The sequence below is a fragment of the Nomascus leucogenys genome, chromosome 4 (assembly GCF_006542625.1).
Source record: "Nomascus leucogenys isolate Asia chromosome 4, Asia_NLE_v1, whole genome shotgun sequence".
Taxonomy (NCBI): Eukaryota; Metazoa; Chordata; class Mammalia; order Primates; family Hylobatidae; genus Nomascus; species Nomascus leucogenys.
In genome coordinates, this window is record NC_044384.1 from 102,531,010 (window position 1) to 102,776,452 (window position 245,443).

Genomic DNA, 245,443 nt, shown 5'->3' on the forward strand with positions numbered 1-245,443 from the left:
GCCTCCCGAGTAGCTGGGACTACAGGTGCCCACCACCACACCTGGCTAATTTTTTGTAGTTTTAGTAGAGACGGGGTTTCACCATGTTAGCCAGGATGGTCTCGATCTCCTGACCTCGTGATCCGCCCTCCTCGGCCTCCCAAAGTGCTGGGATTACAGGCGCGAGCCACCATGCCCGGCCTTTTTAAAAAAGTTTTATTTATTTATTTATTTATTTTTTGAAATGGAGTTTCACTCTGTTGTCCAGGCTGGAGTGCAGTGACGTGATCTCTGCTCACTGCAACCTCCACCTCCCGGGTTCAAGCGATTCTCCTGCCTGAGCCTCCTGAGTAGCTGGGACTACAGGCACATGCTACCATACCTGGCTAATTTTTTTTGTTTTTTTAGTAGAGGTGGGGTTTCACCATGTTAGCCAGGATGGTCTCAATCTCCTGACCTCGTGATCCGCCCAACTCGGCCTCCCAAAGTGCTGGGATTACAGGCGTGAGCCACCGCACCCGGCCACCCTGCTAATTTTTTTATTTTTAGTAGAGTTGGGGTTTCACCATATTGGCCAGGCTGGTCTCGAACTCCTGACCTTAGGTGATCTGACTGCCTTGGCCTCCCAAAGTGCTGGGATTACAGGTGTAAGCCACTGCGCCTGGCTCAGAGACATAAATTTTATTTTATTTATTTTAATTTTTTTGAGATGGAGTCTCGCTCTGTTGCCCAGGCTGGAGTGCAGTGGTGCAATCTCAGCTCACTGCAAGCTCCGCTTGCTGGGTTCACGCCATTCTCCTGCCTCAGCCTCCTGAGTAGTAGCTGGGACTACAGGCGCCCGCCACCATACCTGGCTAATTTTTTTGTATTTTTACTAGAGACGGTGTTTGACCGTGTTAGCCAAGATGGTCTCCATCTCCTGATCTCATGGTTCACCCACCTCGGCCTCCGAAAGTGCTGGGATTACAGGCATGAGCCACTGCAGCTGGCCAATTTTATTTTATTATTATTTTTTGAGACGGAGTCTCGCTCTGTTGCCCAGGCTGGAGTGCAGTGACGCTATCTCGGCTCACTGCAAGCTTCGCCTCCCGGGTTCACACCATTTTCTTTCCTCAGCCTCCCAAGTAACTGGGACTACAGGTGCCCACCACCATGCCCGGCTAATTTATTGTTTTCGTATTTTTAGTAGAGATGGGGTTTCACCATGTTAGCCAGGATGGTCTCGATCTCCTGACCTCGTGATCCACCCACCTCGTCTTCCCAAAGTGCTGGGATTACAGGCTTGAGCCACCATGCCCGGCCTATTTTATTTTATTTTATTTTATTTTTTGAGAGGGAGTTTTGCTCGTCACCCAGGTTGGAGTACAGTGGCGCAATGTTGACTCACTGCAACCTCTGCCTCCCAGGTTCAAGCGATTCTCTTGCCTCAGCCTCCTCAGTAGCTGGGATTACAGGTACCGGCCACCTCGCCCAGCTAGTTTTGTTTTGTTTTATTTTATTTTATTTTATTTTATATTTATTATATTTATTTTATTTTATTATTTTTTCATTATTTTATTTTATTTTTTTATTTTATTTTATTTTATTTTTGTATTTTTAGTAGAGACGGGGTTTCACCACAATGGCCAGGCTGGTCTTGAACTCCTGACCTCAGGTGATCTGCACACCTCAGCCTCCCAAAGTCCTGGGATTACAGGCATGAGCCACCTGCACCCAGCCTCTTTGCTTGTTTATTTATTTATTTATTTTGAGACAGAGTTTCGCTCTTGTTGCCCAGGCTGTAGTGCAATGGCATGATCTCGGCTCACTGCAACCTCTGCCTCCTGGGTTCAAGAGATTCTTCTGCTGCAGCCTTTGGAGTAGCTGGGATTACAGGCGCCTGCCACCAAGCCCAGCTAATTTTTTTTGTATTTTTAGTAGAGACGGGGTTTCACCATGTTGGCCAGACTGGTGTCGAATTCCTGACCTCAGGTGATCCATCTGCCTCGGCCTCCCAAAATGCTGGGATTACAGGCGTGAACCACTGTGCCCGGTCTCTGAGACATAAATTATAGCAAGACAGGATTGGTGCAGTGAGGCTGGGAGGCAGGGGATCATAGAGGCCTGGAGTTGCAGCAAGAGGATTAAGACCTACATAGATGGAGAGTGTAGGCAGAGGAACCCAGGCAGGGGAAACAGCTCATGCAAAAGACAGAAGATAAGAATAGGCAAGTGCCAGATCTCATAGGACCTTTTGGGCCAGGAGAGGGGCTTAACCTTTAGCCCAGGGGAAGTGGGGAACCATGGAAGAGATTTAAGCAGGGAAGAGATGTGGGGAGAATGTATTGTTTGGCGGAAGGCCCGGATGGAAGCTCCCAAAATGATTCTGAGTGAGAGATGGCATTCTCTCTACTAGATTGGGGCCACTGGAGATGGAGGAAAAATTGACTCAAAAGAGATTAGGGGTTCGAGGGGCCAGGCATGGTGGCTCATGCTGGTAATCCCAGCACTTTGGGAGGCTGAGGTGGGATCACCTGAGGTCAAAAGTTCAAGAGAAGCCTGGTGAACATGGTGAAACCCCATCTGTACCAAAAATACAAAAATTAGCTGGGCATGGTGGCGGATGTCTGTAATCCCAGCACTTTGGGAGGCCGAGTTGGGCGGATCACGAGGTCAGGAAATTGAGACCATCCTGGCTAACACGGTGAAACCCCACCTCTACTAAAAAAAAAAAAAAAAAAAAAAAAAAAATTAGCCAGGTGTGGTAGCATGCACCTGTAGTCCCAGCTACTTGGGAGGCTGAGGCAGGAGAATTGCTTGAACCTGGGAGGCAGAGGTTGCAGTGAGCCAAGATCACAGCATTGCACTCCAGCCTGGACAACTAGAGCAAAACTCTGTCTCAAAAAAAAAAAAAAAAAAGGAGAGAGAGAGATTAGGAAACAGAAGGGGGGCTGAGGGGTGGGCGTAGGGATGTCCCCCTTGGATGAGGACCAATCCAAGAAAGGTGGCAAGTGTTAATGAGTGGGGCTGATTGCCTCTTGCTGGCTTCCCTTGACCCTCTTGCTAGCTTGTGCACCTGCCATGGGTGAACGCGTTGCCTGGGCTGGGGTCTTTGTACTCTGGGGCCTCAGACATTTACAGGAGTTCCACCAGGCAGGCTCATGGAGGCAGCAAGGCCAGGCCTCTCCAGCACCATGCCTGAAGCCTGTGCCTGCCTGTTCTGCAGCATCTCAGCCCTGCTCCATGGGGATGGGCCTCAGTGAGTGTATGTGCCAGGCTTGAAGTGGCTTCAGGGTAGGGGTTGCAGGAGCACCATGAGGTTCATCTAATCTTTCCCTTCCTCTGCCAGCATGTGTGCCATCTGCAAGGTTCACTGAGCACTGAGTGGGCCCTGCTGTGTGGGCAGTATCCCTGCCATCTTCATATCATTGGTCATACTTGTGACCACTGTGTGCCTGGAAAGCAGGCTTTGGGCCTCTGGCTGCACTGATGAGCCTTCAGGGCCTGTAGGCATGAGGTTGGGGGCCAGCTGTCTCCTGTCCTCGCATGGCTTGATTGCTTTGTCACTCTCCACAGAGTGCCGCTGACATGCTGAAGTTACCACCAGTGCCATCTATAACCCTGTGAATGCGCAGTGCATGTGCCAGGCAGGACTTGCTGGTTGCTGCTGTGACTACTGTCTCCCTGGCTACTGAAGCTTTTGGCACTGCCAGCCCTGTGCCTGCAATGGGCATGCTGAGTTGTGCCACCCCCTTATATGTATCTGCCAGGCCTGCCAGGCTGGCACTGTAAAAGGTGAGCACTGTCATTGGATGGGTTGAACAGGCCCCATACCATGTGCTACTGCCCCCAGGTGCTTGGATGGCTACTATGGAGACCCCACTCTAGGCTTGGGCCAGAGGTGCTGGCTCTGCCTTTGTCCTGGGCACCCTGATTCCAGCCTCTATCATGGGAGTTCCTGCCATGTGGACAGCATGAGTGGGCATATCCTAGTCTTCTGTTTACTTGGCTATGCAGGTGAGGCATGGTTGGCAGTGACAAAGCCACAGCCCTGGTCAATTGTTCACAATCCCATCAGGTCCACATGACAAATCTTCCCAACGGTACCTATATGCTGAGCTGGGCACCATCTTCAAGGCATTCCTGTTCTGAGGAAGGAGGGCTGAATGGGGGGAATTACAGGTATAGACCTTGAAAGCCAGGAAGATGGGCTATAATATACCTATTATGTCCCTCCTGGCCAGACCTCAGACTTTCTGGCTGCGTATCTGAGACCCACAGGCCCCCAGGGTACAGGAAGACACATATGCCCCAGTCCTCTCCAGGCCTCAGCTATGACTACTGCTCCTGTGGCTATTTTGGGCACCTGGCCAGGAGGATACCCCAGAAGAGTCCATACTGGTACTGCCAGTGCAGCAATATCAATCTCCATGATCATGCTGCCTGTGAACCCCACAGTGGGCACTGCCAGCATTCTATGCACCACAGCCATGTCCCTGGCTATGCCCACTGCAGGCCTGGCTTCCACAGCAGTGACCTGTGTTGCGGGAAGTCAGGGACCCCTAATGGAGGGACCAGCTGAAGCCATGGCAGAAGAACGTGGATTGTGAAGATTTCATGGACATTTATTGGTTCCCCAAATTAATACTTTTATAATTTCTTATGCCTGTCTTTACTGCAATCTGTAAACATAAATTGTGAAGATTTCATGGACACTTATCACTTTCCCAGTCAATACCCTTGTGATTTCCTATGCCTGTCTTTACTTTAATCTCTTAATCCTGTCATCTCGTAAGCTGAGGAGGATGTATGTCGCCTCAGGACCCTGTGATAATTGCATTAACTGCACAAATTGTAGAGCATGTGTGTTTGAACAATATGATATCTGGGCACCTTGAAAAAAGAACAGGATAACAGCAATGTTCAGGGAACAAGAGAGATAACCTTAAACTCTGACCACCGGTGAGCCGAGCAGAACAGAGCCATATTTCTCTTCCTTCAAAAGCAAATGGGAGAAATATCACTGAATTCTTTTTCTCAGCAAGGAACATCCCTGAGAAAGAGAATGCACCCCTGAGAGTAGGCCTCTAAAATGGCCCCCTTGGGTGTGGCCATCTTCTATGGTCGAAACTGTAGGGATGAAATAAGCCCCAGTCTCCCATAGCACTCCCAGGCTTATTAGGACGAGGAAATTCCCGCCTAATAAATTTTGGTCAGACCGGTTGCTCTCAAATCCTGTCTCCTGATAAGATGTTATCAATGACAATGGTGCCCAAAACTTCATTAGCAATTTTAACTTTGCCCTGGTCCTGTGGTCCTATGATCTCGCCCTGCCTCCATTTGCCTTGCGATATTCTATTACCTTGTGAAGCATGTGATCTCTGTGACCCACACCCTGTTCGTACACTCCCTCCCCTTTTGAAAATCACTAATAAAAACTTGCTGGTTTCACGGCTCGGCGGGCATCATGGAACCTACCGACAGGTGATGTCTCCCCCAGATGCCCAGCTTTAAAATTTCTCTCTTTTGTACCCTGTCCCTTTATTTCTCAACCCGGCTGATGCTTAGGGAAAATAGAAAAGAACCTATGTGACTATCGGGGGCAGGTTCCCCTATAGACCTGGGCTCAGAGGGCTGCCAGCATGAGTTTGTGGGTGGGGACATCCCAGGGTGACCAGGTGGGATTTTCACTCCCCAGATTGGCCAGGGCTTCCTCTCCCCAGGCTGCAGTTGTGACCCTTGAGACAATGTCCTCATGTGGTGCCCATCTGAGGCTGAAGCCTGTGCTGCTCCCGCACTCTGGGGCAAGACTGCAGCCACTGTGCACCCCTCTTCTGGAACCTGGGAGACCCCTGGGGCTGTGAGCTCTGTGGCTGCCATGCTCAATACACTTTGCCATCAATGTGCCACCCAGTGAGTAAGCCCATATTGTACATAGCATGTGGTCATAGCCAGGTGTGAGTGAACTTGCACTTGCCTATGACACAATGTGACTTATGGTTGCTGTGAGTGAATGTGACCACCAGCACCAGTACTGGTACATGGGGCTGCAAACAGCTGTTTGAGTCTCTGCTCTCATGTGGTGTTAACTATGAGGTGGTGTCAGGGTGTGGGGGAGTATGGACACGAGGCTGCATGTGCCCAATCCCACATGCAGCCATGCACTAGTTTGTGAGTGAACCACTGTCATGGCAAGCAGAGTGAGCGTGATGAGGGGTGGAGACAGAGTGGGGCTGGAAGAAGGAGACTGAGGAGGTACAGGTGGAAGGTTAGGATTGAGATCTGGTGCAGGCAGAGAGAGATGGCCATGGGAAGCAAGTGTTTCTGGGAGGAAAGTGGTCAGAGACTGAATGAGATGAAGCTTGAAGCGTGTTCTTGTGTCCTTGGCAAGGAGAGGGGTGGGAGTCAGACTCAGGGAGTCAGTTTGGCATAGGAGGAGGGGCATGGAAACAGTGGGTATGCAACTCAGGACACTAAGGAAAACTAAGGGCAACAGGTCAGGAGATGAGAACGAGTGGGTCCATGGGAAGCAAAGGCTGACAATGTGGGAAGGTGCGGATTGGCCAAGGGAGCAGGCCACAGTATCAGGGGAACCAACCCCCAATATTTCAACATAGGTTCTTTCTATTTTCCCTAAGTGTCAGCCGGTCTAAGAAATAAAGAGAAATAGTACAAAGAAAAATTTTACAGCTGGGCCTTCAGGGGTATCATCACATATTGGTAGGACTATGATGGTGACCCCGAGCCGCAAAACCAGCAAGTTTTTATTAGGGATTTCAAAAGGGGAGGAGGTGTATGAACAGAGAGTAGGTCACAAGGATCACATGCTTCAAAGGACAATAAAGATCACAAGGCGAAGGCAAAATTAGAATTACTGATGAGGGTCTATGTCCCATTGTACACACATTGTCTTGATAAACATCTTAACAGGAAACAACGTTCGAGAGCAGACAACCAGTCTGACTAGAATTTACCAGGCTGGAATTTCCCAATCCTAGTAAGCCTGAGGGTACTGCAGGAGACCAGAGTGTATTTCAATCCTTATCTCAACCGCATAAGACACAAACTCCCAGAGTGGCCGTCTATAGACCTTCCCCCAGGAATGCATTCCTTCCCTAGGGTATCAATTATTAATATTCCTTGCTGGGAAAAGAATTCAGCGATATTTCTCCTACTCGCACTTCCGTTTATAGGCTCCCTGAAAGAAGAAAAATATGGCTCTATTCTGCCCGATCCCACAGGCAGTCAGATCTTGTGGTTATCTTCCCTTGTTCCCTGAAAAATTGCTGTTATTGTGTTTTTTTCAGGGTGCACTGATTTCATATTGTTCAAACACACATATTTTACAATCAGATTTCATATTGTTCAAACACACAAGTTCTACAATCGATTTGTACAATAGTGGTCCTGAGGTGATGTACATTCTTGGCTTACGAAGATAACAGGATTAAGAGATTAAAGTAAAGACAGGCATAAGAAATTATAAGAGTATTATTAGGGAAGTGATAAATGTCCGTGAAATCTTCACAATTTATGTTCAGAGATTGCAGTAAAGACAGGCGTAAGAAAATATAAAAGTATTAATTTGGGCAACTGATAAATGTCCATGAAATCTTCACAATTTATGTTCTTCTGCCTTGGCTCCAGCCGGTCCCTCCATTCGGGGTCCCTGACTTCTCACAACACCAGAGAAAGCAGGAAGGGAGAGGCTCTCAGCCAAATGCAAGTGTGGGTGCTGCCTTGGGCAGGAACACAGCTGGGAGGAAATACAAGTATGTGTGTGCCATGCATGTCTAAGCACTCGTGTCCTTTTCCCTCTCCCAAAGAAGGGTCTTTGGCCCTGCTGACCAGCCTATGCTTTCTTCCTTCAGGTCACAGGTCAATGCCCCTGCTGGGCAGGGTCTGGGAGCTGCAAATGCTCCCAGTTGCAGAATGGGTATTGGGGTGACCCTGAGCAGGAGTGCAGAGGTGAGAGGGGCACTTGCATATTCCACAGCCAGGGGTGAGGCTGCCCTGCAGGGGCTGCTCAATATGGAGTAGCAAGCGAGTGGTTGGGGTTTTCCTGAGGGAGAACACAGCACGTTTATTGCTGTTTCCCCAAAGAACTTAAAGAAATACTAGTGAAAACAGCTGAAGGGAAACAGCAAGGCTAGGCGAAGGATGCCTGTAGAGAGGACACATCAGGTGGCTCTTTCCTCACCCTGCCTATCAGCCCTTGACTCTGGTTGACCCCTGACAGGGCTGTAGAGCCCCTGGAACCCTGTGCTGTTTTCCTGCCCAAATACTGCCATGCAGTATGGCCTCTCTGTCCAGGGTAAATGCCAGTGCCCATGGCAGTTCTGAGCAGTGGCTTAGGCAAAGGTTGGTGTGCACCCTCACACCTACATGGGGCCATTCTCATCCTTCAGTATTTTTTTTTTTTTTTGAGACGGAGTCTCGCTATGTCGCCCAGGCTGGAGTGCAGTGGTGAGATCTTGGCTCACTGCAAGCTCCGCCTCCCAGATTCATGCCATTCTCCTGCCTCAGCCTCCTGAGTAGCTGGGACTACAGGTGCCTGCCACCACACCCAGCTAATTTTGTTTTTATATTTTTAGTAGAGACGGGGTTTCACCATGTTAGCCAGGATGGTCTCAATCTCCTCACCTCGTGATCTGCCCGCCTCAGCCTCCCAAAGTGCTGGGATTACAGGCGTGAGCCACCGCGCTCAGCCCCTTCAGACATTTTTTTTTGAGACGGGCTCTCACTCTATCACCCAAGCTGGAGTGCAGTGGCACAATCTTGGCTCATTGCCGTCTCAACCTCCCAGGCTCAAGGGATCCTCCCGCCTTACCTCCTGAGGAGCTGGGACTACAGGTGTGCACCACCATGTCCAGCTAATTTTTGTATTTTTTGTAGAGATGGGGTTTTTCCATGTTGCCCAGGCTGGTCTGGAACTCCTGAGCTCAAGTGATCCACCCACCTTAGCCTCCCACAGTCCTATTATTTTTTCAGAAATAGGGTCTCATGGGCCAGGCACGGTGGCTCACGCCTGTAATCCCAACACTTTGGGAGGCCGAGGCGGGTGGATCATGAGGTCAGGAGTTTAAGACCAGCCTAGCCAATATGGTGAAACCCTGTCTCTACTAAAAGTACAAAAAAAAAAAAAATTAGCCAGGCGTGGTGGTGGTTGCTTGTAGTCCCAGCTGCTCAGGAGGCTGAGGCAGGAGAATTGCTTGAACCTAGGAGGTGAAGGTTGCAGTGAGACGAGATCGCACCACTACACTTACAGAACGAGATTCCATCTCACAAAAAAAAAAGAAAAGAAAAAGAAATAGGGTCTCACTCTGTCACCTGGGCTGGAGTACAGTGGCATGATCTTAGCTCACTACAGCCTCAACCTCCCAGGCTCAAGTGATCCTCCCACCTCATCCAGCTGAGTAGCTGAGACTATAGCACGCGCTGCCACACCTGGCTAATTTTCAATTTTTTTTTTTTTTTTTTTGTAGAGACGGGATCTCCCTATGTTGCTCAGACTGGTCTCAAACTCCTGAGCTCAAGTGATCCTCCTGCCTCAGCCTCCCAAAGTGGTGGGGTTACAGGTGTGAGTCACTGCACCTGGCCCATCCTTCAGGAATCTCGAAGGTAAGGCTAGAGCTAGTGTCATCTGCTCGCTACCCTGACCCTATCTTTCTGCAGCCTGTGCCTGTGACTCACAGGGCTCCATCTTGCCCAGCTGTGACTCACACATGGGCACCTGCTTCTGCAGAGAGGGCATCTTAGGGCTGAGGTGCCAGGCATGTGCTCATGGCTCCAGAGGTGCCTTCCCACACTGCGCCTCCTGTCCCACCTGCTTCACCTTCTGAGACCAACTCCTGGCTCTGCTCCCCCTGCAGCTGGAAGCTGTGGCCCAAGAGGTGGCCACCCTATGCCAGGGGATGCCTGGTTGGGGTGTTAGGGCCCAGGGTGGACACCTGCAGGTCCTAGATTGGGTACTGTAGCAGGCACAGGCTGCTCCCTTCAACCTGGGACCCTGCCCACTGTTCAGTGGGCTCTTGTTGCCTTCCACAATTCCTCCCATAGCCTGGACATACAGTCACAGCCTAGGAGCAGCATCAGCAACAGGTACACAGCCAGGGGGACTGTGGGTGGGAGCCGTGGGGGAGTCACAGGAAACCATGGCTTGAACATGGGCTTGTAGGAGACATATTCCACATCTGACCCAAGCCCACCAGCTGCAGCAAATCCAGGCCATAGCAAGCTCCACAGGAATCCAGGCACAGGAGACATGGCACTGGGAAAGGGGACCTTGGGGCATGACTGCCATGATCCATATGCAAGCAGCCATGCAGATCATCCAGCGCTTCCTCATGGGTACATATCTGCTTGTTGCATGTCTGTTCACAGCCAAGGGCAGGGTTAATAGGGTATCCAGGACACTACCGTGATACTCCTTCCAGAATGAGGAATATTCATCAGGGCTGACCAGGGGTCAAGTGGGAACACTAGTGTGTGGGTAAATTTTTAACAACTGGCTGTGAGTCAGGGGAAACTGATTTGTAGCATTTATCAATATCCATGATGTAAGTAATGCTATCATGATTAATTTCAGTCTACCATACCATTTGACAACTTATTTGCAAAATTCCTGAAAATTTAACAATTGGCTCTTTTTATTTTATTATTATTATTTTTGAGAGGGAGAGTCTCGCTCTGTCACCCAGGCCGGAGTGCAGTGGCGTGATCTCAGCTCACCACAACCGCCACCTCCTGGGTTCAAGCGATTCTCCTGTCTCAGCCTTCTGAGTAGCTGGGATTACAGGCGCCCGCCACCACATCCAGCTAATTTTTGTATTTTTAGTAGAGATGAGGTTTCACTATATTGGCCAGGCTGGTCTCAAACTCCTGACCTTGTAATCTGCCTGCCTTGGCCTCCCAAAGTGCTGGGATTACCCTTTTTTTTTTTTTTTTTAATTTTTTTTTAGAGACAGAGTCTCGCTCTGTTGCCCAGGCTAGAGTGCAGTGGTGTGATCTTGGCTCACTGCAAGCTCCGCCTCCTGGGTTCAAGCAATTCTCCTGCCTCAGCCTCCTGAGTAGCTGGGACTACAGGCGCACACCACCATGCCTGGCTAATTTTTTGTATTTTAGTAGAGATGGGTCTTCACCATGTTGCTCAGGTCTTGAACTCCTGAGCTCAGGCAATCCGCCTGCCTTGGCCTCCCAAAGTGCTGGGATTACAGGCGTGAGCCACTGCGCCCAGCCAACAATTGCCTCTTGTAAGCCTCCAGCACACCACTGGATAGTTGTGTCTAAGGCAGGATCAGTGAGAGGCTAGGGTCAGGGTTCGTTGGCTCAGAGTTCGGGGTTCAGGTCTAAGATCCCTACCCTCTTCCCCACAGACAAAGGTGTGGACACAAGTGTGGAGCTGGCTGTCAGTGTCCCTTCCCCAAGATGGGGGCAGTAGGCATTGCTCTTCTGCTGGGTCAGATCCAGGGTGCTCTCACTGTACCGGATGCCATGGGCCAGAAGCTGCCCGAAGCTGAAGGCATCCTCCATCAGGCAGAGTGAACCAGGTGAAGGGCCAGGAGGCTGGAGGTGGAAGTCAGAGGGTGGGCAGAAAAGGGATGCCTAACTGAACACCTGTGTTCTTCAAGGAGGGTACAACCTGCGCCCAGCACCAAGCACTGGATGTTCAGGGGGTGCTGGCTGAGGGGGGAATGGAATTCATGCAGGGCCCGCAGAGCAAGGGCTACAGGGAAGTGAAGTTGGCACTTGAAGGCCTGGAGGGCACTGTACAGGAGGTGATACCCCACTTATACTCTCAACTCCTTTACATCCCTTGTTCAATGACTGCTGTGATTTCCATTCTTCCTGACATTCTTGACTCACTGTGATACCACAGTGCCACCAAGTACCCTGACCATGATAACACTCAGCCTAGTTGCTACTGTGCTGTGTCCTCTCTGTGACCCCCTAACCCTTGCCCGAGGTAGTAGGGCGCCTGGCCCAGATGGCACTGGCAGTTGAGGTGACCCCAGTCCCAGGGCATCTGTCCAGTGTAGCTAAGGTGCTCAGGGCATGTTTTGTCCTGAGTCAGCAGCAGGCCCAGGAGGCAGAAGAATGGGCAGCATGAGTCGTAGGCAGGGCTGAGGGCCTGGGCAAGATGAAATGGGGAAGAGTGGGCACTGAGGTCTCAGGGACCCCTCTGGAACAGTGGAAAGTGGGGTTTGGGCTGGGGCTGGGCTACACTGGACTGAGGCGGGATCTCAGTTCTAAATTCTCCTTTTCTCCAGGAACCTTAGGCAGTAATATATTTGAGGCAATATATTCTGGGTGGGGTGGGGTTTCAGGTCCAGCCCTGCCCTAGGAGTTGCAGGTGGCCCCTTTGGCTGTGGCCGAGCTGCAGGAGGACACATATGGCCTGGTAGCCACTGTGCAGGATGCAAAAGAATGCGTGCAGCAGGCTTGAGCTGAGGCCCAGGAGCTCCTGAAGAAGGCATAAAGCAGCTTCAGCTGCCTGCATGGTGTGTGGCTGGCCTGCAGTAGGGCAGGCACAGGGAAGGGTTTAGGGTCAGATGGAAAGGTCAAGGCCAGAACAGGGATGTTGTGGAAGGGTTAAGGCTGGGTCCAGATCAGATCTTGACTCATGTAGGGATCAGGGCTAGGGTCAAGGTTTAGACCAGGGATCAAGTGTCGATTAGCTCCAGGGTTTATTTAAGGTTAGGGCTGGGTCAGGGTCAAGGTTGTGATAGAGACTGGGGCCAGGATCAGAGGTTAGAGCCAGGGATCAGAGCCTGGCTCAGATGACCTGACCTCAGGGTTGGAGTGCTACCTGACACAGAATACACAGGCACTGGGCAAGAAGGCAGCCACCCTGCAGGCCCTGGAGCAGCAGGCAGCTGAGCTGCTTGGGCACCTGATGTGCTTTGCCACCAATAAGTATGCCACCTGATAATTACTGTCTATGGAAGCCATTAAGAAGGACTTTGGGATCACCTGGGTAACTCAAAGTGGCCCTAGAGTGATCCAGGAATCTCCTGGCCTTGGGAGACCAAAGATCCTACTGAGTGCCCACTGACCCTGAGTGACCCCCCCCATGTGGCCCCACGATGTCCCCCAGTGGCCCTCTGACCTTGAGAAAGCAGACAGATCATGTAACTCCCTGAGGCCATCTAGTGTCCCAGACTCTGATACACCTTTATCTCTGAGTGGTCTAAAACTGTGAGATGACAGTGCTGGCATTCTCCACTCAAAATAAATAAATGGGGCCTGGCACTATTTACTGGCTCATGCCTGTAATCCCAGCGCTTTCGGAGGCAGAGGCAGGAGGATCACCTGAGGTCAGGAGTTTGAGACCAGCCTAGCCAACATGGTGAAACTCCATGTCTACTAAAAATAGAAACATTAGCTAGGCCTGGTGGTGGGCGCCTGTAATCTTAGCTACTTGGGAAGCTGAGGTGGGAGAATCGCTTGAACCTGGGAGGCAGAGGTTGCAGTGAGCCGAGATCTCACCACTGCACTCCAGCCTGGGCGACAGAGCGACACTCCGTCTCAAAAAAAAAAATTAAATTCTCAGTAATTTCTAGTATCCCTGATCCCCCAGGTTGACTACATGATCCTCGGGGTGACTGGAGACCTCTACTCCGGATATCCAGAATAACTCCCAGCGATGCCTAAAGTCCAACGGATTGACTGACCCCCACCCCCGCCGCCCCCATGCTCCTTTGTGAAGTGGGGTGATTCCCCTGAGGAACTCTCATCAGCTTTCTTCCCTGGATGGCAGCTCAGGGCACTCCCTGCCGGGACTGCGGAGGCGGCAGGCCAGACCCAGCCCTAAAGACCGGCGGACCCCATGTTTCCCCCAGCTTCCCGTTCCCAGGGCCCCGGGTGGGGCGCGCCCCATGTCCCCCACCCACTTTCCTCCTTCTCTCCCCCTCCACGCCGCCGCGCACATTCCAACCCCAGGCTCCTGCGATCCCGGCAGGCCAAAAAGTCTGGAGCGGATAAATAGCCACAAGATCCGGAGTCGCTCGCCGTAGCTCTGGTCCAGTGTCCACCACCCAGAGCCTATTTCCATACAGGGAAACCAGCAGCACTTCTCGTGCCTACTTACCGTAGTGACTAGTGGGGGAGGCAATGACCCCCCTGGAGCTGTGCTTCCGGCTGGGTGTGCACTTTCCCCATCTCTCCCCCAGCCCCATCCTGTCCAGTCCCCAGGACTACCCGAGAGCCCCCCACAGCCCTGAATAGGGGAATTTGGTGCTCCTGCTTGTGCCCTCCAGCCTCTCTGTTGATGCTGGAGCCCTGGGATCAAACGGCTGAGTTGATGGTAATTTCCACGGCGCCCATGACGCTGAGGGGAAAAGGCTATAGGCTCCTTGGTCCAGAGTTGGAGATCCCGAAGATCAGATCTCTCTCATTTGCTCCTGCCATGCCCCCAACTTCGTAAGTCCTCTTCCAAGGATAGTTTAAAGCACCAAACCCTTTACCTTCCCCTGGCCCTCGTATAGGTGTGGGCTTGGGGGCACAATAAAGATTTGTGGGTGAAGTGGTCTGTCTCTGGTTCCTGGGGCTAAGGCAGTTTCCGGAGGGAAGGGGTAGGGTTGGGGTGGGGGCGCTCTCCGCCCGGTGTTGCGCTCCTGCCCAGAATCCTCTCCGGCCTTTCCTTCCTGCCGCGATTCCCAACTTCGCTCTAAGTCGCTAGACTCTAAGCTGTTGGAGGGACCGCTGGACAGACCTGGGAACTGACAGAGGGCCTGGAGGGAAACAGGCCAAAGACCCGCAGGCAGAGTTGACACGGAACCCCAAAGCAAGGAGGAGGGCTCGGGCCCGAGACCGTTCACCTCCCCTTATCCCTGTTCTCCTCTTCAGGATGGAGCTGACCTCAAGGGAAGGAGGGAGGGGACAGCCTCTGCCCTGGGAACTTCGACTGGGCCTACTCCTAAGCGGTGAGAGGGCCTGGTGGGGGCTGGGGGTTGTGGAATGTGATGGTAGGTCCTGGTAGTTGCCCTTGGGGCACATGAGGTGGGGCCACCGGATAGGAACTCAGCAGAACTGACTGAACTACTGTCCCCAGTGCTGGCTGCCACACTGGCACAGGCCCCTGCCCCGGATGTGCCTGGCTGTTCCAGGGGAAGCTGCTACCCCGCCACGGGCGACCTGCTGGTGGGCCGAGCTGACAGACTGACTGCCTCATCCACCTGTGGCCTGAATGGCCCCCAGCCCTACTGCATCGTCAGTCACCTGCAGGTGTGGCTGGGGACAGGGTGCGACGCCGAGTCAGGGTGGGGCTGGCACTGCCTGAGGCACTGATTCTAATCCCCATCCAACCCAGGACGAAAAGAAGTGCTTCCTTTGTGACTCCCGGCGCCCCTTCTCTGCTAGAGACAACCCACACAGCCATCGCATCCAGAATGTAGTCACCAGCTTTGCACCACAGCGGCGGGCAGCCTGGTGGCAGTCAGAGAATGGTGAGGCCATGGGTGGGGCAAAAGTGAGCAGGGCTGCCCACCAGTAGCTTTGAGTCCTTGACTTCTGACTCCTGTCCCAGGTATCCCTGCGGTCACCATCCAGCTGGACCTGGAGGCTGAGTTTCATTTCACACACCTCATTATGACCTTCAAGGTGCCTGCATATCTGGGAGCCTGCCCGAATCACCCTGCTTGGCTCTCCATTGCCCCTGGACAGAGCATCAGCTCCTTAACCCAGCCTCCTTGAGCATGGATGCAGGAGGCTTCTTCATCCCTTCACACCTTCCATTTGCCTCCAGGCCTTTGCACATGCTCTTCTGCCTTTCCAATCCCAGGCTGGGTCAGGCGCTGTCTCCCTGAGCCCCATGAACCCTGAGTCTCCCCATTAGAGGTGGCTACCCTTGCTGGTCATTATCTGGCTTCCACCAGTCACCCCCACTCTCTGTGAGCTATTTGAGAGCAGTCTTGGGCTGAGCAGGGCTCTTGATGGCTCTAGGTTGGGCTTGGGTCCTGGTGCCTGCTGATCAGCTATGCCCCCCTACCCAGACATTTCGCCCTGCTGCCATGCTGGTGGAACGCTCAGCAGACTTTGGCCGCACCTGGCATGTGTACCGATATTTCTCCTATGACTGTGGGGCTGACTTCCCAGGAGTCCCACTAGCCCCCCGACGGCACTGGGATGACGTAGTCTGTGAGTCCCGCTACTCAGAGATTGAGCCATCCACTGAAGGCGAGGTGAGGACTGGCATCTGGGCTGGGGGCTGGAAGCTGAAAGCTGGGGATGATGGGCCTGAGGCAAGGTCCAGTGTCACTATGAACTCCCTGCCTCTCCAGGTCATCTATCGTGTGCTGGACCCTGCCATCCCTATCCCAGACCCCTACAGCTCACAAATTCAGAGTGAGTGCTCCACCCTTTGAGTCTGGCACAGTCTGTGTCCGGCGAGGGACTATTTGGGGCCTCAGTAACTATTTTGGGTGCTTCCTAGGGCAGGTGCCAAGCCCAGTTTAGCTCGGGTGGCAGTGTACAGGAGGTCTTTCAAGGTGACCTTGGCAGCTGAGCCCCTGGGTGGGCATGGGGCAGCAAGGGCCTGCCTGGTCAGTTGGCGACCCCTTCTCCCACCTCAGACCTGTTGAAGATCACCAACCTACGGGTGAACCTGACTCGTCTACACACGTTGGGAGACAACCTGCTCGACCCACGGAGAGAGATCCGAGAGAAGTACTACTATGCCCTCTATGAGCTGGTTGTACGTGGCAACTGCTTCTGCTACGGACACGCCTCAGAGTGTGCACCCGCCCCAGGGGCACCAGCCCATGCTGAGGGCATGGTGAGGGGCTTCAGACAGTTGGGATAGGGCTAGGGGCAGGGGCGGACATGGCTGAGCAGTGCTGACAACCTGCCTGCCAACCTCTATAGGTGCACGGAGCTTGCATCTGCAAACACAACACACGTGGCCTCAACTGCGAGCAGTGTCAGGATTTCTATCATGACCTGCCCTGGCATCCAGCTGAGGACGGCCATAGTCATGCCTGTAGGAGTGAGTGAGATCTTGGCCTCCATAGCTCCAGCACTCTGCAGCCTGGCTGTGCCCTGGGTAGAACCTAGAGCTGGTTGGTCAAGCCCCTAAAACCCAGGCTGTATCCAAAGAGTATGCAGGCCTTGATGCCCCTTGGGACCCCCTCAATCCTCCTCTGCAGTCTGCTCTGGGTGGGGAACCAGTATGATGCTGAGGCCTTGAAGTCCCTGAGCCCCTACCCACAAATTTTGGCCTGTGATAGGGATCTAAGGTGGCCTACTTCTTACCCTTGCGACCTGGTTCCTCAAGTGGCCTTTGCCCTGCCCTTCCTCCCCTGCCAGAGTGTGAGTGCCATGGGCACACCCACAGCTGCCACTTCGACATGGCCGTATACCTGGCATCTGGCAACGTGAGTGGAGGTGTGTGTGATGGATGTCAGCATAACACAGCTGGGCGCCACTGTGAGCTCTGTCGGCCCTTCTTCTACCGTGACCCAACCAAGGACCTGCGGGATCCGGCTGTGTGCCGCTGTGAGGCTGGGATTGGGCAGGGGGAGAGAAAGCTGAGCCTGGGGCAGGAACTAGAGAGCTGGACTGCTGTCTAAATTGCAGGGAATTGGGGTTAGGGGCTTGGGATAGAGCTAGACCAGGGATCCAGGGTGGGATCCCTTAGGCTTAGGAGAAGACTGGCAGTGAGCTAGTTGAGATAGGGTGAGTGACCCTGTATCTCTTTTTGCCATCAGCCTGTGATTGTGACCCCATGGGTTCTCAAGACGGCGGTCGCTGTGATTCCCATGATGACCCTGCACTGGGACTGGTCTCCGGCCAGTGTCGCTGCAAAGAACATGTGGTGGGCACTCGCTGCCAGCAATGCCGTGATGGCTTCTTTGGGCTCAGCATCAGTGACCCTCTGGGCTGCCGGCGTATGTGTCTCCTGCCCTAAGTTCTATGCTGACCTTTAACCCCTGTCCTCTTACTCCTGACTCGGCTGAACATGAGCACTGCCACAGTTCCCCAAAGTGCTGATGGTTCTCCTTCCCTGCAGGATGTCAATGTAATGCACGGGGCACAGTGCCTGGGAGCACTCCTTGTGACCCCAACAGTGGATCCTGTTACTGCAAACGTCTAGTGACTGGACATGGATGTGACCGCTGCCTGGTGCGACTGGAGGGGGCTGGAGTTCTAGGGGCATGATTTGTCCTTAGAGCACAGGGCTGGGGTGTGATACCTATGCCAGTGGGTGGGTGCTGAGAGCTTAGGATCCAGTCCTGGCTGAGAAGCCTCAGGTCTGGGAGGCCAAGGGTGTGGGCCAGTGGTCTGGGGGGCATGTTTTCACTGAGGGGTGATTGAGGCTAAGACATGTGGTTGGGACTTCCTGCTGGGTGGTGAGGGGGTCTGGAGGTCTGTTTCTGGCCCCCAGCAACTCCTTTCACACAGCCTGGCCACTGGGGCCTGAGCCACGACCTGCTCGGCTGCCGCCCTTGTGACTGCGATGTGGGTGGTGCCTTGGATCCCCAGTAAGTGTTGTAAAGGGGGCCTGGGAAGGGATGGGGAAAGATCCTGAGCAGAAGAGGAGGTCCTTCTTGAGTAACCACAGAGTTCCCTCCAGGTGTGATGAGGCCACAGGTCAATGCCACTGCCGCCAGCACATGGTTGGGCGACGCTGTGAGCAGGTGCAACCTGGCTACTTCCGGCCCTTCCTGGACCACCTAATTTGGGAGGCTGAGGACACCCGAGGGCAGGTGTGGGGCCTCCCCCTAAGCAGAGGGCTGGATGTGGGTGGACACGTCTATGACTGGAGAGGTGGGGTTATGGGCAGTACCTTGTTGGGGGGATAGGGGTGATATCTAGCTTTGACAGGAGAAATGGGGTTTGGGGCTGGCTGTGGCAGAAGAGGCAAAGCCTCACCTGAGCCTCCATCTCTGGCTGCGTTATCTCCCAGGTGCTCGATGTGGTAGAGCGCCTGGTGACCCCGGGGGAAACTCCATCCTGGACTGGCTCAGGCTTTGTGCGGCTACAGGAAGGTCAGACCCTGGAGTTCCTGGTGGCCTCTGTGCCGAAAGCCATGGACTATGACCTGCTGCTGCGCTTAGAGCCCCAGGTTAGACCCTGTTATCTAATCTGGAGCTGAACCTCTGGATGTGGGAGCATCTCCTCCATCATCCTGTTTTCCCAGGTCCCTGAGCAATGGGCAGAGTTGGAACTGACTGTGCAGCGTCCAGGGCCTGTGCCTGCCCACAGCCTGTGTGGGCATTTGGTGCCCAAGGATGACCGCATCCAAGGGACTCTGCAACCACACGCCAGGTGAGGGCACTGGTGGTAGCACTCACAATGGCAGGGGGTTGTGGGGCCAGCCCTAAGCTCCCTGCAGGGCACCTGGAAGACCCCACAGCTCATTCATCTGTTCCTTCTTTCGAATACCTCCAGAATGCTGGTTGCCAGGCCCTGTTGGGCATGGCTGTGTTCACAGAAAGGAAGTAGACAGATCAAGGCCTGCTTTCTCAGGGGTCTAAGGCCCAGAGGCCAAGGCAGGAATTAATGGGAAATCACCTGGTGTCACTATCAGGAGGGTCCACAGTGGTGGTGGTAGAGGGTGGTAGTGGTGGGGCTGTGGCATCAGAGCACTCTGAGCAGGGATGTACCTGGTCTGATTAATGTTCTATTACATTTTGGGTAGTTTTTTTTTTTTTTTTTTTTTGAGACGGAGTCTCGCTCTGTCACCAGGCTGGAGTGCAGTGGTGCGATCTTGGCTCACTGAAATCTCCACCTCCCGGGTTCAAGCATTTCTCATGCGTCAGCATCCCAAGTAGCTGGGACTACAGGTGCACGCCACCACGCCCAGCTAGTTTTTTGTATTTTTAGTAGAGATGTGTTTCACCATGTTGGCCAGGATGGCCTCGATCTCCTGACCTTGTGATCTGCCCACCTCAGCCTCCCAAAGTGTTGGGATTACAGATGTGAGCCACTGCGCCCAGCCTTGTTTCATTGTTTTATGTTTTGTTTGTTTGTTTGTTTTTGAGACGGAGTCTTGCTCTGTCGCCCAGGCTGGAGTGCACTGGTGTGATCTCGGCTCACTGCAAGCTCCACCTCCCAGATTCATGCCATTCTCCTGCCTCAGCCTCCCAAGTAGCTGCGACCACAGGCACCCGCCACCACGCCCAGCTAATTTTTTGTATTTTTAGTAGAGAAGGGGTTTCACCGTGTTAGCCAGGATGGTCTTGATCTCCTGACCTCGTGATCCGCCCGCCTTGGCCTCCCAAAGTGCTGGGATTACAGGCATGAGCCACTGCACTTGGCCTATTGCTTTTAGTTTTTGACCATGTAAATATTCAAACAGAAGGAAAGAGAATAACATATTGAACCTGGCTGTGCCCATTATAGACATTTTGCCAACTGTGACTTGTGTTTAGAAAAAAATTCCTCTAGACCAGGCATGGTGGCTCATGCCTGTAATCCCAGCACTTTGGGACACTGAGGCAGGAGGATCACTAGAGCCCAGGAATTCAAGACCAGCCTAGGCAACATGGCGAGACCCTGTCTCTACAAAAAATAAAATAATTAGCTAAGCATGGTGGCGTGTGCTTGTAGTTCCAGCTGCTTGGGAGGCTGAGGTGGGAGGATCTCTTGAACCCAGGAGGTCAAGGCTGCAGTGAGCCAAGGTCGTGCCACTGCGCTCCATCCATCCTGAGCAACAGAGACCGCATCTCAAATAAATAAATAAATAAATCAGAAAAGAAAAAGAAAAAAAGATGAGGGATTGAAGAACAATTTTTGGGATGGGATAAAAGAACCCAAGTATGAGTTTGCAGCACAATGGGAAAGGAAAGCCTTGGAGACAAAGAGAGAGGGGGTGACGTAGTGTTGATGAAGAGGAGCAGCCGTTGTAGGTTGTAGGTCGGGCTCGGAGGAAGCGTGAGGTGGTTGTTGAGGAGAATTGGCAAATTCTTGGGGTTTCCAGGCTTTATGAGTATTTCCAGTGAGTCTGCACAGGTGGATGTATGATTCTAGAGGGCCACCTTTATGGGACTATTCTGTGCAGATTCTTTGTTGGGCTGCCCAGCTGTTTGTTGGCCTAGCGTAGCCCAACACAACCCAGCCATAGTCTCTGCTTTGGCCGATGGCCTGGTTGCTGGGGGTAGGATGGGAGAGGCCCAGATGATTTGTACAGGGCCCCTAGATGACCCACTGCACCTGTCCCCACCCGCCCCCAGGTACATGATGTTTCCTAATCCTGTCTGCCTTGAGCCTGGTATCTCCTACAAGCTGCATCTGAAGCTGGTACGGACAGGGGGAAGTGCCCAGCCTGAGACTCCCTACTCTGGACCTGGCCTGCTCATTGACTCGGTGAATAATCTCCTCTTGCCCACACCAGCCAAGATGGCAAGGCCTGAGGTGTGGGACTTGAGGGATAGCAGGGGTCTGTGGCAGAAGAGGCAGGCCCATGGTGGTGCCAGGGTGGGCAGGCTTGTGGCAGTGCTAAGGCAAGTGCTCTGGCAATGCCTACATGGTCCCAGGTCTGAACTGCGATCTTCCTTGCTCACTCCTTCAGCTGGTGCTGCTGCCCCGTGTCCTGGTGCTAGAGATGTTTAGTGGGGGTGATGCTGCTGCCCTGGAGCGCCGGGCCACCTTTGAACGCTACCAATGCCACGAGGAGGGTCTGGTGCCCGGCAAGACTTCTCCCTCTGAGGCCTGCGCGCCCCTCCTCATCAGCCTGTCCACCCTCATCTACAATGGTGCTCTGCGTGAGTGTCTGTGATGTGGGTTGATGGGGCAGAGGTGGGGACCCAGCCTGACTTGGCCCAACCCTCCTCCCCACAGCATGTCAGTGCAACCCTCAAGGTTCACTGAGTTCTGAGTGCAACCCTCATGGTGGTCAGTGCCTGTGCAAGCCTGGAGTGGTTGGGCGCCGCTGTGACCTCTGTGCCCCTGGCTACTATGGCTTTGGCCCCACGGGCTGTCAAGGTACTCTCCTGCCCGTTGTTCCCTCCTATGCTTCTCTCTCCTTCCCATTACTGTTCTCTCTCCTCCTTCTGGACCTGCTGCTGCTTTCCTCAAACTAAGTCTTGGACCCTCTACTCTCAACCTGGGTCAGTTGTAGTTCTCTTCCATTTCCTGACCTTCCCACCTAGACCCCCACTACCCACACTCCCCTGAGACCCTCCCCCACCCACACTCCCCTCAGACCCCCTCCCCTGGCTCTGGCTCAGCTCTGCCTTGCTCCTAGCCTGCCAGTGCAGCCACGAGGGGGCACTCAGCAGTCTCTGTGAAAAGACCAGTGGGCAATGTCTCTGTCGAACTGGTGCCTTTGGGCTTCGCTGTGACCGCTGCCAGCGTGGCCAGTGGGGATTCCCTAGCTGCCGGCCATGTGTCTGCAATGGGCACGCAGATGAGTGCAACACCCACACAGGCGCTTGCCTGGGCTGCCGTGATCACACAGGCGGTGAGCACTGTGAAAGGTGAGCCTGGAGCAGCTATGAGTGGGTTGGTTGGGCAGGCTTCCCAGGGATGACACATTTTTTCTTCCTCCTCCCTGCAGGTGCATTGCTGGTTTCCACGGGGACCCACGGCTGCCATATGGGGGCCAGTGCCGGCCCTGTCCCTGTCCTGAAGGCCCTGGGAGCCAACGGCACTTTGCTACTTCTTGCCACCGGGATGAATATTCCCAGCAGATTGTGTGCCACTGCCGGGCAGGCTACACGGGTGAGTGGATGGGGCAGGCGTGGGATCAGGGTGAGTTGGCTGGGCTGAGCACTCACAGCTTCCTCTTGACCGTGGGCAGGGCTGCGATGTGAAGCTTGTGCCCCTGGGCACTTTGGGGACCCATCAAGGCCAGGTGGCCGGTGCCAACTGTGTGAGTGCAGTGGGAACATTGACCCAATGGATCCTGATGCCTGTGACCCCCACACGGGGCAATGCCTGCGCTGTTTACACCACACAGAGGGTCCACACTGTGCCCACTGCAAGCCTGGCTTCCATGGGCAGGCTGCCCGACAGAGCTGTCACCGTGAGTATAAGTGTGGGAGGGCATGGCTGAATTGGGGTTCTTCTTCTTGGCCTCCTCTTGACTACTGTGCTCATCTTGGTTGGCACAGGCTGCACATGCAACCTGCTAGGCACAAATCCCCAGCAATGCCCATCTCCTGACCAGTGCCACTGTGATCCAAGCAGTGGGCAGTGCCCATGCCTCCCCAATGTCCAGGGCCCTAGCTGTGACCGCTGTGCCCCCAACTTCTGGAACCTCACCAGCGGCCATGGTTGCCAGCCTTGTGCCTGCCACCCAAGCCGGGCCAGAGGCCCCACCTGCAATGAGGTATGGGACCCTCCTGCAGATCCCTGGTTAGATGGGGCCAGGTATCTGTCTTATCTCCAGGGCTCAGCCTCTGATAGAGGCTCTGACTCTGCCTTGTTCCCACCCCAGTTCACAGGGCAGTGCCACTGCCGTGCCGGCTTTGGAGGGCGGACTTGTTCTGAGTGCCAAGAGCTCCACTGGGGAGACCCTGGGTTGCAGTGCCGTGGTGAGGGGGCCAGCGGGGCCAGGGTGGATGCAGGACTTCCAAGAATGCCCCACAGTGGCCTCTAACTCTGTGCTCTGCTCTTTCTTGCAGCCTGTGATTGTGACTCTCGTGGAATAGATACACCTCAGTGTCACCGCTCCACAGGTCACTGCAGCTGCCGCCCAGGCGTGTCTGGTGTGCGCTGTGACCAGTGTGCCCGTGGCTTCTCAGGAATTTTTCCTGCCTGCCATCCCTGCCATGCATGCTTCGGGGATTGGGACCGAGTGGTGCAGGACTTGGCTGCCCATACACGGCGCCTAGAGCAGCGGGCACAGGAGTTGCAGCAGACGGGTGTGCTGGGTGCCTTTGAGAGCAGCTTCTGGCACATGCAGGAGAAGCTGCGCATTGTGCAGGGCATCGTAGGTGCCCGCAACACCTCAGCCACCTCCACTGCACAGCTTGTGGAGGCCACAGAGGCGCTGCGGTGCGGAAGGGCCTAAGAATACATGGTGGGATGGGGCAGAGGCCCAGTGGACCAGGGCTGAAGCCTCTCTAAATAGCCCCCTCTCCATCATCACAGGCGTGAAATTGGGGAGGCCACTGAGCACCTGACTCAGCTCGAGGAAGAGCTGACAGATGTGCAAGATGAGAACTTCAATGCCAACCATGCATTAAGTGGTCTGGAGCGAGACAGGCTTGCACTTAATCTCACACTGCGGCAGCTCGACCAGCATCTTGACTTGCTCAAACATTCAAACTTCCTGGGTGAGTTGTTAGCCAACTAGGCAGGTGGACCACGGTCAGTCTTCAGCTGACTGTCTGCCTCTGCCCAATTTAGGTGCCTATGACAGCATCCGGCATTCCCATAGCCAGTCTGCAGAGGCAGAACGTCGTGCCAATACCTCAGCCTTGGCAGTACCTAGCCCTGTGAGCAACTCGGCAAGTGCTCGTCATCGGACAGAGGCACTGATGGATGCCCAGAAGGAGGACTTCAACAGCAAACACATGGCCAACCAGCAGGCACTCGGCAAGCTCTCTGCCCATACCCACACCCTGAGCCTGACAGACATAAATGAGCTGGTGAGGTGCAAGTGTTGGGTGGGACAGGTGGGTGTAGATGTTCCTCCCACAGGGCCCTGACTTGTTCTGTGCCTGGCAGGTGTGTGGAGCACCAGGGGATGCACCCTGTGCTACAAGCCCTTGTGGGGGTGCCGGCTGTCGAGATGAGGATGGGCAGCCCCGCTGTGGGGGCCTCAGCTGCAATGGGGCAGCGGCTACAGCAGACCTAGCACTGGGCCGGGCCCGGCACACACAGGCAGAGCTGCAGCGGGCACTGGCAGAAGGTGGTAGCATCCTCAGCAGAGTGGCTGAGACTCGTCGGCAGGCAAGCGAGGCACATCAGCGGGCCCAGGCAGCCCTGGACAAGGCTAATGCTTCCAGGGGACAGGTGGAACAGGCCAACCAGGAACTTCGAGAACTTATCCAGAGTGTGAAGGACTTCCTCAACCGTGAGCCTCCCACGTGTCCCAGGCCATGTGGTTGTCCCTTTGGCAACTCCCCGTGTCTGTATCTCCCTTGGTTCATACTTGAGCCTCAGGGACTACATTGGATTAGTGTTTATGATCCCTTGACTGGCTCCTGAGTTATTGCCCATATGTGGTCCCAGGTCCATGTTCTTGTGTCTGAGCCCCTTGTATAGTCCCTGTTCTTGTGATTATATCCTTATGCCTGGTAACAAACCCCTATCCCATGTACATGTCCTGAGTCTACACCCCAAAACTGTATCGTCATGTCCATGCTGGAGAATCTATGTTCTTAAGCTCTTGTTGTGTCCCTATAGAGGAGGGGGCTGATCCTGATAGCATTGAGATGGTGGCCACACGGGTGCTAGAGCTCTCCATCCCAGCTTCAGCTGAGCAGATCCAGTACCTGGCGGGTGCGATTGCAGAGCGAGTCCGGAGCCTGGCAGATGTGGACGCAATCCTGGCACGTACTGTAGGAGATGTGCGTCGTGCCGAGCAGCTACTGCAGGATGCACGGCGGGCAAGGTCTGACCCCATCCCTGGCCCCTATCCCTGACACCTGGTTTTGATACCTCCAGGTTCTGATTCCCCCCTTTCCCCAGGAGCCGGGCTGAGGATGAGAAACAGAAGGCAGAGATAGTACAGGCAGCACTGGAGGAGGCCCAGCGGGCACAGGGTGTTGCCGAGGGTGCCATCCGGGAGGCAGTGGCTGACACACGGGACACAGAGCAGACCCTGTACCAGGTGAGGTCCTCCTAGGACATCAGTGGGACAAGGTTATGGCATGCGCCGTAGATCTGTGTAACCTTTGGCTCACCCATGGCAGGTACAGGAGAGGATGGCAGGTGCAGAGCAGGCACTGAGCTCTGCAGGTGAAAGGGCTCGGCAGCTGGATGCTCTCCTGGAGGCTCTGAGATTGAAATGGGCGGGAAATAGTCTGGCAGCCTCTACAGCAGAAGAAACGGCAGGCAGTGCCCAGGGTCGTGCCCAGGAGGCTGAGCAGGTGGGTTGAGGCAGAGCCAGTGGAGAAGGTAGGGGTGGAAGATGGGCCTCCACTGAGCTACCACGCTAACCTAACCCTCTACATCTGCAGCTGCTGAGGGGCCCTCTGGGTGATCAGTACCAGACGGTGAAGGCCCTGGCTGAGCGCAAGGCCCAGGGTGTGCTGGCTGCACAGGCAAGGGCAGAACAACTGCGGGATGAGGCTCGGGACCTGTTGCAAGCCGCTCAGGACAAGCTGCAGCGGCTACAGGGTAAGAAATGGGGCAGGTGGGCACCAGAGACACAGGACTGTGGGAGACCCCCCTAAACTGACACCTGCCCTTCCTAGAATTGGAAGGCACCTATGAGGAAAATGAGCGGGCACTGGAGAGTAAGGCAGCCCAGCTGGACGGGTTGGAGGCCAGGATGCGCAGCGTGCTTCAAGCCATCAACTTGCAGGTGCAGATCTACAACACCTGCCAGTGACCCCTGCCCAAGGCCTACCCCAGTTCCTAGCACCGCCCCACATGCATGTCTGCCTATGCACCGAAGAGCTCTTGGCCCGGCAGGGCCCCCAATAAACCAGTGTGAACCCCCACTGTGTTGTCTGGACTCTGATTTGGGGCGGGCAGGGGAGTCTCCAGGGGAACCTCGAGATTGCCCCCAGCAGGACCCACGCACGGCTAAGCCACCCGAGCACCGCCTCCTTCCGCTCGGGCCCGCCCCGGAGCTGCCAGTCGCTCCGAGCCCATTCCCGCCGGAAGTGCGTCACCAGCTTGGCGCTCCGCCTCCCTCGGCCTTAAATAGAAGTCGAAACAAAACAAGCCGCTAAGGCGGTGGCGGCGGCGGCGCCGGGACGGGGGAGGGGCGCGCCGGAACCGGAACCGACCTGACGCCGGAACCGGAACGGAGAGCGGGTTGCCAGGGCCCGAGGGGGGCTGGCTGCGGCGGTCTCGCTCGGTGAGTGGAGCGGGCTGCTACTCGCCGCCTTGGCCGCAGCGGGGAGGCCGCAAGGCACGGCCGCGGCGGCCTGTTCAAGGTCACGGGCCGTGCCAGCCCCTACCCCTAGTGCCCCGCAGCGTGCCAGCCCACTGATGCCGGCAGGGCCGTTACGCTATGCCTGTGGTCAGCCTTCCACCTGGGAGAGGACTGGCGGCCAGCGAGGGCAGCTTCCTGGGAGAGGTGGTGGCGGGCTCGGGGTTCAGAGGCTGAAGCTGGGTCGCAGCTCGACCGGGGCGCTGGTCTGTGGTCAGTAACCCCGCGCTGCCATTTCAGGCCGGCTCGGGTCTCTAGACACCCCCTTTCCCGCCTCGACGTCCCTGGGGCATGGGGGAGGGACGCGACCTTCGGCTGGGGCCTGGGTGCGAGAAGGAGGCGTCGGTGGGAGGTGTCATTAAAGATCCAGCCCACCAGTACCACATCTGACCTGTAGAAGGGTATCCTGCCATCCCTCCTTCCTCCTTTACACACTTAGGGGAACACAGACTAGTCATTATCTGTCCTGCTACTGGTTCAGGCCAGGCTTGAGGCTGCCAGGAGTCCTGGATCTATGGTCCTCCCCAGCCTCATCTCAGTATCTAGTTTCAAGACCTTCATTTTGGAGGGGGAAACAGTCCAGAATCCACTGGTGGGTCTGTGGGAAACTGTAGTGGTCCTTGTGGCTCAGAGCTTGTGAGTGAAGGCATCTGGGAAGGAAGGTGATGATTTCTGTTCCAGTCTCAAACTGGATGCCCATCCTGCCTTAGTACTGGAGCAGGGTTGCTGCTGAAGAGGTAGCGTGACATCTAGATACACTTTTCAGTCCCTTTCTGCTTGGGACAGCAGCTGGGGAGAGGACTTTCTCTTGAAATGAAGAAGGACCAAGCAGTACATAGGAGCAGGTTCTTGCCAAGGGTGGGAGCTGGCAGGAGGCAGGTGGAGTGCCTTAGCCCCAGGACTTTTTCTGGGCAATGGTAGAACCTGGGTCGAGCCTGTTTTCAGCCACAGAGCCTGGTCCTCCTGCGGCTTGTCTCCTGTCCTGCCTTCTTCCTCCACCTTCTATTTCTCCGGTGGTGACTAAGCAGCCAGTGAGAGTGAAGGAAAAGTGAGCACCCTGCTCGGAGTGCCAGAACTGTGGGCTGGAGCCATGGCTCCTCTCCAGATTGGTGGAGTAGCCTGGTCCCAGGCCATGACTTCCTTGACCTGGTGCCCCCTCAGTGAGGCTTCCATCTGTGTGGGACTGTTACGGTGGGTATCTATGAGGCTTGGCCAGAAGTGGTTGCTGCTACTTGCATTATTTATTATCTCTTTAGAATAGCCTGAGAGTGTCCAGGGGTACTTCAGAGATGAGAAGATCCAGCTCTGTAGCATTAGTGTCCTGGGTTGCTGAGCCCTGGCTGTAGCTAAAGAGCAAGTTGTTGGGTCTTGGCAGTGATCACTGGCTTCTTTCCATTAGGCTCTCAGTTCCTTGCTGGAGAATTTGGCCACAAAGAGTTGCCAAGATAGCTGGGCCAGGAAGAAAGCGCCGCAGCCCTGACCCAGACGCTGTTGCCGACCCCGGGGCACTCTGGCTGTCGACCAAGCGCCTCAAGATGTCTGGTGGGGCCAGTGCCACAGGCCCAAGGAGAGGGCCCCCAGGACTGGAGGACGCCACTAGTAAGAAGAAGCAGAAGGATCGAGCAAACCAGGAGAGCAAGGATGGAGATCCTAGGAAAGGTGGGAGTGGCATTCCCAGAGTGCTTGTGGCCTTTTCTCCCTCCCATCTTATTGGTATACAGATTGGGGTTTGGGAGATGACTTTTTTGTTCTTCTCTCTGTCCTGGTCTGATGATGAGAGAAGAAGGACCCATGATAGCCTCAGTAGAGCCTCAGCTTTGAAGCCTGAGTACTTGGCTAAGATCCAGAAGATGGTGCTGTTGGGGAGCTTGCCTTCTTTCCTTTTTAAACTTTTTTTCTTTTTTTTGAATCTGTTCTTTCTTTTTTTCCTTTTTTTTTTTTTGAGATGGAGTCTCATTCTGTAGCCCAGGCTGGAGTACAGTGGTGCAATATCGGCTCACTGCAACCTCCACCTCCTGGTTCAGGTGATTCTCCTGCCTCAGCCTCCCAAGTAGCTGGGATTACAGGTGCATGCCACCATGCAAGGCTAATTTTTTTCGGTTTTTTTTTGAGACAGTGTCTCACTCTGTCATCCAGGCTAGAGTGTAGTGGCATCTTGGCTCACTGCGGGCTCTGCCTCCCAGGTTCAAGCGATTCTGCTGCCTCAGCCTCCCAAGTAGCTGGGATTACAGGTACGCACCATCATGCCCAGCTAATTTTTGTATTTTTAGTAGAGACGGGGTTTCACCATGTTGGCCAGACTGGTCACAAACTCCTGACCTCAGGTGATCCACCCGCCTCGGCCTCTCAGAGTGCTGGGATTGCAGGTGTGAACCACTGTGCCTGGCCCCTTTTTTTTTTTTTTAAAGGCAGGGTCTCACTCTTGCACAGACTGGAGTGCAGTGCAGGTGTGATCGTAGCTTACTGCATCCTCAAAGTCCTGGGCTCAAGCAGTCTTCCTACCTCAGCCTCCTCCCCATGCTTGACTAATTTTTCTTATATTTTTTTTAGAGACAGGGTCTCGATATGTTGCCCAGGCTGGTCTTGAACTTCTGGCCTCAGGTGATCCTTCTGCCTCAGCCTCCCGTGCAGCTGGGATCACAGGCTCACGCCACCATACCCGGCTATTCTTTCCTTCATCGTCAGGGTCAGCATCCACTCCTCGAGAGGAGCAGACCAAAGAGGGTCAGTAATGAATGGGCTTTTTGGATGCTAGGGAAGGGGAGGGGGCACTTGCACTTTGGCTCCCATCTGAAGCAGTTTCATTAGGCTGGGTCTCTGTTACCTGCTTATCACCATCAGGAGCTTGTGAAGACCCTCATGATCTCTTGGCTACTCCCCCTCCAGAGTTGTTGCTCGATTGGAGGCAGAGTGCAGAAGAGGTGATTGTCAAGCTTCGTGTGGGAGTAGGTCCCCTGCAGCTGGAGGATGTAGATGCTGCTTTCACAGATACGGACTGTGTGGTACGGTTTGCAGGTGTGTCCATCTGCCCTGAGCACAGTAGTATGTTTGAATCTTCTGATATCTCCTATCTTACCTCATGGACCCTGCTCTGTCCCCAGGTGGTCAGCAGTGGGGTGGTGTCTTCTATGCTGAGATAAAAAGCTCTTGTGCTAAAGTGCAAACCCGCAAGGGCAGTCTCCTGCACCTGACACTGCCCAAAAAGGTGCCTATGCTCACGTGGCCCTCCCTCCTGGTGAGTTCTAGTAGTACAGGGTTGGGTAGGGATACCCAGTGTAGTCGACAGGGCCTGACTGCTGTATCTTTGGCAGAAGAAACCTCTAGGGACCCAGGAGCTGGTGCCGGGGCTGCAGTGCCAGGAGAATGGGCAGGAACTGTCTCCCATTGCCCTGGAGCCAGGCCCTGAGCCCCACCGGGCTAAGCAGGAGGCCCGGAACCAGAAGCGGGCCCAGGGCCGTGGTGAGGTAGGCTCAGGGGCTGGCCCCGGGGCCCAGGCAGGGCCCAGCGCCAAGAGGGCTGTGCATCTCTGCAGAGGGCCAGAGGGGGAAGGGTCCAGGGATGACCCTGGACCCCAGGGTGATGCCCCACCCTTCGTGGCTGACCCAGCCACCCAGGTGAGAGCTGGGCACCTGTTTGGGTGTTAGGAGATGGGGGGAAAGGGTGTACACTGGAGTGGGAGCCACCTGGCAGATCCAGGGCTGATTCTGCCCACAATCTTGCCATTAATAGGTTGAGGCTGATGAACAGCTTTGCATACCACCGCTGAACCCCCAAGCCTGCCTTCTGGGCTCAGAGGAGAATTTAGCCCCTTTGGCAGGAGAGAAAGCAGTGCCTCCCGGGAATGACCCAGTCTCTCCAGCCATGGTCCGGTGCAGAAACCCTGGGAAAGATGACTGTGCCAAGGAGGAAATGGCAGTGGCAGCAGATGGTGCAACCTTGGTGGATGGTAAAGGTGGGGGTGGGCAGGCAGAGCCCTAGGTTGGGTTGCAAAGTTTGTAGGTGGGTAGAGAGTAGCAATAGGGTGGAACCTGTCCTGGTTGGGGCTGAGCCATGGTCTCAATATAGAGCCTGAGTCGATGGTGAACCTGGCATTTGTCAAGAATGACTCGTATGAGAAGGGCCCGGATTCAGTGGTGGTGCACGTGTACGTGAAGGAGATCTGCAGGGACACCTCAAGAGTACTTTTCCGTGAGCAGGACTTCACGCTCATCTTCCAGACCAGGTGGGTGGGCAGATGATGGGGCAAACAATGCCTCAGGTGGGACAATATGTCTCATGCTCTTCCTCTTGTCCTTCCTCCTATCCTGCTGTGCCTCTGCAGGGATGGAAACTTCCTGAGGCTGCACCCGGGCTGTGGGCCCCACACCATCTTCCGTTGGCAGGTGAAGCTCAGGTGGGTGGTGCCCGGCCCCACCACTGTGCCTGTCCTACCCCCACTGGGCTCCATCTCCCTGGCTCATCTATCCTGATGCTTATTCCTCCTAAGTCCCTGAGTTTAGCCTTTTCCCACAGGAATCTGATTGAGCCAGAGCAGTGCACCTTCTGTTTCACGGCTTCTCGCATCGACATCTGCCTTCGTAAGAGGCAGAGTCAGCGCTGGGGGGGCCTGGAGGCCCCGGCTGCACGAGGTCTGCACACGAGCTCCCTTCATTGCCCAATTCCACATGACCAGGACCCAAACCCCTGTCACATGCTGCTAACCACCAGCCCTCTCATTCCCCCTTTTTAAGGTGCAGTGGGTGGTGCAAAGGTTGCCGTGCCGACAGGTCCAACCCCTCTGGATTCAACCCCACCAGGAGGTGCTCCCCACCCCCTGACAGGCCAGGAGGAGGCCCGGGCTGTGGAGAAGGATAAATCCAAGGCACGATCTGAGGACACAGGGCTAGACAATGTGGCAACGCGCACACCCATGGAGCATGTAACCCCAAAGCCAGAGACACATCTGGCCTCGGTGAGAATTCTGGGGTGGGAAGGACGAAGAATGGAGGCTGGAGAGTCTTGGGGCTGTTCTCTCATGTTGTCTTTGCTCCCACAGCCCAAGCCTACATGCATGGTGCCTCCCATGCCCCACAGCCCAGTTAGTGGAGACAGCGTGGAGGAGGAGGAAGAGGAAGAGAAGAAGGTGTGTCTGCCAGGCTTCACTGGCCTTGTCAATTTAGGCAACACCTGCTTCATGAACAGCGTCATTCAGTCTCTGTCCAACACTCGGGAACTCCGGGACTTCTTCCATGGTGAGGGCAGGGCCTGGAGCCTGGGTTATGGGCAGAGAGAGTGCCTTTGTTCCTCACACCTTTGCTCGACTACTATTCCTAGACCGCTCCTTTGAGGCTGAGATCAACTACAACAACCCACTAGGGACTGGTGGGCGTCTGGCCATTGGCTTTGCAGTGCTGCTTCGGGCGCTGTGGAAGGGCACCCACCATGCCTTCCAGCCTTCCAAGTTGAAGGTGATCTGTGACCACTGTCACCCTTGGCTGGAGGGGGTGGGGAGGGCCAGCCAGCTGGGTGTGCAGTGGGTGCTAGGGCTTCATGTTCACACCTTGGCTCCTGTATCCAGGCCATTGTGGCGAGTAAGGCCAGCCAGTTCACAGGCTATGCACAGCATGATGCCCAGGAGTTCATGGCTTTCCTGCTGGATGGGCTGCACGAGGACCTGAATCGCATTCAGAACAAGCCCTACACAGAGACCGTGGATTCAGATGGGCGGCCCGATGAGGTCAGGGTTAGGGACAGAGGGTGGGCATGTCTCATGAGCATCCCAGCCCCCACGACTCTTTGGTTCTCACCACTCTGCCTCTCAGGTGGTAGCTGAGGAAGCATGGCAGCGGCACAAGATGAGGAATGACTCTTTCATCGTGGACCTATTTCAGGGGCAGTACAAGTCAAAGCTGGTGTGCCCTGTGTGTGCCAAGGTGTGATGGGCTCCCCTGGAAAGAGGCCCCCTAGTTCAGCTCTGCTATTCTGGTCACATTAGGTTCAGAGGCATGTGCATCTTAAGGTGCTACAGGGCAAGGTTTGGGCAAAGAAGCTGGCAGGGAGGCCTTAGGATTCTATTTGGGCTGAAGAGCCCACTCAGGGTAGGCTTCCTGACTGAGGGAAAAGTGATGTTAGAGCTCAAAGGTGTTGTGGCAGGGTTGTGGGCACATGGGGTGCAAGTGTGAGGCAAATTCATAAAGTGAATAAGCTGAGTAGGGCTTTGAGTGCCAGAAAGAAGGATTGTTATTTCCTGGTGGTCCTCCTGCCCTGTCTAGTGTCCTGAAGCCTGAGAGTTTGCTGGTTGGCTGTGGGGGCCCTGAGAGCCATCAGAAGCCCTGGAATGGGCTCTTTGAGCATGAGCATCTTGTCTCCCACTCTGTGTGCAGCTACCCAGTGCCACCTCTACATCCACAGGTCTCCATCACTTTTGACCCGTTTCTTTATCTGCCGGTGCCCTTGCCACAAAAGCAAAAGGTTCTCCCTGTCTTTTATTTTGCCCGAGAGCCCCACAGCAAGCCCATCAAGGTGAGGAGTAAGCCCCTACCCTCTGGGCTGTTCTAGAGAACGTGGCCCACCTCCCTCACTGACTGCCCTTTTTGCCACAGTTCCTGGTGAGCGTCAGCAAGGAGAACTCCACTGCAAGCGAAGTATTGGACTCCCTCTCTCAGAGCGTTCATGTGAAGCCTGAGAACCTGCGTTTGGCGGAGGTATCTTTGTCCTTCCTTGGGCTATTACGTGTGTGGATGTGTGTGTGTACTCACCATAGACGTGTGTACAGTCATTGGCATCTACAGACATACACATGGGCTGGGCACAGTGGCTCATGCCTGTAATCCCAGCACTTTGTGAGGCTGAGGTGGGCAGATCACTTGAGCCCAGGAGTTTGGGACCAGCCTGGGCAACTTGGTGAAACACTGTCTCTACAAGAAATAAAAAAATTAGCTGGGCATGGTGGTACGTGCTTATAGTCCCAGCTACTTGGGAGACTGAGGCAAGAGGCTCACTTGAGCCCGGGACGTGGAGGTTGCAGTGAGCAGAGATTGCACCACAGCACTCCAGCCTGGGTGACAGAGTGAGACTCTGTCTCAAAAATAAATAAATAGATAAAAAATAAAAATAGGGCCAGGTGCGGTGGCTCATGCCTGTAATCCCAGTACTTCGGGAGGCCAAGGCGGGTGGATCACAAGGTCAGGAGATCCAGACCATCCTGGCTTACATCGTGAAACCCCACCTCTACTAAAAATACAAAAAAAGTTAGCCGGGCATGGTGGCACATGTCTGTAGTCCCAGCTGCTCAGGAGGCTGAGGCGGGAGAATCGCTTGAACCCGGGAGGCAGAGGTTGCAGTGAGCCGAGATCGCGCCACTGCACTCCAGCCTGGGTGACAGAGCGAGACTGTCTCAAAAATAAAATAAAAATAGACATACACATGAGTATGCCTGTGACTGTACAAAAACAGGTGATGTGCTGTTATTTTTTCTGTGCAACAGAAGTGCCCTCAGTTCCTAGCCATTATCAGGGTTTTATTCCCCTTTGTGGTGGTGGATCCCAACTGCATTTTCCTTTTTAGACAAGGAGCTTGAGCTGCAGGACTACCCCTATGTTCGCTCTGCTTCTCCCTCTGTCCTGCTGCTCTCTCCTTTTATCCCAGTTGTGTGTGCTAGCTCTCCCCAGGGGTTCCTAGCCTTTAGCCTGACAGTGTCGGCTTTCTCAGGGGTAAGAGTGGGGAGGAGGCTCTTTGAATGTGGACCCTCCATGATAATATGTTACAGTCTTATAAGGCTATGCCAGTTATAGCAGGGCAGAGTCCCTCAGTGTGGAGAGCTGGTGTGGTTGATATCTGCCTCACACCTGGTCTTTCAGGCCCTCTGATGCACCAGGCTCCTTATGGCATTGGGCACTGAGACGGGTGCCAGCAGAGGCATAAGCCTATTTGGGCCTACAGCCCTCACCACTGCCCACATAGACCCAAGGCAGGGCCAAGCCTTCTTAAACTCTCGGGCAGGGCTAGGGAAAGGGCTTATCCTCACGTGGGATCTGTGTGTTCTCTGTCCCCAGGTAATTAAGAATCGTTTCCATCGTGTGTTCCTACCCTCCCACTCACTGGACACTGTGTCCCCATCTGATATGCTCCTCTGCTTTGAGCTGCTATCCTCAGAGTTGGCTAAGGAGCGGGTAGTGGTGCTAGAGGTGCAACAGGTGAGTAGGGGCCAACCTGATGGCATAGGGCCCTGGTGGGTGGGGCACTCCTGCCTGGTCTTGCTGAGCCAGACGACCCACCCTAGCGCCCCCAGGTGCCCAGCGTCCCCATCTCCAAGTGTGCAGCCTGCCAGCGGAAGCAACAATCGGAGGATGAAAAGCTGAAGCGCTGTACCCGGTGCTACCGTGTGGGCTACTGCAACCAGTGAGGACCCCCATGGTCTCCCCTACCCTTTCTTTCCACCTTCCATGTGCCACCCTGCTCCTTCCCTTCACACCAGGGCACATATGCTTAAGCTTTCTACTTGCCACCCTACTTTACCAGGCTCTGGGGGAGGCAGGGCTGGCATGCCCAGTTCCCAGGGACTATGACTAGCCCCCAGTATGGAGTCATAGGAGATGGGGCTAAGGGCCTATCCTTGTCTTCCACTTCCCATCAGGCTCTGCCAGAAAACCCACTGGCCTGACCACAAGGGCCTCTGCCGACCTGAGAACATTGGCTACCCCTTCCTGGTCAGTGTACCTGCCTCACGCCTCACTTATGCCCGCCTTGCTCAGTTGCTAGAGGGCTATGCCCGGTAAGTGCCCAGTGGTTGGACTAGAGTGGTGTAGGTGGGGGCAGAGGTGCTAGATGAGCTGGTCAGGAGTCTTACTTGCCTTGCTCTCTGTTGCCAGGTACTCTGTGAGTGTATTCCAGCCACCCTTTCAGCCTGGCCGCATGGCCTTGGAGTCTCAGAGCCCTGGCTGCACCACACTGCTCTCCACTGGCTCCCTGGAGGTTGGGGACAGCGAGAGGGACCCCATTCAGCCACCTGAGCTCCATCTCGTGACCCCTATGGCTGAGGGGGACACAGGGCTTCCCCGGGTGTGGGCAGCCCCTGACCGGGGTCCTGTGCCCAGCACCAGTGGAATTTCTTCTGAGATGCTGGCCAGTGGGCCCATTGAGGTTGGCTCCTTGTCTGCTGGTGAGAGGGTGTCCCGACCCGAAGGTAAGATCCAGTGAAAGGCCCTGAGAGCTGGGGAGGAGGATAGGGGAGGATGGAGGGGGCTGTTGTTTAGGGCCTGGTGGGCCTGGTGAGGCCCTGATGGGCAGGGAAGCTTTAGATTATCATGTTCTCACACAGCTGCTGTGCCTGGGTACCAGCATCCAAGTGAAGCTATGAATGCCCACACACCCCAGTTCTTCATCTATAAAATTGACTCATCCAGCCGAGAGCAGCGGCTAGAGGACAAAGGTGTCTGAGGCCGTGGGTGGGAGCCATGGGGTGGGTTGAGCTGGCTGTTCTCCACAGCTGCATGACCTCTCTCCCTGCGAATCTCCAGGAGACACCCCACTGGAGCTGGGTGACGACTGTAGCCTGGCTCTCGTCTGGCGGAACAACGAGCGCTTGCAGGAGTTTGTGTTGGTAGCCTCCAAGGAGCTGGAATGTGCTGAGGATCCAGGCTCTGCCGGTGAGGCTGCCCGGGCCGGCCACTTCACCCTGGACCAGTGCCTCAACCTCTTCACACGGCCTGAGGTGCTGGCACCCGAGGAGGCCTGGTAAGAACAGAGCAGCAAGCAGATAAGGGGGCAGGATGGAGAAGAGAGAGACTTGCTGGTCCTGACCCAATCTCTGTCCCCATCAGGTACTGCCCACAGTGCAAACAGCACCGTGAGGCCTCCAAGCAGCTGTTGCTATGGCGCCTGCCAAATGTTCTCATCGTGCAGCTCAAGCGCTTCTCCTTTCGTAGTTTTATCTGGCGTGATAAGATCAATGACTTGGTGGAGTTCCCTGTTAGGTAAGCAATGGACCTTGGTAACTGTGGGTGGGGTGTGAGGACCAGGATGGGCATCCTGAGCACCTGTTGCCTGTCTCACCCCTCCCTGACTGGACCTGACCTGCAGGAACCTGGACCTGAGCAAGTTCTGCATTGGTCAGAAAGAGGAGCAGCTGCCCAGCTACGATCTATATGCTGTCATCAACCACTATGGAGGCATGATTGGTGGCCACTACACTGCCTGTGCACGCCTGCCCAATGATCGTAGCAGTCAGCGCAGTGACGTGGGTGAGGGCACACACAACCAGCAGGATAGGTGGTAGGGGTGGTGGTGCAGACTTTGTTCACACTCTTCCCACCCTGCTGTAGGCTGGCGCTTGTTTGATGACAGCACAGTGACAACGGTAGACGAGAGCCAGGTTGTGACGCGTTATGCCTATGTACTCTTCTACCGCCGGCGGAACTCTCCTGTGGAGAGGCCCCCCAGGGCAGGTCACTCTGAGCACCACACAGACCTAGGCCCTGCAGCTGAGGCTGCTGCCAGCCAGGTGAGGCATGTGGGAGGCTTTACAGAATAGTGGGGGACAGTTCACAGACTGGGGCAGGGTTGGGGGATATAGCTTCCTCTCCTCCAGCCACAGGCCCCTTGAGCCTTGGGATTCATGAGAATTGCAGAGTTCTCTTAACATCAAAGCTTTAGCCGGAGGCATCCCCATGCCCTGGGGATACTAACAAACATATAGGTACACTAACATGTTGCCCCTGGCAAGCACATTGGCACCCACTTGGCACAGGTCAGGTAACTGCTCTGAACCTCACTGGGCACTATGCTGTGAATGAACTATACCTGACACTCTCCTAGATTTCCTCTGCACATTCCCCACATGCTGGCCCACACACCCTCACTTGTGATGTCCCTGAGTTCTAGTGTGCACTCAAGACAAGGCCTATTTGGGCTGGCCATGGCCTCTGGTGGCTGTTGTACTCTCTGAGGTAAGCATCTGTCTTTGCTGAGCCTTCAGGATCTTCTCTTTTAGTGACATGGTGTGCCATAGGCCCAGTTAGTGGGCATAGGCACATCTCTTTTCTGGACTGGCTGCCTCCTTTCTGGCTCCATCCTCTCTTGAGCCTTCTCTGTCAAGCTTAGAGAAATCCTTGCAGAAGACTGGTTAGGATCTGGGTATGGGTGGGAAGGAGCAAGGAGATTGCTCTGGGATTGGCAGCCCTGTTCTCTATGAATCAGTGTCCTCTGGGGAGGCCTGGACTGAAATACTAACCAGATAACTCCCCTCCCACCTCCATGCGGAGCTGCATGTGGATTGAGAGCTGTTTAGGGTAGGCCAAAATGCTCTCAAGATTCTCTTACCCTTGTGCTCTTAGTCTGGACAACCCCGAGGTTGGCTGCCTGCCTTCCTCCTTGCTGCTTGATCTAGAATGCAGGGTGTTAGCCCCAGTCACCTCAGGTGGGACTGTCATGGCTAAGGGTCTCAGGGACACTGGGTCCTCCCCACCCCCGGGGTGCTGATGGCCGTTTCCACATACCTTAGGCTTCCCGGATTTGGCAGGAGCTGGAGGCTGAGGAGGAGCCGGTGCCTGAGGGGCCTGGGCCCCTGGGTCCCTGGGGGCCCCAAGACTGGGTGGGCCCCCTGCCACGTGGCCCTACCACACCAGATGAGGGCTGCCTCCGGTACTTTGTCCTGGGCACCGTGGCGGCTTTGGTGGCCCTCGTGCTCAACGTGTTCTACCCTCTGGTATCCCAGAGTCGCTGGAGATGAGCTCGCCTGCAGGCAGCTGCTGTGAGCTGGCCTACCTGCCTGCCCCAGGCCATGCCTGCCTTTGTTGTGGGGAGCACCTCTGGGCTTTGGGCCTCAGCTTATGCATCTGGTGGGAGAGGGTGGGGAGGCTGTGGCCCCTGCAGGGGCAGAGTAGCCTAGGGTGTGTATCCATCTGGCTGTCTGTCCATTCATCCTGCTACTCTGACCCTTGGCCTCGGGCTTGGCCCTGCCCAAGCTACTTCCTGTACTTAAAGTGTTAATAAAGCCAGACTATTCAGGCCCAATCTCGTCTCTCTGTCTCAACGCCGCTGCTGTCTGCGCCTGCCTTGGGACCCTCCCTTGGGTGCCAGGGCTCCAAGCCAGCACCCCCGGGATGCCAGGCGGCATGCTGGGCAGCCCCCAACCCCTGTCCTCGTATTCTGTTGCAGGGACTAGGCCCTGGCCAGGCCCCCGAGGTGGCCCCCACGCGGACAGCCCCTGAACGCTTCGCCCCCCCTGTGGATCGGCCAGCCCCCACCTACAGCAACATGGAGGAGGTGGATTAGCAGGTCCCTGGCTGATGGGGGGGACTGGGTTTGGGACATCCACACAGAAGGCCAGCTCCTTGCCGCTTCTCCTTCTCTAACCCAGAGGACACTGGCTCTGTCAACGGGAAGCTGTGGGGTATGATTTGGGTGTGGAGACCTCTCAGGTTGGGACTTCTTGTCAGCTTGGACCCCTGGCCAGTGGGCTTTGGCTTCTCCAGCCGCCTCCAGTGCTGCGTGATTTGATTCTGTTGTACCTTCAATTCTTTCTGACCCGCATTATAAACATTATAATTTTATTCTAAAAATTGTTAATTTTTTTTGCATTTTGGAAGTGATTGCTGCTGTTTAAATATATTTTAAAAATAAATAATAAATAAGTAGACTTAGTGACTGTGATCCACCACGTGCTGGGGCCACCTCCCCTCCCCATCATTTGGGGTGTGTGTGTGTGTGTGTTTATATATGAGAGACGCTGAAAGTGCTCTAGTCTGAAGGGAGATGATTGGGTCCCAGCTCATGTCCTATGGGTCATGAAGCGCCCAGTGCTATCAGCTCTTTGGAGCCTACCTGCTGCTCTTTGATCCCACTGGTTCTGGATCCCACATAAGAGGCAGCTGTGGTAGGCATCGTCAGGATCTCAATATGGCCAAGGGACAGAGGAGTATATGAAGCACTGGAGCTGACAGCGTGGAGTAAAAGGTGCATTCACCAGAGCAGCCTGGGGCTGACAGTCAGACAAGTCAGGGAGGACTTGGGGGACAGAAGTACTGGGAGATCTTCTTCCTCCTCTCCTGTCCTCAGCTTTTTCTTTGCTGTAACTTGAACACTAACTGCATCCCTGCAGGTAACAGAGCAGGAGGAAAACTGCTGTGGGGCAGATCTTGCTGCCCTGAAAAGAGGACAAGCAGAGAAGACCAGAGTGAATCTTGTCTGCCTTCTATTGGAGGGAGGATGCCGGGGCCTGCCAGCCTTAAGAGTCTTCCCTTAAGAGTTCCTGAAGCCTTTCTTCTTTGGCCAGGTGTTGGTGGCTCACACTTGTAATCCCGGCACTTTGAGAGGCCGAGGCGGGTGGGTCATGAGGTCAGGAGTTCGAGACCAGCCTGGCCAAGATGGTGAAACCCCGTTTCTACTAAAAATATAAAAATTAGGTGCAGTGGCAGGCACCTGTAATCCCAGCTACTCGGGAGGCTGAGGCAGGAGAATCACTTGAACCTGGGAGGCAGAGGTTGCAGGGAGCCGAGATTGTGCCACTGCACTCTAGCCTGGGCGACAGAGCAAGACTCCGTCTTAAAAAAAAAAAAAAAAAAGTTTCTGAAACTGGCCCAGTGTGGTGGCTTATGCCTGTAATCCCAGCACTTTGGGGCGAGGTGGGAGAATAGCTTGAGCCTAGGAGTTCAGGACCAGCCTGGGCAACATAGTGAAACTCTGTCTTTACTAAAAATATAAAAATTAGCTGGGTGTTATGGTATGCACTTGTAGTCCCAAATATTTCAGAGCCTGAGATGGGAGGATTGTTTGAGCCTAGGAGGTTGCTGGACCTTACCTCTGTCCATTCCATGACTGGGCCTTGCTGGCTGCTGCCTGGCTTTTCCACTTGGTCATCTTTCTCGACTTTTCCTGGAAGCAGTGCCAGGGGCTCATGCAGGCAGGCTAACCTCCAGACTGGGCCCATACAATTTAACATTTCTGCTTTGTGCAAGTCATAGACATCTAGGGCACTAGCTGGATATCCACTGGTATACTACCACTTGTGGCATTCTTGGTGGCACTGGTGGGGCTACTGCCTCATCCTATGACTTGTAGCCATGGCGTCCACAGTGTACCATGAAGTAACCAGGGAAGGGAGTGCAGATCTTGATCTCATTGAGGCCTTGGTGATGGTGCTACAGTGAATCTTTTGGCAGCATCAGGTACTGAGGAAATAGTGGCAGTGGCAGGCACTCTGCATGGCTTTGCTCACCATGGGCACCTTTATGGTGGGCTGGACACTTGCAGCTTCAAATTTGGTGCAAGGCTGGTGTGGCTATGGCTGTGCTTCTTGGTACGTGTCCTTAGCACCACTGGTCTGCATCCCCTGCTTAACTCCTGCACCTGGCCTTTCTCATGCAGTGCACTGCAGGGCTAGGCATCTGGCTGGGGCCACAGGGCCATGGAGATGTGGGAAGCCCCAGGACGGCATTAGACCTGGATAGTGATACAGCATGTGGCCCTGGTCAGCACCTGGCATGTGATCATTAGGTGGTTTCCAGATGTAGGCCCAGACTTGGAGCTTGGTCATTAATAATGGGATATGGGCACAAAGGACACAGAATATAGATAAAGACTAGTCAGGATCCTGCCTATTCCTTGAAGGTCCAGAAGTATGAGCATCACCAATTCCTGCAAGAGCTCCAATCTCAAATTTGGGGATTTCCACCATCCCACCACCAGCTGCTCATTCTCTGCAACCCCCTACCTCAGTCCCTTTTCACACACACACACACACACACACACACACACACACACACACACACACACACACAGAGTCTGTTCTGTTTCAGCCAGCAGGTCCTGAAAGTCCAGTGAGACTGTGGAGAGATCCCCAAGCACAGCAGCTATAATCATGAAGATTCCATCACATTTGTCCCACCCTCTCACAACCTCAATAAAATATCCTCTCTCAAAGGCCTGCAGAGGGATTTCAAGGTCTAATTTGCTTGTGGCTTTCCTGATAATACTTTGGCAAGAGGGTAAGTGTGGGATGAGATTTTTTTTTTTTTTTTTCTTTTTTGAGACAGTTACTCTGTCGACCAGGCTGGAATGCAGTGGCACAATCTCGGCTCACTGCAACCTCCGTCTCCCAGGTTCAAGCGATTCTCCAGCCTCAGCCTCCTGAGTAGCTGGGATTACAGGCGTGTGCCATCACGCCCGGCTAATTTTTATATTTTTAGTAGAGACAGGGTTTCATCATGTTCGCGAGGCTGATCTCCAATTCCTGGCCTCAAGTGATCCGCCCGCCTTGGCCTCCCAAAGTGCTGGGATTAAAGGCCTGAGCCACTGGGCCCGGCCAAGATTTTAAACCAAATCATCACAGAACTTATGTGAGGTCCCTCCTGGCCCAGACCCGTCCCTTCCCTTTCCTAGCCAGCTGTGTCCAAGTGGGCACCTGAAAACCGGCGGACTTATGGGGCCCCTGGATCGGCCGGCCATTCCACACATTCTCTACGATGGAGTCTGGATCAGGGATTTCCCGGGCTTCATTTTGTTCAACTGTTTCCATGACAACTCCAAAGCTGTGGCGTCAAAAGCGCGACAGGGACTCGCATTTGCCCCCGAGGACAATTACTATATTGAGATGGAGTTCCCAGGGCTGAAGTACAAAAGTCAGAGCAAAACCACTCCTGTGTCTTCCTCCTGCGTCCGGGACGAACACCTTCCTTCCAGGTCCGTGGCAAATAACTCCAAAAGCCCTGCCGCCCGCCAACACCCCTTCAAGTGCCCAGTTCTACGGAGGCGGAAACGAAGCCCCCGGAAAGCACGGTTTGTCCGCCCTGTGTTCTTTAAAGGGAATAGACGACCTTGGAGCGCCCCGCCCCCTCCCGCCAAGGAAGGACTCCATTGGCTCTCCCCGGAGGCTTCGCTCTCATTGGTCAGCGAGTGAATGCCGACCTGCAGACTCGGTCCTAAGTTTCTTTTAGTTTCCGGTGTCTCTGCAATGGCGGCTCTGGACTCCCTGTCGCTCTTCACTAGCCTCGGCCTGAGCGAGCAGAAGGCCCGCGAGACGCTCAAGAACTCGGCTCTGAGCGCGCAGCTGCGCGAGGCCGCTACTCAGGTGCGAGCCCCTCTGCCCCCGGCCTGGTTTGCGGACCATGCTGCAACGCAGCGCGGGGCGGGGTCCAGATCCCGACCTGCCCCACTTGTCCTGCTCTTTCCTCTCACTGAGCGCGGGGCTTCTCTCTTGACCCCTCTGACCTCAGGCTCAGCAGACCCTGGGTTCCACCATTGACAAAGCTACCGGGACCCTGTTATATGGCTTGGCCTCCCGACTCAGGGATACCCGGCGTCTCTCCTTCCTTGTAAGCTACATAGCCAGTAAGAAGATCCACACTGAGCCCCAGCTAAGCGGTGAGACCCCTATCTGTCCTGCCAGTTCGCACCAATGCCTCCCTTCAGCCAAGACCCGTCTTCCCTTTTTGCCAAGTCCTCCAATTTCTTTCTAGACACCTAGTTCTGCACAGGCACTGAGGCATGGAAGGGGTGGCCTATGGTGAGACTGACAAGAGAACTGTCAGGGTCTGAGGGGGGATCCACTCTCCACACCTGCTTCTTTCTTCCCTGTGTCCTCTAGGGTGGTGGTGCCAGGGCTTAACTTTTCAGGAGGCCAGACTATCCTTGGAGTTTCGTGAGATTAGGACCCTGTCTGTCCACTTCTTGGAGCAGAGATGCCACAAACTCACGGGCTCTTTGTTCTCAGCTGCCCTTGAGTATGTGCGGAGTCACCCCTTGGACCCCATCGACACTGTGGACTTCGAGCGGGAATGTGGCGTGGGTGTCATTGTGACCCCAGAGCAGATTGAGGAGGCTGTGAGTCTTTCCCCAGGCATCGTCTGCCTCACCAGTCCTGGCCATGGAAAGGAGTGGCTCAGTTTCCCTCCCCAGCAAGACCCAGAGTGAGGGTGTGGGTTCCCAGAATATCTCTAAAGGTGGCTTTCCTGAACCACATGGTTTGGCTTTCTGCAGGTGGAGGCTGCTATTAACAGGCACCGGCCCCAGCTCCTGGTGGAACGTTACCATTTCAACATGGGGCTGCTGATGGGTGAGCAGGGCCTGGAACAGGGCTATATTGTTCTCTCTGGTCATGCCTTTTCTTCTGGGCAGGAGTGAGAAGGAGGTAGGGGAAGGAACAGGAGTGACTTAAAGTGGTCTGGCTGGGCTCAGGCTCTGGTTCTGGTGATCAGCCAGGACCTTTCCTTGGGAAGGAGGTGGGGGGAGTACTCTCTTTTGCCTTTCTGCAGCTCCTTGTGCCTGTGCTTCTAGGAGAGGCTCGGGCTGTGCTCAAGTGGGCAGATGGCAAAATGATCAAGAACGAAGTGGACATGCAGGTGGGCATGCTTCACTAAGCTGAAACTGGCAAAGACTCTGGCATGAACAGGGCCTGGAATCCACTAAGGGATAAAAGGCAGGAGGAGGGCTGGGCATGGTGGCTCACGCTTATGATCCCAGCACTTTGGGAGGCCGAGGCAGGAGGATTACTTGAGCCCAGGAGTTCAAGACCAGCCTGAGCAACATAGTGAGAACTACTCTCTACAGAAAATTTAAAAATTAGCCAGACATGGTGGTGTATACCTGTAGTCCCAGCAACTTGTGGGGCTGAGGTGGGAGGATTGCTTGAACCTAAGAGGTCAAGGCTGCAGTAAGCTCTGATTGCACCACTGTACTCCATCCTGGAGTATAGAGTGAGACCCTGTCTCGAAATCAACAACAATAAAAAAAGGTGGGAGGGGGCTGGGCATGGTGGCTCACGCCTGTAATCCCAACACTATTGGGAGGCTGAGGTGGGCAGATCACCTGAGGTCAGGAGTTTGAGACCAGCCTGGCCAACATGGTGAAACCCCATCTCTACAAAAAGTACAAAAATTAGCTGGGTGTGGTGGCAGACACGTGTAGTCCCAGGTACTCAGAAGGGCTGAGGTGGGAGAATCGCTTGAATCCAGGAGGCGGAGGTTGCAGTGAGCTGAGACTGTGCCATTGCACTCCAGCCTGGGCAACAAGAGCAAGACTCCAGTCTGGGCAACCAGAGCAAGAGCATTTTAAGCTAGCAGACCCACATGAGGAGAAGAGATGGGATGGGCTAGGTAGGTTTTTTCAGTCAGTGCTGGTAGGTAGGCCAGGAAGCCTTGGGTTGGTGGGTAGGATCAGTCAGGGGCTCTTTGAAAGAGGATACTCCTGTCTCTGCCTGATTCTGGTCTCTGCTCAGGTCCTCCACCTTCTGGGCCCCAAGATGGAGGCTGATCTGGAGAAGAAGCCCAAGGTAGGGCTGGGCATGGCCCTGAGTCCCTGAGGGTGAGGTGAGGTATGGTGAGACTTCAGGCTGGGGAAGGAAGTGTCTGACCACAGTGATCCGAAGACCCTATCCAAGAGAAAATTTGATGCCATTTTCTGAAGCACCTGGGGCTTCTTTCAGGTGGCAAAAGCTCGGCTAGAAGAAACAGACCGGAGGGCAGCAAAGGATGTGATGGAGAATGGTGAGAAGCTTGAGGCTCCTGTCACAGCATTTAGCTCCCTGACTTCTGAGCCTCCCCAGAAGAGTTCCTACAGGCACCTCAGGCCCTTGGCTTACTCAGTACCCTGACTTCTGTCTCAAGACTGGGATTCCTGGTGTTTCTTTTGTTCCCTTTGCCCAGAGACTGGCATGAGAGGCCTCAGATTTCTGGCTCTAGATCTCTTGTCTCTGGAATTGAGGGAATAGGAGTCTACTCAGTTCTATTCTGGCTGTAGGATATGGTAAATGTATCCAGAGGACAAGTTTTCCTTGTTTTGTTCCCCACAGGTGAGACTGCTGACCAGACCCTGTCTCTGATGGAGCAGCTCCGAGGGGAGGCCCTTAAGTTCCACAAGCCTGGTTAGTGGGCATGTCAAAACCCTGGGGAGGGCTGGATCTTGGCAGCAGCTCCTATAGTCAGGCCCCTGGGGTCAGAGGCTTTGGCTGCAGCCTGGTCCTTAGGCTTATTCTGGTCCTGGCAGGTGAGAACTACAAGACCCCAGGCTATGTGGTCACTCCACACACCATGAATCTACTAAAGCAGCACCTGGAGATTACTGGTGGGCAGGTGTGTGGGGATGTGGCCATGTGAGCTTGTGCCATCAAATACCTGCCTGAATGCCTGGGCTGCGTCCATACTGCCCCATCTCACCCATCACCATGGCCTTCCTGGGAGGGAACATCTGTTTCTTTAAGGTCATCTGAGCTCAGACTTTATTGCTCTTTTCCCATCCCCCTTATTTTAGGTACGTACCCGGTTCCCGCCAGAACCCAATGGAATCCTGCATATTGGACATGCCAAAGCCATCAATTTCAACTTTGGCTATGCCAAGGTAAGCATGTGTCTAGGGACCTGGCAAGCAAGATGACCACTTGCTGTTCCCATGAGTGGATACCATATCCCTGCCTTGCTGTCTGCTCCCAATAATGTACCCAGGTGGGCAGAGGCCATGGAAAGGAACCATATGTGTGACAGATACCTAGGAATCTATTGAGCTTATTGGAATAAATAGCTTCCTCCCTCTGAGGAGTCAGTGAGTTCAAATTTGGGAGAGTTGCCAGTACAGTCCCTAGGCTTAGAAAGATGCTAGGTTAGATACAGGAAGGTGAGAGAAGCTCTTGAAGGCATTTTTAATTCTGACATGAGGCCGGGTGGGGTGGCTCACGCCTGTAATCTCAACACTTTGGGAGGCTAAAGTGGGTGGATCACTTGAGGTCAGGAGTTCGAAACCAACCTGGCCAACATGGTGAAACCCTATCCCTACTAAAAATACAAAAGTTAGCTGGCCATGGTGGCGCACGCTTGTAGTTTCAGCTATTGGGAGGTTGAGGCAGGAGAAACCCCGGAAGTGGAGGCTGCAGTAAGCCAAGATGGTGCACTCCAGCCTTGGTGACAGAGCAAGACTCCATCTCAAAAAAAAGAAAATTCTGACATGAGAGTGCTCTGTGAATATCCTAGTTTGATAAACAGGATTGTGGGGCTGATGGATGATGTGGGAGTTCACAGATGGTGCAACTTTCCTAGGCCAACAATGGCATCTGTTTTCTGCGTTTTGATGACACCAACCCCGAGAAGGAGGAAGCAAAGTTCTTCACTGCCATCTGTGACATGGTGGCCTGGCTAGGTATGGACTAGGCAAAGCCTAGAAGGGCTGGTGGTTAGTGGGCCTCTCCTTGGGCCATGGTCTGCCACTGAGTGTTTGTGACTGGCTGCTAATACTTTGTTTCATTTTGCCCCAGGCTACACACCTTACAAAGTCACATATGCCTCTGACTATTTTGACCAGCTATATGCGTGGGCTGTGGAGCTCATCCGCAGGTAAGGCCAGGGCCATGACGTAGAGCCAGGCAGGCTGACTAGGTCACAGCCATGCTGGGCACTCACACCCCTTCCCCACAGGGGTCTGGCTTATGTGTGCCACCAGCGAGGAGAGGAGCTCAAAGGCCATAATACTCTGCCCTCACCCTGGAGAGACCGTCCCATGGAGGAGTCACTGCTGCTCTTTGAGGTGGGGTCCTAGAGGAGCATCTGGGTTTGGGTGGGCCAAGGTGCTGAGAATGAGATGCTCCTGTGCTTAGAGACAGCCTGAGTCCTTGTTCCCCTCAGGCAATGCGCAAGGGCAAGTTTTCAGAGGGCGAGGCCACACTACGGATGAAGCTGGTGATGGAGGATGGCAAGATGGACCCTGTAGCCTATCGAGTCAAGTATACACCACACCACCGCACAGGGGACAAATGGTGGGTGTAGAATGGGGTGGGGTGGTGGGGCTGCGGAGCAGGGCAATGGGCCATGGGGTAGGGCAGAGTAGGGCTGGATGGTAGGGCCCACTGCCTATGCCCCACAGGTGCATCTATCCCACCTACGACTACACACACTGCCTCTGTGACTCCATCGAGCACATCACTCACTCACTCTGCACCAAGGAATTCCAGGCCCGGTGAGGGAGCTGGGTCCATGGGGTGGTAGGGCCAATGGAATTCCAGCAGCCCTTCCTGTGGTCTCTCCCTGGTTCCAGAGCTGGCCAGTCCTAACCCTACTCTCCCACCCCAGACGCTCTTCCTACTTCTGGCTTTGCAATGCACTGGACGTCTATTGCCCCGTGCAGTGGGAGTATGGCCGCCTCAACCTGCACTATGCTGTTGTGTCTAAGAGGAAGATCCTCCAGCTTGTAGCAACTGGTGCTGTGCGGTAGGTGCGGCTGTTTGGCCTATGAAAGATTAATGGCATGTGCTCCCAAAGGCCTTCTCACCACCTTCTTATCCACAGGGACTGGGACGACCCACGGCTCTTTACACTCACGGCCCTGCGACGGCGGGGCTTCCCACCTGAGGCCATCAACAACTTCTGTGCCCGGGTATAGCCTAGCAGGTTGGGTAGACACATTGGGGGTTGAGTGTGGCAGTTTGTGATTGTAGCTGTGACTGATGCTGAACTTTCCTGCCAGGTGGGAGTGACTGTGGCACAGACCACAATGGAGCCACATCTTCTAGAAGCCTGTGTGCGTGATGTGCTGAATGACACAGCCCCACGAGCCATGGCTGTGCTGGAGTCACTACGGGTCATCATCACCAACTTTCCCGCTGCCAAGGTGGGCCTGCCTCAACCTGTGTGTCGCATGTGTGTGTGTAGCTAGGGGTACACTTGGCTCTGGGCATGGGGGCCTCATGCTGAGTATGACTCATATCTGTCTCCTGTCTCCTGCTATAGTCCTTGGACATCCAGGTGCCCAACTTCCCAGCTGATGAGACCAAAGGCTTCCATCAGGTTCCCTTTGCACCCATTGTCTTCATTGAGAGGACTGACTTCAAGGAGGTAAATTGGGGTGGAGGGTCCCGTTTGCTGCTGAGTCTGGTACTGGGAACCTTTCATCTCCTCATCTCTTTGTCAGTCCATCTACTTCCTGCTTCAGATGAACCAATCTTTGCCAGACATGGGGGTGGGGAAGCTTCCCCACTTGTTTGACCCTTGCAGCCTCATGTGCCTACCCCACTTCCTATCTCTAGGAGCCAGAGCCAGGATTTAAGCGCCTGGCTTGGGGCCAGCCTGTGGGCCTGAGGCATACAGGCTACGTCATTGAGCTGCAGCGTGTTGTCAAGGTGAGAGCCAGCTGCAGCCTTCCTACTGCAGTGCCTGCTGGGGCCAGGATGTGAGTGTAGCCTGGAATCCTGGTTGTGGTTCCTGGGTCTAATTGCTGCTCCCCTCCCTCCCACTTCCAAGGGCCCCAGTGGTTGTGTAGAGAGTCTGGAGGTGACCTGCAGACGGGCAGATGCTGGAGAGAAGCCAAAGGCCTTTATTCACTGGGTGTCACAGCCTTTGATGTGTGAGGTTCGCCTCTATGAGCGACTGTGAGTGAACAGAGCTGGGGTGGGGGCAGGTACAAGATGCACATTGCCTGCTGTGGCTGCCCAGCTGGGGGTATGACCTTCACTTTGGCTGCAGATTTCAGCACAAGAACCCTGAAGATCCTACTGAGGTGCCTGGTGGATTTTTAAGTGACCTGAACCTGGTAGGTTCGTGAGGTTTGGGGTGAGGGAGGTAGGCCTCCCTGGTTGGATGGTTGCCTGAGTTCCCTGCCTGCAGGCATCACTACATGTGGTGGAGGCAGCATTAGTGGACTGCTCTGTGGCCCTGGCAAAACCCTTCGACAAGTTCCAGTTTGAGCGTCTTGGATACTTCTCCGTGGATCCAGACAGCCATCAGGGAAAGGTGCTTGACTTTACCCAGCTGCCCTCATCTGCAGCAGTGACAGTGGCGGCCGTTCATTGTGCCAAGTGCTCTGCATACATTCCCTTAGTTGATCCTCACCACGTGAGAGAGTTGGTATTCGTATTCTACTAATGAGGAAACTGGCACTGAGGATAACTCCAGGCCCAAAATTTTGTATGAAGGCTGCCTTTTTTTTTTTTTTTTAGACAGAGTCTTGCACTGTTGCCCGGGGCTGGAGTGCAATGGCATCATCTCGGCTCACTGCAACCTCTGCCTCCCGAGTTCAAGTGACTCTCCTGCCTCAGCCTTCCAAGTAGCTGGGATTAGAGGCACATGCCACCGTGCCCGGCTAATTTTTTGTTTGTTTGTTTGTTTGTTTTGAGACAAGAGTCTCACTCTGTCGCCCAGGCTGGAGTGCAGTGGCACAATCTCGGCTCACTGCAAGCTCTGCCTCCTGGGTTCACGCCATTCTCCTGCCTCAGCCTCTGGAGTAGCTGAGACTACAGGCGCCCGCCACCACGCCCGGCTAATTTCTTCTATTTTTTAGTAGAGACGGGGTTTCACCGTGTTAGCCAGGATGGTCTCGATCTCCTGACCTCATGATCCGCCTGCCTCGGCCCCCCAAAGTGCTGGGATTACAGGCGTGAGCCACTGCGCCTGGCCTAATTTTTGTATTTTTAGTAGAGACAGGGTTTTGCCATGTTGGCCAGGCTGGTCTTGAACTCCTGACCTCAGATGATCTGCCTGTCTCAGCCTCCCAAAGTGCTGAGATTACAGGCGTGAGCCACTGCACCAGCCCACCCTGTCTTTCTTAGTCCTTAAAGTAGGGGGCAAACATGGTGGTGGTTATAATCCATATAAAACTATACCCTAGACCCCCACGGTGGTTGTTATAGCCCATATAATACTATAGCGTAGAGCCCCATTCAGTCCCTTACCTAAAGTCACAAAGTTATTGAGGACCTGGGTCTCCTGACCCTTAGTCCCTCGGCTTCTTTGGCTTAAGAAGGAAGTTAGGGGGAGGTGTCTGTGGTGAAACCCGCCCAGGTCTCCTTGGCCTTGTTCTGGATTGGTGGTCATCCTTTTCCCTCTGCCCTCCAGCTTGTCTTTAACCGAACTGTCACATTGAAGGAAGACCCGGGAAAGGTGTGAGCTGGAAGCACTGAAGCTACCTCATCCTCCTGGAGGGTGGGGCTACCCTCGCCACCCCAAATTCCATGTCAATAAAGAACACCTAAATTCTCCTAGAGTCTGTGTTATCTCTGCACTTGTAGCATCTGAGGGCCCTGGAGACATGCTGGTGGTGGTGGTATGATTGGGGGATGGAGATAAGCCTTTTGCACATTTTGTCTGAGAATGGGCTTTCCCAGAACAGAGTGGTACTGACAGCTTTGAAAGCACTGGTGCACTTTTTGGTGCTTAAAGGCAGGGGCCTGAGTAGGATTCATACCCTCTGCACCTGGTCTGAGAGAATGGAGGGCCCTGGGGTGTTTGTCCATGGTTAGGACCCCTGTGCCAGAGGGGTTTGTTTCTGCTGGTGTGAAGAAGAGAGGCCTAGCTCCCAGTCTGATCATTCAGCATATAATTTTTTTTTTTTTTTTTGATATGGAGTTCCACTCTGTAGCCCAGGCTGGAGTGCAGTGGCTCAATCTCGGCTCACTTCAACCTCTGCCTCCTGGGTTCAAGCGATTCTCGTGCCTCAGCCTCCCAAGTAGCTGGGATTACAGGCGGGCGCCACCACTCCTGAGTAATTTTTTTTTTTTTTGAGACGGAGCCCGGCTAATTTTTTTGTATTTTTAGTAGAGACGGGGTTTCACCGTGGTCTCGATCTCCTGACCTCGTGATCCACCCGCCTTGGCCTCCCAAAGTGCTGGGATTACAAGCGTGAGCCACCGCGCCCGGCCTCCTGAATGATTTTTGTAATTTTAGTAGAGACGGGGTTTTGCCAAATTGGCCAGACTGGTCTGGAACTCCTGACCCCAGGTGATCCGCCCGCCTTGGCCTCCCAAAGTGCTGGGATTGCAGGCGTGAGCCACTGCGCCCAATCAGCATATAATTCTTTTTTATTTTTGAGATGGAGTCTCACTCTGTTCCCCAGGCTGGAGTGCAATGGTGTGATCTCAGCTCACTGCAACCTCCGTCTCCCAGGTTCAAGCAGTTCTGCCTCGGCCTCTTAGGTAGCTGGGATCACAGGCATGCACCACCACACTCGGCTAATTTTCTATTTTTAGTAGAGATGGGGTTTCACCAGGTTGGCCAGGCTGGTCTCGAACTCCTGACCTCAGGTGATTCACCCACCTCGGCCTCCCAAAGTGTTGGGATTACAGACGTCAGCCCCCGTGCCCGGCCCATTGGGCATATAATTTTTGAGTGCCTGCTGCGTGCCAGGCACAGTGAGATGAGGCATACGTGCTGTAGTGGCCTTACAAGTTCACGGGAGGGGAAATGGGTGACCAAGCACTGTATGGGAGAGGTCTCCCTGGGGCCTGTGCAAGACTGGAACAGGTTCCTGACCCAGCCTGGGCCTCAGAAAAGATTACTCTAACGAAGTGACTTCTGAAGGGAATCACGAAAGACTACGGGGAGTTTGCCAGGATAAGAGGAACGAGGGCAAAAGCTCCGAGGCAAAAAGAGTCTACAGCAGGCTGGAAGAGGGCTTCCTCTGGGGGCAGTGTGGGCTGCTGCTGAGGCCCGAGTGTGCCTGCAGCTTTAACGCCTTCCACATTTTCCCTGTATACAAACACCAGGCTACCCGGGGGCCCGCTTTAAGGTGGACCCAACTGCGGAAGGCTGAACTCAGACGGCAGCAGATGGCGGGTACCAGATGGTGAGTCCTCCAGGAGGTGAGCAACCTAGAGGCTTTCCAGGCAGGGCACGGCTGGGGACGCCAGGCACAGGACAGAAGTTTGTGGGGTCCACCTTAAACGAGAGGCCGAGCCCGGCCAGGCCCCGCCCCGCGTGGGGTTGCTCGACGAAAGGAGGCTCTGGCGGGCGACGGAAGGTGGGTCCAAGGAGCTAGCTTGGAGCCCTAGCCTTCCGAGGCTCCACTACTAGGCCAAGCCACGGCCCTAGCTCCGCCCCACATGGAGAGGCGTCCATGGGCGGAGCGAGCCGCTCCATACCCTAGGATCCACTATCCGCTCTAGCGGCCAGCTTCCCCTGCTGAAGCGTTCACTTTAAGTGTGGCCGGTAGGCAGTCCCAGATCTCGCGGGATCCGACGCCTCGCTTCTCGCGAGAGGAGCAATCGGCTCCTATTGGCTGTGAGGGTTGAATGTAAGATGGCGCCCAGGGAGCTGTGAGGAGAAAACCCTGTCGGTCTTGAAGCGACGACGGCAGAACCAGGGTCCCTGGCGGTGCGGCGGGGCCGGTGGGTACAGCGGAGGCGGCGGCGGCGGTGACGTCGCCGGGTGAGGGCTGCAGTGCGGGCGGGGATGCGGCGAGGCTGTAGGCCTGAGACGGAGGGCCCACCCCACACAACGGCGGGCGGGGGCGGGCGGGCCGCTACCGCTGGGCCCTGGAGAGCTCGGGGCGGCTCCGGAGCCGAAAACGTTCCTGGGCTCGCGCACCCCGCCCTGTGGATGGGGGAGGGGTGGGCCGGGGATTTGGGTGGGCGCGGCGCGAGATCGCGCGCCGGTGCGGGCGCGCGGCTGAGCCTGTTTTTACGCTCGGGCGCGCGCGCGCTGTGCGGCTCTCGGTGCGCTTGTCCGCCGACGTGCGCGTTCCCGGCCCGGATATCTGTGCTCTAGGAGCTGTGGCCCGTGGGCAACCGCGGCTTACCGGGGCGCGCGCCCGTCACGACCCCCAGTTTTGGGGCGCGCGCTCTGATGTCGGGTGGCGGTGCCGCCTCGAGAGCGCGCAGGAGGCTTCTGCTGAGCAGAGGGCCGGCCGCGGCTCGTTGCGCGGGGAAGGTTGAGGATTGGGTCCTTTCTGGTCTGGTGACGTTCCCGGGCATTCGTGGCCTCGGCCTGGAGAGAAACCAACCAGCTTTGCTGTCTGGCTTGCGATTCCGCTCCTCTGTGAGGGGGACGAGATTGCCCGTTCTCCTCGAAGAATGCCGTTACTTGAGGCCCAAGTACCGTGTGGGTGCTTGGGTAGGGTGTTTCTCTGCTTCGGAAACCAAGCCCTGTTGGCTTGAAAGGGCAGTGAGCCCCTTCGGATTTCCTCACCTTGTACTGGGCTTTGTGCCGGGCAGGGAAGGTTAATATTAGAAGGCCTTGAGTGGTACCTGCTTATCTTTCATTAGAAACTAATACGTCCATAAGCGCAATTCATACACGTCACCTCTGTGCGCTCCGGAAGGGAATTCGCTTATGTGGACCATGTGAACTCCGAGCTCTAAAATGCCAGTTTAAATCCTTAAACGCAGGCTTTTCTTTTGCGTAAGTGGGAGGGGCTTACTTTAGTCTGTTATACTAAGGGCCCACCTTTGCGTCAGCCAAAAAGTTGGCCTTAAACAAAATTGAACAACCTGAGAATCAGTGCTTTACCTTTTTTGAAATTGCAGAAATCTCCAACAGAAATTACTAAAATCTGATAACGTATCACTGTAAAAGTCACTTTTGGTGTAGGATTTCAATCCTTTTCAGCTCTTTTTTTGACCCTGCCGCTGTGTTTTGGTGTCAAGGAAGTTCTAGGTTTGTCCTAGAGAAATATGCACCTCTTTTTTCTAATACAAAACATCTGCTAGTTTATGATTTACAGTCTTGCTCAATTAAGCTTAGGGAAAAGGAAGTAAAATTAGCCATCAAATTTGATAATGGTGGGGTAGTTCTTTCTAATGTACTGTATTGTTTTTAAGAACAAAGTTAAAATTATTAATAAAAAGAGGCTGAGGATGGAAGGAACTTTTTTGTTCTATCTTCTTCAGAACATTAGAAGTCTTAAGAACTCAGGACAAGCAGCAGAAATACATGCAACATGGTGACTGGTGAGTTAAAATTGTTCATATCCTGGAAGTATGTGTGCACAGTTTTTTTTCTGGTAATACTGCAGCATTACAAATCCTGTCAGTTCTGGATGCTGTCTTCCAGAAACTGTTAGGTGCTGTAAAATGAAGATGTGGGAGAACGGCATCTTTGAATTCAGCCACAGTTTGCTACTTGCTCAGTTTTCTCCTCTTAGGATGTAAGTCAGTGGAACCCGCAGATTTAAGCGTGGCAAGGCATCAGCTTTTAAAAGGACCTAAATGGTTCAAAGAAAAGCTGTAAGGTTTATCTAGGATACACTTAAATTTTTGACTTTTTTTTTTTTTTGAGACGGAGTCTCACTCTGTCACCCAGGCTGGAGTGCAGGGGTGTGATCTCGGCTCACTGCAACCTCCGCCTCCCGGGTTGAAGCGATTCTCCTGCCTCAGTCTCCCAAGTAACTGGGATTACAGGCATGCACCACCACATCTGGCTAATTTTTTGTATTTGTAGTATAGACGGGGTTTCACCATGTTGATCAGACTGGTCTCGAACTCCTGACCTCATGATCCACCCGCCCTCGGCCTCCCAAAGTGCTGGGATTACAGGCGTGAGCCACCGCGCCCGGCCACATTTTGATTAATTTTTTTAGGCTTGCTTGTTCTGGGTTATCTTTGTTTTTAACTATTAAGCTTGAGATCTTCCTTTTAAATTGGTGTTTATAAATACTGTTTCTCCAAGTTTGTCAACTAAGATTTACTTATTAGATGTCTTCCTTCGGGTCCTCTCTGATGAATTGTTTGTATACCTCTTCGAGAACCTCTGCAGTTCCACATCCTCTCTCCAGCTTATGTTAACATTTCAAACTAAAGATCAAATAGTGGTTTAATTTTCTTGTAAATTTGAATTGCTCTAGGAAAGTAACCAAAGTCAGGGGCCCTGGATGTGGCTGCCTTTCTTTAAGGCAGTTTCAGAATCAGGGATGTCTTTCCTTATTTTGGATATGCTTTGTTTTTTTTTGGCTATGCTTTCTTTTAGTTTAATTAGTTGTGGTTTATACTTGATGTGCCATACTTCTTTCTTGTCTGCTTTTTAAATGGCCACTCTTGATCTGTAAGGGTCTCTGATTTCTGAATTAGCCTTAGAATTAGGTGTTACATGAATACCTGTTCTTTTCTTTTTATTTTTATTATTATTATTTTTTTGAGACGGAGTCTCGCTCTGTCGCCTGGGCTGGAGTGCTGTGGTGCAATCTTGGCTCACTGCAACCTCTGCCTCCCGGGTTCACGCCATTCTGCTGCCTCAGCCTCCCGAGTAGCTGGGACTACAGGCTCCCGCCACCATGCCCGTCTCATTTTTTGTATTTTTTAGTAGAGACGGGGTTTCACTCTGTTAGCCAGGATGGTCTCGATCTCCTGACCTCAGGATCCTCTCACCTTGGCCTCCCAAAGTGCTGGGATTACAGGTGTGAGCCACTGTACCTGACCTATTACCTGTTCTTTTCTGTTATTCTGTTGCCCTGCATTTTGTTCCAGATGTTTTAAGTCCTCTCCAGACTTCACTTAAATGCTTCCTTTGTATTTTTTCCTAGTTATTACGTTAGATTATGATTTCTGTTATTAATTTAATGTGGCTGCATGAAGAAATGATAGATTAATTTCTTCCTTTGCTGAAAGAGGGAAGGAGTGCTCCTTTGGTCTCACTCTTCAGGCCAGGGCAAAACTGTAGGTAGAAATGGTGGCTGTGTCAGAAGGCTAATATTTTTCTCTTTTTTTTTTTTTGAGATGGAATTTCACTCTTGTCGCCCAGGCTGGAGTGCAATGGCGCGATTTCGGCTCACTGCAACCTCCACCTTTCGGGTTCAAGCAATTCTCCTGCCTCAGCCTCTCGAGTAGCTGGAATTACAGGTGCCCGCCACCACGCCGGGCTAATTTTTTTTTTTTTTTTTTTTTTGAGACGTAGTCTCATTCTGCCGCCCAGGCTGGAGTGCAGTGGCATGATCTCGGCTCACTGCAAACTCCACCTTCTGGGTTCACGCCATTCTCCTGCCTCAGCCTCCCGAGTAGCTGGAACTACAGGTGTCTGCCACCACGCCAGCTAATTTTTTGTAGTTTTAGTAGAGACGGGGTTTCACCGTGTTAGCCAGCATAGTCTCGATCTCCTGACCTCATGATCCGCCCGCCTCGGCCTCCCACAGTGCTGGGATTACAGGTGTGAGCCACCGCGCCTGGCCGACGCCTGGCTAATTTTTTGTATTTGTAGTAGAGATGGAGTTTCACTATGTTGGTCAGGCTGGTCTCAAACTCCTGACCTCATGGTCTGCCCACCTTGGCCTCCCAAAGTGCTGAGATTACAGGTGTGAGCCACCGCGCCTGCCCATGTTTTTCTCTGTTTTAAAATTTGTGAAATATTTATCCATCCATGTAAATTTAGGCGATCTCTGTACAATTTAATGACAAACTATAAAGTAAATGCTGGCAAAAGTACTACTTTTTCAAGAAATAAAACAATGCCAGTATCCCTGAACCCTTTGTGGGTCCCTTCCTGATCACAGCTTCTCAAGCCCTACAGACAGCTGTTATTCTGTGATAAAATTCTTTTTCTTTTTACATTTACCATCTCCGTAACCCTTAACATAGTTTAGATTTGTTTCTTTTTGAGTTGTATATAAATGGAGTCATGCTGTATTATGTTGTCTTAGCATAATGTTTCTGAAATTTGTTCACATTGTGTGCAGCTGTTCATTTCCATTTTTTATGTAGTATTCTGTTGTATGAATATACCATAAGGTATTTATCCATTCCACTATTGATAGATATCTGGGTTGCTTCCAGGTTTTGGCTATTAACCATGCTGCTGTGAACATTCTTGTATTAAGTACCCTTGTTAAAAAAAAAAAAGTTCCTTCATACACACTGATGGGTAAAATTGCTCAGGTTCATGGAATGGATATTTTCAGCTTCACTAGATAATGCAAGTGGTTGTGCCGGTTTACAACCTGTCAATATTTGGGAAAAATACGAATTTTAGTTTCCTGATTGAAAATAGGACCATGGCCAGGTGTAGTGGCTCATGCCTGTAATTCCATCACTTTAGGAGGCCAATGAGGGCGGATTACCTAAAGTCAGGAGTTCCAGACCAGCCTGGCCAACATGGTGAAATCCTGTCTCTACTAAAAATACAAAAATTAGCAGGGCATGGTGATGGGCGCCTGTAATCCCAACTACTCAGGAAGATGAGGCAGGAGAATCGCGTGAACCTGTAGGCGGAGGTTGCAGTGAACTGAGAGGGCACCATTGCACTCCAGGCTGGGGGACAGAGCGAGACTCCATTTCAAAAAAAAAAAGAAAATAGAACCGTGATGAAAATGCCCCTAAACCAGGGACTCCTCTGGCATGGGGCATATAAATGTCCTAATGGGATAACTTCTATCACAAACCCTGCAGTTGGCTAGTATCCTTAAAAATCGAAATATGGGTGGAACACAGTGGCTCATGCCTATAATCCCAGCAGTTTGGGAGGCCAAGGTGGGAGGATTGCTTGAGCCCAGGAGTTGGAGACCAGCCTGGGCAAGATGGCAAGACCCCGTTTCTACAGAAAAATAGAAATAGCTGGATGTGGTAGCATGGACCTGTAGTCCCAGCTATTCGGGAGGCTGAGGCAGGAGGATTGTTTGAGCCCAGGAGTGTGAGGCTGCAGGGACCTGTGAACGCACCACTGCATTTTATCCTGGGTAGTGGAGCAAGACCCTGTCTCATAAAAAAAAAAAACAAAAAAACAGACAAAAGCCCAGTGCAGTGGCTCAGGTGTGTAATCCCAGCACTTTGGGAGGCCGAGGGGGGCCGGATCACCTGAGGTCAGGAGTTCGAGAACAGCCTGGCCAATATGGTGAAACCCCGATTCTACTAAAAATACAGAAAAAATTAGCTGGGCTTGGTGGCGTGCTCCTGTAGTTCAAGCTACTCGGGAGGCTGAGGCAGGAGAACCGCTTGAACCTGGGAAACGGAGGTTGCATTGAGCCAAGATGATGCCATTGCACTCCATCCTGGGTGAGAAAGCGAGACTCCGTCTCAAAAAAATATAAATACAAAGAAACAAAACCCAGGCAAAAGAATAGAAATACGTCAATCCTGGCCGGGCGCAGTGGCTCACGCCTGTAATCCCAGCACTTTGGGAAGCCGAGGCGGGCAGATCATGAGGTCAGGAGATCGAGACCATCCTGGCTAACACAGTGAAACTCTCTCTCTACTAAAAAATACAAAAAAATTAGCTGGGCGTGGTGGCGGGCGCCTGTGGTCCCAGCTACTCGGGAGGCTGAGGCAGGAGACTGGCGTGAACCCGGGAGGCGGAGCTTGCAGTGAGCCGAGATTGCGCCACTGCATTCCAGCCTGGGTGACAGAGTGAGACTCTTGTCTCAAAAATAAATAAAATAAAATGAATACAATCACATGGAAAAAAAAATTGATTTCCATTTTAAGGAGTCATATCTGTCTTATAAACATATGGAGTTACTTCAAAGAAGCATAGAAGACATATTTCTATTCTTTTTTTTTTTTTTTTTTTTTTTTTTGAGATGAACCTCCGCCTCCTGAGTTCAGGCGATTCTTCTGCCTCAGCCTCCCGAGTAGCTGGGACTACAGGCACACGGTACCCCGCCTAGCTAATTTTTGTATTTTTAGTAGAGATGGGGTTTCACCATGTTGGCCAGGCTGGTCTTGAACTCCTGACCTCGTGATATGCCCTACTCGGCCTTCCAGAGTCCTGGGATTACAGGCAGCCACTGCACCTGGCCTATTTTTTATTTATTTATTTATTTATTATTATTATTATTATTTTTTGAGATGGAGTCTTGGTCTGTTGCCCAGGCTGGAGTGCAGTGGTGTGATCACTGCTCACTGCAACCTTCGCCTCCGAGGTTCAAGTAATTCTCCTGCCTCAGCTTCCCTAGTAGCTGGGACTACAGGCACCACACCTGGCTAATTTTTGTATTTTTAGTAGAGACAGGGTTTCACCATATTAGCCAGACTGGTCTCAAACTCCTTGTGATCTGCCTGCCTCAGCCTCTCAAACTGCTGGGATTATAGGCGTGAGCCACTGCGCCCAGCCTGTTTTATTTTATTTGAGACAGAGTTTTGCTCTTGTTGCCCAGGCTGGAGTGCAGTGGCGCGATCTCGGCTCACTGCAACCTCCGGCTGCTGGGTGCAAGTGATTCTCCTGCCTCAGCCTCCCGAGTAGCTGAGGTTACAGGTGCCTGCCACCACGCCTGGCTAATTTTTGTGTTTTTGGCAGCGATGGGATTTCACCATGTTGGCCAGACTGGTCTCTAACTCCCAACCTCAGGTGATCCACCCACATCAGCCTCCCAAAGTGCTGGGGATTACAGGCGTGAGCCACTGCACCGGGCCCCATGTGAATATATTCAAACTGGACTAAGCTATGAAGAGCCATTGTTGGAGTAGATGTGAACCTTGAGGGGCCTCAAAGCCCAAGGAAGAGGTAAGGTTCTGAGGCAGCTCAGACTTCCTTCTTTTAGTCCATCACGGATTGAAGACTCACTCTGCAGAGCCATACGGGGGCCCAAAATAGGTATCAGGGATAAGAAACCCAAGAAAGGGTGATTGCAGTAAGATCTTCCCTTGGTACCTAAACGGAAAAAAGAAAAAAATTAGCAAACAGACCTATAGAAATGTAATAGATTGTTGTTTTGGAGTAACCTTTGTCCGTGGTACCATCTTATGTTCTAGTAATAAAATAATAAAAATAATAACTCATGTAGTGAAGAATTGCTGTGCATCAGGCACTATGCTAAGCTCCAGTAAGAGGAAATACAGAGGAGCCAGGTGCAGTGGCTCACACCTGTAATCCCAGCACTTTGGGAGGCCGAGGATCACGAGGTCAGGAGATCGAGACCATCCTGGCTAACACGGGGAAACCCCGTCTCTACTAAAAATACAAAAAAAATTAGCCGGGCGTAGTGGTGGGCGCCTGTAGTCCCAGCTGCTTGGGAGGCTGAGGCAGGAGAATGGCGTGAACCTGGGAGGCAGAGCTTACAGTGGGCCGAGATCTCACCATTGCACTCCAGCCTGGGCAACAGAGCGAGACTCCGTCTCAAAAAAAAAAAAAAGAAAAGAAAAAAAAGAAAAAGGAGATTCAGAGGAGATATCAGTGATCAATTTGAATTTATACCAGCAAAAATGTCCAGGGTCTGTTTAAGGGAGGGCTGGTTTTCCTTTATTTATTTATTTTTTTACAGTGCAGCTATATTTAAAAGCATTTAGAAGTAAATGCCTGTTTACAGACCTCATACACCCCAAGAGCATTAGAGTATTTTCTTTTTTCATTATTAGTCTCATCAGAGTCCCAGAAATTGGGAACACTCAAATATCCTCATGGCTGCATGTTTTTCAGAAATACTTTAATTAATTTCTTTTTTTTTTTTTTTGAGACGGAGTCTCGCTCTGTCACCCAGGCTGGAGTGCAGTGGCGCGATCACGGCTCACTGCAAGCTCCGCCTCCCGGGTTCACGCCATTCTCCTGCCTCAGCCTCTCCGAGTAGCTGGGACTACAGGCGCCCGCCACCACGCCCGGCTAATTTTTTGTATTTTTAGTAGAGACGGGGTTTTACCGTGGTCTCGATCTCCTGACCTCGTGATCCGCCCGCCTCGGCCTCCCAAAGTGCTGGGATTACAAGCGTGAGCCACCGCTCCCGGCCTAATTAATTTCTTTATTGCTTATCACTAAGTCTTTTACTTGGAGCTAATTAAGAATCTTTTGTCGCTTTTAGAAGTTTCTCCATTTCTCTTTATTACGAAGGCTCAACTCTTGTGTCTTATGTGCAGCATCTTGAACATCTTGAAGTTAAGTCTTCGTTATTTTGTACAAGTTTTTGGTATTTTATGGTTTCTTTTTCTTTTCTTTTCTTTTCTTTTTTTTTTTGAGATGGAGTTTCACCCTTGTTGCCCAGGCTGGAGTGCAGTGGCATGGTCTTGGCTTACTGCAACCTCCGCCTCCCAGGTTCAAGCAATTCTCATGTCTCAGCCTTCTGAGTAGCTGGGATTACAGGCCTGTGCCACCACACCTGGCTACTTTTTTTTTGTATTTTTAGTAGAGACAGGATTTCATCATGTTGGTCAGGCTGGTCTCAAACTACTGACCTCGGGTGATCCACCCAACTTGGCCTCCCAAAGTGCTGGGATTACAGGTATGAGCCACCTCGTTCGGCCGGTTTAGTTTCTTTCAGATTTTGAAACAAAATCACACTATGGTCAACCAGAATTATGTGTCTGTTACCATTACTACACTATAGCCACTGTGTAGAAAAAGATATTTTTTTTTTTTTTTTTTTTTTTTTTTTTTTTTTTTGAGACAGAGTCTCACTCTGTCGCCCAGGCTGGAGTGCAGTGGCGCGATCTTGGCTCACTGCAAGCTCCACCTCCTGGATTCACACCATTCTCCTGCCTCAGCCTCCGGAGTAGCTGGGACTACAGGCGCCCAACACCACACCCGGCTAATTTTTTTGTTTTTGTTTTTGTTTTTGTTTTTGTTTTTTGAGAGAGTCTCACTCTGTCGCCCAGGCTGGAGTGCAGTGGCGTGATCTCAGCTCACTGCAAGCTCCACCTCCCAGGTTCATGCCATTCTCCTGCCTCAGCCTCCCGAGTAGCTGGGACTACAGGCACCTGCCACAACACCGGGCTAATTTTTTGTATTTTTAGTAGAGATGGGGTTTCACCATGTTAGCCAGTATGGTCTCGATCTCCTGACCTGGTGATCTGCCTGCCTCGGCCTCCCAAAGTGCTGGGATTACAGGCGTGAGCCTTAGATTAATACCACTTGTGGAAAATTCAGAAGAGTATTAAACAGGAAGAAACTTAAATACTCTGTGGTTCCATCCTCTAGGCATAACTACTGTTAGCATTCCTTTTTTTCGTTTTTTGAGGTGGAGCCTCACTCTTTCCCCAGGCTGAAGTGCAGTGGCGCAATCTCAGCTCACTGCAACCTCCGCCTCCCAGATTCAAGCAATTCTCCTGCCTCAGCCTCTAGAGTAGCTGAGATTACGGGTGGCTGCCACTATGCCCAGTTAGTTTTTGTATTTTTAGTGGAAATGGGGTTTCACCATGTTGGCCAGGCTGGTCTCACAATCTTGGCTGGATGTGATGGCTCACGCCTGTAATCCTGGCACTTTGGGAGACCGATGCTGTGGATCACTTGAGGTCAGGAGTTGGAGAACATCCTGACCAACATGACGAAATCCCATCTCTACTAAAATACAAAAATTAGCTGGGCGTGGTGGCGGGTGCCCATAATCCCAGCTACTTTGGAGGCTGAGGCAGGAGAATCGCTTGAACCCAGGAGGCAGAGGTTTCAGTGAGCCAGGATCGTGCCACTACACTCCAGCCTGGGCGACAGAGCAAGACTCTGTCTCAAAAAAAAAATAAAAATAAAAAAGAACTTAGGCTGGGCGTGGTTGCTCATGCCTGTAATCCCAGCACTTTGGAAGGTGGAAGCAAGTGGATTACCTGAGGTTAAGAGTTCGAGGCCAACCTGGCCAGCATGGCGAAACCTCATCTCTACTAAAAATATAAAAATTAGCCGGATGTGGGCCGGGCGCGGTGGCTCATACCTGTGATCCCAGCACTTTGGGAGGCTGAGGCGGGTGGATCATTAGGTTAGGAGTTCAAGACCAGCCTGGCCAAGATGGTGAAACCCTGTCTCTACTAAAAATACAAAAATTAGCCGGGCACGGTGGCAGGTGCCTGTAATCCTAGCTACTCGGGAGGCTGAGGCAGGAGAATCGCTTGAACCTGGGGGGCGTGGAGGTTGCAGTGAGCCAAGATTGTGCCTCCCAGGTTCAAGCAATTCTCCTGCCTCAGCCTCCCAAGTAGCTGGGACTACGGGTATGCAGCACCACACCTGGCTAACTTTTTTTTTTTTTTTTTTTTTTTGAGATAGAGTCTCTGTCACCCAAGCTGGAGTGCAGTGGCATGATCATAGCTCATTGCAGGCTCAAACTGCTGGGATCAAGCCATCCTATCCTCCTGCCTCGGTCTCCCAAGTAGCTGGGACTACAGGCGAGAGCCACCATGCCCAGCTTAGTATTGACATTTTCTAATGGTTTTATGGAATTTTTCCTACCTCAAGCTTGTTTGTCTTTTAAATTATTACTATTATTTCTAAGAGATGGGATCTCACTGTGGTGCCCAGGTTGGAGTGCAGTGGCTATCCACAGACAGGATCCTACTACTGCAGTATGGAAGTTTTGACCTGCCCCATTTCCAACCTGGGGTGGTTCACCCCTCCTTAGGCAACCTGGTGATTCCCTGCTCCGTTGAAGTCACCATATTGATGCTGAACTTAGTGTGGACACCTGATTGGCATAGCGCACTACAGCCCAGAACTCCTGGACTACTCAAGCAATCTTCCTGTTTCAGCCTCCTGAGTAGCCAGGACTGCAGGCATGCACCAACATCCCAGGCCCTTTTTTTTTTTTTTTTTTTTGAGACGGAGTCTCTGTCGCCAGGCTGGAGTGCAGTGGTGCGATCTTGGCTCACTGCAACCTCCGCCTCCCAGGTTCAAGCGATTCTCCTGCCTCAGCCTCCCAAGTAGCTGGGATTACAGGCATGCTCCACCATGCCCAACTAATTTTGTATTTTTAGTAGAGATGGGTGTTCTCCATGTTAGGCTGGTCTCGTACTCCCGACCTCAGGTTATCCACCTTCCTTGGCCCGCCAAAGTCCATAGCGCTAGGATTACAGGCATGAGCCACCACACCTGGCCTTTTTTTCTTTTTTTTTTTTTTTTTTTTTTTTTTTTTGAGACGGGGTCTTGCTCTGTCGCCCAGGCTGGAGTGTAGTGGCATGGTCTCGGCTCATTGCAAGCTCTGCCTCCCAGGTTCACGCCTGTCTCCTGCCTCAGCCTCTCGAGTAGCTGGGACTACAGGTGCCCGCCACCACGCCAGGGTAATTTTTTGTATTTTTAGTAGAGACAGGGTTTCACCGTGTTAGCCAGGGTGGTCTCGATCTCCTGACCTCATGATCCACCCACCTCGGCCTCCCAAAGTGCTGGGATTACAGGCGTGAGCCACCGTGCCCGGCTTTTTTTTTTTTTTTTTTTAATGGAAGGCTTAAAGAATGGATTTTGATGGTTTATAGCAGGTAACTTTTTGAAGCTTTTATTTTTTCTGACAACTGAATATCTAGCTTATTTGCCTTTTTGCGCAGGAAATAAATGTATATTTGGGCTAGAGTTTCTTATAGTAACTTTTTAAAGGTACTGTTCTAGAAATACTGGCTGGTAGGATTTATTTGGTGATGACATAGGCAGCAGAATGGCTTTTATCATATCTTTGGAACCTTGATTGACAAAAAATATGTTCTGGACTTTGGTATGAAATGTTGTATTCTAAAACTAAAATATTGATTAAATAGAAGTTATATTCACTTAGCTAAATGTTTATCAGAAATAGAGGACATCTTGCTGGGCGCAGTGGCTCACACCTGTAATCCTAGCACTTTGGGAGGCTGGGCAGATCGCTTGAGGCGAGGAGTTTGAGACCAGGCTGGCCAACATAGCAAAACTCCATCCCCACTGAAAATACAAAAATTAGCTGGGTGTGGGGGCAGGTGCCTTGTAATTCCAGCACTTTGGGAGGCCAAGGCGGGCAGATTACAAGGTCAGGAGTTCGAGACCAGCTTAGCCAACATGGTGATACCCTGTCTCTACTAAAAATACAAAAATTAGCTGGGCATGGTGGCGTATGCCTGTAATCCCAGCTACCTTGAAGACTGAGGCAGGAGAATGATTGGAACCCGGGAGACGGAGGTTGCAGCGAGTAGAGATCATGCCACTGCACTCCAACCTGGGCTACAGAGCAAGACTCTGTCTCAAAAAAATAAAATAGAAGGCTTCTGCCAGGCATGGTGGCTCACGCCTGTAATCCCAGCACTTTGGGAGGCCAAAGTGGGCAGATCTCTTGAGCCTAGGAGTTTGAGAACAGCGTGGGCAACATGGCAAAACCCTGTCTCTATAACAAATACAGTAATTAGCTGGGCGTGGTGGTACACGCTTGTAGTCCCAGCTGCTTGGGCGGCTGAGGTGAGAGGAGCAATTGATGGCAGGAGGTTGAGGTTGCAGTGAGCCAAGATCTTACCACTGCACTCCATCCTGGGTGATAGAATAAGACCTTGTCTAAAGAAACCAACAACAAAAAATCGGGGGTATGGGACTTTAATTTCCTGATCTTGCATAGTGAGAACTCCACAGATACTCCAAATTTTTTTTTTTTAAGATGGAGTCTCACTCTGTTGCTAGGCTGGAGGGCAGTGGTGCAATCTCAGCTCACTACAACCTCCATCTCCTAGGTTCAAGTGATTCTCCTGTCTCAGCCTCCTGAGTAGCTGGGATTACAGGCATGTGCCATCATGCCCGGCTAATTTTTATATTTTTAGTAAAGGCGGGGTTTCACCATGTTGGCCAGGCTGGTCTCGATCTCCTGCGCTCAGGCGATCCACCCAGCTTAGCCTCCCAAAGTGCCGGGATTAGAGAGGCCTGAGCCACTGCACCTGGCCAGTACTCTAAAATTAATGAGTCTACAAGTAGAGGCTTAAAGGTATGAAAGTAATCATAACAAAACTAAGAATAAAAATGTGATTGGCAGGGTTTGGTGAGAGGAGGGTGATTTTTAGTTTTTTATTTATAAATGTTTTTAGGCTTTTTTTTTTTTTTTTTTTTTTGAGATGGAGTTTCGTTCTTGTTGCCCAGGCTGGAGTGCAGTGGCATGATGAAGAACCAGAGGTCAAAGCATACTTAGCTGTTTTTACTTTTTATTTTATATCTTTTTATACTATTAGAATGGTTTTTCTTAGTTGAGTTTTGTATCCCTGTCCCTAACCCCCCAAGAAACCTCCAAAAACAAAACAAAAACTAGGTGGAATTCTATACTGAATACTGAAGAAAGCTTGTTTCTAAGAAGAAAAGTTGGTGAAATTATCCTTTACACTTAATATCAGACTTGAGGTGAGGCTTAAGCTGCCCCTTCTGAGTTTCTGAAACTTGAAAGACGAGAGTGAGGAGAAATAGGGTTACTAGGAGGATCATAGAGACTGGCTTTACTGGGCAATAGTCATGAAGGTTTTTCAGTTCTGTAAACTTTGTTTGCGTTGTTTCTTTTTTCTTGTTTTTTTTTTAATTATTTTTTGTTGTTGTTTTTGTTTTGTTTTGTTTGATATTGAATTCCCATCTACTCCTTCGGGAAGCAATGTTTCTTTGTATCGGTGTTTAGTCATTTGTCTTTTCCCAGACTTCAGACAAAAAAGGTTTTTGCTGCATGTAAAAACTCTTTACTTTTGTACCTTAAAAAAAAACAACAACTGCTTTTTGTAGTAGCTTTGAAAATTTAATCAGTCTCAGTATATTATGTGAATGCAACTGACAGTTGAAGAAAATACATTTTAGGAAATGTAAATTCCAACTGACCTCTGCTGCTCTTTTATAATGGAGGTGAAAAACTGAAATTATGTACCAGCATGGTAGAGGACCTGTTAATGTCTGCTCATATAATCTCTCCTTTGTCCCCTTTTGAGCAGAAGGGTATATGTGATTAGATATTAGAGTTTCATAACTTTGTAATGTTACCGGATCTCTATTATGAAAGATGCCCCCCCCAATTTTTTTTTTTTTTTTTTTTTTTTGAGATAGAGTCTCACTCTGGCGCCCAGGCTGCAGCGCAGTGGCACGATCTCAGCTCACTGCAACCTCCGCCTCCTGGGCTCAAGCAGTTCTCCTGCCTCGGCCTCCTGAGTAGCTGGTATTACAGGTGCCTGCCACCATGCCCGGCTAATTTTTGTATTTTTAGTAGAGACAGGGTTTCACCTTGTTGGCCAGGCTGGTCTCAAACTCCTGACCTCAGGTGATCTGCCTGCCTTGGCCTCCCAAAGTGCTGGGATTACAGGCGTGAGCCACAACACCCAGCCGAAAGATGCCTTCTTAAGGAAATCGCTACTGTGCCGTTAACAAAGGGGAGCTTTGATACATTCTGTGCAAGTGTGGCAAATGAGTGCTCTGGGATCACCTAAGCCAAGTAGCCTTCTCTGAATCTGTAGTTAGGCAAAGTGTGCTTGGCCTGATGCTCTCTTTATGTGTGACGTGGACATCGTTGACCACTTAATTAGTATTATTTTATTTTATTTTATTTTTTTACAGATGTAAGTCTCTATAGGTTTCCCAGCCCAAAGACCTGGGCTCAAGCAATCCTCCCACCTCAGCCTCCTGAGTAGCTGAGACTACTTGTGTGTACCACTGTGACCAGCTGATAACTTAATTTTTTTTTTTTTTTTTTTTTAGACAGAGTTACGCTCTGTCGCCTATGCTGGAGTGCATTGGAGTGATCTCGGCTCACCGCAGCCTCGATCTCTGGGCTCAAGCAGTCCTTCCACCTCAGTCTCCCTAGTAGCTGGGACTACAGGTGCATACCACCACACCCAGTTAATTTTTGTATTTTTTTTGTAGAGATGGGGTTTCTCCATGTTGCCCAGGCTGAGGTGGAAGGATTGCTTGAGTCCGTGGAGCTGTGGATATTACAGAAACGATTGGGTGGCTCACGCCTATAATCCCAGCACTTTGGGAGGCCAAGGCGGGCGGGTCACCTGAAGTCAGGAGTTTGAGACCAGCCGGGCCAACATGGCGAAACCCAGTCTCTACTAAAAATACATAAATTAGCTGGGCACGGTGGTGGGCGCCTGTAGTCCCAGCTACTCAGGAGGCTGAGGCAGGAAAATCACTTGAACCTGGGAGGCTACAGTGAGCCAAGATTGCGCCACTGCACTCCAGCCTGGGCGACAGAGGGAGACTCCAACTCAAAAAAAAAAAAAAAGGGCAGGCATGGTAGCTCATGCCTGTAATCCCAGCACTTTGGGAGGCTGAGGTGGGCAGATCATGAGGTCAGGAGATCGAGACCATCGTGGCTAAGATGGTGAAACCTCATCTCTACTAAAAATACGAAAAAATTAGCTGGGCGTGGTGGCGGGTGCCTGTAGTCCCAGCTACTTGGGAGGCTGAGGCAGGAGAATGGTGTGAACCCAGGAGGTGGAGCTTGCAGTGAGCCAAGATCAAGCCACTGCACTCCAGCCTGGGCAACAGAATGAGACTCTGTCTCAAAAAACAAAACAAAACAAAACAACCATAATTCTTCCTGTTCCACATTGAATTTCAAATGCAGCAGGTATATATGAAGCAACTACCATGGGTGAGCTATTCGGAGAGAACCAGGACATAGTCTTGTCTGCCAAGAATTTAGAGCCTAGGTAGAAGAAAGGAGATGCTTACTCACGTATTTTATATCTGTAACATAAGGTAGAGCATCTGGTCAGTCTAGTATATCTGTCCTGATTGCTCAAGGGAACAAATCACCTTTCCAGACATTCAGGATTGTCTGAGAATCCTTTTTGGCAAAAACGTTCGCTTGTTTTCTGTTACTCTTTCATCCTGCTGCTACTTTTGTTCTAGAGGTCGGGCTGATGAAGGGAGGATGGTACAAAGGTAGCAGCGACAGGGGTCAGCAGTCCACAGATTGCACACTTGTCCCTTAGGTAATGAGAGTTAACTGTACGTCTGCAGGTTAATTCTTAAGGTAAATAAATACCTGATGAAAACTTGTAGAATTTATTTCTGAATTTTAGTAGTGACCTGGATATTTAAAGCACTATTTACCTTTTTTTTCCAGAATTATTTTAATAGTATTAGTTACATTTATGTAGTGCTATCTATGTGTTGGATGATTTTCTAAATGCGTTATTTAATCCTTATGTCAACTGTGAGGTAAGTACTATTGTATCCCCATTTTACTCACAAGAAAACTAAGGTTAATTGACTTTTCTAGAGTTACATAATAAAGGAGACATAAAGTTGAGATTTGAATCCAGGCAGCCTGGCTCCAGAGTCCATGCTCTTAACCAATAAGCTGTGTTGCAAAAGAATGTGAGCAGCATATGGCAAAATAGGATTTTTGGTTTTTCTGATGGGAGATGAAGAACATATCCTCTGCCTCTTGTGTCTTGCCACAACTAGGTGGCATAGCTATCTCTGCTATAGGAAATACTTGGAAATAAAACATATCCATAGGAATCCCTGCCCCTATCTTCCTCCTTGCTTGGTGTCCTCTCTGTGATGGTCACAGAGCAGTTTTGCATGTGACATTTACTGTCCAGTGCTTGGCTCTGCAGAGAAGATGGGATTGACCTAGTGCTGGGTGGGAAGTGTGTTTTCAGCCTGTTTCATCCAGTATTGTGAAGCATGTGTTTGTTTTTTGTTTTCAGTGTGATAGTTTTATTTAAGAAATGTTAATAGAAATAATTTTCAAACATCCATTAACTAAAAAAATAAGGTGGTATAATAAAACTTTATTTTTTGTTTCTATATGTATACAGCTGCCCTGAATATATTCCACTCTTGTGCAAGCGTAATTGCTTCTGGGCATTTCCTGCTAAAAACAGTAACATAATTTTGACTTCTGTTTATTTCTAGGAACCCTGAGGACTCTGCAATATGAATAATTCCTTAGAGAACACCATCTCCTTTGAAGAGTACATCCGAGTAAAGGCACGGTCTGTCCCGCAACACAGGATGAAGGAATTTCTGGACTCACTGGCCTCTAAGGGGCCAGAAGCCCTTCAGGAGTTCCAGCAGACAGCCACCACTACCATGGTGTACCAACAGGGTGGGAACTGCATCTACACAGACAGCACTGAAGTGGCTGGGTCTTTGCTTGAACTTGCCTGTCCAGTCACCACCAGTGTTCAGCCACAAACCCAGCAAGAACAGCAGATCCAGGTTCAGCAGCCGCAGCAGGTTCAGGTATATGGGAAATGCTGAGGTGCAGCCTGTTTAACGTATTTGTTGTCAGTGTTTTAGTTAGTGGGATCATCACATCTATATGATGTTATAGGTTATTTAACACTAAGATTTTCAAAGTTAATGTGGACTAAAAATTTTTTCTTTCTTTTCCTTTTTAAGTTTTTGTTTGTTTGTTTGTTTGTTTTTTTAAACAAACCCCAGTGTCAAGGGCTGACTTTGAATACATTGCAGCCAGGGATCTGCTTAGCTACCTAGGAAACCCCAACCCAGAAACAGGTCATCTATGAGTGGTTTAGCATCAGGTTCAGCGTGCCTTGCGTGATGAGTGAGAGAGTGGCCACCTTTCTGGCAGCACCCCTTTTCCCAGGATGAGGGGCTCTCTACACCGGAACCCGGTCCCGGCACGTGACCCCGCCAGCGGCAATGTCAGTGATGGTGGAGGACTGGCTTTCCAAGGCCGACCAACACTCTGTGGTGCTGCCATGTCATTGTACCTGGGTTGTTTTCGTTGTTTCTTCTTTTTTTGAGATGGAGTCTTGCACTGTGGCCCAGGATGGATTCTCCTGCCCCAGCCTCCTGAGTAGCTGGGATTCCAGGTGCCCGCCAACACACCCGGCTAATTTTTTATACTTTTAATAGAGACGGGGTTTCACTATGTTGGCCAGGCTGGTCTTGAACTCCTGACCTCGTGATCCGCCTGCCTCCTCATCCCAAAGTGCTGGGATTACAGGCATGAGCCACACCTGGGTTGTTTTTTTCTTTTCTTTTTTGAGACAGAGTCTCGTTCTGTCACCCAGGCTGGAGTGCAGTGGCGCATTCTTGCCTCTGTCCCCTGGCTTCAAGCTATTCTCATGCCTCAGCCTCCCGAGTACCTGGGACTACAGGTGTGCACTACCACCCTCAGCAATTTTTGTTGTATTTTTAATAGAGACTGGGTTTCCCCATGTTGGGATTGAACTCCAGACCTCAAGGGATCTGCCTGCCTCGGCCTCCCAAAGTGCTGGGATTACTGGTGTGAGCCACCATGCCCAGCTTTTTTTTTTTTTTTTTTTTTTGAGATGGAGTTTTGCTCTTGTTGCCCAGGCTAGAGTGCAATGGAGCGATCTCGGCTCACTGCAACCTCCACCTCTCGGGTTCAAGCGATTCTTCTGCCTCAGCTTCCTGAGTAGCTGGGATTACAAGCATGCGCTAACACGCCCGGCTAATTTTTGTATTTTTAGTAGAGACTGGGTTTCACCATGTTGGCCAGGCTGGTCTCGAACTTATGACCTCAGGTAATCTGCCCTTCTCAGGCTCCCAAAGTGCTAGGATTACAGGCGTGAGCCATGGTGCCTTTTTTTTTTTTTGAGGTACAGGGTCTTGCTCTGTCACCTAGGCTGGAGTGCAGTGGCACGATCACTCCTTACTGCAGCTTTGACCTCCCAGGCTCAAGCGATCATCCAGCCTCAACCTCCAAGTAGCTGGACCACAGGCATGTACCACCACGTGCAGCTAATTAAAATTTTTTTTTTTTTTTTTTTTTTTTTTAGAGATGGAGTCTCCCTATGTTGCCCAGGCTGGTCTTGAACTCTTAGCCTCAAGATATTCTCCTGCCTTGGCCTCCCAAAGAGCTGAGATTTCAAATATGAGCTGCCATGCCTGGCCTTAAAAATATTCTCAAGTACTGTAAACTAAAAACACCACAAATATTTGATCTTTTTTTTTTTTTTTTTTTTTTTTGAGACAGAGTCTTGCTCTGTTGCCCAGGCTGGAGTGCAGTGGTGCAATCTCAGCTCACTGCAAGCTCCACCTCCCGGGTTCACGCCATTCTCCTGCCTCAGCCTCCCAAGTAGCTGGGACTACAGGCGCCCGCCACCACTCCCAGCTAATTTTTTTTTGTTTTTAGTAGAGATGGGGTTTCACCATGTTAGCCAGGATGGTCACGATCTCCTGCCCTCGTGATCCACCTGCCTCAGCCTCCCAAAGTGCTGGGATTACAGGCATGAGCCACTGCGCCCAGCCCAAATATTTGATCTTTGCTGTGGAGAGCTGAATAGTTTAGAAATTAGTGATCTTTTGGTACTGAGTTTAGATGTGATAGCTTCATATGACTGAGGCTTCCTTTCTTTTCTTTTCTTTTTTTTCCTGAGATGGAGTCTCTCTCTGTCCCCCAGGCTGGAGTGCAGTGGCACAATCTTGGCTCACTGTAAGCTCCGCCTGCCAGGTTCACGCCATTCTCCTGCCTCAGCCTCCCGAGTAGCTGGGACTACAGGCGCCAGCCACCACGCCTGGCTAATTTTTTGTATTTTTAGTAGAGACAGCGTTTCACCATGTTAGCCAGCATGGTCTCGATCTCCTGACCTCATGATCCGCCCACCTTGGCCTCCCAAAATACTGGGATTGCAGGTGTGAGCCACTGTGCCTGGCTGAGGCTTCCTTTCTATTTGTGTCATCCTGAATAGAGACAGAACACAGGAGGGCTGGTCTTGGCTGATTACTGATAGTGTAACATTTGAAATTAATTTAAAAATGGAAAGGCTGATGTATTTCAGTGATCTTCATTAACTTGTGTGATTCCATAACTCAGATTACCTAATGGATTTCTGGGTCTGTGTTCGTTGTTTGTAAGCCACAAAACGGCCAAGTGCATTTGTGGATGCCTGTAATCCCAGCACTTTGGGATGCTAAGGCGGGCAGATCATTGAGTCCAGAAATTTGAGACCAGCCTGGGCAACATGGCAAAACCCCGTCTCTACAAAAAATAAAAAAAAATTACCCAGTGGTGGTATGTACTTGTAGTCCCAGCTACTTGGGAAACTGAGGTGGGAGGATTGCTTGAGCCCAGGAGGTCGAAACCAGCCTGGGCAACATGGTGAAACCCTGTTTCTACCAAAAAACAAGAAAAAATTAGCTGGGTGTGGTGATGCATGCCTGTGGTCTTAGCTACTAGGGAGGCTGAGATGGGAGAATTGCTTGAGCCTGGGAGGTGGAGGTTGCAGTGAGCTGAGATCATGCCACTGCACTCCAGCCTGGGTGACAGAGTGAGATCCCATCTCAAAAAAAATAAAAATTGTAAGGCACAAAAAAGAATGCTAATTGCTGATAAGCTTTCTGAAAGACGAGAAACTAGTACGTTTGTCGTAAAATGTTTTCCTTTTTTTTTTGAGATGGAGTCCCACTGTGTCACCCAGGCTGGAGTGCAGTGGCGTGATCTCGGCTCACTGCAACCTCTGCCTGCTGGGTTCAAGCGATTCTCCTGCCTCAACCTCCTGAGTAGGTGGGATTCCAGGCACCTGCCACTGTGCCGGCTAATTTTTGTATTTTTAGTAGAGACAGGGTTTCACTATGTTGGTCAGGCTGGTCTTGAACTTCTGATCTCAGGTGATCCACCGGCCTTGGCCTCCCAAAGTGCTGGGATTACAGGCGTGATCCACCGTGCCTGGCCAAAGTTTTCCTCTTTAGAGGTCTTTATGTGAGACAACGGGCTCCTCCAGTTGCAAATGCAGTTTTCTTGCCATTGTCTATTATGGTTTAATTTCATTGTATTCTGGAAGTTTTTTTATACTAAGAGGATAGGAAAGGGACTGGAACATGCTGGAGAGGCAGGAGTATGGAGAGGTGTGCCTGGTGAGATAGAAGGTTTTCCTTTCCTTTATTTTTTCTTTTAGTTTTTTTAGAGACAGGATTTCACTTCCCCAGGCTGGAGTGCTGTGGCATGGTCATGGCTCACTGCAGCCTCTACCTCCTGGGCTCAGGTGATGCTCTCACCTCAGCCTCCCAAGTAGCTAGGAGTACAGGTGCATGCCACCATGCTCAGCTAATTTTTTCATTTTTGGTAGAGATAGACTCTCGCCATGTTGCTCAGGCTGGTGTTGAACTCCTGGCCTCCAGCAGTCCTCATGGCTCAGCCTCCAAAAGTGCTGGGATTATAGGCATGAGCCACTGTTCCCAGCTGAAGTAGGTTTCACTGTAGCCCCTCAAAAATGCAGGTGAGTATATTGGAAGGACATAGCCTCTGAAGCTTCAGTACTGGGTTTAAATTTGACTTGACCACTCAATTGTTGGCATAAGCTTAATCTTTACCTCCAGTTTGTTCATCAGCTAAATAGGGATAATACCATTTAATGAGACTGAATAAGATAATAAAGTATCTAACATACAGAGAGATTTTTTTTTTTTTTTTTTTATGGAGACAGGGTCTCATTCTGTCACCTAAGTTGGAGTGCAGTGGTGTGATCTTGGCTCACTGCAACCCCAGCCTCCCAGGCTCAAGCGATCCTCCCACCTCAGCCTCCCGAGTACATGGGACCACAGGCACACACCACCAACGCAGGCCTAATTTTTTGTATTTTTGATAGAGCCAGAATTTCACCATGTTGCCCAGGCTGAGATTTACTCATTTTTTGTTTTTATATTTATTTACTTAGTTTTTGAGACAGAACCTCACTCTGTTGCCCAGGCTAGAGTGCAGTGGCATGATCTTGGCTCACTGCAACCTCCATCTCTGGGGTTCAAGCTAGCACACCCGGCTAATTTTTGTATTTTTAGTAGAGACGGGGTTTCACCATGTTGGCCAGGGTGGTTTTGAACTCCTGACCTTAAGTGATCTGCCCACCTCGGCCCCCCAAAGTGTTGGGATTATAGGCATGAGCCACCACGCCCAGCCTTGTTTTGTCTGTGTAAGGAAGAAAAGGTACAGGAAAGGTAAGTAAAAGAAGGCTGGCCCAGGCATGGTGGCTCACACCTGTAATCCCAGCATTTTGGGAGGCTGAGGTGAGTGGATTCCTTGAGCCTAGGAGTTTGAGACCAGCCTGGGCAACATGGCGAAATCCCGTCTGTACAAAAGTACAAAAATTAATTGGGTGTGGTGGCTTGCTCATGTGATCCCAGGTACTCAGGAGGCTGAAGTGGGAGGATCACCTGAACCTGTGAGGTCATGGTTGCAGTGAGCTGTGATTGTGCCACTGCACTCCAGCCTTTTACACTGAGGACAGGAAAGGCGTCTCAAAGAAAAGGAGAAAAGAAGGCTGATTTTCTGGCTCAAATTATTCTGCTGTTTTTTACAGCTTTGACCTCCTCTTTCTTACCACACCCGGCCAATTTTTGTACTTTTTTCAGTACAGATGGGGTTTCATTCACCACGTTGGACAGACTGGTCTTGAACTCCTGACCTTAAGCGATTCACTTGCCTCAGCCTCCCAAAGTTCTTGGATTACAGGCATGAGCCACTGTACCTCGCCCCTAGGCTGGTCTTGGGACTCCTGAGTTCAAGCGAGCCACCCACTTTGTGGGTGTTTGGGATTACAAATACAAAGTGTTTGGATTACAGGCACAAGCCATTACACCTGGCCCCGCTTTCTCATAAGATTAAAGAGTTTGGGGCTGGGTGCGGTGGCTCACTCCTGTAATCCCAGCACTTTGGGAGGCCGAGGCGGGCGGATCACCAGGTCAAGAGATCAAGACCATCCTGGCTAACACGGTGAAACCCCGTCTCTACTAAAAATACAAAAAATTAGCCAGGCGTAGTGGCGGGTGCCTGTAGTCCCAGCTACTCGGGAGGCTGAGGCAGGAGAATGATGTGAACCCGGGAGGCGGAGCTTGCAGAGAGCCAAGGTCACACCACTGCACTCCAGCCTGGACGATAGAGCGAGAGTGTCTCTCAAAAAAAAAAAAAAAAAAAAAAAAGAGTTTGGGGATTTAAGTTCGGAGTGTTTCTTAAGACTTTATGTTCAAGATAAATTGATCAATGCTTGAACCTGGGAGGCAGAGGTTGCAGTAAATCGAGATCACACTACTGTACCACAGCCTGGGTGACAGAGCAGACTCTGTCTCAGAAGAAAGAAAAGCCACTGATCAAGATCACTATTAACATCTTCTTTCTCCCTAACCTCTATGTAAATGAAGGAAGAAACAAATATAATGACATCCATGAGATAGATTCAGTGTCATAGAATCATAAGAATGTATGTTTTCCCTACGTGACTAAAAAGATACTTTTAAAAAGTAAAGAATTCTGGCCAGGGCGGGCATGGTGGCTCAGACCTATAATCCCAGCTGTTTGGAAAGCTGAAGTATGTAGATGACTTGAGCCCAGGAGTTTGAGACCAGGCTGGGAAACATGGTAAAACCTCATCTCTACAGAAAAACACAAAAATTAGTTGGGCATGGTGGTGTGCACTTGTAGTCCCAGCTACTCAGAAGGCTGAGGAACTCCTCGGGCCCAGGAGTTTGAAGTTGCAGTGAGCTGTGATCATGCCACTGCACTCCATCCTGGGCAAAAGTGCAAGACCCTGTCTCTATAAAAAACAGAACAACAAAGCATTTTTAAGAGTGCTGGAAAAAGTGAATACCATTTAAAAACCACTAAATCTAAGAAATTGATGAAAGAGAGTAAGTAGACAGAATTAGGTGATAAAGGCCAGGCGTGGTGGCTCATGCTTGTAATCCCAGCACCTTGGGAGGCCGAGGCAGGCGGATCACCTGAGGTCAGGAGTTTGAGACCAGCCTGGCCAACATGGTGAAACCTCATCTCTGCTAAAAATACAAAAATTAGCCGGGCATGTTGGCAGGTGCCTGTAGTCCCAGCTATTCGGAGGCTAAGGCAGTAGAATTGCTTGAACCTGGGAAGCCGAGGTTGCAGTGAGCTGAGATGGCGCCATTGCACTCCAGACTGGGCAATGTGAGTGAAACTCAGTCTCCAAAAAAAAAAAAATTTTTGGTGACGAATACATGTAGGAAAGAACTTTTGGGGAAAGTGGGGCAGTTCTTAGAGTGCCCTAAGCTGAGAAGTAGAGGATACACAGAGTAGAAGTCCACTGGGGTAGCTTTAGAACTAAAGATTGGGAATTGACTATAGAGACTTCAAAACACACACATACACATATGTATACTTAAATCTCACATTACCTTGATGAGCAAGTTAGAGATACATTAGTTTGATGATAATTGTTACTGCTCTTTTGAGTAAAAATCACAGGCTGGGTGCAGTGGCTCATACCTGTAATCTCAGTACTTTGGGAGGCTGAGGCAGGAGGATCCTTTGAGTTCAGGAATTCAAAACCAGCCTGGGCAACATAGTGAGACCTTGTCTCTACTAAAAATAAAATTAGCCAGATGTAGTGGTACACACCTGTAATCCCAGCTACTGAAGAGGCTGAGGTGGAAGGATCGCTTGAGAATACTTTATCTCAAAAAAAAAAAAAAAAAAAAATTTCCCCCCCATGGATCTGTATTTTCACCAACCTTTTAGAGTGCTCTTTGTGGTCCCCTCGCCCACACAGATTATCAACTATTAATGCAAGTTACAAGTGTAATTGGAGGAAATGTCCTTTTTTTCTTTAAAAAGTAATTTTCGGCTGGGTGTGGTGGCTCATGCCTCTAATCCCAGTACATTGGGAGGCCAAGACAGGTGGATCACAAGGTCAGGAGTTCAAGATCAGCCTGGCCAAGATGGTGAAACCCCGTCTCTACTAAAAATACAAAAAAGTCGCCAGGCGTGGTGGTGGGCGCCTGTAATCCCAGCTGCTCGGGGAGGATAAGGCAGAGAATTGCTTGAACCCGGGAGGCAGAGGTTGCCGTGATCCGAGATTGCGCCACTGCACTCCAGCCTGGGCGACAGAACGAGACTGCATCTCAAAAAAAAAAAATAATAATAATAATAGTAATTTTCTACTTGAGGCTTTTTTGCCTTATTCAAGTAGTTCTAAAAGTCTTATCACAGATTTCTAACCTACAGGATGCTAGAGAGATGGTTTGTGCTATATGATGCCTGCAAGAGTAGTTTTATTCCTTTCTACTTAAAATTTAAATTTTAGACAAGTTTGGCCAGGTGTGGTTGCTCATGCCTGTAATCTCAGCATTTTGGGAGGCCAAGGCGAGTGGATTGCTTGAGCTCAGGAGTTCTAGACCAGCCTGGGCAACATGGCAAAACTCCCATCTCTACCAAAAATACAGAAAATTGGCCGGGCATGGTGGTGCATGACTGTGTTCCCAGCTACTCAGGAGGCTGAGGCTGGAGGATCACTTGAGCCCAGGAGGCAGAGGTTGCAGTGAGCCGTGTGCCACTGCACTCTAGCCTGGGCAACAGCACAGACCCCATCACAAAAAAAAAAAAAAAAAATTTAGCCAAGCTTGACTCTGTCATCCATGCTGGAGTGCGGTAGCATGATCACGGCTCACTGCAGTCTGGACTTCCTGGGCTCAAGTGATCCTCCTGTGTCAGCCTCCTGAGTAGCTTGGACTACAGCTCCTAAGCCCAACTAATTTTAGTTTTTATTTTTTTGAGACGGAGTCTTGCTCTGTCACCCAGGCTGGAATGCAGTGGTGTTATCAGAGGCTCACTGCAACCTCAACCTCCCATGCTTAAGGGATCCTCCCAACTCAGCCTCCTGAGTAGCTGGGACTACAGGCTGCAGAGTAGAGTGGCACAATCATAGCTCAGTGCAGCCTTGAACTCCTGGGCGCAGTTGATGCTGCCATTTCAGCCTCTGGAGTAGCTGGGACTACAGGCATACACCACCATGCCTGGCTAATATTTTTACTTTTTGTTGGGAGAGCGGTCTTCCTATGTTGCCTAGGCTAGTCTCAAACTCCTGGCCTCAAGTGATCCTCCTGCCATAGCCTCCTGATTTAGGATTACGGGCATGAGCCACAGCACTTAGCACCTCATTTCATTTTAATTTCAAGTAAAATTTAATACTTTTTTTAAAAAAAGATGTTGACAGTTGTTATATCTGAATGACAGAATTGTTGTGGGGTTTTTTTTTTTAGTTTTGTTTCCAAATTCTTTTTTTTTTTTTGAGACCGAGTCTCGCTCTATTGCCTGGGCTGGAGGGCAGTGGCATGATCTCGGCTCACTGCAACCACTGCCTCCCGGGTTCAAGTGGTTCTCCTGCCTCAGCCTTCTGAGCTAATTTTTTTTGTATTTTTAGGAGAGAAAGGGTTTCACCATGTTGGTTGGCCAGGATGGTCTCAATCTCTTGACCTCGTGATCCGCCCGCCTCGGCCTCCCAAAGTGCTGGGATTACAGGTGTCAGCTACCGCGCCCGGCCTTTTTCCAAATTCTTAATATGATTATTTAGTAATTTTCTACCCAATGAAAAAGTTTGGCTCTTATATAAATTTAAAAAATTGAAGGGAAGTAATATAAATAACATTTAATTTCTTTCTTTCTTTTTTTTTTTTTTTTTCGAGACAGAGTTTTGCTCTTTCACCCAGGCTGGAGTGCAGTGGTGTGATCTCGGCTCACTGCAACCTCCACCTCCCTGGTTGAAGCGATTCTACTGCCACAGCCTCCCGAGTAGCTGGGATTACGGGCACTCGCCAACACACCCAGCTGATTTTCGTATCTTTAGTAGAGGCGGGGTTTCGCCATGTTGCCCAGGCTAGTCTCGAACTCCTGACCTGAGGTGATCCACCCTCTTCAGCTTCCCAAAGTGCTAGGATTACAGGCATGAGCCACAATGCCCAGCCAACATATTTAATTTCTTACTGACTTACTTTATACTTAGTAATAAAGGATATAAGCATATAAAGTCTGATTTTTTAATTCATTATGTTGACATTAATAAAGAAATGTCAGAAAATACCTTAAATTTACTGCTTTTTTTTTTTTTTGAGTCGGAGTCTAGCTCTGTCACTCAGGCTGGAGTGCAGTGACACTATCTCAGCTCACTGCAAGCTCCGCCTCCTGGATTCACACCATTCTCCTGCCTTAACCTCCCAAGTAGCTGGGACTACAGGAGCCCACCACCACGCCCACCTAATTTTTTTGTATTTTTTAGTAGAGACGGGGTTTCCCCATGTTAGCCAGGATGGTCTTGATCTTCTGACCTTGTGATCTGCCCACCTCGGCCTCTCAAAGTGCTGGGATTACAGGCGTGAGCCACCGCACCCAGCCCTTAAATTTACTCTTAACTCTTATTCCCCTAATTTTAAATTCTTACTATTTTGGATATAAAGTGACATCAGATTATTTGTAATTTTGTTCATTTCTGGAGTGATGGACAGGTGCCACCACTTAGGAGGTGGATTGGGAAGTTGTAACTCCGTAGTATTTCTGCTAACAATAGCCATTAGCCACATTAGCCATTTAATTGTTTATTTTGGAAGCCTGAGCATTGATAAGTAATTTCTGTCTTTCTTTTTTTTTGAGACAGAGTCTCTGTCACTGAGGCTGGAGTGCAGTGCCGTGTTCTCGGTTCACTGCAACCTCCACCCCCCAGGTTCAAGCTATTGTCCCTACCTCAGCCTCCTGAGTCGCTGGGATTACAGGTGCACACCACCACGTCTGGGTAATTTTTGTATTTTTATTAGAGATAGGGTTTAACCATGTTGGCCAGGCTGGTCTCAAACTCCTTATCTCAGGTGATCCACCTGCCTTGGCCTCCCAAAATGCTAGGATTACAGGCATGACCCACCTCACTTGGCCTGATAAATGATTTCTAAGAAAAATCAATTGATCAGATAATAACCCATTTTAAAAGAAGAAAAATCAGCTGGGTGCAGTGGCTCATGCCTGTAATCTCAGCACTTTGGGATGCCTAGGTGTCCATATCACTTAAGGTCAGGGGTTTGAGACCAGCCTGGCCAACGTGGTGAAACCTCGTCTCAACTAAAAATATGAAAATTAGCCAGGCATGGTGGCAGGTGCCAGTAATCCCAGCTACTCAGCAGGCTGAGGCTGGAGAATTGCTTGAACCCGGGAGGAGGAGGTTGCAGTGAGCCAAAATTGCACCACTGCATTCCAGCCTAGGCGACAGAGTGAGACTCTTGTCTCAACAACAAGAAAAAGTCAATTAAGAAATACAGTAAAGCATAAGGCATATGAGCTATGATTCAGTGATAGTAACCACATTTTTGACGTTTTGTTTTAAGCAAGCCATATTATAATTTAAAAACATACTGTGTTTAACACAATAGTAGTGGTTCTTTTTTTTTTTTCCTTACCCTTATTTTTTCCTGAGATGAGGGTCTTACCGTCACTCATGCCAGAGTACAGTGACACGATCTTGCGTCACTGCAACCTCTGCCTCTTGAGTTCAAGTAGTTCTCCCACCTCAGCCTCCTGAGTCGCTGGGACCACAGTTGGCTCACAACCACATCTGGCTAATTTTTTTGTATTCTTGGTAGAGACGGGGTTTCACTACATTGCCCAGGCTGGTCTCGAACTCCTGAGCTCAAGCAATCTGCCAGCTTTAGCCTCCCAAAGTGCTGAGGTTATAGGCATGAGCTACCATTCCTGGCCAGCAGTGATTCACAAATGGTAGTTCAAGAGACTCGTAGGGGCCTGTAATCCCAGCACTTTGGAAGGCCAAGGCAGGCGGATCATGAGCTCAGGAGATCGAGACCATCCTGGCTAACAAGGTGAAACCCCATCTCTAATAAAAATACAAAACAAAAATCAGCGGGCATGGTGGCGGGTGCTTGTAGTCCCAGCTACTTAGGAGGCTGAGGCAGAAGAATGGCGTAAACCCAGAAAGTGGAGCTTGCAGTGAGCTGAGATCATGCCACTGCACTCCAGCCTGGGCGACAGAGGGAGACTCCGTCTCAAAAAAAGAAGAGACTCCTGGTAGCCTCCAAGCACCTTTTAGGGTTCCTCAGGGTCGCAGCTGTTTTTATTACAATGCCAGTGTATTATTTGCCTTTTTCACTTTCATTCTCTCCTGACCACATACTGGAGTTTTGCAGAGGCCATGTGTGATGTATGATAGCACAACAGATTGAGTGCGGAAGCAGATAGGATAATTCAGCTACCTTATATTAAGTCAGCCATTAAAGAGGTTTGCAAAAATAGGTCGGGCGCAGTGGCTCAGCCTGTAATCCTAACACTTTGGGATGCCAAGGTAGGCAGATCACTTTGAGGTCAGGCGTTCGAGACCAGCCTGGCCAACATGGCAAAAACCTTGTCTCTACTAAAAATACAAAAATTAGTCGGACATGGTGGCATGCCTCTGTAATCCCAGCTACTTGGGAGGCTGAAGCAGGAGAAAAGAGGTTTCCAAAACTATAAAACAATGCAATTCTTATTATAATTATTTTGGCAAATAGTTATTTTTCATAAGAATATGTTATTTGTTGGCCGGGCACGGTGGCTCACGCTTGTAATCCCAGCACTTTGGGAGGCCAAGGCGGGCGGATCGCGAGGTCAGGAGATCGAGACCACAGTGAAACCCCGTCTCTACTAAAAATACAAAAAATTAGCCGGGCGTAGTGGCGGGCGCCTGTAGTCCCAGCTACTCGGAGAGGCTGAGGCAGGAGAATGGCGTGAACCCGGGAGGCGGAGCTTGCAGTGAGCCGAGATCGCACCACTGCACTCCAGCCTGGGTGACAGAGCGAGACTCCATTTCAAAAAAAAAAAAAAAAGAATATGTTATTTGTTTATGTTAACATATAATGGCTTTATTTTTGTTTGTTTGTTTGTTTCTAGAACAAGTCTTGCTTTGTCCCCCAGGCTGGCATGAGTGACGTGATCTCGGCTCACTGCAACCTCTGCCTCCTGGGTTCAAGCTGTTCTCCTGTCTCAGCCTCCTGATTAGCTAGGATTACAGGCAGGCGTAACCATGCCCAGCTAATTTTTGTGTTTTTGGTAGAGACAGGGTTTCACCATGTTGGCCAGGCTGGTCTGGAACTCCTGACCTCGTGTCCACCGGCCTCAGCCTCCCAAAGTGCTGGGATTACAGGTGTGAGCCACTGCATCTGGTCAACTACACCAATTTAACATGCCCACCAGCAGTTTCAAGTTGTCCCTATCCTCATCTATACTTGTTGTTATCTGTCTTTTTTAGTTACAACCTATTAGATATAAAGTGGTTTCTCATTGTGGCTTTGATTGGAATTTCCTTCACAGCTAGTGATATGGAGCAACTTTTTATGTGGTTCTTGGCCATTTACATATATTCTTTTTTGGGAGATAGAGTTTCACTCTTGTCCATGCTGTGGTGCAGTGGTGTGATCTCGGCTCACTGCAACCCCCACCTCCTGGGTTTAAGTAGTTCACCCTGCCTCAACCTCCCAAGTAGCTGGGATTACAGGCATGCGCCACCATGCCCGGCTAATTTTGTATTTGTAGTAGAGACGGTGTTTCACCATGTTGGTCAGGCTGGTCTCAAACTCCTGACCTCAGGTGATCCACACACCTCGGCCTCCCACCAAGCTGGGATTACAGGCATGAGCAATTGTGCCTGGCCTCACTTTCTGCCTTCTCGTTTTCTACCTTTCTAATTCCTACCTGTGGTTAGGGTAATTTATCTATGTGTCTGATGGTAAAAGCTGTTTTTAAAAAATTGCATACTATGTATTTTTTTCTTTTCATGCTCTTTCACATGCTGACATAATAATAAGACAGTAACTGTATTCTTATCAGAAACATGTCATCCAGGTTATGGTAATATTGCTCAGATTAAATTATTGAGATTCCGTTTATTTAAATGCCTTTCCCATTAAACATATGTTAAGTAAGCACTCTAAAGCAGTGGTCCCCAATGTTGTTTTTTTTTTTTTTTTTTGAGACGGAATCTCGCTCTGTCACCCGGGTGGGAGTGCAGTGGCGCTACCTCGGCTCACTGCAAGCTCCGCCTCCTGGGTTCACGCCATTCTCCTGCCTCAGCTTCCTGAGTAGCTGGGACTACAGGCACCGGCCACCATGCCTGGCTAATTTTTTGTATTTTTAGTAGAGATGGAGTTTCACCGTGTTAACCAGGATAGTCTCGATCTCCTGACCTCGTGATCCACCTGCCTCGGCCTCCTAAAGTCCTGGGATTACAGGCGTGAGCCACCGCGCCCAGCCTGGTCCCCAACGTTTTTTTGCACCAGGGACTCATTTTGTGGAAGACAATTTTCCACAGACATTGATGGAGGGGGGTGGTTTGGGATGAAACTGTTTCACCTAACGTCATTAGGCATTAGTTTTTTTTGTTTGTTTTTTTTTTTTTAAAGACAGAGGCTCACTCACCCAGGCTGTGATGCAGTGGTGCTCTCTCTGCTCACTTCAACTTCCATCTCCTGGGTTCAAGCTGTTCTGCCTCAGCCTCCCAGGTAACTGGGATTACAGGCATGCACCACCATGCCTGGCTAATTTGTTGTATTTTTAGTAGAAGTAGAGGTGGGGTTTCACCTTGTTGGCCAGGCTGGTCTTGAACTCCTGGCCTCAAGTGATCTTCCCTCCTCAGCCTCCCAGAGTACTGGGATTACAGGGGTGAGCCAATGCACCTGGCCAGGCATTAGATTCTAATAAGGAGCATGCAGCCTAGATACCTCACATTTGCAGTTCACAATAGGGTTTGTGCTCCTACAAGAATCTAATGCCACCATTGATCTGACAGGAGGCAGAGCTCAGGCAGTAATGCTCACTTGCTGCTCACCTCTGTGCTGTGTCGTTCGCCTACGGACCAGTACTAGTCCTTGGCCCCAGGGTTGGGGACTTCTGCCCAAAAAATCAGGCTGGGGGCTGGGTATGGTGGCTCACGCCTATAATCCCAGCACTTTGGGAGGCCGAGGCTGGTGGATCACCTGAGGTCAGGAGCTTTGGACCAGCCTGGCCAACAAGGTGAAACCCCGTCTCTACTAAAAATACAAAAATTAGGGCCGGGCGCAGTGGCTCACGCCTGTAATCCCAGCACTTTGGGAGGCCAAGGCAGGCAGATGACGAGGTCAGGAGATTGAGACCATCCTGGCTAACACGGTGAAACTCCATCTCTACTAACAATACAAAAAATTAGCCGATCGTGGTGGCGGGCGCCTGTGGCCCCAGCTACTTGGGCGGCTGAAGCACGAGAATGGCATGAACCTGGGAGGCGGAGCTTTCAGTGAGCCGAGATCACACCACTGCACTCCAGTCTGGGCGACAGAGCGAGACTCGGTCTCAAAAAAATATATATATATAAAAATTAGGTCTGGGCGTGGTGGCTCACACCTGTAATCCCAGCACTTTGGGAGGCCGAGGTGGGCAGATCATGAGGTCAGGAGATCAAGACCATCCTGGCTAACACGGTGAAACCCCATCTCCACTAAAAATACAAAAAATCAGCCAGATGTGGTGGCACACGCCTGTAGTCCCAGCTACTCGGGAGGCTGAGGCAGGAGAATTGCCTGAACTGGGGAAGTGGAGGTTGCAGTGAGCCAAGATCGCACCACCGCACTCTAGCCTGGGTGACAGAGCGAGACTCTGTCTCAAAAAAAAAAAAAAAATCAGCTGGGTGTGGTGGCGGGCACATGTAATCCCAGCTACTTGGGAGGCTAAGGCAGGAGAATAGCTTGAACCCGGGATGCAGAGATTACGGTGAGCCGTGACTACCATATCACTCCAGCCTGGGAAACGAGCAAAACTCCATCTCAAAAAAAAAAAAAAAAAAAAAAAAAGTCCAGGCATGGTGGCTCAAGCCTGTAATCCTAGCACTTTGGGAGGCCAAGGTGGGCGGATCACAAGGTCAAGAGATTGAGACCATCCTGGCCAACCAACGTGGTGAAACCCCGTCTCTACTAAAAATACAGAAATTAGCTGGGGGTGGTGGCACGCGTCTGTAGTCCCAGATACTCAGGAGGCTGAGGCAGGAGAATAGCTTCAACACGAGAGGCGGAGGTTGCAATGAGCTGAGATCAGACTACTGCACTCCAGCCTGGTAACAGAGCGAGACTCCATCTAAAAAAAAAAAAATTAGCTGGATGTGGTGGTGGTGTACCTGTAGTTCTAGCTATTTAGCATGCTGAGGTGGGAGGGTCACTTGAGGAGTTTGAAGTTTAAAGTGCCCTATCATCTTATCACAGTACTGTAACCTGGGCAACAGAGCAAGACTCTATCTTTAGAGAAAAAAAGGGCCCCGTGTGGTGGCTCACGTCTGTAATCCCAGCACTTTGGGAGGCCGAGGCAGGTGGATCATCTGAGGTCAGGAGTTCAGGACCAGCCTGGCTAAATGGCAAAACCCCTTCTCTAGTAAAAATACAAAAATTAGCTGGACATGCTGATGAGCGCCTGTAATCCTATCTACTCAGGATGCTGAGGCAGGAGAATCGCTTGAATTTGTGAGGTGGAGGTTGCGGTGAGCTGAGATCATGTTATTGCACTCCAGCCTGGGCATCAAGAGTGAAACTCCATTTCAAGGCCGGGCGCGGTGGCTCACGCCTGTAATCCCAGCACTTTGGGAGGCCAAGGCGGGCGGATCACGAGGTCAGAAGATGGAGACCATCCTGGCTAACATGGTGAAACCCAGTCTCTACTAAAAATACAAAAAAAATTAGCCGGGTGTGGTGGCAGGCACCTGTAGTCCCAGCTACCCAGGAGGCTGAGGCAGGAGAATGGCGTGAACCTGGCAGGCAGAGCTTGCAGAGAGCTGAGATGGCATCACTGCACTCCAGCCTGGGCGACAAAGCGAGACTCCGTCTCAAAAAAAAAAAAAAAAAAAGAGTGAAACTCTATCTCAAAAAAATTTTTAAAATGCCAGCCGTGGTGGCTCATGCCTATAATCTCAACACTTTTGGAGGTCAAGGTGGGCAGATCACCTGAGGTCAGGAGTTCGAGACCAGCCTGACCAACATGGAGAAATCCTGTCTCTACTAAAAATGCAAAATTAGCTGGGCGTGGTGTTGCATGCCTGTAATCCTACCTACTCAGGAGGCTGAGGCAAGAGAATTGCTTGAACCCAGGAGGTTGAGGTTGCGGTGAGCCAAGATCATGCCATTGCACTCCAGCCTGGGCAACAAGAGCAAAACTGTCTCAAAGAAAATGAAAATAAAAATGCCGGCTGTTTTGGCTCACACCTGTAATCCCAGAAATTTGGGAGGCCGAGGTGGGTGGACCAGTTGAGGTCAGGAGTTCAAGATTAGCTTGGCCAACATAGTGAAACCTCGTCTCTACTAAAAATACAAAAATTAGCTGGATGTGGTGGCACATGTCTATAATCCCAGATACTCGGGAGGCTGGCTTCAAGAATTGCTTGAACCTGAGAGGTGGAGATTGCAGTGAGCTGAGATGGCACCACTGCATTCCAGCCTGGGCGACAGAGTGAGAGTTTGGGAAAAAAACCAAAGTTTTGATATTTCCTTGTTAGACTCCAGCATGTCTGTAATCCCAGCTACTCTAGTAAACTGAGGCAGGAGAATCACTTGATCCCAGCAGGCGGAGGTTGCAGTGAGCTGAGATTGCGCCACTGCATTCCAGCCTGGGCAACAGAGTGAGTCTGTCTTAAAAAAAAAAAAAAAAAAAAAAACTTTTTTGATATTTCCCTTTTAGACCCCAGTTAATTGTCTTGCTTGCTCTCTGGGGTGGATATATGTCCCTGTTATTGTAATGTGCTGCTGGACAATTCTGCATCTAGTCTTACGTATTGTGTCCTTCTCAGAAGCCTTGAGTATGCCAGTGTTTTCTCACATTGTGCGGGTCCCTGTCTGGGATCTCTTTTCTTTCTTTCCTTGGGTGCTGGATTTTCAGTGCTACCTGGTTCACTCACTGATGAATCTTCTTGCTTACAGGTCCAGGTGCAGGTACAGCAGTCTCCACAACAGGTCTCGGCTCAGCAGCTCTCCCCACAACTCACCGTTCACCAGCCTACTGAGCAACCCATCCAGGTCCAGGTGCAGATCCAAGGCCAGGCACCACAGTCAGCAGCCCCCTCCATTCAGACCCCGTCTCTGCAGAGTCCCAGTCCCTCGCAGCTGCAAGCAGCTCAGATCCAGGTGCAGCACGTGCAAGCGGCCCAGCAGATCCAGGCTGCAGAAATCCCGGAGGAGCACATCCCACATCAGCAAATCCAGGCTCAGCTGGTGGCTGGCCAGTCTCTTGCTGGTGGTCAGCAGATCCAAATCCAGACCGTGGGTGCCCTTTCCCCACCACCATCCCAGCAGGGCTCACCCCGGGAAGGGGAGCGGCGGGTTGGCACGGCCAGTGTCCTCCAGCCAGTGAAGAAGCGCAAAGTGGACATGCCCATCACTGTGTCCTACGCCATCTCAGGGCAGCCGGTGGCCACCGTGCTGGCCATTCCACAGGGCCAGCAGCAGAGTTATGTGTCTTTGAGGCCAGACTTACTGACAGTAGACAGTGCCCACCTGTACAGTGCCACTGGGACCATTACTAGCCCTACAGGAGAAACCTGGACCATCCCTGTTTATTCTGCCCAGCCCCGGGGGGACCCTCAGCAGCAGAGCATTACCCACATTGCCATTCCCCAGGAAGCCTACAACGCAGTTCACGTCAGTGGCTCACCCACGGCCCTGGCAGCTGTTAAGCTGGAGGATGACAAGGAGAAGATGGTGGGCACCACATCTGTAGTGAAAAACTCCCATGAAGAGGTAGTGCAGACCCTTGCAAACTCTCTCTTTCCAGCACAGTTCATGAATGGCAACATCCACATTCCAGTGGCTGTGCAGGCTGTGGCAGGCACGTACCAGAATACGGCTCAAACTGTCCATATATGGGACCCCCAACAGCAGCCACAGCAGCAAACTCCCCAGGAGCAGACGCCACCACCACAGCAGCAGCAGCAGCAACTCCAAGTTACTTGTTCAGTAAGTGAAGACTTAGTAGGGCAGGCAGCCTGGTCCCTCAGGGCCCAGTGCAGCACAGAGCTTGCCTCGCAACCTCTGGCTTATTTACTGCTGTTACTCTTACGGTGAAACAGTATTTAGTATTTGGGAGAAGAGGGGGAGAAACATCACCTGAGGCTATGCAACAGAAAAAAAAGTTTATCCTGGTACCTGGAGGTAAATGAGATGGCCAGGAATTGCTTTGGAGTTTTGGAGACATTTTGGGTTTAAGTACCATGGACACTTCATTGTAATCTCTTCTCAGGAAGAGTAAAGTTACAGGTGTAGATGAATGGGACACCGCAAGTATGTCCCAGGTGCTGCTTCCTTGTATCATAAGTAAATGGTTTTAGCAAAACACTTGTAGTTTATCACATAGATTACAAACTCCACTGGAGAGGCTGTGAGATTGTTCATTCTGTTTTTCATCTTTGGGCACACAGTGTGGGTGAATTAGAAAAGCTAAAATACCTCTTAAGGAGCCTGTTAAAAGTGATCACCATTGGGAGGCTTGAATATGCCATCTATGCGGTGGGACCTCCAAGAGTTTTTGTGTTACAGGGGCGGCCGGGCGAGGTGGCGCATGTCTGTAATCTCAGCACTTTGGCAGGCCGAGGCGGGTGGATCACAAGGTCAGGAGTTCGAGACCAGCCTGGCCAATATGATGAAACCCTGTCTCTACTAAAATACAAAAATTAGCTGGGCATGGTGGCGGGTACTTGTAATCCCAGCTACTCAGGAGGCTGAGGCAGGAGAATCACTTGAACCCGGGAGGCAGAGGTTGCAGTGAGCTGAGATTGCGCCATTGCATTCCAGCCTGGACAACAAGAGCAAAACTCTGTCAAAAGAAAAAAATAGGGGCCAGGCACGGTGGCTCACGCATGTTACCCCAGCACTTTGGGAGGCCAAGGCGGGTGAATCACCAGAGGTCAGGAGTTTGAGATCAGCTTGGCCAACATGGTGAAACCCCGTCTCTCCTAAAAATACAAAAATTAGCTGGGTGTGGTGGCACACACCTGTAATCCCAGGTAATCCTACTCGGGAGGCTGAAGCAGGAGAATTGCTTGAACCTGGGAAGCAGAGGTTGCAGTGAGCTGAGATCGTGCCACTGCGACTCCAACCTGGGGCAACAGAGCAAGACTTTGTCTGAAAACAAACAAAAAAACTATTAGTGCTGGGTGCAGTGGCAGTTGCCTATAATCCCAGCATTCTGCGAGGCTGAGGTGGGAGGAATGCTTGAGCCCAGCAGTTTGAGATCAGCCTGGAAGATAGGAAGACCCTATCTCTACAAAAAATTTAAAAATATTGTCTAGTGTGGTGGCACATACCTGTGGTCCCAGCGTAGATGCGAGGGTTGCATGAGCCTGGGAGGTTGAGGCTGCTATAATCATGCCATTGCATTTCAGCCTAGAGAACAGAGTGAGACCCTGTCTAAAAGAACTGATTGGTGAAATATCTGGTCCTGTTAGAGTGGGATATAGGGCCTCTGGTCTTATGGGACTGATGAAGGTGCTGTGCCTCAGTGGGCATAGGCTCCTGGGCATGCATATGTTTGCGGGAGCTGGTACAAACAAGTTAGATAAGGGACTGCACTTGGAAACATGGGCTGTAAGTGATTAATTAAGCAAAGGTTGACCAGGTGGTTTCATTGAGGCAACATCATATTATCCTAGGTGACATTATGAAGGTCCTGCTAAATATGTAGCTTTTGGGCCTAGAAATAGAACAAGACAAGATTTTTTGCTTCGTATAGCTTGGAGTCTAGTTGTGAAAAGTAAGAACTTAGGATTTCTTTTCCTTCAAATTATTTATAAGGCAGAATAATTATGACATATACACAAAGACAAACTGGGAATTTAGAAATTCTAGGTTAAAAAGTTAACAGAGGCGTCTTTGTGGACAAAATGACGTTTGAACTGTAGTTTATTTACTTTTGAGACAGGTTGTTGCTTTGTTTCCCAGGTAGGAGTATAGTAGTGATCATAATTCACTGTAGCCTCAAACTCCTGGGCTCATAAAATCCTCCTGCCTCAGCCTCCCAAGTAGCTGGGACTATAGGCACAGACTACCACACTCGGCATATATATATATTTGTAGAGACAGGGTCTTACTGTGTTGCCCAGGCTGCTCTTGAACTCCTGGCCTCAAGTGATCCTCCCACTTTGGCCTCCCAGAGTGCTGGGATTACAGGCATGAGCCACTGCACCCTGCCTTGAACTGTTGAGCTGTAGTTTATAGTATAGATAAACAAAAGAATGGAACAGCATAAATACAGAGCCAAGGATGGACAGAAGGGACATGGCCTAAGGCAACTTGAGAAGGGAACTATGGGAATGGAGTTAGTGTTGGGGGGCAGGGGTGGGGTTGTTGTCTTCCTAAAGTAGAGCTGAGTTTGATCTAATCTGTGGTAGGAAATCAGGAATTTCCTAGATTCGTGGTAACAGGAGGAATCAAGTAGATGTGTGTAGAATTGACTGCATATAGGAGAAACCAGCCAGTAGATTTGTAATAGGTCCCTATGCTCAGCTTTTGTTCACAGAGATGGAGCCCATTAGGCCTCCCCTAGCTCTCCTGGGCCTGATGGTCCAATTGCAAGTCAGTGCCTCATTTGGTACTTAGTGGTCTCTGTTTATAATTTCCATGTCTGGGTCTTCAGCAGAAGATCCTTTCTGGAGTTCATTTTAGTGGGCCAGTGTTCTTCAGAGGCTGTATCTGATTTGGGAAAGTCTTAGAGTGATTTACATGAAGTTATTATTACCAGAAATAGAAAAATTGTGAAGAATCCCAATTTTCCATCCCAAGGGAAAGATGCCAAGGGAAAGATGAGTTTGTCTACATATACCACAAACATCCCTCTGTCCTCTTATGCAGGCTCTGTGCTAGGAGCTGGGGAATAGAGATGAATAAGACAGTCTTTTCTACCCTTGGACCACTTTACAGCACGTGCAGAAGACAGTCAAGTTGAACCTTAAGGGGAGCTAGTGACAAAATGTGTTCCTTCATCTGCCACAAGTTGGAGAGGGCCATACCTTTTATAAAAGCTATCATATTTCCTGTCTTTAAAACCAGATTTATGGTGAAATCTCACTTTCCTCACACCAGCCGCCATCTGTGGCCCCATTTCTCTCTTCTACTTTATTGCCAGAACTCTAAAAAAGCATTATCTACACAAGCTGGACTCCAGATGCTGTGAAATTTTCCCTTCAACTCATGACTAAATCTGTTCTTGTCAAGTTCAGCAGTGACCCCCCTATAGCCAATTCAGACCAGCAAGTATGTTTTTATCCTACAGCAACACACAACACAGCAGCCCATTATTGAGACTCTTTTTCTTTTTTTCTTTTTTTCTTTTTTTTTTTTTTTTTTTGAGACGGGGTCTCATTCTGTCGCCCAGGCTGGAGTGCAGTGGTGCGATCTCGGCTCACTGCAACCTCCGCCTCCCGAGTTCACACCATTCTCCTGCCTCAGCCTTCCGAGTAGCTGGGACTACAGGCGCCCGCCACCACACCCGGCTAATTTTTTGTATTTTTGGTAGAGACGAGGTTTCACCGTCTTAGCCAGGATGGTCTCGATCTCCTGACCTTGTGATCCGCCTGCCTTGGCCTCCCAAAGTGCTGGGATTACAGGTGTGAGCCACCGCGCCCGGCCGAGATTTTCTTTAGACTTGCATGTTATTACACATTCCTGATTTTCCTCCTACCCATCTGAGTCTTCTTTATTCCCAGGAGGCTTACTGGTGCCTTCTCCTCCTCTCTCTGAATCATACATGTTGATGTTCCTCAGGGTTCAGTACTTGGCCGTCTTCTCCCTAAGGGATTTCTTTCCATTGCCATGGTTTTCAGCATCCTCCAGATGATTCTTGCGGCTGCTGAAGATGATAATCACTGATACTATCTGTCAGTACTACTGTTCTTGATGTTTAACATATTCTTCTAATTTTCACATTAACCTTATGAAGTATGTACTGATACTTCTATTTTACAGATGAGGAAACTCAGGCACAGAGAGATTAAGTGACAAGGCCAAAGCCATGCTTAAAAAGTGGCAGAATTGGCCAGGCGCGGTGGCTCACGCCTATAATCCCAGCACTTTTGGAGGCTGAGGTGGGTAGATCACAAGGTCAGGAGTTAAAGACCAGCCTGGCCAAGACGGTGAAACCCCGTCTCTACTAAAAATACCAAAAAAAAAAAAAAAAGCCGGGCGTGGTGGTGGGTGCCTATAATCCCAGCTACCTGGGAGGCTGAGGCACAGAATTGTCTGAACCTGGGAGGTGGAGGTTGCAGTGAGCCGAGATCGTGCCACTGCACTCCAGGCCTGGGCAACAGAGTGAAACTCCATCTCAAAAAAAAAAAAAAAAAGTGGCAGAATTGAGATTCAACCCTGCTTGGGCTGGCCCTGGAGCCTGTGTCTTAATCCCTGTGTTGCACTGACACATAGTCCAAGTCTCTCGGCCATGCCTTCCTCTGTTTGGAACCTTTTCCACATACTCAGCTGCCTACTTAGCATTTACTTGGACTTATTGACAATACCTCAGATCTTCATTGGCACAATTTCTAAAACTGTCAAAAACTTCTCTGTCTCAAAAAGTGGTGCTGCTCTCCGCCCAGTCGTTCAAACCAGAAACCCAGGAGTCATCTTTGTGTCTGCTTTCCTTTACTCCTCACAACCAGTTCATCAACAAGCCATGTTGCTTCTACCATCACACCTCTCAAAATCTCTTACATCATCTCCACTGCCACCGCTATAGTCTAGGCCACCAGTACTTGCTTCCATTCTCGTTCTTCAATTTATTCTTCATAGAACAATGAGAATAATCATAAAATGTAAGATTATGTCACTTCCTAGCTTAAAACTCTCCAAGGGCTTCCATTATATGTAGGAACAAATTTACACCACAATGTACAATACTCTGTATGAGTAGCTTTCAACCTGGGTTGCATTATTGCCTCCTCCACCCACTGATAGACATTTGGACACGTTTGGAAGAATTTTTGGAAGATGCTTGGGAATGTTAACTGACATTTAGTGTTTGGAAGCACACAGTGAAGGGGACCTGCTACAGAAGCACTGCCTCCAATGCTCTAGCCACTGCCTACTTATTCAGCCAGACTCCTGGATTTCCAGTTTGGGTAAATGATGTTGCCATTGAACGAAGGAGGGGGTAACTCAGGAGAATAGATCTGGGCACGGAAGCTAATGAATACTCTTTGTAGATGTTAGTTTGAGGTGGCTATGAGTTGTTCAGTTGGAGATGTATAGTACCCACTGGGTATATTAAGCGGGGGGGGGGGGGGGGGGGGGGGGTTATAGCTTGGAGGTACATAGTGGTCACTTTGACAAATACAGATATCCAAACTGGAAGTCGGTAAGACTCACCAGGGAGAACATGTAGTTGAAGTGAGAAGTGGGTCTATAGAGGAGCTCCATGGTTGACAAACACATAAGGGCCTGGCAGAGAAAAACCCAAAGCATACAGAGAAATAGCTGCTAGATAGCTGAGGGAGGTCTGGGAGAGTGATATATCAGGAAGCCAAGCAGAGTGCAAAGGACAATGTTGTGAGTGACATTGTTGGATGTGCCAGAAAGGTCCAGTAGGTTAAGGCCAAAGCATCCATTGCATTTGACCCTTTCGTTTAAGGTGTATGTGACTGGGGAGTACAAGGAGGGTGGTATTGCTGGTAGTGGTGGCAGCAGCTACTACAGGCCACCAAGAAGAGAGTGCTCATTTCTGGGGTAGACAGAATAGTGATGGAGCCCTGAATGCAGCATCCAGATCAAAGGTCTATGGAAATCAGAGAATGAGTCTTCAGGTTAAAAATAGAAGAAAGGGCAAGAATGTCTGGGCCCAGCTATAGACTTGGCTTTGAGCAAGACAGTAATTGGTGACAAACTTTTTAATAAAACAGTGGGGGAAAGATGGGTTGCTCCCTGAGCTAAGAAAGTACTTATTGACTAGGTGAAGGGAGGCTTGGGCCTGTGGGTGGTGGGGAGGAGGGGATATCTGCATGGGTCACTCATAGGCTTCTGTTGCTATTGGGTCCTCTGGCCCTGAGCTCAGCTGCCCTCCTGGTCTGTGCTAGATGTCTTAGAGGGGCATGATGGTTGGCAGTTCATGGAACTGTTTCAAAGAAATGGTTTGAGTAATGGGGTTTTGTTTTTTTTGTTTGTTTGTTTTGTTTTTTGTTTTTTTTTTTTTTGATCCTTGGATTAGCCAGTGCAGTTAAGGAGAAAAACTGATGCCAAAGATTTTCTTTACAACACTGCAGATTGAATCAGCTCTTTGCCCCAGACTGTAGTTTAACATATCACAGCATTCTGGGCCTGATGTAAAGCTTTGCACATGTTTTTTGAATTAGTGAGTGAGCGAAACTAGGGCTTTGGGTGATTTGAATTGATTTTTTGTCGTTTTATAGCACCTTTGAGAATCCAAGCACATTCTTTTTTTTAAATTTTTTTTTTTATTTATTTATTTATTTATTTATTTATTTATTTATTTATTGAGACAGAGTCTGGCTCTGTCGCCCAGGCTGGAGTGCGGTGGCACCATCTTGGCTCACTGCAACCTCTGCCTCCCAGGTTCAAGCGATTCTCCTGCCTCAGCCTCCCAAGTAGCTGGGATTACAGGTGCATGCTACCACACCTGGCTAATTTTTTATATTTTTGGTAGAGACAGGGTTTCAGCATGTTGGCCAGGCTGGTCTCCAACTCCTGACCTGAAGTGATCTGCCTGCCTCGGCCTCCAGAGTGCTGGGATTACAGGTGTGAGCCACTGCACCCAGCTGAAGCACATTCTTTGAACATGTGGTGACTCAGTTCTTGCCTTTCAAAATCAGAGTCTGAACTAAAAAAAATGGAAAATCTTGAAATTTTAATATTTTTAGGGTATAAAGATCTCTTTAGAATCTGGCTGGGTATGGTGGCTCACGCCTGTAATCCCAGCACTTTGGGAGGCCAAGGCGGACGGATCACCTGAGGTCGGGAGTTTGAGACCAGCCTGGCCAACATGGTGAAACCCTGTCTCTACTAAAAATACAAAAATTAGCCAGGCATGATGGCAGACACTGTAATCCCAGCTACTCGGGAGGCTGAGGCAGGAGAATGCCTTGAACCTGGGAAGCGGAGGTTGTGGTGAGCCAAGACCATGCCACTGCTCTCTAGCCTGGGTGGTAGAGCAAGACTTTGCTCAAAAAAAAAAAAAAAAAAAAAAAAAAAAAAATTTTAAAAAGTAGGAAATATCTTAACATTACTCAAACATTCACTTTTTTATTTTTATTTTTTGAGCCAGAGTCTCCCCGTGTCACCCAGGCTGGAGTGCAGTGGCACTGTCTCAGCTCACTGTAACCTCCGTCTCCTGGGTTCAAGTAATTCTTGTGCCGCAGCCTCCCAAGTAGCTGAGATTACAGGCATAAGCCACTATGCCTGGCTGATTTTTCTGTTCTTAGTAGAGGTGGGGTTTCGCCACTTTTTTTTTTTTCTTTAAATGATGGCTCAACTGTGGCTGGACATTAAAATCACCTGGGAAGGCCGGGCACAGTGGCTCATGTCTGTAATCCCAGCACTTTGGGAGGCCAAGGCGGGCAGATCACTCGAGGTCAGGAGTTCGATACCAGCTGGCAAGATGGTTCAATAACAGCTGTCTCTACTAAAAATACAAAAATTAGCTTGGCATGGTGGTGCATATCTGTAATCCTAGCTACTTAGGAGGCTGAGAAAGGAGAATCGCTTGAACCTGGGAGGCGAAGGTTGCAGTGAGCCGTGATCGTGCCACTGCACTCCAGCATAGGCAACAGAGCAAGACTCCATCTCAGAGGAAAAAAAAAAATACATGGGAAGCTTTTAAAAATACTGACAATGTGCCCCTACCTTACACCAATTAAGTCACAATGGCTGGAGATAAGGCCCAAGTGTGGGGTTTTTTGTTTGTTGGTTTTTTGGTTTTTTTTTTTGAGACGGAGTCTCGCTCTTTCACCCAGGCTGGAGTGCAGTGGCTCAATCTCGGCTCACTGCAACCTCCGCCTCCCGGGTTCACGCCATTCTCCTGCCTCAGCCTCTCCGAGTAGCTGGGACTACAGGCGCCCGCCACCACACCCGGCTAATTTTTTTTGTATTTTAATAGAGATGGGGTTTCACCATGTTAGGATGGTCTCGATCTCTTGACCTCGTGATGCGCCCACCTTGGCCTCCCAAAGTGCTGGGACTACAGGCGTGAGCCACTGCACATGGCCAGGGTGGGTTTTTTTTTGTTTTGTTTTGTTTTTTAAAGCAATCCAGATGATTTTAAGGTGAGACCCAGTTTAAGAATCAGTGCTCTGGGCTGATGGCCCACGCCTGTAGTCCCAGCACTTTGGGAGGCCGAGGAGGGCAGCTCACCTGAAGATGGGAGTCAAGACCAGCCTGACCAACATGGAGAAACCCCATCTCTACTAAAAATACAAAATTAGCTGGGCATGGTGGCACATGCCTGTAATCCTAGCTACTTGGGAGGCTGAGGCAGGAGAATTGCTTGAACCCAGGAGACAGAGGTTGAGGTGAGCCGAGATCCTGCCATTGCACTCCAGCATCCAAGAACAAGAGCGAAACTCTTTCCCCGCCAAAAAAAAAAAAAAGAAATGCTGAGTCTCTGTTTCTACCCTTTTCAATCAGAACATGCATTTTGATAAAATCCCCAAGTGATTTGTTTGCACATTAAAGATTGTGGGAGCAGTGCTTTGAGCCAGTAGTTCTCAGTGGTGACCAAACATTAGAATTACTTTTTTACTTGAGGAGTTGTTTTGTTTTGTTTTGTTTTTTGTTTTTTGTTTTTTCACGCTCTGTCACCAGGCTGGAGTGCAGTGGCGCCATGTTACTCGAGTAGTTTTTAAACAATTGATACCTTGGCTCCCCCTCAGAGAGATTCTGGGGTAAGTCTGGCTATTAGTGTTTTTAGATAAAAGATTTGACCGGGCCCAGTGGTTCACGCCTGTAATCCCAGCACTTTGGAAGGCTGAGGCGGACAGATCACCTGAGGTTGGGAGTTCAAGACCAGCCTGACCAACATGGCAAAACTCCGTCTCGACTAAAATTATAAAATTAGCTGGCTATGTTGGTGCATGCCTGTAATCCCAGGTACTCGGGAGGCTGAGGCAGGAGAATCACTTGAACCTGGGAGGCGGAGGCTGCAGTGAGCCGAGATTGTGCCATTGCACTCCAGCCTGAGCAACAAGAGGGAAACTCCGTCTCAAAAAAAAAAAAAAAAAAAAAACATTTAAAAGTGCAGCCAAGGCTGAGAAGCACTGCACTAGCCCAGTTGCAGTGCTGCTTTTGCTGTCCCTGGGGCAAGAAGTAGAACTCCAAAGCTGCTTAAAAGTAGGACAGCAATGAGTAGAGAAATATTTTCTTAAATAAATGAACTATACATAACATTTTTCTGGCAATTTTGCAGAAGGATCTAATATAAAACATTATTGACACATTTTCATGGTTTCTCTCCTATAGGCTCAAACTGTCCAGGTTGCTGAAGTTGAACCACAGTCACAGCCACAGCCTTCCCCAGAACTTCTGCTTCCAAATTCTTTGAAGCCAGAAGAAGGGCTTGAAGTATGGAAAAACTGGGCCCAGACCAAGAATGCTGAACTGGAGAAGGATGCTCAGAACAGATTGGCACCCATTGGGAGTGAGTGTCTGGGAAGAAGAGTGGGCTGTGTCTAAAATGCAATGGTACTGAAGTAACAGGAGGACAAAATGGCAGAAAAGTGGTATCCCCTGTCTTGGGGACAAGAGAGCAACATCGGTAATAGTATGTTGAATTCAAGCCTAGCAACAAGCAGTACTGACCTTGTGTACATAATAAGCAGGATATATGGGGTTTGCCCAAAACAAGGCATTTTTAGACATACGTGTTTCAGGAGTTGACCCTACCAGACCTAAGCAGAGTGGCTTCTGGGAGGAAGTGGGAACCAGGGATAGGCACTCAAGCCCTTCTTTCTTGGCATTAGGCTCATATACTCATGTTATAGGCCAGTTCTGACATTATAGGCATGAAACATTACAGTAGATACAAGTGAGCATTTCTATCCCAGCACCCTGATGGGCAGTATCTGTTCTGAGCCTTCCAGATATGGACCCCCAGGACCTCCATTCATCTTTGGGGCTTCCGTTGCAGGGCGCCAACTGCTGCGATTCCAGGAAGATCTCATCTCCTCTGCTGTGGCAGAGTTGAATTATGGGCTCTGTCTAATGACACGGGAAGCTCGAAATGGAGAAGGTGAACCCTATGACCCAGATGTGCTCTACTATATTTTCCTGTGTATTCAAAAGGTAGGAAACAGATCTTCACAAGAACATGTTTGAGCTGTGTTCCTGTTGGATGCTTGCTAGTTTAGTTAATAAAATGACAAGCAAGAAGTTAAAATAAGGAAGTTCTCTTTCAAGTATATAGTGAGTTTTAAAATACACATTTTTTTTTAAGTTTTAAAAACGTACATGTTCACTTTAGAAAATAAGAGCCGAGGCCGGGCGCTGGTGGCTCACGCCTGTAATCCCAGCACTTTGGGAAGCCGAGGCAGGTGGATCACTTGAGGTCAGGAGCTGAAGACGACCAGCCCAGCCAACATGGTGAAACCCCATCCACTAAAAATGCAAAAATTTGCCAGGTGTGGTGGTGCACGCCTATAATCCCTGCTACTTGGGAGGCTGAGGCATGAGACTCGCTTGAACCCGAGAGGTAGAGGTTGCAATGAGCTGAAATCACAGCATTGCACTCCAGTCTGGGTGACAGAACAAGACTCTGTCTCAAAAATTAAAAAAAAAAAAAAAAAAAGAAAAAGAAAAAATAAAAGCTGGGCAAGATGTTTCACACCTATAATCCCAGCACTTTGGGAGGCTCAGGCAGGAGGATCACTTGAGCCCCAGGAGTTTGAGACCAGCCTAGGCAACATAGTGAAACCCCATCTCTACAAAAAATTAGCTGGGTATGGTAGTGCATGCCTGTAGTCCCAGCCACTTGGGAGGCTGAGGTGGGAGGACTGCTTGAGCCCCAGAGGTTGGGGCTATAGTGAGTCATGATTATGTCACTACACTCCAGCCTGGGTGACAGAGTGAGACCCTGTCTGAAAAACGAAAAGAAACATAATTAGCTGGGTGTGGTGGCGCACACCTGTAGTCCCAGCTATTTGGGAGGCTGAGGCAGGAGGATCCCTTGAGCTCAGGAGTTCGAGGCTGCAATCAGCTATGATTGTGCCATCACACTTCAGTCTGGGCTACAAAGCAAGACCTTGCCTCTTAAAAAATAAATACATAAAATAAATAATAAAATAGGAAATCAAAGATTATTCATCCTACTACCTGGAGAAACTTCTGTTACATTATTGAAACATCTATTACCTTGACCTTTTTTTTTTGTAATTCACAAAGCATTTTTGTAACACTTTTCTTTTTGTTAAAGTAAACCTGATTTTTATGAAGGTAATTTATTCAAAACAAAGTCTTGTGCCAGCATAGAGCTCTTCTTCTCATTGTTCCCTGCACTAACACTAACTACTTATTTGAAGGAGTCTAGCTAGAATAACATACCAATGTAGTTAGGTTTTCAGGACATCTGTGGTGAAGCATAACAGAAATTTGCAGACTGGCAGTTCAAGGGAGCAGAGGTGGATTTCTTAGTGTTCGAAGGCTCTTGAGGAGAAACCCACAGTATAATAGAATAGGGCTTACTGGTTGGGACTCATTCTGTTGCCTAGTCTTGAGAAATGTCTGCCGCCTAGTTTTTTCCTCTCTTGGTGGTCCTAACCTAAGTACTATGTGAATTGCTTTACATGCTTTCATTCTATGCTCTCGCAGTCCTGGAAGGCAGATACCATCATCTCCATTTACAGGCAAGGAAACTGAGTCTCAGAAATTAAAAGACTTGCACATGTTGTTTAACTTATACAATATCTAATGGAAGGCTGACCCCAGAGCCTATTCATGATCTTTGCTAACACAAAACAGTGCCTTTCTTGGGTGAAATAGCATTCACAACATCTGCCTTATTTACCCAACTCTCAAGAATGTCATGAGAATCAGTCACATGAGCTTAAGCATACTGTGGAAGTGTCACATGCTGGTGCCTTGGTTTGTTGAGGTGTGAGTGGGTAGGGAAGGATAGTAGTACTGGTAGAAAAATATATTTATTTCCCCTGAAAGCCTTGTTCGGGAGACTACCAATAACTTCTATTAATTGTTTTTCTTTTAGTATCTTTTTGAAAATGGAAGGGTAGATGACATTTTCTCCGATCTTTATTATGTTCGGTTCACGGAGTGGCTACATGAAGTTCTGAAGGATGTTCAGCCCCGGGTCACTCCACTTGGTAAGAGTCTCCCTTGTCCTTGGATATCTTTCCCACCTGGATTTAAGAAAGATCAGCTTCTGTGGTTGGCTATGAAAAGCATGTGGGTGAGGGGGATATAAATCCCAGACTGCAGCAGCATTGGCCACTGTGCTACTTGCCCTGATAGGGAAGAGGCACTGCTCACCCTGCTGGTTCCAGTGTGGGAAGGACACAGGAACAAGCAGAACTAGCAGGGTAGTTACTGTCTTTTTTTTTCCTATTAAAATGTATTGATTAAAGTTAGAATCATTATAACAAGGATTATGGACAGTTTTATCTGTAGAGCATAATTTTTGCTTTACTCACAGACAGCCTTCTGGACAGCATGTTCTGTTGGAACAAAAGCATAGGTTATTCAGTATTTTTCTTTGTTTGTTCTTAAAAAAACATGGTCTTGGTATGTTGCTGAGATGGGCCTCAAACTCCTGAGCTCAAGTGATCCTCCTACCTCAGCCTCCTGAGTAGCTGGAGCTATAGGCATGCGCTACTGTGCTCAGCTATTTTTGTTTTGTTTTGTTTTGTTTTGCTTGAAACGGAGTCTCACTCTGTAGCCCAGGGTGGAGTGCAGTGGCGCAATCTTGGCTCACTGCAGCCTCTGCCTGCCGGGTCCCAATTCAGGCAAATCTCCTACCTCAGCCTCCTGAGCAGCTGGGGTCACAGGCACCTGCCATCATGCCCAGCTAATTTTTGTATTTTTAGTAGAGACAGGCTTTTGCCACGTTGGCCAGGCTGGTCTCACACTCCTGACTTTGTGATCTGTCCGCCTCGGCCTCCCAAAGTGCTGGGATTACAGGCGTGAGCCACCATGCCCGGCCTATTTTTGTTTTTAATAGACTTTTTTTTTTTTTTTTTTTTTTGAGACGGAATTTCGCTCTTGTTGCCCAGGCTGGAGTGCAATGATTCTTGGCTCACTGCAGCATCCGCCTCCCAGGTTCAAGTGATTCTCCTGTCCCAGTCTCCCAAGTAGCTGGGATTACAGGCGCATGCCACCACCCCCGGCTAATTTTTGTATTTTTACTAGAGACAGGGTTTCATCATATTGGTCATGGTGGTCTCAAACTCCTGACCTCAGGTGATCCGCCCACCTCGGCCTCCCAAATGCTGGGATTATAGGCATGAGCCACCACGGCCAGCCAGTAGACTTTATTTTTTAGAGTACTTTTAGGTTTCCAGAAAAATTTAGCAGTAAGTATAGAGAATTTCCATATAACTCCTTAAGTATATACCCTCACACACAGTTTCTCCTATCAATAACATGTTGCATTAGTGTGGTATGTTTGTTATAATTGATAAACCAATATTGATACATTATTGTTAACTATAGTTCATAGTGCTATGAACTATATTATTGTGTTGTACATTCTGGTTTACATTCTGTATCTGTTGTACATTCTGAGTTTTAATGAATGTATGATGACATGTATCACCATCATGGTGTCATATAGAATGTTCACTGCCCTAAAAAATACCTCTTCTGGGCCGGGCATGGTGGCTCACACCTGTAATCCCAGTACTTTGGGAGGCAGAGATGGGCTGATCACTGAACATTGGGAGTTCAAGACCAGCCTGGCCAACATGGTGAAACCCCATCTCTACTAAAAATACAAAAATTAGCCAGGTGTGTTGGCAGGCACCTGTAATCCCAGCTACACGGGAGGCTGAGGTAGGAGAATCGCTTGAACCAGGGAGTCGGAGGTTGTGGTGAGCCAAGATTCGCCACTGCATTCCAGCCTGGTGACAGAGCGAGACTCCGTCTCAAAAAAAAAAAAAAAAAACACCTTTTCACCCTTTTCACCTGTTTATCCCTCCCTCCCCCAGATACCCTGGAAACCACTGATGTTTTTACTATCTTCACAGTTTTGCCTTTTCCAGAATGTCGTATAGTTGGAATAATTCGGCATGTGGCCTTTTCAGATTTGTTCCTTTCACTTAGCAATATGCCTTTAAGATTCCTGTGTGTCTTTGGCTGGGCGCAGTGGTTCATGCCTGTAATTCCAGCACTTTGGGAGGCTGAGGCAGGTGGATCACAAGGTCGGGAGATTGAGACCGTCCTGGCTAACACAGTGAAACCCCGTCTCTACTAAAAAATACAAAAAATTAGCCGGGTGTGGTGGCGGGCGCTTGCTGTCCCAGCTACTCGGGAGGCTGAGGCAGGAGAATGGCATGAACCCAGGAGGCAGAGCTTGCAGTGAGCCGAGATCGTGCCACTGCACTCCAGCCTGGGCGACAGAGCAAGAGTCCGCCCCGTGCCCCCCGCCCCCACCCCCCCCCCCCCAAAAAAAAAAACAGTCTGGGCGCGGTGGCTCACGCCTGTAATCCCAGCACTTCGGGAGACCGACGCAGGTGGATCACTTGAGACTAGGAGTCCGACACCAGCCTGGCCAACACATAAAACATCGTCTCTACTAAAAATACAAAAAATTGGCTGGGTGCGGTGGTTCACACCTGTAATCCCAGAGCTTTGGGAGGCTGAGGTGGGCGGATCATGAGATCAGGAGATCAAGACCATCCTGGCTAACACTGTGAAACCCTGTCTCTACTAAATACAAAAAATTAGCTGGACATGGTGGCATGTGCCTGTAGTCCCAGCTACTTAGGAGGCTGAGGCAGGAGAATTGCTTGAACCAGGGAGGCAGAGGTTGCAGTGAGCTGAGACCACGCCATTCCACTCCAGCCTGGGTGACAGAGGGAGACTCTGTCTCAGAAAAAAAAAAAAAGACTAGCAGCTGGGTGCAGTGGCTCACACCCATAATCCTAGCACTTTGGGAGACCGAGGTGGGAGGATCAGTTGAACCCAGGAGTTTGGGACCAGCCTGGTCAACAAAGTGAGACCCCCATCTCATTCATAATAAATGTCTAGGCTGGGCCTGGTAGCTCACACCTGTAATACCAGCACTTCGGGAGGCTGTGGTGAGAGGATTGCCTGAGCCCAGGAGTTCAAGACCAGCCTGGGCAACATGGTGAGATCCTATCTCTACCAAAAAATAAAATACACACACACACCCACACCCACACACACACACACACCTGGGCAACATGGTGAGATCCTATCTCTACCAAACACACACACACACACACACACACACACACACACACATTAAACATCTGACCAGATACCTCACCAAAGAAAATGCATTGATGGCACATGAGTATATGAAAAGATGGGCTGGGTGCGGTGGCTGACGTCTGTAATCGTAGCACTTTGGAAGGCCAAATGCAGGTGCATCACTTGAGGTCGGGAGTTCAAGACCAGCCTGGCCAATATGGGGAAACCCCATCTCTACTAAAAAAAATACAAAAATTAGTTGGGTATGGTGGCACGTGCCTGTAATCCCAGCTACTTGGGAGGCTGAGGCAAGAAAATCACTTGAACCCAGGAGTGGAGGTTGCAGTGAGTCAAGATCACGTGCCACTGCACTCCAGCCTGGGCAACAGAATGAGACTCTGTCTCAAAAAAAAAAAGATGCTCTCATCAGGTGTCATCAGAGAGTTGCAAACTGAAGTAATGAAATACTACTGTACATTTATTAGAATGGCTAAAATTCAAAACACTGACAGCACCAAATGCTGACACAGATAGGGAGTAACATGTCATTTATCGCTTGTGGAAATGCAAAAAGACACAACCACTTTGGAAGACAATTTGGCAGTTTCTTACAGAAGTAAACGTTGTTGGCCTTATGATGCAGCAGTTGCATTCCTTGGCATTCAAAGAAGTTTAAAACTTGTGTTCACGCAAATATCTGAATGTTAATCCCTGTTCTGCCATTTATTAAAATGTATGCTGCTTAACCCTTAAAAAGGAAACTTACTGGTTAGACAAATTTTGTGAGTGCGTGCTATGTGCTAGGCAGTATTCCAGGTGCCAGAGAATATAATATAGCAGTGAAGAAAATGGAGCTTGCACTATAGTAAGGCGACACAGTGTATAAATAAGTTAACTCTAGTACTTTGTCTTTTTTTTTTTTTTTCCCCTCCTTTTTTGTGGAGAGCAAGGTCTCGCTATATTGCCCAGGCAGGTCTCCAACTCCTGGGCACCAGCTGTCCTCCCACCTCTGCCTCCCTAAGAGCTGGGATTATGGGCGTGAGCTGCTGCGCCTAGCAATTTAAGTACTTTGAAAAACAGAACACAAAGGAATGGAAAGTGTTAAGAGTATTACAAGGGAGGGCTATTGTTGGAACAGAGACATGAGTGACTATATCACTCTAAATAATTTGGAAGTTTTCAAGCCAAGTATGGATATGTAGACTTCACTTTTCAGTCTGTTATTATGGAAGTTTCAAACATAAATAAACAATAGATTAATGAATTCCCCCATGTACCCATTTTCCATGGCAAATCTTTGTTTGTTGCTGTTTTTTGGCTTTTGAGACGGAGTCTCGCTGTATCGCCCAGGCTGGAGTGCAGTGGTATGATTTCGGCTGACTTCAACCTCCGCCTCTGGGCTTCAAGTGATTCTCATGCCTCAGCCTCCCAAGTAGCTGGGATTACAGGCATGTGCCACCATGCCCATATACTTCTTATATTTTTAATAGAGACAGGGTTTCACCATATTGGCCAGGCTGGTCTCAAACTCCTGACCTAAAGTGATCCGCTTGCCTCAGCCTCCCAAAGTGCTGGGATTACAGGCGTGAGCCACCGAGCCTGGCCTGTTGCTGTTTAATTCCTTTTTGTTTGTTTTTGTTTTTTTTTTCCATTTTAAACCTTATGTATACCACCACCTGTTTCCTCTCTCCTGTATTGGAAGTAAATTCCAGATACTTTATCCATGTTTTTGTTTTTTTTGTTTTTTTTTTTTTCTTTGAGATGGAGTCTCTGTGTCGCCTAGGCTGGAGTGCGGTGGTGCAATCTCAGCACACTGCCGCCTCCACCTCCCGGGTTCAAGAAATTATCCTGCCTCAGCCTCCGAGTAACTGGGATTACAGGCACCTGTCTAGGCTGGTCTCGAACTTCTGGCCTCAAGTGATCGGCCTGCCTCGGCCTCCCAAAGTGCTGGGATTTCAGGCACGAGCCACTGGGCCCAGCCTATCATAGTTACTTACTTACTTATTTATTTGAGACAGATTCTCACTCTGTCGCCCAGGCTGGAGTGCAGTGACACGATCTCGGCTCACTGCAACCTCTGTCTCCCGGGTTCAAGCGATTCTCCTGCCTCAGCCTCCTGAGTAGCTGGGATTATAGGCATGTGCCACAACACCCAGATAATTTTTTTTTTTTTTTTTTTTTTGAGACAGTCTCGCTCTGTCTCCCAGGCTGGAGTGCAGTGGCGTGATCTTGGTTCACTGCAAGCTTCGCCTCCCGGGTTCACGCCATTCTCCTGCCTCAGCCTCCGGAGTAGCTGGGACTACAGGTGCCTGCCACCACGCCCAGCTAATTTTTGTATCTTTAGTGGATACGGGGTTTCACCATGTTGGCCATGCTGGTCGCAAACTCTTGAGCTCAGGCAATCTGCCTGCTTCAGCCTCCCAAAGTGCTAGGGTTACAGGTGTGAGCCACCTTGCCTGGCCTTAATATCTGCTGTTCATCTTAATCGCCCCCTCCCTTTTGTCTTACAGTATATTCATGGAAGAAACTAGCCTTTGAAATTGTCACACAGTCTAATTTCTGCTGATTGCACCTTTTGATGTAGTTTAATATGTTCTTTTTTCCCCATGTATCTATAATTGATCGGTAATTGAATATACAGATTGATTATGGATTTTTTGTTTTGTTTTCTTTTGTTTTGTTTTTGGCAAGATTACTTCATAGTTGGCCTTTTTTTGATCACAGTGCCCATAATGTCTGAATCCATTGATTCTTTATGGGTTGCAAAACAGTATTCTAATGTTATTATTACTTCATAATTACTTGGAATATAAAGATAAACTTTCCCTCTTTTTTTTTTTTTTAAGAGACGGGGGTCTCAATTTATCACCCAGGCTGGATTGCAGTGATGGGAACACGGCTCACTGTAGCCTGTAGCCTCAACCTCCTGGGCCCAAGCGATTTTCCCACTTCAGCCCTCCGTGTAGCTGGGGGCTACAGGCACATGCCATCATGCTTGGCTAATTTTTGTATTTTTTGTAGAGATGGGGTTTTGCCATGTTGCCCAGGCTGGTTTTGAACTCCTGAGCTTAGGCATTCCGCACACCTCGGCCTCCCAAAGTACTGGGATTACAGGCATGAGCCACTGTTCCTGGCCCTAACTTTCCCTCTTTAACTCTTTGGATTCATAATGGTATATAGATTGTATAGAAGAGGAAGGGTTAATGGCTTTTTTTTTGTTTTTTCTTTTTTTCTTTGCTTAACCAGTTTTCACAAAAATGAGTTAGTTCATCAGCTTCTCTCAGTGATGTCCAATTAAGGTTTTCTTGTTTTAAGAGTCATTGTGAACTTATAGATTTAAACATATTTAATGAGATTCAGCTGATTGCAGTCATCTTTACTGATGCACAAATGTCCCATCATTGGCCATTAGAAGCCTCTTTAAATTGACCCCTAAGTCCTTTTGACATGACCCTAGTTGTCTTTCTTGATTTCTGATTTCACAGAATGTTTCAGTCCCATCTTGGACATTTCTTGTTCTAGTGTAGAATCCTTCAGTTCTGGAGCCTGGTTCCTTTTACTGGGGAGTGGTATTTCAGTGCCTTACTCTGTATGCCAGGGGTGCTTATTGTTCCTAGATTGGTCTTTGTTTCTAGGATCTTCAGTGGGCAGAACTAGAAATTGTTTTTAAAGATAAAATACATCATTTTGGTGCCTGTAGTTCAGATTCAGGACTATAAGGCTAATACCTAGGTTCTTTTTTATCTATGGCCCCTTCCATGCTAGGAGCCCTGGCCCTCAGTCAATAGAGTCTGTTTTATTTTATTTTGATTTATTTTTTTATTTTGAGACAGGGTCTTGCTCTGTTTCCCAGGCTGGAGTGCAGTGGCACAATCTTGCCTCACTGCAACCTCTACCTCCTGGGCTGAAGCAATCCTTCTACCTCTCAGCTTTCCAAGTAGGTGGGACTACAGGTGCACACCACCACACCTGGCTAGTTTTTGTAGAAATGGGGTTTTGCCATGTTGTATAGGCTGGTCTCAAACTCCTGGGTTCCAGTCATCCACCTGCCTTGGCCTCCCAAGGTAACACCCATGAGCCACCATGCCCGGGCTGTTTTACTTTTTCTTACAGGGTCTTGCTTTGTCTCCCAGGCTGGAGTACAATGTTGTGATCATAGTTCACTGCTGCCTCACCCTGTTGGGCTTGGGCTGGGACCCAGGCTCATTGCACTCAGCTGTGTTTTTTTTTTTGTTTTTTTTTTGTTTTTTAAGGTTTTTGTATTGACAGGGTCTCCCTATGTTGCCCAGGCTGGTCTTGAACTCCTGGGTTCAAGCAGTCCTCCTACCTTGGCTTCCCAATGTGCTGAGATTATAGACATGAGTAACCACACCCAGCCAAGTTTATTACAAATTGTAGAGAAGAGAATAAAATTAGGGAAGTGACATCAGAGGGAGCAAGTGGCAGAGCGAACCCAGAGAAGTGGAACATGCCAAAGTATGGCAATAATTGTTCCCAGGAGAACAATTATTTTTTTAAAAAAAGGAAGGCCAGGCGTGGTGGCTCACGCCTGTAATCCCAGAACTTTGGTAGGCTGAGGTAGGAGACTTGCTTGAGCCCAAGACTTGAAGACCAGCCTGGGCAACATAGCGAGACCTCTTCTCCACTAAAAATCAAAAAAATTAATCGAGTATGATGGTGCACACCTGTGATCCCAGCTACTAGGGAGGCTGAGGTGTGGAGGATTCCTTGAATCCTTCTTTGCTGAGAAGGGCTGTTTACTGCTTATCCTGGATCTTGGGGGCTTCAGATATGTCTGAGAGCAGAAAAGCTTTTCCCATTGCCACTGGATCACAAAATAGCCGAAAAGTAGACAAAAAATAGAGTCAGAACTGCCTTAAAGAGATGGAAGTGCACTACTATAGTTAGAGAGCCAGCTTTGTTCTGGCAAGAGCACAGAACACAGAAGAGGAGTGTATCGGGCAGAATGTTCTTTTTTCTGCTTCCCAGAAGTGTCACACACTGCTTGGTTGGAGAATCCCAAAACCCTGCAAGAGAATACTGTTGCCTGCTGCTATCTCATTATGCACCCAGTGCACAAACATGTGCATACTGACTGACTGCAGCACATGAAGGGGCTTGGTGGTCATTCAGATGTCATCTTTCTTTGGTGCAGACCTGGCTGACCAGGGCTCTTGTTCAAATTATTGACCTTTGCCTGTGCCTAGTTCTGGGTTCACTTATGAACCAGGGCCTTACAGTAACACCAGCCCTGTGCGGGGATCTTGTAATAGTTCAAATACTGGCATATTGGCTAGGTGTGGTGGTTCATGCCTGTATTTCTAACTGCTCAGGAAACTGGCAGGAGGATTCTTTGAGCCCAAGAGCTCAAGGCTGCAGTTAGCCATAATTGTGTCACTGTATTCTAGCTTGGGTGACAGAGCAAAACCCTATCTCTTTTTTCCCTTTTTTTTTTTTTTTTTTTTTTTTTTTTTTTTTTGTGAGACAGGATCTTACTCTGTCACCTAGGCTTAAGTACAGTGGTGCAATCACGGCTCACTGCAGCCTTGACCTCCCAGGCCCAAGGAATCCTCCCACCTCAGCCTCCCTGGTAGCTGGGATCACAGGTGTGTGCCATCACACTCGACTAATTTTTTTGATTTTTAGTGGAGATGAGGTCTCACTATGTTGCCCAGGCTGGTCTTCAACTCTTGGGCTCAAGCAATTCTCCCACCTCAGCCTCCCAAAGTTCTGGGATTACAGGCATGAGCCACCATGCGTGGCCTTCCTTTTTTAAAAAAAGATAAAGATTGTAGAAGAGACCCTGTATCTTAGCAAATAATAATAATTAAAAAATCCCCCAAAGAGCATAAGTCTCTTTGTCTAGAGAAGAAATGACAATAGCTGTTTTTGTTTGTTTGTTTTTTGTTTTTGTTTTTGAGATGGGAGTCTCACTCTGTCTCCCAGGCTGGAGTGCAGTGGGCCCTAACCCCACTTGGCTGGGCCCTAACCCCACTTGGCTGCATTTTATTGGCTCACTGCAAGCTCCACCTCCTGGGTTCACACCATTCTCCTGTCTCAGCCTCCCGATTAGCTGGGACTACAGGAGCCCGCCACCGCACCGTCTATTTTTTGTATTTTTAGTAGAGACGGGGTTTCACCATGTTGGCCAGAATGGTCTTGATCTCCTGACCTCGTGATCCACCCGCCTTGGCCTCCCAAAGTGCTGGGATTACAGGCATCAGCCACCGCGCCTGGCCGGCCTTGCTTTTTAGAGACGGTTGAGATGGGAGAAGACTTGGTAAGGGCAAACGGGCGTGCATGCCAGTTCTTTGGGTCCTGGACCACCTCTGAAAATATGCAAAGCTCAAGGCCGGGCGCGGTGGCTCACGCTTGTAATCCCAGCACTTTGGGAGGCCGAGGTGGGCGGATCACGAGGTCAGGAGATCGAGACCATCCTGGCTAACCCGGTGAAACCCCGTCTCTACTAAAAATACAAAAAAAATTAGCCAGGCGTGGTGGCGGGCGCCTGTAGTCCCAGCTACTCGGAGAGGCTGAGGCAGGAGAATGGCGTGAACCCGGCAGGGTGGAGCTTGCAGTAAGCCGAGATTGCGCCACTGCACTCCAGCCTGGGCGACAGAGCAAGACTCTGTGTCAAAAAAAAAAAAAAAAAAAAAAAGAAAATATGCAAAGCTCTGTACACTCTCAGAGAAGTATGCATATATGCAGAGTTTGGTTTATAGTTTTCTGTACTTCACTGTCTCTGAGGGCAGTCTTTTTGCCCTGTGTTAGCCTTGGATTAGAGGGTAACAACAATCATATAAGGCTGTGGTTCTCAAGTGTGGTGTTAGAAGTGCTCATCGTCAGGTTCCACCTCAGAAACAGGTTGGGACCCAGCTATCTGTGTTTTAAGAAGCTTTCCAGATGATTTTTGCCACACTTTAGGGAGAGTCCCCTGATGAAATTTATACTCCTGTGTGGTCCTTATGCTTCACACATCCCATATTGTGCCTTTGAGAGACCACCTGCCATCCTTTTGTTGTGACAGTACTCTATTCCTCCTAGGCTATGTCTTGCCCAGCCACGTGACTGAGGAGATGCTATGGGAGTGCAAGCAGCTTGGGGCTCACTCCCCCTCCACCTTGCTGACCACCCTCATGTTCTTTAATACCAAGTAAGTGTTCTAGAGGCTCCACTGCTGGCATCTGTCCAGTGAAGAGTGTGGAAACTATCCAAGAGGCCTTCTGAATTCCTCTGACATATATTTGAGAAACTGGGCCCTAACCCCACTTGGCTGCATTTTATTTGGTAACCAGTGAGGCAAACACCCTTGCTAGACCCCTACCATCCATCTTGATGTGGCTCCTGCACTGGACACTGCTTGGGTACGGGCCTGCCGAGATCTTGGGAATGTGGGCAGTGGCTCCTCTGAAGCACCAGTGGGCAGAGGATGAGTCATGGTATCCTCCTGGCACCCCTCCCTCTGCCTTGCATTTTACTTGTGATCCAGGTACTTCCTATTGAAGACGGTGGACCAGCACATGAAGCTGGCCTTCTCCAAGGTATTGCGACAGACAAAGAAGAACCCCTCTAATCCCAAGGATAAAAGCACGAGTATCCGGTACTTGAAGGCCCTTGGAATACACCAGACTGGCCAGAAAGGTAGGGAAAGGAGGCAGGGATGGCAAAAACAGGTGCTACTTGTCCTGCCCTGTCCTGCCCTTGTGCCTGTGAGGCTAGTGATAAGTGTAAAAGTTGGGATTTGCTGGTTAAAATTCTCCACTCCCTTCTCCCCAGCCAAAAATTCCAAACTTTCCTCCTAGAAGCAGAGAAGCCCCAGACAGAATAGCTGCCTCTTCCCTTAGTAGTCACTGCCCATGCCTCATACCTTCCCTTCCGCGACCCTGTATTTCCTAGTTGGGCTGGCTGAAAGCCTAAGGTTCCTGATCTGGGCCTGAGGTAAGGCAGTCTGATGCCAGGTCTGTGGTGGTGGGGATGTGTGTTTTATAGTTACAGATGACATGTATGCAGAACAGACGGAAAATCCAGAGAATCCATTGAGATGTCCCATCAAGCTCTATGATTTCTACCTCTTCAAATGGTGAGGGTTTATTGTGACTGGCTGTCTGTGTGCGCATATGTGTGTGTATGTGTGTGCATGCTCACTTGTGTGATCACTTATCATGGGGAGAGGCATTCTCTAGTCCCAAACCAAGTAAAAACACTCACAGAAAGCTAAATTTAGAAGCAGCCTTGCTCTGGCTTTCCAAAGGTGTGTGATGTGCCTAGCACTGATAGAAAAAGGGGTCCCGGGTCCCTACAGTCACCTTTCATGAAAAGGGTATGAAGGTACAGAGAATCTACCTTCATCACATATTGAGCACGGCCCTGCTTCCTGGCCTTGACCTTTTGTCACTGCCACCATTAATCTAGGTGAGACTCCTCTCAGCTTTTTCTCCCTTTTGCCCCTTCAATGGTTTCTCATTACACAGTAATTCTTTTATGGCAAACAACTTTGATGCACTCCCCCTTGCTAACCTCATGTCTGTGGAGCTCTTAGTTCCCTAGCCACACTAGCTCCTCTCCACTCAAGGGCATCATATTATGCCTCTTCTCAACTTAAACACAGCTTATCAGGGAAGCATTTCCAGATCCCCCACCTCTTCCCTGTGGCTGTTTCCTCGGTAGCACTTATCACTGTTTTTTATTTTGTATTTGTTTAATTGCTACCTGTGTCCCCTCCTATCTGTGAGCTCCATAGGTAGGAAATACTTTTCCTGCCCATTTTTTTAAATATCAGCACCTAGTGCTGACCTGGCACTAGTAACCCTTAAATAAATCTTGAATGGATGGATGAATAACTGTTAGAGGATACAGGATGCCAAGTACTTAATAGAGGTACAGCACAGTTCGGGGGAGGAGAGTGAACCCAAGTTTAGGGCCCCAGTGTAATGGCCATCATTATTGGGTAGAAAACACAGCATGAGGCCGGGCACGGTGGTTCATGCCTGTAATCCCAGCACCTTGGGAGGCTAAGGTGGGTGGATCACCTGAGGTCAGGAGTTCGAGACCAGCCTGGCCAACATGGCAAAACCCCATCTCTACTAAAAATACAAAAATTAGCTGGGCTTGGTGGCACATGCCTATAGTTCCAGCTACTCAGGAGGCTGAGGCAGGAGAATCGCTTGAGCCAAGGAGGCGGAGGTTGCAGTGAGCTGAGATCACCCCACTGCACTCCAGCCTGGAGACAAGATGCCATCTCAAAAAAAAAAAAAAAAAAAAAAACATGCGCAAAGACTTGGAGGTAGACCCTTTGAGCAGTGAAGTTGGCTTCAAGTAGGATAAGGATAGACTCACATGAGTCCATGAGAGCCCTAGGCTGGTGCGGTCAGGGATGGATCACAGCTGGTATGTGGGAAGGAGGGGCAGAGGGGAAGTAACCCAACATTTGGGGGATTTGCAGTAGTCCCAAAGGAGGACCAGGATGTAGTGTGTGGTGGCTGCATGGAATTCAGTAGCTGTGCCACAATAACTTGGGGCCTTACTGTTTGCAGACAGCATCTGTCTGGGAGGTTCAAGGTGGGAGGGTTGAAGTTTTATTGGTGGTACCCAACTTTTATCCACATGTTCTTCAGCCCCCAGAGTGTGAAAGGCCGGAATGACACCTTTTACCTGACACCTGAGCCGGTGGTGGCCCCCAACAGCCCAATCTGGTACTCAGTCCAGCCTATCAGCAGAGAGCAGATGGGACAAATGCTGACCCGGATCCTGGTGATAAGAGAAATTCAGGAGGCCATCGCAGTGGCCAATGCAAGCACTATGCACTGAGATGCCTTGGCCATGGCGCAAGAGAAACCAGCCAGGAAAAACCAGACAGACTTTCACACTAAAGAAGAGGCCTCCATTTTTTCTTTTTTCTTTTTTTTATGGTGTAGTTACGAAGCCTTTCAGGCTGCTTCTGTTTAAAATATAAAAGAAAACTTTGCCCCCTTTGCATCTTCATAAACCTGCTGCGGCAGACTCCTCAGCCGATGGTGGCTCTGGGTTTCCTTGAGTGTCATATGTCCTAGAAAGTTGCTGGCTGACTCTTTTTTGTCTGGGGCCTGGGGAAAGGGCTTGGACTGTGAATAGAAATGTGGCCCCTTTCCATCTTCAAGAGAGATGGAATTAATGATGGATGGACCCTGCAGGGAATCTCCCCGGCCGACTTCCACTGGGCTGACAGACTTTGCTGACCACAGGGGAACGATGTTCTTTTCTTTCTTCATGCTCAGACATAAACTTAGCATCTTAATGGAAGAAAAATGAGGGGGACTTCAATTATGATTTATTAAAGACAATTTCTATTACACCCTCCTTTATGACAAGTGACATTTTAGATGTAAAAGTAAAAACTTTACCATGCCTTTTTTTTTTTTTTTTTTTTTGGCCTAACATTGAGGCCTTAAAACCTGAGGCTCCTGTGCCTGATGGAATTCTTGTAACATACACTTGTGTATCATATAAAGATACCACTCTGTTTCTCTTATGTATTCTTACTCTAGTTGTTTATTAAGAATGACAAGCACGTCTTTTCAACATGTTAGTGAACAACGTCTCTTTATTTTGGGGAGAAGCCCGGCGGGATAGTAGAAGTAAAGCCTTGCCTGTTAATTGAACTGGCCAAGGTCCTGCGGGGAGTGGGGTGGGACGTGAAATCGCAGCTCTTCAGTGTCCAGGCCAGTATGTGCTGTACGCATGCGCTGTTTCTTAAGCGCCAGCTCCGCCCCCGCCGCAGCGAGGCGGATCGGTTCCGCCCGCGCGCACTACGCCCTGACGTCAGCGTCGCGCGCGGCGTAGTGACGAAATCGGCTGGTTTATATTGGCGCGCCCCAGACGGCAGAGGTCTCTGCGGCGCGGTCCTCGGAGACACGCGGCGGTGTCCTGTGTAGGCCATGGCCGACTACCTGATTAGTGGGGGCACGTCCTACGTGCCAGACGACGGACTCACAGCACAGCAGCTCTTCAACTGCGGAGACGGCCTCACCTACAAGTGCGGGCCTATGGGGCTCACCTGGGCGAAGAGGGGCGGCACGCTGGGGAGGCGGCCAGATGGGGGCTTCCGTGGAGCCCTCTTGGTCGTGGGCGTGGGGGACAGGTTCCGGGAATTGGCCACCCACCTCCGGGGCTCACTTTGAGACATCTGGAGCGGTGCTTGGGGTACGGAGAAGCATCTCAGTAGTGCTTGGAATCTCAGGCTGGAGACTCCATGCTCCAGACACATGGAATTGTCAGGGTGCCAGGAGCACTGATGACAGCTCGGTGGCAGAAAAGGTCCCCCGTCCCCATTTCCACCTTGCGCCGTGCCTGTGACACACAGGCTCTGTCAGTGCCACTGTCTGCTCACATGCGTTACGGGTTGATTGATACATGGGGATGGAGTCTCATCCTGCCCTAAGCTGAGAGCTTTACTCCCAATTCACTCCCTTCCCTCGCAGTGACTTTCTCATTCTCCCTGGGTACATCGACTTCACTGCAGACCAGGTGGTGAGTATGATCAGGAATTGGGTCCTGAACATCAAGGTGAGCCAAGGTGCTACTGTCACCTGTTCTCTGGGCTACCTCACCAGATTGGGCTTGGGGGTGGATTTTATGGGATCATGTTACTGGTTAGCATGCAGGTCATACAAAAGTGCCTTCTTGTGGGGGACTCAGTAACACCTTGAGGTGTAAGAGATGCTTTCCCACGCTGGTTGACCTTTGTCTCCTCAGGACCTGACTTCTGCTCTGACCAAGAAAATCACTCTTAAGACCCCACTGGTTTCCTCTCCCATGGACACAGTCACAGAGGCTGGGATGGCCATAGCAATGGCGGTGAGCCCCATGGGGTGTGGGGGAAGGAGCAAGGACTCCATCGCCTTTCCCCGAAGGCATTCAGTCCTGCTTCTTGTCACTTAGTAGTAGTCTCTTTTTATCCTGTAGCTTACAGGCGGTATTGGCTTCATCCACCACAACTGTACACCTGAATTCCAGGCCAATGAAGTTCGGAAAGTGAAGGTCAGAAGGGCAAGGATCATTAGCAAGCGCTCCTGGGAATTACACTGAGGTGGGGTGGGGTGGGAGTAGGGTTTGTTCTATTAATTTAGTATTCTTTCTTCCCACCATGGGGTTCAGTTACTGAGAAGACCCTGAGATTCTGTTTCTTAAAGCAGCAGCAATAGACCAGGTGGACAGTGCCTCCAGCCTACCCATGTCTCTAAGATGTGTTGGTGTGATTTGGTCTTGTGGCACTGCCAAAGGGATCGATAAGCAGAGACCCCATGCTTCAGATCAAGAGCCTGATAAAAGTAGTTCAAAGATGCGATGCCCTTTCTCACCATCCCTTTCCAGAAATACGAACAGGGATTCATCACAGACCCTGTGGTCCTCAGCCCCAAGGATCGCGTGCGGGATGTTTTTGAGGCCAAGGCCCGGCATGGTTTCTGCGGTATCCCAATCACAGACACAGGCCGGATGGGGAGCCGCTTGGTGGGCATCATCTCCTCCAGGGACATTGATTTTCTCAAAGAGGAGGAACATGACTGTTTCTTGGAAGAGGTGGGTGCCACTGGCAGAGTAGATCCAAGCTCTGGCAGCCCAGGTTGAAGACAGGGGGCTTCTGTTGTCTGTATGACATCTCTGATAGCCTCTCCTCTCTGGGAAAGAGGAGTGTCAAGCCAAGTTTCTGACTCCTTCATTGGGTTCCTGCATCCTTTCTCCACCAGAGGCTTTCAAACTGCCCAAATGCTTGCTAGTATTCATGCTTTGTTCTCTTAAACCCCTAAGGTAGGGGCAGTGCTTGAGGTCTGCCCTGATTTTCTTGCCATTGTTCCTGTGTTGTCCTCCTTATTCCATAGTGTAAGAGGGTGCTCCCTGTGCCATGTTGTCCTTTCTACTCATCCCTCACTCAATACCATACTGCTTAGGAATTATTGGGATCCCTTGAGGAAGGGTGGTTTGGGTGTGAATGTATGAACGTGGTGGTCGATGTAACTTCACCCCTGAATTAGACTGGGCATGCAAAAGTGACTGGCCATAGGCCAGGCGCGGTGGCTTACCCCTGTAATCTCAGCACTTTGGGAGGCCAAGGCAGGCAACTCGCGAGGTTAGGAGTTTGAGACCAGCCTGGCCAACATGGTGAAACCCTGTCTCTACTAAAAACACAAAAAATTAGTTGGGTGTGGTGGCGCATGCCTGTAATCTTAACTACTTGGGAAGGAAAGAAAAAAGAGTTGACTGGCCATAGTCAATGACTGGCCCTTCTTCACATCTCACCTCCCACATAGATAATGACAAAGAGGGAAGACTTGGTGGTAGCCCCTGCAGGCATCACACTGAAGGAGGCAAATGAAATTCTGCAGCGCAGCAAGAAGGGTAAGTCCTAGAGCTGGGAAAGGGCCTGGAACTAATGCCCAGGGTCCTGATTCATGTCCTGCCCTGACCACAGGAAAGTTGCCCATTGTAAATGAAGATGATGAGCTTGTGGCCATCATTGCCCGGACAGACCTGAAGAAGAACCGGGACTACCCACTAGCCTCCAAAGATACCAAGAAACAGCTGCTGTGTGGGGCAGCCATTGGCACTCATGAGGATGACAAGTATAGGCTGGACTTGCTCGCCCAGGCTGGTGTGGATGTAGTGGTTTTGGTGAGCTGCTACACAGGTGGGTTGGGGCAATAGGGACAGCTGCCACATCACAGTCTCAGACTTACTTCCTGTCCCAGGACTCTTCCCAGGGAAATTCCATCTTCCAGATCAATATGATCAAGTACATCAAAGAGAAATACCCTAATCTCCAAGTCATTGGAGGCAATGGTAAGGCAAGATTGTGCCCTGAAGGATATGTGGTGGGAGTGGGTAAGCTGGGCTCCCACCTTAACCTTCACATGAGTGTTTTCCTTTCCTTCACCATAGTGGTCACTGCTGCCCAGGCCAAGAACCTCATTGATGCGGGTGTGGATGCCCTGCGGGTGGGCATGGGAAGTGGCTCCATCTGCATTACGCAGGAAGGTAAGAATGCCCACAGAGACCCCAGTTTCAGGCCCCACATACCTTGGAACCAAGCACTCTTATGGGGACAATAGAGTCCTCCAATAGGGGCAACCCTGGGGCCAAATTGGCCTCTTGGATGGGTGACATGGCTGGAAGCAAGACAAGGTCTTGTCATCCATCACCTGCCACTCCCTTGCCTAGCCTGGCCTTCTTGCTCCTGCTGTGCACCTTCTCTAAACTCTGGTCTGTTTGTTTTATTTAGTGGCTCCCAAGATCCCTCCAGACATAAAGTCCCACAGCCCCAAATGCCCTTCTACTGTCACGGGTTGCTATAGTAAGTCCAGCCCGGCCCACTGGCCCGGCCCAGCTGCCCACTGCCCGGCTGCTTGGTTGACGTAGCTGTAGCTCCCGGGGTTTGTGGTGCTGATGGGTGGGCAAGGCCAACTGATACACAGACCATGGTTTGGGGGCGGTGCTCAAGAACATAGCTCCCTCTTCCTCCTGGGGTGCTGATAGGGCAGGACCTTCTTCCCTAGGCAGGACCTTTCCTGCCCACATCTTCTGCAGTAGGCATAGCTCAGGGACCAACTCCTTTGTGTGGTCCTTGCTCTCCCATACAACCACTGCCTGCTCCACACAACCACAGCCTGCTCTCCTACACAACCACTGCCCTTATCTTGCCTGAGCTGCCCACCATTCAGGGAGGAAGGGCTGGGCCTGACCTCAGTGCCTCTGGGGACTAACTGCACGGTGACTCCTGCCCCATCTGATACCAGCTGGACGGGGGCTTTCCCGGCTGCTAAGACTGCATGTGCCTGAGGCTGCCCTGGGCACTGCACACATGCACGTGCACACGTGGGGGTGAGTAGAGGTCAGCACAGCTGTTTGTACTATTTAAGGCAGATGCAGCAGCAGCCATCCCAGACACGTCTCTTACTCAGCCAAGCTGCAGTCCTGATGCAGATGTAGCCAAAAGCTCCTGAGCCCTAAATGTGGCCACAGGGTCCACTGCCTGTCCCCATTAACCCTATCCACCCATGTGTTCCTCCATCTCAACAGTGCTGGCCTGTGGGCGGCCCCAAGCAACAGCAGTGTACAAGGTGTCAGAGTATGCACGGCGCTTTGGTGTTCCAGTCATTGCTGATGGAGGAATCCAAAATGTGGGTCATATTGCGAAAGCCTTGGCCCTTGGGGCCTCCACAGGTGAGGCCCAGTACCCGTAAAGGCCAGTGGGACCCCTCCCCAGTGCTGCTTAGGCTCTAACCCAAGCACTCCATCTGTCCACAGTCATGATGGGCTCTCTCCTGGCTGCCACCACTGAGGCCCCTGGTGAGTACTTCTTTTCCGATGGGATCCGGCTAAAGAAATATCGCGGTATGGGTTCTCTCGATGCCATGGACAAGCACCTCAGCAGCCAGAACAGATATTTCAGGTGGGACAGGCAAGCCAGTTACCCCACCCTAATCCTGCACTGATGGTCTCATCTCTGCTGTGACCCTGCCCGTGTCTCTGCCTGTCCCTGCAGTGAAGCTGACAAAATCAAAGTGGCCCAGGGGGTGTCTGGTGCTGTGCAGGACAAAGGGTCCATCCACAAATTTGTCCCTTACCTGATTGCTGGCATCCAACACTCATGCCAGGACATTGGTGCCAAGAGCTTGACCCAAGTCCGGTGAGCTTGGGGAGCTGGGACATGGGTAGAGGGGCTGGTCCAGGGCCAGCTACCCACATTTGACCTCTGCCCTTCTTCAGAGCCATGATGTACTCTGGGGAGCTTAAGTTTGAGAAGAGAACGTCCTCAGCCCAGGTGGAAGGTGGCGTCCATAGCCTCCATTCGTAAGTCACCCTGTCCTTGGTGGGGCCTCTGCCATGCCTCATGCCTCCTTTCTCCTGTCCTCACCTCACAGGTGGTCCTTCTGCCTGCAGGTATGAGAAGCGGCTTTTCTGAAAAGGGATCCAGCACACCTCCTCGGTTTTTTTTTTTTCAATAAAAGTTTAGAAAGAAAAAAGTGATGCCTGATCTTTCAACAGACAGGTGGGGCTCTGTAGCTGGCACTACCACAGATGCACACAAACACAAACCCTCATTTCCAGGGGGAGCCTCAGGCCCCGAGATAAATGTGCTCCACAGACCTGGAAGCAGGTAGTTCCAGGTCCAAAAAGTTCCTCCTGGGGCTGCTCACAAAACAGCTCTGACCAGCTGTGGCTCCTGGGGTTTCAGTCTCACACTGAGCATCTGACTCTGGCTCCCGAGGGGTCAAAGAACAAGCTCTGGGACTGGCATACACAGGGTATCCTGCTAGCCCATAGCTTGGCCATATAGGACCAGGTCAAGACACATATATATTCCCTAACTTGAATTTCTCTCGGCCAGGCACATTGGCTCACGCCTGTAATCCCAGCACTTTGGGAGGCGGGCGGATCACTTGAGGTCAGGAGTTCGAGACCATCCTGGCCAACATGGTGAAACCCTTTCTCTACTAAAAATACAAAAATTAGCTGGGTGTGGTGATGCATACCTGTAGTCCCAGCTACTCAGGAGGCTGAGGCAGGAGAATCACTGGAACCCGGGAGGCGGAGGTTGCAGTGAGCTGAGACTGCGCCACTACACTCCGCCCTGGCAAAAGAGCAAGACTTGTCTCCAAAAAAAAAAAAAAAAAAAAAGCCGGGTGTGGTGGTAGGGGCCTCTAATCCCAGCTACTCAGGAGGCTAAGGCAGGAGAATCGCTTGAATCCAGGAGGTGGAGGTTGTAGTGGGCCAAGATCACGCCACTGCACTGCAGCCTGGGCAACAGCAAGACTCCATCTCAAAAAAAGAAAAAAATCAGCGATTTTGTGAGAAAAGCCGTTGAGGTCCTCTCAAATCTGCATGTGAGCAAGTAGGTCTAGAACAGGTAAATATACTGCTTCCTGACTTCTGAAAAGCCAAGAAATCCTAAGCAATCTAGATGAAAAACTGACTCCTTGGTTTCTTCACATTCCCCTCCAAGAGCCCAGTGGGCCATCAGCTCCTGGCCAGCAACACACCTGATACAAAATGGGAGAAGTGTATAAATTATTATGTTGATAAGCAAGATAAGTGCCAAAAGGTAGATAAGAGTGAAAGCATTGGGAAGCCTGGCAGAGTGCAGTCAGCAGGTCAGTTCCTGGCGGTTCATTGAGCAGCTTGGCCCAAAGATGTGAGTGAAGTCCCTCCTGGTGGAGGGATGAGAGCAGCTCCAGTTACTCGGCCTTCATGACACAGGAAGTTGAAGGTGGCACAGGCATTGGGCTGCAAAGAAAAGGCCAGCATCAGCCTGTCTAGCGCCAGGCCTGTGCTCCCCGCAGCATGCCCCAGTCCCGGGACTCACCGTGTCCTGCACTTCCACAGCAATGCCCCGCTGCCTCATGGCTTGAAGCACCTGGGACTGCAGCCTCTCGGTCCGGGCTCCAGTCCCCACCACAACAATCTCTAGGGAAGGGTGGGTGTGGCTAGTCTACAGTTCTGTTGAGAGGCTGCGGTGGGGGTCGCCTTTTGGGGCCCAGAACACCTCTGTTCTCCCTCCCCTCCCCCAGTACCTATCCGGGGCTCCAGCATCCAGAAGAGGGAAAAGCTCTCTTCGGTGATGTCCTGGTGGGATCCCACCTGTGCAGGGAGGAGGCACATTTAATACGACAAATCCATGCAGCCTCTCCCCACCTCCATCCACTACAGGAGACAGAGGAAAGCCAAGTTTGCAGGGACCAAGCAGGGTGAGGGCCTGTGACTCTGGGCCTCAGTTTCCACACTGCGGGCCAGGACTCACGTTCCATTGCACCACTGAGTGCGGGAGCAGAGCGCAGGGGCCGAGCACGCGGTTTCCGTTTATCATGAAGCCGCGGCTGTTGTAGCTGTCGATGTACATGGCCTGAGCGGCCTCGCGTTGCAGCAGAGAGATGCGCGTCCGCTGATACAGCTCGTCATCCGCCGGCGAGAGCCGATGCCCGCGCCGCGGGGCCCTGAGGAGGGAAAGGGTCAGGGGCGCGGGGCCGGGCTGGGCCGCCCGAGAGGCCGGAAGGTGCGGGGTTGGCAGTCGCCGGCCCCAGCGGGCTGGATGGTAGAGGGTGCGGGGTCCAGGCTCACCAGGGAAGCTCAACGGGCGGACAGCGCAGCGAGGGTCGCGCTCGGTACAAGCTACGTAGCGCGAGAGCGGTGGCCATGGCTGACCGACGCGCGGCGAAGTCGTCACCGGCGCCGTTAGTCACCGGGTTGGGGGGGCCCTGCGGAGCCTGACCCAGCGCGGCTGCAGCGCCCCCTGCGTCCCGGAGGGCACCGCACAGCTCGGCCGGCCCAGCAGGCGAGCGTCATCTGTCTTAGGAGGCGGAGTTCCCCGACCTCCGGCGCAGCTCCAGTGTCAGTACCTGCCGCCCTCCCCGCCCTGGGCCCTTGACCATAGTCCCGGAGGAATGGAACACCTGGCAGCGTGGCCGCCCTCAGGGCGTTGCCTGGGCCGCAGCCGCGGCCTGGCCCCCGGGCTCTCAGCTATTAAGCCGCGCTCCCGGGGCGGGGCAGCCGACCACCTGGTCGAGTCACGAACACCTGGCCAGGCTGTCGGTGCCAGACTTCTAGCCCCTAATCCCAGCCTTTGGGGCTTCGGGCACTGTGGGCGGGGCAGTCGGCTCAAATTTCTCCGGCTAGACGCCGAAGCACGCCCCGTCCTAACCGTCACCCGCGCGACCGTTGGCCTCTCCGCCGCGCTCGGAGAGGGGCGTGGCCGAGCGTGGATTGGCTTCTTGGGTCCTCTAGGGGGCGCGGCCAGATGGTTTCTCCTTAAAATGGCTCCAAGTCTGCGGGCAGCCGGAGCAGGCGGAAGGGCAAGCTGTGATAGTGTTTGGGTGGCTGTTCGGCTGGGCCAGGCCAGGCCGAACCGGACCAGACTTGAAGTAGAAGCGCGTGGAGCATCACCTTGTCCTCGTTCACTCTGCTCGCGTCCTGGGAGTTCCCCGTCCCCCGTCTTGATCCAAGTCAAGGGCCTACTGGCGCGAGAGTCGCTGGCCCCCGCGCGGGGTTTGGGCATCTCGGCACGCCGGCTCTGTCGTGGCCTCAGGGGTACATTGTCGCGTTCGCTACCCGCGGGGCCGGGCGAGCGGGAAGCTTGGCACAGTCGGAGCCTGGTGGTCGGTCTCCTGGGGCCGGTCGCAATGGGTTTCCGGGGGTCCCGCCGCTGCTCTGTGGACCCCTTCGGCCCCTGGTGCTCCGGGCGCTGGCAGCGTCACCGGACAAAGGCCACCGAGCGCGGGGGTGTCCCCGAGGTGGACGCGCGGGTTTACTTCCTCTCTGGCCCCACGGGCGCGCTTCCCTCCTGATGGATTCCGAAGCCCGCCCCACCACCGTCACCGCACCAGTGGCCCAGGCTTCGTGGGACCAACAGGGCTAATCTTGCCCCGCGAATCTAATCCGGATCGGGACCCGGTCCTAGGGGAGGCCCCCACCTCCCCTTCTATTGTTCTGGGGCCCAGGTGAGCGTCTTGTTCCCTCTAGACTCGGTTTCACAGCCTACTCCCGGGTCTTCCTCCTGGGACTGGGGATGGGCGGGTTCTGATGTGGCTCCAGGGCGAGTGACCCGGGGGCAGGAGCTCCCCCGCTCCCCGCCAACGGCTGGACAGCGGGCAACGGAATCCCAAAAGCAGCTGTTGTCTCCAGAGCATTCCAGCTGCGCTTGGATTTCGTCCCCTGCTCTCCTGCCTGAGCAGCGCCCTAGCCCAGATGGGGTGCCCCTGACCCCCAGACATACTTTACTGAGCCGCTTGGGTCTCAGTTCCTCTCAGGTGCGCCCTCAGGCTGGAAGTGATAGGTGTAGACGTGGGAGAGCCGAGGCTGGTGGCCATCTCTGGAACCCTGGGGAGCATTGGCGAGGGAGGGTGGACCCAGGACCTCCGGGTAGGGCTGCAATGGTAGTGACTCCCCCAGGGCTGCCTCAGCCCGCATCTCGCTAAAGATAGCCCTCTACTTCCTGGGGAAAAACCACCCCAACCGTCTTCGTGGATGAGAGTATCTGAAGTCCTCAGTTTGAGGGTTCCCAACCCTGCTAAGCAGTTGTCCTCCAGGTCATGCACCTTCAGAATGGAAAGCGCTTTGGAATGACACGATCACTCCCGTTGAGTGGGCACCCGAGAAGCCATCGGGAATGTCGTGTCCGCCCAGTGCTCTTTCGGCGCCTCCCAGCAGGGCCTCAGCCCTGGCCCAGAAAGGGGCCTTGCCAAGCTTTTCCTGCCCCTGGGTTTCCCTGCTCTCCGGATTTCCCAACTCTCTCTACTGAGTTAGCTTCTCCATTAAAAGGAATGGGGGCGGGGTGGGGGGTGAGTATGTTACAGTGAAATGAAAACATTTGGGAACTTTTGTGGGAGAAAGAAAAAGACCTTTCCTATTGGTAGAGGAGCAAGATACTCCAACTGAGGCCTATTTTCTATTATGGTCACATTATTTGGTTGGCCCGTAAATGGCTGTTGCCTAAAACAGGAAGCGTTAAGGATCGTTGTTAAAGCACACCAGGTTAAAGGAGTCACATTAAAAGCTGGTCATTCTGGGCCGGGCGCGGGGGCTCACGTCTGTAATCCCAGCACTTTGGGAGGCCCAGGCAGGCGGATCACCTGAGGTCGGGAGTTCGAGTCTTGACAAACATGGAGAAACCCCGTCTCTATTAAAAATACAAAAGCCGGGCGTGGTGGCGCATGCCTGTAATCCCAGCTACTTGGGAGACTGAGGCAGGAGAATCACTTGAACCTGGGAGGGGTAGGTTGCTGTGAGCCAAGATCACACCACTGCACTCCAGCCTGGGCAACAGGAGCGAAACTCCGTCTCAAAAAAAAAAAAAAAAAAAAAAAGCTGGTCATTCTGGAAGCCATCATGATGGTTGTGATTTCTCAGGTATCAAGAGAAGAAAACCGGCAATTATATCAGAGTGCGCATTTATTGCGCATGAAGACTACCCGGGCTGGGTGCAGTGGCTGATGCCTGTAATCCCAGCACTTTCGGAGGCCGAGGCGGGCAGATCACGAGGTCAGGAGTTCGAGACCAGCCTGACCAACATGGCGAAACCCCGTCTCTACTAAAAATACAAAAATTAGCCGGGCGTGGTGGCGAACGCCTGTAATCCCAGCTACTCGGGAGGCTGAGGAGGAGAATCCTGTGAACCCGGGAGGCGGAGGCTGCAGTGAGCCGAGATCGTGCCACTGCACTCCAGCCTGGGAGACAAGAGCAAGACTCCGTCTCAAACGAGAAAATGCTTGCAAATAACCTGAAACCGCGGAACACTATTCTTTTTAAAACAAGATGTTTTAAATAGGTCGTGAAAGTGGGCTTAATGTTATACTGCCTTATTCCAGTGACAAATATTCATCATGTGTAAAATGAGAGAAATGAAATGTTATTAACACAAAGATGTGAGACTTCCATGAGAAGAGACGGTACCCTGTCTTAAGCGCCCACCAAGTCGCGAGGATCCTTTTCCTGGTTAAGGCCTGGCCACAGCGAAAGAACCCTAGGCCCAGGGAGGGCCCCGAGATTTCAGATCCCGGGGCCCGGCTGTGCAGGTGGACCTCGCGGAAGGGGCGCTGGGGGCGGTAGGTCGAGAGCAGCCGACAGGGCTCCCACTGGCGCACCTGTTCACTTAACGGGGACCGCCGCCGCATCCCCTCCCCAGCTAGTCGGTCCTTTCCGGAAGTTCCACCTCCCTAAATTTTTTCCGGTTCCGCTTACTCCTTCCGGTCACCATGGCGACCAGGCGCCTTGGGGTGGGGGAGACCCTAGGGGCCCTCAACGCGGCCCTGGGGCCAGGCGGTCCGGTGTGGATCAAGGAGACGCGCACCCGCCACCTGCGTTCCCGAGACTTTCTAGCACCGCACCGCGCGCTGCAGGCGCGCTTCGATGACGGCCAGGTGGGCGTGAGCCGGGAGGGGCCGTGCGGCCGGGAGATGGGCCCCGTGCCGTGGCCCCCTTACACGCCCGTTCTCCCGCAGGTTCCGGAGCGTTTTCTCCAAGCCCTCGCCTGCCTGCAGGGCCCTGGTGTGGCCCCGGTGCTGCGCTGCGCGCCGACCCCCGCGGGTCTGTCTCTCCAACTGCAGCGGCCCGCCGTCTTCGAGCGCGTCCTCAGCGCCGTGGCCGCCTATGCCACGCCCGCCTCGCCTGCCTCGCTGGGCCAGCGAGTCTTACTACACTGCCCAGCACTGCGCAGCTCCCCCTGCGCACTCCGCTTGAGCCAGCTGCGTACGGTGCTCGTGGCCGATCACCTGGCGCGAGCCCTGCGCGCTCACGGGTGAGCGGGGCAGCGGGGCCGGAATGGAGAAGGTGGGACTACCGGGGACCTAGAGAGCGAGCGGCGCCGCCCTTGGGGGCTGCGGCTGGAGGTGGGAAGTCGTGGCGAGCTGGACCAGGTGCTCAGGCTGAGGCGGCCGCCCTCCCTTCGCAGGGTGTGCGTGCGCCTAGTGCCAGCTGTGCGGGATCCGCACATGCTGACCTTCCTGCAGCAACTGCGGGTGGACTGGCCCGCTGCCTCGGAGAGAGCTTCCTCCCACACCCTGAGGAGCCACGCCCTTGAAGAACTTACCTCTGCTAATGACGGGAGGACACTGTCCCCTGGCATCCTAGGCAGACTGTGTCTGAAGGAGCTGGTGGAAGAACAGGGCCACACAGCTGGCTATGACCCCAACCTGGACAACTGTCTGGGTAGGACCTGAAGCCTAGCAGGGCCAGAAAAGGCAGGAGGGGGTTAGGGGGACATCTCTGCTTCTTGCCAGTCTCAGCACCTGTCTGTTCTTTTTTCAGTGACTGAGGATCTCCTCTCTGTGCTGGCTGAACTGCAAGAGGCCCTATGGCATTGGCCCGAGGACAGCCACCCAGGCCTGGTTAGTGACTCCCAGCCCTATAGGTTCTCCCAAACCAAGTATACTGTACTTCCACAGTTATGATTGTCCTGTCCTCCCTTAGGCTGGGGCCCCAGATACTGGTACAGATGGCTGCCTGGTTGTACATGTTGTTAGCTGTGAGGAGGAGTTCCAGCAACAGAAGTTGGACCTGCTTTGGCAGAAGTTGGTTGACAAGGCTCCACTCAGACAGGTAGGTTAATGATGGTGGAGCTCCCCACCACCTAACCCCCAACCTCAGAGGGCCCCTTGACAACCCACCGAGGGGCTTGTTAGCTGACTGGTCCAGAAACCAACACTTGACCTTGGAGGAGTTGCTGGACTAGAGAGGGCATGTACAGCAGGTGCAGAGGCTCTGGGGAAGGGGGCTCTGTAGACACATCCCGAGAACACTGAAGACCAGGTTGAGAAGGCTGAACCGTGCGTAGCCTGAATGGCTGGGTAGAAGGAGGCACTCAACCTGGCAGTTCCAATTCGAGGGAGTCTGGGCTGAGTAGAAGCACCAGATTTGGGCTCCTCAAGGGACTTCCTGGAGAGTAGCACCAACTAGGCTGAGCCCCTGACGTCTTTCTGACAGAAGCACCTCATCTGTGGCCCTGTGAAAGTAGCTGGTGCACCTGGCACTCTGATGACTGCCCCTGAGTACTACGAGTAAGTGAGGCTGGGAGGAACACCAACCTAAGCCAGGGTAGTGTGGGGGGACTCTTTACGCAGGACCCTGCCCACTGGCCTTCCTCTCTTCCAAACACAGGTTCCGGCATGCCCAGGTGTGCAAGGCCTCAGCACTGAAGCATGGTGGGGATCTGGCACAAGGTGTGCCTGGGAAACCCTGGCTATGTTCTGGGTTAGGGGCAGGTTTTTTGTATCCCTGCCCTTGCCTGCAGACTGACTGACCAACCCTGTACTCCCTCAGACCCAGCCTGGACAGAGATCTTCGGTGTTCTCTCTGTGGCCACCATCAAGTTTGAGATGCTGAGCACAGCCCCTCAGAATCAGGTGAGCCTGGGAGCCTGACAGGGCCAGTGTTGGGGGACAGGGTGTGGTGGCTGCCTTCTCTCTGCAGCTGTGCTCCTATTCCCCAGCTCTTCCTGGCTCTGGCTGACAGCAGTATCTCCACGAAGGGCACAAAGAGTGGCACCTTTGTCATGTATAATTGTGCCCGTCTTGCCACACTCTTTGAGAGTTACAAGTGTAGTATGGAACAAGGTCTGTACCCCACTTTTCCTCCTGTGAGCAGTCTGGACTTCTCACTGCTACATGATGAGGTGAGTGTCCCTCCCGGTAGCTGGCACAAGGAGGCCTGGACTTCCCCTCCCAGCACCTTTCTCCCCCACAGGGTGAGTGGTTGTTGCTCTTCAACAGTATCCTCCCCTTTCCGGATCTGCTGAGCCGGACAGCAGTGCTGGACTGCACAGCCCCGGGGCTCCACATTGCTGCACGCACAGAGATGGTGAGGCACAGACAACCAGGACACTCTACACTCTATTCTTTATTCTGGCCTGGGGCACAAGAGCAAAGAGATGGGCCAGTGACTCAGTTTCTGTCTCTAGATATGCAAGTTCCTGGTACAGCTCAGCATGGATTTCAGCTCCTACTACAACCGGGTACACATCCTGGGGGTGAGCGCACAGCAAAATGGGGTGGGACGTGCAGAGGGGTACAGGGTAAAGGCAAAGGAAGCAGAGGATGAGACCAGCAGGCCCTTTTTCTTTCAGGAGCCTCGACCACACCTCTTTGGTCAGATGTTTGTCCGCCTGCAGCTTCTGAGGGCTGTGCGTGAGGTGCTCCATACTGGCCTGGCTATGCTGGGTCTCCCTCCACTGAGCCACATCTAAGGCCACAGAGGCTCCAATACTTGGGAATGTTCACCAAATCATCAACTGGAAAAAAAGCAAAAACCCACAGCCAAAATAAATTGGTACTCTTACAAAGTTCTGTCTTGTCATGGGGAGTGGGGCATATTCTTGGCAGCACTCCACTCACCTTCAGCTCCTGCACCGACATCAGGAACCCACGGCCACCACCTCCTCCCCTCAAGGCATGCTGAGCATGGGCACAGACAGCCCATCCCTGCTCCATGCTGTCTGTGAGCAGGCCCCATGCCCAGCACGCCGGCCACCACGGGATACCTCAGTCGTACCAGTTGTAAACCTCAAGCCCCTGACCCCCAAGGGCACAGCGGTGGCCAAACTCAGGGCTCACAGGCCAGCAGTCCATGTCAGCCACATCTGGCACATGGAACACAGTGCTATTCATGAAGGTGGGTTCACCATGCCCCAGACGCCAAAAGGTCAGCCGTTGATCAATGGAGGCTGAGACCATGATGCTTGGGCTTAGGATCTTGAGGCCTGTCACATGGGCAGCATGTGCACAGGGGACAGAGTATTCCTCTAGCACACGCAGCTGGGGTACCAGCCCAGCCTCTCCCACAGACTCTTCTAGCTCTAGCATCTCCACAGCAAGCACGAAGACATGGAGGGATCCATCTTCACTGCCACTGGCCACGAGATGGTGGCCCTCACGGGTGGGCAAGGTGTGCAGGCTGTTGATACCACAGCTGTGGGCCTGGAGAGTCAGGGAGGGGGTGCCAAGCCCTGAAGGAAGAGGGTAGTTGTCAGGGCCCCGCCTGCCACGTGTGTGAGGGCTATGTGACAGGTGAGGAGGGGTAGCCACGGTTGCACATTAGCTACTCACGGTAGGGAAGCCCGGGATCCACTGGAGGCTCCAGGACAGTGGAGTCATGGTCTAGCACGGTGGTGAGATCCCAGAAGGCCAGGCTGCCATCAGTAGCTGCGCTGCACAGAAGGAGCCTCCTGAGAGCCAGGAAAAGACAGCCCGGTCAATAACAGACGAAACTCAACAGGAACCCCCCCACCCAGCCCATGCAGGACCATCACCCAGCCCCTCTCACCGTCTCTGGTTGGGTGCCTCGTGTGTAAAGGAGTGGACCTTGAGGACACATCGCTTATGGTGGAAGGTTTCAGCAAACAGCTGCAGAATCCGCCCAGAATCCTGCAAAAGAAAGAGCCTGGGGGGCGGGGGGTGGCCCAGCTCAGAATGCATCCTAGGCAACCTTACTTCCTTTGTCTCCCCACTGGGCCCTATGCTCTCACCTTACAGCCCCATCACTACAGGCTGCAGCTACAAGGGGGCCAAGGCTGGGCTGGTCAAGTTCACACATAGCAAGAGACATGTACCTGCAGAGACAACATGCAGCTGTCAGGTGGAGCCTGCAAGCCTGGGACCATCTGCATGACCCATACCACACCCTGCCCAGGAGCATGTATTACCTGGTCTCCGGGTCTATCTTAACCATCCGATGCCGATTGCGTTGCCGATCCCAATACTCATCTAGCCGGTGGGACGAAAGGTGCATGACGTGGCAGGCGAGACGGCTTGGGGTGCTGGGGTCCGGAGTAACCATGATGCTGAAGCAGTGCATCTCAGCCCGCCCCCCCGCAGACACCACATGGGCAGTCAGGCCTGGCTGAGGATCCTGAGGGCCACCTGGCGTGCCAATGCCCCACACAGCCACAGCACGCACCGAGGAGATATGGTTACAAACAGCTGTGAGTGCGTGGGCTGAGCCTGTGGTTGTAGGGAGTGCTAGGACACAGACAGTAGTGTCCTCACTACAGGTGATCACAATGTCAGTCAAGTCAGGCCCCTCACTGCCAGGCTCCAGGTCATCAGGCTGCATGAAACTGGGCACTCCATATTCAGGCCCCAGGGTAATGGTGCCCACACGCTTTACACAAGTGATCTCACGGCCATGCAGACCCTCCCGGAGAATCACATGTGGCCGGGTGCAGCCACCCAGAGCCCTGTACAGCATGACATCCCCATCCTTGAGGTAAGCAAAGGCCATGGCCGCCTCAGTATCGGAGAAGGCCCACGAACGGTGCCCTCCACCACAGTTGACGATGTGCAGCTTCTCGTGTGACCGGGGGTTCCACACCACAAACTCATTGGCATGGAAACCCAGGATAACCATGCTCCCATCGGGCACTATGCGGAGCCCAGCTAGCCAGTTCATGCCTCGACAGGACTTCTGCCTTAGGACTGGCTGGAGCTGGCCGTCTCGTACAAACAGCTGGTAGTAGGCGCCATCACGCCCTGTGGTATACACATAGCCACCATGGCACGTGACTGAGGTCACACCCTGCTTCCCATGCAGAGAGGGCAGGGTAGACACTGGGCCCAACCCAGTGAAAGCATTCCCACCCCCACTACTACCACTACCCACTCCAGGTGCCCCAGCACCAGCCCCAGCCTTGCCTCCCACCCCAGGGTCCTTTAGCAGACCTGGTCTGGAGGGGAACAGCAGCACAGAGCCCCGGCGGTCACCACACACCAGGAAGTCACCTGGGGGTAGGAAGGCACTGCATGTGTGCCATCTCTGCTTGCTTGGGGGCAGCAGGTACCGACAACGTTCCTTGACAAAGATGGCCTTGCCAGAGGGTGCGGCTGAGATCTCTAGGCAAGCTACTACCCCGCCAGGGCCCGAAGCCAGCAACAGGAGCTCCTCATAACCACGCAGGGCCCAGCTCAAGCTGTGCACCTTCCCAGGAAACAGGGTCTCGTCCACAGCAGCAGTTGGAGTGTTGATGGGGACAACCTTGACACAACCTTCCCCATTGGCCATAGCACACAATCCGAAGCCCTCGGGACCAGGAGCTGCCTCCAGCAGGCAGTAGGACTGGAAATGTTTATCCTCTAGCAGCTGCTCCCAACACTTGACCTCGACGTCATAGAGATACAGGGCCCCTGTATCAGTCACTGCCAGCAGTCGCCAAGAGCCAGCCAGCGTCACAGCCTTGAGGGTACCTGGCCTACCACGGGACTTGAAGCAGAGAGCTGAGACCCCCAATCCCCGGTACCCACGCCCTACCAAGTGCCACAGCCGAATGCCTGAGTCATCACCCCCAGTGATCACCCAGGCCTGCCTCTCATGGGCAGCTATGGCCCGGATCCCACGTCCCTGGTGTCCCCGAAAGGCCTGGAGGATCTCACCTTCATGGCTCCACACCAAGCAGACACAGTCCTCTCCTGCACTGATAAGGTAATTCTCTAGAAGCTTGACCTGCCACACACGGGCGCTGTGCCCAAAGCAGTGCCCAATATTCTGCACCCGACCCCCAGGCACTCGCAGGTCGCCCACCTTCCAGATACGAACGCTTCGGTCTTCTGAAGCTGTAGCCAGCAAACCCTTGCTTTCCAGGTATGACATGCTGAAGATGATGCCCACATGCCCACTGATTCGTCGGTCAGGTGCTACAGGTTTGTTGTCTGTTAGGGCAGTTGCTGGGTACCAGACCAAGAGCTGGTTGGAAACAGCACCTGCCACTATGGTCAGCTCCTTCCAGGCGTCTCCAATCAGGCAGGCTGAAGAGAGGGTGCACCTGTCTGTGCAGGGCACCTCTTGCAGGATGCACCCTACTACAGGGTCATATAGCACCACTGAGTTGTGGCCCAGGGCCAAGGCTATATTTCCCTCAAGCCAGCGTGCATCCCAAATCCAGTCAGACATGTTCCACAGGCCAGAGCGCCAAAGCTCCCGGAAGTGGCCCTGTCCCCAGCTAATTTTCACAACTCGGAGTCCCTTGCTTCCAAACACAGCCACCATGGCCTCCAAGTCAAGGTCTCCATTAGGCTCTGGCCGTACCCGGAAGCCATGGATAAGATAGTGGCCAAGCAGGTTCTGCACTCGCTTTATCATCTGCAGATGCCCACCAAAGTCCAAGCTGTACACCAGGACATCGGGACCCTCACCTAGACAGAGGCAAAGAGCCATGTCAGAGCTAGGTACCTAACTCTGATGACCCACAAGGAAGAGATAGGGATCAGGGAAACTTCTCGGCATGTAGCCTATGAATGCATCAGGACACACAATCCTGCAGCTTGAATCTTAGAAAATCCTTGGTCTCGGACGGGTGTGGTGGCTCATGCCTGTAATCCCGGCACCTTGGGAGGCCAAAGCGAGACTCCGTCTCAAAAGAAAAAAAGAAAATCCTTGGTCTCGGCCAGGTGCGGTGGCTCACGCCTGTAATCCTAGCACTTTGAGAAGCCAAGGTGGATGAATCACCTGAGGTCAGGGGTTCAGGACTAGCCTGGCCAACAAGGTGAAACCCCATCTCTACTAAAAATACAAAAACTAGCCAGGCGTGGTGGCACACACCTGTAATCCCAGCTACTCTGGAGGCTGAGGCAGGAGAATCGCTTGAACCCAGCAGGTGGAGGTTGCAGTAAGCCAAGATCATACCACTTCACTCCAGCCTGGGTGAAAGAGCGAAACTCCATCTCAAAAAAAAAAAAAGAAAGAAAAAGGAAAATCCTTGGTCTCAGCTTCAGCTGGACTTTCAGTGCTAACTTTGTGCTTCCCTCATCAGTCACTCTTTTTTTTTTTTTTTTTTTTTTTTTGAGACAGAGTCTCACTCTGTCACCCAGGCTGGAGTGCAGTGGCGTAATTTCAGCTCACCAATTTCAGCTCAGTTGGAACCAAGCTCCAACTCCCAGGTTCACGCCATTCTCCTGCCTCAGCCTCCCAAGTAGCTGGGACTATAGGCGCCCGCCACCACACCTGGCTCATTTTTTGTATTTTTAGTAGAGACAGGGTTTCACCGTGTTAGCCAGGATGGTCTCGATCTCCTGACCTCGTGATCCACCTGCTTCTGCCTCCCAAAGTGCTGGGATTACAGGCGTGAGCCACCGCGCCGGCCAGTCACTCTTTTTTTTTTGAGATAGAGTCTCACTCTGTCGCTAAGGCTGGAGTGCAGTGGCACTCTGTCGGCTCACTGCAACCTCCATCTCCTGGGTTCAAGCAACTCTCCTGCCTCAGCCTCCCAAGTAGCTGGAATTACAGGCGCCCACCACCACACCTGGCTAGTTTTTTTTGTTTTTTTTGTTTTGTTTTGTTTTTTTTGAGACAGAGTCTCGCTCTGTAGCCCAGGCTGGAGTGCAGTGGCGCGATCTCAGCTCACTGCAAGTTCCACCTCCCGGGTTCACGCCATTCTCCTGCCTCAGCCTCCCGAGCAGCTGGGACTACAGGCGCCTGCCCCCATGCCCGGCTAATTTTTTGTATTTTTAATAGAGACAGGGTTTCACCGTGTTAGCCAGGATGATCTCGATCTCCTGACCTCGTGATCTGCCCGCCTCGGCCTCCCAAAGTGCTGGGATTATAGGCATGAGCCACCAAGCCCGACCAGTTTTTATATTTTTAGTAGAGATAGGGTTTCACCATGTTGGCCAGGCTGGTCTCAAACTCCTGACCTCAGGTGATCCACCCACCTTGGCCTCCCAAAGTGCTGGGATTACAGGCGTGAGCCATTGTGCCCGGCCTCCTCATCAGTCACTCTTTTTATTTATTTTTTTTTTTTTTTGAGACGGAGTCTCGCTCTGTCGCCCAGGCTGGAGTGCAGTGGCGCAATCTCGGCTCACTGCAAGCTCCGCCTCCTGGGTTCACGCCATTCTCCTGCCTCAGCCTCTCCGAGTAGCTGGGACTACAGGCGCCCGCCACCACGCCCGGCTAATTTTTTTGTATTTTTAGTAGAGACGGGGTTTCACCGTGGTCTCGATCTCCTGACCTCGTGATCCGCCTGCCTCGGCCTCCCAAAGTGCTGGGATTACAAGCGTGAGCCACCGCACCCAGCCTCTTTTTTTTTTTGAGACGAAGTCTCGCTCTGCCACCCAGGCTGGAGTGCTATGGCGCGATCTTGGCTCCCTACAAGCTCCACCTCCCAGGTTCACGCCATCCTCCTGCCTCAGCCTCCCGAGTAGCTGGGACTACAGGCACCTGCCACCACACCCAGCTAATTTTTTGTATTTTTAGTAGAGACGGGGTTTCACTGTGTTAGCCAGGATGGTCTCGATCTCCTGACCTCATGATCCGCCCACCTCAGCCTCCCCAAGTGCTGGGAATACAGGCATGAGCCACTGCGTCCAGCCTCATCAGTCAACAGCCTCATCAGTCACGCTTGATGTTCAGTTCAACCACAAATTTCTCAAACTCAGAGCCTCCTCCTCACCTCGCTTTTTTTTTTTTTTTAATTAAAAAAAAAAATAGAGATGGGGCCTGGCACAGTGGCTCACACCTATAATCCCAGCACTTTGGAAGGCAGGAGGCTCGCTTAAGCCCAGGAGTTTGATACCAGCCTGGGCAACATGGCAAAACTCCGCCTCTAAAAAAATTATACAAATGAGCTGGGCATAATGGCGCATGCCTGCGGTCCCAGCTACTTGGGAGGCTGAGGTGAGAGGATCTCTTGAGCCCAAGAGGTGGAAGTTGCAGTGACCTGAGATTGCACCACTGCACTCCACCCTGAGCAACAGAGCAAGACTCTGTCTCAAAAAAAAAAAAAAGTGAAATAAAATGAGAAGGATTTTGACAATGCAAAAAGAAAATAAAAATGTAAAAGGAGAAAGTCTAATCCAGTGGTTCTCCACAGGGGGCAGCTTTCCCCACAGGAGACATCTGGCAATAGCTGGAGACAGTTACGGCTGTCTCCAGGGGTTGTGCTACTGGCAACTAAGGCCAGGGATGATGCTAAACATCATACAATGCACAAACAGCCTTCCAACAAAGAATTATCCGGTCTAAATGGTCAATAGAGGCAAGATTGAGAAAATCCCGGTCTAATCTAACAAGACTGGGTGAGTGGAAGGGGATGCCAACTTGAGGACACAATATTTAGAGTTAGGATTCAAGGATAAGCAGCAGTTAGCCATAGGAAGGGAGGCGGAAGAGGGGGACTGGGAAATGTCGGGGTGGGGCAAGGAGCAATGGGAGGGTTTGCAGCTTTCTTGGTGGAGAAAACAGCATGTATGATTGCCCTGAGGTGGGCAAGAGCATTGAGTATGGTGGATGGAACAGGAAATGAAGAGCTCAGGAAGAGGCCAGAGAGGCCGGGTATGGTGGCTCATGCCTGTAATTCCAGCAATTTGGGAGGCTGAGGCAGGCGAATCACTTGAGGTCAGGAGATTGAGATCAGCCTGGCCAACATGGTGAAGCCCCATGTCTACTAAAAATACAACAATTAGCTGGGCATGGTGGTGGGCACCTGTAATCCCAGCTACTCCAGAGGCTGAGGCAGGAGAATCACCTGAACCTGGGAGGCGGAAGTTGCAGTGAGCCGAGACCGTGCCACTGCACTCCAGCCTAGGTGACAAAGCAAGACTGTCTCAAAAAACAGAATTGTAGCTATATAAAAGTCACTTTGGAAGCCACAGAAGTAGGTGAATTCACTTGCAGAGCTTCTTAAACTGCATTTCCCAAGTTATTCCCCACCTTAAAACCCTTCAATAGGTTCTCCCCACTGCCCTTAGGGATAAAGTCAAATCAAGGCCTGAAACAATGTGGCCTCTGCTCGCTTGTCCAGCCTCCTTTCCTCCCAGGCTCCATTCCTGCTCTAATTTCACAAGAATTCCCTCCTTCCCCCAAAATGACAGATTCTTCCAGCCTCAAGGCCTTTGGCATGCTTACACTCTTGCCAGGAACTCACTCCTTTTCCTAGTTCACTCTTGTGGTTCTTTGAGTTTCTGCTTCATTGTTCCCCCTCAAGGAGCCTTTAGGAGTTTAGCTCGCGGTAGGAACTCCGCGCTCCAAGAACTGCCACACCAGATCAAAACTGGATCATCCCCACCCCATACACACACCCTCTTAGGACTGGTGGCAACTCACTCAAGGCCTGACCGCCAAGGCCCTGCCTCAGGACCCTTATACAACTCAGCAGCACCAACATGGGTCATTAGTGGCTTCATGTAATGACTGTTCGAGACCAGCCTGGACTCTGACACCTCAGGTCCCAGGCCTCGCCTGTCCTTTACGACCTGGTTCTCCTTGGAGGGACCTCCACACCTGATTTCCTGGACCTCAACCATCTCAGGAGGGGGTCTCAGCCCCTGCTTCCCCGGACACCGCCCCCTACTCGGAAAGGTCTCATCCGCCATTTTCCGCGACGCCACCCACCTCAGAGGATCTTCACCCCCACCTCAGGGGGAGGAGACTCATCCAGTCCTCGAGAGGCCACACTCTTGCCCTCTCCCGGCCCCGCCTTCCCCAAGAGGCCACACCCCGTGAGGGGCCTCCTCCACCTCCCGGCTCTGCCCGGTCTCCTTCGGAGAGGCCAAGCCCCCGCCCATCTCCTAGAAGGGAGCACACCCCCTCAACCCTCCGCTCCCGGGCCTCCGCCTCCGCGCGGCCGCGTTCCCCTGCACCTTCCCGCGGTTCCACCCGCCCATTGCACGCGGGCTGAAGTTTATGAAGCGCCGCAGCAGCCACATCAGCTTTGTCTCTCGGGCCCCGCCCTCCTCAGGTAGGCCCTCGTCCCCGCCGTCTCCGGGGCTCCCTTCCCACCTCCGATTGGCCTCAACATGCTCCCCGTCCTTCTCCTCAGGGCATCCCTTTGTCCCTGTGGCACCGCCCCTGGCAGGCGCTGTTTCTTTCCCCCTTTCCACCTGGCGTGCCTCAAGCCAAGCCTCACCCGCCAACAGCCGATCCCCCACGCACTCCAGACCCGTGACTGGCAGGAGTATAAGCTCCGAGGTTGCCCGCGGCCAAACGTAGTCCTCGAGAGCGTCCATGTCGATCCTCGAGGTGCTGAGGCAGCCACGGCTAAGAAGGGAGCTGAACTCTCGCGAGAACGAGCCTTCCCGGCGCGCCGCGCTGCCGGTCAACAGCGCCCTCAGCTACAGGTAGCAGAGACCAGGGCGCCCGCGGCGGTTGTCCAATGACGACCCTTCGTCTCACGCAATCCAGCTCATCATTGGCGGAGCCCGCGGAGGGGCATTCCCTCCCTCCGCCCCCTCACGTGACGCTTGCGGGGCGCTCCCAGCTGCCAGCCCGCTGCACATCGCGCGGACTCCCTCCCGCTGACCCGGAGCTTGTCGGGCCGGACGGCTCGAACCTTGTGGTTTTTTATTTGACGGGGCAAATGGTGTCAGTACACAATAAATAACATGAATATAGGAACTGCGCCATATCGCGGCTGGCAGGGTGGGGCAAGACATTGGCCAGATCTTTAGTCTGCAACAGGACAGAAGGACAGCCGGATCCCCGATCTTGGGCAACTGGCGACCCGCGGCTGGGAACCTGGGCTAACTCTTCCCTCAGAGCTCCACGCGCGCCTCGCGGTAGGCCCGGTCCAGAGCCCACTCGGGCTGTGAGTCGGTGCCCCCTTCTCGGGCCAGGCGGGCCATCTCCTGTTGGAACAGCGCTTGCCGCGCTCGGCTGGGGTCCACATTAATCCAGTTGTTGGCAATCCACTTGGTGCCGCGCGTGACCAGGCAGCCCCCGTGCAGCGAGTAGTCGTCTACGTCACCCACCCAACCTAGAAGTGGAGGGTGACGTGAGATCCTAGGCTGGGCTGGCCAGAGCTTGGCCTCTTAGGCACCAAGAGCATGACCAAGGTGGGTCCAGCTATGCATTCCTTGTGTAGCAAACACCCAGACCTAAGGCTTCCTTGGAGGCTCCTTATCTCACCCCACTAATGTATAGTCAACACCACTGGCCCTCTGAAACCAGCTTTCTTGCTGTTGGGCCTGTCCATATCCCTTCCCACCCTGGGTTGGCAAGGGACATGTGCCCCAAGCCCCAGGGAGTAGGAAGGCTGGGGCATCAGGGAATGATAGGGATGGAGATAACCCAATAGGCAGTACAGGTCCTGGGGCAGTCTGCTAAAGTCACTAAGGATGGCCTTTGGGAGGCACCAGGAGCAGAAAACTATTTGGAAAGCAGCCAGAAACAGCCTTCCATTGTGGCAGACGGGGGCTGGGTAAAGGGAAGCTGTATTCAGGGCACCCCCCAGGCCTGGCCATAGGCCCTCACCTTGCCCATCAGGCAGGTAGTTGTACCAGAAGACTGCTGTGCCCTGTCGGGGCTTGACACGCAGGTTTCCCTTGTCACAGTGCCTCCGTGTGTCACGGAGGTCCACGTCATCCTGAATCAGACTCTGTGGGCAGCAGGGTGGTGGGGTGTTCAACCTGTCCCCACTCTATGGCCAGGCCAGCCAAGGGTGACCAAAGGGAAACCAACCAGATATGCCCAAGGAATCATTTGGGCCTACATCCTTAGACCTGGAGAGGTGTGTATTTCACTTGCCTAAGCCCCTGCCAGCCCACAAGAGTAATAGCCCAGTTGACCCTTACCATTTCATCGTAGGTTCTGTTATCTGCTACAGGGAAAACAGTCTCGCCCCCACCAGTGACGTTGTTCAAATAAAACAGCACTGTCATGTAGCTGTAAGGCAGGGGGGCCACTGAGCAGGTCCCCAGTTGTGGATGCTCCCAGGGGCTTACCTGTGGGCAGGATAAGCTGCCCAGGTTCCTGTTGCCAGGGACCAGGACAGACTAGGATGGGAGACAATAGGGCAGGCCAGTGCCAAAATGTCCCTAGCCCCTCCTTCCCGCAAACCCAGTCTCTTACTGTGAGTTGCAGTGGTTTTTTGGCCAAGATCACAGGTGCACTTAGTTAAATGCCATGGCCCTGAGCAAGGGCCTGGCAGGGAAAGGTAGGCTAGCAGAAGCAACAGGGCACACTGAAGGGCTCCTTGGGGATCGGAAGGGGCTGGGCCAGAACAGCCACCTGAAGAGGAAAGAACTGCCTTGACAGGGGAGGGAGGCACAGCTTCAGCTTCTCCAAGTGAAATCAAGATCAACACCTGGAGGAATGGGCAGGACACGCTAGGGGCCCAGCCTTGCCCCTTGCTTCAGAACTCAGGGGGCAAGTTTTGGTGTCTGTGGGTACTTCAGTCTGTGTTGACTCCAGTGGACATGATGGCCAGTAGCCACCCCTTTCCAGCCATTTGGTAAATAACTTGTGGGGAGAGGTGAGGGCATCACTGACCGGGATAACCCAGTGATCTCCTGGCCCCATGCCAAGGGGCACGCCCACAGTGCAGGGCTGTGCCTGTGTCATGGGCGTTCCTGGTCTGAGGATTGAAGGCAGCCCCCAGTTGGGAGATACTTGCCGGCAGGAGGTCTCGAAGGGTACAGACTCGTTGGCTACCAGCTTGGTATGGGAGCAGATGGTCTCTGGGTACACAGGCCCACTGTCCACGTGGGCATGGTAGTGGCCCCCCTCACCATATCGAACAACCTGCAGCGGCTCGCTGAGCTCCACGATCTCAGGCGACAGGCGAGTGAGGCGCAGCACCCTGGTGGGCAGCAGGCATTTGGCTGGGCAGCCCCAGGCAAGGTGGTGATCTGAAGGAGCTGGCCAAGGTGGACCCTGGGCCTGCCACAAGCTCTGCCCCTACCCGTCTCCCCTAGAAGTCCCTTAAGCCATCTCAGACTGGCCCTGTAAGAGCAGGAAGGGGTTACTCATGATGATCCTTCTCCCTCAGATGCCAAAGACAGAGGCACCTGCTGTGTGGAAATGATATTTCCACTAAATAAAGGGGGCGGGGAGTCCTGAGGTCCTCCTCCCTGGAAGGAAGTTGTTTATTTAAAAACCCTTTTCCTACTCTGATGGGGTCAGACAAGGGGTCAAAGATAAGGGGTCATTTATCTAATCAGAAAAGAAGTGCTCAATCTCTTTCTAATCCCAGTTGCCCATTGTGTGCCTGCAAGGAGGGCTAATTTGCCTTTGTTAATTGCCTGTCTTTCAGTGGGTCCCAATCCTGGTCTAACAAATGGAACTTAATCCCAAATGGGTTAATCCATTCTGTCCTCTTGGCTCCAGACAAGGACTTCTGTGGAGGCCCTGCCCAGTCTTCTCCCCCTGCTCCAGTGAGAACAGCTTCAGGTGCTCACCTCTGGCGGATAGCACGCATGACGTGGTGGGCACCCTCACCCTGGTAGAGCCAGGTATGGTGGCTGTTCCGCACCAGCTCACTGGACTCTGCCTTGTGGCTCCTCATGTACTTGTGGAAGTCCCGAAGGTCCATGTTGGAGAACTCCTGCAGACTCAGCACTCCTGCACAGGGCACCCACCGTCAATGCCTGCCAAGCCCATTTTGGGAGGCAACAGTGGCAGGCTGCACTTCCCTACCTACCCCAAAGGCAGCAGCAGCCTCCGACTGACCTCAGGCACTGAGGAGCCTTGTACACTTGTCCCCCACCTGGACTTTTGGGTCAGATGAACCTGGTTTCTGTCACATCAGGCCTTACAGGAAGACCCAGAGCAGTTCCTTTTCTCAGTTTAAGCCCTAATTTGGCCCTAAGAAGGAAGAGGCCCACCCCCTATTAGAGTGGCCAGAGAAGGTTCTCCAAAGGAAGCTTGAGCCATATGGCCAGGGCCCTGGCCTTCCAGCCTGGCTGTATAGAGTGGTGGCCACTCTCCAGCCTGTGGAGGGTGAGGACAGAGCAGGCAGTGCTGGGCCTCATCCAGGGCCTTACATACATACGCCAGGGTGCAAGCAGGGCCAGTCCCTGGGGAGTTCCTCATGACCCCAGGTATCATCCTGGGTGGAACCTACCTCCTCAGCCCTGCCTACTGCGTTACCAGCCCACCTTAGCAATGAAAGTCAGGCCACCCCCTCTCATGAGAACATTCTCCACTGCCCCTGCTCAAACCATTAAGCAGGGGTTCTACCCTCTTGGGGTTCTGGAAGAGTAGTTAGTATCTTTGCTCCATGTTATTCTGGCTGACCCAAGGACGTCACCTTCCACTCTTTGGCCCAGATTCCTCTGAGGGTGGGGGACATTCAAAGGCTGTGAGACTGTCACCACTATTCTGAGGCCTGTAGCAGTGTGGCAGCCATCCAGCCACAGGTCACGGCCAGATTCTTCACTCTGGCTCACCAGCCGCAAAGCCACTCTTCCAAGTCCTTTTTAACTGCTGTATCTTCCTCTCTTGGTCCAGAATTTGGGCATGAGGGTGATGACTACACCTCAGAAACCTCCTGAGAGTTATTACCAGAGGGGGCACCACTTGCATGACAGCTTCCCTGCCCACCCCTCCCCAGCAGTTAGCACAGTTAGCAGCACTACCATTTTAGGCGCTTCGGCATGACTCCAGGTGGACAAGAGGAAGGCAAGGGAGATCTCACTTAGACCAGGGAAGCTGTCTGCTGGAGTGGACCTCGAGTCTGGCTGGAGAGATGGATGGAGCAGGGTAAACAGCCAAGCTTTAGCTGGCCTCACTGTGGCCTTGCTCCTGCTCCACCCACTCTGTTCTCTGCCAACTAGCAGCCCTACTTCCTGTCCCCAGGATCTTAACTCTGCCTGATGTTATCAAAAGGGTCTCCAAGAACTGCCCTCAAGACCATCACCAAGGGGAACAGGGGAGCTGGCTGCCTGCCTACTTCCCAGGGGTAAAAAGCAAGGCTGGATCTTCGCCTCCCCGTCTCTGGCCACTATAAAGGGGTGCAGAGAGGCTGCCTGGCTGTGGGGGAAGGGCCCAAGCTTTCAAAATTGTGCACCTGGGAGTGGGCAGGAGGCTCAAGGGGATAGGACTGTGCAGAGGTGTGAGCTCACCATCACCATCAGGGTCGGCCTTGATCGCGGTGTACATCTCCTGAATGCTCTCTGGAGTCATCCACCATCCATTTCCCAGGCGAGTCTGGGCCAGAACCTAAAGCATAAGAGGGTCCCTCAGTGGGTGACCCCAGTGATGGAAAGCCAGCAGAGAACAGATGGCCCAGTGCTTGTTGTGGAGCAAAGTGTTCAGGTGAGGGCATGGATGAGGACACAGGGCAGAGCCCATTGGGCCGAAGTGAGTGCAGGTAGAAAGGTACAGAGCATCTGAGGAGAAGGCCGGGGGCTGGGGGTCAAGAGGTGTAGGGCCATTTGCATTCCTGGACTAAGGGCCCGTGGCCTTCATGGAGAGCACTGTTGGTTGGAAGCAGAGTGAAGGACAGGCCTGTGTCCCACTCAGATACACTGGGTGAGATGGGGAAAACCAAGTCCTGGGTGTTAAGGGAGAACAGGCATCGGGGGAGACCTGATTAGGGCATGACCACCAGGCCCCTCAGAAAGACCAGGCTCAGTGGGGTGTTCTGTGTGGGCAGTGCCCCACACCACCACCCTGCCAAACTTCTCTCAGAAGCTTAGCCCTCCAGCCTGGCTGTAGAGTGTATGAGAGTTATGCAGAGACGGAGGCAGGCTGCTGGCCACCTCAGAGCTGCCACCCCATCCACCATGAGTTCTGTGGGGCCCCCAGCCACGAGAGCAAGGAATGCAGGCTACAGATGGTACATCCTTCCAAAACTATGGTGATAAATGCCATCACCCCCAGGTGGATTCTCCTGCCATCTTCTGAGGTTCCCAGGGTAGCCAGGGGCTCTCCAGAGGGAAAGGGGACCTCCCAGGTCTGGGCATGCTCAGGCAGTTCTGGGTGGTATCTGACTTTTGGGACCAGGGCTGGGCTGGACAAGTGACCTGGCCACCAGAAAGGTGATTCTGGGCACTCCCACCCTGAGCCTACTCAGGTCCCAGGATTCCAACCTCACGGAGCTGCAGGTGCCCATCACGGTTCTGGTCCAGCAGCTGGAAGAGGTCCAGCTGGCTGACCTGCATAGTGCTCATTGCCTCTTCATACTCTTCAGTGGGCAGGATCTGGCTGCGCTGTAACCCCTTCATCTGCGCCAGATGGATGATGAGCCGACACTCTTCATCAGTCAGGAAGCCGGGGATTTCTGCCAGAAGAGGAGGTGGGTAAGGCCAAGGACTGAGCCAGGGCGCCGGTGCACCCAGTACCTTCCTCCCTGCAGGGTTCCTGAGGTACTGCATGTCCCTCAATGGCCACCAGGTCTGGGGATGGAGGACTTTTCAGATCCCTTGATTCTGACTTGTCAAGATTGAGTTGTCCTGCAAAGGCTGGCTGGCGTTGGAAATGTGAGACCTCTCTTGTTGATGATGAGAGCACACATTTTCCAGGAGAGCCCTGGGAGGTGAGCCAGAGCTAACCTGGATATGGGCTGACCCACCTTTGGGTTGGGACTGAAGGCTACAGAGTGATCCTGAAGGGCAGAGGGTTGATTGCTACTTCTTACTGGGTATAAATATTTAAAGTGGGGAGATGGTGGCTGCTTCTTGCTTTCATTTTAACTTTTCAGCATTACTCAAATAAAAACAGCACAAGACATCCAATGCTTTAGGCCAGTCCAAGGGCCTTCCCCTTCAATTTCCTGCATAGATGGGTGCTGGCCCTCTGACCAGGGCTGAGTTGCCCAGTGCTGGAAGATCAGTGAGAGTTACTCAGGTTTTGGGCAGATACTGGTCTCTGAAAAGATGTCCCAGGTGTCCTTTGCTTCCTCAATTCCTTCCCTGGTACAAATGTTCACTGAGTGCCTACTCTATGCCTCTACACCCCTGAGTAAAGATCAGTCAGGCCTGGGGCTTGGCTTCAGTGGCTGGCTGCCGGCACAGCTGGTAGGTGGCTTGGTGGAGCTAGAACCTGAGCCTCACATCTAGGGAGCCCACATTCTCATATCCCCAGACACTTCCAGAGCAGAAGCATGGGCCCTGCTTCCTTCCCTTGTTCCTGGGAGAGAGGACTTCACTGGGGGACAAGAAGCACACAGAGGAGCTGATTGGAGGAAGGGCGGCACTGCTACCTGCGGAGTGGCCTGCCGCTTCTCTCAGTTACACTTCCGGCACAAAGTTCCAGCCATTGCCAAGAGGAAGGAAAATGGCCACTCAGCACCAGGGTTGGAGCTTTTCTTAATTTTTTATTTTTTGTAGAGATGGGGTTTCCCTGTGTTGCCCAGGCTGGTCTCAATTTCCTGGGCTCAAGCGATCCTTCCACCTCGGGCTCAAAAGTGCTGGGATTATAAGCATGAGCCACCACACCTGGCCTGGAGTGGTTTTTAATAGTAATTATAGCAGAAAATACTTAGGTAGCACAGACTCTGCCCAAGGCACTGTCCTAAGCACTTCATGCATATCAACTCCTTAATCCTTATACTTACCCTAGGAGGCCAGGCCCCATTAATTCAACCTTCCTATCTAAGAGGAAACCCGAGCACAGAGAAATCAGTGCCTTGCCACGGGCCACCCAGCCTGCTGTGTTCCAGAAACCATGCTCATGACCAGATTCAGCTACTAGGAGCAGGTGACCCTGATGTGATAACACTGAGGATAGGACAAACGCCCCCACTCTTGGCCTGCATGATCCCATGACCCCAGCAAACCCAGAAAGGGTGTGATCCAAGGGGAGACAGCCCTGTGGAACAATGGATTAGATCAAATTGCAAATCAACAGAGTCACCTCTTGATTGCTTAACACACGAAATTTAAAAAGAAAGAAAAAGGAAGCCAGAAAAAGAAAACACAGGCCCAGGTTTCTTCAGTTTACTACGTGCCAGTAATCCGCAAGCCCAGTGGAGGTGCTGCCAGCCTCTACAGTCCCGCACTGTGTGCTAATCAAAAACAAACAGCCCAGTCAGCATGTTGGGGCCTCACCAGGTGGGTCCAGGCACCTCGGAGCTGTGCAAACCCCTGCAGGAAATCCTCTGTTGTCTCCCTGGATGCAGGAACAGCCGTATAAAACCCTCAACCTCAGTTCATTAAGGCCAAGGCACAGAAGGCAGTGATGGAGCGAGGGCTGTGGCTGCTGGTGACGCTGGTGATGCTGTGGGATGACAGCAGGGTCAGGGGCTCCCTGGGGTTGCATGAGGTGCATGCCCATTCCCCAAGCCATGGCCCTATGCCACGACATTGGCTACACAGATGCGGCTGCCCAACTTGCTGGACCACAACACAGTGGCTGAGGCCATCCAGCAGTTGGTCAGCTGGCTGCCCCGATTGCCTGGGAGTGCCACCCCGATGCCTGCCTCTTCCTCTGCTATTTGCCCCTGTATGCCTTGATAGGTAGGACAGGGGCTTCCAGGTGCAGGGCCCTGGGGGGCTCCCTCAGGGCCCTGCTCTGGTGGCTCAGGTGGCTCAGGTCTTCAGTAATCCTTGCTGAGCACCTGAGCACCTATCAGGGTTGGGCGCTGACAGGGACAGGGAGGAAAATGGATCGTTTTGTCAGAGTGTTCCAGACAGAGGGAACCAGGTGCCCTTAGGCAGGAGACCATCAATGGTGGTCAAGGGCTCTTGAATGTCAAGATAGGGCAGGTGGACAGGTCGCTTCACGTTGGGGGTTGGGGTCAGGCAGGCTGGAACCTCCTCTCCAATGAGGTGTGGAAGCTATGTCTGTCCAAAGAGACCCTGGCAAGAGATGGAGCAGAGGCCCTTCTGGTGGCCTTTTGTCCCAGAGAGTCCAGAGATCCCAAGGCTGTTCCTCTTCCCCAGCCTAACCTATCATGTGAACAACAGTTCCTCCCAGAGCCTCTGGGTGGCCATGCCAGCAGAACTCAGGATCAAGCCCTTGAACTGTTTGCCAACCCCAGCCCTGGCTGCGGTGCCCTGAAGGCCTTTCAGGACAAGAGGGAGGGCCCTGCTTCCTCACTTTAAGATGGAGAGTAAAGGCCCAAGGTGCAGGCCACCTCTCGCAGACACTGGATGGCCACAGAGCCAGAGGGGGAGGTGCACTGGAAAGCTGGCAAGGCACCTGAGTGGGGGTGGGGAGTGAAGAGGCAGAGCTGAGGGCTGAGATGTGGGGCAAGTGGGAAAGCCAGGCTACAGGCTGTTGCTAGGCGACCAATGTGATTGCCCAGCAACCAGAGAGTTCCAGGCCACGAGGCAGGGGTAGGAACATGGAGAGTTTCCAGCTGATCTGGGTGCCCAGCCTATGGCAGTGAAGCCCCGGACCCTTTCCCCCAAAGGGTCATCTACCCCTCCTACAGCCTGTGCGAGGCCATGCAGGACAGCTGCGAGCCCATCATGGCCTGTTACAGCTACCCCTGGCCAGCCATCCTGCACTGTGGACGCTTCCCTTTGGGCCATGATCTCTGCATCACTGCTGTGGCCAACAATGGCTCCCGCCTGGACCGCCCACGTGAGTCTGCACAAGGCTGGCCTCCACCTGGCTCGGCCCCACCCCTTTCAAATCATTCAAATCATACAGGGGATCAGGTAAACTGTACTCAATGTCACCTACAGCAGGCATCCGTCTCAAAAAGGGTAAAAAAGAGGGAAAAGTGGGAGGGATCAGCCCCCTCCACCCCCTCCTCACTCCACCCCCAACCACACTGGCCAGTGCCTCGCCCTGCCCCTCTTCCCAGCGCTGCGTGCCAGCTGCAGGGACTGTGAGTTGCAGGATGCAGGCTCCTCCAAGGAGGTCCTGGACACTCTCTGCACCAGTGACTTTGATGAGTCCTGGGCCTGAAGGTTTTTTTTTTTTTTTGAGATGGAGTCTCGCTCTGTCGCCCAGGCTGGAGTGCAGTGGCGCAATCTCGGCTCACTGCAAGCTCCGCCTCCCGGGTTCACGCCATTCTCCTCCCTCAGCCTCCTGAGTAGCTGGGACCACAGGTGCCCACCACCTCGCCCGGCTAATTTTTTGTATTTTTTTTTTTTTAGTAGAGACGGGGCTTCACCGTGTTAGCCAGGATGGTCTCAATCTCCTGACCTCGCGATCCGCCCGCCTCGGCCTCCCAAAGTGCTGGGATTACAGGCGTGAGCCACCGCGCCCGGCCTGGCCTGTAGCTTTACACACCCCTTCCAAGTGCCTCCATTGCAGTTCCTGGCTCGGGGCTGAGGCAATGTAAGAGGGAATATCCAAATGCTATGCCTGGTTAGAACGAAAAGAAAAAATTCCTTTACAAGCATAGGACGTTGCTAAAACAACAAAACAAAACCAAAAGTTCTGCTGAGGAAGGTGGCAGCCTGATTCTAAGGGCAGAGCATCAGACAAAAGGGTTTAGTCCACTAGGTGGAGGGGACTGATGGACTAAACACTCTTGGGGGTTTAGGGAGGACTCTTAGAGGCCCATCTCCTCACCGGCCCCTCTGTTCCCACTCAGCAGTGAAGGTCAGGTTCTCCAGGCCCAACAGTACTTCCTCTGGCCCCTGGGACTGCGACCTGTACTCCAGACTAGAGGTGCTGAAGACGGGACCACTGCCCCCTGCAGAGCTGGAGCCCACCCTGCAACGCTGGCTGCAGCTGGATGTCACATGCGTGTACAATCTTTTTCGAGGAAGGCACACAGGGACCTATGTGTTGAGTGGGAAGGTGGAGGCCTGCTGGCTGTTGGTAACCACGGCCTATGCCTGGAGCCAGGGCCACCAAAATTTTCGGCTGGCTGTGCACCATTGGCACCCTCACCAGTGCCAAGAATAGGGGCTAACCCTGCCAAGGAGAGCCTGGGACTTTGTAGCCATGGCCTCTGCAGTGGCCATGAAAATTGTGTGTGCTCCCATGGAAACACATACAACCCTCTTTCTGCTGCCCCCCAAGGAAATTTACAAACCAGAATCCAGAGAGGCACAAGCCTCAAACAGGGTGGAAGTACACTTTCTATGGACACAGGTAGGAACTGCTTCTTGAGCAGGTAGTCCTCTGCCTGGCCAAGAGGACAGACAGGCTCCCTGGCAGCTGTGTATGCCGGGTAGGGAAAACCACCTTCTGTCCTTCCCAGGCCCGGGATGACAGCCTGGCTAGTGACCTGCTATTACTGCCCATATGCCTCAGAACCCCAAGCTGAGTCTCCGGGCAGGCACATAGCCTTAGACAAGATGCTGTTTGTCGAACCCTGGACAGACTCAATTATACCTGATTAACATTTACTGGTCCTTAGCTTTGCCAAGCAGCAGGCCTATGAAAGAGCAGGGGTGTGTGTGGCAATGCAGAAGCCTGAGCTAAATTCCTTAAAAACTTGAACTAGCCAGGCGCAGTGGCTCACACCTGTAATCCCAGCACTTTGGGAGGCTGAGGCAGGCGGATCACAAGGTCAAGAGATTGAGACCATCCTGGCCAACATGGTGAAACCCCATCTCTACTAAAAGAACAAAAATTAGCTGGGCGTGGTAGCGAGTGCCTGTATTTCCAGCTATTTGGAAGGCTAAGGCAGGAGAATCACTTGAACCCAGGAGGCAGAGGTTGCAGTGAGTCGAGATGGTACGCACCTGTAGTCCCAGCTACTTGGGAGGCTGAGGCAGGAGAATTGCTTGAACCCGGGAGGCAGAGGTTGCAGTGGGCCAAGATCGCACCACACTGCACTCCAGCCTGGTGATAGAGCGAGACTCCGTCTCAAAAAACAAAACAAAACAAAACAACAACCTTGAACTAATACGCACACTAAAATTCTTTCTCTACTTTTGGGCCTCCAGTGTTTGTCATGAGCACCATGGTCTGATGTAGCTGCCTAATTGTTTTCTTAAGCTGAAAAAGAATACATTTAGAAATCCTATGATGAAGCAGTCATGATTTTAAAATAAATTGTTTTGTATACTGGTGGCAATTACTCATTTACCTCAAATTGTTAAGAAAAATGGATTAAAACTCTTGCTGGCCACTGGTAGTACCCCCTGCTGCCTTTGAAGAGGGTGCCAAGTCAGAAGGATATGTGGAGGATGCTCTAAGCCAGCAGGCAGATGCTGGACTGGGCTGAGAGCACCCAGTGAACGTCTCCACCCAGCCAAGAATTAGTGGGAGGCCAGGCATGGAGGCTTATGCCTGTAATCCCAGCACTTTGGGAGGCCGAGTTGGGTGGATTACTTGAGGTCAGGAGTTCGAGACCAGCCTGGCCAACATGGTGAAACCCTGTCTCTAGTAAAAATACAAAAATTAGCTGGGCATGGTGGTGGGCACCTGTAATTTCAGCTACTCAGGAGGCTCAGGCAGGAGGACAATGGCTTGAGCCCAGGAGACAGAGGTTGCAGTGAGCCGAGATCACACCGCTGCACTCCAGCCTGGGCAACAGAGTGAGACTGCATCTCAAAAGAAAAAAAAAAAAATCAGCAGGAGATACAACTCTGGCCATTGGACACACAGCTGAGACAAATCAATCCTCTTAAATATGCAGCTCACCTTTGTGGGCAGAGGTACAAATGACACAAATAAATACAGAAAATAGTTTCCAGCAGTCCTAAGCATTTGAGAACAAAACCCAGCAGGTTGATGCAACAGGGTGCCTGGGAACCTTTTAAGATGGGTTTGAGGACAAGAGGTCTCTGAGGATGGGATGTGTGAGCAGAGGCCTGCTGGAGCTGAAGGCACTCTCTGTGGGAAGAGCCAGGTCTAAGCCTTTTAGTGAGGGAATAGTACATACAAAGGCCCTGAGGCAGTAGTGAGCTTGTGGTGTCTGAGGATCAGCAGGGAGTAAATGGAGTCGGGGGTGGGGGCAGGAGATGAGTCTAAGAGGCGAGAGGGCTTTTAGGCATCAAATGAGACTTAGAAGTGAAATGGAAAATGTTGGAGACATTTAAGAGAGTGATGAGCGGCTGGGCACGGTGGCTCATGTCTGTAATCCCAGTACTTTGGGAGGCCGAGGTGGGTGGATCACCTGAGGTCAGGAGTTTGAGACCAGCCTGGCCAACATGGTGAAACCCCATCTCTACTAAAAATACAAAAAATTAGCCGGGCGTGGTGGCGGGTGCCTGTAGTTCCAGCTGTTTGGAAGATTGAGGCAGGAGAATCACTTGAACCCGGGAGGCGGAGGTTGCAGTGAGCCGAGATGGTACCATTGCACTCCAGCCTGGGCAACAAAAGTGAAACTCCATCTCAAAACAAAAACAAAAAAAAACAAAACAAAACAGAGAGAGCAATGAGATCTGATCTGCTATGACAGAATCAGTGTGGAGTGGGGTAGGACAGCAGGAGAAGTGGGCCACATGTAAGAAAGCAGTGTCCCCAGAGAGGTGGCAATGGTTCGGAAATGGAGCACTTCTGTTCTGAACAGGATGGTGCCCTCAGCTGACACCCAATATTCCAAATCCTTTATTTCCCTACCAAGGGAAAATGACCTACCAGTCATGGAGGTATTTGCCAGGAGCTCAGCGTGGACCTTTTGTGGCCCAGGTCCCAGTTGCCAAGTGTCTTTAGAAACAAGGATGGGAGGCCGGGCGCGGTGGCTCACGCTTGTAATCCCAGCACTTTGGGAGGCCGAGGTGGGCGGATCACGAGGTCAGGAGATCGAGACCACGGTGAAACCCCGTCTCTACTAAAAAATACAAAAAATTAGCCGGGCGTGGTGGCGGGCGCCTGTAGTCCCAGCTACTCGGAGAGGCTGAGGCAGGAGAATGGCGTGAACCCGGGAGGTGGAGCTTGCAGTGAGCCGAGATTGAGCCACTGCACTCCAGCCTGGGCGACAGAGCGATACTCCGTCTCAAAAAAAAAAAAAAAAAAGAAACAAGGATGGGAAACAGGAAATATTTCTCAAGGAAAGACTGGGGGTTGCATGGGGTCTTCCTTGAGAAGTGCTAGGGTTCCCTTCTACAGAGATGGAGGCACCTTGGGGTGGACCCCAGTTCCCTTGCCCCAGCTCACATCTTGAGCATCCACTCTTCAATCCCAGGTATCTTGGGTCCCTGAGGCTGGCAGGTCACAGGTTTAGATCCAAGAACAGCATGGCAGAGGGGGCAGAATCTATAGCAGGTCCACTCTTCTCGGGCCCTGCTTGCCCATTTAGAATAACTGGGTAGCAGACCAATGGACAGAGGGACAGGCAGGCCCAGAAGACAGACACTGCTCCTGCTGGGGATGAGGCATCCTTCTTCGTAGTCATCCAATACCACAGTATTCAGGAACTGCCCCACCATGACCACCCTCTCCCCTCTCACACATCTGGACTTCTTGTAATCATTGATTACAATCTTTTGGTTATGCCTTTTGAAATTCATCTGCAGAAACAGAGATCCATCTGATGCCTTAACCAAAACCAGTTTACCTTTTGTCAAATCTCTTCTGCTTTTCGTAATTTGCTCTTGGTGACTTTAGATCTGGGTTTCTCATTCTATGCCCTTTTTTTTTTTTTTTGAGATGGAGTCTCGCTGTGTCCCCCAGGTTGGAGCACAGTGGCATGATCTCAGCTCACTGCAAACTCCGCCTCCTGGGTTCACGCCATTCTCCTGCCTCAGCCTCCCGAGTAGCTGGGACTACAGGTGCCCGCCAACACGCCCGGCTAATTTTTTGTATTTTTTTGTATAAACAGGGTTTCACCATGTTAGCCAAGATGGTCTCAATCTCCTGACCTTGTGATCTGCCCGTCTCGGCCTCCCAAAGTGCTGGGATTACAGGCGTGAGCCACCGCGCCTGGCTTTGTGTGTGTGTGTGTGTGTGTGTGTGTGTGTGTGTGATGGAGTCTCACTGTCACCCAGGCTGGAGTACAGTGGCATGATCTTGGCTCACTGCAACCTCTGCCTTCTGGGTTCAAGCAATTCTCCTGCTTCAGCCTCCCAAATAGCTGAGATTACAGGCATCCATCACCATGCCCAGCTAATTTTTCTTTTTTTTTTTTTTTTTTTTTTTTTTTGAGACGGAGTCTTGCTCTGTCCCCCAGGCTGGAGTGCAGTGGCACAATCTCGGCTCACTGCAAGCTCCGCCTCCCGGGTTCACACCATTCTCCTGCCTCAGCCTCCCGAGTAGCTGGGACTACAGGTGCCCGCCACCATGCCCGGCTAATTTTTTTTTGTATTTTTAGTAGAGACGGGGTTTCACCGTGTTAGCCAGGATGGTCTCGATCTCCTGACCTCGTGATCCGCCCGCCTCGGCCTCCCAAAGTGCTGGGATTACAGGCTTGAGCCACCGCGCCCGGCGAATTTTTCTATTTTTAGTAGAGACGGGGTTTCACCATGTTGGTCAGGCTGGTTTCGAACTCCTGACCTCAAGTGATCCACCCGCCTCAGCCTCCCAAAGTACTGGGATTAGAAGCATGAACAACCAAGCCCAGCTCATTCTCCGCTTTATAGGACAAGCTGTTTATTAGGGAGACTTTGGCTTCATGGCTCACTTAACCTAACATCAATATGAATTAGATATATACAGATCCCAGGAAGGCTGCTGAGAGAAAACAGTGCCTCCTCAGATGTGTCTGTTCATAGTAGTGTAGTTAGTAGTGTAGTAGTAATGGGGTGAGTATTAGTTCCTTCCTGGACCCCTCTTTCCTGACAGTCATCTGGCTTTATCCCATACTTCCCACAAGTCATTGCTCAAAATTTTTTTTTTTTTTTTGAGATGGAGTTTCATTCTTGTTACCCAGGCTGGATGCAATGGCACAATCTTGGCTCACCACAACCTCTGCCTCCTGGGTTCAAGCGATTCTCCTGCCTCAGCCTCCCAAGTAGCTGGGATTACAGGCATGTGCCACCACGCCCTGCTAATGTATTTTTAGTAGACGGGGTTCCCCCATGTTGGTCAGGCTGGTCCCGAACAACCTGACCTCAGGTGATCCACCCGCCTCGACCTCCCAAAGTTCTGGAGTTACAGGCATGAGCCACCGCGCCCAGCCTTGCTCAAATATTTTTCTCAGGCAGGTCCACCTTGGCTACCTTATTAAGGGTTCCAGTCAGGCACGGTGGTTCACATCTGTAATCCCAGCACTTTGGGAGGCCGAGGAGGGCAGATCACCTGAGGTCAGAAGATTGAGACCATCCTGGCTAACATGGTGAAAGCCTGTCTCTACTAAAAATGCAAAAAATTAGCCGGACGTGGTGGCGCATGCCTGTAATCCAGCTACTTGGGAGGCTGAGGCAGAAGAATCGCTTGAACCCGGAAGGCGGAGGTTGCAGTGAGCTGAGATCATACCATTGCATTCCAGCCTGGACAACAAGAGAGAAACTTTGTCTAAAAAAAAAAAAAAAAAAGAGTTCCAATCCCAGCTGAACTTCTGCCTTACTGTCTGCTATTTTTTTTTTTTTGAGATAGGGGTCTCTCTCTCTGTTGCCCAGGCTGGAATGCAGTGGCACAATCTTGGCTCACTGCAACCTCTGCCTCCTGGGTTCAAGTAATTCTCATGCCTCAGCCTCCTGAACAGCTGGGATTACAGGTGTCCGCCACCATACCCGGCTAATTTTTGTATTTTTAGTAGAGATGAGGTTTCACCATGTTGGTCAGGCTGGCCTCGAATTCCTGACCTGAAGTGATCCACCTGCCTCAGCCTCCCAAAGTGCTGGGATTATAGACATGAGCCACCGTGCCCGGCCCTGTCTGCTATTTTATGTTGGCAAAAAAAAAAATCTGCCTTACTTGTTTGCAATCACATATCACCATCTGACATACCAATGTATATATTTATTTGTTTGTTTATTGTCTGTTTCCTCTTCATTTGAATGAAGCTTTAGGGTTTTGTTTCTTTGTTTATATTTAGTTCAATGCTGTGTTCCTGGCACCTAAAATAGTGCCTCAATAGTTACTCAATAGTAATAGTAATAACAACAACAACCAGCTTTGGGTGCCTCTCCCACAACAGGACTGATAGCATAATCTATTTCCCTACAAACAGTATGCATATGACATCATTCTGACAGGTCTAGGCATAATTCCCAACCAGGACCCTCTGCGTTGGAGGTAATGACATGTGCTCAGATGTTCTACTTTGGCCCCAGCTCCTAACCCATTCCATCCCCCGGCAGGCAGGAATGGTCCTGGGTTTGCAAATATGTTTGTCATGGAGGCCAGGTACCCAGGGCTGAGCTGCACAAACACCCTGGACAATGTCCACAGGACTAGGGGTCCCCACCTTGTTAACACTGGTGGTCTTTGAAGGACTCTGGGGTCTTCACAGCTCGCACTGTGGCTTTACTGCATAGGCCTTAGAGGCAGGCTATGTGGGTTCTAATCCTAGCTTCACCACTGAAGTAACCGTGTCAGTCTGGCCAAGCCACAGCAGCTCTCTGTGCCTAACTTTCTCCTTCACTGACCTAAGTAGCATCTACACCCACTTCACAGAGGGGTTGCAGGAATTAAATGAAATAATCATGTGAAGGCAAGCACATAACTAGCACTCAGAAACGATGAGATGTGTTGTGGCTCCAACTGGAGTCATCCTAGAAGGCTTTGCCCATGATGGCTGAACAAAGACTTCACCTTAAGAAGAATGTCAGAGTGCTGGCAGCAAAAGCTGGGCCTCTGACTGGTGCTCCAGTGGAGGAGGCTGTGGGGGGCAACAGTTTATCTACATTTGGACAGCCTGCTTCTCATCAGACCACAAGGCCCACTTGGGCAGTGGGATTTTCCCCAGAGGTCCTGAGGTGGGCAGAAAGCTGGTTATCAGTCTCCCACCTTCTCCCCAATTCTAGAAGGTGACAGAATTAATGGTGGCACGGAAGACAGGTGCAATGAAATGTTTAGACACCAGCCTCAGGCTCACCCTGCCAGCCGTGTGATGGAAGAATGGACTGCAGGGAGTTGGGATAAGAGGGAGTGTTACCCTATTCCAAGGACGGGGAATGTCCTTCACTTTGGTAATCTTCTGGAAGGGCTGCTTTGAAGCAGCCATTTTCAAAATAGAGGTCACGTGGTCACAACGAGCCTCAAGGTGGCCACCAAACCGCAGCCCCTGGCCCTTACTAGGAGTATCTGGCGGACTTACCGAAGAGCAGCGGCTTGAGGCTGAGGGTTCGGATGAAGTGATCCCTGTCGGCGACCAGCTGGACCTTACGCTCGTGCCCCACCTAAGGAAAAGGCGCACAGCGGGCAGCTGGGGCGCCAGACCGCGCTGCCCAAGGAGGGCCAAGTTGCCCCGGCCCGGAGCGCGACAGCAGGCGAGTGAGTGGGAGCGCGCGGGACCGACGCAGAGCAGCGCCGGGGGCAGCGTGGGGACCCGGGCTGAGCCGTGCAGGGCTTGGAACGCGGCGGGGCGGGGAGGTCCTCACCTTGATGCCCTCCAGCCGGGTGAGGGGACCTAAGGTGGGCTCGGGCCCGGGGCCCTGGGCACGGTGCTGCGGCCCGGGATCGCTGCTTTCGTCGCCGTTGCTGTAGTGCACGAAGAGCAGCAGCGCCAGCACGTTACCCAGGTACAGGTGCACGAACACCATCAGCACCAGGAAGTAGGCGCGCGAGCAGATGCCGCGGGGCTTGCACAGCGGCCGCACCGGTGCGTCCTCGCCGTCGCCCAGCCCGGCCGCCGCCTGAGCCTGGCAGTGGTCTGGCGGCGCCCACTGCGGCCTCGAGGCCTCCTCGGCCTCCGCGGTCTCAGGCCGCTGGCCTGTCACCGCCGCCGCCGCCATGGCACCCAGGTCGCGCGCGCGCGCCCAGGGGAGGGGCCACGGGGGTGCCCGCGCTGCGCAGTCGCCCGGACAACGGCCGCCAGGCCCGCGAGCGCCGCGGTCACTAGGAGACGGTGCCTGGGGGTGCTGAGCCCGCCCGGAGCCGCCTGCGTCCGCGCCGGGCTCGGCCTCCCTGCGCCTTGAGCCCCGGCCCACGCTGGGGCTTCTCTTCCCAAGCTGGGTTGCCGTCGGGCAGAGCTGTACACCCCCCAAGTCAGAAGCCAAGGCCCCAAGCGTAGACGCAGACAAGAGCGGCACCATTAAGGCATACGCTACTGGGAGCTTCTCCGTGCCTGCGTGAAGACGCCCTCTTGCCTCCGGGAAAAGTATCGTCTGCACCTTCTTGCTCCAGGAGCGGGGGTGGGGAGTACAGCGCGGAGGAGGCAGCGCTGGGATGACTCAACAGTGCGGCATTTGGGGGCGCCGCGGAGGCCGGGACTGCGTAAGCGGCGATAGGGTAGGACCCACGGCCTCCTCGCAGGCATTCTTGGAGCTCGGTTCCGCGGTCGGTCGGGATCTCCTGGGAAGTCTCGCCGGAGTCAGGCAGGCCTTAGGAACAAGCTGCCTGATGTGCAGGGTTTCATAGGCGGTTAAGAGAGGGCATCCTGGAGGAGCCCTGGCATCAGGAAGGTGAGCCCCCCATGTCAGCCCGGAGGAATGAGCCGGTGCTCAGGTGTATGGAACACTCCTTGCATCAAAGCTGGCACGTGGGAAGAGGCGGGAAGGGACTCTTCCACAACTGAGACGCCATTACCTCAGAGAAAAATTAAACAGATTATCACCAAAAACGGGGGTGGGGGGGAGGACATACCTACCAGTGGTCAAGTGCCAAGGCATCCCTGCTCTTCTAGAGCTGGTTATCCTCAGGAAGAGATTACTACACGTCCTCAGGGCAGAAGCTGACCCCCCTCCCCGAGGTGGACTTGCAGGCAAGAGCAACACTTTTTTTTTTTTTTTGAGACGGAGTCTCGCTCTGTCACCCAGGCTGGAGTGCAGTGGCGTGATCTCGGCTCACTGCAAGCTCCGCCTCCCGGGTTCACGCCATTCTCCTGCCTCAGCCTCTCCGAGTAGCTGGGACTACAGGCGCCCGCCACCACGCCCGGCTAATTTTTTTGTATTTTTAGCAGAGACGGGGTTTCACCGTGGTCTCGATCTCCTGACCTTGTGATCCGCCCGCCTCAGCCTCCCAAAGTGCTGGGATTACAAGCGTGAGCCACCGCGCCCGGCCCAAGAGCAACACTTTTAAGGCAGGTCACACTGGTGGTTTCTCCCTACCCTGGTAAGACCCCCCACCTCTATTCATCTCCTCTCCCTTCCCCACAGCAAAGCATAGTCTGCATTTTCTAGTCCCCCCACGTCAAGGCAGGCCAGGGGCTCCAAGGGCAGGCCCACCTCTTTCTTCTAAGATTTTTTTTTTTTTTTTTTTTTTTTTTTGTTGTGACAGAGTCTCACTCTGTCGCCCAGGCTGAAGTGCAGTGGCGCGATCTTGGCTCACTGCAACCTCTGCCTCCCGGGTTCAAGCGATTCTCCTGCTTCAGCCTACCGAGTAGCTGGCATGCGCCACCATGGCGGGCCAAATTTTTTTTTGTATTTTTATTATTAATTTTTTTAATTTTTTTTTTTTTTTTTTGATACAGAGTCTCGCTCTGTCGCCCAGGCTGGAGTACAGTGGCGTGATCTCAGCTCACTGAAAGCTCTGCCTCCCGAGTTCAAGCAAGTCTCCTGTCTTAGCCTCCCAAGTAGCTGGGACTACAGGTGCCCGCCACAATGCCTGGCTAGTTTTTGTATTTTTAGTAGAGACGGGGTTTCAACATGTTGGCCAGGCTGGTCTCAAACTCGTGACCTCAGGTGTTCCACCCGCCTCGGCCTCCCGAAGTGCTGGGATTACAGACATAAGCCACCGCACCCAGCCCAAATCTCCTAAATTCTTAAATATAATAAATACCAACCAACAGAACCACAATTTTACCAAGGATCTCATGGCTTTCTCATACCTTTTCTGGAATGAAGTTGAGATTATTTCCCTCTAGCCTTTTTTTTTCCCCCAAGACAGAGTCTTGCTCTGTTGCCCAGGCCGGAGTGCAGTGGCTTGATCTCGGCTCACTGCAACCTCTGCCTCCCAGGTTCAAGCAATTCTCCTGCCTCAGCCTCCCAAGTAGCTGGGATTACAGGCACCTGCCACCATGCCCGGCTAATTTTTATATTTTTAGTAGAGATGGGGTTTCACCATGTTGGCCAAGCTGGTCTCAAACTCCTGACCTCGTGATCCGCCCACCTTGGCCTCCCAAAGTGCTGGGATTACAGGCATGAGCCACCGCGACCGGCCCCTCTAGCCTTTTAAAAACTAGAATTTGATCACCATAAAATCTGTACTTTGCTTAACCTATTTTCCTGAACTCCATTCTTACACCTATTACCTGAGTTAGGCCTACCACGAAGCACAGGTACTGATAGCTCATTGCCAGACAACAGAAAGCAAGCAGGTTGCCCGGCTGCTCCACCTGCTGTCAGCTGTGGGAATTTCACAACCACATCAGAAACCAGAATTTCTCAGTCTTTTAAAAGCCTGGCCCTTTGATGCCATGACAATACATACTACCAAATCTAGGCCTTCTATTGATCTGTATTCTTTTTTTTTTTTTTTTTTTTTTTTTTTGAGATGGAGTCTCGCTCCGTCGCCCAGGCTGGAGGTGCAGTGGTATCTCAGCTCACTGCAAGCTCCACCTCCCGGGTTCACGCCATTCTCCTGTCTCAGCCTCCTGAGTAGCTGGGACTACAGGTGCCCGCCACCATGCCCGGCTACTTTTTTAGTATTTTTTTTTTTTTAGTAGAGATGGGGTTTCACTGTGTTAGCCAGGATGGTCTCGATCTCCTGATCTTGTGATCTGCTTGCCTTGGCCTCCCAAAGTGCTGGGATTACAGGCGTGAGCCACTGTGTCTGGCGTTTTGTTTTTTTTTTTTTAGACAGTCTCGCTCTGTCGCGCCCAGGCTGGAGTGCAGTGGCGCGATCTCAGCTTACTGCAACCTCTGCCTTCTGGGTCGAAGCTATTCTCCTGCCTCAGCCTCCAGAGTAGCTGGGATTTCAGGTACCCACCACCAGGCCTGGCTAATTTTTTGTATATTTTAGTAGAGATGGGGTTTCACAATGTTGGTCAGGCTGGTCTCGAACCTGTTTGTTTTTAAGACAGGGTCTTGCTCTGTCACCCAGGCTGGAGTGCAGTGGTGTGATCACGGCTTACTGCAGCACCTACCCCCCAGGCCCAAGCAATCCTCCTAGTTCAGCCTCCCAACTAGCTGGGATTACAGGTGTGCAGCACCACGCCCAGCTAATTTTTTTTTGTAGGAAGAGGTCTCCCTGTCGTCCAGGCTGGTCATGAACTCCCGGGGGTCAAGCACTTCTCCAGTCTTAGCCTCCTGAAGTGCTGGGATTATAGGCGTGAGCCACCACGCCAGGCCCCTCTCATTTTAAATGGCTGTGTAATGTGGATGATGATAGCACCTACCTCAAGGGGCTGCTGTGAGAACTAAATGGGTATGTTCTCAGTTAACATTAGTGTGACTATCTTGTGAGGTCCCACTTCTATCCCTTTCTATCCCGCCCCAAGCAGAGCCTGTTATACAGGAGATGCTCAGATGCTTATTGTGTAAACCCCTGTGGGCTACATGGAAAATCCCTCCTGACTTCACTAGAAGGTGCTATCTTGTCTCTTTTTAGGATTGCCAAGGGTATGGTGCCAAGGCCCTAGTACCCTGGCCCCACTGATCTGCAAGAGTGGCCCTAAGCATGGGTGGTCCTTTGCTCCTGGCCTTGCTGCTCCAGTAAAAACATTCACTAGTGGGCTGGGTGCAGTGGCTCATGCCTGTAATCCCAGCACTTTGGGAGGCCAAGGCAGGAAGATAGCTTGAACTCAGGAGTTTGAGTCCAGTCTGGGCAACATGGCAAGACCCTGTCTCTACAAAAAAAAAATACAAAAATTAGGGGAGCATGGTGGCACACACTGGTCCCAGCTACTCAGGGGGCTGAAGCAGAATGATCGTTTGAGCCCAGGAGTGGAGGCTGCAGTGAGCAGAGATCATGCCACTGTATTCCAGTCTGGGCGATAGAGCGAGACTGTCTCAAAACAAAAAACATTCACTAGGGATCAATTCCTTCTATGTTCCCCATGGACTGGAAGCTCCAGCACATGAATCACTTGCATACCATTGTATGCCCAGAGGCTTGGCACACCTGAGGTCCAGAGGAAGAGCTGCGGAGTTCAGACTGGCAATGTATGAGGCCTCTTCTAGCCACGGGTGCCCTGTACATGTTGCCCACAGCTATGGAGCCTCCACTCTACCCCTGAGCTACTTAGCACTGACACTACTGCCACTTCTGACACCACAAATGTGGACCCCCTTAATCCAAACCCCATTTCCTGTCCTTCGCCCTTGAGATTAGACTTCACACTTGTTTCTGCTCCAAGTTGTCTCTTCATAACCCTTAGGGCTCCCGTGAAGCTGGAGTTCACCGTGCCATATGCCACAGCCCTACATTCCCATGTCTGCTTTGGAGGGGTCCAGAGGTCTCAGAATGGGGGGGTTGGGACATTTGTATCAGTACCCTACCACAACCCTGGGATCTATTTGTGGTGGGGAATACCTACCGAGGGAGAGGAGAGCTGAAAACTGCCAGGATTTTCTACTTCATTCCACAGGGATCACTTACAGGTGCCCTCTCCCCCAACAGCCAGAAAGGGAAAACAGAGCCAAGTTTGGCCACTGGGGCCTCCACAGCCCTCTGGAAGAAGGGGCTGACTGACAGGAAGGCACTCCTCTGGTGTTCACTGGCCAGACCCCTGTGGGCTCAGAAGACTACCTAGACCCATGAAGAAAGACTCTAGACACATTTTTATAATCAGAAACTTAGTTTATTGTGAATAAACCACTCAACTTTGAGCAGATGACATTGCCTCAATTAACTTTTTCTTTGAAGAAAAACAAAGATATATGGTAAATTCATGAAAATACTGTGTCCTTTCTCTTCCAACCTTTGTAGGGCAGAAATATTCTGCCTGACCTTTCCCATCTTCCTGATGATGTTAACAAACGACAGCCACTGGGGGCACAGGAGGGGGCTCTACACAGGCCAAGAGCTGCAGGCTACAGTCTGAGCACAGAAAACCCTCCAGCTCCAGCATCCAGGGCCACAGCTGGACACAAGTACAGAACCTGGCAGCCCTGCAGCCCAGACAATGCCCAGGGTGTGATTTAGGGTGCAGAGCTGCAACTCAGATCCTGTGCCACAGCAGTATCACAGGAAGGACTTGACGGAGAGGTAAAGGCTCCAGATGCCAGGATATTTATTCCTTGTGCCAATACAGCATTCACACCTGACCTCCAGGTCCTGCAGCAGGTACTCTCCTCGTTCACAGTTAGCTCCCCACTGTTCCATTCTGGGTTCATTTGCTCTGCTCCTAATTTGTTCTCCCAATCCACCCCCCAGTCTCTCCCTTGCTGGGGACAACACAGGAAGAGACAAAACCTAAGGAAGGAGGAAGGGAACCTGCAACCAGCCATGGACCTCATGATCCCATGAGTCACAGCTATCCTGTCTTTAAGAATGACTGTTTTATAGCTTACATGGTACCTGGGAAATTGCTGACTTGCAGCTGAAATGTATGAATACCAAAGAATTTCTATCACAATATTCACAGATCTCTTTATCAGCTCTACTTGGAGGTCAAGCAGGCATGGGAGAGTATAGACTGCTCTGCCTGCCCTAGAGTGGAAGCATTGAACAAAGCCACAAAAACCCCACAGATCACAGATCTAACTTTTCAATGGCCCACAGGACCAGGTTCAGGACAGGTAGGACACCAGGCAAATCACTTGTTCCCTTGCACTTCATTGTGCAAAAGCTGGTCTGTTCCTCTGGCCAGACCCTCCTTAATACAGGATCTCAGACCACAAACCAAGGAGTCCTATGGCCTTGGACTCCCAGACCCTAGGATGGTATCCCTCTGACAGCTGGAACCAGGCAAGGGGGAACACACCTCAGCCTCAGAGCAGCCTCTGGATATGCTCCAGGTAACATAAAAATAACTTATGCAAACATGGCCCCCATGCCAGAAAGTCCAGTGCCCTAGGGAGGGCTATCCTGAATTCTGACCCTGATGTTTGCCAAAGGAGAGTGCAGCAAGACAGTGTCAGGTTTGGCCAAATGTGACCCTGCTCAGAGCTATACCACTTGAATACTGGCACAAAAGAAAGGACCAAAGTAAAGCAAATTTATTTGGGAGGAACAATTCCCTTCAAAAGTAGATCCCTATCTTTAGGAGACAAAAGGAAACACTGTGATGAACCCACACCCCCTAGTTTGGGGGGCCACAGGCCCACCCCCATTCTGCTGTGGGCTCTAGCCTCAGTAGCCAGATACAGGTAAACCTCAGTTTCAAGAATAAAGGTGAGCCACAGACATGCAGCACCACCAGAGACAACAACACCCCGTGGCAAGAAGACCATGTTCTGGACTGCCTCTGTACTGCCACGGTAAGGCAGGAGGCATGCTGTGACCCCTTGTGCTCCGTGCCCATTGCACAGGCCAGTTCAATTCCCTACCATCTGCCACCCATGCTCTTCTTTGGGACTCCAACTCTGGCCAAACAAATGTGAATATGGAAGGCAGAGGCCCAGGGCCCTCTTGCAGTACAGACATTTTGAGGTGGGTAGGCAGCATATGTTACATTCTAAGTAAAACAGCTAGAGGGTAAAACACTCCAATGCCAATTTATTTTCAAAAAGGGCTCTGTGTTATCCTATAGTTTGCCTTTTTTTTTTGTATAATTGTACAACCTTTGAAAGTTACATAAGTTGTAATGATCTAATACTATTAATAGCCATTCAGAAAACACTTTCCCTCCCTCCCAACAACCATCCAGGGGGAAATAAAAGTCCTGAAAAGAGGCCAGTTCATCATGGCCTCTACCCTGGTAGAAACAAAAAGTGAAAAGAGAAGAAAACAGAAATCAACTAAGAGGTGTTGCCAGTGTCTCTCAGGAGTGGGGCCCTGGCTGTTGCCTGGGGTCATGAAAGGCAGAGCCTGCAGCATGCAGTATGGCAGCCGGGAGACCTTGCAGCCACATCTTCCTCACCCCGGCACATCCACATCCCAACTTAGGTGTCATGGAAATCTTTCAGCAGGGTTCTCCTCCGCTGCTCCGCTATATGCATCTGGTTCTCCAAGTCCTGCATCAGAGAAACAAGGTGTGTGCTTGCATGGCCCAGGCCTGGGAGCAAGGAGTAGCCAAAGCCACAAACACCCTCTAGGACCTCCAAGGAGTCAAAAACACTGCCCTTCCCATTCTTAGCAGCAGCTTCCAGTGCACAAGCCAACAACCCTGTCACCTATTACCATGCCAGTCCTCCTTTACCTGCAATACAGAATCCAAGAGGACAGTAGGCACTTACCCCTCTGTCATAGCTGTCTGCACGCTCCACTTTCCATGAGAGGTTTTCGATCTCAGCCTCCAGCTGAGCCTGCTGGTATTCAAACTGTATAGGCAGAGCAGGAGGGTCAAAAGGTGAGTGGGCTGTGGCTGGGCCTGTACACGGGGGTGGGCACACGCAGCACCTCAGGCTTACAGGAACTACAGACAATCCTGATACTGTCCTCAGAACGTAGTGTTATTCCCTGTGCCCAGAGCCAGAATCCAAACAAAAGGCTATCCAAACAGCAAGACCACACTCACCCTCCACCCTCAAAAGGTCCACTCCACCCTCGACACTCCCAAAGGAAGGCGAAGAATTTAAGCCACTAAAGAGAACACTCCCAACATGAAAGGGAATGGATGCTGTAAAAAATAAGTCAAATGAATATTCTCAGATACTATCACTTCATTTTTTTTCAGTCCTTTTGCAAATCAAGAGCCTTAAAAATATTCAAACTTAAATACTTAGTAATTATACATCTAAGAAGATACAGCTTTATGCACAAAAATGTTCCTCAATGTCCTATTTATAGTAGTGAAACAAAGAAAGAATAAATGTCCCAAGTGATGGTACAATCATGTAATGACACATTCATGCAACCATTAACAAAATGGTATTTACCAGGCAGGTAAATCATAACAGCTATAACAATAAACTGTTATAACAATAAAATGTTATATATAACCTTGATTATATATACACAATGTTAATTTTAAAAGGCTAGAAAATGCTGACAGTGGTAATTTCTTTCTGGACAATGTAAATGCTTTTCTGTTTTCCAGCATTTAAACAAAAATGTGAATTACTAGTTTATTAACACATTGTTATTGGTAATAACAATAAATTCATATTCAAATTCAACGCTAAGATGAAGAATTAAACAAGGTATAAAACAGTCAAATATATCTTAAGGACATGCATGCTAAATATCCCTCCCAAGCATGGGCACTACTGGCCTCCCACTGGCCACAGACCTTTTTAGCCAATCGCCCTTTAAATATAGTTGTTCAGAGGATTAGGTGCATGTGCCTTATATTACACAAAATAATAGCACCTGAGATCTATTTTGGAGGTGCCCAGAGTAGAAGTGGAATTTTGCAATTAGAGTTTTGTTTTAACTTTGCCCTCCCAATGATCAGGGTCTGGTCCTCACCCTCCTGCAAAGTGCTGGTAGAGAAGGGCACCTTTGAGGCTAACAGGACAGAGTAGAAAAATTGCTTTGCCTTACCAGCTTCTTCCTGGGTCCAGACTCCATGTAATATGCATATGGGTAGGTGTATTGCAGGGTGTATCGACACTGCAACAGGAGAGAAGAGAAGGAACCTGTGTCTGTGATTCTAAGCTACCTGCATCTCAGGTGGCTCTTACAATTCCTACCCTCAACATGCAAATTAGCCCAGCTCTATAGGTATGGGCCTGAAAGAAATGATACTAGGCCAAATAGAGGATGAATTGGGAGAAGACATGAGGGAAAAAACAAACAACAATGGTCACAGAACACCCACGGTTTCTTTTACAAACTGATTACCAGCAGCTGCCTCAATGGATTTTCCCTCGAGTAGGACATCAGAGTCAACACATCTATCTCAATGCTTAGCCAAAGACAACCGTTTTTTTTTTTTTTGAAACAAGGTTTCGTTCTGTTGCCCAGGCTGGAGTGCAGTGCTGCAATCCCCACTCACTGCAAACTCTGCCTCCCAGACTCAAGCGATCCTCCCACCTCAGCCTTCCAAGTATCCAGGACTACAGGTGTGCATCACCACACCAGGCGAATTTTTGTATTTTTTTTTGTAGAGACGGGGTTTTACCATGTTGCCCAGGCTAGTCTCAAACTCCTGGGCTCAAGCAATCCACCTGCCCTGGCCTTCCAAAGTGCTGGGATCATAGGCATGAGACACTGCACCCTGCCCAATCTTTTTTTTTTTTTTTTTTCAGACAGTCTTGCTTTGTCGCCCCGGCTGGAGTGCAATGGCATGATCTCGGCTCACTGTAGTCTCCGACTCCCAGGTTCAAGCGATTCTCGTGCCTCAGCCTCCCAAGTAGCTGGAACTACAGGCACGCGCCACCATGCCCAGCTAATTTTTGTATTTTTAGTAGAGACAGGATTTCACCATGTTGGCCAGGCTGGTCTCAAACTCCTGACCTCAAATGATCAATCTTTTATTTTCCTTTGAGCGATACATAAACAGGACAAAAGGAGAAGAAAAGTGCTCTAGTTTTCCCTGCAGGCAGAGGCAGTGCAACACTCTTATAAATCCCCTGGACATCCAGCAGAGGACTGGGTCCTTCATGGGCACGGCACATGAAAATGTGGATCCACAAGCAGAAGCATGAAAGGCTGCACAGGGTGCTAAAATACCCTCTCTCAACAGGGCTTCCCACCTTCAGAGGTCTGTGCCTGACGGAGCCAGGCACTGGACCAGGGATAGAATGAGTGAAGTGGTAGATACCTTGGCCAAGAGCTTGGCAGCATTCTGTAGGTACTGCCAGTCGATCCACGTCCCCAGATTGTTCATGACCCTCTCCTGAATCTTCTCGTGAATCCGCTGGTATGTCTGTGCCTCTAGCTGCAAGCTTTTATTGTGGTTTTCCCACTACAGGGCACAGAAGAAGGAGAAAACCACAGGAGTCCCACGAAGGTGCAGAGGTCTACACAGGAGTTCAGGATAGACACCTTGCTGGCAGGACACGGCCATAGACTCCTCTAACTTATTCCCCAAAGTGCAAGAGCAGGTCTTCTTCAGTCCATCCTTCTAACCTGTCCATAGCAGCTGTATGCCTGCCAGATCACTCTACCCTTCTGGGGCAACAGGACTCTAGCCCTGAGGACTCTGCAAAGCTAGGCCCCTGATGGTCTACTATGCTTAGAGACCATTATGCATGGGGCTCTTTGGGCTTCTGAAGGGCTCCCTGGGAGAAACTGCCTTCCAAATCTGACTACTAAGATGATACTATGGGAACAGATTGTGAGGACACAAAGAAAAAAATAAATAAAAATTAAAAACGTAGAAAAAAGAAAAAAAAAAGATGGTGCTAGATGGAAAAGACTGTCTGATGGCCCTTCATTGTCCTTTAATCCATCATTCAACCAAGGTCAGTACCAGGTCCTTCCCTGTTGGCTGGGGAATTTTCCTGTAGAGCTTGAAAGGCACATCTATAGAGGCAGCACCCAGGGATACTGCAGGAGCTCCATTCACTGACTTCTGTGTGCACAGGCTGGCTATCTCTACCAGTCCCTGGGAATCCCACCAGCAGGCCAAGTGGAAGAAGCCTACCCTGTAGGTGAAGGTACAGGAGAGGACACCTACCCTCTCAAAGTAGAATAAGTACTTCTTGAGGGCTTCCCTCGCCTGGGCTTGTTGGCTCTGGTTCACAATGTCAGGATTCTCCTTGTAACGACTGCACTCATAGTATTCACTGCCATGAGTCTTCCAGTCTCCTAGACACATCCAGCAGAAGTCTGTGCAGAACAGAGGAAGAGTCATTTACATCTACAAGACAACTCCACTTTCCTCCATAGGCAGAGGAGACAGACAGACCCTGCTCCCAAAGGGGTCACCTGAACACAACTTCCCAAGGGTGCCTCTTTCCCGAAGGAATGTGCACCTCTCATCCCTGTCACATCCTACTGTCCCTGTAGCCTGTACTTGCTGATAGGAACAAAAACCTATGGATAATTTCTATTCCATGAGCACATGTGCCATGTGCCTTATTAATCTAACACAGGCAGATGCTGACCGTACAGACTACTGATCTGCTATGTGAATGCCACTATGAGAAGCAGGAACTAGTCCAACTGAGGCCCACCTGACTGTCTAAACACACATCATCAGTACAAACTGACCTCCCTACTGCTTCCTACCCTCACACTTGTCCTAGAAAGATTTTTGTATATGAAACTAAGAATAAAGGCTTTCCCCTTTTTCTTCTATTTTAAAGAACACATTTCTTATTTTTCTTTTTTTCTTTCTTTTTTTTTTTTTTTTTGAGACAGTCTCACTCTGTCACCCAGGCTGGAGTGCAGTGGCGCGATCTTGGCTTATTGCAACCTCTGCATCCCAGGTTCAAGCGATTCTCTTGCCTCAGCCTCCCGAGTAGCTGGGACTACAGGTGCCTGCCAACATGCTGGCTAATTTTTGTACTTTTAGTAGAGATGGGTTTCACCATGTTGGCCAGGCTGGTCTCGAGAACCCCCAATGTTCAGTGATCTGCCCATCTCTGCCTCTCAAAGTGCTGAGATTACAGGCGTGAGCCACTGCGCCTGGCAAATAACACATTTCTATAAAACCTAGAGCTATCCAATGGTTCATAATCAGAATTATGATTCTGCTTTTGCGGTAGCTCACACCTGTAATCCCAGCACTCTGGGAGGCCAAGGCGGGTGGATCACCTGAGGTCAGGAATTTGAGACCAGCCTGGCCAACGTGGTGAAACCCCCGTCTCTACTAAAAACAAACAAACAAACAAACAAAATATACACACACACACACACACAATTAGCCAGGTGTGGTGGCACATGCCAGTAGCTACTTGGGAGGCTGAAGCACGAGAACTGGTTGAACCTGTAGGACAGAGGTTGTAAGCCGAGATTATACCACTGCACTCCAGCCTAGGTGACAGAGTGAGACTGTGTCTCAAAAAAAAAAAAAAAAAATCCCCTATATGTTCAAAGAATTATTGTTAGATACCCAAAGAATTACTGCAGTCTAATGGAGAGAAGCCAACCACAGTTTTGTTGGATGAACAATGGCCTGTTGATATTCTGCATTCCATGAGCACATGGGCTATGTGCCTTGTTATAGGCCTGTGTCAAGGCTGCTATGAGAAGCAAAACTTGTCTGAGGTCCTCCTGGTTGTCTAGAACACACATTGTGTGTTCTAATAATATCTTATTCGATTTTATATCTGGCCTATTCTGCCTCTTCCAGAGACCCTGACAGTGGTTAATCCTGTTTCCCAGGATTCACTCTCCTGGGATAACTTGGCTTACTGAATTCCCCCAAAATGAGGCTCTTGAATCATTTTAGGGAAGCCAAAGCAAAACCCGGAGACCCAGAGGTTGTTCAATTTTTCTCCTCCTGGGAGCCTTCACCTAATAGTGGCAACTCTGCCCTCTCTTTAATTAGCTAGGTGTGCTTGCTACCATTTTAAAGAACAATACAGGCCGGGCGCGGTGCCTCACGCCTGTAATCCAAGCACTTCGGGGGGCCAAGGTGGGCTAATTATGAGGTCAAGAGTTCAAGACCAGCCTGGCCAACATGGTGAAACCCCGTCTCTACCAAAAATACAAAAAATTAGCTGGGTATAGTGGCGGGCGCCTGTAACCTCAGCTACTTGGGAGGCTGAGGCAGGAGAATCGCTTGAACCCAGGAGGCGGAGGTTGCAGTGAGCCGAGATCGCACCACTGTACTCTAACCCAGGTGACAGAGTGAGACTCTGTCAAAAATTAGCTGGGTGTGGTGGCGTGGCATGTGCCTGCAGTTCCAGCTACTCGGGAAGCTGAGCAAGGATAATTGCTTGAACCTGGGAGGTGGAGGTCGCAGTGAGCCGAGATCGCGCCACTGCACTCAGCCTGGGTGACAGAGTGAGACTCCGTCTCAAAACAAAACAAAACAAAACAAAAACAAAAAAAAACACCAAAATAAACCACATTCCTTAGGGTTGCCCATATAGGTGGTATAAAATATACAGCAAAGAAAGAGATGGTAGTTTTTGTTTTTGTTTTTGTTTTTGAGACGGAGTCTCGCTCTGTCGCCCAGGCTGGAGTGCAGTGGTGTGATCTTGGCTCACTGCAACCTCCACCTCCCTGGTTCAAGCAATTCTCCTGCCTCAGCCTCCCGAATAGCTGGGACTACAGGAGTGCGCCACTGCGCCTGGCTAATTTTGTATTTTTTTTTAGTAGAGATGGGGTTTCACCATGTTAGCCAGGATGGTCTCGATCTCCTGACCTCATGATCCGCCCACCTCAGCCTCCTAAAGTGCTGGGATTACAGGCATGAGCCACTGCGCCCAGCCAGTTTTTCTTTTTGAGACGGAGTCTCGCTCTATCGCCCAGGCTGGAGTTCAGTGGCACAATCTCGGCTCACTGTGACCTCCACCTCCTGGGTTCAAGCGATTCTCATGAGATGGCAGTGAACTCTGGGTGTCAAGGGATATGGACACCCAGGGGGCTCCTTAGGCACTAGGAATGTGGTGGGTGCTGGGATGTTTGTCATTATTCTTTAAACTCTGTGTCTTTTGCATTGTTCTAAGTGTATGATACGCTTCTCTCTCCGATATATACAAAGAAAAAGAGAGGGAAAGAATGTGGCCCCACAGAAGAAATATGCCACTACCCATGGCCTATCTTCGTTCGGCACTGCAGAGTCAATGTTGCTGTCTAAGACCCTGCCATGACCACTCTGATTAAGAGGGCTCCTGGGGCCGGGAGCAGTGGCTCACACCTGTAATCCGAGCACTTTGGGAGGTCAAGGCAGTCAGACTGCCTGAGGCCGGAAGTTCGAGACCAGCCTGGCCAGCATGGTGAAACCCCATCTATACTAAGAATACAAAAATTATCCAGGTGTGGTGGTGGCGCCTGTAATTGCAGCTACTGGGGAGGCAGAGCGAGAATCGCTTGAATCCAGGAGGTAGATGTTGCAGTGAGCCAAGATCGCACCATTGCATTCCAGCCTGAGTGACAAGAGCAAAACTCCATCTTTGGAAAAAAAAAAAAAAAAAAAAAAAAAAAAAAGCCAGGCTCGGTGGCTCATGCCTATAATCCCAGTACTTTAAGAGGCCAAGGTAGGCGGATCACCTGAGGTCAAGAGTTCGACACCAGCCTGGCAAACATGGTGAAACCCTGTTTCTACTAAAAATACAAAAAAGTAGCCAGGTGTGGTGGTGAGTGCCTGTAATCCCAGCTACTCAGGAGGCTGAAGTGGGAGAATTGCTTAAACCCAGGAGGTGGAGGTTGCAGTGAGCCAAGATCACGCCACTGCACTCCAGCCTGGGCGACACAGTGAGACTCTGTCTCAAAAAATAAAGAAAAGAGGGTTCCTGGAAATAGCATTTGCACAGGCCCTTACAAAGCGAAACTCTCGGTCAGGTGCAGTGGCTCACTCCTGTAATCCCAGCACTTTGGGAGGCCAAGACAGGCAGATCACCTGAGGTCAGGAGTTCAAGACCAGCCTCGAACATGGCAAACCCCCGTCTCTACTAAAAATACGGAAATTAGCCAGGCGTGGTGGAAGATGCCTGTAATCCCAGCTACTTGGAAGACTGAGGCAGCAGAACTGCTTGAACCCAGGAGATGGAGGTTGCAGTGAGCTGAGACTGCGCCACTGCACTCCAGCCTGGGTGACAGAGTGAGATTCCTTCTCCAGAAAAAAAAGAAACGTCAGGGGCTCCTGTTGAGCATCAAAGCAGCTGTGTAGGAGACCCACTTGGACATATTTTCTATTTGAAAGGATTCTGTTTCTTCAGCTGACCTGGCCGGATGGCATAGTTCTAGCTATGTAAATTATTCGTGATCGATGAAGGAGGTCTGAAAGGCTAAATCAAAACCCCCACTAGAAACTTTGTAAAACAGCAAGGGAAAACCATTATTTTACTACTTCTGGTAAAGGTATCTACAAGGTAGCACAGATAAGCCCCAAGCTACTTACCTGCCTTGGCAAAAAAATGAAAGCAACACCCTGAAATCATCTTCTTGGCTAACTGAGGATCATGAGGATTATCCCAAACTTGACTTCTGACTATATGTGTTAGCAAGATAGCAGTGGGATTATAGAAGGGACCAAAAAACAGAAAATAAAAGTAAAAAGCTACTTTATGCCAGTTACTGTGACTGTTAAGTGACTGAGGCTCTTCTATGCTTTGTCATTTCATGGCAGAAGTACTCACTTAAATAGTAACGGAGACCCAACCACAAGAAAGTGCCACTGGGCCTTACACACCAAGCTTGGAACTCACCGTGTTTACATTTGGAGCATTGCTGTCAGAGGGAAACAGAAGAGAACACGTTAAGGGCACACTGACCAAAGCTTCCATGTCACACATGCAAAGTGTAGAGGCTTCTGCTCACCATGTGATTGCAGCCTCCGTTCTTCTCAATGCAGATGTTGCACTTGGGACACTGAGGAGACAGAAGGGTGCCATTAGGCTCACACATCACCAGGGTGGTTTTAAGACAAATTACACAAAGCTCCTGCCACCAATGCCCAGTTGCTCATCGTGCGAGCACTTCTGGGGAGGAGCATCTCACTTAAATGTGGCAGGTCGCTGAGGCTGGAACAGCAATTCAAGGAAATGAGGTCAGCATATTTGGCTTTGAAATGCTTCAAGCACCAGCTGAACCCCACTAAGTCTTCCACCATCTGCCCCTGCCATGAAGCTGCTCAGATTAAGCACAAGTTGAATCAGCAGAAAAGCCTGCCTTTTTGAGAGGACTGCCAAAGCAGCACAGGAGCTGCCACAATGGATTCAGTCCTGGTCAGCTTGCCTGAACTTCTGCTTCGAGAAGAGGGCAAGGAAACCACATCTAAAGCTCGTCTCTCCCATTTGAGAGATGCCAGCAACCTGAGACAGCAATGCAGAGACCAGTCTGATGCTGTGATCTCCCACTGCCATGAAGTCGACTATGTATTTTTTTTTTTTTTTTTGAGACGGAGTCTCGCTCTGTCGCCCAGGCTGGAGTGCAGTGGCGCAATCTCGGCTCACTGCAAGCTCCGCCTCCCAGGTTCACGCCATTCTCCTGCCTCAGCCTCTCCGAGTAGCTGAGACTACAGGCGCCCGCCACCACGGCCGGCTAATTTTTTTGTATTTTTAGTAGAGACGGGGTTTCACCGTGGTCTCGATCTCCTGACATCGTGATCCGCCCGCCCCGGCCTCCCAAAGTGCTGGGATTACAAGCGTGAGCCACCGCGCCCGGCCGAAGTTGACTATGTTAAATAATGTCTTTATCATAACTGTGCTTGTGAGTGCACTGACTCAGCGAGTGACTGACAAAGGGTACAGTGGCCCCTAGAGCCCACAGGCCATACTTTCCCATGGGAGACTTCAAAATGAGTATCGTGCAGGTCTGGGCTTGCATTACAGCCTTACTATGTATCAAGTGTAGCTATTAACCACCTCCTTTTCAGGGCTTTTTTTTTTTTTTTTTGAGACAGAGTCTCGCTCTTTCACCCAGGCTGGGGGGCAGTGGCGCGATCTCGACTCACTGCAGGCTCCACCCCCTGGGGTTCACGCCATTCTCCTGCCTCAGCCTGCTGCGTAGCTGGGACTACAGGCGCCCGCCACCTCGCCCGGCTAATTTTTAGTAGAGACGGGGTTTCACCGTGTTAGCCAGGATGGTCTCGATCTCCTGACCTTGTGATCTGCCCACCTCGGCCTCCCAAAGTGCTGGAATTACAGGCGTGAGCCACTGCGCCTGGCCTTCAGGGCTGTTAAAGGCTGCTAGGCATTCAATCATAATTAGTTCTCTTCTAATTAGTTCCCCCTTTGGGTCCCCCTTTCCTGGCATTTTGGCATTTCATAATAATAGAGAAAATATGCACCCAATGCATCCTATGATAAACTGCTACAAGCTGCCAACTCTGTGTGAGGGTTCCCAACCCCCAGTCCTCAGGAAGGGTCCTGGGGCTCTGGGTATTCTGCTCTCAGATGGCAAATCTCCAAGGCAAGGCCCTGGGTAGCACTAAGGAGGGCAGATCCATGAGAGGTAAAATATGGTCCTTACGTCTTTAGTGTGAGCACTAATGTAGTTGGCTGTTTCAGAGTCGTCTGCACACTTCGTGAGCCATTTCCGGATTGTGGCGCAGTCTGTGGGTGCGTGATACATCTGACGACACTTGAAACTTAAAATCGGAAAAGAAAAACATTCAAATATGCATTAAGTCAGGGTCCATGTTTAAAATTTTCCTTTTATCCGAGCCAACAAATCATGAATTAGAGCTTTTCTTTTCTTGTTTTTTGAGACAGTCCCGTTCTGTCGCCAGGCTGGAGTGTAGTGGCGCGATCTCGGCTCACTGCAAGCTCTGCCTCCCAGGTTCACGCCATTCTCCTGCCTCAACCTCCCTAGTAGTTGGGACTACAGGTGCCCGCCACCACGCCCGGCTAATTTTTTGTATTTTTAGTAGAGACGAGTTTCACCGTGTTAGCCAGGATGGTCTCCATCTCCCGACCTCATGATCCACCCACCTCGGCCTCCCAAAGTGCTGGGATTATAGGTGTAAGCCACTGTGCCCAGCCTAATTTTTGTATTTTTAGTAGAGACGGGTTTCACCCTGTTGGCCAGGATGGTCTTGATCTCTTGACCTTGTGATCTGCCCGCCTCGGCCTCCCAAAGTGCTGGGATTACAGGCATGGGCCACTGTGCCCGGCCTAGAGCTTTTCAAATAGGTAAAGTTATCTCTCAAGGCCTATGGAACCTTTACCTACCCAGAGTTATACTGAAATAGTGCATGAATGTCTCTTCAACTTAAGCCTTTGTAAGACATGCTCTAACATGCACAAATAAAATATTTCTGTAGGCCGAGTGCAGTGGTTCATGCTTGCAATCCTAGTACTATGGAAGGTCAAGATGGGAGGACTGCTTGAGCCCAGGAGTTTGAAACCAGCCTGGGCAATATGGTGAGACCCCATCTCTACAAAAAATGAAAAAATTAGTCAGGTGTAGTGGTATGTGTTTTTAGTCCCAGCTACTAGAGAGTCTAAGGCAGGAGGATTTGCCTGAGCTCTGGAGGTCAAGGCTGCAGTGAGCTGTGTTCGCATCACTGTACTGCAACGTGGGCAACTGAGAGAGACGCTGTTTTTTTAAAAAAAGCATTGCTTTAGACCAGGAGTTTGAGACCAACCAACCTAGGCAACGTAGGAAGACCCTGTCTCTACAATTTTTTTTTTGAGATGGAGTTTCACTCTTGTCACCCAGGCTGGAGTGCAATGGCATGATCTTGGCTCACTACAAACTCTGCCTCCCTGGTTCAAGTGATTTTCCTGCCTCAGCCTCCTCAGTAGCTGAGATTACAGACACCTGCCACTACGCCTGGCTAATTTTTGTATTTTTAGTAGAGACGTGATTTCACCATGTTGGCCAGGCTAGTCTTGAACTCCTGACCTTAGGTGATCCACCCACCTCAGTCTCCTAAAGTCACAGGGGTCCTAAAGCTGGGGTCACAGGCGTGAGCCACCGCACTTGGGCCCTACAACAAATTTAAAAAAATTAGTTGGGCATCTGTAGTTTCAGCTACTTGGGAGGCTAAGGCAGAAGGATCACTTCATCCCAGGGGTTTGAGGCTGCAGTGAGCTATGATATGTATGTTAAATACCTTGTTTAAACATCTTGTTTACCAACCCCCAAGATGTCAAACACAGAGCTATGACTCTCAAAGGGCATGGTGAGGTGCTCTGAGAAGGACTCCTTAGCTCAGACCTAAGGCAGGACTGAGATCCACTTCTGGGAGTCTCATCGGATCTCCCAGTCAGACATGCACACAAGGATGCACAAATGCCAGAACTTGCAAAATCTGTAGGGTCATATCTCTGATGACACTGAAACTTAAAACAGAAAAAAAAGACAATCCAATATTCATCGGGCTAGGCTTCCATATTTTCAAATTTTCTTTTATGGAGGCCAACAGTACTTTGTGGCTAGAAAAGGCCCTCAGGCAAATACCCAGGGAAAGAATTTCTTTTTTTTTTTTTTTTTTTTTTAGACGGAGTCTGGCTCTGTCGCCCAGGCTGGAGTGCAGTGGCGCCATCTTGGCTCACTGAAAGCTCCGCCTCCCGGGTTCATGCCATTCTCCTGCCTCAGCCTCAGCTGGGACTACAGGCGCCCGCTACCACGCCCGGCTAATTTTTTGTATTTTTAGTAGAGACGGGGTTTCACCATGTTGGCCAGAATGGTCTCGATCTCTTGACCTCGTGATCCACCCGCCTCGGCCTCCCAAAGTGCTGGGATTACAGGCGTGAGCCACCGCGCCCAGCTGAAAGAATTTCATAAAGTGGGACACAAGGATAAAGAACAATTACAAGGTGTCTTCTGAATCTGCTGTGATCCTGGGGGCTGCCGGATTTAAAATGAAAGAACCATTGCATTAGTGATTCTTAACCTTTGGTGTCAATAATGTCTTGAAATGCAGGCATGTGCGCACACACACACATCACATTTTCCATGCAGTTTCTCTGAAGCCCCACCATGAATATTCCAGGGAGGTATGATTAGGACAGATCTGGGCCTAAATTACGGCTCTACCATTTACTAGGTTTACCTTGTACCTTGATTTATTCATAGAATATAAGGGTCATGGCCAGGTGCGGCTGGCTCAATCCTGTAATCCCAGCACTTTGGGAGCCCAAGGTGGGCAGATCACGAGGTCAAGAGTTTGAGACCAGCCTGGCCAACACAGTGAAACCCCGTCTCTACTAAAAATACAAAAATTAGCTGGGCATGGTGGCACGTGCCTGTAGTCCCAGCTACTCAGGAGGCTGAGGCAGGAGAATCACTCGTACCTGGGACGCGGAGATTGTGGTGAGCCAAGTATGCGCCACTGCACTCCAGCCTGGGCTACGGAGCAAGACTCCGTCTCAAGAAAACAACAAAAAAAGAGAGAATATAAGGGCCATATACAGTTGTGATAATGCAGGGTAAGTGATCAGGATAGTGCCTGTCACCTGGTAAGCCTTCGGTAATCTTTAGTTATTCCCATGGTATCTACTGAATGAAGTGAACCTTGAGTAAATGTAGAATATATTTATGACTCAGTTTTACAAAAATTAGCCAAGAAAGGCCAAGACAGAGAAAGATTAAAATGTTGAAGGTTATACCTTTCAAATACAGTAATATGTGATTAGCTATGCAGGTAGATACATCCCACATAACCTCTGGGCCATGAGACTTAGTAGCATAAGCCACAACACATTCTCCAAGAACCTGTGTCACTTCCTTGCCTCCAGACTGAGCATGTATTGAAGACCTAGTGGAATATGAGATGCTGGGCATAAACCTACCCACTTGGAGCACTGCTGCTCTGTTGGCTCAGAGACCCTGCCTCTTCCAGTGCCGCCCTCACATGGAGCAACAGCAGTGGTGCTTTGGAGGATGGGGCATGAGCCCAGGGCTGCTCAGCACTCACACTCACTCTTACCAGAAGACCTCGTTGCACCGATTGCACTGTACTCGGCGAGCTCTAGGCTCCTGTACCCGAATAACCATGGGGCAGTCTGCACCAGGGCACAGCTGGAGCTGGTAATGACTCTGTGAACACACCAACAGGAAACAATGAGGACATCTCTTAGTTGCTGTCTAAAAATCAGAACCCCCTGAATATTCGAACACATTCTGTTCTCCCAGCTGATGACTTATATGAAGGGGCTATATAAATTCAGAAAGGATGTCGTGAAGACCAAACGTAAGCCAGATATTAAAGAGGAACTTAGAACATTTAGCTTAAACCAGGTAACAACTCACTGGAATGATCTAAGGTTATATAGAATTGCACCAGGCATGGTGGCTCCCGCCTATAGTCCTAGCTACTCAGGAGGCTGAGGTGGGAAGACTGCTTGAGGCCTGAAATTTGAGGCTGCAGTGAGCTGATTGCACCAATGCATTCCAGCCTGGGTGACAGCGAAACTCTGTCTCTGAAAAAATTAAAAAATAACAAATAAGGCCGGGCGCGGTGGCTCATGCCTGTAATCCCAGTACTTTGGGAGGCCGAGGCGGGTGGATCACCTGAGGTCAGGAGTTTGAGACCAGCCTGGCCAACATGGTGAAACCCTGTCTCTACTAAAAAACACAAAAATTAGTTGGGTGTGGTGGCGCAAGCTTGTAATCTCAGCTACTCAGGAGGCTGAGGCTGGAGAATCGCTTGAACCTGGGAGATAGAGGTTGCAGTGAGCTGAGATCGTGCCCCTGTACTCCAGCCTGGGTGACAGAGTGAGACTCCATCTCAAAAAAAAAAAAAAAGGTATATCTGAGGAGCTCAATGACCCTCAAAGGCAGCAAACAGCATAAAGAACAAGGCCTTCTGTTTATCCTGCAGCATGTGCATGACAAGACCCAGACCATAAATTAATCTGAAAAGCTTAGGCAAAAAAGACAAAGATGAAAGTTATGCTGCATTGGGTGGATGGCTTGAGCTCAGGAGTTCGAGACCAGTCTGGGCAACATGGTGAAACACCCATCTTTACAAAAAATACAAAAATTAGCTGGGTTTGGTGGTGCACGCCCAGCTGCTCAGGAGGCTAAGGTGGGAGGATTGCTTGAGCCTGGGAGGTCAGAGGCTGCAGTGAGCCATGTTTGTGCCTCTACACTCCAGCCTGGGTGACAGAGTAAAACCCTGTCTCCAAAACAAAAAAAAGAAGAAAAGAAAAAGAAAAGAAAATTATATTGCATGGAATCAGCAGGCCTAGCAGATGGCCTAATAGAGGGAAAGGACTCCAAAAGTGACCATGCTGGAATCCTGGACAAGTTTTCCAATTACTCAAAAAGCAATACCCCTGGCCGGGCGTGGTGGCTCATGCTTGTAATCCCAGCACTTTGGGAGGCCGAGGCGGACGGATCACGAGGTCAGGAGATGGAGACCACGATGAAAACCCATCTCTACTAAAAATACAAAAAATTAGCCGGGCGTGGTGGCGGGCGCCTGTAGTCCCAGCTACTCGGAGAGGCTGAGGCAGGAGAATGGCGTGAACCCGGGAGGTGGAGCTTGCAGTGAGCCGAGATTGCGCCACTGCACTCTAGCCTGGGCGACAGAGCGAGACTCCGTCTCAAAAAAAAAAAAAAAAAAGCAATACCCCTTCTCTCTGCTCAACCACACAGGAAACTGAATGTAACAGCAGCTCCTAAATATGCCTAATTTGTATTCATCCGCTGACACACAATAGCTTCTTTAAGCAACTATGTATAAGGTGGGGAGGTCTGTCTACGGAAGAGAAAATCAAGACTTACAGGTTTAAAAAAAAAAAAAGAAAGAGGCTGGGTGCAGTGGCTCACGCCTGTAATCCCAGCACTTTGGGAGGCCGAGGCGGGCAGATCATGAGGTCAAGAGATCGAGATCATCCTGGCCAACATGGTGAAACCCCATCTCTACTAAAAATACAAAAATTAGCTGGGAGTGGTGGCGCATGCCTGTAGTCCCAGCTACTCGGGAGGCTGAGGCAGGAGAATCGCTTAAACCTGGGAGGCAGAGGTTGAAGTGAGCCAAGATCGTGCCACTGCACTACAGCCAGGCAACACAGTGAGGCAGTCACAAAACAACAACAACAACAAAAAAAAAAACAGTGGTCACAAAGAAAGGAAGTACCCAAGTTTCACAAAACGGTGTGTCTGACTCTAAGGCCTGTACTCTTCACTATCACTCCAGTGGTTTTCAAACTCTTTTAAAGCCATGGAACTCTTTCTTTGAACACTATCACTTAATGTCAGCCTAGTCTATAAAGTAAGTAACTGTGGTGACCCTCTGATGGAAGGTAGGCCCGGGAAGACAGAGGGCAGAACAAAGGCTGGCCATACCTCCACATAGTCCCTGAAGAGGTAGCGCCTGTATTTCTCTCTCAATTCTTCATTGGGAAGCAATGGAAACACAAAGTCCTCTGGTGTACGAAGTGGACAGTCCTGAGCCATACAAGAGACTCCTGTTGAACAAAAACAACCTGATGGGGCCAGGTGCGATGGCTCATGCCTGTAATCCCAGCACTTTGGGAGGCCAAGGCAGGCAGATCACCTGAGGTCGGGAGTTCGAGACCAACCTGACCAACATGGAGAAACCCAGTCTCTACTAAAAATACAAAATTAGCCAGGTGTGGCGCATGCCTGTAATCCCAACTACTCAGGAGGCTGAGGCAGGAGAATCGCTTGAACCTGGGAGGCAGAGGTTGTGGTGAGCTGAGATCGTGCGATTGCACTCCAGCCTGGGCAACAAGAGCGAAACTCTGTCTCAAAAAACAAACAAACAAAAAAACCAAAAACCAAAAAAGTGATGGACAACCATACTGCAGAAGACACAACATGCCCACCCAGTTCAGTCAACAAATCCAAGTTGCATAAAAGAAACCCTTCAAGCAACAGAATTTATTCAAAGAGAAGAGAGAAATTAGCATATTTTCACAGCAATGAAACTAAAATATTATCCCAAATTATATCACTAACGGCACCATTAAATAACAAAACCATTTTAAAAATCCTTATATAGAGTTCTTGACTAACAATTGAGTTTTGTGATGTTTAACATTATTTAGAGGTGATTATCACCAATTGTGGGACTGGGCAGATATCAATTAATGCGATGCTAATGTGTTTCAGTATCATCAAATCACAGTATAACAAATACTCTTGTAACTAATCATCAAATTTGATTTGTGCTATGTTACCTAAATAGCAGCAAACTCTTGTGGGCATTTCCGAGTTATGGCTGCCACTTGTGGAATCAACGTAGGCAGCTTAAAGGATCGTTCTCCCAAAAGGTGAGAGAAGGTAGCTCTGCACTCACGCCAACATTTACAACAGTATATTTAGTTTTCTCGTTTTGCTGAGGACTGGGGAAAACTTTGTCACTGTTTGTACGGATGTATTTGAAAATCACTACTTCTGATGATAAAAACCCCAATCAGGCTCAGAAGAAAATACTCAGTTTACTTGAGTACATGAAAAGGCAGAGTCAAAGATAAACACTTCATGCCAGCTTTTTATAAGTTCTGTGGCAGACTCACCCACGCCCACGCCGTCCTTGACGAGAACTGAGCAGTGCTGCTCCCAGCAGCTGCGGCAAAACTGGTGCTGACAGGCCAGAGAGAGTAGGTTTTCCTTTCGCACAAACTGCATACACACTGCACAGTGGTGAGGGGGATGGGATGTGGGAACCTGGAGAGAAATAGAGCCACATGAGCCAAAGAGGAGTCAGGTCCAGGAGACCATAAGGGTACCTCATGCAGCTGGGTGCATGGGAAGTGATCCTCACCCTGCAACAAGTATCAGAGCTCAACTGCAATGTGTGGACTCTGAGTCCCAAGGGTACTAAGCTAAAAGTATATACCAGGAAGGCTTCCTGAAGGAAGTGGCAGCTGCGCTGGGCTTGCAAAATCACTAGGATTCAGAGGGAGAAAGAAGGCTGAAATGAGAACTTACAGTGGTTTATAATGGCAGACTGAAAAACTCAGGGTTTCAGAATTGCCAAGGTCCTTAGAGGTCACTTAGTCCAAATTCTTTTAGAAGCTATCAGGTTTCTTTTGTAAACTACCTCTGTTAAGCACAGCAGAGTTGCCCCTCACGACTACTAGAAACCCAGTCACAAAGGTTATTAGAGGATGAGTTTATAAATCTTCTAACAGCCAACATTGTAGTTTTACTTGTCAAGGACAGTGGTTTCACTGTATCGACGTGCCCAAACCACAAAATACTACAGCCTTTACCAAGTTACAACTCATCCTTAATACACCAGATGTCACATGTAATTAATATTGTGGGGGGGGAGTGTGTGGAGACACCTACTGGGGGAAGAAACTCTTCTAGAATGTGTGCAAATAACTGTACAGCATGAACTCCAGAATCCACATCATGCTACACAAACTGGCAGAGAAAGACAATCTGGGGACCTTGGCTAAAACCACAAACCAATGGAAAAGTCCACTTACAAGAACATTAGGTTCTTTTTAGTTTACTGGGAATATAAAAAAACAAGTTGAGGAAAAGAACTGGATTCTCATGTTTATCCATTTTGCTTCTGGAAACCTTTGTCTTAAGAGGCTGCAGAAATTATGTGGTGATCTGAGCCCCAATTCTGCCTTCCGAGATCTCTTTTAGCATGGCCCTCATTCAAAAAATATTCGACATATGTTCGTTTAGCTCCTAGATACACAAGAAATTGCTATGCATTGTTAAAATACAGCTTCTATGGTAGGGGTGGTAAAATGATATGAGTTAATCACTGTAACACACATGTAAAAGTTTATAATTAGGTGAGTTTCCAGGGGAATGATCCAGGAGACAGGCTTTGTCAAAGAGTGGCTTAGATTTTTTCTTTTCTTTTGATGGAGTCTCTGTCGCCCAGGCTGGAGTGCATGCAGGGGTGCGATCTTGGCTCACTGCAACCTCCGCCTCCCGGGTTCAACCAATTCTCCTGCCTCAGCCTCCCAAGTAGCTAGGATTACAGGCATGCGCCACCAGGCCTGGCTAATTTTTGTATTTTTAGTAAAGATGGGGTTTCACCATGTTGGCCAGGCTGGTCTCAAACTCCTGACCTCAAGTGATCTGCCCGCCTCGGCCCCTCAAAGTGCTGGGATTATGGGCGTGAGCTACCGTGCCTGGCCAGACTGGGGTCTTTAAACGTGAATTCCCTCCCTATAAGCAAAGGTGGAGCCACAGTCTGGACATTCCAGGAAGGGAAGGCACAAACAGAATAGAAGACATATGCAGTAATCTCAGACACACCAAAGCACCCAGAAGGAATGGAGTGCAGGCTGAAAGTGCAGAGAGGAAGGTGGGGCTGGAGAGGGCCCAAGGACAGGCAATGATTTAGTCCTTATCTATAAGGAAACTTTTCAAACCATAACAGATTTAAGTCAATACTAGAACAAATATTGTGAGCATGTTGAACTATAAACAAAGCAAAGAGAGCTTTTTTTTTTTTTTTTTTGAGACAGAGTCTCGCTCTGTTGCCCAGCTTGGAGTGCAGTGGCATGATCTCGGCTCACTGCAAGCTCCGCCTCCAGGGTTCACACCATTCTCCTGCCTCAGCCTCCCGAGTAGCTGGGACTACAGGTGCCTGCCACCACACCCGGCTAATTTTTTTTTTTTTTTTGTATTTTTAGTAGAGACAGGGTTTCACCGTGTTAGCCAGGATGGTCTCGATCTCCTGACCTCGTAATCCGCCTGCCTCGGCCTCCCAAAGTGCTGGGATTACAGGCGTGAGCCACACCGCACCCGGCCAAGTAAAGATAGCTCTTAAGGACACTGCAAGCCAAAGCAAGAACCACATGCAATTAGGTGAAGCCTCATTCAAGTAATAGACACTCACATGTTTTGATGGATTAGGCTGAACTCGAGCCTCAACAAGCAGTTGAGCAGAATTGGACTTGTATCTACAAAACAAAAAGCAGAAATGAAAGCAATCAGAAGCTAAAGACATTTTTACCCCTGAACAATAACAGGACAGACAAAGATGTTTAGAGCATCTTTGTCTCTACTTGCTCACAGAACCAAGCTTCCTTTTATCTCAGTGCAAAGACTTTTTTTCTCAAGACAGAAAATGCAAAATATAAAGGAATAATAAAAAATATAAAGCCTGATAAATCATGCTACATTTAAGAACCTCAATTCATCAGAAGACACCAAAGTCAAAAGCCAAGCCATAAGCTGGAAGATAATTCAATATATAAACTTCTAGGCCAGGCGCAGTGGCTCACACCTGTAATCCCAGCACTTTGGGAGGCTGAGGCGGGCAGATCACTTGAGGTCAGGAGTTTGAGACCAGCCTGGCCAAGATGGTGAAACCTGTCTCTACTAAAAATACAAAAATTAGCTGGGCATGGTGGCACGTGCCTGTAGTCCCAGCTACTTGGGAGGCTGAGGCAAGAGAATTGTTTGAACCCGGGGGGCAGAGGTTGCAGTGAGCCGAGATTGTGCCATTGCACTCCAGCCTGCAAGACAGAGCGAGACTCTGTCTCAATTAAAAAAAAAAAAAAAAAAAATCTATATATATGGCTGGGCACAGTGGCTCACGCCTGTAATCTAAGCACTTTGGGAGGCCGAGGTGGGTAGATCACTTGAGGTCAGGAGTTTGAGACCAGCCTGGCCAATATGGTGAAACCCCATCCAGGTGTGCTGGCTCATGCCTGTAATCCCAGCTACTTGGGAGACTGAAGCAGGAGGATCGCTTGAACCTGGGAGGTGGAGGTTGCAGTGAGCAGAGACTGCACCACTGCACTCCAGCCTGGGAGACAGAGCAAGACTCTGTCTCAAAAAAAATAAAAAATAAAAAAAATAACTGGCAAAGGATCAGTATTCAGAGTAAACAAAACTCCTAAAAATCCATTTGGTTCTAGGAACTGGACGTGGGAGAAGGGGAAAGGATCCATTTGGAATAACAAAATAACTCAATAAAAAACGGGGAGAAGACTTAACAGGCATTTCAAAGGAGGATGCAGCACAAATGGCCATTAAACATATGAAAAGATTCTCAACCTCCTTAATAATACAGGACCATTGAAACAATTAGACGCCATTTACATCCACCAAACTGCGAAACTTTAAGTCTTACAATATCAGGAACACCTATATACCACTGCTGAGCGTGTAAAGTGGTAAATCACTCTGGAAAACAACCTGGATTTAGCAAAGACAAAAATACACGTATGCTATACCCAATAATTCCTTTTCTATATTTAACTCCAGAAAAATTATGTGACAGTAAGAGTCACCTACAATAATTTTCCATTTATAACAGAATTATCAAGTGGCAATAAAAGTGCCACACAAAGCCCAGGTCAACATATTTCCAAGATACCAGGAATTGGAGCAGAAAAGAATTACGTCTCATCTATGTGATTTCTACCTAGTCAGAACGCTTCCCTCAACTATCCTTATTGAGGGGCCCGTTTTATTCCTAATTCCCACACTAGTATTTTAAGTATCTTTTGCCATCCAAATCTCCACTCCTGAGTTATGCTGAAAGAGTTGGGGCAGTGAGAGATATCCTATTGCCAGAACCTATGTGGTTCCAGAGTTTTGGGCAGTAGTATAATAAGAAGGCAGCAGAAGTTTATCTGCAATTCCATCTAAATGTATTCTGTTCTTGAGTACACAGGATGAGTGTAATTAGTGAATCAGGAACAAACTGTGCTGAGCTGCTCCAGCTGGTATGTCCTTCCCAGTTGTGTTCAGCCTGGAGAAGGAAAGGCATGACCTTCCTCTGTAGAGAAATTCTACTAAAAATACAAGAATTAACCAGGCATGGTGGCAAGTGCTGGTAATCCCAGCTACTTCATAGGCTGAGGCAGGAGAGTTGCTTGAACCCTGGCGGCGGAGGTTGCAGTGAGCCAAGGTCATGCCACTGCACTCCAGCCTGGGTGACAGAGTGAGACTTTGTCTCAAAAAAAAAAAAAAAAAAAAAAAAAAAAAAAACATACCATACGAGAAAGGAAGGCTCACTGCAGTGTGAAAGAGTAGGAATGGTAACAAGTGCTTCTCACCAGAGGGAATTTGCTCCCCACGAGTTATTTGACAATGTTTGGAGGCATTTTGATTGCCAAGGACTTAGAGGTGTGGCTTCTAGTAGTTAGAGCCCAGGGATGCTGCCAGACATCCTACAATTCACAGATCAGGCCCCCACAACAAAGAGTTATCTAGCCTAAAATGTCAATAATGCTAAAGATGAGAAACACTGTGCTAGACAGGGGCACATGCCTCCGAGGGTGAGCATAGGAGATCTCTACAGAGGATGCAGAGGAGGAGGTGCCCCTTTTCCTGACAACTTATAAGACATCTTGAGACTCTAAGGTCTGTATCTTAAGATCTCTAGTTCTGGAGGAGGTGGAAAGAAATACTCAAATACGCTGCTGGTAGAGGTGGCGGGTGGTAAAGTAGCCTATATTTTCTTTCTTTTTTTTTTTTTTTTTTTTTTGAGACAGAGTCTCACTCTGCCACCAGGCTGGAGTGCAGTGGCACAATCTCGGCTCACTGCAACCTCTGCCTCCAGGGTTTAAGCGATTCTCTTGCCTCAGCCTTGTGAGTAGCTGGGACTACAGGAGTGCACCACCACGCCAGGTTGATTTTCATATTTTTAGTAGAGACGGGGTTCCATCATGTTGGCCAGGCTGATTTCAAACTCCTGACCTCAGGTGATCCGCCCGCCTCAGCCTCCCAAAGTGCTGACATTACAGGCATGAGCCACCACGTACGGCCAGCAGCCTACGTTTTCTAAAGGAAATACGACTCGTACTATGATACAATCCTCAAGCTGACGTATCCAAAAGAAGTAAAAGATGTTGGCGTGTGTCACCTAGAAAGGCACTGATTAAACATTAACAATGGGAAAGAAAATCTGAATTAACTTCACTGTCCAACAACAGAGGTTTGGAAAAAGTATGGAGTATCTATGATAGAATACCGTGCTAGTATTAAAACTGGGGTAGAAGAATATACTGAAGACATGGGGAAAGTTCACAACATATTAAGAGAAGAGGATGTAAAATAGAATCCAATGTTTTAAAAATATACTATGCATATTGGAATATAGTCGAATACAGTCCAAAATGTAAATAATAATCACCACGGAGAGGGGAGCTATGGGCAATGTTCTCTCTCCTCCCCCAAATACCTTACCTGTCCAATATCTCTGAAACTTGCCAGTGGAAATTAACTAATATAAGTTTAGCAACTGAATGAGATACCTAGAAAGAAGAAAGAAAAAAAATAGAATTATAACTGCATTTTCTTTTAAAGTGTTTCACATTTTGAGAACTGTATACATTCATGTCTATGCCAAGCCCAGGCTGGATTACCAAATTCCTCCTCTTGGTTCTCTGCTTTGTCTTTTAAGTTCAGACTCTTACAATCTTAGTGATTTCATGAATCTCTTGATTTTCAATCTTTGTTTTCATTAATAAATCTTTCAAGAAAATTAATTTCATCTGAAACTTAAAGACACTCATTTTACAGTAAATAACAACCTAGCATCTATTAATAATATAAGCAACAGAGCTGGGGTTTCCTTCATGTCATATATGTTCCCTCAAGCTGCTGTAGGAGGTTGTACGCAGGAAGCACATCTCTAGTTAGGCCTGTTACTTGTAGAAAATCCCCAGGCCTGGGTTTGCATAAACCCTACAGAAACACCAGAAAACAACAAATAAAACATAAAAACCCAAAACTCAGTTTAAAATCACTGAATTCCCAGCAGCCAATGAGTCCTAGTTGCAAGGACAGTTTCAAAATTTGTGGGCAGCCTTTCTGGCCTCTATATGCTCTTAGGGGACATTTTTAAAAGCACATGGTTATAGCTACTAAAGAACCTCAGAAGGTGCATTGAGCTAGCAATTCTATTTCTGTGAAGTCTCCCTGAGGAAATGACAGAGGATATGTTTACCACAGGATTACTTACAACAGTTAAAAAAATTAGAAATAACCTAAATATCCAACAAAAATGAGTTAATATATGACAGATTTATGCAATGGACTACTACGTGGTTATTTTAAAAGATTCGGAAGTTTATTGACATAGAAAGACTTTTTTTTTTTTGAGACAGTCTTTGTCACCCAGGCTGGAGTGCAGCGGCATGACCTTCGCTCACTGCAACCTCTGTCTCCCAGGCTCAAGCGATTTTACTGCCTCAGCCTCCCGAGTAGCTGGGATTACAGGCATGCACCACCACGCCCAGCTAATTTTTGTATTTTTAGTAGAGACAGGGTTTCACCATGTTGGCCAGGCTGGTCTCGAACTCCTGACCTCAGGTGATCCGCCTGCCTTGGCCTCCCAAAGTGCTGGGATTACAGGTGTGACCCATTGCACCTGGCCACTTTTTTTTTTTTTTTTTTAAATAATGAGCTACGCTACGTTGTCTAGGCTGGAATACAAGGCTATTCACAGGCATGATCATTGCACACTACAGCTTTGAACTCCTGGGCTCAAATGATCCTCCCACCTCAACCTTTCGGGCACTACAGGTGCATACCACTTCACCCGCCTTAGCAGTTCACATTTTAATGTTAGGTTAAAGAAGCAAATAAGCGTCTACATGTTATAGTCATAATTGGGAAGTTAAGCTAGTTACAGAACATCCTAAGTGTCAAGACTTGGGTGAGACCACAGAAGATTGGGATGTGTTTGGAAGCCTTAGATCAGGCTTCCCACAGAGAGCAATACACACCATAAGGGTACTACTAAAGCAAGGAGAAAGTAGGAGCATATTTACGGCTAGAGTGACAAGAAAACACACAGAACATTGTCTGCTCACTGGACTGAGTCCTTAAACAAGAGCTACCATGGACCTGTAAGGTAGTATGTGCCTTACAGATAAGAACTGCAGCAGAGGGAAGACACACAGAGAACACCACATGATCCCTCCTTCTAGCACTCAAGTCACTCTTGAAAGGAGACAAGTGTGCACCTACTAAACAAGGGCACATCCCAGCATATGAGTGTCAAAGGCTGTGCAATCAGTGAGTGCGTTCCTGTCCTACAGTCCAGGTACATCTGGAGAAAAATCAAGGACTCAAGACAGCTTACTTCACTCAGGATGGGGGTCTCTATTTTCCTTCCAAGGTAAGTGGCATCTGACCCGTGCATGTTGCCACTGTATTTTTTTTTCTTTTTTGTATTTTTTAGTAGAAACGGGGTTTCACCATGTTAGCCAGGATGGTCTCAATCTCCTGACCTCGTGATCCGCCCACCTCGGCCTCCCAAAGTGCTGGCCGGCCAGCCACAGTATTTTCTTGCAGAGGCCCACGTAGACTTTGGGCCTAGGTTTCCCAAATTATGGCTGATATTTCTTCTGTGTCCTTAACAAAGCTATTCGTCCCCAACAGACACTATCACAAAATGAAGAGAGACAAGACATCTTGTTTAAACTTTAACAACTGCTGAAATACAGCCTTTGATACAAATAGCTTTTTTATTTTTTTTTATTGTATTATTATTATTATTATTATTTGAGATGGAGTCTCTCTCTGTCACCCAGGCTGGAGTGCAGTGGTGCAATCTCGGCTCACTGCAAGCTCCACCTCCTGGGTTCACGCCATTCTTCCTGCCTCAGCCTCCTGAGTAGCTGGGACTACAGGTGCCCACCACCACGCCGGGCTAATTTTTTGTATTTTTAGTAGAGATGGGGTTTCACGGTGTTAGCCAAGATGGTCTTGATCTCCTGACCTTGTGATCCACCCGCCTTGGCCTCCCAAAGTGCTGGGATTACAGGCGTGAGCCACTGTGCCCCGCCTATTTTATTATTATTTTTTTTGAGATAGGATCTCACTATGTTTCCCAGGCTGGAGTGCAGTGGCATGATCTCGGCTTACTGCAACCTCCACTTCCTGGGCTCGAGTGATACTCCCAGCTCAGCCTCCTAAGTAGCTGGGACTACAGGTGCAAGACACCATGTCCAGCTAATTTTTTTATATTTTGTAGAGACATGGTTTCTCCATGTTGCCTAGTTTAGTCCTGAACTCCTACGAGCAAGCAATCTGCCTGCCTCAGCCTCCCAAAGTGCTGAGATTACAGGTGTGAGCCACTGAGCCCAGCCTTATCTTTTTTTCTTTTTTTTTTTTTTTTTTGAGACAGAGTCTCCTTCTGTTGCCCTGGCTAGAGTGCAGTGGTACGATCTCGACTCACTGCAACCTCTGCCTCCCGGGTTCAAGCAATTCTCTGCCTCAGCCTCCCAAGTAGCTGGGATTACAGGCGCCTGCCACCACGCCCAGCTAATTTTTGTATTTTTAGTAGAGACGGGGTTTCATCATCTTGGCCCGGCTGGTCTTGAACTCCTGATCTCGTGATCCACCAGCCTTGGCCTCCCAAAGTGCTGGGATTACAGGCGTGAGCCACCGTGCCCGGCCTATCTATTTTTTTAAATAGAGATGAGGTCATGCTGTGTTGTCCAGGCTACAGTGCAGTGGCTGTTCACAGACACGATCCTACTACTGATGAGCACAACAGTTTTTTATTCTGTATTTTACAGACAGGATCTTGTTTTGTTGTCCAGGTTGGAATGCAGTGGCATGATCATAGCTCACTGTAACCAAGAACTCCTGGGTTTAAGCAATACTCTCACCTCAGCCTCCCAAGACTACAAGCCCACACCACCACTCCCAGTTGATTTGTTGTTGTTGTTCAGAGAGGGTCTCATTATGTTGCTCAGGCTGGTCTCAAACTCCTGGTCTCGAGTGATCCTCCTGCAGCACGGGAGTTTTGACCTGCTCTGTTTCCAACCTAGGTCAGTTTACCCCTCGAATAGTTTTAAAAAACATGAAGTGGGGCCAGGCGCAGTGGCTCACACCTGTAATCCCAGCCCTTTGGGAGGCCAAGGCGGGTGGATCACAAGGCCAGGAGATCAAGACCTGCTTGGCTAATATGGTGACATCCCGTCGCTACTAAAAATACAAAAATTAGCTGGGTGTGGTGGTAGGTGCCTGTAGTCCCAGCTACTCGGGAAGTTGAGGCAGGAGAATCGCTTGAACCCGGGAGGTGGAGGTTGCAGTGAGCTGAGATCACGCCACTGCACTCCAGCCTGGGCGACAGCAGAGCAAGACTCCGTCTCAAAGACAAAACAAAACAAACAAACAAACAAACAAAAAAAACCCATGAAGTGATACTGTTTTAGATGAACTCCTTGCTGGAACCTTTTCTTTCTTCTCATACCCAGTGGGGCCCAATCAGCCTTACACCATGCTTTCTGTTCTGACTTCTACATGTCTCATTATGCATGACCAACAAGTCCTAGCAAAGATAATATGCCACCTAGGGAACGCAGAGGAATTCTGACCATGTCCAACAGCTGCCGCCTTTTTTCACTACAGATGGGCCCTTTACACTAAAAACAGGGGTCAGGGTTGACTCACAGATCCACAAAGCCCAGAAATGGACTAGACACTGGGTAGCCACTCAACAAATGCTGATTATTAAGTGGTATGTCTTTAACCTGTGGATTTAAAATAAAATTTTGCTGTTTCATTAGAAAGGTCAAGAAAGTTTAACACTGATCTCTTGATTTCAACAGCACTAACAGCCACAGTGAAGCCTCAGAATTAACACACTAGGTAGTGCTCACCTACAGATAACAACATAACCCTCTACTGAAGCCAAGAATTTCCTGATGATTACAAGTCTGCTAATGACCAACTCAGAATATCCCAGCAGAGCTGAGTTCTGGTGAGAACAAACAATGTGAAGGGAGGTATGCCTACCACTTTATAAAATGGATAGTGGTGAGGTGTAAATCTATTCTTTTAATGGCAACAGCCAAGAGTACATCAATACATATAGGATAGGCCAGGCACAGTGGCTCGCGCCTATAATCCCAGCACTTTGGGAGGCTGAGACAGGCAGATCACTTGACATCAGGAGTTCGAGACAAGCTAAGTTGTGGCCAACATGGTGAAACTCCGTCTCTAATAAAAATACAAAACTTAGTTGGGTGTAGTGGTGGGCGCCTGTAATCCCAGCTACTTGGGAAATCAAGAGGCTGAGGCAGGAGAATCGCTTGAACCCGGGAGGCGGAGGTTGCAGTGAGCCGAGATCGTGCCACTGCACTCCAGCCTGGGTGATAGAGCAAGACTCCATCTCAAAAAAATAAAAAATAAATACACACACACACACACACACACACACACACACGTCAGCTATATGCATCTCCCAGCAGCCTTTTGTAAGAGATACTACTGGGATCCCCACATCAACGGGGGGGTGACTGCCAGGCACAGTGGTTCATGCCTGTGGTCCCAGCTACTCAGGAGGCTGAGGCGGGAGAATTGCTTAGCCCAGGAGTTCCACACCACAGCCAGCCTGGCAACACAGCAAAACCCTGTCTCTTTCAAAAAAAAAAAAAAAAAAAAAAAAAGTGCCAGGCGCAGTGGCTCACGTCTGTAATCTGAGCACTTTGGGAGGCAGAGGCGGGCGGATCACCTGAGGCCAGGAGTTCGAGACCAGCCTGGCCAACATGGTGAAACCCCATCTCTACTAAAAATATAAAAATTAGCTGGGTGTTGTGGCGGGCGCCTGTAATCCCAGCTATTCGGGAGGCTGAGGCAGTAGAATTGCTTGAACCCAGGAGATGGAGGTTGCAGTGAGCCGACATAGTACCACTGCACTCCAGCCTGGGCGACAGAGTGAGACTTCGTCTCAAAAAAAAAAAAAAAAGTAAAGGAGAGAATTACACATATTAGGTTGATAGTACACAGAAGATTGGAGACTTACTCCCTCAAAAATCTACAAATCTGATGAAATTCTGAGACCACTAATTAAGGGAAAATATAGTGTCACTGCACCTCATCCAGTAATGGACACCAGGAAGGATCTATAGGAAAGCCAGGTTCCCCAGAGCCCTCTGAGCAAAAGCAGCAGAGAGATGGAGAAAAACAATGAGAAAATGATACTCTAGAAGAATATATTCTAAAAGGTAGTCTCAGCAAGGAGGCTACCTTCTCCCTGATTTGGGTCACAAGAGAGAACTGACTGAACCCCCATTTCAACTCCCCAGCAGTTTTCCAGAGGAAGCAGTGGCCACCTTGAGCCATCTTGGCCTCCCGGCAGGAGGGCCAAGACAAATCTTCTAAACAATATTAAGCCAGATTAAAGGTAAAAATCTGTCTGAGTGCAAACAGCTGAGCTTTCTAAGAAAGAACTAGTATTCACACCATTAGTCTTTAATGCTCGAAAGAGCTCAACAATCCATTTAGAATCTATCACAGTCAACACTTTCACTACTGAGTCCTTCACCCCCTGTCCCCTTGTTACCCTTTATAATTTGTTCAATTGTGAAGAGAAAACCTTTCAGTAGAATCAAGAGGAGCTCTTGCTGGGCTGTTTTAATGAAGGAGCTAACAACTTGTTGGTAGTTAGGATTAAGTATTATCAAGACAACTTATAAAGAAAAGGCCAAATCTTTTCCAAAAGAAAAATGGATCCAGGGTAGTAAACAACCAGTGTAAGCCAAAAAAAAGACTAATGACTTAGAAGGAACACATGTGACCAATGCGGTGTTCAGAAGAAACTTGCAGTTCTATTAGGTCAACATGCAATCAGAGGATTAAAAGTCCTATTTATTTATGAATGCTTTTTCTTTTTCTTTTCTGTTGAGATGGAGTGTCATTCTGTCGCCCAGGCTAGAGTGCAGTGGCGTGACCTTGGCTCACTGCAACCTCTGCTTCTCGGGTTCAAGTGACTCTCCTGCCTCAGCCTCCCAAGTAGCTGGGATTACAGGCACTCACCACCACGCCCAGCTATTTTTGGTATTTTTACTAGAGATGCGGTTTCACCACGTTGGCCAGGCTGGTCTCGAACTCCTGACCTCAAGTGATCGGCCTGCCTCGGCCTCCCAAAGTGCTGGGATTATGGGCGTGAGCCTCCATGCCCGGCACTATGAATGCTTTTTCTATTTCTAGAAACATTAACTGAGGAAAAAACTAGAAATTAAGAACTAGAAAGTTTCTTGTCCAAAAGGAGTCTCAAGATAATTACTGAGTAATCTGAGTCTCTGATGAGAGAGATAAAAAAGGTATCTATTGTTCCCTCCATCTCAAGGGCCAAAAAAGGTGCCATTCATTAGGTTACTGTTTCCAGCAAACCCATTCTCCAATTCATTTCCACTATTCCCCAGAGGAAATCTCATCCCTGTTTAAAGAGCAAACCCTGAGATGGTGGAATCTCTTTGACAGTCACTTTGCACATTCACAAAACCATGAGTAAAGAATAGTTACAGGCTGGGTGTGGTGGCTCAAGCCTGTAATCTCAGCACTTTGGGATGCCAAGGTGGGAGGATTACTTGAATTCAGAAGTTTGAGACCAGCCTGGGCAAATAGTGAGACCCTATATGTAGAAAAAAGTTTTTTTGTTTGTTTGTTTTTGTTTTTTTTTTTTTGAGACAAAGTCTCACTCTGTGGCTCCGACTGGAGTGCAGTAGCGCAATCCTGGCTCACTGCAAGCTCCGCCTCCCAGGTTCACACCATTCTCCTGCCTCAGCCTCCTGAGTAGCTGGGACTACAGGCGCCCACCACAACGCCTGGCTAATTTTTTGTATTTCTTAGTAGAGACGGGGGTTTCACCATGTTATACAGGATGGTCTCGATCTCCTGACCTCGTGACCCGCCTGCCTCGGCCTCCTAAAGTGCTTGGATTACAGGCGTGAGCTGCCAAGCCCGGCCTTTTTTTTTTTTTTTTTTTTTTGCGACAAAGTCTCGCTCCTGTCCCCACACTGGAATGCAATGGTGCGATCTTGGTTCACTGCAACCTCTGCCTCCCAGGTTCAAGCGATTCTCCTGTCTCAGCCTCCCAAGTAGCTGGGATTACAGGCGCCTGCCACCACACCTGGCTAATTTTTGTATTTTAATAAAGACGACGTTTCACCATGTTGGCCAGGCTGGTCTCAAACTCCATACCTCAGGTGATCCACCCGCCTCGGCCTCCCAAAGTGCTGGGATTACAGGCGTGAGCCACCATGCCCAGCCAAAACATTTTTTTTTTATTAGCTGGGCATGGTGGCATGTGCCTGTAGTCCCAGCTACTTAAGAGGCTAAGGTAGGAGGATCGCTTGAGCCCAGGAGGTTGAGGCTGCAGTGAGCCATGATCATGCCACTACACTCCAGCTGGGGTGACACAGCAAGACACTGTTTCAAGAAAATGAATAATGGCTGGGTGTGGCGGCTCACACCTGTAATCCCAGCACTTTGGGAGGCCGAGGCGGTTGGATCACCTGAGGTCTGGAGTTTGAGACCAGCCTGGATCACGAGATCAGGAGATTGAGACCATCCTGGCTGACACGGTGAAACCCTGTCTCTACTAAAAATACAAAAAATTTGCCGAGTGTTATGAGGCGCCTGTAGTCCCAGCTACTCCGGAGGCTGAGGCAGGAGAATGGCGTGAGGCAGGAGAAGCTCCAGGAGGCGGAGCTTGCAGTGAGCTGAGACCGCATCACTGCCCTCCAGCCTGGGAGACAGAGCGAGACTCCGTCTAAAAAAAAAAGAAAAAAAAAGAAAATGAATAATCATGTTTAATAACTATAATACTTTTCAAAGTTTATGGGGTCTAACTGCCAAAATCAGAAATAAAAAATTCACGGATTATTCCTGATTTTAATTCAATTTGGCTCATAATTTGGTAAGATGTTGATTTCAATTGATGAATTTCAATCTATTCAGAATTGCTGGCAGGGCGCAGTGGCTTACACCTGTAATCCCAGCACTTTGGGAGGCCGAGGCGGGCAGGGTCACCTGAGGTCGGAGTTTGAGATCAGCCTGGCCAACATAGTGAAACCCTGTCTCTACTAAAAATACAAAAATTAGCCGGGCATAGTGGTGGGCACCTGTAATCCCAGCTACTTGGGAGGCTGAGGCATGAGAATCAGTTGAACTCGAGAAGCAGAGGTTGCAGTGAGCCAAGATCACGCCACTGCACTCCAGCCTGGGTGACAAGAACGAGACTGCGTTTCAAAAAAAAAACTGCTGACAGTAGAAATACTAAGATATTCTTTATGCACATATACCAGGCAATATAAACTCCCTTGTTGCCAAATTCAAACATTTCTCATACCTTATGTTGCTGACAGAAATCAGACACTTAACTTCCTTCTGCCTTAATGACCCCCCTCTTCATCTCTATGATGTCTTTTGCAGCACCTGTTCAGGTACTCTGTACTCTTCCTCTTGTATCCCCATCTTGCCAGTGGGGGGCACCACATTCCCACTCCTCTCAAGGTAGGACTGTTGGCCTTTTCCTCCACGTCTCACTCTTCCTTAACCACTTTACCCTCTCCCATCGTCACCACTCCAGTGTCCAATCTCTAGTTCTTCCTCTCCTCAGCACTCCCATCAGAAGGGCCTCACTCACATGGAAAGGCATCTTAATGTATATCCCTTCCACTCCATCATTCTCAGGATGAGCTTCCTGACACCCTTATGCAACAGTAATAATAACACAATTCTTGCAGATCCCTTAACTCTTGCCAGGATCAGTTCCTACCTTGTTTAAAACCTATCACTGCTCTCCGGTATTGACAGGACAAACCTTATATGCCTTAGTAGAAGAGAGTCTTCAGGACCCACCATCTAATCCCTCCTCACAGCAATTCACTGAATGATTCCAGAACCCCCATATGTTTCTCTTAACTGTCAGCTACCAATAATACCCTTCTTTGTAGGATACATTTAGAAATTAAAGAACATACTTCTATAGAACCCCTGTGTCAAAGCAGGAATCAAAAGAGAAATTAGAAGATGTTTTGAACTGAGTAACAAAAATACTACATAATGAAATTTGTGAGATGCAGCTAATATAATGCCTACACGAAAATTTAAAACTATAAATGTGTATACTAAAAAAGGTCCCAAAATCAATGACATAAAGATCTAACCTAAGAAGCTAGAAAAATTTAGTCACTGCCATGTATTACAACTAAAAAAAGGGAAGCTAGAAAAAGATGACTAAGTTAAAATGAAGTAAAAAGAAGAAAATAGTAACAATTAAAAAGAGAAAGAAATAAAATCCAAAGCAAGTAACAGCAAAAATTAACGAAGTCTAAAAATGGATTCTTTAAAAATATCAACAAAGTTGATAAAACAGAACAATTAGGAAAAAAGAGAAAACAAATTACCCATATCAGAGGTAGAAGATGGACCACCCCCTACAATTCTTATAGACATTAAAAGGAAAATAAGAAAATGTTATGAACAACCTAATTCTAATAAAATTGACATCTTAAATAAACTTAACATGTTCTTTGAAGAATACTTACCAACAGCGACACAAAATGAAAAAGAAAAACTGAGCAGCTCTTTATATAGTAAAGACATGGAATTCATGATCGAAACCCTTCCCACCAAATTCCAGGCCCAGGAATTTTACTGATGAATTCTATCAACACTAATTTTACATAAACACTTTTAGAAACTAGAGAAGGGACATTTCTTCCAAACTCATTTTATGAGGTTAGCATAACCATGATAAAACATAACCAAGAAAAAAACCCCAATATTCCACAGACATAGACACAAAAATCCTTAATTAAAAAATTTGCCATTGCACTGCAGCCTGGACAACAAGAGTGAAACTCCAGGGGAAAAAAAAAAAAACACTAATAAATGAATTTATGAATTTACCAAGGTAAAAAAAATACAAAGTTGGCCTGGTACACTGGCTCACGCTTGTAATCCCAGCACTTGCAGAGGTTAAGGCAGGCAAATCACCTGAGCCCAGGAGTTCAAGACCAGCCAAGGCAACATGGCAAAATTCTGTCCCTACAAAAAGTACAAAAAATTAGCTGGGCATGGTGACATGAACCTGTTGTCCCATCTACCTGGGAGGCTGAGGTAGAAGGATCACTTGAACCTGGGAGGTTGAGGTTGCAGTGAACCATGATAGCTCTACTGCACTCCAGCCTGGGTGACAGGGCAAGACACTGTCACAAAATAAAAATTAAAAAAAAAAAAAAAAAAAAAAAAAAAGGCCGGGTGCAGTGGCTCACACTTGTAATCCCAGCACTTTGGGAGGCCGAGGCGGGCGGATCATGAGGTCAGGAAATCGAGACCACGGTGAAACCCCGTCTCTACTAAAAATACAAAAAAAATTAGCCGGGCGTGGTGGCGGGCGCCTGTAGTCCCAGCTACTCGGAGAGGCTGAGGCAGGAGAATGGTGTGAACCCGGGAGGCGGAGCTTGCAGTGAGCCGAGATTGCGCCACTGCACTCCAGCCTGGGCGACAGAGCGAGACTCCGTCTCAAAAAAAAAAAAAAGAAGAAAGAAAATACAAAGTCAATATATACAAAAACCAAGTGTTAGAATTCAAAGAAAGAGCCATAAAAGTATTTCTATATAGCAGCAAATTGAAAAATTAAATGGGTGAATTTTAATATTTTATTTAACCTAATATATCCTAAATTGTATTATTTCAACATGTAACACATAAAAAAGCATTGATAATCTATTTTTATCCTTTGTTTCATTCTAAGTCCAGTGTGTATTTTAGACTTACGGCACATCTCAATTCAAACTGACTGTATTTCAAATGAGCAATGGCCACACATAGCTACCATACCGGGCAGCACAGCTACAGATTTTGAACACAGCAATCAAAACCAATCAAAATGAAAATCCCAATCAAAATCACAAGCTTTTTAATAAAATTAACAGTTGATTGCAAAATCTGTAGAAATGTAAAGGATCCAGAATATCCAAAGCAATCTTGAAAGAAAAGAGCAAAGTTGAAAGACTTATACAATCTGACTTCAAGACTTACTATATAAAGCTACATACGGTAATCAAGACAGTCGAGATACTGGACTTCATCAAAATTAAGCTTTTACTCTTCAACAGACATCATTTAGAATATGGAAAAGTAGGAAGAAGAACTAGATGGAGTAAAAAAAGAGGAAAAAAAGAAAATGGAATAGACAGACATATATAGATCAGTAGAACAAAACAGAGTCTAAAAGGAAACTCATACATGTATGGTAAATTTTCAACAAAGGTGCCAATGTAATTCAATGGAGAAAAAAAGTCTTTTCAACAAATGGTTCTGGAACAATTGAATAATTGTTTATACGTAACAAACAAAACACAGAACATAGACCATTACTTCGTACCACACAAAAATTAACTCAAAAGAGTTCACATATCTAAATGTAAAACCTAAAACTATAAAATTGCTAAAAGAAAACACAGAAGAAAACTGTGACCTTAGTTTAGGCAGATTTCTAGATATGACACTAAAAGCACAATCCTTAAAAGAAAAATTTTTTAAAAAAAGAAAATAAAGATAAACTGGACTTCATCAAAATTAAGCTTTTACTCTTCAAAAGACACCATTTAGAAAATGGAAAAGTAGGAAGCAGAACTAGATGGAGTAAAAAAAAGATAAAAAAAAAAAAAGATATAGGTAACAGGATGGGAGAAAATATCTGCAAATCATACATCTGATAAAATAATTCAAACTATGTAAAGAATTCTCTCTTAGAACTCAATAAGGCACAAAATGCAATTTTTAAAAACAAAGTATTTGAACAGACATTTCACCACAAAAAATAAATGTATGAATAGCAAATAAGCACAAGGAAAGATCATTAATTACATTAATGGTTAATGACACTAGTCATTAGGGAATGCAAATTAAAACCACAAGATACTACATTTCACACTCACTAGAATGATTATAATCCAGAAGACCTAAAATACCAAGTGCTAACAAGGAAGCAGAGAAACTGGAACCCTTACATAATGCTAGTGGGAATGTAAAGTAGTAGAGACACCTTGGAAGACAGTTTATTTCTTAAAATGTTAAACACGGCTGGGCGCGATGGCTCACACCTGTAATCCCAGGCCAAGGTAGGCAGATCACGAGGTCAGGAGATAGAGACCATCCTGGCTAACGCGGTGAAACCCCCGACTCTACTAAAAATACAAAAAATTAGCCGGGCATCGTGGCGGGCGCCTGTAGTCCCAGCTACTCGGGAAGCTGAGGCAGGAGAATGGCATGAACCCGGGAGGCGGAGCTTGCAGTGAGCCATGATTGCGCCACTGCACTCCAGCCTAGGCGACAGAGCGAGACTCCGTCTCAAAAAAAATAAATAAAAAATAAATGTTAAACATACACTTACCATGTGACCCAGCAATCCCACTCCTAGTTATCTATACAAGAGAAATGAAAACACATGGCTATATTAAGCCCTGGACATGAATGGTCACAGCAGCATACTGTGTAGCCCAAAATTAGAACCAACCCAATGTCCATCAACTTACAAATGAATGGGTAAACAAAATGTGGCATATCCATCATTATTCAGCAATAAAAGAGAACACACTACTGATGCATGATACAATATGGATGAACCTCAACCACTATGCTAAGAGAAAGAACCAGGTAACAAAAGATTACATATTGTATAATTCGAATTGTATGAAATTTCTAGAAAAGGCAAAACTATTGACACAGGGCCGGGCGCGGTGGCTCACGCTTGTAATCCCAGCACTTTGGGAGGCCGAGGCGGGCGGATCATGAGGTCAGGAGATCGAGACCACGGTGAAACCCTGTCTCTACTAAAAAAATACAAAAAATTAGCGGGGCGTGGTGGCGGGCGCCTGTAGTCCCAGCTACTCGGAGAGGCTGAGGCAGGAGAATGGCGTGAACCCGGGAGGCGGAGCTTGCAGTGAGCCGAGATTGAGCCACTGCACTCCAGCCTGGGCGACAGAGCGATACTCCGTCTCAAAAAAAAAAAAAAAAAAAAAAAAAAAAAAAAAAAAAACTATTGACACAGAAGATCAGTAGTCACTTGGGAACAGGGATCAACTATAAATGAACACAGGAATTTTTTAGGTGATGAAATGTTCTAAAACTGGGACTATGGTAATGACTACATAGTTGTATACATTTAATAGAATTCAAATAATGGTACACTTTAAAATGGATGAGTTGGGCCAAGCGCAGTGGCTCACATCTGTAATCCCAGCACTCCTGGGAGGCCGAGGTGGGCGGATCACCTGAGGTTGGGAGTTCCAGACCAGCCTGACCAACATGGAGAAACCCCATCTCTACTAAAAATACAAAATTAGCACTAAAACCACAAAATTAGCCAGGCGTGGTGGCACATGCCTGTGATCCCAGCTACTTGGGAGGCTGAGGCAGGAGAATCACTTGAACCCGGGACGCAAAGGTTGCGGTGAGCCGAGATCGTGCCATTGCACTCCAGCCTGGGCAACAAGAGCAAAACTCCGTCTCAAAAAACAAAATAAAATAAAAAGAAGGCCAGGCGCGGTGGCTCACGCCTGTAATCCCAGCATGTTGGGAGGCCGAGGCGGGCGGATCACGAGGTCAAGAGATCGAGACCATCCTGGCTAACATGGTGAAACCCCATCTCTACTAAAAATACAAAAAAATTAGCCAGGCGTGGTGGTGGGCGTCTGTAGTCCCAGCAACTCGGGAGGCTGAGGCAGGAGAATGGCGTGAACCTGGAAGGCAGAGCTTGCAGTGAGCCGAGATTGCACCACTGCACTCTAGCCTGGGTGACAGAGCAAGACTGTCTCAAAAAATAAATAAACAAAATAAAAATAAAATAAGAATAAAATGGATGAGTTTAATGGCATGTAAAACTTTAATAGAGCTGTTTCAAAAATGAGTTGACTGATGGACAGATAAATGATGAAGCAAATGCAGCAACAGATTATCAATTATATAATCTAGATGGTATAGTATATGAATGTCCACTGTACAATTATTTAAAGCTCTTTCTTTTAAATTTTTCATAATAAAAGGGCTGAAAGTTTGTCAAATTTAATTCAATGGCAATCACTCACATAATCAAATGTCACAATATACAAAGGGTTGACCCTTATAGTACTGCATCAAATAGTATATACTTTGACTTTTTATTTATAATCCTCAAAATAAATTCCGCTTTACAGTTTTAACACAGTTTTCACTAAGGTTAACTGACTGTATACACTATAGAGTATATTATAATAGTGCTAGTATAAAGTCATTTCCATATAGGCCTATAATGCTGATAACTTTACAATATTCTCTGGCTTTCTTTTTTTCCCTTTTTTTTTTTTTTTTGAGACAGAGTTTTGCTTTTGTTGCCCAGGCTGGAGTGCAATGGCACGATCTCAGCTCACCACAACCTCCACCTCCCAGGTTCAAGAGATTCTCCTGCTTCAGCCTCCCGAGTAGCTGGGATTATAGGCATGTGCTACAATGCCCGGCTAATTTTGTATTTTTAGTAGAGATGAGGTTTCTCCATTTTGGTCAGGCTGGTCTTAAACTCCCGACCTCAGGTGATCCCCCCGCCTCGGCCTCCCAAAGAGCTAGGATTACAGGCGTGAGCCACTGTGCCTGGCCTTCTCTGGCTTTCTTGATCTCCCTGACCAAGGCTTCTGAGTATTTCACTGGATGTTCTGCTCCCATTCAGCCAGCTCCTTAAATATCACTTTTCCACAGGCGCAGCTTTTAGGCCTGCCTTCTCACTCCCTGGACTGTCTTTGGGCAATCACGTTTGTGCCTGCCCCTTAGTATGAACATAAGCCCCAAAGATAAGAACTCTTTCATTTTACCGGGAGCTAGGAAAGGAAAGTGTATGAGCAAGGTAGAGAAGTGGGGGCAAGCCTAAAGTTTATTGTGAAGAGTGAAGGGTACCCTCAAGTTTCTGGGTAGTCCAGAGAAGGCTTTCACAGAGTCAAAGATGGGGTCTGAGCAGAGACCAAGAGCAGCCCATCCTCCCACCTTCCCTGAGTCCTCCAAACCTGCACCACAATGGGTTAGACGCTACTGGGGAGCTTTCTTTCCAGCTTGAAATGAGCTCTCTCTCCTCTGTTCTCATTTACCCTACACACTGCTCTGCATTACCCGTAGCCCTCAATCCAATATGGCTTTGTTTTGCCATTGCATTTACAATGTCAGTACTCTCAGATGGTTTCCAGATCTTTATTTCAGGAAGCATGTGCTACATGCATGTCAAAAAGGACTTTGTTTATGGTCATTTCTATTTTCCAAAGGTCATGAGCAAACAACTTCTGGCATCCTCTATAGTCTGTTTTTGACTGAAACTCTAAAATGCACAGACTATAGTGGATGACAGAAGGTGTTTGCTCATGACCTTTGGAAAATACTATCTGACACAGGCCCTCAAAACATGTTCAGTAGTTACCACTTGGTTACACTGGCCTAGAAACCTAGAGTAGACGGCTGCTTGGGAGTCAAGTTCTCCTTTCTGTTTTTTAAATGAAGAACTTAGTAAATGTGTCACACAATTCTATGCCTGCTTCACAAGCAGGGCTGAGGAACGGAGGATGAAGACCAGGGGGAAATACAGGCTGTGGGCCAATAATGCTAAGATTTTCTCACAGAGATGTAATGAAGTGAATATGAATGCTTTAGTTGCTGTTACTGACATGGTTAGCAGCATGCAAATCTACAATCTCAGCATTTTGTTCTGGAGGCACTTTCTTCCAGTCTAAGGGTGTTAGAGACTAGAGAACTGAAATCAAACTGTCATCTTAGAATGGAGACTACCTTATAAGATAAAACTTTGAATCTCTGTGTCCTCTGACCCACTTGCTACAAGGAGACGGCTGCAGGGTTTCAGGATCTTAAGTAAGGCAACTCCAATAACAATTTGCGTGTGGGCTTAGACTAGCAATTCTGTGACTTGCTGCCCTACTTCTGTTTCAACTTTATTCAGTGTAAGCAGATGGTGATGATATCATTTTTCAGATCACAAATCGCAAGTCCACCTGAAGTTTGTTAATAACAGCCACAAATGTATTTTCTGATTTCTACCAAGTCCCTTCCCCTCCACCGCATTCCACCAAGTCTCTATCAGAAGTTTAAATTAGTCATTGGAATAAACATTTGAGTCCCCTGACCACGAAGAACTTAAAATACCAGAGAGAGATAAATTCCTGCTACTGAAGGAAATGGTAAGTACATATGACATTTAGGACCCTTTCTAGTACACAACCAACATCTATCTTCAGAAAAAATGTTTTGCGAGTTCCAGGACATTTAACAGTTATTATTTGACACCCCAGAGCACTTGGATAGTACATGTTTATTACTCAAAATAGTGCACAGAACATACTAATTTTATATACGGATCAAGGCACATGCTAAAATAGCCCCTGCTCCTGACAACAGTTCCCCAAGGATATCCATGACCAGTTGCTTCTTTATCTTTTTAGTCTCCTCTAGCTGGTTCAAGCTCTCCAGCCCTCAAGGACAAGTTAACAACATAGCTTGCAAATAGACTTTTCCCCCAGAAAAAAGAAATCCAGCAGCCCACCAAAACTGTCACCAGCCCTTCCCACACTTACCAGTGCCATAGGGAGGATGCAGCTGATGGCAGTGAGCATCAACGGCCTGAAAAAATACAGGTGGTAGTTTCAATTTTTATTTAGAATTCTTACTTGCCAACTGCCTGAAATCTTTTAAGGCTACATGAATGGGTCTTCATGCCTCAGCCTGCCACTTCGTGGTCCAATCACTTTTGTTAACAAACACTAGTGGTCACTCATTAAAAAGCAGAAATGAAGAAAGGGAGTGAACTGTGGGCCAGCTTCTGGGCCTGGGCTAGAATGGGACATGATATAGGAAAATTAGCCTAAAGAGATCAAGACAGATGGATTTGGGTCCGGGGGGCAAGGGATGATGTGGAGGGAGGCAAGAAAGTACTAAACGGACAAGAGGAAGAAAGAAGGTTAAAGCACAAAGACAAAGGAGTAAGTAAACACCAGCCTAGGATGGGGCAAAATTAGCATCAGTAGTGGTGGTGGTAGTGAGGTCTCATAGGGCTTCTGACCCTAAACCAGGCTCACCCCTGAAGTCTAATTTAAGTGGTAGGATTTCATTTCTCCCATATTTCACACCTAAATATTCTCAACCTCTAAAAGGCCCACTCTCTGGCACCTGATCATAACTTTGTGCGTTCCACTTTTCTTTACAGGGACATGGAGGGAGGGTTGACTTGTAATTGAGGCACCCAAAAGTTATATATGTTTTTAAATCTGATTAATAAACACAAATCTGAAGACTTCTCACTAGCCTAACCTTGATTCAGTCCTAACTGCTATGAACTCCAATCATTAAAATCAATACCAAAAAAACCAAAGACCTCACTCAATATAAGGTTATTTATACAAAATACAATAATGTAAAAATATTAACGTAATCATTCCTTGACCATAAGGGTATATATTTTTTTAATTATGAAAAATTTCAAACATCTACCAAAGTGAAGAATATAATGAAACCCATTAACCAGCTGGTGGCCAGACCCACTATGTCTCCATTCCAGCCCTCCCCTCCTCCCTCCAGATTATTGTGAAGTAAATCCCAGCCAGCATATCTTTTAGGGTGCATTTAATGGAAACTTTTTGGGAAGTACTCAGTACAAAGGGCTGGTTATTGCCCCTTCTAGAACTCTTAACAGACTTCCAGGGGAATGCCACATAGGCAGATTATGTCCAGCAAACCCAACCAAAAGAAATGCAGATGGGAACTGATATCAAATGAACTGCACAGAGTAGGACTAAAAGCTGTGTCCATTCCCGCAGCCACAGCCCATCCTGTCCAAAAATTATTTGAAACAATGCTATGTCTCAGCTACTGCTACTGTGAGGAGGCAAAGAGAGGGAATGCCAAATAACCAGCTAGGTAGTACCATCCAAGTACTACCAATAAGATGGTAGTACCATCTTCTCCAAAAGGAGGGCACTTCAGAGGCCAGCACATCTTAATGAAAAAGCCACAGATTCCAACAGCATGTTTCAATGACAGAGCTACTACCTCATCGACTGCTTTCCTTAGCTACCCCTTTATGCTAGAAACATATAACCCTATTTTTATAATCTTTCTGTTCATCTAAAACTATATAAACAGGAACAGAATGAAAGCCCATCGAGGGCAGAAATTTTTTGACTGATTCCTTCTCTGCCAAACCCAAGAACCTGGAACAATACCTGTGCTAGCATTAGGTCCCATACGCCAACACCACTCTCTGCCTGTGTCCGGTGGTCCAGCCTTGTCACGACACCCACATCCACCGCAAGAGCGTATGAAGGTGCCAAGGTGTTCCAAGCCCTCAGGGATGCACAGGGATACAGGAGAGGCCAGACACAGCTTCTCTGAGACAGTTAAAAAAAGTTGGAGGGCTTAGCAGTCTCTCGAGGGTTGCAAGAAGGGCGGAGATGCTGACAATAGGTTGGAGGAGGCTAAAATCAAGTATATGAGTTATGGAAAGGAACAATGAAGAGATCAGGCTGGAGCCTGGAGAATCCAGTTTAAATTTTTCAACAGAGCAAAATAAAGTGGTACTTTTAGTGGATGTATCAGAAAAACAAAAAGTGGAAGTACAGGAGGGGGCAGATATTAAAGGCAGAGAGATCTTTAAGTTATTTGAAAAAGAAGATGTCGGCTAGGCGCAGTGGCTCATGCCTGTAATCCCAGCACTTTGGGAGGCCGAGGCAGGCGGATCTCCTGAGGTCAAGAATTCAAGACCAGCCTGGCCAACATGGTGAAACCCCATATCTATTAAAAATACAAAAATTAGGGCCGGGCACGGTGACTCACGCCTGTAATTCCAGCACTTTGGGAGGCTGAGGCGGGCAGATCACTTGAGGTCAAGAGTTCGAGACCAGCCTGACCAACATGGAGAAACCTCATCTCTACTAAAAATACAAAATTAGCTGGGCGTGGTGGTGCGTGCCTGTAATCCCAGTTACTCGGGAGGCTGAGGCAGGAGAATGGCTTGAACCTGGGAGGCGGAGGTTGCAGTGCGCTGAGATCGTGCCATTGCACTCCAGCCTGGGCAACAAGAGCGAAACTCCATCTCAAAAAAAAAAAAAAAAAAAAAAAAAATTAGCTGGGCATGTTGGCAGGTGCCTGTAATCCCACCTACTCAGGAGGCTGAGGCAGGAGAATCATTTAAACCCGGGAGGCGGAGGTTGCACTCCAGCCTGGGCAATGGAGACTCCGTCTCCAAAAAAAAAAAAGAAAAAAGGAAAAGAAGAGGTCAAACTATCTTTTTCCATCTGTCCCAGCATCTACCTGAAAGTTAAAATGACATCAGAAATTCAGGAAGTACTTGTTTACTGGGAAATAATTATTAAACCTATCCTAATGGCCAATGAACAAAGAAAATCAGTTGAGGCTTGGCTGGGAATAGTGGCTCATGCCAGTAATCTCAACACTTTGGGAGGCCGAAGCGGGAGGATCTCCTGAGGTCAGGAATTCAAGACCAGCCTGGCCAACATGGTGAAACCCCGTTTCTATTAAAAATACAAAAATTACCTGGGCGTGGTGGCAGGCACCTCTAATCCCAGCTATTCAGGAGGCTGAAGCAGGAGAATTGCTTGAACCCACGAGACAGAGGCTGCAGTGAGCCAAGATAACTCAACTGCACTCCAGCTTTGGTGACAGTAAGACTCCGTCTCAAAAAAAAAAAAAAAAAAAAAAAATAGCCAGGTGTGGTTGCGTGTGCCTGTAATCCCAGCTACTCGGGAGGCTGAGGCAGGAAAGTCACTTGAACTTGGGAGGCGGAGGTTGCAGTGTGCCAAGATCATGCCACTGCATTCTAGCCTGGGTGACAGAGTGAGACTTCATCTCAAACAAAAAAAAAGAAAAATTGGGCTGGGTGCGGTGGCTCACACCTGTAATCTCAGCACTTTGGGAGGCCAAGGCGGGGCAGATCACAAGGTCAGGAGATCGAGACCATCCTGGCTAACACAGTGAAACCCCGTCTCTACTAAAAATACACAAAGTTAGCCAGGCGTGGTGGCAGGCACCTGTAGTCCCAGCTACTCAGGAGGCTGAGGCAGGAGAATGGCGTGAACCCAGGAGGTGGAGCCAAGATTGCGCCACTGCACTCCAGCCTGGGCGACAGAGCGAGACTCCGTCTCAAAAAAAAAAAAAGAAAAGAAAAATCAATGGCCCATAAAACATAAAAGGCACTTTGATGGAAAGGAACAACACTGCCACCTCATTTCTTTTTACCACTACCACCACCAGGTCTTCCTATCCAGGAGAAATCTTTTCCAGTCATTTGTCTAAGGTTCTTCTGGTTGTCACCAACATCACTGAGTATAACCCTAACTCTCTATGACATGTAACTTACTTAAATTGCTCCTTATCTCCCGCTTTCAAGTCCCAACTTTTTGATATATAAAACACTATTTTTATTTCCTCCATCAGTTACTTTTGTAGCTTTAGGATACTATTTGTAGGACCAGAATTGCATTTTCTTCACTGTGGTTCCAATGCCAATAACCCTTGGGGCCATTCAAAGGAGAATGTTCATACATCAGGCACAAATTTTTTTTTTTTTTTTTGAGACGGAGTCTTGCTCTGTCACCCAGGCTGGAGTGCAGTGGCACGATCTCTGCTCACTGCAAGCTCCGCTTCCTGGGTTCACACCATTCTCCTGCCTCAGCCTCCCGAGTAGCTGGGACTACAGGCACCCACTACCACGCCTGGCTAATTTTTTTTTGTATTTTCAGTAGAGACGGGGTTTCACCATGTTAGCCAGGATGGTCTTGATCTCCTGACCTCGTGATCCGCCCGCCTCAGCCTCCCAAAGTGCTGGGATTACAGGCATGAGCCACCGCGCCCAGCCTGCACAAATATATTTTTTGATTGCCACCAATGACTCATACTCATGCCATGTATGTGGCTTTATATATATATATTTTGAGATGGAGTCTCGCTTTATCACCCAGGCTGAAGTGGAGTGGCGCAATCTCAGCTCACTGCAACCTCTGCCTCCCAGGTTCAAGCAATTCTCCTGCCTCAGCCTCCCGAGTATCTAGGATTACAGGCACGCACCACCACGCCTGACTAATTTTTGTAATTTTAGTAGAGATGTAGAGATGGGGTTTCACCATGTTGGCCAGGCTGGTGGAACTAATAAATGTCCATGAAATCTTCACAATCCACATTCTTCGGCCATGGCTTCAGCCAGTCCCTCCGTTTAGGGTCCCTGACTTCCCACAACACTGACCTCAAGTGATCTGCCTGCCTGGGCCTCCCAAAGTGCTGGGATTACAGGAGTGAGCCACCGCATCCGGACTTTGCTCACTTGCACACTCTCTCTCTCTTTTTATCTATCTATCTATCTATCTATCTATCTATCTATCTATCTATCTATCATCTTTTTAAAAACTGGGCTCACTGCAACCTCCACCTCCCGGGTTCAAGTGATTCTCCCACCTCAGCCTCCCGAGTAGCTGGGATTACAGATGTGTGCCACCATGCCCAGCTAATTTTTTTTTTTTTTTTTTTTTTTTTTTGAGATGGAGTCTCGCTCCATCGCCCAGGCTGGAGTGCAGTGGCATGATCTCGGCTCACTGCAAGCTCCGCCTCCCAGGTTCACGCCATTCTCCTGCCTCAGCCTCCCGAGTAGCTGGGACTACAGGCACCCACCACCACGACCGGCTGATTTTTTGTATTTTTAGTAGAGACAGGGTTTCACCATGTTGGCCAGGCTGGTCTTTAACACCTGCCTTGGCCTCCCAAAGTGCTGGGATTACAGGCATGAGCCACTGCGCCCAGCCTGGGTTTCTTTTTGAGGTAATGAAAATGTTCTGGAACAAGATGAAGATGATGGTTGCATAACATTGTGAATGTACTAAATGCCACTGAATTGTATACTTTAAATGGTTAGTTTTAGGATATGTGATTATTACTTCAATTTTTTTTTTTTTTTTTTTTTTTTGAGTTGCAGTCTTGCTCTGTCACCCAGGCTGGAGTGCAGTGGCACGATCTCGGCTCACTGCAAGCTCTGCCTCCCAGGTTCACGCCATTCTCCTGCCTCAGCCTCCCGAGTAGCTGGGACTACAGGCGCCTGCCACCACGCCCAGCTAATTTTTTTGTATTTTTAGTAGAGACGGGGTTTCACCGTGTTAGCTGGGATGGTCTCAATCTCCTGACCTTGTGATCCGCCTGCCTCAGCCTCCCAAAGTGCTGGGATTACAGGCGTGAGTCACCGTGCCCAGCTAATTATTACTTCAAATTTTTAAAGGGAAGAGGGGTCAGGAAAATGAATCCTAAGCTCTGTGTACATAAACAGAACCTGTCATTTTAGGATGATCCATGAGAGACAGCTATTACTTCAGACTCAAGAGCCCCCAGATGATAAATGAGATCAGCCAAATCTCACACTCTAAGGGTCCTATTTCTCTCCAGTTTATCTCAATTCTTAAAAATAAGGGTTTTGGCTAGGCGCCCCCATAATCCCAGCACTTTGGGAGGCCAAGGCAAGCAGGTCGCCTGAAGTCTGGAGTTCAAGACAAGCCTGGCCAACATGGTGAAACCCCGTCTCTACTAAAAATACAAAAATTAGCCAGGTGTGGTGGCGTGTGCCTGTAGTCCCAGCTACTCAGGAGGCTGAGGCAGGAGAATTGCTTGAACCTGGGAAGCAGAGGTTGCAGTGAGCTGAGATCACGCCACTGCACTCCAGCCTGGGGGACGAGCAACACTCTGTCTCAAAAAATTAAATAAATAAATGGGTTTCTTTTGTTTTTATGTAGGTTTTTTTTTTGGCCTGAAGACCCAGTGGGGACAGGGATGACTAGTCTATATACAGCTCTTTTATTAATCCCCCCATTTGCAGCACACTTATCTCTTCCAATATTCATCAGTCAGATCAGAGTCCATGGTCTTTTCAAAATTTAGATAAACTGGCTCACATTTTGTAATGATGACCCCACACAACACTCCACTCCAGCCCATTCTGTTAATATTAGTTTACAACATGCATGTGCCTTTACTTTCATTTTCATGGTATTTAAAAATGGAAGGGCACTCCCAAATTTACTTTATCCCCTTTAATAATCTCTCTCCTCCTGCTCTCTCTGGTCCTCCAGACAACTGTTGATTTACTTTCCTTTATGATGGATTAGTTTGCATTTTCTAGAATTTTACATGACTGACATATAAAGTTTTTATGTTTCTCCCCTTTGGGTTTCTTCATGTGGCATATTTTTTTTTGAGGTTTATCAATGATGCTTATATAAGTAGCTCATTCTTTTATACTGCTGAGAAGTATGCAGTTCTATGGGTATGCCACTGTTTGTTTATTCATCTTTTTGAGTATGTGAGTTGCTTCCAGTTTTTGGCTATTGCAAATAAAACTACCACAGACATCTGAATAACAAAATAAACAGAAGAAGCAGAGGTGGGGCAAAGGCATGTGCAGCCAACCATCTTGAAGTAGCAGTGTTAAATTTGCAGAAGAAAATTTGGTGTATTCTACTACAGTATCATAAAATTCAAAACTTTTAAACCACATTGTATTTATGACTACAGATACCATCAGACATCTCTACATCATCCAAAAGGACAGCCTGGCCAACATGGTGAAACCCTGTTTCTCATCATCAAAAAGGACATAGAACCCACTTTTATCTCTTTTTTCACTAAAGAATATTCATTTCTTTATAATTATTGCTAAGTAAACTTCTATTTTAAACAAGATCATAAAATACAGTAGGACTTTGCACAGTGGAAACACTAAAAAGTTGGTTTGTACACATATGAAAATAAGTTAGAATGTTCGTATGTTCTGACAGTTAGGAAAGAAAGGAAAAATATGAAAAAAATTTTTAAAAAAATTAGAATGGAATTTGTCCAGTAGTTTCCAAGTCACCTGAAGTCTCTTTTGAGAAGATTAGGAAGGAGTGAGGACAGGAGTCTTGCCACAACCACCCCTAAGCTCAAACTGTGAGTTGTGCTGTTTCTTCCTCTTAGCTTTGCCCAGGTCAAAGGAAGAAGGCAGGGGGTTATAAAACCTTGCAGAGGACCAGTGCTAATGGTGGGGCTAGGGGAAAAGAGGACAGCCCCCACCCCAGGGACAAGACCTTCTCTTGAAAATCAATGAAATATAAAGTTATATTTAGACATCAAAAAGACTATGGGAAGCCTATCCAACTTGCAAGTATAGCTGAGCAATTTATATCCTACTTCTACTGTTACAAAACCAGTACACTCCAAATGCTGGACACGCCCTTTCAGTAGTCAAAAGAAAGCAAGCACTCCTCCCTCCTCACTTGAATAACCCAAACCATTTTACAATTTTTCTGCACTTCCATGCGAATCTAATGTAAAATGCCTTGGCCTAGCCCCTCGAGATTCTATTACCTTTTTTTTTTTTTTTTTTTTGAGACGCAGTCTCTCTCTGTTGCCCAGGACGGAGTGCAGTGGCATGATCTCAGCTCACTGCAACCTCTGCCTCCCAGGTTCAAGCAATTCTCCTGCCTCAGCCTCCCGAGTAGCTGTGATTACAGGTGCCCACAATCACGCCCGGCTTATTTTTATATTTGTGTAGAGATAGGGTTTCACCGCGTTGGCCAGGCTAGTCTCAAACTCCTGACCTCAAGTGATCCGCCCACCTTGGCCTCCCAAAGTGCTGGGATTACAGGTGTGAGCCACCGTGCCTAGCCTGTTTCATTACAACTGTATGAAGTTCAGGTTTCTATATGAGAATTGCTAAAACTAATTCTGATATATACCATAAGCTGGGAATCATGTATCTGTTAGGTTTATACCATCTTTTTTTTTTTTTTGAGACAGAGTCTCGCTCTGTCGCCCAGGCTGGAGTGCAGTGGTGTGACCTCAGCTCACGGCAACCTCCACCTCCCAGATTCAAGCGATTATCCTGCCTCAGCCTCCCAAGTAGCAGGGATTACAGGCGCCTGCCATCACACCCAGCTAATTTTTTGTATTTTTAGTAGAGATGGCGTTTCATTGTGTTGGCCAGGATGATCTTGACCTCCTGATCTCATGATCCACCCACCTTGGACTCCCAAAGTGCTGGGATTACACGTGTGAGCCACCGCGCCCAGCCAGGTTTATACCATCTTTATTTGGAGGTCAGCTGGCTTCATGAAAAAGTCCTTTGAAGAGAATGTCTTCTGTTTACAAATTGGAGCACACAGAAGTAGAGGTTTGGAGTTAAATTTTCAACTGTGCATTTATTGGCCTGGGCTTAGACACATTAAAAAGCAACACTTACTGAGAACATAACATAACCAGACATTTCTGCCAGGTGCTGTTAGGTAAAGAAAAAATATGGACCTCTATCTCAAACAGTTTATATCCTAGTTTACAACTAATTGGCAAACACTGTAAGTACACACCAAGAAGAAGCACAGTGGTACAGAGGCAAGAGTGACAGACTCTGTCTGGGGATCAGGGAGGGACTCATGTAAACAAGGGGTAGAGGGTCAATCCTCTATTTCCAGGTTGGTGGATGGTGGTACCAACAATTAAGATAGAGAATCCAGGAAACCAAGCTTGATGGCATTAGAAAGATTTCTTGTAAAAAGAGGCAAGGTTATCTACAGACTCCTGGAAAGGATGGTGACAGAATTGAAGAGACTGTTAGTTGACCAGGAAAAGAAACTGCTAGTCAAAGAGAACAACTTTTCCAGATAGAGACCACACTGTGTTCACAATTATAAGAACAGCTCTGCTTTCCTTTTAAAATCTCCAAACAAACCCCTTGCTCATCCTGCCTGTATTTTTCTCTATCTATGGTCAATAACATGGTCATCACTGTGAAATCATTCATGTTTTTTTTTTTTGAGACGGAGTCTCGCTCTGTTGCCCAGGCTGGAGTGCAGTGGTGCCATCTTGGCTCACCGCAAGCTCTACCTCCCGGGTTCACGCCATTCTCCTGCCTCAGCCTCCCGAGTAGCTGGGACTATAGGCGCCTGCCACCATGCCTGGCTAATTTTTTGTACTTTTAGTACAGACGGGGTTTCACTGTGTTAGCCAGATGGTCTCGATCTCCTGACCTCGTGATCCGCCCGCCTTGGCCTCTCAAAGTGCTGGGATTACAGGCATGAGCCACAGCGCCCGGCCTGTTTTTGTTTTTTTGAGACAGAGTCTCGCTCTGTTGCCGAGGCTGGAGTGCAGTGGCGTGATCTCGGCTCACTGCAACCTCTGCTTCCCAGGTTCAAGCGATTCTCGTGCCTCAGCCTCCCAAGTAGCTGGAACTACAGGCATGCACCACCATGCCCAGCTAATTTTTGTATTTTTAGTAGAGACGGGGTTTCACTATGTTGGCTAGCTGGTCTTGAACTCCTGACCTCAGGTGATCCGCCTGCCTTGGCCTCCCAAAGTACTGGGAATACAGGCGTGAGCCACTGTGCCCGGTGGAAATCATTCATGTTTATAAAGATTTAAACTTTATAAAAGTTTAAAGTTTAGATACCAAAGGAACTTCATGTTTGACAGTTCATGTCAGTTTAAGAAATAAAGTTAGAGGGCAGATACATTTCAGGAGGAGCAAAATGCTCCTCATTCTGCACCTTTTTCGAATCTTTCCTACAATTCTTCCCTCTTTGGGGAAGACAAATCTAATCCTTCAAATTTTTCCTAGAGCAGCAAGGGCAAAGAAGAAAAAAAGATAATTAGATTGGAGCAAGGCAAAATTAAAGAAAAGTACGGAGGTGTCTCAATAACAAGAACCCCCAAAACAAGTAAACACTAAGTAGTGCTATTAACATAGGCATAAGACCAAACATTGCAGTCAACCACAAATACAGGTACAGACAAGCTATTATTTCCCTGTATCTTTTTCCCGGCTCCAATTCAAAGTTCATTTTGTGTTATTTTTACTTCTCTTTTGGTGGGCCCCAGGAGAAGGGAACCAGAGGCTCTAGGGGAAGGTAAAATAATCCAAAGTATATGACCCAATATCATATGCACACTCAGAGGCACCAGTCAGCAATATATTGCCCAGAACCATCCTCAATGTGTAGGCTCCTACCCTATGATTCAAGACACACAACGCTGAGAACATGTTTTAAGGAACCAAGACAAATAACACTCCCATCCCTCCACTTTTGCCCCGCTTCTACCATGACCAAGCAAAATCGGTTTGAACATTCATGTTCCAGGCACTTTATCTGCATTATCATCACATTTAATGTTGTGAAGGAGGTGTTATCATTATTTTACAGATGAGGAAACTCAAGCATGGAGATGCTGAGGGACTTATCTGAGGTCATATTATATTAAATGGAAAAAATGAGACTGGAACCCAATCATCTGACCACTAGCCCAGACTCTGGACAAGGCCCAACAGACACAAAAGTCATATCCATAAAGACATTCACAGCAATGTAACCAGTCCCCCAACAACTGTAATACATAGGTACTCACTTAAATGCCCAATGGAGAAAGCTTAAGCAAATTACGGTTCAAAAACTAGATGGCATGCTACACAGCCATTTAAAGTATTTATGAGGACAAAGTAAAAATGGGGAAATGTTTGAAATATACATGAAGAAAGCAGAATGCATAAAATACATGTATCTACTGATTATTATAATGCAATGTCTACCAGGGCAGAGATTTTTGTCTGTTTTCTTCACAGTTATTTTTCCTGTTATGTGCCTGACACAGGAACATAACAGGAGGCGTAGTAGGTTCTCAATAAATACCCAATATTGGTTGAGTGAAATGCTGAACAATAATGCTATGTATGAATATGGACAAGACCTGAAGGATGATAAGCAAGGAAGAAAACTTAGGTTAATGAAAACATGAATGATATTATTTTCTTAAATACTGTAGTAACATCTTGACAAAAATTTTATAAACTCAAGATTAAAATATAAATGTCAAAAAAAAAAACAAACACAAATACCATATCACCCCTTGATTACACATGACTTCCATGGTTCCTGAGGTAGACAGCAAGCACAACAAAAAGACTAGAATGAAAGCTGGCCTTGAATCTGATGAAGAGCTTCTTTTCTGGAAGGTGATGAGAATGTTTTGTATGGTATCAGGTACACAGCGATGACAACAACATTTCTAAGCTGGCAAGACAAGGACAACTTTGCACCATTTGTATTTAGGCCATTCTCAATGTCACTCTGGACATTTCTCATCGCCTTTTAAAAATGAATTTACACATCAGTAAACACACCTCAGACTTCCAGACTAAAACACTGTGAAATATGTTAATGAACCTATTAACGGCCAGCTATTTGAAATGCAGGAATTTAACCTAAGTTCTACTTAGATAGAAGCATGCAAAGACAGCTCACATCAGATCACAAAAATAGAAATCAGAGGGCTGCTCAGCACACAAACACTCAGTGTAACCAGCCCCAGCTTGAAGATACTTTCCCATGAGTAGTAGCAACAATAACAACAACAACAACAACAACAACAAAAAACCATTATTGGTCAATTCGTGACTGTAAGTAAATAAAAATAGGATGATCTTAAAATTCAGCTATATCAGAATAAAAGAAAATCGATTTAATAATTAAAGTTTTCACCAGATACTTGTTATCTTTTAACTTGGCATTAGTACCAATTAAGAAAATGGCTAAAATAATGTATTTTGTTGTTATGAACACCAAGTGATCATGTTACAAGTGAAAAAGACAAAAAAGCCAGGTTGTTTTGAACACAGGACTATAAAGACTTTGGCACTTAAGAGTCAGAAGCCCTGACAACCCATTACTATTCATCCACAAAGGGGAAAAATTAGCCACAGCAGAATCTTAGAGAGATTTTCCAGTCATATTTTGCTAAGGAGCAAACACTAGTTTTTAAAAAAAATTCACAAAAGAGTATGGCAGAATAGAGTGTTCTAGGAAATATTTTCATAGCTTTACTGAAGTTAATACAGCAATTCATAAAGCAAGAAGAAATGCAGTAAAAACACTTGTAATAATTGGCATATTTCTCCGATCCTATCTGGGGAACAGGTTTAAAAAGTGAGCAATAGGGACAGGTACGGTGGCTCACACCTGTAATCCCAGCACGTTGGGAGGCCGAGGAGGGGCGGATCATGAGATCAGGAGATCGAGACCATCCTGGCAAACAAAGTGAAAGCCTGTCTCTACTAAAAATACAAAAAAAATTTAGCCGGGCGTGGTGGCGGGCACCTGTAGTCCCAGCTACTTGGGAGGCTGAGGCAGGAGAATGGCGTGAACCCGGTAGGCGGAGCTTGCAGTGAACCAAGATCGCGCCACTGCACTCCAGCCTGGGCGACAGAGCGAGAGTCCGTCTCAATTAAAAAAAAAAAAAAAAGTGAGCAATATAGTTCACTATGCCACACATGTGCTGAATAAGTTTTAAAAATCTATTTAAATACCTATTTAAAATCCTAGGCTGGGTGCGGTGGCTCACACCTGTAACCCCAGCACTTTGGGAGGCTGAAGTGGGTGGATCGTCTGAACTCTGGAGTTTGAGACCAGCCTGGGTAACACAGCAAAACTCCGTCTCTACCAAAAATACAAAAAAAAAAAAAAAAAAAAAAAAATTAGCCAGGCATGTGGTGCGCACCTGTGGTCCCAGCTATTTGGGAGGCTGAAGTAGGAGGATTGTTTCAGCCTGGGAGTTGGAGACTGCAGTTAGCCAACATCGTGCCACTGCACTCCAACCTGAGTGCCAGAGTGAGGCGCTGTCTCAAAAACAAAAAAACAAAACAAAAATCCTATTAAAAACCTATTCCTAAAGTTTACAAAACCTATTCCTTTCCTCCAACATTAAAGATGCTTGAGGCTACAATCATAATACTCCTTTCTACCTATACACCTTTGACCCTCATTCCAGCCCAGAAGATAACCCTCCCGCTCCCACGCCCATTGCCCTATGGAGCCAGGACTTCTATAACCTGCATTACCCTTCTACACCACCTTCAAGGTCCTCTGGCCTCAACACAAAGCTCAGGTAGCTCACTACACCTCCTGGACTAGATCTAGCTCAAAGTGGCCTATTTCTTTCCCCTCCTGAAGCAATGGGGTAGGTCCCTGAACAACATTCACTTCTCCTGCCTATGCCCCTAACATGATGCTAAGATGAGGGCACAAGGAGAAAGAGATTCTTGACCCATTACAAACCAAAGCCAGCTCCACAGTCATGATCCTGCCTGGGATCTTCCTGAGCAGCTTGTCAGCAAATATCTCAAGAGTTCCATGGAATGGTAATTAAAAGGACTCACTGAATAACTGAAAAAAATTATTGGCTAAAGGCCGGGCGCGGTGGCTCACGCCTGTAATCCCAGCACTTTGGGAGACCAAAGCGGGCGGATCACGAGGTCAGGAGATCGAGAACATCCTGGCTAACATAGTGAAACCCCGTCTCTACTAAAAATACAAAAAATTAGCCGGGCAAGGTGGCGGGCACCTGTAGTCCCAGCTACTCAGGAGGCTGAGGCAGAATGGCGTGAACCCCGGGGGCGGAGCCTGCAGTGAGCCGAGATCCCGCCACTGCACTCCAGCCTGGGCGACAGCGAGACTCCGTCTCAAAAAAAAAAAAAAAAATTATTGGCTAACTACTGCACATTTTGCAATAAAAATGCTTATGGTTACAAGAAGGACCTCTTTCATCTATAAAGACAATAAAATAATCTTTGTATAAGTCTCATATAAAAATATACTGTAGAAAAAGGTAACTTTGTTTTCTTTAAAGACTCATACATGATCACTAAAAATACTTATTCCCCAGAGATCCCCTCCTCCTACAACACAACACCTCACTTCGCAATCATTTCATCTCACCTGACTATTCCATTTGTGATTTGTGTAGGACAGTTCATTCTCAAATAATGCTTCTGTTTTGCCACTATTTGAATACCAGCAGCTTCCCCACCTCAGTAGCAGATAAGCATTTTCTCTGTTCTCTATCTTGAGCCTTTGATCTGATTTTCTGGGCACCTTCCTCTCTCAATAATGACTTTACTCACAGAGTGGTCCCAGAACATATACAGGAAGTTACCCTCTGACACCAGGGCCCTCATTAAACTAAAAGCCCAGCGTCCCAGACAACTGTGATTTTTCTTTTTCTTTTTTAGATGGAGTCTTGCTCTGTCACCCAGGCTGGAGTGCAGTGGCACGATCTCGGCTCACTGCAAGCTCCGCCTCCTGGGTTCATGCCATTCTCCTGCCTCAGCCTCCTGAGTAGCTGGGACTACAGGTGCCCGCCACCACGCCCAGCTAATTTTTTGTATTTTTAGTAGAGACGGGGTTTTCACTGTTAGCCAGGGCTCTCCTGACCTCGTGATCCACCCACCTCAGCCTCCCGTACTGGGATAACAGGTGTGAGCCACGGCACCCAGCTGAAAATTGTGATTTTTCTACTTAAGACACTTTACCCAGCTAACTCAGGAGGCTGAGGCAAGAGGATCACTTAAGGCCAGGAGTTTGAGATCAGCCTGGGCAACACAGTGAGATTCTGTATCTTAAAAAAAAATTTTTTTTTTTTGCAGCTTTTTGAGTCCACTTAAAAATTTTTTCTCTTTTTTTTTTTTGAGACAGTGTCTCACTCTGTTGCCCAGGCTGGAGTGCAGTGGTGCGATCTCATCTCACTGCAACCTCTGCCCGCGGGTTCACACCATTCTCCTGCCTCAGCCTCCTGAGTAGCTGGGACCACAGGCACGTGTCACCATACCCGGCTAATTTTTTGTTTGTATTTTTAGTAGAGACAGGGTTTCACCGTGTTAGCCAGGATGATCTTGATCTCCTGACCTCGTGATCTACCTGCCTCGGCCTCCCAAAGTGCTGGGATTACCGGCGTGAGCCACTGCGCCTGGCCAAAATAAATTTTTGTTTAATTAGTTGCATGCACCTATAGCCCCAGCTACTTCGGAGGCTGAGATGGGAGGATAGCTTGAACCCAGGAGTTTGAGGGTGCAGTGAGCTATGATCATCACGCTACTACACTCCAGCTGTGAGATAGGGCAAGAGCTCATCTCTAAAAAAATTTTTTTAAATAATAATTTTTACAAAGAGACTTCAAATCCCAAATGGCAGTAAAAGGCTTAACTTTATGCTATACTATAAATAATCCACATGCAACAGCCTAGACACAACAAAATGAGTACACAGACATGAGAATCGAGTGAAAAATTTAAGCTACTCCTCAAACTTGGATAGTTTTTACTTGTAGACTAGAATTCGTAAGACTATAATTTTCAATTACATACACACATAACATTTTCTACAAGCCACAGAACCTAAATTATGTTAAAAAAAAAAATTAAATATTTCAATATGCCACAGAATTGTGCAATCAGCACTACGACCAATGGGACATCAGTAGTGATCTGGGTGACTATCACTATCAATCACACTTTCAGAGACATGTGCAACAAGAGAACCAGAGTAGCCAGAACACCATTGCGTAAACTAAGCACTTAAATTATTCCCTCTCATCCTCAAAAAATATTAATTACAAAAATAAAAACAAGCCAGGAGTGGTGGCTCATGCTTGTAAAGGAATTTGGCAGGCTGAGGTGGGAAGATGGCTTGAGGCCAGGAGTTTAAGACCTAGGCAATACAGCAAGACCCCATCTCTATCAAAAACAAAAAAATTTGTTGTTTTGAGATAAGATCTTGCTCTGTAGCCCAGGCTGGAGTATAGTGGGGGCAATCTCAGCTCACTGCAACCTCTGCTCTCAGGCCCAAGTGATCCTCCCACCTCAGCCTCCTGAGTAGCTGGGACTACAGGCACATGCTAGCATGCTCAGCTAATTTTTGTATTTTAAATACAATTTTAAAAATATAAGTAAATAAAAACAATGCTAGCTTGTATCTGGCCTCAAAGAAAAATAACTGTATATGATTCCTTCTCCTTTACCCTTAACCAAGCTGCTTTTCTGTCCAGTCTCTTTGGTCAAGTTTCTGAACCACTTAAAACACCAGAGTCCCTTTATGTACAGTCAAGCCAACCAAAAGAGCCACAACCTTTTTTTGCCCAGCCCCAGAAAGTAAATGGTGTTAGCATATTTCTCAGTGAAGTGTAGAAGGGAAAAAATAAACTCTGTCTTCTATCAACATCTAAATTTTTGTGGATTATTTTCCTCTTTGCTCCATTTTCTCTTTAACCCTTTCATACTGTTTCAACTCTCTTCCTTCTCTTATTTATTCCCTCATCTCTGCTACAAGTTCTTGTTGCTCTTACTCTTCTCAGTCTTAAAGGCCAGAACAATGCCCTTTCATTTCATTTCCAATAGGAAAGAAAATGTATCAGGGACTAGGAAATCTAGCTCACACCAACAGCAGCAGCTGCTACTATCACCAACAATCAACAAAATCCACAAGTATCCAAGCAATTATTCAATACCTACTGTAGATGAAATAGCGTGACAAGAATGATGGAGGAGATAAGGTACAAGACAGTTACTGCTCTCCAAGAACTGACAATCTAGTTGGAGAGATCATGCCAAAATGTGTGAACAGGTAAAACATAAAGCAGTCAGACGACTGCAGTACATAACCTAAAAAAATAAACGAGCTGTATTGTTTGGACACAGACCAAAAGAAGGCATGGCCACTTGTGCTCTAGGGGCTCTCAAGGAAACTCACTCAGAGAAAGCGTGACTAGACTCTGAGAACCCCTAAGGGCAGTAAGAGATGAGGTGGTGAAGGGAAAGCTTTCCAGGAGGCTGACCATGTATAAGAAGGAAGAATGTAAAACAGTAAATTTTATGTTACATATATTTTACCACAATTAAAAAAAAGAAAAAGGAAGGAAGGACGGACGGACGGACGGACAGGTGCTTGGGCCCCTCAGCTGTCTCTAGAAGGGCAGAAAAAGCCAGCACAGAAGCTTGACAATCTGAGAATTCCTGTGTATAGACAGGAACATCCTCATGAACTTGGTCAACTGACACTGTCCAGAGCATAGTTACACACTACATAATTCCTAATATTATTTTTTCTAACCTAACATTATGAACATATCCGTTTCTTATTTTAAATACCAACATTGTATATAACCTGACAGTATGACTAAAGCAAAAGAAAACTATTGATCAACAAGGGAGAGGTGTGCACGGTGAGGAAGAGAAACCCGATTATTGTTTTCTACTACGGAAATGCCCTCTGGAGGCAGGGGTCCAGCAGCTTTGTTATAGCCATAGTGCAGAAATCCCAAACCCAGAGGATCCACAGGTCCCCATTCTTCAGAGTTTTCTGCTCAGCACAAGAGAGGAAGTCTACAATCACTTCTAGAAATTAGTCACAAAAAAAAAAAAAAACCTTAGCTTTCAGCTTCCAGCCAGTTGCTAATAAAGACCTGAGTATCTAAATTCAAGGTATTAGCCTTTGCCAACCATCTGGGGAAAAAAAAAATCCCTAAACTAGTAGATAAAGCAAATTTTATAGAAATCATACAAGGCACACCTTAGTTATTTCTGTTTAAGTACCAATAAAATTGATTTGGTTGACATCATGCCAAGGTGCCCTTTTGACCTCCAATTTAATCAGAAACAAAATCCAAGTAACAATTCATGAAAAAAGATTAGTGAAAACACTAAAGTAAGAGAAATATTTCCAATTTCCCATAATGGCCAGTGTTAGAGAAGGAAACACGCTTGTTGGGAAACTGTCAAAATGATCATAAAAAATGTAATTAGTGAGGATAATAACTGGCCGAAGGTGCAAGACATCCAAAGGTATGTTTTAGCTTATGTGTTAAAAAATAAAATGCTTGCTGGAATAATCAACTTTGTTCATTCTTTACAATTTCCGTACTAATACCCCCTAAATCAATGAAATACAAGCTATAAGAAAGAATTATTATTAAAATCAGTACATGAAACAAATGAGCTCATTAGCTCAAAGGCAATGACTATTCAGGGCAAACCAGAGGGATCTGTATACTCTCAAGACATTTATCAGTCACTCACAGTCATACAGAAGATGGTGATTGTGATGCTTATTGTATCAACCTCATAAAATTCTTGAAAACTCACTTCCTGAAATGTGCAAAGTTGTGCAATTCTGCTACTACACATTTCTGGTACGGTACATCTTTCTTGAATCTGTCCCACCCCTCCTTTCTAATTCTTACTAATTTGGGAATCTGAGGACCTTAGACATGCATATATTAGAAAACAAAGTAACTGTAACAAAATGTCCAAATGATGTTGACATACACTTAAATTTGGTTTCAAGCTACGAGGCCATTCAATTAGTCTGGAGGAGACATTAATTAACAACAGCTCATCCTTAGATTTAACTGGGGGGGATTACACTGGAGTTTACAACACTGCTCACCTTTAGGACAGAAGCTAAGCTGGTCATGTGCTCATTGAGGGCACCCTCAGATTCCTTGTAGGTCAAGCAAGTGAACTGGTACTCCTCGGGATCAAAGGCATCAGCCCCCTGCTGCTCCACATCGCTGGCTACTCCCACGTAATAGTCCTCTATGTCCCCAGGGTCTTCATCTTCTTCTTCTTCCTCTTCCTCACAATTTGGGTCATAGTCCTCTTCATTGCTGTCAGACCCCTGGCTATTCATGTCCACTGACATCTTAGCATCCAGCCAAGTTGCAGATCAGGAAAGCAGTTGCTTTTTCCCCCTCCCCCCAAAACTACCGCTTTCTCAAATGCATTAGTTTTTTTGTCTTCTAAGGGAGAAAAAAAAAAATAAGTGTTACTTTTTCCCCATGACAAGTTGTAACAAAAACCATTCAAGAATCAAAATGGGACAGTCCTGGCCCTAATCTCACTACGGCCTGCCTATTCCAACTCTGGTATCACATGGGGAATCTCACCATCATCCCCCTGGCCCAGGCTTATAAAAGGGAAATCCTTCTCTGGAGAGACAGAAGCAGCTGAAAAATGGTAACTCCACATGAAAGGCCTGGCATGACAGGGCAAGGCCATCTGCTCTATGTCAGAAAGTCAAATTCCAATTAACTTGTTATTCTTGTCAAAGTCCTTAAGGGAGAAGCACATCCCCACAGCTGGCCGCCCAGAGGGGAGGCAACATAAAGGTTTAACTATCAAAGTTTAAAATTTTGCTTATGATGCCCCGTTAGTATTGATACAGACAGTACATAAATAGGAACCCTTCCTGCTATAATATGTAGAAAAAGAAAACCACTGTTTCACAGACATTACTCTTAGGTGTCTAAAAAATAGGTGCATAGTTGGTAAAGAAAAAAAATAAAATAACACACATAGGTCTTCAACATCCTCCTCTAGTCTGCAAAGTTGACTGATTTTTCATGTTTAAAGAGTTCTACTGGCCGGGTGTGGTGGCTCATGCCTGTAATCCTAGCACTGTGGGAGGCCAAGGCTGGTGGATCACTTGAGGTCAGGAGTTCAAAACCAGCCTGGCCAACAAGGCGAAACCCCATCTCTACTAAAAATACAAAATTAGCCAGGTGTGGTGACGTGCACCTGTAATTCCAGCTACTCGGGAGGCTGAGGCAGGAGAATCACTTGAACCCGGGAGGCAGAGTTTACAGTGAGCCAAGATTGTGCCACTGCACTCTAGCCTGGATGACAAGAGTGAAACTCCATCGGCCGGGTGCAGTGGCTCACGCCTGTAATCCCAGAAATTTGAGAGGCCGAGATGGGTGGATCACCTGAGGTCAGGAGTTCAAGACCAGCCTGACTAACATGGTGAAACCCTGTCTCTACTAAAAATACAAAAAAATTAAGCGGGTGTGGTGACAGGCACCTGTAATCCCAGCTACTCAGGAGGCTAAGGCAGGAGAAACACTTGAACCCAGGATGCGGGGCTTATAGTGAGCTGAGATTGCGCCACTGCACTCCAGCCTGGGCAATAAAAGCGAAACCCCATCACACACACGTACACACACACACACACACACACACACACACATATATACGAGGGAAACTGTCTCAAAAAAGAAAAGCCCGCAAACTGCAAAATGTTACTCAATTACATATAAACGAAAAGAGAATACTAGTTGAGAAAGCGAAACAGTCACAAACCCTAACTTCAACTCACAGAAGATTGTGGCAAACACCCATTAACTTTTCTACACAACTACCATTTCAACTGATGAGCTGAAAGGAACAATATCAACTAGTGATTTAAACCTAAAACTAGGCCAGGTACAGTGGCTCACGCCTGTAATCCCAGCACTTTGGGAAGCGGAGGTGGGTGGATCACGAGGTCAGGAGATCAAGACCATCCTGGCCAACGTGGTGAAACCCCATCTCTACTAAAAATACAAAAATTAGCTATACGTGGTGGTGCGTGAGTGTAATTCCCAGCTACTCAGGAGGCTGAGGCAGGAGAATCACTTGAACGAGGGAGTCGGAGGTTGCAGTGAGCCAAGATCCTGCCACTGTACTGCAGCCTGGCAACAGAGTGAGACTCCATCTCAAAAAAAAAACTAAAACTAATAGAACCTTAAAGTGTAAGAGCATTTGGATTTAACAGTCCATAAACAATTTATATAAACAAATCTTGATTAAATACAAAAGCAAATATAAAGTCTACTTGAAGTAGGTAATCTGTCTGAAAAAAACAACCAACCATAATCTAAAACAAACACTGAGGGCCAGGTGTGGTGGCTCACAACTATAATCCCAGAGCTTCGGAAGGCTGAGATGAGAGGATCCCTTGAGGCCAGGAGGTCAAGACTCACCTGAACAACCTAGTGAGACCATGTCTCTACAACACATTTAAAAAAAAATAATAATCAGCTGGGTGCGGTGGCTCATGCCTGTAATCCCAGCACTTTGGGAGGCCAAGACAGGCAGATCACAAAGTCAGGAGATCGAGACCATCCTGGCTAACACATGAAACCCCATCTCTACTAACAATACAAAAATTAGCTGGGCGTGGTGGCATGCACCTGTAATCCCAGCTACTCAGGAGGCTGAGGCAGGAGAACTGCTTGAACTCAAGAGGCGGAGGTTGCAGTGAGCAGAGATTGCACCACTGCACTCCAGCCTGGGCAACAGAGTGAGACTCAATCTGAAAAAATAAAAAAATAAAAAATAAAAAATAAATTAGCTTGGCAGGGTGGTGCACACTTGCAATCCCAGCTACTTGGGAGGCTGAGGCAGGAGAATCACTTGAACCAGGAAGGAGGTTGCAGTGAGCCAAGATCATGCCACTGCATTCCAACCTGGGCAAGAGTGAGACATCGTCGCAAAAAAATAAAAATAAACAAATAAATAAGACAGGCATAGTGGTCATGCGTCTGTAGTCCTGGCTACATGGAAGAACTGCTTGGGCCTGGAAGGGCAAGGCTGCAGTGAGATCGTGCCACTGCACTCCAGCCTAGGCAACAGAGAGATTCTGTCTCCAAAAATAATAATAATAATTCAGGTAAATTATATTCTACTTAAAAAAAAAAAAGGCCTACGTACAGTGGCTCACATCTGTATCAGTGGCTCACGCCTGTATCATAATCCCCACACTTTGGGAGGCTGAGGCTGGAGGATGACTCAAAACCATGAGTTCCAACCCAGCCTAGGCAACATAGCGACACCCATGTCTACCAAAAGGAAAAAGAATTTGTAACCAGTCTAAAAGATTATGGAGTCATGAGACATAGTATCACTCTGTCACCCAGTCTGGGATATAAAAACATGATCATGGCCCACTGCAGCTTCCAACTCCTGGGCTCAACAGATCCTCCTGCCTCAGCCTCCTGAGTAGCTGGGACTACAGGCATATGCCACCCCCATACCTAATTCTATTTTCTGTATAAACAAGGTTTTACTATGTTGCTCAGGCTGGTTTCAAACTCCTGGCCTCAAGCGATCCTCCTGCCTTGGCCTTACAAAACGCTGGGATTACAGGTGAGAGCCACTGCACCCAGCCTAGAGTCACATTTTTATATAATAAAAATATCGGCCAGGTGCGGTGGCTCACACCTGTAATCCCAGCACTTTGGAAGGCCGAGGCGGGTGGATCACCTAAGGTCGGGGGTTCAAGGCCAGCCTGACCAACACGGAGAAACCCCTACTAAAAACACAAAATTAGCTGGGTGTGGTGGCACATGCCTGTAATCCCAGCTACTTGGGAGGCTGAGGCAGGAGAATTGCTTGAACCCCGGAGGCGAAGGCTGCGGTGAGCCAAGATCACATCATTGCACTCCAGCCTGGGCAAGAATAGGGAAACTCCATCTTAAAAAAAAAAAAAAACACTCAGTATATCTAAGTTGATATGTTAACTATAAATGCTCCCATTTCTAAAAATTAAAAAAAAAACCCTATTAATTATGGGGCAATAAAAATAATGTTTGCCGTCTGACCTTTTTTTTTTTTTTTTTTGAGACAGAGTCTCATTCTGTCACCCAGGCTGGAGTGCAGTGGCACGATCTCAGCTCACTGCAACCTCTGCCTTTCGGGTTCAAGGAATTCTCTTGCCTCAGTCTCTGAGTAGCTGGGATTACAGGCACATGCCACAGTGCCCAGCTAATTTTTTTTGTATTTTTAGTAGAGATGAGGTTTCACCATGTTGGTCAGGCTGGTCTCGAACTCCTGATCTCGTGATCCGCCCGCCACAGCCTCCCAAAGTGCTGGGATTACAAGCGCGAGCCACTGTGCCCGGCCAGCAGTTTGACTTTTAACAAACTCTTCTGTATGGTAGAGCCACATAATCACAACTAAACTTAATGATGGTGTTTTTTCTTTAGGAGAAAAAGTTAATCTTTAAATTAAAGATACCTGTAATTCTTGGAGATCTCTCAGGCAGATGTCACCCAAGTATTCTACGTAATATGATTTCCATCTAAAATGAAAAGAATTATATTTATATTTTTAAAGCTGGTATACTGCTTTTGCAAGTTTATTTTTTTTTAAAGCAAAGGTATTTTAAAGGACAAGTAACAAGGGACGGAGTAACTATTAAATTAATTATCTTCTTTTAAAGTGCCAACAAAAATCCATGTCATAATTATACTGACAAGAGTTACATGACCTTCTAGAAAAAGAAAGTATTCAGCTGGGTGTGGTGGCTCACGCCTGTAATCCCAGCACTTTGGGAGGCCAAGGCAGGCGGATCACCTGAGGTCAGGAGTTCGAGCACCTGTAATCCCAGCTACTCGGAAGGCTGAGGCAGGAGAATCACTCCAACCAGGGAGGCAGAGGTTGCAGTGAGGTGAGATCGCACCACTGCACTCCAGCCTGGGTGACAAGAGAATTCGTCTCAAAAAAAAAAAAAAAGTATTCTAAGTAAACAGGTAGCAATAATTTAATCTCAATTCTCTCTCTCAGTTTGAAAGACCACTTCTTTTTTTGTTTGTTTGTTTGTTTGAGACAGGGTCTCCCTCTGTCACCCAGGTTGGAGTGCAGTGTTGCCATCTCAGCTCACTGTAACCTCCACTTCACCCAGCTGAAAGCCTGCTTCTTTACTCCAGTACTTCTGTCCTTCAGATTCTCTACAGCAACTACCACAATTTCAATCCTAAATGTTATGTAGATGTTGACAAAGCAAATTGTAACTGACTTAAAATTGAACTTTTACTATAAAATCACCTCCACTGTGGTAATCTAACAGAATAATGCTAATATTTCAGATCTCACTTTACTCATGCTGTCGTGGCTCATTTATGTCACATTACTCATAAATGTCGTGGTGGTGCATGCCTGTAGTCCCAGCTACTTGGGAGGCTGAGGTGGGAGGATCTCTTGAGCACAGGAGGCTGAGGTTGCAGTGAGCCAAGATCACACCACTACACTCCAGTCTAGGCGACAGAGCGAGACCCTGTCTTCAAAAAGAAAAAGGAAAGTTCCAGGACCAGGTGTGGTGGCTCATGCCAGTAATCGCAGCACTTTGGTTTGGGAGGCCAAGGTGGGTGGATGGCTTCAGCTCAGGAGTTCAAAACAAGCCTGGGCAAAATGGTGAAACTTCACCGCTACGAAAAACACAAAAATTAGCCAGGAATGGTGGCGCATACCTGTAATCCCAGCTACTCGGGAGGCTAAGGCAGGAGAATTGCTTGATCTGGGAGATGGAGGCTGCAGTGAACCGAGACTGCACCACTGCACTCCAGCCTGGGCAACAGAGCAAGATTCCGTGTCAAAAAAAAAAAAAAAAAAAAAAAAAGAAATTGCCCACAGGCTTCTCACCAACCAAATATTTAGGTGGGGAAAACTCCAGGCTCCTCCAAAAAAAAAAAAAGAGAGAACTCCATTTCATACTAAATCTTCTAGGTGCAGACTTAAATGAAAATTTAATTTTTAATCATCTCAAAGTTAAATATCCAAATTCTACTTGAAAAAGTGGGCCAGGCGCGGTGGCTCACGCCTGTGATCCCAACACTTTGGGAGGCTAAGGTGGGCAGATCACAAGGTCAGGAGTTCGAGACCAGCCTGACCAACATGGTGAAATCTTGTCTCTACTAAAAATACAAAAATTAGCTGGGCGTGGTAGCATGCGCCTGTAATCCCAGCTACTCAGGAGGCTGAGGCAGGAGAATCGCTTGAACCCAGGAGGCGGAGATTGCAGTGAGCCGAGATCGCGCCACTGCACTCCAGCCTGAGCGACAGAGCGAGACTCGAAAATAAAAATAAATAAATAAATAAATAAATGAAAGAAAGAAGGCCGGGCGCGGTGGCTCACGCTTGTAATCCCAGCACTTTGGGAGGCCGAGGCGGGCGGATCACGAGGTCAGGAGATCGAGACCACGGTGAAACCCCGTCTCTACTAAAAATACAAAAAAATTAGCCGGGCGTGGTGGCGGGCGCCTGTAGTCCCAGCTACTAGGAGAGGCTGAGGCAGGAGAATGGCGTGAACCCGGGAGGCGGAGCTTGCAGTGAGCCGAGATCACGCCACTGCACTCCAGCCTGGGTGACAGAGCAAGATTCCGTCTCAAAAAAAAAAAAAAAAGAAAGAAAGAAAATGTGCTGATCTTGTTCCAAGGGGACAGTATTTCTTTTTTTTGAGAGTCTTGCTGGAGTGCAGTGGTGCGATCTCGGCTCACTGGACTACAGGCGCCCGCCACCACGCCCGGCTAATTTTTTGTATTTTTAGTAGAGATGGGGTTTCACCGTGTTAGCCAGGATGGTCTCCATCTCCTGACCTCGTGATCCGCCTCGGCCTCCCAAAGTGAGGAGGATTATTTGAGTCCAGGAGATTGCAGTGAGCCATGATCACTCCAGTGCCCTCCAACCAGCCTGGGTGACAAAGTGAGGCCCTGTCTCTAAAAAAAATTTTTTAAAGGTCATGCACAGTGGCTCACACCTGTAATCCCAGCACTTTAGGAAGTCAAACCGGGCGGATCGCTTGAGTCCAGTAGTTCAAGACCAGCTTAGGCAACCTATTAAGATCCCGTATCCACAAAAAATTTTAAAAATTAGCCAGGCGTGGTGGCACGTGCCTGTGGTCCCAGCTACTTGGGAGGCTAAGAAAGGAGGATCACTTGAGCCCAGAAAGTCGGGGCTGCAGTTAGCTGTGATCGCCGCCACTGCACTCCAGCCTGGTGACAGCAATTTTGTCCCGCCCACCAAAAAAAAAAAAAAAAAAATTTCCTCCAGAGCCAAAGTCACATGTTCAGGGGACCTGACAACCAACCATCCTGGGCTTGCTGACCACGCACAGAACACATAAGTTTTAGTAAGTCTGATGACGTTTACTGCAGATATGATCACTAGCGCTGAATGGTCATTTACTAACTACACCTCCGAAGAAAAACGACTTGGCACAAAACTAGACATCAGCAATTTCGTTTCAAAATCCTACATTCTGTATCTGTCTTTTCTAACACGGTGACCAATAGCCACATGTGGTTATTTAAATTTAATTACACTTAAAAAGTAAGTAAAATTTAAAATTCAGTTTCTCAGGTGCACTAGCCTACAGGTCAAATGCTTAATGGCCACGTGTGACTAGTAGCTACCGTGTTGAACAGCAAAGGTAAAGAACATGTCGCTATGACAGAAAGTTCTATGGGACCGGGCAATGAACGGTACTAAGGCGAAGTCATCCAAGAACGCGGCTGCCCAACCAGCGTCTGGCGAGGCGGTGGCACAGCTCCGGGGCCGCACATCCCTAGAGGCGCCGCGGGCTCCGGGATATTCGCGCGGACGCGGAGCCCGCGAGCTGGGGATACCCTCCACAGGCGGGCGTTAAACCGCGCGGGCAGCACTGCAAGAGCTCCCAAAGATGACTCGAGTGGGGAGCCCTGAGGCGGCGCGTTTCCCCGCCGCGCCAGACAGGGAGGGCCTAGATGTGCCGGAGCCGGTTGGTCAGAGGCAGTGGCCTCTGACCTTTCCGCGAGCTGAGAAGGCGGCGGGAGGAAAAAAGGCAAACACACGCTGGGCGCCTGGCCGTCCCTCCGCTGACGGCAGGTAATGCTCGGACAGTGTACCGGCGACGGGGAGCGCCCGGGCCTCCCGGGCGACGGCGAAGGCGGAGTCCCGGCCCGGCCAGGGAGGCGCGCGCAGAGGCCCCCCCAGCGGCCCGCCAAGATAAACAAGGCCGTGACGTGCGCCACGCACTTACCGGGAGCTGCGGCCTCGCGGCCGCTGAGCCCAAACAAGCCAGACCGGGTCAGGCCGGGCCAGAGGGACCGCAATAGGTCGAAGCGGCAGCGCAGGCAGCGGGCCGACGCCGGTCAAGCCCGCGCTGCTTCCTCCAGAAGAGTCGTCCCCGCAGCTCCGGAAGTGCTTGGCGCCGTTGCGTCACTTCCGGATCGGGGTCGACCCACGGTCGCTTGGGTCGCGACAGGCTCCTGGCTAGAGGGCCTGTTTAGCGCCGCCTCTCTGAAACTTAGCCCTCTGACCCAGAGTCTGACCAGGGTACGGCAGGCGCCGACCGCGTCTGGAGCCACCATTCGCTTACCAGTGTCTCCCGTCGAGATGTTTTTAACCAGCGCGTTTCTCACCGGCTTCTCATTTCACTGTTTGTACTCTGGGATCGGGCACGGAGAAGACATCCTGGTGTCCGTGGAGCAGATAAAGAACCATTGTTTCCCGGCCGCTATCTGGTCAGAGGGAAGCTGGGCCGGGAATTTCTGCCTACACCCCGAGGCGGTCGCTGGATGGCCCCAGAGCCGCAACCACACCAGGCCTTCGCTTCCCCTGCCGAGGCCTCGTTCGCTGCCCAGTTCTCCGACTTACGGTCACCGTGCAAGATTGCATCTTAACTGCCTTGCTTGCAGTTTCTTTTCACAGTATAGGAGTTGTCATCATGACTTCCAGTTACCTTCTGGGACCGGTTGTCAAATGGTGTGGCTAGAGACGGAGGCTCACTCAGATTGTTGCTGCACCACAGTGGAAATGCCAGTATGAAGCCACTGATGTTAGGAAGGCTCCAGGGTGTGCAATTCCATAGACAACAAATCAAATCATACTGGAGTCGCGTATATACATATTCAAGACACCTGTGCTGGCCGGTCGCTGTGGCTCATGCCTGTAATCCCTGCACTTTGGGAAGCCGAGGTGTGAGGATCGCTTGAGCCCAATAATTTAATTTTTTTCTACAAAAAAATTAAAAATTAGCTGGGCGAGGTGGCACACGCCTGTGCGTCCCAGCTACTCAGGGGGCTGAGGTGATAGAGGATCGCTGGAGCCGAGGAGGTCGAGGCTGCAGAGCGCCGAGATGGCACCACTGCAGTCCAGCATCGGTGATAGGAGACCCTGTCTCAAAACAACAGTAACAAACCATACAATGTAGAAAGCCATTAAAAATCATGCCGGGTGGCCGGGCGCCATGGCTCACGCCTGTAATCCCAGCACGTTGGGAGGCCGAAGCGGGCAGATCACGAGGTCAGGAGTTCGAGACTAGCCTGACCAGCATGGTGAAACCCCGTCTCTACTAAAATTTTAAAAAATTAGCCGGGCGTGATGGTGGGCGCCTGTAGTCCCAGCTACTCAGGAGGCTGAGGCAGGAGAATTGCTTGAACCCGGCAGGCAGAGGATGCAGCGAGCAGAGATCACGCCACTGCACTCCAGCCCGGGCGACAGAGCGAGACTCTGTCTCAAACAACAACAACAACAAACTTGTCGGGTGGACTGCTCTGCCTATGGAGTAGCAATTCCTTTTTTTTTTTTTTTTTGAGACGGAGTCTGGCTCTGTCGCCCAGGATGGAGTGCAGTGAGAGACCCGCTATCTCGGCTCACTGCAACCTCCGCTTCCCGGGTTCAAGTGAGTCTCCTGCCTCAGTCTCCCGAGTAGCTGGGACTACAGGCACGCACCACCGCGCCCAGCTAATTTTTTTTTTTTTTTTGACGGAGTCTCGCTCTGTGGCCCAGGCTGGAGTGCAGTGGCGCAATCTCGGCTCACTGCAAGCTCCGCCTCCCGGGTTCACGCCATTCTCCTGCCTCAGCCTCTCCGAGTAGCTGGGACTACAGGCGCCGCCACCACGCCCGGCTAATTTTTTTTGTATTTTTAGTAGAGACGGGGTTTCACCGTGGTCTCGATCTCCTGACCTCGTGATCCGCCCGCCTCGGCCTCCCAAAGTGCTGGGATTACAAGCGTGAGCCACCGCGCCCGGCCAGAGTTTTGCTCTTATTACACTCCAGCCTAGGCAACAAGAGCGAAACTCTGTCTCAAAAAATATATATATTTTTAAAGTACAAAACGTGTCATTTTTCTTTTCACCATCCTCTAAAGCTCTGTCACAGGCTTTGGCCTTACGGACCAACAAACGGTAGTCTAGAGCCAGACAGCTAGTATTAGAATCCCTTGACCGGGTACAGTGGCTCATGCCTGTAATTCCAGCACTTCAGGAGGCTGAGGTGGGAGGATTGCTTGAGTCCAGGAGTTCGAGACCACCCTGGGCAACATAGGGATACCCTGTCTCAGAAATAATTAATTAATCAAAATTGAGGCTTGGGAGAGTGGGTCACTCCTGTAATCCCAGCACTTTGGGACACCAAGACAGGAAGATCACTTGAGCTCAGGAGTTCAAGACTAGCCTTGGCAACATAGGGAAACCCCATCTCTACAAAAAATACAAAAATTAACCTCGGCCGGGACGGTGGCTCATGCCTGTAATCCTAGCACCTTGGGAGGACAAGCCGTGTGGATCACCTGAAGTCAGGAGTTTGAGACAAGCCTGGCCAACATGGTGAAACCCTGTCTCTACTACAAATACAAAAATTAGCCGGGCGTGGTGGCGGGTATTTGTAATCCCACCTATTCAGGAGGCTGAGGCAGGAGAATCGCTTGAACCTGGGAGGCGGAGGTTGCAGTGAGCTGAGATCATGCCACTGCACTCCAGCCTGGGTGACAAGTGCAAAACTCTATCTCAAAAAAAAAAAAAAATTAACCAGGCATGGTGGTGCACACCTGTAGTCCCAGCTACTAGGGAGGCTGAGATGGGAGAATGGCTTCAGCTCAGGAAGTGGAGGTTGCAGTGAGCCGAGATTGTGCCACTGCACTCTAGCCTAGGTGACAGAGCAAGACCCTGTCTCAAAAAAATAAAACTAAAATTAAAATAATACTTTAAAGAGAATCCCAACTCCACATCTTCCTATCCATGTGACCTTGGGCAGGGAATCTTACCTCTCTGTGACTTAGTTTGCTCATTTGTGAAATTAGGAGAATAATAGCAGCCTCTACCGAGTGAAAAAAGCAAACTGGTATTTACAATATAGCCTTTTATCAATGAAAACAGTTTGTGTAAGTGTGTGTGTGAGTGTGTATAGCTGTATATATAAATATGTATGTTAACTCATTGAAAGGGCCCTGAAAGACATGTACAAAATGCTAATATTTTATTTATTGATTTATTTAAATTTTTTCTGAGGCCTAGCCTAGGAGACAAGCCTAGGTAACAGAGCAAGACCCTGTCTCAAAAGACCCTAGGTGATTCTCTGTCACCTAGGCTGGAGTGCAGTGGCGCTATCCTGGCTCACTGCAACCCCTGCCTCCTGGGTTAAAGCAATACTGCTTCAGCCGGGCACAGTGGCTCACGCCTGTAATCCAGCACTTTGGGAGGTTGAGGTGGGAAGATCACCTGAGGTCAGGAGTTCAAGACCAGTCTGGCCAACATGGTGAAACCCCATCTTTACCAAAAAATACAAAAATTAGCCAGGCATGGTGGCACGTGCCTGGAGTCCTGGTTACTTGGGGGGCTGAGACAGAATAATCACTTGAACCCGGGAGGCAGAGGTTGCAGTGAGCCAAGATCCCGCTACTGCACTCCAGCCTGGGAGAAAGAGTGAGACTCTGTCTCAAAAAAAAAAAAAAAAAAAGGCCAGGCGCGGTGGCTCACACCTGTAATCCCAGCACTTTGGGAGGCCGAGGTGGGCAGATCACGAGGTCAGGAGATCGAGACTATCCTGGATAACACGGTGAAACCTCGTCTCTACTAAAAATACAAAAAAATAGCCGGGTGTGGTGGCAGGCGCCTGTAGTCCCAGCTACTCAGGAGGCTGAGGCAGGAGAATGGCGTGAACCCAGAAGGCAGAGTTTGCAGTGAGCCAAGATCATGCCACTGCACTCCAGCCTGGGCGACAGAGTGAGACTCCATCTCAAAAAAAAAAAAAAAAAAGCAATCCTGCCTCAGTCTCCCAAGTAGCTGGGACTACAGATGCGTGCCACCTCACTGGGCTAATATTTACATTTTTGGCAGAGATGGGGTTTTGCCATGGTTTCCCAGGCTGGTCTCAAACTTCCGGGCTCAAGCAATCCTCCCGCTTTGGTCTCCCAGACTGCTGGGATAACTCACTGCACTGGCCAAAATGCTAATACTTCATATTCCTGTTTTTTCACGTTGGGTTCTTTAATCTATCCAGAATATGTGTTTGGTAGGAGATGGGATTTAGATTTATTTTTTCTAATTTGATAATTTTTTTTTCTTTTGAGGCAGAGTTTTGCTCTTGTCACCCAGGCTGGAGTACAATGGCATGATCCTGGCTCACTGCAACCTCCGCCTCCCAGGTTCAAGCAATTCTCCTGCCTCAGCCTCCCGAGTAGCTGGGATTATAAGCGTGCGCCAACATGCCTGACTAATTTTCATATTTTTAGTAGAGACGGGGTTTCCCCATGTTGGCCAGGCTGGTCTCGAAATCCTGACCTCAGATGATCTACCCGCCTCCACCCCACCAAGTGCTGGGATTACAGGTGTAAACCATCGTGCCCGGCCTAATTTGATTTTTTTTTTTTTTTTTTTTTTTTTTTTTTTGAGACGGAGCCTCGCTCTTTCACCCAGGCTGGAGTGCAGTGGCGCGATCTCGGCTCACTGCAGGCTCCGCCCCCCCGGGGTTCACGCCATTCTCCTGCCTCAGCCTCCCGCGTAGCTGGGACTACAGGCGCCCGCCACCTCGCCCGGCTAGTTTTTTTTTTTTTTTTTTATTTTTAGTAGAGACGGGGTTTCACCGTGTTAGCCAGGATAGTCTCGATCTCCTGACCTCGTGATCCGCCCGCCTCGGCCTCCCAAAGTGCTGGGATTACAGGCGTGAGCCACCGTGCCCGGCCAATTTGATTATTTTTAATCCCAACGCCATGTATTAAATAGGTCGTTCTTGGTTTTTTTTTGTTTTTTTTTTTTGTTTTTGAGACGTAGTCTCGCTCTGTCACCCAGGCTGGAGTGCAGTGGCGTGATCTCGGCTCACTGCCAGCTCCGCCTCCCAGGTTCACGCCATTCTCCTGCCTCAGCCTCTCGGAGTAGCTGGGACTACAGGCGCCTGCCAGCACGCCCGGCTAATTTTTTGTATTTTTAGTAGAGACGGGTTTCACCGTGGTCTTGCCTGCCTTGGCCTCTCAAAGTGCTGGGATTACAAGCGTAAACCACCGCGCCTGGCCTCTTGTTTTTTTTTTTTTTTTTTTTAAATAGTCTCACTCTGTTCCCCAGGCTAGAGTGCAGTGGCGCTATCTTTGCTCACTGCAACCTTTGCCTACTGGGTTTAAGCGATTCTCCTGCCTCAGCCTCCCGAGTAGGTGGGACTACCGGCACATGCTACCACACCCAGCTAATTTTTGTTTTTTTGTTTTGTTTTGTTTTGTTTTGTTTTTTGAGATGGAGTCTTGCTCTGTCGCCAGGCTGGAGTGCAGTGGCGCGATCTCAGCTCACTGCAACCACTGCCTCCCGGGTTCAAGTGATTCCCCTGCCTCAGCCTCCCAAGTAGCTGGGATTACAGGCATGCACCCCCATATATTTTAGTAGAGACGGGGTTTCACCATGTTGGCCAGGGTGGTCTCGATCTCCTCACCTCATGATCTGCCTGCCTGGGCCTCCCAAAGTGCTGGGATTACAGGCGTGAGCCACCGTGCTCGGCCTAATTTTTGTATTTTTAGTAGACGGTGTTTTACTATGTTGGCCAGGCTGGTCTTGAACTCCTGACCTCAGGTGACCCACCTGACTCAGCCTCCCAAAGTGCTGGGATTACAGGCACCCGGCCTTTTTTTTTTTTTGAGATAGAGTCTCATTCTGTCACCCAGGCTGGAGTAGTGTTGTGGCTCCATCTCGCCTCACTGCAACCTCTGCTCCTCAGGCTCAAGGGATTCTCATGCCCCAGCCTCCCGAGTAGCTGGGATTACAGGCACGTGACACCATGCCTGGCTAATTTTTGTATTTTTAGTAGATACGGGGTTTCACCATGTTGGCCAGGATCGTCTCGAACTCCTGTTTTAATTGCAGCTTCATGGTTTCTTTTTTTAAATTTTTTTTCTATTTTATTTATTTATTTATTTTATTTTTGAGATGGACTCTTACTCTGTCACCCAGGCTAAAGTGCAGTGGCACGATCTCAGCTCACTGCAATCTCTGCCACCTGGGTTCAAGCAATTCTCCTGTCTCAGCCTCCCAAGTAGTTGGGAATACAGGCGCCTGCCACCATGCCAGGCTAATTTTTATATTTTTAGTAGAGACAGGGTTTCACCATGTTGGCCAGGCTGGCCTCACACACCCAACCTCAAGTGATCCGCCTGCCTCGGCCTCCCAAAGTGCTGGAATTACAGGCATGAGCCACCGTACCCAGCCAATTTTTTATTTAGAGATGCAGTCTCACTCTGTCACCCAGGCTGGAGTGCTCTGGTGTGATCTCGGCTCACTGTAACCTCCACCTCCTGAGTTCAAGCAATTCTCCTGCTTCAGTCTCCCGAGCAGCTGGGACTACAGGCGGGTGCCAGCATGCCCCGCTACTTTTTGTATTTTTAGTAGAGATGGGGTTTCGCCATGTTGCCAGGCTGGTCTCGAATTCCTTACCTCAGGTGATCCACCGGCCTTGGCCTCCTAAAGTGCTGGGATTACAGGCGTGAGCCACCATGACTGGCTGGTTTCATTTTGCTATATGGTAGAACAAGATGCCTTTGTTGATTTTTTTTCCTTCAATCAGCTTTCTCAGGTTGAAGCCCTTATTGGTCTTTTTCAAAAATTTCTGGCCAGGCGCAGTGGCTCACGCCTATAATCCCAGCACTTTGGGAGGCCGTAGGTGGGCAGATTCATGAGGTCAGGAGATCGAGACCATCCTGGAAAACATGGTGAAACCCTGTCTCTACTAAAAATACAAAAATTAGTTGCCACTGCACTCCAGCCTGTCGACAGAGCAAGACTCCGTCTCAGAAAAAAAAAAAAATTTCTTAGACAATCTCATACAAAAAAAAAAAATAGCCAGGCGTAGTGGTAGGCGCCTGTAGCCCCAGCTACTTGGGAGGCTGAGGCAGCAGAATGGTGTGAACCTGGGAGGCAGAGCTTGCAGGGAGCCAAGATCGTGCCACTGCACTCCAGCCTGGGCGTCACAGTGAGACCCCATCTCAAAAAAAAAAAAAAAAAACCCTTAGATTCAGTTTGATTTTGTTTTTTTTTTGTATTTTGTTTTGGCAATGGAGTCTCACTCTGTTGCCCAGGCTGGAGTGCAGTGGCACAATCACGACTCACTACAACCTCAACATCCTGGGCTCAAGGGCTCGTCCCACCTCAGCCTCATGAGTATCTGGGACCACAGACATGCACAACCATGCCAGGTTAATTTTTTTTTTTTTTTCTTTTTGAGACAGGGTTTTGCTCTTGTCTCCCAGGCTGGAGTGCAATGGTGCGATCCTGGCTCACTGCAACCTCCGCCTCCCATTTTCAAAGGATTCTCCTGCCTCGGCCTCCTGAGCAGCTGGGATTACAGGCATCCACCACCACGCACAGCTAATTTTTGTATTTTTTAGTAGAGACAAGGTTTCACCATATTAGCCAGGCTTTTCTTGAACTCCTGACCTCAGGTGATCTGCCTGCCTCAGCCTCCCAGAGTGCTGGGATTACAGGTGTGAGCCACCGCTCCCGGCCAATTTTTTTTTTTTTTTGTAGAGACGAGGTCTCACTATGTTGTCCAGGCTGGTCTTGAACTCCTAGTCTCAGGCTATACTCCCACCTTGGCCTCCCAATGTGCTGGGATTACAGGGGATGAGCCACCACTCCTGGCCATGTTTCTTTTTTTTTTTATTGTTTTTTATTTTTGTAGAGACAGGATCTCACACTCCCATCTAGGCTAGAGGACAGCGACATTTTATTTTTAATTCTTTTTGTTTTTTAAAAATTAATGTTTTCTGGGCTTGGCGCGATGGCTCACGCCTGTAATCCCAGCACTTTGGGAGGCTGAGGCAGGCAGATCACAAGGTCAGGGGTTCGAGAGCAGCCTGGCCAACATGGTGAAACCCCGTCTCTACTAAAAATACAAAAATTAGCCTGGCGTAGTGGCACCTGTCTGTGATCCCAGCTACTCGCGAGACTGAGGCAGGATAATTGCTTGAACCTAGGAGGCGGAGGTTGCGGTGAGCCGAGATCTGGCCATTGCACTCCAGCCTGGGCAACAGGAGCAAGACATCGTCTCAAAAAAAAAAAAAATTAATGTGTTTTTCAAATAAGAAAGTGGAGAAGGCTGGGCACAGTGGCTCACGCCTGTAATCCCAGCACTTTGGGAGGCTGAGGCGGGCGAATCAGGAGGTCAAGAGTTGGAGACCAGCCTGGCCAACATGGTGAAACCCGTCTCTACTACAAATACAAAAAGTAGCTGGGCGTGGTGGCGAGTGCTTGTAATCCCAGCTACTCGGTAGGCTGAGGCAGGAGAATCCTGTGAACCCGGGAGGCGGAGGTTGCAGTGAGCCCAGATCTCGCCATTGCACTCCAGCCTGGGTGACAGGGCGAGACTCTGTCTCAAAAAAAGAAAAAAAAGAAAAAAGAAAAAGAAAGTGGAAGCTTGGCCGGGTGCAGTGGCTCATGCCTGTAATCCCAGCACTCTGGGAGGTGGACACGGGTGGATCATGAGGTCAAGAGATCGAGACCATCCTGGCTAACATGGTGAAACCTTGTCTCTATTAAAAATACAAAAAATTAGCTGGGCATGGTGGCAGGCACCTGTAGTCCCAGCTACTCGGGAGGCTGAGGCAGAAGAATCGCTTGAACCCAGGAGGCGGAGGTTGCAGTGAGCCGCAATTGCGCCACTGCACTCCAGCCTGGGTGACAGAGCAAGACTCCGTCTCAAAAAATAAAAATAAAAAAGAAAGTGGAGGCTGGGCGCGGTGGCTCATGCCTGTAATCCTAGTACTTTGGAAGGCTGAGGCGGTTGGATCACTTGAGGCCAGGAGTTTTGAGACCAGCCTGGCCAAGATAGTGAAACCCTATTTCTACAAAATACAAAAATTAGCTGGATTTGGTGGTACATGCCTGTAGTCCCAGCTATTCAGGAGGCTGAGGCAGGAGAATCGCTTGAACCCAGGAACTGGAGGTTGCAGTGAGCCAAGATCACGCCACTGCACTCAGCCTGCGTGTTGCAGTGAGATTCTAAGGAAAAAAAAAAAAAGTTGCCAGGCACGGTGGCTCATGCGGAGGTTGCAGTGAGCCTAGATCACGCCACTGCACTCCAGCCTGGGCAACAGAGCCAGACTCCGTCTCAAAAAAAGAAAAAAAAAAGCCAATTTTTTTTTTAAAGATGTGGGGGGGTCTTGCCATGTTTCCCAGACTGGTCTTTAACTTGAGAATTGCTCAAGCAATTCTCCCATCTTAGGATCCCAAAGTGCTGGAATTACAGGCCTGAGCCACTGTGCCCTTCCCACATATAGCAAACTTTAACATTAATGATCATAAAGATAACTACAGATTTCAGATTTCACAAATTTATTTCCTTGCCATGTCTTCTTTCTTGGTTTTGTTTTTTACTTTTTAATTTTTATGTGTTTTTTTTTCACCTTGGCCTTCCAAGGAGCTGGGATTACAGGTGTGAGTCACCATGCCCAGCCATTTATAGCAAACTTCCTACTTTGTTTTGTTTTGTTTTGTTTTTGAGACGGAGTGTTGCTCTGTCCCCCAGGCTGGAGTGCAGTGGCGCCATCTGGGCTCACTGCAAGCTCTGTCTCCCGGGTTCACATCATTCTCCCACCTCAGCCTCCCGAGTAGCTGAGACTACAGGCGCCCACCACCATGCCCGACTAATTTTGTTTTTGTATTTTTAGTAGAGACGGGGTTTTGCTGTGTTAGCCAGGATGGTCTCTATCTCCTGACCTTGTGATCAGCCCGCCTTGGCCTCCCAAAGTGCTGGGATTACAGGCATGAGCCAACTTCCTAAGTTTCTGTTTGCATAGTTGAGTGATACTGTTTCATCCCCCTGCTTGGATGCTAGTTTGGCTGAGTATGAGGTTCAAATTTTTTTTTTTTTTTTTGAGACAAGAGTCTTGCTCTTGCCCAGGCTGGAGTGCAGTGGCACGATCTCGGCTCACTGCAAGCTCCGCCTCCTGGGTTCACACCATTCTCCTGCCTCAGCCTCCTGAGTAGCTGGGACTACAGGCGCCCGCCACCACGCCTGGCTAATTTTTTTTTGTAGAGTTTTAGTAGAGACGGGGTTTCACTGTGTTAGCCAGGATGGTCTTGATCTCCTGACCTTGTGATCCTCCCGCCTTGGCCTCCCAAAGTGCTGGGATTACAGGCATGAGCCACTGCACCCGGCCCAAATTTTTTTTTTTTTTTTTGAGACAGAATCTCTCTCTGCCACCCAGGCAGGAGTATGGTGGCAAGATCTTGGCTCACTGCAACCTCTGCCTCCTGGGTTCAAGCAATTCTCATACCTCAGCCTCCCAAGTAGCTGGGACTACAGGTGCCTGCCATCACACCTGACTAATTTTTGTATTTTTTTTTTTTTTTCAGAGATGGAGTCTCAATGTTGTTGCCTGGGCTGGAGTGCAATGGCACGATCTTGGCTCACTGCAACCTCTGCCTCTGGGTTCTAGAAATTATCCTGCCTCGGCCTCCCGAGTAGCTGAGATTACAGGTGCCTACCACCACGCCCAGCTAATTTTTTTTTTTTTTTTTTTTTTGAGACAGTCTTGCTCTTTCGCCCAGGCCAGAGTGCACTGGTGCGATCACGGCTCACTGCAAGCTCCACCTCCCAGGTTCACACCATTCTCCTGCCTCAGCCTCCCAAGTAGCTGGGACTACAGGCGCCCACCACTGCGCCCAGCTAATTTTTTGTATTTTTAGTAGAGACGGGGTTTCACCGTGTTAGCCAGGACGGTCTCAATCTCCTGACCTCGTGATCCGCCTGCCTCGGCCTCCCAAAGTGCTGGGATTACAGGCGTGAGCCACCGCGCCCGGCCAATTTTTGTATTTTTAATAGAGATGAGGTTTCACCATGTTGGCCAGGCTGGTCTTGAACGCCTGACCTCAGGTGATCCACCTGCCTTGGCCTCCCAAAGTGCTGGGATTACAGATGTGAGCCACTGTGCCTGGCCAACCCTATCTCTACTAAAAATACAAAAATCAGCCAGGCGTGGTGGCGGGTGCCTGTAATCCCAGCTACTCGCAAGGCTGAGGCAAGAGAATCACTTGTACCCTGGAGATAGGGGTTGCAGTGAACCAATATCATACCATTGCATTCCAGCCTGGGCCACAGAGCAAGAGTCTGCCTCAAAAAACAAAAAAAGTATATATATATAATGTGTTCTGATTCTTTTTTTCTTTTTGAGACAGAGTCTCACTCTGTCAGCGATCTCTGCTCACTGCAACCTCTGCCTGCTGGGTTCAAGCAATTCTGCCTCAGTCTCCCTTGTAGCCAAGATTACAGGCGCTCACCACCACACCAGCTAATTTTTTTTTTGTATTTTTAGTAGAGATGGGGTTTCACCATGTTGGTCAGGCTGGTCTTGAACTCCTGACCTCAAATGATCTGCCCCTCTTGACCTCACAAATTTCTGGGATTATAGGCGTGAGCCATGGTGCTCGGCCCTGATTATTATTATTATTATTATTATTATTATTATTCAGACAGAGTCTCATTCTGTGGCCAGGCTGGAATGCAGTGGCGCGATCTGAGCTCACTGCCACCTCCCACTCCCTGGTTCAAGTGATTCTGTTGCCTCAGCCTCCCTAGTATTGGGATTACAGGCACATGCCACCATGCCCAGCTAATTTTTGTATTTTTAGTAGAGACGGGTTTTCATTATGTTGGCCGGAATGGTCTTGATCTCCTGACCTCATGATCCACTCACCTTGGCCTCCCAAAGTGCTGGGATTACAGGTGTGAGCCACCGCGCCTGGCCCCTCATTCGAATGAGAATGCTTGATTGCCTACTTTTTCCTGTGTGAAGACATTTATGAACCCCTTTCTAAAAATTTGCTCCAATGCATATAGTTGTATTTTTTTTTTTTTTTTGAGATGGAGTTTTGCTCTGTCACCCAGGGTGGAGTGCAATGGCGTGGTCTCGGCTCACTGCAACTTCTGCCTCCTGGGTTCAAACGATTCTTCTGCCTCAGCCTCCCGAGTAGCTGGGATTACAGGAGCCTGTCACCAAGCCTGCTAATTTTTGTATTTTTAGTAGAGATGGGGTTTCACCATGTTGGCGAGGCTGGTCTGGATCTCCTAACCTCGTGATCCTCCTGCCTCGGCCTCCCAAAATGCTGGGATTACAGGTGTAAGCCACTGTGCCCAGCCTAATTTTTGTATTTTTAGTAGAGACTGTGTTTTACCATATTGGCCAGCCTGGTCTTGAACTCCTGACCTCAAGCAATCTGCTGCCTCGGCCTCCCAAAGTGCTGGGATTACAGGTGTGAGCCACTACCTGGCCACAGAATTGTTTTTGTTAATGTCACCAATGAATTCCTCATTGCTATATTCAGTGGCTATGTCTCCCTATCAGGCGTACTTGATGCTCTTTCCTTAGGGGTTCCAGGACCCAGTGACCCAGGGTCACTTCTATGTTGTTTTCTCTTTTCCTAGTCCCTCTTCATCTTCCTAATCTCCTAACAGTGTAAGGACAAAAGGCTCCATCTCTGAACTTCTATTTTAAATCACCACTCACTCCCTTGGTGATCTAAATTGGCTTATGACCGTCAGATTTCACTGCTAGCCTAAGGCTCTCCTCTGAATGCCAGACTGAAATATCTATTTGTCTAATAGAAATTTCAAACTCAACATGTCCAAAATTTGCTTTCCCCCTCTACTAATCTGCTCCTCCCTAATCTCCCCTGACCTAGTTAAAGGTGACTCTTCTCTAGTTGCTAAGGCCAAAAACATTGGCATGTTTTTTTTTTCTTGAGACAGAGTCTCACTGTGTCACCCAGGCTGGAGTGCAGTGGTGCGATCTTGGCTCACTGCAACCTCTGCCTCCTGGGTTCAAATGGTTCTCCTGCCTCAGCCTCCTGAGCAGTTGGGATTATAGGTACATGCCAGCACGCCTGGCTAATTTTTGTATTTTTAGTAGAGAGAGGGTTTCACCATGGTGGCCAGGCTGGTCTCGAACTCTGACGTCATGATCCGCCTGCCTGGGCCTCCCAAAATGTTGGGATTATGGGTGTGAGCCACTGTGCCCGGCCCATAATTCTTTTTTTTCTTTTCTTTTCTTTTTTTTTTTTTTTTTTGAGACGGAGTCTCACTCTGTCACCCAGGCTGGAGTGCAGTGGCGTGATCTCGGCTCCCTGCAAGCTCTGCCTCCCGGGTTCATGCCATTTTCCTGCTTCAGCCTCCCAAGTAGCTGGGACTACAGGCTCCCGCCACCATGCCCGGCTAATTTTTTGTATTTTTAATAGAGATGGGGTTTCACCGTGTTAGCCAGGATGGTCTCGATCTCCTGACCTCGTGATCCACCCACCTCGGCCTCCCAAAGTGCTGGGATTACAGGTGTGAACCACTGCACCCAGCTCCGGCCCCATAATCTTAACTCTTCTTTGACACCCTTTATATTCTTTTTATTTATTTATTTATTTTTATTAATTTTTATTTTTTTGAGGCAGAGTCTCACTCTGTTGCCAGGCTGGAGTGCAGCAGCGTGATCTTGGCTAACTGCAAAATCCACCTCCCAGGTTCACGCGATTCTTCTGCCTTAGCCTCCTGAGTAGCTGGGACTGCAGGCACTGTGCCATCACACCTGGCTAATTTTTGGTGTTTTTAGTAGAGAAGGGGTTTCACCGTGTTAGCTAGGATGGTCTCGATCTCCTGACCTCATGATCTGTATGTCTCGGTCTCCCAAAGTGCTGGGATTACAGGCATGAGCCACCGTGCCTGGCCGCTTTATATCCTATTAATTGACAACTTAAAATTTTTTTTTCTTTAGAATATATCCAGAATATCTGGCCACTTCTTTTTTTTTTTTTTTTTTTTTGTTTGTTTTTTGATTTTTTTTTTTTTTTTGAGACGGAGTCCTGCTCAGTCACCCAGGCTGGAGTGCAGTGGCACGATCTCAGCTCACTGCAACCTCTGCCTCCCGGGTTCACACCATTCTCCTCCCTCAGCCTCCCGAGTAGCTGGGACTACAGATGCCCGCCACGATGCCTGGCTAATTTGTTTTTGTATTTGTTTTTTTTTTTTTTTTTTTGAGACAGAGTCTCGCTCTGTCACCCAGGCTGGAGTGCAGTGGTGTGACCTCGGCTCACTGCAAGCTCCGCCACCCGGGTTGACGCCATTCTCCTGCCTCAGCCTCCCGAGTAGCTGGGACTCTACATGCCACCCCGCCCACCCCACCACCCCCGGGCTAATTTTTTTGTATTTTTATGATCGTATGTTGTATTTTTAGTAGAGACAGAGTTTCCCCATGTTAACCAGGCTGGTCTCGAACTTCTGACCTTGTGATCCACCTGCCTCGGTCTCCCAAAGTGCTGGGATTACAGGCGTGAGCCACTGCGCCCGACCTTTTTTTGTATTTTTAGTAGAGATGGGGTTTCACCATGTTAGCCAGGATGGTCTCTATCTCCTGACCTCGAGATCCACCCGCCTCGGCCTCCCAAAGTGCTGGGATTATAGGCATGAGCCACCGTGCCCGGCTGAATCTGGCCACTTCTTACTACCTCCTCTGTTATGCCCTGGTGCAAGTCAACATCTCTGGCCATGGCTTTTAGCCTCCTTAAGGCTCCTTGTTTCTTCTTGCCCCCTGGGGTCTATTTTCACTCAGCAAAGGGGGGTCCTGATAATGATGTCAGACTATGTCGCTCCCCACTCAGTTACCCTGCAACGACTTCTGCATCCTTCAGAGGAGAGACAGTGGCAAGATCTCGGTTCACTGCAAGCTCTGCCTCCTGGGCTCAAGCGATTCTCCTGCCTTAGACTCTCGAGTAGCTGGGATTACAGGCATAGGTGTCTGCCACCACGCCTGGCAAGTTTTTGTATTTTTAGTAGAGACGGGGTTTGACCATGTTGGCCAGGCTGGTCTTGAACTCCTGACCTCAGGCGATCCACCTGCCTTGGCCTTCCAAAGTGCTGGGATTATAGGCATGAGCCACTGCGTCCGGCCTTTAACTTTTTTTTTTTTTTTTTTTTTTTTTTTTTTTTAGAGACAGTGTTTCACTCTTGTTGCCCAGGCTGGAGTGCAATGGCACGGTCTGTGCTCACCGCAATCTCTGCGAGTTCAAGTGATTCTCCTGCTTCGGCCTCCCGAGTAGCTGGGATTACAGGCATGTGCCACCACGCCCAGCTAATTTTGTATTTTTAGTAGGGACATCGTTTCTCCATGTTGGTCAGGCAAGTCTCAAACTCCTGACCTCAGTTGATATGCCCTCCTTGGCCTCCCAAAGTGCTGGGATTACAGGTGTGAGCCACTGGGGCCGGCCTAACTTTTTTTTTAAGAGACAAGAGTCTCGCTATATAAGTCAGGCTGGTCTCAAACTCCTGGGTTTAAGCAATCCT

The 245,443-nt window shown here is 49.5% G+C and overlaps 11 protein-coding genes and 1 long non-coding RNA gene across 54 annotated transcripts; 8 read left to right on the forward strand and 4 right to left on the reverse strand.

Moving 5' to 3' along the window:
* The first annotated feature begins 14,230 nt into the window (after positions 1-14,230).
* LAMB2 (laminin subunit beta 2) lies at positions 14,231-26,516 on the forward strand. 3 transcript variants are annotated; one of them, XM_030811788.1, is made up of 33 exons: positions 14,238-14,379; positions 14,806-14,882; positions 15,011-15,183; positions 15,269-15,404; positions 15,485-15,558; positions 15,951-16,139; positions 16,239-16,302; positions 16,530-16,732; positions 16,822-16,942; positions 17,263-17,451; positions 17,664-17,843; positions 17,966-18,078; positions 18,358-18,437; positions 18,530-18,662; positions 18,863-19,021; positions 19,097-19,224; positions 21,132-21,264; positions 21,470-21,662; positions 21,739-21,882; positions 22,145-22,376; positions 22,457-22,620; positions 22,700-22,924; positions 23,013-23,230; positions 23,339-23,435; positions 23,526-23,898; positions 23,995-24,179; positions 24,253-24,494; positions 24,574-24,922; positions 25,255-25,462; positions 25,540-25,681; positions 25,764-25,940; positions 26,031-26,190; positions 26,268-26,516. In XM_030811788.1, exons 1-33 carry the CDS (start codon positions 14,261-14,263, stop codon positions 26,402-26,404), a joined length of 5,517 nt encoding a protein of 1,838 aa, XP_030667648.1. In that variant the 5' UTR covers positions 14,238-14,260; the 3' UTR covers positions 26,405-26,516. The 3 variants fall into 3 exon arrangements, 2 of the variants coding, with proteins under 2 accessions (XP_030667648.1, XP_030667649.1); XM_030811789.1 differs by lacking the exon at positions 14,238-14,379 and adding an exon at positions 14,635-14,719; XR_004029759.1 differs by lacking the exon at positions 25,540-25,681 and having other exon boundaries at positions 14,231-14,379.
* A 175-nt stretch (positions 26,517-26,691) lies between these two features.
* Positions 26,692-39,569, forward strand: USP19 (ubiquitin specific peptidase 19). Of its 18 annotated transcripts, none has more exons than XM_030811798.1 (27): positions 26,692-26,878; positions 28,353-28,612; positions 29,504-29,677; positions 29,795-29,968; positions 30,055-30,188; positions 30,265-30,567; positions 30,683-30,905; positions 31,019-31,175; positions 31,275-31,346; positions 31,466-31,581; positions 31,684-31,904; positions 31,989-32,184; positions 32,267-32,400; positions 32,511-32,669; positions 32,755-32,865; positions 33,344-33,454; positions 33,535-33,636; positions 34,987-35,127; positions 35,214-35,332; positions 35,568-35,705; positions 35,803-36,116; positions 36,252-36,362; positions 36,451-36,667; positions 36,754-36,906; positions 37,013-37,173; positions 37,255-37,433; positions 39,089-39,569. In XM_030811798.1, the coding sequence occupies exons 2-27, from the start codon at positions 28,489-28,491 to the stop codon at positions 39,203-39,205; spliced, it is 4,161 nt and encodes a 1,386-aa protein (XP_030667658.1). In that variant the 5' UTR covers positions 26,692-26,878; positions 28,353-28,488; the 3' UTR covers positions 39,206-39,569. The 18 variants fall into 18 exon arrangements, with proteins under 18 accessions (XP_030667658.1, XP_030667659.1, XP_003257077.1 ...); XM_030811799.1 differs by having other exon boundaries at positions 31,690-31,904; XM_003257029.3 differs by having other exon boundaries at positions 30,683-30,899.
* Positions 39,570-42,753: 3,184 nt separating this feature from the next.
* QARS1 (glutaminyl-tRNA synthetase 1) lies at positions 42,754-50,884 on the forward strand. The gene is made up of 24 exons (XM_030811808.1): positions 42,754-42,998; positions 43,144-43,291; positions 43,641-43,750; positions 43,907-43,982; positions 44,204-44,268; positions 45,144-45,197; positions 45,351-45,411; positions 45,717-45,788; positions 45,911-45,996; positions 46,175-46,261; positions 46,954-47,053; positions 47,169-47,247; positions 47,329-47,437; positions 47,536-47,666; positions 47,774-47,866; positions 47,980-48,117; positions 48,196-48,283; positions 48,374-48,517; positions 48,637-48,741; positions 48,933-49,025; positions 49,147-49,274; positions 49,369-49,435; positions 49,510-49,635; positions 50,737-50,884. The coding sequence occupies exons 1-24, from the start codon at positions 42,828-42,830 to the stop codon at positions 50,785-50,787; spliced, it is 2,382 nt and encodes a 793-aa protein (XP_030667668.1). The 5' UTR covers positions 42,754-42,827; the 3' UTR covers positions 50,788-50,884.
* A 1,721-nt stretch (positions 50,885-52,605) lies between these two features.
* QRICH1 (glutamine rich 1) lies at positions 52,606-114,830 on the forward strand. Of its 5 annotated transcripts, XM_030811811.1 has the most exons (11): positions 53,337-54,015; positions 54,504-54,563; positions 70,057-70,386; positions 87,829-88,860; positions 98,353-98,530; positions 99,020-99,174; positions 101,090-101,204; positions 111,316-111,424; positions 111,761-111,912; positions 112,261-112,351; positions 113,886-114,830. In XM_030811811.1, exons 3-11 carry the CDS (start codon positions 70,078-70,080, stop codon positions 114,076-114,078), a joined length of 2,334 nt encoding a protein of 777 aa, XP_030667671.1. In that variant the 5' UTR covers positions 53,337-54,015; positions 54,504-54,563; positions 70,057-70,077; the 3' UTR covers positions 114,079-114,830. The 5 variants fall into 5 exon arrangements, with proteins under 5 accessions (XP_030667673.1, XP_003257085.1, XP_030667671.1 ...); XM_030811813.1 differs by lacking the exons at positions 53,337-54,015; positions 54,504-54,563 and adding an exon at positions 52,606-52,636; XM_003257037.3 differs by lacking the exons at positions 53,337-54,015; positions 54,504-54,563 and adding an exon at positions 52,754-53,043.
* Positions 114,831-114,864: 34 nt separating this feature from the next.
* Positions 114,865-120,266, forward strand: IMPDH2 (inosine monophosphate dehydrogenase 2). Of its 4 annotated transcripts, none has more exons than XM_003257033.4 (14): positions 114,865-115,282; positions 115,728-115,776; positions 116,002-116,103; positions 116,212-116,286; positions 116,620-116,826; positions 117,555-117,642; positions 117,716-117,915; positions 117,993-118,083; positions 118,183-118,278; positions 119,320-119,463; positions 119,548-119,692; positions 119,786-119,929; positions 120,010-120,093; positions 120,184-120,266. In XM_003257033.4, exons 1-14 carry the CDS (start codon positions 115,185-115,187, stop codon positions 120,203-120,205), a joined length of 1,545 nt encoding a protein of 514 aa, XP_003257081.1. In that variant the 5' UTR covers positions 114,865-115,184; the 3' UTR covers positions 120,206-120,266. The 4 variants fall into 4 exon arrangements, with proteins under 4 accessions (XP_003257081.1, XP_003257082.1, XP_030667686.1 ...); XM_030811826.1 differs by adding an exon at positions 118,523-118,594 and having other exon boundaries at positions 115,127-115,282; positions 116,212-116,826; XM_030811825.1 differs by adding an exon at positions 118,523-118,594 and having other exon boundaries at positions 115,232-115,282; positions 115,728-116,103.
* Positions 120,267-121,087: 821 nt separating this feature from the next.
* On the reverse strand, positions 121,088-123,569 carry NDUFAF3 (NADH:ubiquinone oxidoreductase complex assembly factor 3). Its single transcript, XM_003257041.4, has 5 exons — positions 122,359-123,569; positions 122,042-122,234; positions 121,815-121,881; positions 121,607-121,707; positions 121,088-121,527 (listed from the first exon to the last, which is right to left on the reverse strand). Exons 1-5 carry the CDS (start codon positions 122,433-122,435, stop codon positions 121,411-121,413), a joined length of 555 nt encoding a protein of 184 aa, XP_003257089.2. The 5' UTR covers positions 122,436-123,569; the 3' UTR covers positions 121,088-121,410.
* DALRD3 (DALR anticodon binding domain containing 3) lies at positions 123,509-129,067 on the forward strand. Of its 11 annotated transcripts, none has more exons than XM_003257040.3 (12): positions 123,509-123,734; positions 126,234-126,529; positions 126,683-126,939; positions 127,039-127,118; positions 127,201-127,329; positions 127,714-127,787; positions 127,888-127,949; positions 128,050-128,132; positions 128,219-128,401; positions 128,473-128,586; positions 128,687-128,755; positions 128,852-129,067. In XM_003257040.3, exons 3-12 carry the CDS (start codon positions 126,723-126,725, stop codon positions 128,969-128,971), a joined length of 1,131 nt encoding a protein of 376 aa, XP_003257088.1. In that variant the 5' UTR covers positions 123,509-123,734; positions 126,234-126,529; positions 126,683-126,722; the 3' UTR covers positions 128,972-129,067. The 11 variants fall into 11 exon arrangements, with proteins under 11 accessions (XP_003257088.1, XP_030667681.1, XP_030667684.1 ...); XM_030811821.1 differs by lacking the exon at positions 123,509-123,734 and adding an exon at positions 125,382-126,152 and having other exon boundaries at positions 128,687-128,740; XM_030811824.1 differs by lacking the exon at positions 123,509-123,734 and adding an exon at positions 125,382-126,152 and having other exon boundaries at positions 128,499-128,586; positions 128,687-128,740.
* On the reverse strand, positions 128,606-138,085 carry WDR6 (WD repeat domain 6). The gene is made up of 6 exons (XM_030811809.1): positions 137,615-138,085; positions 130,427-132,908; positions 130,250-130,333; positions 130,048-130,164; positions 129,831-129,949; positions 128,606-129,730 (listed from the first exon to the last, which is right to left on the reverse strand). The coding sequence occupies exons 1-6, from the start codon at positions 137,712-137,714 to the stop codon at positions 129,267-129,269; spliced, it is 3,366 nt and encodes a 1,121-aa protein (XP_030667669.1). The 5' UTR covers positions 137,715-138,085; the 3' UTR covers positions 128,606-129,266.
* P4HTM (prolyl 4-hydroxylase, transmembrane) lies at positions 138,015-156,726 on the reverse strand. Of its 2 annotated transcripts, none has more exons than XM_003257036.4 (9): positions 155,709-156,726; positions 155,426-155,507; positions 143,517-143,707; positions 142,548-142,644; positions 140,883-141,045; positions 139,975-140,284; positions 139,278-139,427; positions 138,958-139,081; positions 138,015-138,460 (listed from the first exon to the last, which is right to left on the reverse strand). In XM_003257036.4, the coding sequence occupies exons 1-9, from the start codon at positions 156,360-156,362 to the stop codon at positions 138,240-138,242; spliced, it is 1,992 nt and encodes a 663-aa protein (XP_003257084.2). In that variant the 5' UTR covers positions 156,363-156,726; the 3' UTR covers positions 138,015-138,239. The 2 variants fall into 2 exon arrangements, with proteins under 2 accessions (XP_003257084.2, XP_003257083.2); XM_003257035.4 differs by having other exon boundaries at positions 138,026-138,460; positions 139,278-139,368; positions 140,099-140,284; positions 155,709-156,720.
* Positions 156,642-161,041, forward strand: LOC115834797. The gene is made up of 2 exons (XR_004029760.1): positions 156,642-156,731; positions 160,828-161,041. It is a non-coding gene; the product is annotated as an uncharacterized LOC115834797 (long non-coding RNA).
* On the reverse strand, positions 160,987-230,070 carry ARIH2 (ariadne RBR E3 ubiquitin protein ligase 2). Of its 6 annotated transcripts, XM_030811828.1 has the most exons (18): positions 229,908-230,064; positions 226,469-226,588; positions 226,130-226,193; positions 224,305-224,426; positions 221,742-222,093; positions 185,863-185,930; positions 182,558-182,621; positions 180,255-180,405; positions 179,059-179,180; positions 176,693-176,802; positions 173,287-173,404; positions 171,634-171,684; positions 171,522-171,543; positions 166,877-167,028; positions 166,019-166,162; positions 164,797-164,865; positions 163,548-163,631; positions 160,987-163,325 (listed from the first exon to the last, which is right to left on the reverse strand). In XM_030811828.1, exons 5-18 carry the CDS (start codon positions 221,994-221,996, stop codon positions 163,254-163,256), a joined length of 1,482 nt encoding a protein of 493 aa, XP_030667688.1. In that variant the 5' UTR covers positions 221,997-222,093; positions 224,305-224,426; positions 226,130-226,193; positions 226,469-226,588; positions 229,908-230,064; the 3' UTR covers positions 160,987-163,253. The 6 variants fall into 6 exon arrangements, with proteins under 6 accessions (XP_030667688.1, XP_030667689.1, XP_030667687.1 ...); XM_030811829.1 differs by lacking the exons at positions 224,305-224,426; positions 226,469-226,588 and adding an exon at positions 203,034-203,079; XM_030811827.1 differs by lacking the exons at positions 224,305-224,426; positions 226,469-226,588 and having other exon boundaries at positions 229,908-230,070.
* Positions 229,757-230,667, forward strand: LOC101177073 (ariadne RBR E3 ubiquitin protein ligase 2 opposite strand). The gene is given in 2 exon segments (XM_030811832.1): positions 229,757-230,362; positions 230,364-230,667. Coding segments are annotated over 2 exon segments (885 nt in total). The 3' UTR covers positions 230,643-230,667.
* Positions 230,668-245,443: the final 14,776 nt, after the last annotated feature.

What these genes read in the sequence shown, in the direction of transcription:
- LAMB2 (XM_030811788.1), top strand. Translation starts at nt 14,261, where the DNA reads ATGGTAATTTCCACGGCGCCCATGACGCTGAGGGGAAAAGGCTATAGG. An exon ending in GGTGGTGCCTTGGATCCCCA is followed by an intron (nt 18,438 to 18,529) that starts GTAAGTGTTGTA and finishes AGTTCCCTCCAG; the next exon opens with GTGTGATGAGGCCACAGGTC. An exon ending in TGCCCGACAGAGCTGTCACC is followed by an intron (nt 22,925 to 23,012) that starts GTGAGTATAAGT and finishes TGGTTGGCACAG; the next exon opens with GCTGCACATGCAACCTGCTA.
- USP19 (XM_030811790.1), top strand. Translation starts at nt 28,489, where the DNA reads ATGTCTGGTGGGGCCAGTGCCACAGGCCCAAGGAGAGGGCCCCCAGGA. An exon ending in TGGCTGACCCAGCCACCCAG is followed by an intron (nt 30,568 to 30,682) that starts GTGAGAGCTGGG and finishes TGCCATTAATAG; the next exon opens with GTTGAGGCTGATGAACAGCT. An exon ending in TGTGCCCTGTGTGTGCCAAG is followed by an intron (nt 32,866 to 33,343) that starts GTGTGATGGGCT and finishes CTACATCCACAG; the next exon opens with GTCTCCATCACTTTTGACCC.
- QARS1 (XM_030811808.1), top strand. Translation starts at nt 42,828, where the DNA reads ATGCCGACCTGCAGACTCGGTCCTAAGTTTCTTTTAGTTTCCGGTGTC. An exon ending in AGAACGAAGTGGACATGCAG is followed by an intron (nt 44,269 to 45,143) that starts GTGGGCATGCTT and finishes GTCTCTGCTCAG; the next exon opens with GTCCTCCACCTTCTGGGCCC. An exon ending in GCTGTGGAGCTCATCCGCAG is followed by an intron (nt 47,248 to 47,328) that starts GTAAGGCCAGGG and finishes CCTTCCCCACAG; the next exon opens with GGGTCTGGCTTATGTGTGCC.
- QRICH1 (XM_030811813.1), top strand. Translation starts at nt 70,078, where the DNA reads ATGAATAATTCCTTAGAGAACACCATCTCCTTTGAAGAGTACATCCGA. An exon ending in AGCAGCCGCAGCAGGTTCAG is followed by an intron (nt 70,387 to 87,828) that starts GTATATGGGAAA and finishes TCTTGCTTACAG; the next exon opens with GTCCAGGTGCAGGTACAGCA. An exon ending in CTCATGTTCTTTAATACCAA is followed by an intron (nt 111,425 to 111,760) that starts GTAAGTGTTCTA and finishes CTTGTGATCCAG; the next exon opens with GTACTTCCTATTGAAGACGG.
- IMPDH2 (XM_003257033.4), top strand. Translation starts at nt 115,185, where the DNA reads ATGGCCGACTACCTGATTAGTGGGGGCACGTCCTACGTGCCAGACGAC. An exon ending in GGATGGCCATAGCAATGGCG is followed by an intron (nt 116,104 to 116,211) that starts GTGAGCCCCATG and finishes TTTATCCTGTAG; the next exon opens with CTTACAGGCGGTATTGGCTT. An exon ending in CCAAGTCATTGGAGGCAATG is followed by an intron (nt 118,084 to 118,182) that starts GTAAGGCAAGAT and finishes CCTTCACCATAG; the next exon opens with TGGTCACTGCTGCCCAGGCC.
- NDUFAF3 (XM_003257041.4), bottom strand. Translation starts at nt 122,435, where the DNA reads ATGGCCACCGCTCTCGCGCTACGTAGCTTGTACCGAGCGCGACCCTCG. An exon ending in CCGCCCGTTGAGCTTCCCTG is followed by an intron (nt 122,235 to 122,358) that starts GTGAGCCTGGAC and finishes TTCCCTCCTCAG; the next exon opens with GGCCCCGCGGCGCGGGCATC. An exon ending in CTGTGGAAGTGCAGGACACG is followed by an intron (nt 121,528 to 121,606) that starts GTGAGTCCCGGG and finishes TTTTCTTTGCAG; the next exon opens with CCCAATGCCTGTGCCACCTT.
- DALRD3 (XM_030811815.1), top strand. Translation starts at nt 125,988, where the DNA reads ATGGCGACCAGGCGCCTTGGGGTGGGGGAGACCCTAGGGGCCCTCAAC. An exon ending in CGAGCCCTGCGCGCTCACGG is followed by an intron (nt 126,530 to 126,682) that starts GTGAGCGGGGCA and finishes CTCCCTTCGCAG; the next exon opens with GGTGTGCGTGCGCCTAGTGC. An exon ending in GCACAGCCCCTCAGAATCAG is followed by an intron (nt 128,133 to 128,218) that starts GTGAGCCTGGGA and finishes CCTATTCCCCAG; the next exon opens with CTCTTCCTGGCTCTGGCTGA.
- WDR6 (XM_030811809.1), bottom strand. Translation starts at nt 137,714, where the DNA reads ATGGACGCTCTCGAGGACTACGTTTGGCCGCGGGCAACCTCGGAGCTT. An exon ending in AAGATAGACCCGGAGACCAG is followed by an intron (nt 130,334 to 130,426) that starts GTAATACATGCT and finishes TTGTCTCTGCAG; the next exon opens with GTACATGTCTCTTGCTATGT. An exon ending in TGTAGTGATGGGGCTGTAAG is followed by an intron (nt 130,165 to 130,249) that starts GTGAGAGCATAG and finishes CCCGCCCCCCAG; the next exon opens with GCTCTTTCTTTTGCAGGATT.
- P4HTM (XM_003257036.4), bottom strand. Translation starts at nt 156,362, where the DNA reads ATGGTGCCGCTCTTGTCTGCGTCTACGCTTGGGGCCTTGGCTTCTGAC. An exon ending in CCTCAAGCCGCTGCTCTTCG is followed by an intron (nt 143,708 to 155,425) that starts GTAAGTCCGCCA and finishes CTCTTCTGGCAG; the next exon opens with AAATCCCCGGCTTCCTGACT. An exon ending in ACAGAACCTACGATGAAATG is followed by an intron (nt 139,082 to 139,277) that starts GTAAGGGTCAAC and finishes TGCTGCCCACAG; the next exon opens with AGTCTGATTCAGGATGACGT.
- ARIH2 (XM_030811827.1), bottom strand. Translation starts at nt 221,996, where the DNA reads ATGTCAGTGGACATGAATAGCCAGGGGTCTGACAGCAATGAAGAGGAC. An exon ending in AGCCTAATCCATCAAAACAT is followed by an intron (nt 180,406 to 182,557) that starts GTGAGTGTCTAT and finishes ATTTCTCTCCAG; the next exon opens with GTTCCCACATCCCATCCCCC. An exon ending in ACGGAGGCTGCAATCACATG is followed by an intron (nt 171,544 to 171,633) that starts GTGAGCAGAAGC and finishes TCCCTCTGACAG; the next exon opens with CAATGCTCCAAATGTAAACA.